The following is a 288358-nucleotide window of genomic DNA, read 5'->3' as shown; positions in this document are numbered from 1 at the left end:
TACAGGGTCAGGTTTAAGGTGCTGCTTTTGACCTTTAAAGCCCTCCACGGCCTAGGACCCTCATACCTACAGGACCGCCTCGCCTGGTATGCCCCACGGAGAGCCTCAAGGTCCATAAATAACAACACCCTAGAGGTCCTGGGCCCTAAGGAAGTTAGATTGGCTTCAACCAGAGCCAGGGCCTTTTCAGCACTGGCTCCAGCCTGGTGGAACGCTCTGCCTCATGAGACCAGGGCCCTGCAGGATCTGATTTCTTTCCACAGGGCCTGTAAGACAGAGTTGTTCCGCCTGGCCTTTGGCTTGGAGCCAATTTGATTCCCTCCCTTCCTCTCTTTCTTTTTTCTTTTCTTTCTCCTCCTGCAATGAGGCTACATTTTAATATTTTAATGTTTCATTATTTTAATGTTGTATTTTAATTTTGTTTTTAAGGTGTAATCATTCAACTTGTTTTTATTATTGCTTGTAAGCCACCCTGAGCCCTGCCTTGGCTGGGGAGGGCGGGGTATAAATAAAAAAAATTATTATTATTATTATTATTATTATTATTATTACAAAACCCTACAAAATGACTACAAACCCCTACAAAGGGTTTGCAGGGAATCTCAAGTTTTGGGGTTCATAGTTAATGAAGTTCTAGATTTCTCTCTGCTCAGGGCAAAATGCCCCGTCATGGCTCCTGATGGTGGGAGAGGTTTCAGCATTCGCAAAGAAGAGTCTACAGCTATTAAGCAAAACAAAGTGGCAGTATTTCAACTGCAAACCAGCTTTTCAGCTTGCTTTACAGTAACCACAGAATTTTCTAAACATGTAAACTGGTTGTGGAATAAGAATAATTAAAGCCTCCCTCAGTCAAAGAGAAAGCCCTAGGCATCAACCTTGAATCTAACTTTCAGCTAAGAATGAGTATTCATTTAAATGGTAAAACACAGGTTAGAAATGGCTTTGCAAAGAGACCATAAGTTATTCCACCCACCCCCTTTTGTTCCTTCAAGCATTTGCAAATGCCTATGTTAGTAATTCATGGGCTCAAATAGTTAATTAGTTCATTTATATACTGCCCTTCATTACAATATCTCAGGGTGGGTCACAGAATAAAATACAAAACCAAAATACAAGAATCAAAAACAACAAAACCCACCTTCCAACTTTTGTAATGCTTCCATTGGTATCAGGAAACACATGAGAGGAAACAATTTAGATGACAACTTCTCAAACTTTAAGTAGAAGCTCAGTAGTTGGACTTAAAACTCCTTCATATTGGCCACCGAAAGATAACCTTTCAGTTCTCAAGGTAGTTTGGGTGAACTGCCCCACATACCTACTTTGTAAGGAGCATTTTGGGCAATGTGTGGATATGACACAAATGAAATGTTAAGTGCAGTTTTGATAGGGGACCAGTTTGGTAAGCCTTCTTAATACACCTTCTCATAAGCCCTATTTGACTTCGACAGCACTTGTAAGCACTGCCCTGTCCCTCAGAAACACTTAAGCTCCAGGGCAAATGTCTGAAGCAGCGAGACTCCTCACTTCATGGAGGCTCCCTTCACAATCTAAAATCCTGCAAAATCAAGGGTTTTAGTTGCTCAAGCAGTCTGAGTTGAGGAGGCTTCCCAATGCAAACCTTTGCCCTCAAACTAGTGGAGGGCTGATCAAAGAATAAGGATGATGCGCCAAAGGAGGTGGGGCTTGGCAGCACTGCCCCTCACATGGGACACTATTCCCCACCTCATTGTTTATCAGTGACCTGATTTGCATCACTGTAAACCATAATTTAAATAAAATTCAAACTATGGTTTAAATTACTTTTGAGCAGCATTCACCAGCACAGTGCATTTTCTCGCTAAACCATACTTTAAAAATAAGAATGGTTTAGTGTAATGCACATACTGGGCTGCTGCTTGAATTGGTCCCTCAGTTAATGAACCAAGATCTCAAGCAGAAGTGCCAGACTGGCTTGGTGTTCCCCTACAACTGTGGTGGAGGAACCACAGGCCCAGGGACCAAATGTGACTCCCTAGGCATCTATAGCCAATCCTCTGGACTCTGTCGAGACACTTCCGCTCTCTCCAAGCTGCACTTCTCACTGGCCCTGCTCCACATACTACCTTCGAGTGCTTTTGCCTGGCTAGACTGTAATACAAACAGCAAGCTACAGTTTGCAGCAGTCGTGGAATAAGGCAAATTCCATACCAGGGATCATTAGGAAAGGAACTGTAAAGAAAACTGCTGGCATCATAATGCTGAAATCTATGATGCAACTGAACGTGGAATACTGTGTACAATTCTGGTCACCTCACCTAAAAAAATGATATTGTAGAGTTGGAAAAGGTTCAGAAAAGGGCCACCCCAATGATTAAGGGGGAGGGAGCAAGTGCCTTATGAAGAAAAGTTGCAGCATTGGGGACTTTTTAGTTTAGAGATAAGGTGAGTAAGAGGTGATACGATGGAAGTTTATAAAACTATGCATAGCATGGATAAAGTAGAGAAAAGTTCCATCTCTCATAATACTAGAACTTGTAGACATCCAATGAAACAGAATGTTTGGAGATTTAGTCAAACTATGGAACTTGCTCTCGAGGAGACAGTGGCAGCCACCAACTTGGATGACTTTAAAAGAGGATTAGACACATTCATGGAGAAGGAGAGGGCTGCCAATGGCTATGCTCTACCTCCACTGTTGGGGGGGCAGCAATACTTCTGAAAACAAGTTTCTGGAAACTGTGGGGCGGGTGGGAGAAAATTGCTCTTGTGCTCACGTTCTTCCCAGAGGCATCTAGTTGGCCACTGTGAGAAGAGAACGCCAGACTGGATGGGCCATTGGTCTGAACCAGCCGGGCTATTCTTATAAATGCTTGGGCATCAAGAGAACTGGGTGCCAAGACCTGTTACATACTACAGAACTTCAAGGGACACCATCTAATTCACCCCGAAAGAACTGGTGCACCTGTAATCATTTGTACATGTGCCAAAACTAGCTGAGAGGCAGCACATGGAGATCCGCACTGATCCGTGCAATGTTCCCTAATTGTTCTTATCCTACAATTGGAAGATTACGACATGATCTTAGAAGCGTGGCATCATCTTAGAAGGCTGCGGCTATAATGAAGGGAACCTGAGCTGCCTTTTCGGAGTTGAAACGACCTCTTCATCTTTTGTGGCTGATGGGGGGAGGGGTTATGCTTAAGATTTATTTTTAAAGGTCTCTCAAAGTATGCCATTCACATAATTTATGAGGACGCATAAATGTTTCGTAACTGGCTATGACATGTGACCCAAGTGGATCGCTCTGCTGGTTACAGCGTGGTGCTGATAATGCCAAGGTTGCAGGTTCCCTTATGGCGCAGCTGCCTATTCCTGCGTTGCAGAGGGTTGGACTAGATGACCCTCGGGGTCCCTTCCAACTCTACGATTCTATTATTCTGTTTTAGCATAATACAGATCTGTCTATATGGATTACACATGTGAGGAAAAGGATGGATCTATGCGTCTATGAGAGGCTCCGCGGGTGACCTTGAAGGCCGGCCACCCGCCTCCCCCTCAGGCTTGCCAACCTGGCAGGGTTGCTAGGAGGGTCGGGGCCAGGGGCGGGGCCTGCAGAGCGCACCGGGGTGATTTGGGGAAGGGCGGCGGTGCGGAGCTGGCGAGGCAGCCGGGCAGCTGCCTGTGGAGCAGCGGCGGCGCCGCCCCCCTCTCCCTCGTCGCCTCCGGACGGCTGAGCCTTACGGGAGAGCCGCCCCGCCCAGGACTCTCCTCCTCCCCCCCCAGGCTCCCGCCGCGCACTTACCGCGCGGAGCTGCCTCAAGCGCCGCAACGCCTGCGAAGCCGCCACTGCCGCCGCCATTTCGCACCGGCCCTCAGAAACTAGGCCGGGCAGAGAGCGGGCTCACTGCGCCTGCGCACGAGAAACGGGGGAAGGTCGCCCTGACCGAACAGTTGTCGAGGGCGGGCGGGAGGAACCAACCAACCGGAGAGGGGGGACAAGCGGGAGCTTTCAAAGGCACCTCACGGTCTAAAGGAAGAGAGACGCGAAATGCCTTTCTCGGTTCCCCCAAAGAGGAAAAGTATGTCTGCCTAGTGCTCTTTTGTACTCGAAAGAGTTTCCGAGGGGGGAAATAATCATTATTATCATTATCCTCCCCCTTGTCCTCACAGGGATGGTTCGTTCCAAGAGCGGGGCGGGGCTTGAAAGGGCACCTTGCGCAGGCGCAGAGAAACCTTAGGGGGTCGCAACCGCTCTTATTTCTGGTTTCCTCCCTCTCTGCCCGGGAGGTGGGAGGGCGCTTAAGAATGCCCACGTTTGATAATAACCATTAGGTATGTTTGCATAGTAAGTTTATATTTATTGCCCGCCCTTCCCCTTAAGCTCACGGCACCAAAGGCAGAATAAAACAGTCCTTTTTACAATAGCATTTACGTGTCTGTTTCCACTACCGGGACCAAGAGAAAGATTGACAGGTGACAAGCGAAAAGGCAGCATCGAACTCGACCCACGAGGTACTTGGGGCCCGGATTTCCTCCCTTGCCTGGGACCTGGTTGAGCTGAAGGCTTCGCCGGATGCTTTCAAGGCACGTGGAACAGCAACAAACCCGTGTCTTTTCCCCGTCCTCCCCCCCCCCCACTCTCTTTCTTACGTCTCAAACATTAAGTGGTCCTTTTCTAAGTCAAGTAAAAGGTTCTGCTTTCCAGAAAGAAAACAGATTTGTGGCTGGGGGTGGAGTTGGCTGGGCTTGTTCCACTTGAGGTTAAGGATTTGTGTGGTTTAAATGTTCTTCCACTGGAGCAGAAAAAAATTAAAAGTAGAGAGAGCTAATAACATGGAGGGATTGACGGGTTCTAGCCTAGGCTTTCCTGATAAGCTAGTTTTCTACGTGCAGTGAACGTTTATACTGCCTTTATCTAGGATCGGAGAAACCGTAACCCTCCTCCAGGTGTTGTTGGACACCATCTTGGCCACGCCGCTGGCTGGCCTCAAGCATCCGGTGAGCCACAGGTTCCCCATCTTTGCCCTATATTGGTATGAAAGTGCATCCTGGAAGGAGGGGTGTTTTCAGCTACCCCAACCCCTAGGATGGACTGGGAGCAACATCATGGGAGGGGTTTTTCTAGGACCAAGGTGAAACTGTAAAGCTGGCTTGTTATTCTTGCTGTTGGATGCTAGGTGTTGTTTACATAGTCTTCTTACATTTATAATGTACTGTGTTTTTTGTGTTTTAAATTTGCTATTGTGTTGGTTTGTTATTATGAAATTGACTTTCACTGTTTGATTTTGAAATTCGTTCCTGTTTTCTTTGTTGTAAGAGAGCCAGTGTAGTGTAGTGGTTAAGAGCGGTGGACTCGTAATCTGGGGAACCGGGTTTGCTTCCCCACTCCTCCACCTGCAGGTGCTGGGTGACCTTGGGCCAGTCACACTTCTCTGAAGTCTCTCAGCCCCACTCACCCCACAGAGTGTTTGTTGTGGGGGAGGAAGGGAAAGGAGAAGGTTAGCCACTTTGAGACTCCTTAAAGCAGGGGTGCCCAACCTTTTTTCAAGGAGGGCCAGATTTGATGAAGTGAAGGGCCATGAGGGCCAACCAAAGTTGTTGCGCTTTTTTTAGGATTGAAATTGTTGAGCTTTTTTTTTTTCTTAGGGTTGAAGTTGTTGAGGGGTTTTTTGAGGATTTTACCCCATAAACTGCCGAAGGGGCCGGATTAGGCCCCTGAAATGGACTTTGGACATGTCTGTGGTAGAGCCTTTGGCCAACAAGGGAATCAAAAGTGTGCTAAAGGTGGGGAAGGAGGTTGCAGAGGAGCTGAACGCGAGTAATAAGGTGAAACAGGAGAGATGCGAGCCGGGAAGGGCGACAGAAGGGCCCGGCCGGGCAGCGACTCACCTCGCAGGCGGTGCGCCATCCGTTTGGCCCAGGCGAGGCGGCGGCGGCTGCTCAGCGACCTCCTTGCCCGTCTCCTCGTGAGGGAAACGCGGCGGCAGCGGCGGGGCGCCTCCGGCGGAGCGCCTCCGGCGGAGCAAGGCCGCTGGCCTGCCTCCCCCCCCACCTTCCTCCTTTTCGCCGCGCCGCCTGCACATCCGCTGCCTCCCGCTCTCGGCAGGCCCTCCCGGGCGTCGGGCTCTGAGGGCGAAGGCACCCCACTCCACCACGCCCATCTGCAGCATGGCCCCCGCCGCCACGCTCCCGCCAGCCGACCTGGCCGCTTCGCCCGCTTCGCCCGCCTCCTCCTCGGGCTCGAAGCCCAGGTTGTCCCGGCTCCAGGCCTGCCTCGAGCAAGAGGAGAGCGGCGGCAACGGCGAGCAAGACGAAGGAGGAGGAGAAGGAGAAGAAGTGGCGGCGATTCCGCCGCCGCCGCTGCTGCCCGGCGGGTCCCGCAGCCGCCCCACCTCCAGATGCTCCAGGCCGCCGGGAGGGCAAAGTCCCGCTATGGCCCCCCGACCCTGGACGAAGGCCGCCGCCGCCTCAGAATTTTTCTCTCAGGCCGGCCGAGTAACAGCGCGGGAAGGGAGCGCCTTCGCTTTCTCCACCATCCGCCTTCCAGCCCCCCATCCCCGCCCACAGCGCGCCGCCTCGCAGGGGGAAGCGGGCTGGCAGCTACACGGGCCACATGATGAGGTCTGGCGGGCCGGATTCGGCCCGCGGGCCTTGTGTTTGACACCCGTGCCTTAAAGGGACTGAAAGGCAGGATATCAAATCCAAACTCCTCCTCTTCTTCTAAGCCGCTTTTGAGCATGATTTTTTGTGTATGGAAAAGTGGCATACAAATAAAATGAATGAATGAAAGTGCATAGGTGTGCTGTATGTGTGTTTCTGTATCGAGGGCTTCTAAGAGTTTGGGTATATTTCTCAAATGTGGCCATGAAACGTATAGAGTGATAGCCCAAATGTCAGTGGCCCCTAGCAGTAGTTAGTGCTTAAAGGAGTGACCTGTGAGCACCTGGTTTACATCATACCGTCAAAAAAACTGGGCCTCTTCTACATGTGCGTGCATCGCTTGATTCCTATAAACACAGGGCTAGTTCATAACTTCAGGTTAAAATAAAGTGATCTGTGAATTAATATGATAGTGACTTACAGCTTCCTTTGTAGTTTACATGTAACCTGCGAGTATTTAATTGATACTGTTTTAGGAGCAATAAATATAGTTTTTGCAATGAGCATGCTGGCTGAAACAGTAACTAAAACAAATAAATGAAAACAGTAATAGAGATGCCTGCGTGAATGAGCTACCACAGAGCTGGCACTGCCAGTAGAATTGTTCGTTAGCCTGATGTCATCTCAGGGACCCAAGTGCTTTTTGGTTTAATTAAATCAAATATTCAGTGGCCAGTCACAGTAGAGAAATTAAGTAATGTATGTCTTACATGTAAACATCGATACAGATACACATGAAGCCTGGCAGCTATGTGTGAATTGACTCATTTGAAATGCATTGCATTTCTGGTGACACCTGGGCAAATGAAATTTTGTCTGTAAATGTCCATTCACACATCAATATTATCATTTGAACTGGCATAAAGTGATAAATAGTCAAGGGAAACTTGGGCCTTTTCAGACAGCTTCTGGATATGTAGCTTGTTAACAGTGGGATGTGCAGGTACAAATTATTATTTATTTATTTCTACCCCGCCCATCTGGCTGTGTTTCACCTTTGTTTTTGTGACAGTAGAAAAGTTATATAAAGTCAAGTTATATAAAGTCAGTAAATTTTTATTTCGTAACACCTTTGGGACTCTTCTGTCAATTATTATGGAAATATCCTCTCCCCCACTGTTAAACAGATTGCTGTTGAAATTATTATAAATACTGGCACACGGCTTGCGTTGGGATGAACTCAGATCTCATGATATTCCATGTCCTAAAAAGAGAAAAGTTCGTGTTTTCTTTTGAACCCTTGATCTTATCACTTTTAGCAAGTAAAGATAAAATTATACTTTGAACTAGCAACCTGGTGTTGCCAATTTAAAAAGTTCATCGAAATAAAAATAATTTTAGTACTGTATTCAGAAATGTATGCCTATGTTTCCTTGCAAAACATGAACTGTTTAACTTAATTTTAGTTCCAGGATGGCTTTGATCAAGAGGCTTTTCCCTTTATCTTCTGAGTGATCAAATTTGTTTGACTGCTGAAGAGAAATTAAGGGTAAGGATTTATTTATTTCTCTTATGTCCTTGTCTTTCATGTTCATTTAATGTTTCATTTAGAAATGCTGTGAATAATCAAAAGTACCGAAGTGCTAGTAAACCTGGGAAGGGGTGTGGCCCTATGGATGTTGCTGAACTATAACTCCCCCCATCCCTGGTCGCTGGCCGTGCTGGCTGGGGCTGGTGCAAATGGTGGTTCCGCAACATCTGGAAAGCCACAGGTTCCCCATCCCTTTTGTACATGCACTATGATTGAATTTTGGAAAGCGACTGCCTAACCTCTGCATGAAATGTTCCACATTTACTGGGCTGGCCATTTTCTTGTGAGCTGCTTTGCATGCCCTGACAAGAGGTACCTTGCATAGATGAGATGGAAGTGAAAGTAATAGGCTGGACTGGCCAAATGCAGGCAGGGGAGCATGTATGCTTTCACCTGAGAGAAAGCCCTCTGAATGACCTTTGCTCCCAGGAACACCAGTGAGTAAAAACACAAGGCCAGTTAGGTGTTTCCTTTGTACTATCAGTAGCAAATAAATAATTCCCTTTCTCTTATCCATGCCTGTTACCATGATTATTCCCACAGGAATGTGCAAGGAATATGTCTATATGGACGGGCTATGAGTGAAAATGTGAAGGGAAATCAGGAGAAGCGGAAACTAGGGCAAAGTTGGGGGCAGGAAAGTAGTAGTAGATGAGGAGCAAGTAAAGGGTCAAATGATGCAGCGGAAAGAAGGAAGAGGGCAAAGAGAAAGGAAGGTGGGCAGAGCCAACGCACAGGAGGGAATCTGAGACTGGCTCACCTTCATGGCCACATCCCCACTCCTTGGTGGGCATTGAACTATTCCACCCCTTCCCTTGAGAGTTGTATTGGTAGTGTGTCAGTTTAAATGCATCTGTTGAGAATGAATTTTACAGTCAGGTATTAAAACAACCTAAATGTTTTGTTTCCTCTAATTTTAAAGGTCTGTCCATGAATAATTTAAATGACCCTCCTAACTGGAACATCCAGTCTAATGCAAGGGATGACGAAGGCCATGGAAGCAAATGGAATTATGCTTTGTTGGTTCCCATGTTGGGGCTGGCTGCCTTCCGTAAGTGACACTTGAAATAAAATTAGACTTTCTCCTTTTTGCAGTTTGTTGGATGAGTTATCTTGACAGGAATTGGTACAAACTGGACTGGGTGATTTAATGGAGCAAGTTCTTAGAAACCTTGCATTTTTACGCTGTGAACCGTCCTGAGATCTATGGTTGAAAGACAGTATACAAATTGAATAAATTGTAAAAATAATGTTTTTCTAAAAACTGCAGTGGGCTTCACCTAATGTGGGATAAAGACAACCAAAGCCAACATAAACTTAGGAAAAGAAATATGTGTTACTTTTTAAAATAAAGAGTAAGAGTGATGGCCATACATAGGAAATGTGCAAACCTGGCGTTAGATGTGTTTATTATGGGTAAATCATTTTCTCCTAAAAAAAATGTAGTTTTCAAGTTCTTAATGTAATATTTCCTCTGGTCCAGAAGTATAAAGTGCATATAAAAAGTCAAATCACTATACAGTGGTACCTCGCAAGACGAATGCCTCGCAAGACGAAAAACTCGCAAGACGAAAGAGTTTTTCGTTTTTTGAGTTGCTTCGCAAGACGAATTTCCCTATGGGCTTGCTTCACAAGACGGAAACGTCTTGCAAGTTTGTTTCCTTTTTCTTAAAACCGTTAATACCCGTTAAAACCTTGCTTTGCAAGACGAAAAAATCACAAGACGAAAAAACTCGCAGAACGAATTAATTTCGTCTTGCGAGGCACCACTGTAATTGTTTGTTTGTTGTTGTTTTTTGGGGGGGGGGTTGGTGAGGCTCCAGGAGAGATATATAAAAGTAATGGCTAGAATCCAAAGAATGCTTTGACTAATTCCAGATAAGCAGGGAGTTTGGGCTTTGGGCTTTTTTGCCACTTAAAAAAAAAGAAAGGTAAAGGACCCCAAGACGGTTAAGTCCAATCAAAGGCGGCTATGGGGTGCGACACTCATCTCACTTTCAGGCGAAGGGAGCAGGCGTTTGTCTACAGACAGCTTTATGGGTCATGTGGCCAGCAGGACTAAGCCGCTTCTGGCACAAGGGAACACCCTGACGAGTGCCAGAGCTCACAGAAACGCTGTTTAACTTCCCGTCGCAGCAGTACTGCTACTATCTGCTCTTCATATCACATAACAAGACTTTTGAAATTGAGGTGACTTTCAAACACAACATGTGCTTTCAGAAGTAGTGGGGGTTCCTTTAAATAAATAAGGAAGCCTAGGGTGGCTTTTGGAATGTCATCATAGTATTTATGTCTGCATCTCTATTTCAGAAAATAATAATACTGTAGTCAAGGGTCTCTTGCTTTCTTTCTCTTTGTTTGCGTCGTTGGCAACTTATTTTTAACTGGGGTCGTATTCTAAATCTAGCAAGTGCCAAAACTTTCACCCCACCCATAGGCTCAATCCCCTGCACGTTTATTATGATTTATTAAATTTTTTGTTGCTTTATCTTGCCCAAGGCAACCCAAGCGACTTACAAACAAAGCCACTTAGATACGTTAAAACCAAGGAGGGAAAAATGCGTTAAAAACATCCCTGTACTCCCCAGTGGGACTTTGTCAGATCCAGGCATAATTTAACAGATAGGTATTTTCATTAATGTTGGGGCTATTTTTGGAAGTATTATTAGATATTTTTGTTGCAGAATTTCAGTATTAATCATGAGGTATTAATCATGCATTGCAGGTTGGATCTGGTCCAGGGAGTCTCAGAAAGAGATAGAAAGAGAGAGAAAAGACACCTATAGAAAGCTCTCATTGGTACAGAGAGAACTTGAATCTAAATATCGTGACATAATCACAGAAAACCGCCGCACAGTTGCCCATTTGGAACTGGAACTGGAAAAGGAACGGAACAGGACAGTAAGTTACCGTGAAGCCCTTGTCTCTCAGAGCCGTAAACTGGTAGAAGAAAGAAGAACTCTGGAACAAGAACGTACAAAATTAGAAGAAGAGAAGCAGATTCTGCAGCACTCTGGAGCTGCCGGTGCTTTGTATCAGAATTGCCTGGAGAAGGAAGAGCAGTGGCAAAAGAGAGCAGCTGCTTTACTAAAAGATTTTGAAGATGCTCTTACGGAAAGGCAGGACATCTACTGTAGCCTTGTGCTACCAAGACACCGGCGACTGGAAGTGGAGAAGAATTTGCTGATTAGAGCAGCAACTGATCCAGTTGCTCTGGACCTGGACCTGGAAACTGGCTTAAAAGATATTTTCAGGCATGATACCTATTGCAGTAATTTGCTTAACACCAACAAACGTCAGAATGGAAGGCTAATGTGGCTCTACCTTCGATACTGGGAATTATCTGCTGAGCTCAAAAAGTTCAAGAGGGTAGAGAAGGTCATGTTGGGAAAGTAGTAGCTAAAAATTACTGAGTATCAATACAATACACGTGTCAGATATGGCTGATTTCCTCTGGGATCTCAGCTTCACCACCATATATGTATTGGTCATTTAACAGACTATCTTAAGCACTTAATGTCTTTCTTTGACTCACCAAGGTGAATGGTGATTGTGTGGTACCATAATGCTCAGGTTAATTTCCCTGGTGGGTTTTGTTAACTGCAGCCCTCTGCATGTTTACTCAGAAATAAATTTCACTGTTTCAGTGGGGCTTATTCCCAGACAAGTGTGCTTTAGGGTTGCAGCTTAGATCAGGGTACTGGGCTTAAAAGACAATGACTTCAGCTTCTGCCACTTGCATGACAACACCTTTTCTGTAATAAATCTTACTATGCTACTTGGAAGCAACTAATCTTAATTAGTGTTTTTGCTGTTTCCAGTCTGAGAGTCTACTATTTATGGCTGAGAAAGCACCTCTCTATAAATTGTTGGAAGTGTGTGATCATGTTCTCAAGTTAGTCACCTTTGTGATCTGAACTAAGCTACATGTAACACTGTAAACCCTGTGATCCTTGGATGAAAGGTGGTATAAAAATTTAATAAAGAATAATAATAATGCTTAATGTCATTAAGTGGCCTTTTATTAATAGTTGGTTTGTGCAGCATGAGATCAGAGTTTATTAGCAAGGCCTCCACCGAACTGATTTTCAAGGCCTATGGATCATGTGAAACAGTAGTCAGAAAGAGGATTCCCCAGAGCAAGTGCAGAGTGCCTTTTGATTACCAGTGAATGACCACAGTCAGCCCCCACCCATCTGCGATGAAAAGGGAGGAATTTCCAGGCTGGGCGGTGCCTTTCTCTCAGCCTAAAACTCTGGAGTCTCTATTTTTAGAATAAAGCAGTGTGTGTCTGTGCTCTGTTTAACTTTGAAGTGAACATTATTGAGACTACTTGCTTCATGTCTTTTAAGGTTGCTTTGTAAATATGTACTTCTCTGCTCACCTATCAAAAATCAGAATCTTCTCCTAATGACCAAGCAGAAGAGCTTTTATAAACTGGAAATACCTATTGGCACGTCACAACTAGCATAGGCAAGATAGTAGCATTTGTGGACTTACTTGCAAGGCAAATTTAAGGTGTTTTACATTAAAGGCAAAATAACCACTCATTTGTCATTTCATTTTGGTAGATATTTGCCATACCTTCTACTACTACAGTGGTACCTCCGGTTACGAACTTAATCCATTCCAGAGGTCCGTTTGTAACCCCAAACCGCTCATAACATGAGGCACACTTTAGCGAATAGCGCCTTCTGCTGCCGCACTGCTGGTGCGTGACTTTCGCTCACATCCCGGGGGAAAGTTTGCAACAAGGGGCGTCTACTTCCAGGTTAGCGGAGCTCGTAACCCGCAATGTTCGCAAGGAGGATGGTACGTAACACGAAGTTCCACTGTACTGGTAGTTGTGTCATTTGATGGTATCGGTTTCACTTTCAGCAGATAACATGAATTTCTAAAAAACTAGTACAGTATATTGCAGATACCAGTAAAGGCTAATACTTATTTTAGTATTAATATCCTGCCTCTTTCTCTGAGTTTCAGTAGAGCCCAGGAGCAATGACAGCAGCACTAGAAAAGAGTGTCTAGATTAGATTTGAAGAAGGCTGTTGGTACTTCCATTGTTTCAAATGCCATTCTTGAGGAAAACATTGCTATTTTTAACTGGCTTTCTGCTTGAAGCTTATTTATTATCTGATACTTAGCTGTAATACTATATTGATGCATTTATCTCTGTTTACACACACATGCTATTAGGCAGTGTCTTTAGCAAAAGACCCAGTTGTGTCTAATGCAGGAAATGAACCCAGTGAACCAGTAAAGTCTTCATATAGTTTTCTTCCCGGTTGACCACGATCAACAAGTCGATTCCTGGGTGATTGCGAGCTCATTTTCCCGGAGTTGGTTCCGGCAGGAGGCTTTGCGGATCCCCGGCCGTGCTGATCTACCCATGCGATCAGGCATTGTTAGACTGTTCCTTAGCACCCGTCCTCCCCGCAATGGCCCTAGTGAAGGTGATCAGGGAGCGGTAGTGTCGCCGGTGACAAAGGCCCGCCTAAGCGCTGTGTCGGAGGCGAGCAGCAGTGCGTCTATTGTGAGGATTTATGGCGTGCCATAACTTTGGATCCCCCCCCCCCATGGGTAGATCACTGCTAGTTTTTTATTCCGGGAATAGATCGCAATCTCTTGGGAGTTGGACATCCCTGTATTACAAGATACTGCCTTGAAGTGTGGTAGAGCAGCTGGAAGGGTTTGTAGATCTTTGTAAGATAGGGGCGAGGGGCCAGAAAGAGGCAGAACTTGCATTTCATGCCAGGTGTAATTATTTCTCGTGAATATCTTTATTTCTGGTTTGGTGGTATAACATTTTTTATGGCCAGTATACCCTTTGAACATTATTTAGAATCTCCCCCTTCCCTCTGAAATCTCTTTCCCCTTCCACAAATTGCAGCTCTGCCACCACCTTTCCACCTCCTCTGGTTGTAGGTCTTCTCTTCTGAATGAAGCTCATTCAGCTTGAACTGAATGCATGTGCCCTACCACATCTCTTTATCCAGAAATCCTCTTCAAAATCCCACTCTTGCTTGGTTGGCAACTGTCCCATGTTTGCAAGACGAGTTTGTTGCTTTCTCTAGGCAAAAGCAAGGACCCTTGGCTGCCCAGCTCTGAAAGCCTAGACAACTCTGTCAAGGGTCAAATTCACTCAGCATCTTAGTTCTCTTCTTAACCTCACAAGCTGAATCTGAAGGAGGGGAGGGGACTTTTCTGCAGGGCTGCCCATCTGCTGCACGATGGGTTCCCACTGCTGAATTCTCAGTCTTTAAGCTTCCTTAACCACAAGGGACTATGGTTGCTCACATTCTTCCCTTTTTCGTGTTTCTTGCCCCTCTCCGTTTTCTTGCTTTTCCTCACAGGTAGGAGATATATAAGCTCTTTACGGCAAAAGCTTGTGCTACCCTGTGAAAATCCATGTAAATTGTTGATACTGTAGAAAAACAGCTACATAACAAGGGAAACTAGTTGGCCACTGCGAGAACAAGATGCCTTTGGCCTGATTCAGCAGGGCTTGTGTTCTTAAAACAAGCCTTGCAGAATATTTTATTATATCATTTGTCCATAGTTTCCCAAGGCAAATTATACAGTTTTTGATTACTGTATTGGCCCGAATATAAGCTGCACCTTTAAAATTCAAGGGAGGGGTAGGAAGAAAAAAAGACAATACCTGAATAAATGCATCCCTAAGTTGATCCTGGGAAATGTAGTTTCTCCCAAGGGGGGTTTCAATAGTTTCCCTGTGGGCTTCTTGGATGCGGCACGAGAGGGAGGTGCTAAGATGCCTCTTTCTCTTCCCTGCTCCTGTTTCCCACCACATTAAGAGTGGCAGCAGCGGCAGTGGCAGCAGCCAGGCCTGTGGGGCAGGAAAAGGGTTTGGAGGGTGGGTGAATGGGTGCCCCATGCTCCCAGGCTGCTTCGGGGGGGGGGGGGGAGCTGCGCCGCTTTGCCGGCGGCAGAAAGGGGTTAACAGAGAGAAGACCTTGGAGCTTAATCTGGGCTCTCATAACCATAGAGCCAGTCCTAAAAAAGATAGCAATTCTTTTTTCCTTTTTTTTTGTCCTGTCCAGAGCCTTCTGGATGCTTAATCTTCAAGCGTGTATATGTGTACTGCCATGCATTTGACATATATACGACTTTCAGAAATCCAACTGATTAATTAGTACATTGGTGCTTTTCCATGCCAGGATAAGCTTGTACCAGTTACCCTACCAGAAGAAAAATGTGGTTCTTTTACCAATGAATCAGATACTGGTTGGCATGTGGTAATCAGAAAGCCATTTTTATGGTGATTTAAAGCACAAATCTAATCCTACAACGGGGAGTTCTCAGGTGATGTTTATTATTTGTAAGCATATGGTCGTCAAAAGCATAATGAAATCAAGCATTTCATGGAAATAAATATTATTAAAAGTTCCTGTATATGTTTTGAATGTTCCAAAGTCTGTGAGCCATAAAGCCAAGCTTAGAGACATCATCGTACAGGTATAACTCCATTCAAAATCACTTAACTCCATTCTTATCTTCGCTGCAGACTGTATCTTCAGTATTTGCCAGTTCATTCAAATATAACACAGTTTCAGTCTCAAAACTTCCTCATTCATCCAGCTCCATCAGTAAAAACAGCAATTCCCAGTTCAGATATACACAATTCACCAGTTGCTCTCATATAGATGAGAGCTTGTTTGATCCCTGGTCTTTCAGCTTTTACCTCATGAGATAGTAGCTGAGGCACTCCCTTCCCTCCCTCATTTTTAACATCTACCTTCAAATAAAAAAATGCTTTCAAATAGCCATTTATCATGGTTAAAGTTATTCACAACCATGCATTATTCAGAAACAACATAAAATAAAATGGGATTTATTTGGAACAAAATAAAACAAAATAAAATAAAATGGGATTTATTTGGAAGCAAATTATATTTTTAGCTAAAACACTTCAGCACTTTGATGAGCAAGTGGTATATAACTTCTGTTAAATAAATATATTTAAAGGTGCTATTGAGTTGCATGTGACTTAATCATGGAAATGTGTAGAGGATTGATGCTTGCATCAGCATGCTGGCTCACATTACGCTTCAGACCTACCACCCATTGTTGCAAAAACTCACAATTTTTTGTTGTACTCTAACCCTGGTGGTTGTAAAGCATATAATGCAATAGAAGGGAACAAAATAAAATAACAATCATCTAAAAATGCTAAATATATCTAATGACTGAGGAATCATCATATTTTTTGCTTGGTTTATTTGACAGCCCAGATACCAGACAATCCCTAGTGTAAACTAGAGAAGTTGCAAATATGCTGTTATTAATACTGTTGGCCACTGTAATGGATCTCTTGTAACAGTCCGCTTTCATCTGCTGCAGCCTTAAGTCTATGTTTGGCCTCTATACTGGGGCATCTCCTTAGGACTGCTTTAACCTTTGCATCTCATTTTCTTGTAAATACCCTAGGCTCCACAGCCTATTTTTTTGTATATCACAGAATCTTTCTATTTCCAGGCCATCATCCCATGCTGCGTTGATAATGTCATCATCCCACTATGCTTTCTGTTCATATTTCAGTGCTCTTTCAGCTTGGATAATGATCAGTTCTGTAATTTTCTTTGGTAGAAAACCCTTCAGGGATAATGCACACAGTGCACACTACTTTCCAAAAGCACCCAGAGATGTGAAGAGTGTTGAAGGAACCAGCAGGTGCAGAGCACCAGCCAAACATTTTCCTCAAATGCATCAGCCAGTTTAGAAAGTTGGCAAAGCATGGAGCTGGATTGCCATGTGAACCACTTTAGTCGCTAGATGCAAACTTCCTCCTAGCCCTAACATTTGGATCCCCATTTTTTTTCAGGATCTATGCATAACACTACTTCTAATAAATCTGTGTCATGACGTTCATACAGTCCCCATTGAATTGTTTGGATTCAGTTTTGATCCACATTCTCATGAGGTCACCCATGACTAAGTCAGGGCTAGATCAGGTGCCATGTGGAAAGAACTCTTAAAGGTAACTGGGTTCTAGCACTATGTAATGTTTTTAAAGCCACAAGCTAGAAAGGAATTTGAAAACCCCAGCTAGGATGCTACAAAAGCAATTAATGCATTGATGGGCACCAGATATTTTGTTGGGGTAGAAGGCTGGAAATCTGGAAACCGGGTTTGGTGAACTGAGGACCTTTTGCCATTTGCCTGGTTGCCTCTTTTTCAGAAGCAGGGACATTTCTGGTTTGACATCCTTCAGATGCATAATTATGTTTGCTTGGTAATTTGCTTGGTTTAAACAAAGGTACAGGAAGCACATTCTTGTATGGAAGGCGGTACACTTTCATCTTTTCTCCCAGTCTGCCCATCTGCATCTTCAAGCTAGGAGATCTCTGCACAAGAATGGTGTCCTGGTGTTGTTTTTCATACGTCTCATGGCGGAAGCTATTCCATTCCAGCAACGTTGTCCTGTGGAGAATGTAATTCCAGACTAAACAAGAATACGTTTTCACAGTGCAGGTTAGTGGCTGTCAACATTCCCTGGATCAGAAACACATGGAGCCCTTTAAAATTATCTTATACATTGTTTTTACCAAAATAAAAAAAATTCCTTCCAGTAGCACCTTAAAGACCAACTAAGTTAGTTCTTGGTATGAGCTTTTGTGTGCATGCACACTTCTAGTGTGCATGCACACGGAAGCTCATACCAAGAACTAACTTAGTTGGTCTTTAAGGTGCTACTGGAAGGAATTTTTTTATTTTGACTATGGCAGACCAACAAGGCTACCTATCTGCAATTGTTTTTACCTTTACTCTCATAGGCTATCCTTTCCTTTTTCTTGTTTTCTTTCCTGTTACATTTTCTCTGAAAGATGGCAATGATGTTACTAGTACAACTCACCTTTGGCAAACTTGTGACCTAATGGTGGGTTGCAGTCTTCCAGTTAAAGAACAAAAATGGCACAGCAGTTACAGCTTGTGAGGAAAATGTCAATGGTACAGAACGGGGGTGGGGGCTAACATTTTGAGGCTAAGGGCTGCATTGACCAATGGTCAACCCTCCCAAGGTCCACATGTCAAAGTGACTGTAATCAATAATTGTATGCATGTATATGTAGACAGATTATACAGAGAGAGAGAGAGACCCCACACATATAATGAGTGGGTGTGATGAGAGGTCACAAAAACTGTTCAGCATCACAGGATCAGAATAGGGGGCCCGTGAGGGTTGTCAATTTTTGTGTAAAAAATTGACAGATATGGGATAGGCACAAATCTTTTGGTATCAAAGTATCACAAATGGGGTACCTATGGGAGCAGTCAGTTAAATAATGTTTTAACATTGTTGTTGTTGTTGTTGTTGTTGTTGTTGTTGTTGTTGTTATTAAAAATGGACAAAATTGTGTGGGGGGGGAGTCTTGGATCAACAAATAAATATATGCTGCTGCTGTTGTTTTTGCTGTCATCTAAATAAAGAAACTTGGCATGATTAAAGGTAAAGGTAAAGGTACCCCTGCCCGAACGGGCCAGTCTTGACAGACTCTGGGGTTTGTGCGCGAGGACCAAAAAACCATAGTGTCACAGCAGGGGACCCCCGGAGCACTCAGTGCTTTAAAAAAATTACATAATAATAATGACATCTTTTAATTGAAATTTTTTGAAGGCCCTTGGCATCATGGCTTCACAGCAGGAACCCATAGAAGCAGTCAATTTTTAAAAAAACCTTGTTGTTACATGATGTGGGGGTGGCCATTGCTCAGAGCAGTGGAAAGATAATAGAGAAGGCCATGATATAGAGCAGTTGCAAGCATTCTTCTATGAAACCCATTTCAGTCTGGGTTCAGACTTGGTTGTGGGACTGAATCAGCCTTGGTTTCCCTGATGGATGACCTTTATCAGGAGAGGGACAAGGGGAGTCAACCTGGCGCAGTCTCTCCATGCCTTTGGATACAATTGATCATGGCATCCCCCTGGACCAGCTTGGTGGAGGCACCATTTTATGGCAGTTCCAATCCTACATGCAAGGTCAGTTCTTCAGCCCCCTGGCATCTGTGTTACAGGGTGCCTGCCACAGGGCACTGTTTTGTCCCCAGTGCTATTTAACACCTATGGGAAGCTCTTGGGAGCTGTCACAAGGGACTTTGGAGCAAAGTGTCATTAATTAGGCTGGTGCTGGCTCTAGAACAGTGTCTGGGTGCAACAGTGGCTGGATGAGGTCCAATAGACTGCATTTAAACAAGGGGTAGGCAACCAAAGGCCCGTGGGCAGGATGCGGCCCAATAGCCTTCTCAATCCGGCCTGCGGACGGTCTGGTAATCAGCATGTTTTTACATGAGTAGAATGTGTCCTTTTATTTAAAATGCATCTCTCGGTTATTTGTGGGGCATAGGAATTTGTTCATCTCCCCCCCCCCGCCATAAAAAATATAGTCCGGTCCCTCACATGGTCTGAGGGATGGTGGAAAAAGGTTGCTGACGCCTGATTTAAACCCTATCAAGATGAAGGCCCTCTGGGTGAGTTCCCTGTTCTGGATGGAGGTGCATTCCCTCTGACGGAACTGGTACTCAGTCTGGGGTGCTCGAGTCCTGGATCCATTTTTATTTTGTCACGAGGCACATGTGGCATTACCTTGAGCATCACCAGCAGGTAAAACAGTTCCAGCTGCTCCAGCTAAGATTAGGTGGCCCCTGTTTTCCTGGCACTGGAGACCACAGGACTGGATTATTGCAATGTGCTCTCTCTGGGGCTTCCCTTGGGCTTAGTCTGGAAGCTGCAGAAGCTGCAGCTGGTGAAGAATGCAGTGGCTATGTTGTTGACACATTAACCGTGCATAATGCCTCTGCTGAGAGAGCTGCCAATATACTACAAGAACAATTCAAGGTTTTGCTTTTAGTTTCAGCATTTTAAACCCTAAGAACATGGGACCAGGTTAGCTATATCCCTGGTCAGCAACTGCACTTCTTTGATAGGGCACTGCTGAGAGTACCACATGCTTCAGGGCTGCTCTTAGCTTGTACCAAAAACTGGACATTTGATGTTGCAGCTCCAATACTCTGGAATCAATTGCAAAATTTGGCAGGTGCCGAGCATCTTGATGTTTACATGGCTACTAAGGATGCTTTCATTTAAGAAGGTCTTCTCTGAAGCATGACCCAAGTCATTGTCTATTAACTGCATATTTTTTGTTATTGTAGTACATTGCACAAATAGCTATTTCCTGTCTCACCTATCTGATCTGACACAGAAGACCTCTACTTGCTAATTTTGATTCCAACTTTGCAAAAGTTACTAAAAATTGAAAGTCAGTGAAAGTGTGACCACCTATTTCCTTGGCTGCTAGTTTAGAGTTACCTGGCTCTTAACACTGGCTAATTAAGCAGGAGCTGTAGTCAAATGCATTAATTTGTTTTCATTTAAAAAAATCATTTAGGACTATTTTCTGGGGGAAAGTCACTTCTCCTGCTTCTCCCCAGGAAAAAGTCAACGATGCTTCACAAACAGCTTCATTTCTGAATGACTCATTAGTTTCTTCCCTCAGATCTTTGGAAAAACTGAATCAATTGCTAAGAGAAGCAACACAAATTCTGCCAAGTTTATCATCACTAGAAAGATTAAACCATCTCTAAATTCTTAACTATAAAATCATAATGTTAAATTATCACTGAATGTTTAATGCCATGTGTTAAAATCCTGCACCACACCCTTTCCCTTCCTCACCCTGCCCAGTTGCTACTCAGTTTGATTTTAGTACAAAAAGTTGAAATATGCTGATAAACCCTAGGAAAAAACCACATCAAACCCATTATATATATAAAAATGTTATATCCATAAAGTAAGATAATGCTTAAAAAGTACAATAATGATGGGCTTATACCTCTCTTGCCGCCTTACTTCCATAGTCAGATCCTCCCAAAGCATAGAGAAACTTTCCTTCTTGGCAACATTTCTCTCTTCTACATCACAGTTAAGAATGTTGACTTGTAGCGTATCAGGGCTGCTTAGCAAAGGAGTCCGCATTGCAAAAAATGTATTTTATCACAATGGATAATCCAAATGCTTTCTTGATTAAAGGCTCAACTTGCTTAATTTTTTGATCTCTGTTTTGTTATGTGAGTTCAGTTCGGATTACCACTGCTTAAGTATTTTGGTGCTCCTATTTTTATGTTCATGAATCACTTGGGGGATGATATGATGGATAAACTGGCAAGCAGAATCCTCTGAAGCATTTAGAATCTCTGCTGGATGCTAAAGTCTTTCAGTAACTTACTGAAAAGGGAGATGACATGTGGTTCAGGACTACTTGACTGACGCCTATATTTTTGCTGTGCAGTCTGGAGTTTTCAAAATCCAATCCAGACTACTTGGCAGGCATGAAAACAGGACAGCCATGGTTAGCTGAATTAAGTTCTGGAGCAATGCTTTATGCACAGTGGCGTAGTGTGGGTTCTCAGCACCCGGGGCAAGGCAAGTAATTTGCGCCCCCTAACCCGGGGCAAGGCAAGTAATTTGCGCCCCCTAACCCAGGGCAAGGCAAGTAATTTGCGCCCCCTAACCCGTGGATTTTAGCACTCGAGTCTCTTCCACGCCCCCCCAGATGTTGCGCCAGGTGCAGCAGGCCCCCCTGCACCCCCACGCTACGCCACTGCTCCCACCACAAGTCTTCAGGACAGCCATCCGAAGGCTGGCGCGGGGAGAAGGTCTCTCCGCCCCACCGCCAGGTTTCGGAGGAGGTCCGAGGACAGTGGGGTTCCTGCTTCCTCGAGGAGGGCCGGCCAAATGCGCCCCCCCCCAAATGTTGCGCCCGGTGCGGCCGGCACCCCTGGCACCCCCACGCTACGCCACTGTTTATGCATAATAATTGATTTCACATATAGCTCTGGTGGCAATAGTGCTTTATTTACTAAGCAGAATCAGTAATTGCTTCCTATAATTCAGGCTATATACCATTATAGAAACTATTGCCCATAAAACATACAGCACAAAAACAGTCTATTAAACTTTATAAACAATAGAAACACACACTTCTCAAAATGGAATGGACTCCCTTGGGAGGTGGTAGACTGTCTTTCTGTGGACGGTTTTAAAGCAGAAGTTGGAGGCTATCTGTCAGTTGTGATTCCTGCATTGCAGAGGTCCATAGAATCCTAGAATTGCAGAATTGGAAGGGATTCTGAGGATCATCTAGTCCAACCCCCTGCTAGATAAGGAACCTGTGGTCCTCCAGATGATGCTGAACTAAAACTCCCATCACCCCAGGCTACTGGCCAGGGGCATCAGCTGAATTTTTGGTCTAGTATACTGTATGTGGTTTGGGTCCCCTGCTGCACTCAGAAATGGAGACATTTTTGTCATATGCAATTTTATACCATCTTTTGCAGGTGTGGTTGGAGTAACCAAAAATAAATCAGGGTCATTCAACAGTACTAAGATGTCTGACAGACAGAATATCCACATGTTAATCTTTCTCCATAATTGTGGTTCCATACTAGAAAAGGCTTACCCTGTTTAATATCTGTCTGCTACCTAGCTGTTGGGGACACGGGTGGCGCTGTGGTCTAAACCACAGAGCCTAGGGCTTGCTGATCAGAAGGTCGGTGGTTCAAATCCCCACGACGGGGTGAGCTCCCGTTGCTCGGTCCCTGCTCCTGCCAACCTAGCAGTTCGAAAGCACGTCAAAGTGCAAGTAGATAAATAGGTACCGCTCCGGCGGGAAGGTAAACGGTGTTTCCATGTGCTGTTCTGGTTTGCCAGAAGTGGCTTAGTCATGCTGGCCACATGACCGGGAAGCTGTACGCCGGCTCCCTCAGCCAGTAAAGTGAGATGAGCGCCACAACCCCTGAGTCATCCTTGACTGGCCTACTGGTCAGGGGTCCCTTTACCTTTACCTAGCTGTTAAAGGCATAAGAGCCCTGCTCTCCTCCAATGCCAACCCTAAACCATGCAAAGAAGCAAAGCTTCATGAGCTTACTTGTAAATGAGTTGTGCCTCTGGTCTTTCATCAGCTGATCTTAGGGCTGGCAGTACTCCAATAATACAAGACCAGGTGTAGTATTTCAGATGGAGGGGGGCAAATGTCATTTAAGATTTATAGCAATTTTGTTCAGCTGCTCATGCTGCGATAAATTCAACATTTAACTAGTTAAAAAGCAAGCAGTGCTCCACTTGTTGTGGATATTTACCGTATTTTTTGCCCCATAGGACGCACCGGCCCATAGGACGCACCTAGTTTTTTTGGGGGGAAATAAAGGGAAATTTTTTTATCCCCCCCCCAGGTGTGCTGTGCTAATCCCGAAGCTTGGGGTGTGCAGAGCTCAGCATGCCCCAAGCTTCGGGGTGCAGGCAAGCTCTCCGCTAGCCCTGGGAGAGCTGGGTCTCCCACGGCTAGTGGATAGCTTCCTGAAGCCTGCATTCACCCCATAAGACGCACACACATTTCCCCTTCATTTTTGGAGGGGAAAAAGTGCATCATAGGGCAAAAAATGCGGTATTAACACATTTTTGTAAACCATTCTGAGGGATTGGGGGGTTTATTTTACAATCAAGTGCTATAAAAATTTTATGAAATCAATAAAGTAAATAAATAACACATATTTTTTTCCTATGAAGACCTTCACAGGTGGAGCAACCAAATGGAGCAACTGCTGCTGCCTTCAGTCAAGGAGGAGAAGAGTGTAAACAACACAGCATTCCTTTCTAGGTGCTCACAGACTGTTTGCTTAATGATCTGCTCCAGAATCATCAATAGCAGGGAAGATTCTGGAGCAGATCATTAAGCAAACAGTCTGTGAGCACCTAGAAAGGAATGCTGTGATCACCAATAGTCAGCATGGATTTCTGAAAAATAAGTCATGTCAGACTAACCTGATCTCGTTTTTTGACAGAATTACAAGCCTGGTAGATGAAGGGAACGCAGTGGATGTAGCCTACCTTGATTTCAGCAAGGCATTTGACAAGGTGCCCCATGATATTCTTGTAAAGAAGCTGGTAAAATGCGGTCTTGACTATGCTACCACTCAGTGGATTTGTAACTGGCTGACTGACCGAACCCAAAGGGTGCTCATCAATGGTTCCTCTTCATCCTGGAGAAGAGTGACTAGTGGGGTGCCACAGGGTTCTGTCTTGGGCCCGGTCTTATTCAACATCTTTATCAATGACTTGGATGATGGACTCAAGGGCATCCTGATCAAATTTGCAGATGACACCAAACTGGGAGGGGTGGCTAACACCCCAGAGGACAGGATCACACTTCAAAACGACCTTGACAGATTAGAGAACTGGGCAAAAATAAACAAGATGAATTTTAACAGGGAGAAATGTAAAGTATTGCACTTGGGCAAAAAAAATGAGAGGCACAAATACAAGATGGGTGACACCTGGCTTGAGAGCAGTACATGTGAAAAGGATCTAGGAGTCTTGGTTGACCACAAACTTGACATGAGCCAACAGTGTGACGCGGCAGCTAAAAAAGCCAATGCAATTCTGGGCTGCATCAATAGGAGTATAGCATCTAGATCAAGGGAAGTAATAGTGCCACTGTATTCTGCTCTGGTCAGACCACACCTGGAGTACTGTGTCCAGTTCTGGGCACCACAATTCAAGAAGGACACTGACAAACTGGAACGTGTCCAGAGGAGGGCAACCAAAATGGTCAAAGGCCTGGAAACGATGCCTTATGAGGAACGGCTGAGGGAGCTGGGCATGTTTAGCCTGGAGAAGAGGAGGTTAAGGGGTGATATGATAGCCATGTTCAAATATATAAAAGGATGTCACATGGAGGAGGGAGAAAGGTTGTTTTCTGCTGCTCCGGAGAAGCGGACACGGAGCAATGGATCCAAACTACAAGAAAGAAGATTCCACCTAAACATTAGGAAGAACTTCCTGACAGTGAGAGCTGTTTGACAGTGGAATTTGCTGCCAAGGAGTGTGGTGGAGTCTCCTACTTTGGAGGTCTTTAAGCAGAGGCTTGACAACCATATGTCAGGAGTGCTCTGATGGTGTTTCCTGCTTGGCAGGGGGTTGGACTCGATGGCCCTTGTGGTCTCTTCCAACTCTATGATTCTATGATTCTATGAACACAATAAACTGAAATGCTAGAAATTCAGCAGTGGCAATTCATTGTTTGACGCCATGTTTCAAAAGTATCCTCTCAGTTAACAATGTATGCCAATAACTCAGGAGGCCCTCAGTGGGGGTCTAATTCTGCACATACCTATAAATCCACCACTCCTTTCTTCCTTCCTTCCTTCCTGCCTGCCTGCCTGCCTTCCATATAGTCAAGATATAGTCTGTTGCGGCGCCTACTGTAGGCCTGGGCAACTTGTGACCCGTTATTTACAGTGGCCCATTCAGGGGCAGCTCATCCCATTTCACCACTTGAGGCAAAATGAGGCAAAGTGCTGCTTTGGCCTGCCGTCTCTGCCACCACCGCTATACCTGCTGCTCTGCCTGCCCTGCTGCCTCCACTGCTGGCGTAGAAGTGGCCCCAATTTTGGGTGAGATCTTGTATGCTCTGCAAGATCTTGTGGGATTTTTAACCCAATTGCAGCTGATACGGGCACTGCTTCAGTGCTGGCTGTGGGGCCACAGGGCACCCGGGGGCTGCTGCCTTAGGGGTTTCTGCCGCCTGGCAGCCACCTCAGTCTACCTAATGGCGGACCCAGCTTTGGGTCCAGAAGAGAAATCTCACCTGTATGTTGCCTGGGACTACGAGAGCCGGTTTCTTGACTCCTACCTGGCCAATGGGCTGCATTTCGATTGACAGCACCCAAATTGTGCTGGCGGCAGCAGCCTTGTGCTGGGTGCGATCATGGGTGGGTAGAAGCTTGAATTTATTCTGCTCCTTCTGTATCTGCACAACTCTGTCATCTGGCAAGTTAAGCAACCTTTTAAAACTCTTATTATTGCCGATGAACTAAACTTTTGAATCCTTTTTTAAAAACAAATAATTAAAATATTCTGGAAGGTTCTCCGTGTTACCTAAGGGATACGGGCTGGAAAATAGGTCAAATGCCACAAGTGTGACCAGACTGACCTTTCTATGAGTAAAGCTGACAGACGGATGCTTCTAAGTTTAGACAGAGTGTTCTGTGTTTTCTTCTTGTATTATCCATATCATTCAGGTTAATGTGATTTTTCTTTCACTTTAAATATTATTATATTAGAACAGTCTGTCCTCTTCTCTTTTACAAAACATGTATTTGCGTTAGCTTGCTTGCATTTTTACTTTTATCCCTGTTTATCAGCTTGCAGTGCAATCCTGACCTGAACATGGCAGTGATTGAGCCAGGGGTAGGGGGATGGAGCCATCACTGCACAACCATGCTAAGGGAAATCTGACCAGTTGAATTTCTGCCAGTCACACACCTGTAAAAATGCATAGCATCAGCCATTTTAAAGGGGGAAATGGCAAAGATAAAGCAAAATTAAAAATGACAATATTTTCATTTTTTCAAGTACTATTTTTTTTAAAAAAACACCTCAGATTATTTGGAGCTAAAATTCACTTCATCGGATGCATAATTCTTGATAATTCCTGATAGCTTATGGAATAATGCATTTGCCAGCCTCTAAAATGCTTTTAGAGAATTGTTTCATTTCTGCTGTTAACCTTGGCTAGTTGGCTACCCATTATCAAAGGACTGAAAGGATACCAGAGTAACGTACCCAACACCACAAAGTGAGCCAGTGACAGGAGGATTTCACAGTTAAGTCTCCAGGTCCCCTCTCTGGTGTGCTTGTTTTCTAGAGGTATGAATACATGGAGGTTGTGGCCAATGGGCTCACTGGGAAGAAAATGTGCAGGCAATATTCTACCCAAAGGGTGATGCAGCCTCAAGGGTTTAGCTATTAGCACCACCAACTCCTCCTCACCAACCACAACCTCCTCTCATGGAGAAGACATGAACAGGAACTATAAGCATTTGTGGTGGACAAGGCAATCTGTTGAAGGCTACAAGCCATGAGAGCTATGCTCTGCCACAATAGCTAAAGACAGCAATGCTTATGAAGGCCAGTTGATGGAAACCACTGGAAAGGAGAGGTCTGTTCTGGTGCTCAGGTGCAGCTTGCAGGCTTCTCAGAGGTCATCCACTATGAGAACAGGGTGCTGAACGAGAAGGGGCCATTGGTGTGATCTAGCAGGCTCCTCTCACGTTCTTAAGCATCAGAAACAAATGGCATGAGCATGCATAAAGTTCACCTGCCTCACCAATGAAGAACACTCTGTATTTAATAAGGTTTCAAGTTGTCGCTCCATATACTGGGCTGCAACCCTTCATGTACAAAGCACACCCACTGAGGAAAAGAACAACTTGCTGCTTTTTATGGAGACTTGTAGTCATTCCTTTCAGATGAAACAGGTGATGGTGTGTGGAAGGTTAGTGGGTTGTACATCATGGGTATAGCAATTGCCCACCCCAAAAGTAAATCAATAAAAACACTTAACAAAAGGAGGTTCTGTCCTCCCTCAACATGAAGCCTCCCCCCAGCCTCCCTCCACATAAATCCTGGCTACGCCCATGTTGCACATTCTCCTTTCTTTCACTGGGCTTGCTCAGGAGACTACCATGGTAGCAGAATATACCCTAAATGTGTTGTCTAAATTATTCCAATAAACGAATGCTTTTATTTGATTAGCACTGGATTTGAGTAGCACTGTTTGGTTCCACAGGTTTCTTCAGACTTCAGTTCATCTCCTGAAGAGCCTTGTTGAAGCTTTCTAGGGCATCCCTGAAAGACTTCAGCAAAGTGGCTCCAAGCTCATTGCCCGTTTCCTGTATTGCTGCATCATATCCCCCAAAGATGGGTGTAGAGGCCTTTATGTCCTCTCTCTTCGCCTGCAGTAAAATCATGTTAAGTTCCTCGGCTATTCTCTCATATTTTTGGTGATCAAATTTCGAAAGATCAGCTTCACCAATTGGGTAACTGATGTCATTTGCATAACAGTCTCTTGGGACTGGGAATTCAATGTATCTGAGTCTTGGAAAATCAATGAAAATGTTGAAAAGGCATTTCAGTGCTCGAGAAGATAGAGGATTTCCAAGAAATTTCAGCTCCTCTAGTTTCCGACAGGGGACCAACCCCAAAATCAGCATGTTTATGTGCGTGTCCTGAATGTTGCATTCCTCAAGGACGAGACTCTTCAGGGTGTAGGAGGAACGGTTCAGAAGTTTGAAGAAGGTGGATGGGTAAAGGTCAGCCACGTCATGGCCGCTGATATCAAGGACTTCCAGGGAGCCAGAATGAAGGCTGTTGGCTAAATAGGCCATGTCCACGTGGTTTAAAGAGCAGTTGGAAACATCCAGCACTTTCAGCGGGGTTTTCAGAGGGCTGGAAAGTTGAATATTAAAACAAAGTAAACAATGACATAATTCAGTTTCATTGGGTACTTAATAGGTTTATGAACGATGGGTGCAAGTGGATGAGATATTGTTGGTTTCAGTGGGACTTGTTCGCAGAAAAATAAGAGGAAGGATTATAGCCACGCTTGAGCATGAATACAAAATTATGGACTTACTGGGCTGAAAGACATCTCCAGGCCTTTGACACTGGTAGCTAGGCTAGGTTATTCCTAAGTCACCCTTAACTGTTTAGTCAACAGATTAAAACAATAGGATCAAATGGAAATATCTTCTTCAAACAACAAGAGAAACCGGGGGGTGGGTGGCATTAAACCAGAACCAAGCTTCTGGGGGTGGGAGGAGACCTTCTTCTATGAATCATTTAGGAAATTAATGCCCAAGCATCTCTCAGCTCAACCTGCACCCACTTTGAAAGGTAAAACCCCCTGGCTGAGGGGAGGAGGTACCTCACTGTGGCTCAGGTCAGATGCCCAGATGCCTTCGGGGGACCCTGATGTTGAGAATAAGTAAAGACTATGTGTTTTGTGTCTCCAAAGTATTTTGTAAATGACACACAGTACATTTTAGTGGCAGGAGACATATGCACGAGTTCCCTTGAAACTGTTCAATATGTGAAACACAAAACATTTTGTGTACAAGCCACTACTCCATGTTCCCCTGCAAGCAGAGCACCATTTGTTCGGTGATATGGCAGCTCTGCGTGTTCAGAAGAGACGGTTTTCGCCTCTCTGGTGGTCTCTTACAAGATCCCACAGGAGGATGCAGGGCTCAGGTGGGCTGTCCACCTGGAAACTTAAAAGCCTCCATTGCCCATCAGCTGTGGTCACCAATTTCCTTCCCTTTTCTCCTGCAATAATAGCGCTTCTCTGGACTCTTGGGTCACTTGTTGTCAGGGCTGGAAAGGAATTTTACTCTCAACCAAAGTTCTATTAGGTGTCAGTAATTGTATCACTAGGGACGCGGATGGCGCTGTGGGTTAAACCACAGAGCCTAGGACTTGCCGATCAGAAGGTCGGCGGTTCGAATCCCCGCAATGGGGTGAGCTCCCATTGCTCGGTCCCAGCTCCTGCCAACCTAGCAGTTCAAAAGCACGTCAAAGTGCAAGTAGATAAATAGGCACTGCTCTGGCGGGATGGTAAACGCTGTTTCCGTGCGCTGCTCTGGTTCACCAGAAGCGGCTTAGGCATGCTGGCCACATGACCCGGAAGCTGTACGCCAGCTCCCTTGGCCAGTAAAGCGAGATGAGCGCCGCAACCCCAGAGTCATCCACGACTGGACCTAATGGTCAGGCGTCCCTTTACCTTTACCTTTACTAATTGTATCACTACTTTGAGCAAAATGGCATTCAGCAGCAGTAGGGGGTGGGGCAGGCAATGCACAAGCCACGCCCCTAGCTTAGAAGGGCCCCAGCCTTGTGCCAGTTCTCCCCACCCCCAGTTGCCTAGTGGGATCCCTGGTGCTTGGCTCGCACCACATTAAGATATAACATTGTTCAATTCCCAGGGGTGTGTGGCTGCACTGGGTGCTCCCCAAACAATTGAAATAACTTTCCAACAGCAAGGGTTGAGAGGAATGGGGTCTAGTCCTTGTGCCACTTCCCTTGCCACCCCTGCTTCTTGTTGCTGTAGGCATCCCTCTGTCTTGAAAGACAATGAACCTGTTTCATCCCACTAAAGTGTGTGTACTGTTGTGATTCCTGCCACTCCCATGAGGCGTATAATGCAGCCGCTGTACAAAGAGCAAAGTGGGGGTTTTTTGCCAGTATTATTCTTCAAGTGGTTATCTGGTGTGTGTGGTTTTTTTTTGGGGGGGGAAATGTGGCCAGGGCATGCCTCTGCTCAGAGCAATTTGCTTCCAGAAAATGTGAGGGCAGTGTGCCCTGAAAGGTTGGTTAAAAAACGTTTAAACAAATTTAAAAAAAATGTTAGAGCCTAAAACCTCCAAGAATGGCACTGGCACCCACATTTGCAAATATTTATTTTGCAGCAAAAAAGTACGTCATTTGGGACTCCAGATGATCTCAGGTTCAATTCCTGAATCTCCAGTTAGATGGAATACAGGTAAGCAGATCTGTAAAAAGTCCTTCCTTTGGGACTTACTGCTAGACAGAGTAGACGATGCTAAATCAGATAAGCATCAGCATGACAATAAAAGAAAGCTTCATATGCTGTCCCTTTTTAATACGTTACATATTAGTCATAAATATTGTCTCAATTGCGTCACCAGCAAGATCTGGAGCACATTACCTGAGGAGTTTGCGTATCCTTCCCGTGAGTGTGGAAAATGCTAGGCTCAGCTCAGTCAGTTGAGTCATCTGGCTTAACTTTTCTCCAATTCCTACAAGAATGGCCTCATCCTCTGGGGTGAACCTTCGTACATCGAACGTCCTAGCTGGGAGTGTGAGCGACGTCAGCTGAGGAAAGTGGACGTTATTAAAGAGCATGTGCAAATGTTCCATTTCCAACCGAACATTGTGGACTATTTCGAATTTGAGCAGCAAAGAGGGATCTGTAAGCTTTATGATGTAGAAGAGCTTCCGCAGGGCTAGGTTGTCCACTCGGAAGGATGCACAGCGAATTTTTAGTGGGCAATGGCACCTCATAAGCAAGGCCTGGACAAGCAGCTCATAACTTCGTTCAGTAACAAAGACATCAGTAAGAACGTCGACTGAAATCTCAAACACATCTGGATTGAACTTCACCCTTTGCATTTCAACAAGCAGATCGTAGCAGATCTTCGACAGCAGCTCTGTTCTGGCCCAGCGTCCCATTGTTTTCCTACAGTTGCAGAGCTGAACTTCAACATCCTTTAGGCCTGTTAAGTCCACCACTTTGAGTCTCTTTGCATATGGAGATGAACAATTCAGCACATAGTCTCTGAGGCCAGTTAGGCAGCTGGTCAAGCACAGGGCGCAGGCTCTGCTACTGAGGTCTTCCTGGTGGTCTATTGTCTTCCCCAACAGTTTTCCAATGTTAAGTTCCTTCAGTGGCCAGTTTGCCACCAAATCGTGAAGAACTTCCCCTTGTTCCTTTAAGTAACTTGCCTTAAAAAGAAGAGGGAAAAGGTTGTGTGCAACACTGCCAAGATTTCCTTTTATCAGCTCTGTATTGGATACCAAAGCCCCGGCACTCAGGAACCGTAGAGAGTGCATTGCTGCTTTTTGATTCCTTCTGTTATACTGGATCTGCTCTAACAGAGGTTCTCCCTTGCTTGTCATTCTCTATTTTTAGCTGCAGCTGCTGCTGAGGGGCGTACGTGACATGTATTTGGAAGGTAAGAGGAGCAGTCATCTGCTGACCTGGTTACTATTTTGGTATCAGACACTTATTTGACACCTCTTTTTAATTGTCCAACTTTTATTAATTGACAAAGGCATAGCTGTGTTAGTCTGTTGCACTAAAAACAAAAGAGTATTGTCATACCTCAAGGACCACAGAACAGAATGTAGTCTGAAGTTCATTGATATGATCTAGTGTGTTCAGTTGCAAATGATAAGTGGTAACAACTGATGTTCGTTTGTTTTCTAGGTCTGCTCTGTGGTAAATAATTCATCTTGTTGATCTATTTGTTTGTTTTCATTTTGTAGGGTGAGTATGGTAGTCTGAGGGATGCCTGATTAAAAATCCTGAGTTGTGATTTTTTCTTTGATGAGTCTAAACAAATGCAGCCATGAACAATGAATTTTGTGGTGTGTTCTGGGTGGAAGCTGGAAATATGGCAGTACAGTGGTGCCTCGCAAGACGAAAAGAATCCGTTCCACGAGTCTCTTCGTCTTGCGGTTTTTTCGTCTTGCGAAGCAAGCCAATTAGCGGATTAGTGGATTAGCGCTATTAGTGGCTTAGCGGATCAGCTGATAAGCGGCTTAGCGGCTTAGCAGATCAGCTGATAAGTGGCTTAGCGGATCAGCTGTTAAGCGGCTTAGCGGATCAGCTGATAAGCAGCTTAGCGGATCAGCTGATAAGCGGCTTAGGGGATCAGCTGTTAAGCGGCTTAGCGGCTCAGCTGATAAGCGGCTTAGCGGATCAGCTGTTAAGCGGCTTAGCGGCTTAGGATCAGCTGATAAGCGGCTTAGCGGCTTGGGGAAAGGGGGGGAGGAAAAAAACCCCGCAGGAACTCGCAATACATTTTCGTCTTGCGAAGCAAGCCCATAGGAAATTCGTTTTGCGAAGCACCTCCAAAACGGAAAACCCTTTCGTCTAGCGGGTTTTCCATCTTGCGAGGCATTCGTCTTGCGGGGCACCACTGTATGTGTATTGGTCAATGGTTTCCTGTGTAAGGTGATGCTCATAGGTCTACAATAAGCTTGCACAATAGGGTACTGACTGAACCTCTTGGGTGCACTGGTCATTGATGTTTTGAGGGAACTGCTCAAGTGTCTCTTGCCTGAGTCCAGATGATAGCGGTGCCACCAATGTATCTCACAGAGGTTGTGATGCTGGAAAGTCACGTCTCAGTTTCCTCTAATCAGTCCAGCCTTCACCAGCCTAGCTGGACAGGTTGGCAAAGGTTGATTATTATTATTATTATTATTATTATTATTATTATTATTATTATTATTATTAATTCATTTCATTACCTGTCCTTCACCATAAGGTCCCAGGGTGGGTTACAACAATTAACATTAATATTAAAACACAATTATTACACAATACTATATTAAACATAACAAAGACAGATCCATACTGATAACTGGCCCTCCTTTGTCAGCCTAATTATTATGTAAGTACTGTTTCTCTCTGATTTCTCAACTCATGTTATTCTCTGCATACTGTAAAATTGTATATATCCTTTTATTATCTATCTACTATATTAACCCTCAATAAATTTGTGTATGTTTATTCAAAACTTGCCAAGGGGTCCAGTTCATTTTGTTGTCTTTTTAAATAATATGTAAAAAGTTCCCATTCTTCTTTAAAGTCACAGTTGTCCTTATCTCACAATTTGTATGTCAGTTTTGCCAGTTTTGCATAGTTAATCAATTTCTCTTGCCATTGTTCTTTTGTCGGGGTTTCCTCGTTCTTCCATCCTTGTGCTATCAAGACTCTTGCCGCTGTTGCAACATACATAAATAAGTTCTTTATTTTCCTTGTTAGGTCTTGTTCTACAATCCCTAACAAAAATGCTTCTGGTTTTTTTACAAATGTCATTTTGAACATTTTCTTCAATTCTTTATACATCATTTTCCAGAATTTTTTAATTTCTCTGCATTCCCACCACAAATGGTAAAAGGTCCCTTCCTTTTCTTTACATTTCCAACATATGTTTGACCCGGTTTTGTACATTCTCGTTATCAGTACTGGTGGAAACCCACATCTTTTCCCAGATCTTTTTTCATTACATATGGCTCCCTGTACATCCTGCCAATCATATATTGTAGGTGTCTGACACTAAGCCTTAAGAATGCAATTGGTGCTGAAAGTGGGTCCATTTGAAGTTGTCACTTATCATGATGACACCAGGTCAGCAGCCCTTGGGGGGATGGGGGAGGAAAAGACCTGGCCATCCCCACCCCTACTTTAGATTTATGGGAGGATTCCAAAATCAAGTTTTCAAGGCTTGTGATGGACCAGCTTGCTTTCAGGGCAACTATCAGATTGGAAGCACAATGTAGCTGTCAGGGGTTCAGGAGCAGAGACGCAGAGAAGGGAGGAAGCAGAGAGCGAGGGGGAGGAATCCGAAGGGAAAATGAGTGATGATGACGACCCGAGATCTCCAAGCCTAAGCAGTGAGTCAGAGGACTCCCAAAAGGGAGCCCCAGTGAGCAGAGCAAGGGGGGGATCCGGGGGGACACCCCAGGAGGAAGGGAACAGAGGAGATTCAGAGAGTAGCAGCTGGAAGTCGGGACCCACGCTCATAACTGAGGGCGGCAGCAGCTGGAAGTCGGGACCCACGCTCAAGACTGAGAGCAGCAGGGAGGAAGGTAGCCAGGCATCGGGTTCCGGAGGCTGTCAGCAGGAGGGAGGGCACGAGTCAGGGGTGGTCACGCCCTCCTCAGAGAGCGAGGCAACGGTTAAGAGGAAAGTAGAGAGTTGGGCGCGCGCGCCAAGTTCAAATGCAGCGGAAGCTGGAGCAGTAAGCAGCCCGGAGAGTGAGCCAGGTCCTAAAGCCCGCCGCAAGGAGGCAGAAGGATCAGGGGGGTCAGCGTCAGAGGAGAGTAGAAGGGAGGAGGCCCAGGGGGGCAGAAGGACCCAGAGACGTAGGGAGAGGCGAAGGAGGTGGAGCAAGGCTAGGGTATTAAGCTGGTGTGCAAGAGGCGGGGACTCAGACGGGTCTTCGCCGACCTAGGGCAGAAGGTGTAGAGCTGCACGCTGCAGTTCGGAAATGAAACCTGTAACTTAATAAAGACTCTTATAAAGTGAACGCTGGCGGACTTGGTCCTATGTGAGCTGGGACTGGGTGGCAGCTCTGACAGTAGCGTTTACTGAATCTGTTGACAACTTAGTGAGGCTTCAAGTGGTGCTCATTCTCCTTTAATTGGCTTTGCTTCCATGTGCAGGTCCCTCTGTCTGTAGTGCTATTCAAATAAAGGGTGACCCATAAAGGGCATTTCAGGAGAGACTGCAGGGCTGGTTTGTGATTCACAAGGTTCCAGTGACAATATAAAAGTGGAGAGAGAATCTGCACATTATTCCTTGTATTGCGGGTTCTGAAAAGCTGGAAAGTTAATATTTCCAAAAAATGAAATCTTTTTTTTTTTAAAAAAATATTTTTTATTAACGGACCAATCATATCAAATCACATAAGTTCCGAATTACAGAGCCTAATTTTAAATTTTTGTTGGGGGTACCCATATTTCAAGTTCCAAAAGGGATTCAACCCTCTTGTTGCTGCTGCTTTAAAAGTCCACAAATCTGTCCAAATAATGTTCACAATTCTGTCCAGTCCTTTCTTGCTGTTTTCCACATCTCTTCTAGTTGTTTTCATATATTTTTCCTTTCTCTTTGTCTTTGTGGCCTCTGATTGTCTCCATAAGCGGGTTGAAACAAATTTGTATTCCTGTGTGGTTTTTTCCGTTCGTCCAAGAGTCATATTTCATACAGCTGCCGTATTTCATCGCTTCCATAAAGAAAAAAATTCTTGCTGTCTGCTTTCACTTTTCACAGGTCTGTCCCTCTTTCTCAGTCCTCGAGGAGGTTCTACCAGGAATCCAATATGAAACCAAAGCTTCCTCCTCCTGATCATGAATCTTTCGACAGGACCTGTCAAAATGGTGACTCCCTTTTTGTTGCTGCGCCATCAAAAGCCCTTGTTCTTTTTCTCGATCTCACAGGCCAAACTTTTGGTAGTATATCATTTCCACACAGTTTTTAATCATCCTGCTTAGGTTGGTTATGCAACAGTTCTCTTTGAGGAGGGGTTATTGGTTAATCACATAGAAGAAAAGAAAAAAAAGTCCCCCCCATCCAGTCCTGCTCCGTCATACTGAACCTGGTATATTTTCTTCATGTTGTATTCCGTTAAATCCAACCCGTTGCTCTCGTTTCACAGAGGTCACTTCAGTTAGCAGTCTTCACTCCTGTTCTTCACTTGAAATATGTGCATTTGCTTCATTCCCAATTATATATTTTGAGCTGATGCAAACCAGTGCGCGATCAGAGACAGAGTCCAGGAGAGCCGGACCCACCCGAGGGCTTTGTGCCTAGTGCCCTCACCCCCTTCTTTCGAATCTGGGGGTGAATTATGGGCACAGCAGGCAAGGCAGCATTCCCCATTCCCTTGGGGCAATGAAGGGAGGCTGCATACTCCCATATCAGCCTCTTAATTACCTCGTGTGGGTCGGAGAGATGTTATTGTCGGCCATCTTCCAATGCCCCCCCCAAATGAAATCTTAGGATTACCGTATTTTTCGCTCTATAGGATGCACTTTCCCCCCTCCAAAAACGAAGGGGAAATGTGTGTGCATCCTATGGAGTGAATGCAGGATCCTCAGCTTCGCCGCGAGGCGCCTGACCTGGAAGCCGGAGGAGGAACAGAAGGGACTCCTTCTGTTCCTCCTCCCGCTTCGCAGCGACATGCCTTTCCAGCGAAGCCAGAGGAGGAACAGAAGGGTCTCTTCTTCAGCTTCACTGAAGGATTCACTCCAGATTCGCTGAAGGGCGCTGCGCCTTCTCCCTCTCTGCGCGGCACCTCTCCTGTGAAGGAGAGGCGCTGCGCAGAGAGAGAGAAGGCGCAGCGCCCCTTGAGCGGAGCGCCTGTCCAGCGAAGCCCGAGGAGGCACAGAAGGGTCTCCTTCTGTTCCTTCTCCCGCTTCGCAGCGACGTGCCTTTCCAGCGAAGCCAGAGGAGGAACAGAAGGGTCTCCTTCTGTTCCTTCTCCAGCTTCACTGAAGGGCGCTGCGCCTTCTCCCTCTCTGCGCAGAGAGAGAAGGCGCAGCGCCCCTTCAGCGATGCGCCTGTCCTGGCTTCTGCTTTAGCCCTGCGCAGCCTCTTTGGGCAGGGGGAGCCTTCATCCCGCTGCCCTGAAGAGGCTTGGCGCGGTTATCCCAGAAGCCAGAACAGCCACACGGTATCCCAGAAGGCAGATCCCTCTTGCTGTTCTGGCTTCTGGGGTTCAGAATAAGTTTTTCTTGTTTCCGCCTCCCAAAACTAGGTGCGCCCTATGGTCCGATGCGCCCTATGGAGTGAAAAATACGGTATATTCGGTGTGTATGTGCTGCCCCCTTGCCCAGTCGCCAACACCGAATATTAGGACTGTAGTGATCCCAAAATGATTATCTTCTTTTCCAATGTGCCTGTAATAAAAACAAACTTTCCTCTGAATTTTTTAGCATTTAAAAAACAAAACAAAAATTGGACAGCTTTTGTGGATTAATAGCTACTCCTTGTGACTTAGATGTACCACTTGCTGTTTACTGTTTCAACAATTTTTCATCCTTATTTGTATGATGCATAAAGATAAAAAAAATGGGCCTGCTTGTTTTATCCTATGTAAAACCCTTCTGCTATATACCTGATTTCCAAGACCCTTGACATTTGAAGAATGATTCTTGAGACTCCCTATTATTAATTGAGTAAATTATTAAAAATCTGGCATTCCTTGACCGAAAGCCAGCCAGCGGCTCCAGAGAAACCCGCAAGTAAGGAATGAAGGGAACATCCCCCCCAACTCAATCTCAGCAGTTGTTATACTGAAGGTCCCCAGAGGTAGAGTTGCCAGACGAAAGTGTTTTTGTTGAGCTTTTTTAAAGTTCTGCCCAAAGTTGCTGAGCTTTCCTTGCTCCTTCTCTGGAGCTGCTGCTCTCAAAAGGGGGGTGGGGGGTTTCAAGCTATTTTAAAGGAAATTCGCCAAAACTTACACTACCAACATGGGCTGCCATACCTCCAGATTTTCCTGGACAATTCAGCGATTTCCACCCAGACAGTTTCCAACGGCCAAATTCCAGCTATGTCCGGGAAATTCCAGACGTATGGCAACCCTACCCAGAGGTGCCACTGAGATATCCTTGAATTTGCCTATTTAAAAAACATCCTTCTACACAAGATACAAATCTTATGAATTAGTGACACAGAAATGTTGTTTAAAAAAGAAAAGAAAAAAGGATAATGAACTAAATCAGTAAAGGATAATACAAATGTTTTATTTATTCTTCCATCTTTTACAATATATCATACATGGCAATGTTTGACTAACAAAAATAAAACTACTTGAAGAGCATATGAACAATACCTATACTTTTTTATTTAGTTTGACATAAATTCTGTTCTCAAAGTATGTGGGGGTTCCCTAAAGGGGTCTAAGGGGGCAGACACTCTCTAGGGGAGCTTCAAGTCCTTCAAACGTGGTTTGTGTGCCCTCTGATGGGGCAGGGAAACAGATGACCACACTCCTGAAGGCCAAAGCAATGTGGTCAAGCTGTGCTGAACAAGCCATGGGTGAATGGAAAATGATATGAGTGTATAGATGAAAACACACACACACACACACACACACACACACACACACACACACACATATATATTAAATGAACAAGCCATGGGAGGCTCAGCTCTGAAATTCTGCTCCCTGCATATAGGGGGGCAAGTAACTTGGTCAGTGCAGGAAGACCACCTCAAATGAAAGAGTGAAGACACATGAAATATATAAAGCGAAGTCACTGGAGATTCTTCCTGGGTTTGTAATTGGTGAGATGTACATTTCTTTTGGATCATACGCTGGGTCAGCCATTAGTCTTGCTCTTCTCCTCACCTTTCTCTCTATACCAGTGGTTCCCAATTAGCTAATTACCGAGGACCCCCTATTTTAAAAAAGCCAGGCCACAGATCCCCTACTTTTGAAAATTTTGATAATTCTATGGTAGTTGCCTCTGCAAAGCAATTTTTGAACAACATGTGGGGTAGCCCCAATAAGCAAAGGGTTTTAGGTATGCTAAAAAACAGACTAGGGCTGAGCGATATCTTGTTTTCAACATTGTGATACATCATGATATCCTGATTTATAACAATGTCTGAAGTTGGAGATCAGGTGTGGGGATGAGGAAAGGACCAGTCACAGAGATCGGATGTGGGGGGAGGGGGAGAGAAGCAAAGTAACCTCCACTGCATTGCTTGAGGGGGGGGTACATCAAGCCTTCATCAGTGGGGCAGCCAGCGAAGATGCACGTCCACAGTTTTCCTGCTGACTGAGAAAAGCTGCTCCACCTCAGTGCCAGGGGAAGGTAGTGCCACGGGGCCTTGAAGTGAGGGTGATCAGCTGCCCTGGTCTCCGCTAGCGTGAGGGAAGGCAGTTCAGATCAGCAGTGTTATCCTCACGCAAGGAGTGATATAACGCTGTGCATTGCCGGGTCAAAATCATTGTCACAGTGTGGCTTCAAAAATGATTTTGGACAATATATTGAAAAGTCACATAGTGCTAAATCAGACCATAAACTTTTTGATATTACCATGCAAAAATGACAAAATATTTGGGGGGAGGCAAGGGATGGTGCCATGGACCCCCTGAGTGCATTCTGTAGACCCTCACAGGTCCCCGGACCCCTAATTGGGAACCCCTGCTCTATACTATAGTTCTGTAAGAAAAATTGTCATCATGATGCAATTTGCCTGGCAACCCGGCAGCCATGCCAACTGCAGTGTGACAACAGAATAGCAGGCAGGCAAGCAGTTAGCAGGCAACCCAGGTGAGCTGCCAAGGAAGAAACTCCAGTGACATTTGTTGGGGGGGGGGCTTTAGAGAGTGGGTTTGGCACACCACAGCCTAAGATATTCCTCCATTAAATGTGACTGGAGCAATGTTTAAAGAAGGGTGGGAAGCACTTCAGATATTGGTCTGGCAAACTGCTTTCTAAAGTGCCCGTCCTTCTGTTAAACTTTAGATTAGCTGTGAGGGAAGGGAGCAGGTGTTTGGGTTGAGCTGGGCAGCTGGGTGAGCGAGGAGTGGGAGGAAGAGTGGGTGAGGGGTATGGTCAAGTGCAAAGGGTGGGGAGAGGAGTGCAAGACGGGTGGGGATTGGCAAGTGGAGTGAGCAGTGTGATGAGTTCGGGCGTCAGAGTTTGTGTGATCAAGGCACCCATGCTTCCTAGTTTTAGTGTGTGTTAGAAAGCGCTCAGTGTTTGAAGCGTTAAACTGGAAGTCACTTAAAAACTGGACTCAGCTTCCCCTGCTGAGGAGATCACTTGAGAGATGGGCCATTAACAGAGAACAAAGACGACAGGGAGCTGGGCCATCAGCAATACGAGAGGTGGGTGGAGTCCCGCCCTGAGATTGTTAGTTGGAAGGCAATGCCAGTGGTTTTTTTAGGAGGAAGTTTTAGGTTTTCAGTTGGCTGTGGTGTGATAGGGGGTGGGGTCAGTCTGTTAAATGGAACCCCTTCATCCTGGGCTCAGGCTGTATCAATGTATCAATGAAACCCAATATCCTAAAGACACCACAGTCTCCACTGTGCCTCATTTCCAAAGGAAATACAAACCCTGGGTAAACGCCTTGACCCCTGGAATCTTGCACCACTTGGAGATTAGGGAGGTGTGTAACAATGTGTGTGTGTGTTTGCTAAGTGCCGTGTGAATTTTTATCCATTTATTCATTCACCTTATTGAAAGATGGAAACGTTCTCAGCATAGTCCAAAACTGCTTCAGGGGTTGAGAAAGGGATATTTTAACTTTAAACACACTGGTCAACTGGCACCTTTCACAGCTAGCTATTGCTGCAAACTTGCAGAAGCCTTCTCCCCTCAGTGTGAAGTTGGCCCCAGAGGGGACAAAGTAAGTTTGTACTGTACCCCCGCCAAGCTTCCCTATTGGGTGCCCAACCGGGGAGGGGCGTGGCATGCCAGCCCTGGAGTTGAAGCAGGGGGCGGAGCATGACGCAGGAATCGTCTCCCGATCACAACCCCTTCCCTTCCTGGGAGGAATAAAGGCTTTAGAAAACTTCAAAATTCTGCACCAAGCATAGCTGCTTTCTGCACCCGGTATAAATTGTGAAAATTAAATTTGTATTTCCCATTTTTCTATGTTTTCAAAGCACAAGTGCTGATCTTTGTCAAAATGTGTTTGTGGTTGCCTGTAGCTTAATATCCATCTAGGCTGAAGGTGTTTGGACAGTTAGAAAACTTGTGCTATTGGACTTGTTAAACTTCTTTTCTCAGTCTGGAATTTGCGCTGAAAATGTCTGAGAATCTCTGCCGTAAAGAGCTACACAAACTTATTTCTATTCATACTATCAGAAATATTTCAATATTCTGACCACACTTGCTTTTAAACGAGCAATTAATAATGCAGAACAATAAAATTAATATTTACAAACAAATCCAGCCACAATTTGTACATTTTTTACACAAAATATTTTCTGCATTTACAGGATTTCGAAAAATATAGTAACAACTAAATCTCACCAGTTATATACAAAAAAGAGGTCAAAAGTAAAGAAGGGGAATCAAAACCAAACTTTCTAATACAAACAAGGATACATTTTTCCCCCTCAGAAGAATGCCACCTGGACTCAGAGCTGCAGGTTCTGCGAGGTTCAAGTTTTAGAAATCCGTATTATGGATTCTGCACCAAATCATCCTGGAGAATGACAAAAGTTTGATTTTTTATTATTATTCAGAAGCAGTGAAAAGAACAAATATTTGTTTCTAAAAGTTTGGCTGCAATAAATTGTATATGATTGCTCAGATAAAATTAATTTGGAATAATCTGCAGTATCTGGATTAACACTTTGTAAAATCTTTTTACTCCTAATTGGCTAAACAATGGGCCCAACTGAACCTGTTTGTGGTGTAGAATTGCACATATGGATTTGGATGCCAGTGGCATGTCTGCTTGGCCCCAAGACCCATTTATGTCTGCAAAGACCTCACCCCCTGCTCTCCATGCATGAGCCAAGGGTCGGGGTGGGGCTCAGTATGACTGGTGTACCATCCGTTAAAATGTAGAGTTCTGTGAAGACTTGTTGGACACATGGATTATGTATTGGATCTGTGAAATCGAATCCTATTTAGCCAAGGTCTTTGTCACGCTGTTTCTTCTCTGCAGAAGAGGCCTGGTTAATAACATCGCCCATCATTAACTCCGCTGTGCGGATGAATGAGACGGGGGGACTGAGGCTGCAGACCTATGCGCTATTTCCAAGGGGAAAGTCTCACTGAACGTAGTGGGACTGACTTCGGAAGAGGCATGCATGATGGAATTGCTCTGCTGAGGACCTCCAGTACAAGGCAATTTATTGCCATCTGCTATGTCTCAGTTTCCAAGTGCACACAATGTCAGCACTCTAGGGCTCTGGTCTTCAACTGGTGGGCCACGACGTACCAGGTCACAGCCTGATCTAAGGTGGGTTGTAAAAGCAGTATACTTTCATGTGGATTGTGCCCTCTTCCCCATGGGTTATGATTTTCATAACAAAACATAAACACCAATGCATTACTATTAAGCTATATGGGGCATGTGTGCTATACAGTACAACCACTCAATATAACATCTGGACATAATGCTGCAAGAGAATCTCCCAAAAGCAATTTTTTGAGGATGGAGAGAGAGGGGGATTGTTTTCGTACACGATAAGGATCCCGCAATCTATTTGGATCAGCCAGGGATCTACTGGTAGAGCACAATCTACTGGTTGGACATCCCTGCGTCTAGACTGAACTGAAGTACAGAAAAAGGAGCATTCAGCAGATGGAAAACTAAATTGGACAAACTGCTCTAAGTGCTGGTTTGCTTATCATATGTTTGGAAGCTCAAACCATGGTGAGAAAGTGGATGTGATGTCTTGATTGAGGCATACTGTGGGATTTCTACAGCTGATGTTGGCATTTGAACCTGGTAAGCCCTCCAGCACCAATGAAGTTGGAAAGGTAAGGACTATCTCCTACCCTTAATGCCATAAGTAGCAATTGAGTGATGCTAGGAAAACATCCTCACTCTCATTTCTATGTATTTACACCTAATGAAGGAAAACACTCACAGCAGGGACATACTGGCTGCTGGGCTTTGATCTGAGGTTCTTCTCTGAGAGGGCAGGAGATGCGCATTGCGATGTGGGCTTGGAACCAGGGCTTGAAGTGCCTTCATCGAGAAATGTCTCCGCGAGGAGGGGGGAGAATCCAGCCTGGGCAGAACAGCTGAAACCACTTGAGCTTTCACCAGACGTGCACTGGGATGACTCTGAACTCTCTGTAACTACAGGAAGTAGGAAGGAAGAGACCAATGACATCAGAGGCTGCTGCCAGGCTATTGTTCAACAGGAATTCCACCAACACAACTGAAAGAAAGTAAACTTACAATCTGTGATGGTTTCAAGATTATGGGTCTTTGTAAACTGTGGCAGCTGCACACTATACAAGGTATTCTTAGCCTGTACACAAACATTTGACTAATGAAATATATGTCGGCATTGTCAGGACACAAGTCTGTGTGAGTCTTGAACTGCTGAGGAATGCCAGGCAGAAACGGAGCCTGCACACCACCACTTTGCTTTGGTTAAAGCAGGAAGCTGCAAGGCAACTAGCCAGATTCCAAGGCACCTTGACTGTACGCTTTTTAGCACCTGCTGAAGACATTCTTATTTAGACAAGTCTAAGTCTATGCAGGTGTCTAGAAAGTTTGTATGAATTTTAATTTGTTTTAATATATTCTACTAGGATTTTAACTTTTTTTTTGGTATGTTTTAAATTATGGTTGTATTTTTTAGCGCTAATTTTTTGTTCCATCTTTTTTGTAAAGTGCTTTGAGGTTTTTTCCTACAATCAAGCACTATATAACTTTAATGAAATATAAATAAATGATTGGCCTTCCTTGATTCTGGTATTGCAATGCACTCACTCATTGAGGGCTGGCTCCCAATGTCCTGTTCCAGCTCATCTTCCTCAATACAGGCTCTGACATCGTACGACCAGTGGTAAAAAGGAGGTCCCACCAAGCCTGGGTGAGACGGGGCGGAATAGATGTGCAGATTTAGCGAGCCCAGGATGGAAGATGAGGACTGGCTGCTCGAGGAAGATGTGCTGCTGTTTGAGATTGTGGAGTGGGGCCTCTTAAACGGCGTAGAGTGGTCAAATGAAGAAACAGCTATTGAGGCACGGCTCCTTGACTCTGGCAAAACAAACAAAAATATATCTCTCAAGACCCATAAAGAGTCAAGTATATACAGTAAAAAATTATGTCTAGAAAGGTTGTGGAGAGGAGCCATAGCTCAGGGAGGTGGTGGTGGTGGGGTAGAGCAATTCCTTCAAGTGCAAAATATCCAAGTTCAATCCCTGGTATGTCCTGTTGAAAGACTCTTCTATAACTCTAAGGACCTTGCCTGATACCCTGGAGCACTGCCCATAAGTGTCTACAATCACTAGACTAGATGGACCAATGGCCTGGCTTGATATAAAGCATATTTATATTTCAGGGTGTTTCCAAGGATCCCAGAATTGGCACAGCCTAGCTAAGCTTCTCTCACTCCACACCGAGGCTGCATTTGGAATGTTTGAAAATACTTCTTCCTTCTGTGTTTTTACAGGACAAAATCACCATGGAATTGGTCTGCTGTGGAGAATGTTAACACATCTTCTCAAATTGTGTGCAGCAAGATGTCTACTGGATCATGGATGCACATGAGGCTGGGCCGAAGCCAATTCTGAAGGGCAGTTTGATGGCACATTTATTTATAGAGTCGCCATCTTTTCCATTTGAAAACACCCTAAGTAGTGAATTATCACTTGAGAATTTAAAGACTTGTTATGTGAAACCAAGGCAAGCTGATGGTCTGCCTGAGAAGAGAGGAGGAAGAATACGGAAGAATATTCACGGAAAGCAATCCTTTCGCTGCTCTGACTCTGGTTGAAAAAGCCTAAGGGCTTGGGAGTTTCTTAGTGGGATTTTTTGCTTTTCAAAAATCTGAGGGTCCCCTCAGTTTCAAAATTCATTTGCATTGCGGCAAGGTGATGTTGCTATTGAGGAACAGAACTTGCAGAACTAGCTGTACATTATGGGGATCCCATAAAATAATTTTTGTAAGAAGTGGACAAGAAATTTAAAAGAGTTGCCAAAGGACTTCCGGTCGGCGCCAGTGCTTAATGGCGGTCCTTGCCTCGAGCTCCGAGGGAGGACTGCTCCGCAAGTTCGGGTCTGACCCGCTACGGCGAGCGGGGGACCCCTAAAATCCCAGGCGCTGAAGCCTGAGAACAAGGAGACTCGGCGGGCACCTTTCGCGCCCCCCGGTACTGCGAAAGAGCCTTTTTAAAGGCTACGGAACGGCATCGGGAGTGAGCGCGGTGCTGAGAGTCGCTACCCAGCCTGCGGAGTGAAGCCGCATCGCCATTGAGCAGAGAGCGCCGATTTCTTCCTGAAACTGAATTTGGACTGTAAAACCCGTGAGTAAGACCGACAGAAGGAACGGGACATTTAAATTTGGGAAATTTGGCTGAAAATGGGGAAGGCATAAAGTAAGGAAGTCTGCCTCCCCGGACTGCATGATAAACAAAGCAACGAAACAGCAAAGCTGCATTTAAATGAAGGTTAACCTTTAAGCTGTCAAAACCTGACATCGGACTTAAACTTCCCCCCAGTAAGCAGGAGAAGGGGGGAAGTAAAGTTGGAAATTTACAAACCTGTTTGAAAGAAGTGGAGGAAAAAGATCTTCCATTGTCAAAAACCCTGAGACGGGCTGCCGGAGCAAGGCACCGGGGAATTGAACTGTCAAGTTAAATTGGATACAAAGTGGTGGTTTTGACTGAAACAAAGTTAAAAAACTTTAATGGAGTTACTTTATGAACACATGAGGATATTGAAACTGTAATAAGAACTTTAATGGACCTTTGGGCTCTTTGTATCTGGATTCTTTGTTCTCTGTGCTTCTGACTTTTTAAATTGGATACAATTAAATGCTCCCTCTAGAGGACCTAAAGAAAATTTGTTACTGTGAGAGGAAAATAGTGGAATTTTCCACTTCTAAGCCTTTCCTGTGAGAACTGACCTTGAGGATATGAGTGGCCAACCAGAAGAGATAACAACTAGATCCAAAGCAAAACAAACTCAGCAAACTCAAAAGAAAAGGGGCTCGATGCAAGGTATAATACCAGCTGGACAGGAAAAAGTACCAACTGCATCTATGGAGTCAATGACACAGGCATTGCTCAAAATAAATCAGTCTTTGGAAGCTCTGACAAAGCAGTCAGCGGAAAATACAAAAAAATTGAATGACTTGACAGCAAGATTGGACTTGAATACGGCAAGTGTAGCTTCTAATACAGACTCTATAAATAAACTTATTCAAGAAAATTCAGAAACAAGAAAGATTGCTCAAAGTGCAAAAGATACAGCAGAAGAGACTAAGAGGGAGCTTGCACCAATTACAAAAAAGGTAAATGAACATGATGCAACTTTGTCTTTGTGGGAACTCCAGAGAAAGGAGAAAAATCTTAAATTAAGATCAGTCCCAGAGGGTGAGAAAGACAATCTTACAGAATTCCTCACAGAAAACATTTTGGAATTTTGGCAGGACGAATTTCAGGAGGAAGAATTTGAAATAACAACGGCCTTCCGGTTGGGCAGAAGGCAGGGCAAGAAGCCCAGGGATTGTCTGATTACATTGAGATCCAAAGAAGAAAGAGACAAAATATTAGATCTACATTATCAAAAGGCTCTTGTAATTCAGAACTGTCAAGTACAGATCTTTAAAGACATCCCTAAATACATATTGGAGGTGAGGGCCTTCTACAAAGATTTGGTTTACCTTCTCAAGAAGAACAATATCCCTTTCAGGTGGGAATTCCCACAAGGACTGTCTTTCAACTATAAAGGAAGGAAGATCAAAATTAAAACAATTCAAGACAAAGAACTTTTTTTGGAAAGAAACCAGGAGGATCTTCAGAAAGGAACAGTAGATACAGCAGTGGAGAAAGAACCGACAGACATTGCAAATCTCTCATTTGGACTTCTACTACCATCGGAGGAGGAACAAAAACTGGGAGCAGTTGGAGGAGTAGGTACATAGTACCAAAATGTCTCTGCAACTTCTTAGCTGGAATTGTAATGGTCTGAACCTTCCCAGGAAAAGACGTCAAGTTTTTCATATTTTGAAGAGAGAACAATTGGACCTAATATGTTTACAAGAAACGCATGTGACCAGGATACACAGGAAATTACTTATAAACAAGAGACTTGGACAAGAATTTATTTCATCAGACAAAGTCAAAAAAAGAGGTGTCGTGATTTATGCAAAAGAGAAATTGGCTCCTAAAATGATTTTCAAAGATGAACAAGGAAGATACCTGGCAATAGAAATACAAGTTCAAGGAGAAAAAATTATGATTTTGGGAATATATGCACCAAATGAGGGGAAGGCGGAATTCTTTAAGAAGTTGCATGAGACTTTAATGGACTATTTGGACTTTAAAATTATAATGATGGGAGATATGAATGGTGTTGTCTCCACTAACATGGATAAGGCACAGAGACAAATAATTTCTAAGGATGGAAGACTTCCAAAGACTTTCTTTGAGATGACTGAAACACTGGACTTGATCGACATTTGGAGAGTAAAGAACCCTCTAGAGAGGGAGGGAACTTTCTTCTCTGAAGCCAAAATGACTTGGACAAGGATTGACCAAATTTGGGTAACTAGTTGTATGGCACCGAAGATAAAAAAAGCAGAAATTTGCCCAAAGACTTGCTCTGACCATAACGCTGTGAAGATGGAGATGAAACTAACAACAACTGGAACCTTCAGATGGAGGATGAATGACAACCTATTCAGAGATGAAGAGATTTACAAAAAGGCCCAAAAAACATTGAAAGATTATTTTGAGATAAATCTGAGAACTGATGTGGAAAAAAGAACAATTTGGGACGCTAGTAAGGCCGTGATGCGAGGTTTCCTAATACAACAAAATTCCATAAAGAGGAAAAAACAGAATGAGAGGAAAGAAAAGATAAAGGAAGCCGAAAAGAAATTGAGGTCTAAACCAAAGTCTCATGAGATTTTGAGAGAAATAAAGTATTTTCAGACCCAATATATGGAATTGATGAATCAAGAGATAGAATGGAAGATAAAACAAATGAAACAAAGAACATTTGAATCGGCAGACAAATGTGGGAAACTTCTGTCATGGCAACTGAAGAAGAGACAAAAATTGAATACTGTGACAAGTTTGGAAATGGAGGGAAAAATTATCCACAAACCAAATGAGATAAATAATTGCTTTCAAAGCTTCTTTAGGAAACTATATGCACAAGGGCCGGTTAATGAGCAAGATATAGAAGAATTTATTAAAAAGTACGGATTACCAAAGATCTCAGAGCAAAGTAAAAGGATTTTGAATGAGAAAATAACAGGACAAGAAATAGAGGATGCCATTCAGAAGATGAAACTGGGAAAATCTCCAGGACCAGATGGTTTGACTGCTAAATACTACAAGGCATTGAAGGAATGGATAATACAACCATTGAAGGGGGTCTGTAATGAGATTATGGAAGGGAAAAAGGCACCTGAATCGTGGAAAGAAGCTTTCATTTCACTTATACCGAAAACAGAGACTGAAAAGAACCAGGTTAAAAACTACCGCCCTATATCATTACTTAATGTGGATTACAAAATTTTTGCAGACATTTTGGCAAAAAGACTGAAGAGAGTTTTGGTGGAGGAGATTCATAAGGACCAAACAGGCTTTCTCCCAGGGAGACATATGTCAGATAATGTAAGGAACATTATAGACATTTTAGAGTTGCTGGAAGTAAATATTAATAGAAAGGCAGTGATAATTTTTGTGGACGCGGAGAAAGCCTTTGATAATGTTTGCTGGACCTTTATGAAGAAGAATCTTCAAGGGATGGGGGTAGGCCAAGGATTTGAAAATGGTATAGGTGCTATATACTTTAAGCAAAAAGCAAAGTTGATTGTGAACAATGTGGTTACGGAAGAGATTCCTATAGAAAAAGGTACACGACAGGGATGCCCAATATCACCCTTACTTTTTATAACAGTCCTGGAGGTTTTGTTAAACATGATCAGAGGGGACCAATTGGTTGAAGGTGTTCAGCTCGGAGCTAAAAGTTATAAATTAAGGGCATTCGCAGATGATTTAGTATTGACTTTGCAACAGCCAGAGACTAGTACCAAAAGAGTTTTAGAATTAATTGAGGAATTCGGTAAAGTAGCAGGATTTAAACTGAATATGCAAAAAACTAAAGTGTTGGAGAAAAATCTAACAGTGGCAGAAAAAGAGAAATTTCAGAGTGAAACAGGTTTAGTAATAACAAAAAAGGTGAAATACCTGGGTGTGAACTTGACTTCTAAAAATGCAAACCTATTTAAAGACAATTATGAGAAATGTTGGACAGAGGTGAAGAGAGATCTAGAAATATGGTCAAGGTTGAGACTTTCTTTGTTAGGCCGAATTGCTGTTATTAAGATGAATGTATTGCCTAGAATGCTGTTTTTGTTCCAGACACTCCAGATTTTGGATAAGATGGACTGTTTCAAGAGGTGGCAAAAGGACATATCAAAATTTGTCTGGCAGGGCAAAAAGCCCAGAATAAACTTCAAGATTTTAACTGATGCAAAAGATAGAGGGGGTTTTGCCCTGCCGGACTTGAGACTTTATTATGAATCGGCAGCTTTTTGCTGGCTGAAACAATGGCTACTTCTTGAGAATACAGACATTTTGGATCTGGAAGGGTATGACAATAAATTTGGTTGGCATGCATATATATGGTATGATAAGGTAAAATTGCATAAAGGCTTTAAAAACCATATTGTTAGGAAAGCACTGTATAATGTTTGGATAAGATATAAGGATCTATTGGAAAGCAAAACTCCCAGGTGGTTATCACCAATGGAGGCTAAAGAGATAAAAAAATTAAATATGGAGTCCAAATGGCCAAAATATTCTGAAATCTTAGAACAGGACGGTGAAAGAGTTAAATTGCAGAGTTATGACAAACTAAAGTCCAAAGTACGAGACTGGTTGCATTACCATCAGATAAACGAGGTATTTAAACAGGACAGGAAAATAGGTTTCCAGATGGAGAGGTCGAAATTAGAAACAGAATTGTTAGAACCCAATACTAAGAACTTGTCGAGAATGTATAATTTGCTGCTGAAGTGGAATACACAAGAGGTAACAGTAAAACCAGCTATGATCAAATGGGCACAAGACATAGGTCATGACATAATACTTGATGACTGGGAACAGCTATGGAATACAGGAGTTAAGTTTACGGCTTGCAATGCATTGAGAGAGAATATAATGAAAATGATCTATAGGTGGTATATGACCCCAGTCAAACTTGCAAAAATTTATCATTTGCCCAGTAATAAATGTTGGAAATGTAACGAGACTGAAGGAACCTTCTACCACCTTTGGTGGACCTGCCCGAGGGTAAAGGCCTACTGGGAAATGATCTATAATGAAATAAAAAAAGTCCTTAAAGGGACATTTTTGAAAAAACCAGAGGCCTTTCTCCTGGGCATGGTGGGCCAATTGGTGTCAAGGAGGGACAAAACTTTTTTCATGTATGCTACTACAGCGGCAAGAATTCTTCTGGCAAAGTATTGGAAGATGCAGCAGCTACCCACTCTGGAAGAATGGCAAGCGAAGGTGATCGAGTACATGGGAATGGCAGAGATGACCGGCAGAATCCGTGACCAGGGGAGTGAGACGGTGGAAGAAGATTGGAAGAAATTTAAAAAATATCTTAAAGACTGTTGCAAGATTGATGATGGATGAGATGTTATGGTCATAAGAAATAGAGAATTGCAGCTGTAAATCATAACCTTAAAGAATGGGAAATGAAAATGAGCGAATTAATTGAACGAAGGGTTGCTGAAAAAGGGATAACATAAGGATGCAGAAAGAGGGAGGTATGGGGAAGTCCGGGAAATAAGGTGTATGAAAATAGGTTTAAGAAATTATACATGTTTATTTGTTTGTATGTTTGGTATAGTTTTGTTTTACTGTTTGTTTTATTATATGTATGGAAAATCAATAAAAATTATTATAAAAAAATAAATAAAAGAGTTGCCAAAGAAGTGAGGGAAAGCATCAAACTGTACCTGCTCGTTTCATTATATAGTCTATTGCTCGATCACTTATAGCTGCATCACTGGGCATGATGTCCAGGAACGGTTTGTTTCCAATGCCCATCGACACCATTTCTTGCATTCGGAGTTCTAAAAGCAACCATCAAAAAACATGAGAGAAACAGTTAGGAAATAATTATTTATACATGTCTGAAAGTATTTTATACTAAGGAAACCCAAAACGAGTGCGAAGGAAAATGACTCTAATAATATAAACAATGCAAATTAAAGGGGAAGGATGTAACTATTACACTGTTCCATGTGTGAAAACTGTTGAGCTCTTTGTGCAAAATAATATATGACAGAGACTTTTTTTCTTTTTAAACAGAAAATGTAAGATTGTGTGCCAAGAGTGCTTCAAATTCTGCCACAAGAAAACCACCAATGCCATTGTCACCTGACCATTCCTAGGTCCCCATGCTTGCTCTAGTAGACCAATAACATAATGTATATTAAAATAGTTTAGATATGAAATGCCATTACGTAACCTTATTGGATCTGAGGCCGAGATCCAACAAAGACGGGAAACATATGCACATGGGTGGTGATGGGGTGGTTCTGAAGGAGGAAGGCCGACAATTTCTCCCACCTGCTCACCTCTTGCGTAATGCTGCTTTTGCTTTGTATTCAGAGTGTGTACATAGTGACTTGCAGAGTAACCTAAGGAAAAATATAGCTCCACATCCCCAACCACTGAGGTTTTAATGCACAAATGAAATTAAATGTACTAACACTTCCTTTGGGTTTGGGATGGGGACTGAAGGGTTGTGACACAGGGGTCAGACAAGAGTTGACTTTTGAAGGATGGATTTGAAGGGATTTGCGGTGGCACCACACGGGTTGTTCTAGGAAAGAGTTTCAGGCATAAAGGTCAGCAATAGGCAAAGGGCAGACTATTCTGGCAGGCACACCTCGGTTTCGCAAGGCTTGTCTCCAAAGAATCTTTCCTATGAGATTTGTCCATCCAATCTTAGTTTCTACTGAATTTGCTTGAAGGATGTAAGTGTCCTGAGATTTTCTTCTCCTTCGAAACCAGATTTCAAATCTGAGGCCACTATCTCCAACATTCTCTGTCATTCCAATCTCAGCTGTCTAAAATAAAATAAAATAAAATAAAATAAAATAAAATAAAATAAAATAAAATAAAATAAAATAAAATAAAATAAAATAAAATAAAATAAAATAAAAAAATGTGACAAAGAAACATGAGGAACACTGTTTAAGAGCATGAAAATCTCTTAGTCCTGCCAAATGAAGAAGTGTATATGGATGAGGGCATAGTGGCTAGAAAACTGTATCAGTATGGATTTTCAGTCACAGAAGCATGGTTCTCACCAATGTGGATTAAAGTTGCAAGTAACGAGCACATTAATTCAATGATTACGTTTTTGTCCCACTCTTTCTCAAGGGTCTCAGGGCATATGTATATGATTTCATTTGCAAGCTAGGGCAGGCTGAGAAGTTCTGACTGGCCCAATATATAGGGTTGCCATTTTTTATTTGCCAAAGGTTTGCCCAGAGTTTTTGAACTTTTTGGCAAAATCGCAAAAGTAAAGTTTTTGAGCTATTTTAGGGGAAATCACCAAAAATGACACTGCCCACTGCAGACATGGGTTGCCATATGTCCAGATTTTTAGCGATTTTCGCCTGGACACTGCTTCTGACTCCAGTATTCCAGCTGTGTCCGGGAAATTCTGGATGTATGGCAACACTATACCCAACACTATATCCATGAGTGGCCCATTCTCAATATCTGCAACTACCAGCCATCCTTGTGAAAATGTATTGAATGGATTTTACTAGCTAGGCTGCTAGAGGATGCCTTAAATAATGGATATACCAGATCACTTCCATGTTTGTTTCTATTTAGCCCCTTCCCCACACTAGCAAGTACAAAACACTATGAGAGGTGGTTTGCCTGGAGGGGTTCAAGGTGGCGCCCCATTCAAGCAATGACCAGACCCAGACCTGCTTAGCTGCATCACATGCCATCAAACCACACCCAAGGCAGGAAAAGCACACCCAACAAGGATGAAGTTACCTTAAATGACTGTTTGTACATGTAAATGTCATATCCCCCATCAATCTTTTTTGTTTTACTGAACAAGATGAGGTCTTCGAAAAGGAAAACATGTCTCAAGTACTTCTTTCGGCCACAGCACACAATAAACTCATCTTGACACCTCAGCTGTCCTTGTTCTTTCAGATTGACCTGATCAGAGAAGAAGAGACAACGCAGGAGAAGGGATTTCAGATAGGAGGTTGGTCCAACTTCCTTAGGCCTGAGGGCCGCTTTGGGCTAGGGTTCTCCTAGCATGAATTAAAAAACAATATTTAGCCCCTTCCAACTAGAATCAAAGGTCCTTCATATACATGATGGCAGTAATCTTACACGACTTCTTCTGCTCCTGGTGTTTTGAGGGTTGGAGGCCCTCCAAGATGATCCTGAGGGACGGTAAGACACTTCTAAAGCTGTAAAGCAACCTGTTAGTAAGTTCTGTAGCCATTCCCCACCCTTCTTTTTAGCTAATCACTATATGGGTTATAGTTATCAGCAGCAGTCAGGGCTGTAGCCTTGGGACTTCCAGCTGCTGACCCCAGCTGTGGACAAAGTAGAAAGGGGAAAGGTTTTTCTTCCTTTCTTATTTATAACAGAATCCGGGGCCTTCTAATAAAGCTGAATGTTGGAAGCTTCAGAGCGGAGAAAAGAAATAATTTTTTCACACAGTCAAAACTATTAAATTTGCTCCCACAAGAAGCAGCGGAGGCTATCAATGTCGATGGCATTTGAAGAGTAGAAGACAAATTTATGGAGGATAAGGCTACGAATGGCTGCTCGCCACAATGGCTCTGCTCTGTCTCCACAGTCAGAGGCAGGAGGCTTGTGAATAGCAGTTGCTGCCAATCGCAAAGGGGGAGAGGGCTGTGGCACTCAGGTCTTCATTGTGCGCTCCCCATTGGCATCTGGTTGGTCACTGTAAGAGCAGGATCCTGGACCAGATGGGCCTTTGGTCTGATTCAGCAAGCTCTTCTTGTGTTCTTACATCTTGTAAATGTAAGGTAAAGGTAAAAGGACCCCTGACCATTAGGTCCAGTCGTGGCCGACTCTGGGGTTGCAGCACTCATCTCGCTTTATTGGCCGAGGGAGCCGGCGTAGAGCTTCCAGGTCATGTGGCCAACATGACTAAGTCGCTTCTGGTGAACCAGAGCAGCGCATGGAAACAGTGGCGTAGCGTGGGGGGTGCAGGGGGTGCCGGCGGCACCGGGCGCAACATCTGGGGGTTAGGGTTAGGGGGCGCAAATCCACGGTTAGGGGGCGCAAATCCACGGGTTAGGGGGCACAAATTACTTGCCTTGCCCCAGGTGCTGACAACCCACGCTACGCCACTGCATAGAAATGCTGTTTACCTTCCTGCTGGAGCGGTACCGATTTATCTACTTGCACTTTTGACGTGCTTCCAAACTGCTAGGTTGGCAGGAGCAGGGACTGAGCAACGGGAGCTCACCCCATCGCAGGGATTCGAACCACCAACCTTCTGATCTGCAAGTCCTAGGCTCTGTGGTTTAACCCACGTCCCATCTTGTAAATGTAGACAAGTATTATATGCAGATGCTGAGCTGAGAGCGGCTGGCCTAAGTGGATGGAGGTGTGATTTGAACAGGGGACTTCCTGCCTCATAATGTAGCCACCACCAGGCAACTAAAGCTACAAAAATTAAGGTTTCCTGAACTGCACAACAGGGATTTCAGGGGTGGGAATGTGGCTGGACTCACATCACATCCTCTGATGGCATCCATGGCAAGTAAATCATTTCCATGGCGAAGCTGAAACTTGACCATTTCTTCAGCAGCCCGGAGGGCGCTGAGCTCCTGTTCCTGCGCTGCCGAACACTCCTTGATCAGATCCTTCAAGAGCAGTGCATACTTGCTCATTCTCTGGATAGGTTTCAGCAGGTAAGAAGCCAGGTTCATTTTATCACCCAATTCCTGCTGCTTATTCTGTAAGATTAGTAGAAAGACACATAACCATTAGGTGACAAAATACCACAAAGGTCAACAAATTCTACTCAGACACAATCATAGATGTAGTAAACATTAAGCGATAGTTACTTTAAAGAAGGTGTTTCCATGGCTTATAAGCAAAGCGTCTGACTGCGGCTTGTTCTTGCTGTACAATGCATACATTCCAAACTGTTCTTCCTGAAATAATGAAAAATAGACTTGGCATTTAATTGGCTAATTAATGATGATACACATCAAAGACATTTTATTACCATTTGTTTCTTTTATTAGTCACTTTGTTATTAGTCACTAATATTTATTAGTCTTCAAAAAAGTAAAACTCAAAGCAAGTTACAAAAATATTGAAAAGAAGCAGAAAAATCAAGAATATGACAATCTAAAATACACAAGGATACTATATATAAAACCCAGATCTAACTCCACCCCACCCTACTAAAAAATTAAGCAGAAAAATGAGATCCAATGTCCTGGGTGAATAAGAATGTTTTTGCCTGCTGCCTAAAAGCAGAGAGGGGTGGCACCAGCTGTGCCTCCCTGAGGAGAGTGTTCCATAAACTGGAGGCCACCACTATTTTGTGACTCCTGATACAGGTTTCTTATGTTTATGTTCAACACAGACTGATTATCCTCTGACTGGTAGTATACTTGACAGCATCAGTGAGAATGTTTTATGCAAATTATTGAAAGCTAAGTAAAATGCCTTCCTACAGTGAGTGACTGAAACAAAAATTAACAAAACCTATGAGCTATGTAGCTCATTCATCAAAAAATAATAGCAAAACGTATGAGCTATGTAGGAGTGGGGGGGAAATAATGGGTATTGCTCAAGAATGATGGCATCATTTTATTAGTCTAATGAAATAAAAATAAATAAAAATAGGGATCATAAAAACTAGCAAGATGTTAAGGATGCCAGAATTTTTGCAAAAGAAATTGACTGTTTGCCAGTATGGTATAGTAGGAAATGTGATGAGGGAGACCTCAGTACGTAGCCCCACTCAACTAGAAAGCTCCTTGGCGGCCCCTTGGCCCATTCACAAAAGCCCTGTTCAGGGATTATTTAAACTGGAACATGAAGGGGTTTTGTTGTCCTCCATGAGTTGGAAGCCATCTGTCCAAAGCTGGGAGCCTTTGATATGTGTGGGACTCCTGCGAGACCAGGAAAACCAGGGCAGCAAACTATGCAGAGAGCCTCCACAGATCAAAGAAGCTCTCTTCTATAGACAATCTCAATCTGCAAACGGGGACGGAACGGGTTGCTCAGTCTCACCGTGGTATTATTATCAGTATCATATTTCTTAAGAACGCTGCTTGAACATGCTGAGCAGAAAGTGGAAATCACTGTTGCCAACGGGATCAACACTTCTGACAAGCTAACAGTCACATTGTGCGCATCAGAGGCATTTGATGACATCATAGTGGCAAAGAGTAACTTAGCTTCCAGAAATGGATTGAATGGAATTTTCCACTTTATTTCATGGCAACACATACAGAAAACCCGGCAGTGGTTAAACATGCTGAGTAGTGAGCAGTTATGTAAGGTTGTTGTTGCACACACTAAATAGAGCATGAGACTGAGTAACTGTAGTCCATAGAATCACAGAAATGTAGTGCTGGAAGGGAACCTCACGGTCATCTAGTCCAGCCCCTGCAACTCAGGAATCTCAGCGCTTGGTCCCTGTTATCCTTCTTTAAACCAGGTAGGTAAAACCAGATAGATATTTCCTTCAGATTCAATATTCATTTTTAAGTGCTTGCTGGCAAATCCTGGACCCCATCCAGTCAAAATTAAGGACTTAAAGTCCCATTGATTTAAACAGAAGATATTAGTTGTCCCATAGTACTGCTTTACTTCAGAATGACTGGACAGCCAAAAAGTTGTAATTAAATATTGCTCCCTGCTTCTCTCTCTAACATAATGCTCTCAGAGTGTTTTCCATGCATGCAAGTAGGAACTTGCAAAATTGGAAATCAAGAAAAAGATTCTTGCCCGCCAGCTTACATACATACAGAATTTGAAAACTAGCAGTTTGGGCAAATCAGGGGCTACTATAATGTACAGGAACTCATATGGGATGAATCACAGAATTATAGTGTTTGTAATGTTCTGTGACACAAGATCAGGGAACAGCTATTTAAAACTTTTTAAACAAGTGATGGAAGAGACAGGCAATATAAATAAATGTAGGGGAAGTTGCATTAACGATCTTTAAGGCTGCTATCCTATACACAGTTACCTTTGCCAAACTCATTGAGGCTTCCCTCTTAGTAGACATGTATTGGATTGTACAGTAATTCTCCAAGTGAAATACAAACAGGTACTTAGTGGCTTGCCTCCGTTAGCAGAACACCATTATTCAAATCATTACAAGTGCACTCTGTCCCTTTTCCTCCAGTGACACAAATCAGAAATCCCATTTAAAAGCAATTTTTGGCAGGGATGGGGAATTTATCTACCAGCCAATTGGACCAGGGTGTAGGCCATAAAATGTCAGACCCTGTGCTCTTTCAGGTCAGGAGCTGCTCCTTTCTTGATTGTAATGGCAAAGAAGGTCTTATCCCAGCTGCTTATCCTGGGACAGAACAGGCAGCTGGGATCATATGATATGTATGTGTGTTTGGGCGGGACAAAAGGGATAGGGATCAGTTGGACTGTCGGCCTTGTTCTAGAGGCCATTGCTTCTTGTCTCACATGAGTAGGAAACATGACAAACTGTCCATGTGCTGACAGACGCCACACAGGCAATTTAGTGCAATGGAACAGGAGGGCAGTGGTGTTTCTTGGGGTCTTAACTTTCATGCCAAAATCCAGCCTCCCTCTGCCTCTCACGCTCCATTCTAAGTAACAGTTGCGGTGCCCCTGGTGGTGTGCTGAGTCTCCATGCCCAGTGTGACCGAACCAGTCCCCCTCCCCTAAATCCGCCTCTGAAGAAGGCCAAAGTACCTTTAACTGGAAAGAACTATATGGAGCTATCTCTGTGGGGGAAATGCAGTACAGAACCCTGTACAAACATGGTGTGCAGAGAGAGAGAGACAGGAATTACTGAATTAGATAACTTTATGAGGGAAAAGTGGTATTTCCTAGTAATACAATTTTAGTCAATACAAGAAGATATCTGAGGACAATAACACACTAATGGAAAATGAGACTTACATGTCTGAGAAAAGAGTGGCTAACCCGCAGGGGGAAGTCTGTGCAGTGTTCCAGTTCTTTCAGGAAATACAGACAATGGAAGTCATAGAGCTTTTCCAAATTTCCAAATATGATATTCCGCTTCCCTCGCAAATCCTGAGGTAAGTCAATCCTTTCCATTTCTGGAAAATAGCTGTTGATGATATAGCCTAAAGATCTGACATACTCCCTTTCTGTTCTGATCATCTCATCCATTATGTGGTTCACCTTACTGTTGAAAGAAACAGAAGAATTGCATGGAACACAGACAACAATGATTGATTAGCAGTAACTTAAGAATTTAGCATCACAGGATGGCTTTGGTGAACCAGTCATACCTATAAAGTCATAGAAATATATTGATGACAAAATGCATACATGTGATGACATAAAGCAGACCTGTGTACTGCCTTCTGGGGAACTCCTGATTCATGGATTTCCTTTTGCACCTTACTCGTTCTGAACTGAAGACACTTCTCCATCTCTGGGCCTGTAAGTGGGAATGATTCCCAGGAGTAATATTGTACATTTCTCACTTGAGAAATCATCCATGCAAAAATCAGGGTTGCCTCATTGGCTGCTAAACGGTTATTGCGGTGTACTAATTTTGGCAAACCTCTACCAGCATTTGTAGTTACAGCAGCCAATCTTAGTTCCTGCAGGTTTCAGGCTCTTATTTGCAGCCAGAGTTTCCCACTCCACCCTTCCCACTGATAAAAAAACCATGCACACTCTGACACAGAGGGGCTTAGCCACATCAGATGCTGTAGAAGAACAGTAACTAGCCAGGAAGACAAAATAATTTTGTTATTTGAAACAGGCTCCCCCTACACAGTACAGAAACGTTTCCTATTACATCTGCAAAACTATTATGACCTTTTCCATGTTTGCATTCTACTGTAAAACAGAAGAACATTCCAGAGATGATGTACAGCTGTTTTCTCATGAATTTCCCCAAACAATACAATATTCAGCACACAGGGAGTTCCTACTGGGAAAACAGGCCTGAGACTGAACGATTGAAAGGCAAGCCGTGAGAAAAAGGATTTAAAGAACTACTGGCAGTGGGATTACTGACTTCTCTTTCCCTGGATAGCAGACCCCACTGCCATACTCCATACTGCATTTGAAACTCCCCTTTTGCTGTGTGGCATATGGTATACACGTATTGGCGGGGGGGGGGGCTGTCAAGGGCTGTCACTAGAGAAAGCCCAAAATCCTCCTTATTTGACTCTCAGCCAATTAAAGCAATTTTAGCTATTTATGAATTTAGCTGAATGTTTATAAATTAAGTGAATCTGTATACATTTGCATCTAGCAAAAAGCAGTAGTTTTGAGACAGAAATTAACCTTCTTTGGGCTTATATGATATATACATGCACCAGCAGCACAGCAAACATCCTAAAAAACACCTTCCCTCCTGTGTGATCTGAAAGGGAGGAAGGCCCCTTTTAAGGCAGCGCCTGCTATCTGCAGTCATGCGCTATTCCAGGAACTCCAGGTTCTTGCCCAGGATTTGCTTCCTTTGGAAATGAGGCACAGCAGAGACAGTGGTGTCTTAATAATATATGGTTTATTTACACATATATACAACCTGAGCCTATGCTGGAGGGGTTCAGAGTGTTATGCTCCAAGCTGGTCCCTTGCTTCTCCCATACGTAGGTGCAGCAGCCTTGGATACAAAACAAAAATCTGCCATCCTCTCTGCCACAGTTTTGCTAGCACATCACTGTCCACAGCCATCCTAAGAATTCTGGCCTTTTGTCTCCTGCTAATGAACTCCAGATGGAGGGGCTCACATCCCTCTGCTGTCCAGCAGAGAGCAACTGCTTTGTTTATTGCCCATCTCCCTGCTCCTTTGTTTGCATAACAACTCTGCCATTCTCAGGCTTTGTTCCCCTAACAACCACACTCAGTGCTTGGCAGTTTAAACTCCCCCAACCTTAATTAATTCTAACCTTTATTGGACCAGGAATTTAGGGTGTCTCACACCCCACAAATTCATAACACTACTTATTTTAAATATATATTAATCAGGGTACCTGTTTAGTCTATCAAATGTCCTATTTAATGAGATTTACCCTGATTAATTGGTTAAACATTGATGTTCTACTCCTTAAGACGTAATTGTGAATGTAGTTGCAGAGCTATTTGGATCTTGGCCAATAGATTTTGCATAAATAATAATTATACAGTAGTCCAACCATTTCTGCAGGAATGCCAAACTTCTGATTTTGGTCCCTGATCACAACAATACCAAGCTATTTTTCTTGGAAAAGTCATAATAAATAACAAGATGAAAAAATCTTTTTTAATAATTCCAGTGGCACCTTAAAGATCAACTAAATATAAGCTTTCAAGGTAACGGCTTTCTTGTGTAATACACACTTCGTCAGATGCTTTCTTGGAAAAGGTAATTCTGGCACATCTCTGTACTGAGTGGATACAGATAATTCAACCACAGAGGAATGAGAAAGACAGCTTAGAGTCTCCACTAATTTATTTCTCACAGTAAACCAATGGTTTTCTCTCAAGTCACACTAGGGTGCCTGGCACACAGTTTAAAACTGGACAATGCCAGTATAAGTGGCTCAAAACCCTTTAGAGCATCATCTAATCCATCTCTTCAGTTAAACATATGCTATGTGGCACCTTTGCCCACACATTGGACCAGGGTGCTGTACCTGCTTCATGCGACAGATCAGCCTAGGACAATATTTAGTTAGATTTGTTGCACTCAAGTCTTAGACGTGTATCTGCCACTGTAGTAGTCATTTTAGTTTCTTTTAAATATGTCTCCTGTTGATAATAATAAACAACCTTAACAATAGAAGAAATATTTTGGGTCATTAACCAAAACAGGAAGGGTTGAATCTCATACATCTAGAACAGTGTTTCCCAACCTTGAGTCTCCAGATGGTTTTGGACTACAACTCCCATTATCCCTAGCTAGCAAGACCAGTGGTCAAGAATGATGGGAACTGTAGTCTGAAAACAACTGGAGACCCAAAGTTGAGAACACTGGAGCACCGAATCAAGAATCAGTACCTATAAATAAATTTGTCAGAATGGGGAAATGCTGTGGAATAGTCTCTGCAAACCAGTAGATAAAATAGTTTGAATTGTAGTCTTCTTAACCTAGGAGAGTGTGATTTGGAAGACAGAAGTAGCAGTGGGGGGGGGGGGATGCTGAAACCCCCTGCCTAACACTTCTTGCCTACACTGCCCTCCCCAGCCCCTATTTCCAGGTCTGTTTTCCAGCCACACGCCTGCCAAGGCTTGAGGAAAGGCTGCAGCGGGAGGGTTCAGAGAGGAACTTAGAACTTCAGGTGCATCACCTCTGAATTTGGGGCTGGGAATATCTGGAGCCAGACCTAATTTATGGAAATGTAAACAGTTTTGGGGGGTGGTTTGGGAGTGAACAAGCCTAGCCTTAATCCAAATAAAATGGAAGTGCTGGGAAACTGGCCAGTCTGGGTGGAGATGTATTGCTGAACCTAGATAGACTGCACTCCCCAGAAGGATGAAGGTCACAGGTTGGGTGGGAGCAGTCCTGAATTTGACACTAATGATGGAAGCACCAGTGGCGTCAATGGCACAGAGTCAAGGGACAGAGTCTTCTAGCTGGTGGCCCCATGGCTGCAGAACTTCCTACAGAACTTCCTACAGAACTATGAAGCTACAAAAAGCTACTGCAGTGCATTGAAGGCTTATTTCTTCCAGTCTGACTTTAACATTATTTTTTTTAATGCGGTTGATTCCACTTGGTGCGTTCCTACAGTTCTGGATTCTTATGTTTTCTAACATGTCACATAATTATTTTTAAGTTTCAAATGGATCTCAGCTGATCTCATTTAGTTGTATGCTTTCTTGTGAAGACTATGCATTGAAAGGAAGAATATACATATGCTAAATACTTTGTAAAAAGCAGAATGGTGCACCATGATTCATTTAAATGACAGTCCTTATTTTATTAAACCAAGCTTGGATTGAATGGTATCAAATGAAAGGTACCTTTAATGCAAAGTCTACTATTGTAAGAACTTGTTTTTGGTCCAATCAAGATGAAAACTCAGTATTACTGAGCACATTATTTATGAATAATGGCCAGGGCAGAAACACAATGTCAAAAGGGATATTCTTTCCTTCAATTGCTGGCAAATTTTCTCCAAATTACACAATATTTCTACTTATACCTAATTAACCAATTTGGCTTGTTTACTAGACAACTGGATGGCAGCAGTATCGTTCACGAGATCGCTGAGTCTGGCAACCCCAGCAGAGTTATCTTATCCTACATTGTCTATTTAAAATTCATTCGTAGGTGAAGGGAAGCCTGCCCCAAGAGTTTCATTGTCACTCCTGATTCTGATTAATCTAGGAACACATTTTGAGACTCCAGTTCTGGTCACAAATGAAAGAAGTTAATCTGAAAATCTACAGTTCAGCATCTCAAAATGGAAGTCTTGCCCAAATAAGAACAAAAAGAAACTTTGGCAAAAGAAATGTAAGAGATGGAAAGAATTCAAGAAGTGCTTTGTCAGAAAAATTATTGCCAACAAGATTAAAACAAACACACACACACACACCAGAAGCAGAAAACCAGCTGGGGAGGTAGTTGGATGTCAAGTAAATTAAATGTATGCTAGAAGACAAGATTTAATTAAAACAATGCATTCTTTGTATCTGGTCTTCAGCATGGAAAATGTAGGGCAGGTACTTTTACCTGAAATGACATTTTCAGGGAGTCTGAAAAACTGAGACAAATACTAATGGCAAGAGATGAAGTTCTAGCACTTACAGACAATTTAAAAATGAACAAATCATGAGGTCTGAGGGTTCTTAAATAACTCAAATCTGAATTTGCTAGTCTTCTAACAAAATGTGTAACTTGTCTGTAAAACTGCAGAAGGAACTAGGATATTACAGGCAGTTTAGTTTAATGTCTGCTCTGCATAAAGTGGGAGAAAGAATTGGTTGGTGTCTGAGGAGACACTGGAGAATTGTGCCTTTGAGGGTGAAGTCAAACTGTTGGAGAGTTAAAGCGCCTGCTGTGGTTGTAGAAACTGAAACAGGAGAGACATGTTTTGCTGCAGCTGGGGCAGAGGAAGGTGTCCGGTTGTGCTGCTGCAAGTGTACCATGATGTTTCTTCTCTCTGTGGTCATTCCGCCTCTCGTCACTGCTGTGGCTACATGACCTCACTGTCTCTAAGTGGTTGGGGTCTGCAAGGGATTCCCACACAATGGGGCTGATATTGCCAGTCTTGGTAATTTTGTATACGTGGGCTTCACCATAACCAGCAACCTCTCCACTGATGCTGATCTGGACAAGAGTATTGGCAAGGCAGCAATGACTCGCCTCTCCAAAAGGGTATTAGAAAATGTGGTGCTAATAGAAAAGGATTGTTAAAGACAGCTAGGCGTACAGAACAACTCATGCTGAAGAATCAACACGGCTTCTGGAAAGGTAAGTCTTGGAGTTCCTTGAACGTCAAAAAGCATGTAAATAGTGGCAATTTGCAGAGACTGCCAATGTGCTGTAATAAGTTTGAAATGCTTGCATGCCCTTTGACTCTATTAAAAGGAGGTCCAAGTTGGCAATTGCCCAATTTTGATGGAGGAGTTTCTTCTTGTTTGCCTGAAGATGTGGATAAGTTGCTTGGAGGAGCAATACCACCACTTGCTATTTGGACCTGTGTCTATCCTAAAAATTGACGGAGACAGGCCAATTGGGTGGTGGAAATTGTAAATGCTTCCTTGAAGGACAGCTGTGTCCTTGAACCTTTAAATGAAGCAGTGGTAAGACCTTTGTTTAAGAATTGCAACTGGATCCCAGCTTCCTAGATATTTGGCAGCCTCCAATCTTTCTTTTCTGAGTAAGGTCACAGAGCAGGTAGTAAAAGACTTATTTCCACACTTTCTTGAATTAAGCTATTTATTTGGATCCTTTCTAATCTGGAAAGGGCAACTGTTGAGGGTGAAAAGATGGTGAGGAGCACAGAGACCTAGTCTATGAGGAACGATGAGGATAAGTGATTAAGTGGCAATATGACAGCCGTATCCAGATATCTGAAGGATTAGCTCATAGACGATAGGCCAATTTATTTTCTAGTGCTCCAGAGAGTGGGATTTGAACTGATGGATTCAAAGGAAAGGAGAAAGTTATTCAGACTAAAAAGCATGAGCTGTAGAGTTGGAAGGGACCACAATGGTCATCTAGTCCTCTTCATTGGATGCTTTGAAGCAGGGGCTGGGCGTTCACCTACCTGAGACAATGCAGAAGTATTTCCTGCATAAGCAGGGAGTTGACTAGATGATCTCTGAGGTTCCTTTTAAATTCTGCAAACCAGCTTATAAATTATGACCTTATTCTAAGGATTTAGAGGCTTAGTCGAATCTGGGAAGTTCAGTATCTGCATCGGAAGGGATGCATGCACTACAGAAACCTGTCTGCCAGCGTATCTGTATGTACCACAAATGGGGGAAAAGTATAACTGGTGAGGTAATGTGATAGCTTTTCGGAAAATGTCCAAGTTAGAGCCTTCCACTGACACAGTACGTGTAATCCTGAGAGCTAAAATACAAGCAAGTCAATGGCATCAAGACATTTGACAGCATCCCAAACTCACATCAGCTTCTTGGATGGAAGTGTTAGCGACAAATCTGAGCCTATTAATGTGCACTTTGATATCTTCTCCTGTGACTGTTTTGGACCTTTGCAAGTGTTCATGTGTTTACCAGAGATGTGTTCCACCATGTATCCGCAAGACAAACAAACTGAATTGCAGTGAGAAGTGCAGATATAGCAGCAATCAGGACCTCTGTAACAGAAACAGTCTAAGCTATATTACCAAACTATTATCTCATGCTATACTGAATCGTTTACTGTTTATACTGGATTTATAGTGGAAATATAAAATTTAGCACTCAGCAATGCTGATTTTTCACATTGATTGGACCCAAACCATTTCTTATACAATACTTTTCATTTAATATTATGCAACCCCTATTTGGTAAACTTTATGAAAATAAAGCATGGCATTTAACTGAATCACCCAAAACCACTTTGTTTCAAATGTAACCCCCCCCCCCGCTGCCGCCTCCAATGATGCGTGTTGCCCACCATCAAAATTCATAAGCTGCAAGCTCCAACAGCAAGAAGACCTGGGAATCTGGGAAAGGGGATTTCCTAACACTGCCCTCTGCAGCCCTCCCCCTTTGCTACTGTCAGCCTCCTCTGCAGAAGAGATCAGGGAGCCAGCTGTGAATCAACTAACCTTGTGAGAAGACCCTACCCGCTCTGAACTGAATTGATGGATAGCTTCCCAGCTTCTGCATGAAGACCTCCAGTGAGGAAAAGTCTACTATTGTACTAGATTAGTTCAGCAATGGAACCAATTTCCCGAAGGTGTGCTGGGCTCTTCTTGGAGGTCTTAAAGGACAGGATTGTTGCTCACATCTTGGGGATTCTCTAGCTTGAGATTCCTTGCACAGAGCCTGTTGTTCACATCTTGGGGATTCTCTAGCTTGAGATTCCTTGCACAGAGCCTACAAGGCTCCTCCAATTCCATGATTAACCTGGAGACATACCGTAAGAACGAGAACCAGCTTCAACTTGAAAAGTGAATGTCTAGTCCTGATGGTTGCAAAGGATATCCTGAAACTTGAAGGCTATGTCTACCCTAATAATGTTCCACATACATGAGCAATACAGGTACATGTGACCAATTTGGGGGTACCTGAGTAAGAAGAATATGTGACTCAGACAACACACTTCCCATAACTCAGAGCACGTTGAAAATGCTGGATAACAGTCTGTGCCAAGAAAAGAGAAGTCTGGTACTGTAAAACTGAAGAGGTCCACAATGGGGGAAAGGTTTGAAAAAGGAAGGAAGAAGCAAAGAGAATGTGCTTATTTGTTTTATTGACTGTGGGAAGCAGATTAACATAATGAGTGCTAATATGGGAGGCTGTGAATCTGTAGGTCATGAAAAGAAATGTTTTGGAAAACACGATTGCTTACCTGTAACTGCTGTTGTCCTTCAAGAGCGGCCCAAAATCATACATCAGGGTAACCAACCACATAGGCTACTTGGTGGAAAACCCTTCTAGAGCCATGTCACATTGGTCTGTGTCAGCGTTTGGCATCTGTGGCAGATCCTTATCAGTAGCGTGGGAGTCTCCTGTATTTTCAGTGGTCCTTTACCAGAGCCAGGTGCCTGCCTTCTGAATGAACTAGGTTCCTTTACCCCATGCACTGTCCATCCTTTTGGGCATAGGTGGCTCAAGAAAAGACATTTCAGCAGCCCGACGAGTGAGGAGTTTTGCATCCCTCCTGGAGAGCTTATCCTCCCTCTTGGAGAGAGACCTTAAAAGAGGCTCTTGGTTGAGGATATGAGGCTTCTCTCTAAATACATCACATCAACTTTTCTGGGGTTAAAAGACAGATCCAGCAAAGCACTTTCCAACCTCAGTCTGGAGCACTCTGCACCCCAAGAGTAAGAGGGCATTCCACTTCAATGTGGAATAATGAAGTAGGGGAGGTCTCTGGGCCACATCTCTTAGCATGGGCAATGCTGCAAGACGTACAGAACTCCCCTTCTGCCAGAGTGACAAGGGAACCTAGTATAATAAATGGTGAACTGTACGTGCCCTGCCATGAGAAGCAGAACAGTCCAGCTTCACCTCCGTGAAAGAGGCCAATGTCAAATGAAGCTCCTGCCATTATCAATCTGATGGTGTGTGGGAGGCCTCTCTTTTTAGATATTATATATATATATAGTTATATATATATGCAGGTTTTGGTGTCTTCGGGTGTCTTCTCTTACACGGGAAGACACCCGAAGACACCAAAACCTGCATTCCTGTACCCGTGAAAATCTACGAAAGCTTATATATATATATATATATATATATCCTCAAATATGATTGTATGTGGAAGGCCTCTCCACAACACTAATTCTGCTTTAGAAGGGTTTTCCCCTGAAGGTAGCCAGTTTATTTGGACACCTATGTGTGCAAATTTGGTAAAGATCCAGTTCCAGAAACATATATTAGAAGGAAGCTCTGAGTGCTTTTATGTGGAACAATATTTTAAATGCAGGAAAAATAGGTCAGTATAAAAAGTAATATATTGTGACTACGTCTGATACTGAACTAGGGTATCTGAGGCAGTACAATTTTCCATCTTATTGGTATGGATGTTACAGCATAAAGTATTTTAAATGCAGGCCCCTTATCCTTTTGTTCTTGAGGAGGCAAAGCACTGAAAATGGTAACTCAATGTCTAATCAATCCTTCTAGTCAACTTGTGAACATTTGGCTGGCATGTGTTTTATGGTATGATCATCGGCTGATACATGATCAGGAACCAACAGCACTCACAAAATTAGGAGAGTCTATGCTTCAAGTATATACATCAAATATTTATACCGTATTTACTCAAGTCTAATGCTCCATCGAATCTAACGCACACCTCAATGTTCAGAACCTTGAAACCAAGAAAAGCATTTGCTTGCAAATGTCAATGAGCCAACGAATCTAATGTGCACCTTAATTTCACAATGTAATTTGGCCAAAAAAGGTGCACATTAGATTCAAGTAAATACGGTATACACCCCACATTTATAACAGCGTCTTAGAAGGAAATGTTAAACAGCTCTCAGATTTCATTGTGCCGGCTAAAACACCACAGGAAGAATCACATTGCTAAAGCTTCTCTGCCATGTAATTATCCCCATTCACTTCAGTGGAAGGGACCCCTGCCCCTCTGCCTATGGCAGGTGGTACATTTCCATGGGCAAACAAAGCCCAGGCCCATGAGAGATGGCTTGATGTTTTCTCTTTCTCTCAGCAGCACTGAATTATTTACCGATAACAGGCAGATTTAGGTCAACAATTCAGTGCTGCTGAGAAGAGAAATGGGCACTGTAATCTTCTGAACTTGTTGGTATCTTTAATTTTACTCCAAGAACAAAATAGACCACATATTTAATGCCTTGAGTTCAGATTCAAAATTGATTGTTGAAAGCTGCCTTGAAGCGTCTATGGAACCACACCTGGTTATATATCTTAGGAAATTCAATAAAAATAATGATGACAGAAGAATCCTGCAATGTGTTGCTCAGTGAAGAGTACAATGTTACAAACAAGATTTTTGTCTGTCGCTCAGAAATGAATTTCACCTCCATTGAAGATCCTCAGAACTTGACCTGTCTAAAATACTTACCTTTAATCACTTTTTGAGTGATTAAAGGAAAGCTAATTGACTCAAAAATGTAATCAGCTAACAATTCTACTGAGAACATGTTAAAATATTTACAGCACTTTTCAGGCTGTTTGTTCACCAGAATGGATTCCGTTGTTGTCATTTCTCACCTTCCCCCTCTTTTTTTCTCTTCTTCATCTTCTGTGTGGTGGATTCTTGAAGGAGATGATAAACTGCGATTTCTACAAACCAAAGGACTTTTGATACTGGAATGCTGTGTGTTTCTCTTTTCTGCAGCCACATTGCTGGCTACCTCCAGTCCTCTTATGTAAACTCCAGTATACCCATGATGATGAAGTTCACTGTGGTTACTCTCGTGTCGGGTCAACTCAAAGCTCTGTGTCTTCTTCATAATCTTCTTCAGCGGATGTCTCCTGTGGCGGGTGCTGGGTGTCTGGATTGGTTCTGAGCAGCAGGTGGAAATGTTGTCCAAATCTTCTGAAACACGGCTAGTCCTTTGGAACCTACCCAAGAGTGGAGTAAGAGTTTGTGAAAACGAAGGTTTAACAGAAGAAGAAAATGGATCAGTGTTTTGAGCAGCATCTTCCTGATGTAAACAAGAAGGCACATCCTCAGATGGGCTGCTACCTTGAAACGGACCGAGTGACTTGCTGTCATGGACGTTATTGACAGTGCTAGAACAAAAGCGGGAAGATTGGCTTTGTTGTGTTGCAGATTTTCTGCCCAGGTTATGGCCGTCCCTCTGGCCAATCTCTCTCAGAGTACTGCTGGACCCTTCTTCAATGGTACCTTTAATTGCTTCTGAAAAGACCTCTTCTAAGTGGTGCCTGGTCTGCTGGCATTTCAGCCATAAAATATTCCATTGCTTTAGCTCCTCCTTGTTACCCAGAGCAATAATCACCTCACTGACTTTCTGAAAGTTCTCGGCAGAAAACTTTGTAGCTTCTTGGTGGTAGCTTTGCAAAGACTGAACTGCTGGCTGAGAATACTTGGCTTCCACTGAAAGCTTTTCAAGAAACTCATTACAGTGAACCATCCACTTGGATGCCTGGATGATTAGTGGGAAAAGAGAGAAAGAAAGAAAAAATAGTTAAATGGAGGACATGGATTGATTGGCTGATTTTACTTATATGGAGCTTTCCCACAACGAACTGTGCCCAAAATAAGCTGTTGAGGGTGGGCAGTTGCGTCATTACTGGGGTTGTGGTCTAGCCCCCAAGATTCTAGACTGCAGAAACTGTACCCAGTCTCTCAAGAGTGAAGAAAATGTCTCTCTCTGCTGTACATATCTATCCAAATCCACCCACCATATTCTGCAGCATGGTAGACTGTGAGCTCTGAGATATGAAGAGAGATCTGTAAGCAAAGCTGTTTTCATGGAAAGTCATAGAGCTAGAAGGGAGCCAAGGGTCATCTATTCCACCCCCTGCAGTGCAAAGTCATACTGTGGAAGAGCAAAGAGCGTGCAGACACTTCTGTGACCTACTACTGAGCATAACATGTAGAGTGGTGTAAGATGAAATAAAAAGAAAATAGAAATATTCTTACTTTTTCATAAAATTCATACAGCTTAAGCAGCTTCTCCAGTTCACATCTCCTCTTCTCGGTTTGAATTGTGATGTTACTCAGATACCTATTGAAAGCCTGAAATTCTTCTTCAGATTTTAATGAAGAATTCTCCTTTATGAGCTGTAGTCCTTTCTGGGAATATTGCTGTAACATAAAAAGAACAACTGGTCTTACCTGAAATGCACTTTCGGGAGTGGGGCGTCATATCCAACAGGATGGAATGGGTGTCCTGTTGCAAGACACTAGACAGGAGCAAAGACTTGTGGGAAGTAGGCTGGACTCCCTCAGTTTTCTGGATTTGCCAAACAGAAAGTACCAACATAGTCCCTAAAAAAAAATACCTGGCTACTTCTCACTTCCTTGGCTTTGGAAATTTCTATAATAAAATCTCTAAATTGCTAAGTATCTGAAAGGCAAGGAAACACAACACAAGGAACTAGCACTCAAGGTAGGCCATACTCCCACCCAACAGTATATAGTAGAGCACCACAGGGTGGGGTCCATTGGATACAATGCCCCACTCCCAAAACTACACTTCAGGTACCTGACAGTAAGAGCAGTAAGACAGTACCTGACAGTAAGAGCTGTTCGACAGTGGAATTTGCTGCCAAGGAGTGTGGTGGAGTCTCCTTCTTTGGAGGTCTTTAAGCAGAGGCTTGACAACCATATGTCAGGAGTGCTCTGATGGTGTTTCCTGCTTGGCAGGGGGTTGGACTCAATGGCCCTTGTGGTCTCTTCCAACTCTATGATTCTATGATTCTAGGTAAGACCAATTGTTCTTTTTAGTTTGTGGGGTGCCGTATCCAATGGAATGGGACATACCACAGCGGAGACACCAATTCAGATGGGTCCCATCTCTGCAATACCTTGACTATAATACCTGTTGGAGCACTGTACGACCAAAGGCCGCGTCAGCTGAGGACAGCTGGTCCAATTTGATAATTCTAATCTGTGCATTATCTTACTTTTCAGGATGGGGGCACTAGCCTCTTGGAACAGTCTTATAGAAAAGGATTCGTCTTGAACAGAACCATCACTACTCATCGTCAACTTCTGCTTCTAACAAAGAGGATGGAGCGGAAGGAAAGGGAAACTCATCCTCAGCCTCTTTTTCCATGGAGTTGAAGGGGTTAGGGGAAGGGACTCTAATATCCCAAAGGTCTCTGTTTGCCACTCTGTGAACCAGGAGAAAAGGCAAGCAAAAGCCACACACTCCATTTGCCACACCGTGGGGGCAGGGGAGAAGAAGCTACACACACTCTCCTTGTCACAGCTGCCGACCAGGAGGATGAGGACAAGGGACAGGCACTCCGTTGCCACCAAAGCTAACCAGGAAGCAGTCCGTCAGGGCTCAATTTCAAAGGCAAATAGCAGCAGTCAGGCAGGGACATATTAGGAACGCTCACTCTATTGTGATCCCAGAAAAATGGCAGCCGCTGAAGCTGCTGAGAGAAAGAAAAAGAGTGTGCCGACAAAGGGCCACCTGAAAGCAGGAACGGCCTTTGGCACTGCAGCAAGGGCACTGGTTCTGGAAATAAATTCAATATAAACAACTAAGGAATAAAAGAAGGGTGGCAAATAAGTGGAACAACCAAACATAAAGAGCAACGGAGTTTTGTGTGTGTGCGTAAAAAAACACACAATGCGTAGACAAAGAACTATAAAACTAAAACGACAATAAGGAGGTTCAGAAACAATAAGAGGGTTCAGAAACTAGTAAAAACTGTAGCTGTGTCAGGAGAGCTAGGAGGAACGTACTGGCTGCGTCTAGACAGGAAAAACTGAGGGAGTTCAGCCTACTTCCCACAAGTCTTTGCTCCTGTCTAGTGCCTTGTGAGAGGGTGAACACCCATTCCATTCCATTGGATACGACACCCCACAAACTAAAATACCAAGTTGTAAATTTTCTTTCTTCTTGACCAAATACTTTCTATTACACAAGAAAAGAAGGATTTGGGGTTTCAAAAGGTATTTGTTAGCCGATGCGCAAACCATGGTGATTGTGAATCACACACCCTTGGTATTGTTGGTATGCCATCATATCACGTTTTCCAGAGTTTCAATGGCTGCAGCAAATAGCCAAAAGCCCCATCATGGTTATGGGCCTGGCTGTCACATGTTTTAAGCTACATGCATAAAGTTTAAGAAAGCAAAGCACTTACCATTGCCTTTTCACTGAAAACCAGGAACTGTTCCTGTTTCCTTTTCACATTTTCAACTGAAAGGTGTTCTTGATCCAAAGGCCCAATATATTGTTCTCTCTCATTTTCAAACCAGACTTTTATCTGTAAAGAATACAAGGCTTTATATCTAGAAGTAACGAACAGTTCATTTAGCACACCTTTAGCAAAAATGTGCATCTTCATCAAAATAATGTGGGTTTAAAAAAAATTATTTTAAAGCAAACTGCTCTAATCTTTTAGAATGTATGATGCTGTTTAGTTGCAACCGTGGCCTGAAACCACTTTAATTTATATGCATGCGCATGTCTGTGCATGCACACACCCACCCCAGCCTCCCGCACTTCTTTTCCTTCACATGTTTCAACATGCATGGCCAGTGGTATAAGGGGACCACTGACAAAGTTCTCCCGAGGGCCAAACCATGCCTGTTACTAAAAGCATGAGACAGCTCCCTCCCCACCCAATAACTTTTAAGGCAAAGACTTGATGTGACATCACCACAAAGGGAAGTGTGGCCTTTTTTGGTCTGTGGAGGGCCACATTCACACAGGGGTAATCTTTCAGTAGGAGGGGGCATATTGCCTGCTGGTGGTGGGCAATTCTGGATTAATTAATTCCCAATAAAGTGAGCTCTACTGGGTTTGATGGGGAAGAGCTGCAGCTCACTAGCAGAACATCTCTTTTCTTGCAGAAGGTCCCAGCGTCAATCCTTGGCTTCTCCAGGGGGGGCGAGCAATGCACCCAGTCTGGAATCCTGAAGAGCCACTTGTTAGTGTAGATCCCCAGCCTTCGACCCTCCAGATGTATTGGACTACAATTCCCACCATCCCTGACCACTGGTCCTGTTAGCTAGGGATCATGGGAGTTGTAGGCCAAAACATCTGGAAGGCTGCAGGTTGGGGGTGCCTGGTGTAGATAATAGTTTGCTAGAGGGACCAATAGTGTGAATCGGCATAAATCAGCTTCCTGTGCTCCTAAATATAAAGAGATACAGTGGTACCCCGCAAGACGAATGCCTCGCAAGACGGAAAACCCGCAAGACGAAAGGGTTTTCTGTTTTGGAGGCGCTTCGCAAGACGAATTTCCCTATGGGCTTGCATCGCAAGACGAAAGCCCATAGGGAAATGCCGGCGGGGGGCAAAAGTCTTTGTCCCAGGGTTTTTTAAAATGCTGGGGGTGGGAAGAAAGGCCCTTGTCCCCCCCCCCCAGCCTTCAGAAGAGGTCCGGGGACAGACTGTCCCCGGACCTGTCCTGAAGGTGGTTTCCCTAGGAACGCATTAATTGATTTTCAATGCATTCCTATGGGAAACCGTGCATCGCAAGACGAAAAAACCGCAAGACGAAGAGAATTGCGGAACGAATTAATTTCGTCTTGCGAGGCACCACTGTATTCATTTTACTACAATGAATCGATAGAGCTACCATTCTGGAGAGCATAGGAAAGAAATCGCTTTTTGACTAGGCACCTACAGTGGTACTCCGCAAGACAAACGCCTCGCAAGACGGAAAACCCGCTAGACGAAAGGGTTTTCCGTTTTGGAGGCGCTTCGCAAAACGAATTTCCCTATGGGCTTGCCTCGCAAGACGACAGCCCATAGGGAAATCTCCGGGACAGCGGGGAAGCGCAGCGCGTCTTCCCCACTGTCCTCGGACCTCCTCCCGCTGCGCGGCATCGGAACGAAGCTCCAATGCCGGGCGGGGGGGGGGGGAAGCCTCCTCCCGCCGTGCGGCATCGGAACGAAGCTCCAATGCCGGGCGGGGGGGGGACGCCTCCTCCCGCCGTGCGGCATCGGAACGAAGCTCCAATGCCGGGCGGGGGGGGGGGGGAACGCCGCCTCCCGCCGCCCAGCTTCGGATGGCTTTCCTGAAGACTTGCGGTGGGAGGAGGGTTTTCCTTCCCACCGCCAACATTCAGAATGCTCTGATGATGCCTCTGGCTTCTTTGGATGGAGAACAGAGAGGAATGTGAAAGCGTGGGAGAAATTCCCCTACTGTACAAAGGTGAAATTCACTGTAATCCCACTGTAATCCCTGACTCAGCATTACTTTTGAATCAGGAATTGTCGTTTGTTTTACTAACAACAACCCATAGTCTGTAGACTATGTCTCATAGCAAACCTATTTAAGTAAATGTTACTGAGCGATATGGCACGGTCTCGGTGATTGGATCTCCCAGCTATTGTTTTCAAAGTTGAAAAGCAACTTTACTGACCTGTTCACAGCCTTCTTCAAATTTTCTCATTGCCAAGAGATTCTCTAGTTGTTGCAGACATTTATTAGACAATAGAACCAGCCTATGAACTTCCTCATCTACTCGATTATACAGCTTCGTAATAGTCTCCATGGCATCTCTGTTGGAGAGAGGAAGAAACCAAGAGTTGGTTAACTAAATAGCAAATAACTACTGAAGCTACTAGAAATTAAAAGTGCTTACCTGATCCGTTTCAAAAAGCAGTGACAAACTTCAGGTTCTGCTGGCCAAAAATGACAGAGGCAATAATCCTACATAATAATCTCTGCCCCATTACATTATGTATCATTGGTATATTTTTTAAATTAAAGGCTGTGGTTCAGAAAAATGTGTAGCGAGTTTCACTTACAGAATGGAGTTTTGGAATGTTCCCTCTAACTTCGAGTTACCCAATTCAGATTACAGAACAAGCTGTTTTTGAGCTTCACGGAGTAGTTTAGGTTATTAGCAGTGGCAGAGAGCCTGCACTTTGAAATGAACGCATCAAAAGCTGAACTTTGCATGCCTATAGGATATGTGAGCTTTGCCCTTGGTGCTGGCAAAACACTATACAGTATTTAACTGTCACCTTGGACGGCATTTTCTCCTGTCTCTTTCTAAAACACAACGTGATCATTGGTTCCTTTGCGACACCTATGGTGACATTTTCATTTGTTCCAACATCCATATTTTTTTTTAAGCATTGTTTTCCAACTGGCGCCATAATGACAGAGTGCTTAACAATGCATAATGCAGTAATATTGCCATATGAAGTACCTACCTATAATCTTCTGTGTTACAGAACTCTTCCTTTCTAAGCCTTGCAAGGACTGTCCCACCCTCAAGCCTTAAGGTGACCAACAGTTTATCTTCCAGAACAAGTTTCATCATCGTCTTGTGTTTATTCATTAAGTCATCCACCTCCTAAAAAAAACAATGAAAGCCTGTTTGCTTTGCAAGTAATTCTGCAGGGAATATACCTGAAACTGCAGCACTCTCTTACTGAAGAACTCAGACTCAGCACTGGCAACCAGCCAGACCAGATACCACCCCGACCAGCATTATAGTTTTTTCCTTATAAGAACGTGGTGACACTGGTGGAAAAGCACCAGACTGGACAATTCTTCAGAAGCCTCTCTCTGCCTGTCCTGCCACCCAGTAAGCTCGTGGGGCAGGGACTACCTGAGAGTCATCCGGAGGCTCCCTGCAGAGAGCCCCAGACGGCCTCTTGCCCTGGGCCCCCCTAAACATGGTCCAGCCATGCAGTTCCATGGCCTGATGGATGCAGCAAACAGCAATGCAAATATTGTGATCCTCTTGTTAGGGGTTGAAGGACGGAGAAAGAGGGAAAGAGGGAGAGGCTTGTGGGAGAGGCAAGATTGGAACCCGGAGACTCCTATCAATAAGCTCTGTTTACTCCTCCCAGGAAGCTGGTGCTACATTTAGAAACACTGAACAAGACCAATACTCACTTGTGCAGTACTTGGCGTCTGGATATTGCTGAGTGAACATAAAGAGTATTGCAAGAAAACAAGGGCCTCTTTGCAGTTTGTAATAAATGGCTCAAGTTTCTGGAAGTACAGGTACAATAAATGGTTAAAATGGAACAGAAAACAGCATTTTTACAGTTATTCCATAGTACTGATGAGCTGTGCTTGTGATAGGATGTGTCCACATGCACAAAATTGCAACATTAGGTATATTATTAAGAGTCCATTGAAATAATAAGCTATAGATTTCATTAAATTTCAGTGTACTCTCTTTCCAAACTGCTTCAGCAATAATGTCCACCAATGTTGAGAGTTAGTATTGCCTCCTTAGCTTGCACCATGTGTTTCTTAGGACACACAAACAACAAGTCATAAACAGGTTGGTTGTTTTTAATTCAGGTCATATCTAGTGACCTGAATTAAACATTTGTCCTGACCACATTTTTCTAATAACCAGGATCCAGATGCTCAGAAAGGCTGCTTACTTGACTATGAGAGGATCTTATAGGAGTTCAAATTGGTTACCTAGCATACTGGGGCATTAAAGCAGAGGGGCAGTGGGCTTGGGGAAACCCAGCCAGATGTCTCAAGACCTAAAACACATCTGGGTCAGAATAAATGTTGTTGGAGGAGAGTTTCAGCATGATGTGTCCACTGCAAATCACCCTCCACCCCACTTTAGAGCTGTGTGGTACAATCAGTATTTGAAGGCATGTGTCATACCACCATAAATCTTGTCTCAATATGAATTACATTTATAGAGTTCAACACCTTTGCAAATCCCTAAGGCATTGTGGTGAAAAAACTATAGCTGATCTGATAAGGGGTTTTTTCCACTGTGGTGGTCATGACAGCCCACTCAATCTGCACATTCTTTTTTCTAGATCCTTTTTTTAAAAAGGAAGATTCACTGGCTTAGTTCAGACATCACAGCAAGCCATGGCTTGCACCAAGCGTAATTCACAATGCAAGTCATAGTTTGAACTTCCAAAATACTACAAACAAACCATGATTTTGTTTTTCATCTCTATTGTGCAAACAGCCTCTGGAAATGGAGAAATGGCTGTAATTGTGGTTTGTCATTTCCAAACAACATGCCAAATCCTAGGTAAGACTTCTCAGCCACAATCTGAGATGATCCCTGGATTGACCCAAGAATGTTTACCTGGATCATTCTTAATTCTGGGAAATATTATTATTATTAACAACTAACTTTTATGACAAACTAAATGTTAACTAAGGCAATCAAAAATTGGTTCAGAAAGCACCATTAAAAAGAGTTCCAAACCTTAACTCACCCTTCGAAAGCAAATCCAGTCATTATGACTATAAGGGAATGTTCCATCAAACTCCGCTGTCAGTTGGGTACAATCAATGAATCTATGCAAAGCCTTGAGGGATGTGAGAACTTCACACTGTCAAACAAAGTTAACACCTATATAAAATTTGTAGACACCAAACTTTTGAATGAGATTTGCATTGTGTCAAACAAAAGAAAACCAAGTCCCTGAATGCTTGCTGGATGGCTAGCAATGCACCTTTCACATAATCTCGAAGAATTGCAGCTGGTCAAAAGGTAGCCTGGCAGCTTTCTTCATATATGGGCTTTCCCTTTTACCAAATTCTTCAGGAAGGGGAATTTGCATTATCTGAGTACTGGCATAAAGTGGGAAAGTAGTGACATCAGTGTACCCACCCCTTCAGGGAGAATTCACTGAATGAAGTGCTTGGTGAATGAGGGAAGATACTCACCATATAGCCTGACATAGCAGCAGCTTAGCAATCTGACTGCAGAGGGGCAGATCTGCAGAGGGGCAGAGAACCTTTCTCAGGCTCTTCTGAGCAACCATCTGAGGGACATGTGCCATTTGTGGGCAAAGCCAGAAGCAAAAATGGGCAAAGCAACTAATGCCCATTTGAGCTTTCTAAAGTAGCCTTGTGTCGATGTCACTCACACACTCTGTCTTCCATCCAGACAGGCAAGAGGCAAGGTCAGAGCTCAAGGACACATTCCAACCAGGCCAGAACACCGAAGAGCAGGGTCAGTGAGGGGGGTGGCCCAGGGAGAATATCAGGGGCTAGACAGGTGGGTCTGGAGGACCACATCTGGCCCCTGGGTCCTAGGGCTCTCACCCTTGCTTTAAAGGGACACTATCCCTCAAGGAGAAAAAAGACAGAGGGTCACACATTTAGCTTGACATTAGCCAGTCCTTACTCAGTCTCCTTTGATCTCAGAAGGTTTTGTTGTTGTGAAGCTAGTTACCAATGCTTTCTGGCTTCCTGAGAGCAACATAGCAGAGGCGCTTACTGCAGGATAACTGTTGCGTAATTCACATGAGCTTTCCATATTTAAAATTCTGTTTAAATATATATATATATATACCTGAAATGCAACTTCTTTGTCAGGCTTAAAGGCAGATTCCTTATCAGTCAAGATCAGAACACTATGAATGGAATGAGGAACGGCATTCTAAAAACAAAATGAATTTGATGAAATACAATATGCACACCTTATTCAAAATAAAAATTAAGAAAAACCAATAGCAAAAACCAACAGCAGCAGCAATCACTGAGGAGGATTCAGACTGGAAAGACAGTTAGCAGATAATTCCAGCACAGTGGAACCTCGCGTTATGTACCGTCCTCCTTACGCATGCTTTGGGTAACGTGCTCCGCTAACCCGGAAGGAGATGCCCCTGGGTGCAACCTTTGCCCCAGGATACGAACGGAAGTCGCGCACTGGCAACGCGCTGGTAGCGGGAGGATCCATTAGCAAAAGTGGTTAAGAATGGTTTCGTGTTAATAACGGACCTCTGGAACGAATTAAATTCGTATCCGGAGGTACCACTGTACACCAGAAGTAAGCCCCATTGATCTTAATATAAATGTGTGTTTTGTATTTCACACAAAAGACTCTTTAGCAGACGTAGTTACAGTAAGCAGAGTACTCTTTTTGATGTTGTCACCTGCTCCTTCTGAGAAAGCAAGGAGAAGTAGCAGTAACATCTGCACATCTTGTCCTCTCTCTCTCTGTGGAAGTGGTGTGGGACTGGGTAACAGCAAGGAGGAGGAGGAGGAGGAGGAGGAGGAGGAGTGTCCACCTAGGGAGATGTCCAAGGGCTCCCAAAACCTGAAACTGGCATAAACAACTGGATTGACACCTCCTTTGCCTCACTTGAAGAAGGTATATACGGCTGGCAGGTCTCCTGAGACTCGGATATGGTGGTGAATCTTAAAGCAGAGAGCCTGGTGGTAGCTGGTGGCTCAGGGATGGAGCCAGAGGGAGCGCAGCTAAGAGCGACAACACCTGTCATTCACGTACTTAACTTTGGCTGGGCAGTGTTCAAAGTTTTAACTCAAAAAGGAATGCTGGGTGCCACTGTAACTTTTAGGAAATGTTGCTGTCCTCACTCACATCATTATAATCAAATATAGTATGGTCAATGTTACACACCCCACCTTCTTCAAGTTCACCAGAATCTGCAGAGAGTCAAACTGTATTTAATTTGTGTAACTAAAATGATGAACATTATAAAATTGAATTGTTTCCAAAACACATTTTTTCTTCAAGCAAAGGGAGCAGATAATAACATAGGCATCAGTTAAATCCCCACTTCATAAGAAAATGTACAGAACAACCTTTTTTTTAGGAAATGCCCTTTACATTATTGTAGAAACAAACTTTGATGCACTATGAATTAATTTTTTTAAAAAAAAATTCAAAAGTGGAGTTAATATATGGAAAATGCCAGATCCTTACAAAGAAAGGGATTATAATAAATAACAGCATTATTCAACTACTTTCAGCTGAGGCCAGAGTTTGCTAATACACTGTGCCAAGACAAACTGCCTTGCTTTCAGAATTTAATTCAACTTCTTGTGATAACTTGCTTTTCCACACGGAAATATGCCTGTCATATTGTAGGTGTATAGAAAAGTCAGCTTAGTAAGATAATTATATTGCTGTGAACTGAACAATAATTAGCTTCCCCACCTACATAATGACTTGGAGACCACAAAGTACCTGATTACCTACTACTAGACGCTTTCCCCAGAACATATTTCTCCAAAACCTGTAAGTATGTTAGCCAAAGAATGCTATTGAAACTCCATGACATTCAGTAGGGGGCTACAGATGTTGGAATACATGTCACATGCAATGCTTTCAGGATGAAGGACGTGTGGCTCCAGAATTGGCCTCCACCGTCACTTATGGACTCATTGTTAAAACCGTGTTTATGAAAGACAATCTTACTCAGCTACGAGGGATCGCTAAAGAATCCATAGTGCTAGCCTTTTATAGTTCCAGGCCAAAGAATGAGAATAAACACTAGCAAATGGGTATATTTGGACCATTTGGATCCCTTCCAGTCGGGATTCAGGCCTCATCATGGGACTGAAACTGCCTTGGTCGCACTGGTTGATGATCTCCGGCGGGGTAGGGACAAAAGTGAGAGCTGTTTCCTAGTTCTGCTGGATCTCTCAGCGGCGTTTGATACCATTGACTATAACATCCTTCTGGACCGTCCTGAGGGGCTGGAAGCTGGGGACACTGTCATACAGTGGTTCCGCTCCTTCCTCCTGGGCTGTGTTCAGAAAGTGGTGGTGGGGGATGAGTGTTCAGACCCCTGGGCTCTCACTTGTGGGGTGCCTCAGGGTTCTGTCCTCTCCCCCATGCTTTTCAATATTTACATGCAACCGCTGGGAGAGATCATCAGGAGGTTTGGGCTGGGTGTTCATCAGTATGCAGATGATACCCAGCTCTACCTCTCTTTTAAATCAGAACCAGTGAAGGCGGTGAAGGTCCTGCGTGAGTGTCTGGAGGCGGTTGGAGGATGGATGGCGGCTAACAGATTGAGGTTGAATCCTGACTTCCGGGGTCGCGCCATCGGTAATGGCGGACTCCCTCTGATCCGGAGGGACCAGCTCCGCGGAAAACAGGTCTTTCCCGCTACGGCAAAGCGGGGACCCTTTCAAAAATCACAGGCGGATGAAGCCTGTGACCATGGGACTCGGCGGGCACCTTTAGCGCCCCCCCAACCCGTAAAGGAACCCACTTCTGGGCTCCGGAGCGAAGAGGGGGAAGTGGCGCGGTGCTGAGAGTCAACTGCTTCTTCCATGGAGCGAAGCCGCACAGCCGTTGCCAGAGAGCACTGCCTTTTTCCTGGGACAATTTGGCTTTTAAAACAATCACCCGTGAGTACTTTAATTTTGGACAATTGGACTTCAAATAATGACCTGCGATTAGAAGGAAAATTGGACTAAGAAATTTATATTAATTTGGCACTGAAACGGGAAGGTCTAAACAGGAAGTCAGCCTTCCGTTTCTTGTAGATAGATTAAAGCAAAGACATGGCAAACTAGAGTTCAGAAAATCGCTTGTGAAGGATTAATTTTCATCATTTAAAATTGTTGAACCCCCTTCGGAAGCAGGAGAAGAGGGGGGGATTTTTTCCGGACTGTTTAAACCTGCAGAAGAGAGTGTAAAGTAAAGTAATTTTCCACCGTCTTGATCCTGGGAGCCGGGTGTCAGGACTGACGTTCATTGGAAGCTCATTGACCAGAGACAAACGTCTTTGACAGATAGTTAAATGAAGAGAAACATAGTGATTCCATTGTTCTCTTTCGCATTCTAAAGTAACAAATATTGACAAAATATCTGAAAAAGGAAACTTTGTTGCTAGATCCGCCTTTAAAAGAAAGAACAAATAGAAGTTCTTCCCCTAGAGGGAGCCTGTGAAACTGTTATTAAATTTGAATCGGGGAGCTCTGCAGCTGCAACAAGATTACGATCGTGGGAATAGGCTTCTGACCTTGCAGAACAATGTATTCAGAGGCTCTGGTGTGTGCTCTTTGCAAAACAAGTGCCCTATTGGAACAGATACATGAGAAGACGGACTTGATGACTGCTGTGATCAGAAACTTTGGACAGGTAGTGGGAAATTATATACACAGGAGTGTGCTCTGACAGACCAGATGAGGGAAGAGGATGTTGCTGAACCTTGGGCGCCAGAGATGGAGGGAGTTGTGGCCCAGCAGGAACATGAGTTTTTGGATTTGACAAATGAACTTGGAAAAAGCCAGATTTGGAAGGATAAAGTTTGGTTTGGTAATGGGGGGTTGTATAGACCCCCCTATGCAGGGATGTTTGGACTTTTCAAGTCTGGCAATGGGCCGTGAGATGTTTGGGGTTGTGGGGGCTCTTAATTCTGGAGGGACTTTGAAACATGTTCTTAAATACCATATGGGGTTTTGTGTGGAATATGGAAAAGGGACTGATTTGTCGAGAAGGGTCAAAAACACTGTTAAGTTGGAGTTCCCACGAGTGAAAGGAGCAGGAGACAAAGTAAAGTACAGGTATAAATATGAAGAAGAGCCGTGGAAGGGACATGGAAGAGACTTAAGGGCCTCGGACATAAGATTACCAGGTTAATGCGCTTGATTGATGGGATAGAAAGGACTGACAAAACCCGGGACCAGGAGGAAGAGATGCTGGATGAAGATTGGAAGAATTTTTTTTATTTTTTTTTAGGACTGCTTTATAAAATTGATGAATGTTAGAAAAATGCTGGAATGAAACTATTTGGCTTTAGTAAAAATGTTAAAAGAATTATGTAAGAATACGTTAGGGTTATGAAATAAGATTTAAGTTTTAAGTTTTAGGGTCTTCTATAGTAAGATAAGGTTAAAATAGATTAAGGTAATGTAATGACAGAATATTATGAAAAATGGAAAGGATTTGCTGTGATAATTAATAACTAGGATACAAAAAAAGGGAGGACTGAGGAGGTCAAGGAAAGAAGGTAATGACAGTTAAGGATTGGAGAATATTGGACTTGTTTTTAAATGTTTATGGCTTATTTTTGTCTTTTGATTGTGTTGTTGTATTGTTTGATTGTGGTTTGTTCTTTTTTTCCTTTTTTCTAGTTTTTCTTTTTCTTTTTTGGTTTTTCTGTAACTTTAAAATTCTTAATAAATATCATTTAAAAAACAACAACAACAGATTGAGGTTGAATCCTGACAAGACAGAGGTACTGTTTTTGGGGGACAGGAGGCGGGCAGGTGTGGAGGATTCCCTGGCCCTGAATGGGGTAACTGTGCCCCTGAAGGACCAGGTGCGCAGCCTGGGAGTCATTTTGGACTCACAGCTGTCCATGGAGGCACAGGTCAAATCTGTGTCCAGGGCAGCTGTTTACCAGCTCCCTCTGGTACGTAGGCTGAGACCCTATCTGCCTGTGGACTGTCTCACCAGAGTGGTGCATGCTCTAGTTATCTCCCGCTTGGACTACTGCAATGCACTCTACGTGGGGCTACCTTTGAAGGTGACTCGGAAACTACAACTAATCCAGAATGTGGCAGCTAGACTGGTGACTGGGAGCAGCTGCCGAGACCATATAACACCGGTTTTGAAAGACCTACATTGGCTCCCAGTACGTTTCCGAGCACAATTCAAAGTGTTGGTGCTGACCTTTAAAGTCCTAAATGGCCTCGGTCCAGTAGACCCGAAGGAGCGTCTCCACCTCCATCGTTCTGCCCGGACACTGAGCTCCAGCACCGAGGGCCTTCTGGCGGTTCCCTCACTGCGAGAAGCAAAGCTACAGGGAACCAGGCAGAGGGCCTTCTCGGTAGTGGCACCCGCCCTGTGGAACGCCCTTCCAGTAGATGTCAAGGAAATAAACAACTACATGACATTCAGAAGACATCTTAAGGCAGCCCTGTTCAGGGAAGTTTTTAACGTGTGATGTTTTAGTGTATTTTTGGTTTCTATGGAAGCCGCCCAGAGTGGCTGGGGAGGCCCAGCCAGATGGGCGGGGTATAAATAATAAATTATTATTATTATTATTATTATTATTATTATTATTATTAATCAACCATTCTTACCCCCATCACTATAAGTAGCATAAGCTGAATACCCTGAAGCTTAATGCTAGTACATTTCGGATTATCAACGGAAAAGGCCTACTGAAAATGCCCTGGCTTCAAAAAAAGAAATACTGTTCATTATCCCTGGACCAGATGGACACATAATAATTAGAATAATTGTAATAATATCCTTCTTTTAGTTTGTGATGTTAAATACATACATACCTGTAATGCTGTAAAGGCTTTGAAGAGGACAGCTACATTCTGACTTTTGCGGGCATCCACTAAAATAAGTAGCCCCAAAGAACGGGCATCCTTTCTGAAAGAAATAAGAGGAAGTTATTTAAACCACACTTACAAAATGTTTAGAAGTATAGTGGTACCTCAGGTTACAGACGCTTCAGGTTACAGACTCCGCTAACCCAGAAATAGTACCTCGGGTTAAGAACTTTGCTTCAGGATGAGAACAGAAATCGTGCGGCGGCAGTAGCAGGAGGCCCCATTAGCTAAAGTGGTACCTCAGGTTAAGAACAGTTTCAGGTTAAGAATGGACCTCCGGAATGAATTAAGTTCTTAACCTGAGGTACCACTGTAAAATGAAAATGAAATACGTGGCCATAATGAGCACAGAGGAAGATTAAAAAGCAATTTATACCATGCAGCAGCCATGAAAAAGGCAAATTCCATGCTAGGGATTATTAGGAAAGGAACTGAAAATAAAACTGCTGGTATCATAATGCTGAAATCTATGATGCAACTTAAGTTGGAATAATGTGTACAATTCTGGTCACCTTGTCTAGAAAAATGATATTGTAGAGTTGGAAAAGGTTCAGAAAAGGACCGTCAAAATGATTAAAGGGGAGGGAGCAAGTGCCTTATGAAAAAAAGCTGCAGCATTGGGGACTTTTTAGTTTAGAGATAAGGTGAGTAAGAGGTGATAGGATTGAAGTTTATAAAACTATGCATAGCATGGATAAAGCGGATAGAGAAAAGTTCTTCTTCTCATAACACTACAACTTGTGGATGTCCAACAAAGCCAGATGTTGGGAGATTCAGGACAGAGAAAATAAATGACTTCTTGGCCAACGATGCCCAAGAGAAAGGCCTCTGGTTTTTTCAGAAAGGTATATTTAAATACCTTTTTCAGTTCATTATATATCATTTCCCAGAAAGCCTTAATCTTTGGGCATGTCCACCAAAGGTGAAAGAATGTACCTTCGGCCAATCGGTGTTAAAGAAGGATAGAACTTTTTTTATGTATGCAACAACAGCAGCAAGAATACTTATTGCAAAGTATTGGAAGATGCAAGATTTGCCCACTTTGGAAGAATGGCAGATGAAGGTGATCGACTACATGGAATTGGCAGAAATGACTGGCAGGATCCGTGACCAGGGAGAAGAGTCGGCAGAAGAAGATTGGGAAAAATTCAAGGACTATTTACAAAAATATTGTAAAATTAAGGAACGCTGAATGATGTTGGATTGAAATTAAGTGGTTTCTAGCTGTAATGGCAAAAGGAATTTGATAAAATGGTTTCTTTCATTTAAAGTTATAATACTCTAAGATGTGGAAGAGAAAATAAGGTGTTTTCTTTTTTCTTTCTTTTTAAGCTGTAATGCTTTGAGATAAGGATTTGCTGTATAAATAATCTGAACTGGATATACAAGAAGGGGGAGGTGTGAGGAGGTCGGGGAAATATGTTACAGAAAATAAGTTGGGAAATTTATGTGTCTTTTTTGTTTTTTATGTTTGCTTTTTTCTTTTTGTTTGTAATAATTGGAAACTCTAATAAATATATTTTTTTTAAAAAAGAAATGACTTCTTCACGCAGCAGCACATAGTCAAACTATGGAACTTGCTCTCGAGGAGACAGTGGCAGCCACCAACTTGGATGACTTTAAGAGAGGATTAGACACATTCATGGAGAAGGAGAGGGCTGCCAATGGCTATGCTCTACCTCCACTGTTGGGGGGCAGCAATACTTCCGAAAACAAGTTTCTGGAAACTGTGGGGCGGGTGGGAGAAGATTGCTCTTGTGCGCACGTTCTTCCCAGAGGCATCTAGTTGGCCACTGTGAGAAGAGAACGCCAGACTGGATGGGCCATTGGTCTGAACCAGCAGGGCTATTCTTATAAATGCTTGGGCATCAATAGAACTGGGTGCCAAGACCTGTTACATACAACAGAACTTCAAGGGACACCATCTAATTCACCCCGAAAGAACTGGTGCACCTGTAATCATTTGTACATGTGCCAAAACTAGCTGAGAGGCAGCACATGGAGATCTACACTGATGCTTGCAATGTTCCCTAATTGTTCAAATTCAGAGTGGTTGGGGCAACCAAGTCACATGGGTGGGGTACAAGAAATGAATAATAATAATAAATGAAATAACCACAGTCTGAAACATTCACACCAGGCTGGCCACACTCTTGTAGCTCCAACAACTGCGAAGAAAAATGAATTTCAGCTGGGGCAGCCTCGCATCCTCGCTGAAGCCCCTCTCACCCACAGCATAGGAACAGGAGCCCTACCCTCTGCTGTATTTAGCTACTGTTACACCCTTGATGGCAGAAAGTATTTAGCTACTGTTACACTTTGATGGCAGAAAGTGAGGAGGAATTAAAGAACCTTTTATTGAGGGTGAAAGAGGAGAGAAATATGGTCTGAAGCTCAACATCAATAAACGAAGACCATGGCCACTGGTCCCATCACCTCCTGGCAAATAGAAGGGGAAGAAATGGAGGCAGTGAGAGATTTTACTTTCTTGGGCTCCATGATCACTGCAGATGGTGACAGCAGCCACGAAATTAAGAGACGCCTGCTTCTTGGGAGAAAAGCAATGACAAACCTAGACAGCATCTTAAAAAGCAGAGACATCACCTTGCCAACAAAGGTCTGTATAGTTAAAACTATGGTTTCCCCAGAAGTGATGTATAGAAGTGAGAGCTGGACCATAAAGAAGGCTGATTGCAAAAGAATTGACGCTTTTGAATTCTGGTGCTGGAGAGTCCCATGGACTGCAAGAAGATCAAACCGATCCATTCTGAAGGAAATCAGCCCTGAGTGCTCACTGGAAGGACAGATCCTGAAGCTGAGGCTCCAATACTTTGGCCACCTCATGAGAAGAGAAGACTTCCTGGAAAAAAACCCTGATGTTGGGAAAGATGGAGGGCACAAGGAGAAGGCGACGACAGAGGACGAGATGGTTGGATAGTGTTCTCGAAGCTACCAGCATGAGTTTGACCAAACTGCGGGAGGCAGTGGAAGACAGGAGTGCCTGGTGTGCTCTGGTCCATGGGGTTACGAAGAGTCGGACACGACTAAACGACTAAACAACAACAACACCCTATATAAACAGTGGTTTTTAGTAGTTCTTCTGTTTCAAGCAAGCTATTATTCTAGGGCCTTGATGAAAATTGAGTCTTAATTCCTCTGAACTACTGGCATGAATGTTACACCAAAAACATGAACAGTTGCTGCTGCTTCTTACCTGGGAATACTGTGGAAATACACTAGAAGTTGTGTGAGCTCATGGACTCTCAAAGGTTCACTTAACCAAGCACTATTACTCATGCAGACCTGCACAACTGCTCTTCCACCACGATCCCTGTTTCCTATGAAAAAATTATATATATAAATGAATCCTCTGTAATAATGTCCTACACCTCTTGAGTGTCTTCTTTCCCACAAACCAAATCACTTTGCCTGCATGGGTAAAAGTGGCACCTTTTGAAAGCTGAGGGGGAACAGAGCGTAACAGATTCCTTTGTGGGGAACCTTCATCCCTTTACTTGGGGGACATTTCCTTCCCTCCCTCCTCCCACACGTGTCCCTTTGCCCTAGGAAATGCATAAAGGAACAGCATTGCTTTCTCCTGACTAACAGAGACATCAGTTGTTATGCTACAACAACAACAAATATTTCCAAACTGAAAACCAAAAGGTTTACATTTTAAAAACAGGCAGCGGTTGCCTGGGTTCTTCCTTCAGATAGTGAGAAGATAAGCTCATTTTTATATGATGCTATTCGCTGTCTGAAAGAAGAATCCTTTGGGGGGGGTCAGTGCTGCCTGCTTGAAGACAGAAAGGCCTACATTTTTCAATTTAAATGTTTTTGTTGCCCAGAGCATTTCTGGAGTACTTTTTGCAGAACTCCTCTCGTCTCCTGCCCATTCCCCTTACCCAATTAGCCCAACTTTTGTACATGCTTATACACCATTAACCTTGCACTACTATGTAACACATACCACACAGAGAAATGACTCCAGACTGCAGTAATTCTTGATTAACTTCAAGCAACTGGTGTGATAACAAGCGCCTGGGGTCCCCAGTGTTTGCAGACAGCAGCTCGTTCTCAGGGCAGTGCAGCAGAGGTGGTGAATTTACAGTAGACTCGCAATCCCGAAAATCAATTCTGGAGTCTCCGAGGTCTGGAGAAAATACTAGTGATGTGAAAGAAGACAGCTTAGAGTCTCCACCCTCTCCACCCTGTGTTTTATTGGTTTTCAAGTGTAACACCATAAACATAGCATAAAGCAAAAAAACCACATAGAGTACATATTATTGGATTGTCAATTGCATAAAGTAAAATTAAGGAATATGCATAATAGTTTCACTGTTTAATTAGTCCACACACACGTGACATAGGGGGTTGTAACGGCTGTGCTGATGTAGTCATGTGAACAACAGACAAAGACCATGTGTCTAAAGATTTGTTCCTCTTTGCCTGTCCATTTACAACACTGCTGTGATGGAAAGTGCTGGTTCCCAAACAGAAGCATACCTGGAAAGCAAAGTAAAATTTTCTCCTGTTTTCTACCTGGCAGCTATCTCCAGGTAGAGAGAGAGACGAGAGTTTGAAATGAAACCTTAGGGTTACAATTGCTCTCAAGTGACAAAAAGAGCTAATTTAGGATTCACAATCAAATTATGAATGATGGTAATAGAAATTTCAGGGGACATATTTTGCCAGAAAGAATGTTTCTGGAAACAGTCCCACCACACGTGGATCAGGGATCCCACAGCGTTGCACCCTCTCCAACAAGATCTTTCTCTCTTTCCTTTGGAAAGAAGCCAATTTTCACTTTTGAAAAGTGATTTTGTAAAGAGTTACACGGTGATGAAATTTAAGTGGAGCTTGATTTCTTGCATGACACTAGATACGTTAAAAAAACAACCCACAGCTTTTGTGCCTTAGCCTCTGATCATAATATGCACTCAGCCCTTCTGACCGCACAGTTCCACTTGGATACTGACTGAGAAGCAAGAACTTTGCAGAGAAAACTTGTTATCTACGTGCAATCCTATACATGCCTGTATATTGACTTCTCATGGAAGTCTGCATAGGATTGCATCTTAAATCAGTTCTATCTGATGGAAGTCAGTGGGACTAACAGCCTATCACATGTATTTTTGCTTGTGATTTATATTTGTGTTCAATATAAATATGCATAGGATTGCAACCTAAATCTTCTTAAATCTCCATCCATTCATTTAAATGGCTTCTGAATAGGCCAATACAAGAATAAGTGTATTAAATGACCAAAATGCTATATGGTTGGTTTTTCACGATTACTTTTTTTAAAAAATCTCTTAATTTCTTAAGAAATTTCTGCTGAAATCTAGGAGAAACTGAAAACCATATAATACCTTCACACAACTTGACAGCCACTTGTTATAGTGCAGTTGCTAAATGTCAGTAGATAAAATAGTATGTTATATTCTAAAGATTTAGCATTTGCAAAATGCTATGCTAAAAAATTACTGTATATGATATTGCTCTTGGCACAAGAAATATTTGCTTTTAGAGCAGCCAACAACTTCTGAAGTTGGTTCTGACCTAACCCAAAGCGAAATCCTCTAAAAAAGGGAGGGGAAGGGGAAAAAACATTAACTCGCCAAAGCCAGGAACTGAGGATCGGGGGACTTTGCATTTAGTGCAAAATAGAGATATGGAATTTAGTGCAAAATAGAGAGATGGAACTAATTGAATTGTGGCTCTGACATCCTTGCCTCATCTGCAAAGGGAAGATAATATTGCAAAAGCATCATTCCCCTACATTAAACAAACAGATCTGCCTAAATTTGAAGCTTGGGAATCTGGACTTTTCTGAACACCCAACTGGTTAAAAATAGTTTCAGGGATGCTTCACATATCATCAGCTTCTAACATGAATGTTATTTTCCTACTTCCTACAAAGCAATAGGAAACAGCGTTATTTCCTCATGCATACTGTAAACACCTGACAATTCTAAATGTGTATAAATTGCTGCATACAGGCTGGAATTATGCAAACACAGAAGAGGCTTTTGTGCAGGAATGCAGCATGGGGGTGAAGACTGTTAAATACAGTGTGTGTGTGTGTGTGTGTGTACACGTATATATACATTTACATATACATATGGCCAATATACTCTTCTGTCTAATGAAGTCAGATTTATCTAGCGTCACATAAAACACTTTATAAGAAAACTTCTTTGTAATATGGGTTTCTCCAGGACCTCTGTGGCTCCCCACAGCTACTGGACCAAATGGATACCTCAAGGGAGTGTGGTTTTCCACTATGGAAAATAATGTGACCTAACACCCACAAAGAGTGGCTACAAAGAGCAGTGAGTGGTTAAGAAGAGGGGATGAAGAGGGGGAAAGAGGATCTAGAGGAGGCAGATGAAGACCAGAAACCTTTTTAGCTCATTAATATCCAGAAAAGAAACAAAATAAATTCCCGCTGATGATAGCTCTTTGGTCCAGACAGTCATACATGCCTCATACATAGCATTTATCAATGGAAATGTACCCAGATATGGGGGGGGGGGGCGCTGTGATTTTCACATGCAGTGGTGTACACTTTGTTTTTCCTTAATCCTGTGCATAATGTCATGTGGTAAAGGTAAAGGTAAAGGTACCCCTGACCATTAGGTCCAGTCATGACCGACTCCGGGGTTGTGCGCTCATCTCACTCTATAGGCCGAGGGAGCCGGCGTTTGTCCGCAGACAGCTTCCAGGTCATGTGGCCAGCATGACTAAGCTCTTTCTGGCAAACCAGAGCAGTGCACGGAAACACCATTTACCTTCCCGCCGGAGCGGTTCCTATTTATCTATTTGCACTTTTGATGTGCTTTCGAACTGCTAGGTTGGCAGGAGCTGGGACCAAACAACGGGAGCTCACCCCGTCGCGGGGATTCGAACCGCCGACCTTCTGATTGGCAAGCCCTAGGCTCAGTGGTTTAACCCACATGTGGTAAGTGGTCCTAAATCACATGCACTGGTTCAGTGGTTCAGTGCAAGTAAAATCCCACTGATTTCCCAACACTTTAGACTGCCTATGGCGACTTTAAACCTTGAGTTATCAGAATTGCTAACACAGGATAGATAGCTCTGTAGTTGCTGTTCTTCTGTTGTCTAGCTCCATTTATCCCACTGCAATTCCATTTCCTAGCTCTGCTTGTTCTGCTGTTGGTATGCTTAATGTTATAGATCTATTTACATCATTCAAAGCCACAAACTTATCTTTGAACTCTCAGAATATAGCAGGATATCAGCAGAAAACAAAAAACCCCGCCACCCCACAAATAAACATAAATAGCACCTATGCTTCCAAACTAAAATAAAATAACTAAAGGCACACCGGTTAGCATGGTTTAAACAGGCTGACTAAATAAGAATAAGTGAGGTATCTACTTTGCATCTGTTTTACCTTCATTCTCTTTGCTTTTTGTAGCAATGAATTCATGAATATGTGACTCCAGTCTCTCAGACCTTAGAGAATGCCCATTTATGATTTTGGGGGGATTTTCACTGAACACTCCATCTGAGGGCACCCTGGATTTATAATCTTGACTCTGTGCGCTCTTATGCGTCCTGTCTAAAGACCGTGATCTTCGTGAACCTGACCTGCTACATGCTGTTTCATGAGATACAGTCCATTTTTCAGAGGCCTGGGAACGGTTCCCAAATCTAACTGTCTGTCTTGTTTCCTCCTGTTTTGAAATTCTTTCAGACCAACAGCTTTCTTGCCAAACATTGTTTTCACATGTTTTTTCAGTGACCCTGCACTCATTCTCCACCTGTCCCATGACATGCTCTGACGGTTCGTCTTCTGCAATGGATTCCTCAGAGCTGGAACCAAGACTCATTGGGTTTTGCAAAGCTTCTATATAAGACTTCCTAAACAATCGCTTTGTTTCAAAATACAGAGAATCCCGCCCTCTTTGACATGGGCTGCTCAGGTCTGTGCTGAAGGATATGCTTTTGGGGCCATTCCTTTTCACTAGTGGAGGAGTTGCTGAATCTTTAAACAAATCAGGTGTCAATTCAGATGTCATTTTTGGTTCCTTGATGGCTTGCTCTGCAACTGAAAGCGCTCTTGGATTTGCTTCATCAACAGTTCCATGCTCAGCTTGGGTTGCTGGGGTTTGTGTTTCAGCCTTGCTCCCAGGGCCATGACATAAATCAGAATCATCATCACCTTGGTTTCCACAGTTGCCTGCAAGCGGTACCTCTATCACGGTAGAACAGGTATCATTAGAGGTCGAACTCTCATGTGAGCTGTTGCTTTCCATTGTCTGTGTCATAGCTTTAGCATCAGGGCTGCTGCTGATCAATTTTTCAAGCAGAGAGCTTTTGGAATACGTCTGCAGAATTGTTTCAGCTGTAGGGACAAATATAGGGTTCACAATATTTTTCCAAGGTGTCCTATATATGGCTGGGCCTGTAGTCAGCAAGCAGCTCTGCAAAGGACAGCCATTCAGTTTACTGTTTACATTTTCCAAAAACTCTATTGTGAAAATATATCCGTACATGGTTTCAGGTACAACAAGCTCTTCCATTCCTTGCCCATGTCTGGAGAGACATTTTAACACTAGGTTGACTGACTGCTTTCTCACCGGCACAATCTGGAAGTAAAAATCTCCTGGTTTTAAACGGGCTTTGTGGAGAGACGCCAGTTGCACTATGATCTTCTCATGGATGCACAATGGCCATCCTTCATGGTAAAAAATAAGGCCGGTATAATTGCTCTGTAAAAAAGAGAGAAAGCAAACTAAGTGAAATATAATTGCCTATATTATGCTATTAACATTTGTGCACATTTAACCACCTTTTAGTACAACAGAAAAATGTGGTAAATTAATGTAGCAGTTGACTCATAGTAAAACAAGACAACAATGGGTAATAAAAAAGTTATGTTCTATTCTAGAACCAACAAAAGTTTCAGAATCAATACTGTCTTATGAGTACAAATAATTAACATAGATCACAAAACTAGTTCTGAACATATTCCTCTGACTACTGTGATCAGTTGCTGAACTCATTCCTAGAAATGTTATATCATTTTTTTCAAATATACTGCAGGGCTAGGAAAGAAGACCCTTCTACATTTTTGAATGACTGATTTTGTTATCAAGCTGCCAAACCATGAGAATGGTAATTCATTACCAGCAAATTTCTAGAATTTTCACAGGAAGTGACAAGCTTCCCTTACGCAGATCATGTTCAAACATGATGATAGTGCTCATATCATGGTAGCTTGCTTCCCGCCCCCCCCCCCCATATACAGTATTTATAAAACTGAAATAAAGCAATGTTAATATTTTGGAATTGTTGGGATGTCTTTAACAGATATATCAACTACCCAGGTAGAAAAAACATTCCCATTCAAAGAAGTAATGCAAACATAGCTGAAAAAAGGTTATAGAATGAAAACCACTTTGGTTTGTGCTGGTCAATACTCTTGATTAAAACTGTCCTGGGACTAAAGAAATGCAGAAGGGCCATTCCACCCATTTCGTGGTAGAGAACCTGCATTTGCTAGTGAGCATAAAGTCATAGAATCATAAAACTGTAGGGTTGGAAGGGACCTCAAGGGCCATCTATATGCTGTAAGCCACCCAGAGTGACTGGGGAAACCCAGCCAGATGGACGGGATAATAACAACAACAACTAGTCTACAGAGAGTTTCAGCCAGGCCTCAATCTCTGTGTGATAAATGTTTCCACATTTGTCTGGATCTTGTTCACAAGTGTGCACCTAAAAATGTAATGTGTGAAGTTTGACCTGTGATTTCCCAGAGTTAACAAAGGGATGCATCTTAGTAACTGAGGCTATAAAGAAGCATTAGGAAACACTCTCCGTGACCCTTTCCTCTTGAGGGAGAGCTGCTAAGTTCGGAGTACATAAAGATTCCATTGTTTCTTTTCAAATGAACAATATTGGGAGAGCAAGGTATCTGACGGAGGCATCCTGTCTCTTTGCCAGGGGTGGCATATTTCTGTCTCAGGTTTCCATTCACTGAGCAGTCATTTCTTTACTCATGGGCTCTGACAAGGGGATTTCCTTTGACCAGCAAGGTTCACCCTTTGGATCTGAAGAGGCTCAACTCCATTAAAGCCTTTTGTCTGGTTAATAATGCCAGGGTAAGGCAGGGGTGGGGGAGCCCTAAAGCTTTAAAGCTTCACTGAATGCTGTAAGAATTAAAGGATTAGGCCCCATTCCCTTAACTTTGAAATTAGTAGCAAAAGAAGAATAATCAGGTCCCAACCTAAGTTTCACATAAGTGAGCAAGGATTTGGAAGGCATTTCTGTATAAATGCAATGCCAGTCACATACAACTGCACACTTCCTTATAATAGTGCTATGAACTGTAACTGAGAGACCATTGAGAGAGTTTGGGCTAAACAAGTAAGGTGGAAATGGATGTTTCATGGTACAAGTAGTAGATGAGGATTTCTTTAAACATCTATCCCAGATTTCAGCACCAAAAATAAAAGTAAGTCATCCAGGGCTGCTGCTCCTTTGTTGAGTTTTGGGTATGAATTCAGGATCTAACACAATGTTGACTACTATTAAATAGATACAGCTCTCTGCAGCACTCTGAAACACCAATGTGCAGCAGGATTTCTCCTAAGTTGAAGAAGATGTGAGGAGAGTCAGGGGGCTTTCATGAGGAGAGAATGCAGAGTTAATTCACTGTGCCAGAATATGAATATGGTATCCTTGGGCTTTAGTGGAGTAAGTGTTGACTTCCCTTCACTTTCCCCAGGAACCTCATGAAATCATAGAGGTGGGCTCCTGGGTGGAGGCTGGGGCACATGGAGAGCGCCCGGTGGGGGCAGGGGGTGGCTGCCCCCCTCAATATTGGGGGGCATAGCCCCCTGCCCCTCAATATTGGGGGCTGGAGCCCCTTGCACACCATATACCCGCCACCCCTGCCTGGATCACATGTTCTTTGGTCCTCCCTGAGCTTCCAGGAGGGAAATCACCCTACATTCATGAACACTTTTCAGCATCACAATCTTGTAGTCCCACAACCAAGGCCCTATGAAACAGGAGATTCGTTGTATGATTTCATTCAAACATTGCTATTGTGAAGCTTCTGGTATTTGGTGCTTGCTGATGTAATGCGTTCGGCTCTGAACACATCCACTGCAGGGTCAAAATCATACCCTGAGGTAATAGCCTTTGCAGCTGTCCAAAAGCCAAATATATTAGTTTTCTGATTCATTCCTAAAGGAATGTGTTTATTGAAACAGGCAGCAGGTACGCTTCAATACCTCTCTTCCTCTTTCAGGTCTGGGCTGGTGTGTTGCATCTACCAACTACTAATTATCTTCTATTCTGGGTTTTCTCTTTTACTGTGCTAATCAAAATGCTATACCAATTTACTTTGTTTAAATACCAGGGTGCTTGTTGGTGTAACAACTGAACTATGTCATTAATCAGTAGGATAACTCGCTTTACAGGTGTTTCTCAAGTACGTTCAATGACAGTTAGTTTTGGTTTTTTACTAACAAGAAAAGAATCAACATCTAGAAAACCAACAATTGAAAGTTTCTTTAAAGACCTCTGTACTGAGTATTATTCGACTGGTGTTCACTTAGGATTCAAATAAAAAATGGTAGGGAGTTAAAAAAAACTTGATTATAAGTTAAAATTCAATTTAAATGTTTTGCTTTGCAAGAAATTATAACTTTGACTTTTAAAAAAGCTATGAAAAAGCTTAGAAAAGTAGAGAAATTAGGCAAGCATTCCCACACTAAAAGGGTATTTATTAGACCAGCTGGCAATCTAAATGTTACATTGCAGAGTTCAAGTAGTCATTCATTAATTCAGATGAAACAACAAATATTTTGACATATTAAGCACTAACAAGTTTATGGCGTAAAGGTATGTGGACAAGAGTCTAGCTCAAAAAAGCATATGCCATCATAAATAATTAATCTTTTAGGTGCCACAAAACTCTTCATTATCTTCAGCCCAAACAGCCTAACATTGCTGCTCCTCTGGAAAATTCACAGAATCATAGAATCACAGAACTGTCAGTATCACAGAGACCCTGAGGGTCAGAAAGTCTAACCCAGGAATCTTGTATTACATATTTCATATAACAAACACATAATTCTCATAACACGCAATTCATATAACAAACACAAATTACATGTAGAAGTGTGTTCAGGATGCGACCATAGCAGCACTTTGCAGTTCACTGAAACTTAACAGAGAGAGAAACAGAGGTTTTCTTACCATGATTTTCTGTTTCCATTTGTCTCATGAAAGGCATTCCTTACTTTGGGATGGCACCTCCCACAGGCTGAGATGAGCAGGGTGCAAGTTCTTCTACCTCACCAGGTGCCACCCACCCTCCCAGACTGGCTGGAAAATCAAGAACCACTCAACCCCCTCTGATACTTCCATGGAGATCCATGAAATAAGGCCACAACACAGGTCACTCAAGCAAACGAAACACAAGTACGTAAGAAAAGCCTGCTGGGCAGCCTAATGGCCCATTTAGTCCAGCTTCCTGTTTTCACAAGCAGATGCCTGTGGGAAGCCCCCAAACAGGAACCGAAGACAAGAACAGCCTCCTCTCCATGTAAAAAGGTAAAGGTAAAGGTACCCCTGCCCGTATGGGCCAGTCTTGACAGACTCTAGGGTTGTGCGCTCATCTCACTCTAGAGGCCGGGAGCCAGCGCTGTCCGCAGGCACTTCTGGGTCACGTGGCCAGCGTGACAAAGCTGCATCTGGCGAGCCAGCGCAGCACACGGAACGCCGTTTACCTTCCCGCTATACAGCGGTACCTATTTATCTACAGTGGTGCCTCGCAAGACGAAAAGAATCCGTTCTGTGAGTCTCTTCGTCTAGCGGTTTTTTTGTCTTGCAAAGCAAGCCCATTGACGGATTAGAGGATTAGTGCAATTAGCGGCTTTTAGCGGCTTATCTGCTGATCAGATCAGCTGATAAGCGGCTTAGTGGCTTAGAAAAGGGGGGGAGGAGAAAAAAACCGCAGGAACTCGCAAGACCTTTTCGTCTTGCGAAGCAAGCCCTTAGGAGATTCGTTTTGCGAAGCACCTCCAAAACGGAAAACTCTTTCGTCTAGCGAGTTTTCCGTCTTGCGAGGCATTCGTCTTGCGGGGCACCACTGTACTTGCACCCGGAGGTGCTTTCGAACTGCTAGGTTGGCAGGCGCTGGGACCGAGCAACGCGAGCTCACCCCGCCGCGGGGATTCGAACCGCCGACCTGACGATCGGCAAGTCCTAGGCGCTGAGGTTTTACCCACAGCGCCACCCGCGTCCCTCTCCATGTAGTTTCCAGCAACTGGTATTCAGAAGCACTACTACTGCCTCTGACCGTGAAGTCAAAGCATAGTCATCCTGGCTCGTAGCCATTGATAGCCTTATCTTCCGCTGATCTGTCTAATTCTCTTTTAAAGCCATCTAAGTTGGTGGCCATCACCTGCTCCTGGCAGAGCGAATTCCAAGGCTGCCGGTGTGTTGCATGAAGAAGCCCTTTTCTAATCTGTCCTGAATCTTCCAATGCTCAGCTTCGTTCTAGTGGTATGAGAGAGGGAGAAAAACCTTTCTCTGTCTACTTTCTCTATGTCGTGCATAATTTTATACACTTATGTCATGTCGCCTCTTACTCGCCTTTTCTCTGAACTAAAAAGTCCCAAATGCTGCAGCTCCATCTCCTTGATGATTTTGGTTGCCGTTTTATAACTTTAAAATATCCTATAAAAAGTCAAGTTAAATCTGTGATGATAGATTGGGCAAGAGATGTGGGGCATAACATAATGTTTGAAGACTGGGAAAGGTTGTGGAGGAAAGGGGTCAAGTTCACTGCATGTACAGTGTTAAAGGAAAACATTATGAAAATGATGTATAGATGGTACTTAACCAGGAGGAATCGATGAAATTCAAAGACTATTTAGTTAAATATGCTAAGAAAACATAATTGGAAAAACTTGCAAATACCAGATAGGCTTAGGATTTAAATATGTGATGTTAGAGAACAATACGTTTAAAGTTAAAATGAAAAGAAAGAAATATGTTAAGTGATTAAGTTAATTTTATGAGAAAATTGGTTTTGGAAAACTGTTACAATGATATACACTGAAGCTCAGCCAGGGGGATGCGAGGAAGTCACTTAACAATGTTACTAAGATTGGAGCAAGTACAGCTAAGATTTATGTTTGTTTGTTTAAAAATTCTGGAAAATCAATAAAAAAGGGGGGGGGAGAATACAATATCCTATAAAAAGTGAGGTGACCAGGACTATACACAATATTTCAAATGCGGCCACACCATAGATTTGCATAACGTCATTATGATACTAGTAATTTTATTTTCAATTCCTTTCCTATTTATCTCTAGCATTGAATTTGCCTATTTCATGGCTGCCACACATTTTCGACATCATCACTGAGCTAGCCACTACTTCCCCACCAGCCAGTTCAGACCCCATTAATATATGTGAAATTAAGATTTTTTTGCCCAACATGCATCACTTTACATTTGTTTGCATTGAACTGCATTTGCCGTTTTACCACCCATTCAACCAGTTTGGAGAGATCCTTTCAGAGCTCTTCACAAACACATTTTTGTTTTAATGATCTGGAACAGGTCAGTATCATCAGCAAACTTGGTCAGCTCACTCCTAACTCTAGATAATAATAATAATAATAATAATAATAATAATAATAATAATAATAAAAAATTATTTTTATTTATATCCCGCCCTCCCCAGCCAAAGCCGGGCTCAGGGCGGCTAACAACACTAAAAAAGTGCTCATTTATGAATAAGTTAAAAAGCACAAGGAGGGGGAGTCTTCCTTCTAAGTCTTGTTAAAAGTTTGTTGAAAGCTCAAATACACTATGTCAACCAGATCACCTCTTTGTGGTTGCTGGCATCCTCAAATAACTCTAACAGGTTTGTGAGACAGGGTTGCCCTTACAGAAGCCATGCTGGTTGTGTTCAGCAAGGCTTGTTCTTCTATATGTTTGGTTATTTTATCCTTAACAATACATTCCACCAGATTGTTAAGCTAACTGGTCTGTAATATCCAAGATCCAAAACTCCAGCTAAAACTTCACATGGACACAGTGCCTGCAAAATATATTCAACTTTCCTTAAGGGTCAGTTCATCCTTTCAACTAAGGCTTGCCTATCAATACCACTCAACAGGTCTCAAAAGTAAACAGCCATTGCATCCTAGTAAGTTTTACATAGCTAGGATGTACTCAAATGGAAAGAAACCCTTCAAAATAAAGCAGATATTACAACTGAAAATGTAGTGGCATTGCATTTGCTCTGTATGCAGAAGCTCCAAGATTCAATCCACAGCATCCATAATTTACTTTTTAAAGGATTTTAAAAGGCCAAGGTAAGACAGTTTCATATATTCGTCATTACTTCTGATAACACTTAGGGCTCATCCAGACTTCCCTTGCTCCACCACTTTCTTCCAGGGAAACCCAATATTTACTGCTGAATCGGAGCAAATGTCAATTGGGTTTTCTCTGGATTGATGTTCCAATTTATCACTAAAGAATAGCATTTCCAGGAGAAAGCAGTGGGGCTAGGGCAAAACCGCCTGGACCTACGCCAAGCAAGTGTGGGACAAACAGAAAACAGCTCAGATTCACACTTTCTAGGCATGGGACAAGCGCAAGTATGAATGAACCCTTACATTCTGTTCAGCCTTAATATGAGAGTCTATGCAAGTACAGCATCCTTAAGCACTTTCCAGTAAGTAAGGATACTTAAGTGCTGTGAGAAATTAAATAAACAGTCAGAAAAGGAATTGAATATATCTGGAAATAAGTCCCACAGAGTTCAACAGTATTTTCCCTAAGGAAGCATGCTTTAAATTGCACCCTGACAGAACTGACGTAGACTGCAATCCTAACCCCCAATGTGTGTTGCTAGAGAGGGTGGAGACTGAGTGGATATCCCAGTTTGTTGGCCTTCAGCCTCTACTGGCAGAGGGGAGGTTCCACCACAATGGAGTCAGTAACCTGTGGAAGGGCCCCCATATGGTGCTGGAGGTGGAAGTGTGCCATGGTCTGCTGGAAGTTGCTTCGGCTCCTGGAGAAGGGCCCAATTTGGGCCCCACTGCCGTGACAGCAAGTGCAGCCAGCTGGGCTTCAGAAGTGGCAGTGAATCTACATCTTCACGCTCCAGTTGGGATTGATTTGGAGAGAACGTGTGTGGCACTGGGATCCACATGCTTTTCATGTTACTACTTTGCGTAACATTCAAATCAGCATAAATCCAACTTCTGATAATGCCTAGCAGAGCCTGGTATACTATAAAGAACGTTACTATGAGCAGCAAAATTCACTGTGGTGATAAAATAAATAAAAAGAGGTTACTCTTGCATCTCCAATCTGTTTCCAGATTATTATGAGACTAAAACACCAATCTCTCCTCCTTGCCCCCAAACCAGCAATTAACTCAGCTGGGAAAATATGCTGTTTCTACTGTATCAGCAGAGACCATGATAGCTACGATTTCCCAGTCAGGAAATTCAAAGTTGCCAGCAAAAGAGGGAGAAAGAAATACTTGCTGAGGCAAAGCAAGAGGAGAGTGGCATTTGAGGGCTGAAACCTCTGTCATCAGGGCAATGAATAATCGTACGCAGTTCATTGTGGAAACAGAACTGTCCTTTATGTGGCTACAATTAAACAGTCACTAAATCCCTTGCTCTGACTCCTGTTGAGCCTCAGTACTTTGCACAAACACTGGGCTATAAATTCTTTTGCCTCCCTACTGAGTTGCAGTCTGGGGCCTGTAAATCTTCAAGTGATTTCCTGAATAATTGCATTCCTGAGAAAGTTGCATTCACAAGGTGGGCAACCACTCTCCCCTTCCGCTTCACTCCCAGTGAAGAAAGTGGTCCTGCTCACAAAGAAGCCAGCTGAAGAATTAACTGACTTCAATGGATGAAGAATAAACTTGAAACGGTAATAATTAGGCTGTGCGTGCCTATGAACAGGGAAAGATTCAAGTACTCAGGTCGTATTTCACATTAAAAATATGTAACTAAAAATGTTTTATTGTTTGAACAGAGTTTTGTTTTCTATACTCTTTATCATACTAATAACAATAAAAGTTGCTCAGCTTCTTAATTATCTATTAGCAGTTTTGAATTACTGCTGCCTGAAACTTGGACAGATGTGAAACTTGCATGGTGAAACATGCATGGTGAAATGATTAGATAGATTTGATTGTTCTCTAACAAACCAAGGTATTTCATAGCTTAAAGACAGTTTCAACTAAACCTATGGTGTCAAATATCAAGCACAGTCCTCAAATACCCAGTACTATGTACACACTTCAGTTCTGTGGAAGCACAGGAAAAGCAAAGCATGCAGACTAAGTGGAGAATTCAGATTTTCATGACAGATAATTTTAATATGTTTAGTGCAGGCTATGCACAGTTATGCTTATTTGACACAAATGAGGGTAGGGGGGAATTGTTTAGTATAAGTTGGACTAGGCAAGTTCCTGCACCAGCAGATCAGCAAAAAGCATGATTATCCGTAAAAAGTAAGACACTGTGCACTTAGAGACTTTCAAGAAACTTTTTACAAAGCAGCTCACAAAGGACTCCTGAGTAACCTTTGCAATCATGGAATAAGGTGAGAGGTCCTCTTGTGGATCAGTAACTGGTTGAGAATCAGGAAGCAAAAAGTAAGAATAAATGGACTGTTCTCCCAATAGAGGTCCACGCTATCAAGGAATAGTAGAGCCAAGTTTTCTGATGATATGAAACTGTTGGGGATGGTTAAAACAGAAGGTGATTGCAAAGAGCTCCAAAAGAATCTCTCAAAACTGGGTGAGTGAGAATCAGGAAATCAAATGCAAGTCAGTGTAAGCTGCTGTAAAGTGATGCACACTGGGACAAAATATCTATCAGGAAACAGAATGAAAACAAAACTGCCAGTATCATAATAAACAAATCTATGGTGTGATTGCATTTGGAAAACTGTGCAGTGGTACCTCGGGATGCAAATGGGACTGTCTGCACATGCACAAGCAGCGAAACCCGGAAGTAACACACTCCATTACTTCCGGGTCGCCACGGAGTGCATCCCGAACGTGCTCAACCTGAAGCGTATTTATCCCGAGGTATGACTGGATATGGTTCTGGTCACAAAGCAAGTAAGAGGAGACATGATAGAGCATAAAAAATTAAGCCTGGTGTGGGGGAAAGTGCACAGAGAAAAGTTTTTCTTCTTCTCTCATAATACTAAGACATTTGATGCAGATGAATGTTTGAAGATTCAAGACAGAGAAGAGAAATAACTTATTCACACAGTGCATTGTTAAACTTACTGAATTTGCTCCCACGAGAGGCAGCGATGGCCACTAAAAGATGATTAGACAAATCCATGGAACATAAAGCTATCAATACTGGCCATTTAAAGAAGTCTAACCAAGTTCACGCGAGGCTTTCAATGATTTGCTCAAATTCTGATGCCCATGAAAAGAAAGCACACACACAAATTACAATCATAAATCATTTTTCTTACCCTCTTACCATTTCTTGGCCCAACAATATAAATTCTGTAGCGAAATATAAAAAACCCTCCTACCATTCTCCTGAAATATACTACAGCACAAATTCATGGAATAATATTCAAAACAAATACAAAACGTGATGCTTCGCTTTCCAGTGTCTTACTAGAATGAACTTTCCCATGGTTATCTATGGTTTCGTTTGCCTAGCAGTTAAAAGATTAAACAGCATCTTATTCCGCCCTCCCCATGCTTGGATAATGAACAAAGAGTCTCTGTTTTGCCAGAGTAGATACAAATATACTTACACAGGTTTCCCGTTGGATACACTGTAAGACTCTCTTGGCAGGAACAAGAAAATCAATTAGACATCTGAGACCATCTCCGTGATAAAACTTTTCAACAATGCTGAAAAGCTGCCACAGAACAGTAGCAGCTGTGGCCTCAAAAGGTGGATATAGAGAGGAAAGTGTATTCTGGATATAAATATCGAGGGATTCAGAGTTCTGAAATAAATAAATAAAAATCACAGTGTAAGGCAATAGGGAAGAAGTGTAGATTCTACACAGAAAAACAATATTAACTACCCTGGTTTTCAAACTGTGTCATAGCAAACCTTGGGGTTCCCCAGACACTTTCCAGGGTTTCTTCAAAGAGAAAATAGTGGATAAATGTACCCAAACAACAAGTTTATCCACCACTACCAATCATCATCCAAGGTGCCGTGTCCTTTGGAAGAGAGAGGACAAAATGAAAGCGTGCAAACCCTGGAAATAGAAAGACTCCCACACAGATGAACATTTCCCTTCGAATTCCATCCCCCATTTACTGAGAGACCTGCCAGTCTAGGACCTCTTTGAGTGGATTACTTTCCCAAAATTATTATTTTTTATTATTATTAATGTATTACATTTATACACCACCCTTCCTCCGAAGATCACAGGGTGGTTTGCAGCATAAAAATGCAAAAAGAAAACACAAAATACATATCATAGTTAGAACAACAACAACAACCCAATAGCCCCCTTCAACAAACACAGAGGTTCTTTAATCAGCCCAAGGCCTGGCTATAGGAGAACCTTTTCACCTGGCATCTAAAGGTTAATGTAGTGAAGGTGCCAGGAGAGTCTCCCTGGGGAGAGCATTCCACAAATGGGGAGCCACCACAGAAAAGGCCTGCTCTTGTGTTGCCACCCGCCAGACCTCATGGAGAAAATTCTATCGAGTTGTAACAATAACTTTTGTCCCATAGCTTTCACATATGAGAACATTTCCAAAAGTTGTGAAACATCTGATATACTGCATATTAATGCTTTTGATTTCCTTGTGTGTTCCACAGCTGCAAAGCCCCAAGGGGAGTAACTGCAACTGAGGGGCAGAACACCTGCTTTCCACACAGTCCCATTTCCAGTCCCTCCTACTTAAAAAGGATCATGCGACCAGTGACACGAAAGACCTCTCTGTGTGTAACTCTGAAGACAGAAGGTATCAGTCGCAACAGACAATACTGGATTCCCAGACCGCTGCCTGAACCATGCAGGTCTAGAGCGCTGAGGGCAAGGCTCAGGAAACAAACATGTGAGCATCCTCTCGGGACCTTGCAATGACCGAACTGCTTTTGACTCTGTTATCACCATGATATATTTGCACAGGGGTTGGCATGGCAATTAGCCCCTCCCTGGCAGGAAGAGCACTTGTGTGTACATAGGCTGGTGTTGGGTTTCTTTTGAGAGACAAAACCCGCCAACATCAGCAAACACGGCAGTGACACTTTAGTTCCCAACCCTTGCTAACGTAAATGGGAGGGAGAGGAGGGGGGAGGATCCGCAGGCCAGAACCAGCGCAAGCAAAGGGGAGCCATAAAGCTTCTCGCACACCAAGGAGCCACCCAAACCGCCACCATCCTGCTTCCGGAGTTTGTCTCATAATGTGTCACATCCTCTTCGTAACCATGGAAACCCCAACTGTGTAAACGTTAACTATAAGGTCACATTCCTTCCGTGCCACATCGCCGTATAGGAAAACTCTGTTCTACATCATAGGAATACAAATCTAAAGAGACCACAGGGAAACCTGAGGCAGAAAGTGCCAGAATATTTTAAACATTTCTGGATAGAGGTGGAAAGATCTCGCAATTTTGGTTCTCTCTGTTTCACATTTTTTGAATCTTAAATTCAGTTCTCCACATTTCTGCAGCAATTTGTGCATTTCTCCACCCAAAAATATTTATCAGTTTTTTTAGTGAATTTCTCCTAACAAACACAATTTTGACTAGTGTATGCATTTTTGCAAGGACTTTCTCCTAATATAATGCATTTCTGTATATTTTCACTGATATATTCATTTTAAAGCAAATTTTCCTTTAATATTGCAGTTTTGTAAACGCTGTTTGAATGGAGAACTACACTTAAAAATTCAGATGTGTGAACGATGGCTGTGTTTTGATTCTCATATTGTTTCGGAAAGTGTGAATTTGATATAAAGGTAAAGGTAAAGGTACCCCTGCCCGAACGGGCCAGTCTTGACAGACTCTGGGGTTTGTGCGCCCATCTCACATCTATAGGCCGGGGGCCAGCGCTGTCCGGAGACACTTCCGGGTCACGTGGCCAGCGTGACAAAGCTGCATCTGGCGAGCCAGCGCAGCACACGGAACGCTGTTTACCTTCCCGCTGGTAAGCGGTACCTATTTATCTACTTGCACCCGGGGGTGCTTTAGAACTGCTAGGTTGGCAGGCGCTGGGACCGAGCAGCGGGAGCGCACCCCGCCGCGGGGATTCGAACCGCCGACCTTTCGATCGGCAAGCCCTAGGCACTGAGGCTTTTACCCACAGCGCCACCCGCGTCCCTTGAATTTGATATAGTCAGCTATAAATGCAAACTGATTCGAATCTCTCCCCCTTCCTTATCTCTGGATATCTTTTCAGTGCCAGTGAGCTTTAACTTGCACTTCATAAATGAAACCTTTATGTTTAAGCAATATAGCCTCCAATAACACTCTTTCCATGTAGCTTGATATTGGCAGAGAAGAAACATGACTAATAAACACTCCCACCAGCTTTGTCTGATTCTATAGGCAGGGCTGGTCCACCCATGAGGCAAAGTGAAGCAGGTGACAGAAGCCTGCAATAAGTGCTCTGTGCAAGATCTTGCCACGGCCACCACCCCTCCTCACTTCTTATGACTGTTACTATTCAAGATCTGTCAGAAAGTCAGGAGGGATGTTGTCCAGAATAGTTCCAACTGAGGGCCAAACTAGGCATGGCAGGGGTAGCCACATTTTCTTGTTCACATCCCCACCCCATTGCCAAATCAATTGGGATGCACAAGGTCTTATTTTAACATGCAAAGGGGCAAATGCTTGCTATTTACAAGGACGGTGGTGACTTCCCCAATCAATGCCCTCTCCCTGCCCCATCCCTGTTCATAAATTCATCACCTCTCACTCAGTGCTGCTTGTTGCTGCCCTTGAGGTCCATTTGGTAGAACAGAGACCTGATCGCTGTCTCCTGCCTGCACACTTCACCCCACCCTGAAACTCCCCTCCAGGGAAAAGAAAATCAACATATAGATCCCCCCCCAAAAAAGCCTTTAGGAGGGTGAGAAGACCCATCGAATGGCCAAACAGCCATCTTGCACAGTGACTGATTTATATAATTAAGATGTAAAGGAGGACACTGGTGGATAGTCCTTGCTACCAGCCAAGAACACATTTCCTCCCATCCTAGGTCCAGTCTTCTTGCGTACGATGCAATAAGCTTTGCCAGGCTCAGAAAAAGGAGAGGAGAGTGGTGGGAGATGAGGCTATGGGGAGGGGATGAGGCAAGGCCCTGCACCAGACAGCAACTTCCAAGCAAGGAAACCCCAATAAAACCTTGTAGCCCCTCAGTCTCAGGTCTTTCTCCTCCTTCTCAGGAGGCTCCTAGCCTCTGCTGAGCCATCCCCCCCCCCCAAATCTCTGGCTTGTGCTGGTGCTGAAGGAAAGCAGGAGCCCAGCACACCATCACATACTCCCATTTCTACACCCCCATCGGGGCACTTTGCACAAGAGAAGTTTGCTCTCCGACATGTTTCTAACTGTGTGTGTGTGTGATTTTAACTCTATCAATGTTTATTTTATTTTTTATTGATCATCCCCTCCCAATGCTTTTAGCTGTTTTTGTTTTTATCTGCAAGTTGCCTTGAGTCCCTTGTCAGGGGAAAAGGCAAGGTATAACTTCCGCAGTACCTCAAGGACCACCTCTTTCCATATGACCCTACCTGGACCTTAGATCATCCTCCGAGGCCCTTCTTCATGCGCCTCCTCCACAAGAGGTCCAGAGGGTGGCAACACCAGAAAGGGTGTTTTCTGCAGTGGCTCCCCGTCTGTGGAACGCTCTCCCCAGGGAGGTTTGGTTGGCGTCTTCATTATACTCCTTTAGGAACCAGGCAAAAACATTCCTTTTAAACCAGGTCTTTGGTTGCTTGACATCCAATGTCCATTTAAAATGGGTTGTGGAAGGAGGGGTTATTGGGTTGTCTTTGTTTTCTATTTTTATTATGTGTTTTCTGTTTTTTTTTATTTTGTGAGTTTATGTTGTGAGCTGCCCTGAGATCTATGAGTATAGGGTGGCATACAATTTAAATAAATATATAAAACCAAACAAAATCCTAAGGAAAAGTTTCCAGTTTCAGTGTTGCAAGCAAAGGGCTGTTTCCAACAAGAATAAATCAGGTCTCATCAATTTATGCATAGCATAATGAACAAGAGGTTAAGTCCCTGCCCTAAGGAGCTTACAATCTAAAATTCAACCTAATAGGAGACCAGAGGGGCATGGGAAGAAACACTGGAAGAAAGAGGAACAGGTGGAGAACGTGTATGTATATCACTTGATGACTACAGTGCTGAGACTTCACACAAGCCTGTGCAAAACAATGTTAGAAACTGAGATATGAAAGCTAGGAGATAAATGGCAGCCCTTAAACCTAGATTATGGGCGCAACAGTTTTTTTATAACAAGTATGCAAAGCTGAATATGAATGAACTACAGTTAAAGTATTATGTTCATTTTCCACATGGTCACAATATTTTTAGGAGGATCTCTTATCCAGTCTTCAGAGAGTAGCTGGAAGTGGTGAGGCCTTTCCTTCTACTCTGCAGTTTTAATCTGTAATCTTAGGTGCAGAACTGCGCCCAGAGCTCAGAAACTGCTCGCACTGATGAAATTCCATGTCACAAAATGCGCCTAGAACAATGGGAGTTTTGAACACTGTGTGCAAATGATCCCTCAAAGATGAAATATCTGGATTGCTTGGCAAGCTGGCAAGTGTGGCTTTTCCAATGGCAGGAGCTTGGCAGGCAGTAATCAAATTCTGAGTAAATCAAATGACATACACGAATGTGTGAACCACAACTTAGCCTTTTTAATGATTAACCAAATGATTTGCCACAATTGCTTAGATATGTAGTGCTTAAAATATTGCTTGCTAACTTTGTTTTTCACTGATATAAACTATGCACCATTTCAGATTAGGTGGGAAAGAAGACGGAACAAAAACATACTGGGGTGAAACGGAAATAACCGAAAAGCTTGGCCGCCTCCAAGGCTTTACTTTTCTGCTCCACATAAAAGAGGGGCCTAAGATTTTAGCACTGCAGCTGTGCAGGCTCTTCTTCCCACCTTTCCCCAGAATACATTGTTTTGGTGATAGAAGCTTCCTGGTACCAAAGCATTCCAGAGACGGAGAGCTCACCGCTGGCCGGTATCCCAGTGATTTATTTGTGATTAACTAAGCCCTTCTTAGTGTCCTCCCTTCTGCAGGCAGGCCAATGGTACAATTCTAAAATTAACCAGTTTCAGAGAGCCCCAGAGAGAGAGAAAAGTTTTTTTAAAAAAGTTTCCCAACATTTCCTTGCTAGATCACATGAAAGGTCCATTGAGTCCAGCACTGAGTACCCACCAAACAGAGGGAAGGGGATTCAGCAAGCAATTATAGAATCAATAGGAAAACATCTGATTTCAACAGGTTTTGAGCCAGGGCTTTCTATAGCACAGAGCAGTTTCTAATGCAGTTAGAAAGATATGAGAGATATGCTGTTTTGTTTCGCCAATTAAGCCACTTATGGGTGTGGACGTCTCACACAGAGGAGATGAAGTTGGCTTGTGCACAACCTGCTTGCGCCCAGCATTTGGCCCTCAGATACACCATCTCTGAACATGGGAGATTCCACCAAACTGTTACAGCTATCATTTTACAACATCATCAAAGTTAATGGTAACTACCCCCCCATGCCCAACTTGGGGGTAATGAATTCCCTAAGCTGTGTAATGATTCAAAAATGAATCATGTGGACCTTGTAGGAGTATCTCCTTCTTCAACATTAGCTCACTTAAATTTCACTTAAATAACCAAAAGAGAAAACAAAACAACAATTACAGAAAAAAGAAAAGCAAAGAAATTTTAAGTGAAATTTAAGTGAAATTCAATAAAAAGAAATTAAACAAAAACATTAACTCTTCCAACACAGATATTTTAATTATTGCACGTTCAGGCAGTCTGAGGACAGCACAGTCAACTGGGACTTTGGCAGAAATGGTATTGGGTAGGTGAAGGGGGGGTCTCCCATAAGGGGCTTGAGGGAAGGATTGGCCCTGGCATGCCCAAAGCTCGGGCTGGGTCTCTGCCTGGCTGGTGAGAACTTGCCAGCTTGGCTTGCACCACAACAGGGGTCAGCACTGGGCAGTTCCCTCAGAATGGGTTTACTGCGGTGCAGCCTCACTGAATCCCATTCCACCAGTATGGGGAGAGTGGAATGACGAACTGATCCTACCCCAAATCCTCCAGCTAATAAAGATTTGGCCTGATTTCATCCCAACACCCAGTGTCCTGTTGCCGTCACTTGCTTCTTTTGGGGGATTAAGAATGTGCCTGCCTGGGCAAGCTCTCTTTCTGTTTCTCTCTTCCGACACCCTACCCAAGCCTTTGAGCGCATTGCTGGAGCAAGCCTTTCTCATTTAGAATAATCTTGGTTTCACGTAAAGCTTTTAGGGGAACTTATGACTGTAATTTTCATTGCTTGCAAGGCCTGCCGTCCCCCTTACAATCTTTTAAGGGTTTGCAGCTATGAAACAAAGGCAGCAGGGAAATAAAAGGGCCTAGGTCAGCAAAAGTCAAATGCACAGGTGAGGGATTTTCCAGACTGCCATTTTATTGCATGAACCTGAAATTGTTCCTAAGTTATTGCAAAGTGAGATCCAAATATCTGGTGAAGTTATCGAAGAGAATAACTGACAAAGGGAACCTGAATTTCCCTCAAGTACTCCAAATGCAGTATTTCATTGCTGGGGTAATTGAATTTCAGTGTGCTTGTGGCAACAGGGTAATGTGATACACCATCTCTGAACATGGGAGAGTCCATCAGGGATAATTATAAGCATGTATTGATTGATCCCATTAGATGGCAGATGAGCACCCAGTGCTGTAACACGGCTGATGCTGGACACGCAGATCAGTTTGGATGGGTGACTAATGTATAAGCTTTCAAAGAAAAAGCAAGACTCAAGTTAATAAATGTCATCCATATCATCAGAAGTGACACACAATCTCTCCCCTGATTTAAACTGTTGGTTTTTTTAACCAATATCTTAAACTCAAATGCAGCAGTGCCTGTGAACAAGCAAGTACTACAAAACACGGTAGTAGGCAGTTCTTCAGGGACCTGGCCCTAGACCATTTGCGGAGGGGTGGGGAGTCTGTGACCCACCCAATGTTGTTGGACGAGAGCTCCCATCAGTCACAGCAAGCAAACACAGCCAATGGTCAGGGGGTGATGTGCATTATATAATACAACAATATCTTGGGGGCCACAGGTTCATCACCCCCTTTTAGGGAATGAAAGGTTAGAAGCAGCACTTTGAATTGTGCACAGAAACAAACAGAAAGCCAATTAAGCTCTTTCAGCATAGGTTTAAAATGAGCCTGTTATCCCCTTTCAGCAGCTTGACTACTATGTTCTCTATAAGTTAACATTTCTTTTAAAAAACTAACAACAATTTTGAAAGGCACACCAACCCTATATATCACACTTTACAGTAATCAAGCTTGTACAGTGGTACCTCAGGATGCAAGACGTGACAGCGCATGTCGTGTTTCACTGCTTCCATGCATGCACGTGACGTCATTTTGAGCGTCTGCTCATGCGCAAGCAGCGAAATCCAGAAGTAACGTGCTCCATTACTTCCGGGTCACCACGGGGCGCAACCCGAAAATATTTAAGCTGAAGCGTATTCATCCCAAGGTATGACTGTATGTTACTAAATCATGGAAAACTGGGGTCCCATAATTCCTTCTCTGGGTCAGGATGCTACTGATGGGGTTGTCATCTGTGCAGCAAAGATATCATACCCAAGATCTCTAGACACCTTCTCCCAACGACTTCATTAGGATGTTTAAACATATTTTTGGACACAGCAGATCATGTGAGAGCACCATAGTATAAATACCAAGGCACTTGATAGATAGGAGTGGAACCCCTGGAAGAGAGCTTTTCACTCCACTTCACATCCCAGCTGGTGATCTAACACAGACTCAGACTCTCTTGTCCACTCATACAATGACACTGTCCAGTCCAGACTTGTTAACAACTATCTCATAAAAGTTGTAAGTTTGGATTTCTAGCCAATTTATAAAATCAGAAGGTGAAAAGGTTACTTGCTGTCTCATTCTGACTCAGTCACAGATTACTCTGTACAGGGGGAAATGGAGCACTTGCTGAGTCAATTTATAAATATTCTGGCTGAATCCTTGCACTTGATCTTGTTTGGGGCTTCAGATAAGGGGTTTAGCACTCAGTTCCCTTCTGTTGGATTCCAGTATCACTAAAGCTTCTCTTAGTACAATTATATTGCAGTGGTGATGGTACCAGGATACAGTTTCCAGGGAAATAACTCACATTCTTCACCTTCTGACTGCTCACAGCTCTCACAGCTCTCCTTTATGTACAGGGGGGGAAACAGGTACCCCCCATCCCATAATCAAGCCTTGTAGCCTAGACATGAGCACAGAGAACTTTCATGACCTTTAGATTATGCACATCCCCTATAAACTATTTCTGTCAATGGAGCAGTGTTGGTAGCAGAGAGATAAAGATCACCCACTTTCCCCTACTCACAAACAAATCAGCACATCTGACCAAATCAAAACACTGAAAATAGTGAGGGCAGCACAGCAGTTTAGACATATTTTCAAAATAAAAAATGGGAAAGTTCCTGATTTCACATTTCTGTTTACATTATTTAGATTTCTAACATATATGCACCACACTGTCACAACCTTATCAAAATTTTCACACTGTTGCACATAATGAAAAATCGTTTCCCTTATACTCTTCCTAACCCTATTTCAGCAGCATTGCAACAGACTTTCACATGCAAAGACTTCTCCTTCCTCCCCTCCTCTCTGCAGCCTGCACTGCAGCCCCCAAATTTGCTCTAGACCTTCCCGGGGGGGGGGGGGGGACTCTGCATGCTGAAAAGCATGGAAAACTGCAGGGGGAGGGAGCTCCTGTCACACCCACTGACACAACACTGAATCTCACCAAGGGAATGGCTCAGGAAATAAACACCAGAAGCTTCTTAATGCTGTTATGCTTGTGGCTGTCTATTTATTAACTTTCTGGAGGTAAGCTTATGGTTTCCAGAAGGATCCCCCAAAGTAACAAAAAAAGCTCACAGGCTTTGATTAAAAATTCCTTTATTATCCACAAGGTTCTTTATAGTTTAGATAAGTCTAAACAAACAGAAGCTTTTGGCATCTGAAAAACCATTTTGCTCTCCAGAGATAAAGCCCACATCCTCTTTGGAAATCCCCATGCAAGTTTGAACAGTTTTTCTCCAAGGGAAAGGCAGCAGTTTTCGAAAGTGTGCACGGAAACTTAACAAGCTCCCCAAGCATAACAGCAGTGCACATCCCTAAACAGATTTTGCCCTACAACGGGAATTTCAAATTATTTACTTAGGTGAACGCCAAAAGAATTTTGTTACCAGTCAGGAACTGCCTGTTTTAGCTCACATCATAGAGGTCAAACTTCGCTAACCACTTGATGTGTTGTTGTTGTTTAGTCGTTTAGTTGTGTCCGCCTCTTCGTGACCCCCTGGACCAGAGCATGCCAGGCCCTCCTGTCTTCCACTGCCTCCCGCAGTTTGGTCAAACTCATGTTGGTAGCTTCGAGAACACTGTCCCACCATCTCGTCCTGTCATCCCCTTCTCCTTGTGCCCTCCATCTTTCCCAACATCAGGGTCTTTTCCAGGGAGTCCTCTCTTCTCATGAGGTGGCCAAAGTATTGGAGCCTCAGCTTCACGATCTGTCCTTCCAGTGAGCACTCAGGGCTGATTTCCTTCAGAATGGAGAGGTTTGATCTTCTTGCAGTCCATGGGACTCTCAAGAGTCTCCTCCAGCACCAGAATTCAAAAGCATCAATTCTTCGGCGATCAGCCTTCTTTATGGTCCAGCTCTCTTGATGTTGTTACATCATATGTATGAACATGAGAAAAGTCTACAGGATCAGGCCAAGGGCCCATCGAGCACCCCATTCCCACGGTGGCCCCCCAGATGCCCAGGCAAAGCCCACAAGCAGCACTCTCCCCACTTTGTATTCAGAGGCCACTGCTTCTGGGGCGGAATCACAGCCATCATGGCTAGCAGCTATGGGTAGCCTTCATCGCCATTAATTGGTCCAATCCTTTTTTAAAGACATCCATCACTACCTCTTGCGGGAGTGAACTCCATATATAAACTATGCACTGTGTGAAGAAGGTCTTCCTTTTGTCTTCCAAGGTTCAGCTTCCCTGGATGCCCACTGGAGTTCTTGTGTTATGGGAGAGGGAGAAAAGCTTTTTACTACAGTGGTATCTTGGGTTACAGACGCTTCAGATTCGACTCCGCTAACCCAAAAATAGTACCTCGGGTTAAGAACTTTGTTTCAGGATGAGAACACAAATCACGCGGCTGCAGCCCCCATTACCTAAAGTGGTGCTTCAGGTTAAGAACAGTTTCAGGTTAAGAACGGACCTCCAGAACGAATTAAGTTCTTAACCCGAGGTACCACTGTATTCACCTTCTCCACACTTTGCAAAAATTTATACACCTCTATTTCCCACCAGGCTTTTAGTATTTTTAACAGTTTAAAGCTGCAGTAGCAACTATTATTAGCAATTTAGAGTACCTTTCTCAGAGTATCTTTCTCAGGGTATTTTTATACAGTGGTACCTTGGGTTACAGATGCTTCAGGTTACAGACTCCGCTAACCCAGAAATAGTACCTCAGGTTAAGAACTTACTTCAGGATGAGAACAGAAATCGGGCTCCGGCGGCACGGCGGCAGCAGGAGGCCCCATTAGCTAAAGTGGTGCTTTAGGTTAAGAATAGTTTCAGGTTAAGAACGGACCTCCAGAATGAATTAAGTTCTTAACCCAAGGTATCGCTGTATTCTGAATGGGTGTTTAGTTTATATTTTACCTTCTGTTTAAATTGGAGGTTTGTTGTCAGTGTTGATTAAAGTATTTTTTAAAACTGGCCTTTGCAGGGCTATATGCCACGTTTTAATTGTGGTGTTAGGCAACAGATTCATTTAATAAATAATAATAGCAGCAGCGACAGAAGCAGCAGCAGTAGCAAAATAGCAAAAAGTCCTCAGGAGACTGAGCTCAGCGCCCAGGGACTACGGCAGCAGCTATCCAAACAAGTAAAAGGTTTTCTGGGCTCTTGTAGCAGGGACAAGATGAGAATTCTTGAAAGCAGCAGAGACATTCCAATATTTTCTTTTTACCTGTGCTCCCCTGCCCCCATTGAAGCATTTTATTCTGTAAAAAATTATTCACGATAAGGGATTTAGTGGTGAAAACTGGAACACTTTTGTTTTTTTTTTTATAATAATTTTTATTACATTTTTTCCAAATTACAGAAAGAACAAAAGGAAAAGCAGAATAGAAGAAAAAAAGAAAAAAGAACAGAAAATCACATCCATTTCAACAACTTATTTCAAATTTCCATTGGACTTCCCCACATCTCCCGCATAATGCATTCTTGATAATAAAGTCATCAGCAAATTATACCCTTATTTCGTGTGTTTCTTTATATTTTCAATTGCAATTTAAGTTTAAATCTCTTATTCTCCATTTACTCTAAAAATATAACATGATATCATTTTTACCCATTTAAACTTTGATTCTTTCACAAATGTTAGCAATTTCATAGATAATTAAATTTCATTGCTGGGGCTAACGTTCCAAATCATACGACGTCTTATGTTTCATACAACTTATAATACTTTTGCAAATAGTCTTTAAATTTTTTCCAGTCCTCCTCCATTGCCTCTTCTCCCAGGTCTCGGATTCTTGCAGTCATCTCGGCCAGTTCCATGTAGTTCATCAATTGCGTCTGCCACTCCTCCAGTGTGGGCAAATCTTGGGTCTTCCAATGCTTGGCGATAAGAATTCTTGCTGCAGTTGTAGCATACATAAAAAAAGTTCTATCCTTCTTTAACACCTTCTGGCCGACAATGCCCAGAAGGAAGGCCTCTGGTTTCTTGGGAAAGGTGTACTTAAACACCTTTTTTAACTCGTTATAGATCATTTCCCAAAAGGCCTTCAATCTTGGACAAGTCCACCAGAGGTGAAAGAATGTCCCTTCAGCCTCCTTGCATTTCCAACATTTATTGTCAGACAAATGGTATATCTTAGCGAGCTTGACTGGGGTCATGTACCACCTGTATACCATTTTCATAATATTTTCTTTCAGGGCATTACATGCCGTAAATTTCATACCGGTGGTCCATAACCTTTCCCAGTCCTCAGACATAATGTTGTAACCAATGTCTTGAGCCCATTTTATCATGGCTGATTTAACTGTCTCATCTTGAGTATTCCATTTAAGCAGCAAGTTATACATTCTCGATAATGCCTTGGTCTTTGGTTCTAACAACTCTGTCTCAAGTTTCGATTTTTCCACCTGGAATCCTATTTTTTTATCTAGCTTAAAAACCTCATTAATTTGGGCATAGTGTAGCCAGTTTTGCACCTTGTCCTTTAATTTTTCAAAGCTCTGCAACCTCCAATTACCTCCAATGTTTTCTATTATTTCCCAATATTTCGGCCAATATGCCTCCATATTGGATGTTTTCCGAGCTTTGGCCTCTATTGGTGAAATCCACCTCGGGGTTTTACTTTCCAATAAGTCTTTGTATTTTTTCCAGACCATATATATTGCTTTTCTGACAATATGGTTTTTGAACGTTCCATATGTTTTCCCCTTGTCATACCACAAATACGCATGCCAACCTAACGAATTGTTAAAGCCTTCCAGATCTAGGACATCAGTGTTTTCCAATAAGATCCAATCTTTCATCCAGCAGAAGGCCGCAGCTTCATAGTATAACCTTAAGTCCGGCAGGGCAAACCCCCCTCTCTCCTTTGCATCAGTTAGTATTTTAAACTTTATTCGGGGCTTTTTGCCCTGCCAGACAAATTTAGAAATGTCCTTCTGCCACTTTCCGAAACAGTCCACTCTGTCCACAATCTGCAAGGCCTGGAACAAAAACAACATTTTTGGCAAAACGTTCATTTTTATAGCTGCAATTCGGCCTAACAAGGATAATTTCAATCTTGACCAAATTTCTAGATCTTTTTTAACTTCTGACCAACATTTTTCATAATTATCTTTAAATAGATTCAAATTCTTAGAAGACAGATTGACCCCCAGGTATTTCACTTTTTTAACAATGTTTAGTTCTGTTTCCTTCTGAAACCCCTCTGTTTCAGTAACCGTCAAGTTTTTCCCTAACACCTTAGTTTTTTGTTTGTTCAGCTTAAAACCCGCCACCCGACCAAATTTCTGAATCAATTCCAAAACTCTTTTTGTACTAGGTTCTGGCTCCTGTAATGTTAAAACCAAGTCATCTGCAAATGCTTTCAGTTTATATTGTTTCGCTCCGACCCGTATTCCTTGTACCTGCCGATCCTCCCTTATCATATTCAGCAAAACCTCCAGGACTGAAATAAACAACAGAGGGGATAGGGGGCACCCCTGGCGTGTTCCTTTTTCAATATGAAGTTCTTCTGTCACCACATTGTTCACTATCAACTTAGCTTTTTGTTCTGAATAGATTGCCTCTATTCCATTCTCAAACCCCCTTCCCACTCCCATCCCTTCCAAGTTTTTCTTCATAAATTTCCAAGAAATGTTGTCAAAGGCCTTCTCCGCATCAATAAAAATTAACACTGCTTTGGTGTTAATATTTGTTTGTAAAAGTTCCAGAATATCAATAATGTTCCTGGTATTATCATACAAATGTCTACCTGGGAGAAAGCCTGCTTGGTCCTTATGGATTACTTCATTTAGTACTTTTTTAAATCTGTTAGCCAAAACATCCGCAAATATTTTGTAATCCACGTTTAGGAGTGAGATGGGGCGGTAGTTCTTGAGTTGAGTCTTTTCAGTTTCCACTTTAGGTATCAGTGTGATGAATGCTTCTTTCCACGTATCTGGTGCCCTCCCTCCCCCCATAATCTGGTTGCAAACCTCCATTAATGGTTGTATCAAATAGTCTTTTAAAATCCTGTAGTACTTGGAGGTGAGTCCATCAGGGCCCGGAGATTTGCCTAGTTGCATATTCTGAATGGCATCCTCGATTTCCTGTTGTGTTATTTTACAATTCAAGATTGATCTCTTCTCTTGAGATAATTTTGGTAGGCCGTTATCTTTCAAGAATTGTTCTATCTCAGTTGCTTCCTCGGATTCTTGTGTGTACAGTTTTTTAAAATATTTCTGGAAACACCTTCTAATTTCTCCCGGTTTCTGAATGTTTTTCCCTTCAACTTCTAAGTTGGTGACATAATTTAATTTTTGTCTCTTTTTCAACTGCCAAGCGAGCAGTTTCCCACATTTGTTCGCAGATTCAAAAGATCTTTGTTTCATTTGTTTGATTTTCCATTCCACTTCTTGGTTAATCAATTTCGCATATTGTGACTGATAAAATTTGATTTCTCTTAAAGTCTCTTTTGATTTTGGATTCACTCTTAATTTTTTCTCTCCATCACTTATCTTCTCCAAAATCTTGTCTTTTTTACTATTCCAAAGTTTTTTCTTGATTGTATTCTGTTGTATCAGAAACCCTCTCATAACAGCTTTGCTTGCGTCCCAGATAATTCTTTTTTCCACCGAGGTATTCAAGTTAATTTCAAAATAATCCTTTAAAGTTTTTTGGGCCTTCTTTACGATCTCTTGATCTCTTAACAGGTTGTCATTCATTTTCCATCTGAAGGAGTCGGCAGTAGTAAATCTCATTTCCATTTTCAAAGCGTTAGGGTCGGAGCAAGTCTTTGGGCAGATTTCTATTTTTGTAGTCTTAGGTGCCAGCCCTCTAGTTGCCCAGATTTGGTCGATTCTTGTCCATGACAGGTGGGCCTCAGAAAAGAAAGTTCCTTCTTTACCTAGGGGGTTTCTCGTCCTCCATAAATCAATTAGGTCCATATTGTCAGTTAGTTCAAAGAAAGTTTTTGGTAGTCTTCCATCTTTAGTCAGATTCTGATTCTGTGACTTATCCATCAAAGTAGAGACGACCCCATTCATATCTCCCATCATAATGATGTTGGAATAGTCCAGATAGTCCAGTAGTGTCTCATGCAGCTTCTTATAAAATTCTGATTTCCCCTCATTTGGTGCATAGATTCCTAATATCAAAACTTTTTCTCCTTGGGTCGAAATTTCAATAGCCAGGATTCTTCCTTGTTCATCTTTAAACAAAAATTTTGGTGATAGATTCTCTTTGGCGTAGATCACCACGCCTCTCTTCTTGACTCTATCTGATGAGATAAATTCTTGGCCTAATCTTTTATTTATTAACACCTTCCTGTGTGACCTGGTCACATGGGTTTCTTGCAAGCAAATTATGTCCAAATTCTCTTTCTTTAGGATATGGAAGATCCTTTTGCGTTTTTCTGGGGAATTCGCGCCGTTAATGTTCCAACTATACAGCTGCAGAGACATCCTGTATCAATCTGTTGTTACTCTTGTTGGGCGTCTTCTTTTTTGTCCAAGTCCGAGGGTGGTAACTCTTTTCCTGACTCTGGTGGTGGCCAAATAGCTGCCACTCCTTTCTGCAAGTCTTCTCCGTGGTCGTGTAGGAACTTCTGGCTATCCTCTTTCGTTTTGATTTTTATCTTCTTTCCTTTGTATTTGAATGAGAGGCCTTGTGGGAACTCCCACCTGTAAGGTATTCCGTTACCTCTCAAAAGTCCAGCTAGGTCAGTGTAGTTAGATCTTAGATCCAGTAATTGTTTAGGAATATCCTTGTAGATTTGTGCTCTTCTGTCCTGGATCTCAAGTGCTTTATTAAAATGTAGGTCGAGTAGCTTGTCTCTCTCCTGCTTAGTCCTTAAAATAATCAAACAGTCTCTAGGTCTGTCCTTCCCAGCAGCCCTTCCCAATCTGAATGCAGTTGTTATTTTGAAGTCTGTATCTTCGTTTATACCCCAGAATTTAGAAAATTCTGCTGTTAAAAAGCCAATCAAGTCCTCTTTCTCAATCTCTGGGATAGAGCGTAATCTCAAATTATTTTCCCTGTTTCGCAGTTCCACCAAAGACAGATAGGCCTGCTGGTCAGTAATATGTTTATGGAGCGGCCTTACCTCTCCTTTCAATTCCTCCACTTCTTTAGTTACTGCTTCTACTTTTTCATTCGCAGCCTCGGCCAATTTTCGATTTTCGGATACAACGTCCTTTAGGTTTCCAATATCTTGTGAATGCTTAGCCACCTGTTCAGAAAGTTTGGTAATTGAAGATGTGGCTAAGTCAATTTTTGCAGTTTGGTCATCCACTTTTTTGTTCAAAATTGCAAATTGTTGTAGCATTTCCTCTAGGAGAATGTTAGATCCCCCAGCTGCCATATCTTCACTTGTTGATTGTTCGGATTCTTCAGCTGGGGTTGTTGGTAATGGTACAGCCTGTAGAACCGCAGGGACTGAAGATCTACGAGCCTGGGAAACCAAAGTTGTTTGTACCAATTTGCCTTTCCCTGCTTTCGACGCAGCTCTTGTTTTTGGTTTACCACTCATTCCACACTCATTCCACACCTGTCTTTGGATTCAAGGTCAAGCTGTCAAAAGTTCCATGGGAAAGACAGGCCTCAGAGTGAGTAACCAGACCACAGAGAGACAAAACAAAGTCAGTTCTCAGGAAATTGTAAATCCCAAACTCCACTAGGGGGAGTGTTGTTCAGTTCATGAAAGAAGAAACAAAGTTTCAGTCGCCATTAAAGTTCCTACAATTAGATAAATTAACCAGTGTCTTTAGAGAAGATCTTTTCCCTCTGGCAGAGCCCTCTCAATTTTGCCACAATAGTTTCTTAAAAGGTGCAAAATACAGTTGCTTAATTGTATCCACCGGTAATGCCTCTAAGTATCTGTTTCAGCTTTGTAAGTGTATCCGCAACACAACCTTTTGCCCGCTGCAAGTCCGGGACTAGGGATTTTCAAGTCTTTAAAGTTTTTAAAAGTCTAACGGAGAAGAAACCCCGAACAGAGTAGACACGATAACAGGAAAATAAAGATAACTTGCCTTTCCCTTCAGTTTCCAAACTTCTCCAGACGTATGCTGTCTCTCATTTAAAAACCCTTTTGTACTGCTTCCAGCTTGTCAGTTCCTTTGCCTTTGATCATTAAGCACCTCCGGGAGACGGACTTCCTTTTTCTCGTCTCCCGCTTTCAGCCGAATTCACAATTTGTAATCCAATCTCAAATAAATCCTACTCACGAGTAGTTAATTTGTAATCCAATGTGAAGGAAGAAAGGTCGGCACTCGTCGGTAACAGCCGCGCGGCTTCACTCCCGCAGAAAGAGCGATGAATCCACAGCACCGCTTCCCCTCCGCGCTTCCGGAGCCCCTTACGGGGTCCCTTCTTCGTTTTGGGGGTCGCTCTCGGTGCCCGCCGGATCCCACGGCCACGAGCTCACTCTGCTCGTGGTTTAACTTAATGGGTCGTCGCTTCGCCGTAGCGAACAACCCTTTTCTGCGGAGCCCCTCTTTGCTGCGCAAAGAGGACCGCCATTACTCGTTTCGCGCCGCCTCCGGAAGTGAAACACTTTTGAAAGTGTTACTGATTAGTGAAAAGTTGTCCAAATTTACCCGGAACACCTTTACAAAAGAATAAAAAAGTCAAGAGTAGCAACAATAAGGTGGGAGAGGATTAGTTTAAAAATAGCGATGAGGAGGGGGCTGTGCAAACAAGGGGGGAGAGCTATATGAAGGAGCAAGTTTGGCAAAGGCAGAGCTTTTGCACTTTCAGCCGTGTGTGATCTGACGCAGCTGCAACAGAAATGCTGAAATACAATTCATGGACATGCAAACAAAGCAAAGGCCTTGCTAGAGAAGTATTATAGAAGTGTCATGCTGCTGAGAGGTAATAAAAGAGAGGGATACCATAAGACAAGTTTCTCGTTTTAAAGGAAATGCCTGGACAGTCTTAACATTTCTTTCGTGACCATTAGGAATCATATCAGCTTAAAAGTAAGGCGGAGTGGGCAAGACTGCAGAACGTGCTTCTACCTGTCTCACCTGTGCTAGCAAGGACTTCCCTGATCCTTAGCAATTGATCCTAACAGCTGTTGAGACATCTGAGAGGACATGCCACTTAATCACTAAAATGCACAACCCTCCCACAAAGTCGTGGGGGGGGGGCTACATCTCATCCTGCAACTTGTACCGTCACATCCTCCTGATATATATCCTCCAGCTGAAATAACTACAGTTCACTGTTAAGTAGGGGAGGTGTCCTAAAATGAGAAATTTCAGAAGTGTCATTTGTGAGTATTTTTATGCCTCAGACGTCTTAGTCTCCCCTTTCATGTGTTTACCACTGCAAATACTTACGTAGCCGCAGTTCTGAAGCAACTCTTTCTCTTAGTTCTAAGGGGATCGGAACTCACACATCCAAAACAACACTCTAATCACTACAACACAAAACACAAAACATAAGATGCTATTTAAAATTTCACAGCACGACTTTTTAACGGCCCCATTAACTGCAGTGCCACAAAACGTGGGGTTTTTGCTGCAAAACAACGGTAACAGTTGGATACAGGTTTGGAGAGGATCCCAAATTTGGGGGCTTGTGGTTAATTTTCCTCTTTTTAACCTCTTTCCCAACAGCTAGGGTTGGATACTAAAGGTACAGCCTTGTTTGCAAAGGCAACTTTGACCTTCAAAGGAGACGGATGTAGGATGCTCACCTATGTAAAAATAAAGGTAGCCCATTGGCACCAGCTTTATAGCTCAGCACCTGTTAATAAGAGGACTACTGGTAGGTTATCACATAAATACAGAAATGAACATTCTTGTCTTGTATTGCCCCCAAAGCATGACCTACAATAGAAACAGATTTACTCCCAGTCCTGAAGGCTTTAAGGGATTTTAAGTCATTTTAGTCCTAGCACACCTTACTTGCAACTTCTTTTGACTGATGAATTTCACTTTAAAGGAAAATACTTCAAAAACAAAAAAAGGCTAAACAGCCAGCTGTTTCTGTCTAGACAATGAGCCACTGTAGGGGTATTATTGATCTCTGGAAGGTGAGCAAATAATCATTTGGTTGAAGGCATGCTTTTAAAGGAGGTCTCTAAATATTGTTTCATTGAAATGGTTTACAGCAGCAAAGAACTCTGAGAGCACAAGAATTTGCTGACTCTATATTGATAATACCAAATGCTCTTCCAGCACTGTTCAAAGGAGAACACAAGTTTGCCTTAGGTTGCAGCATGGTTGAAGTTATGCAGGCGTGGAGCTGACCAATACCCCAAGTGTGAACTCCAATTTCTTTATTCAGTCACTTGCAAGGGGATTATTACCTTCAAAGAAATGTGAGTGAGCCTTGCAGACAGACAATGCCTCTTTTATTATATGCACCCTGTGACTGTATAAGTGAATGCAGTGTAAGATGAATTCCTGTACTAGGGATGAGGAGCAGTATCTAGCAAGCCATGCTTTAAGAAGGAATCGTCAGCACTGCAAAGTTGCAGACTGGCAGCCAATCCCGGAGGGAATGCTACACATCAGCTATATGCCATGCACTTTTGCTTCTATTTCTGATCTGTAATGTGGCAAGACATGGCAGTGCAGATTAGTGTGAAGTGATTGCTGTAGCCATCAGCCAACCTCTCTCAGCTAATGGGCACACTTAGAACTTTGTAGAAATGCTGTGGGCACAGGGCACCAGTTAAAAAATGGCTGCAGTGGGAGCACGGCACAAGATGAAAAGGTCTGGCACATCTAAAATAGAGACAGGCCCACAAAACAGTCCGGGCATGCTCCCCATCAAAGATAGCTCAAAGGACTAAACCTTAATTATTAAAATGCCAGTGAGAATAAAGAGGCATTGCTTTAGGGGATTTTACTAAAGGTAAAATAAAGAAAGATTGCCTCTTTATTCCATTGTCAGCACCAGGAAATCCTTTCTGAGGCAAGCATTCCACGTTCTGCCAGGACACTGACGTCTAGCGCCGAGGGCCTTCTGGCGGTTCCCTCGCTGTGAGAAGCCAAGTTACAGGGAACCAGGCAGAGGGCCTTCTCAGTGGTGGCACCTGCCCTGTGGAATGCCCTCCCACCAGATGTCAAAGAGAAAAATAACTACCAGACTTTTAGAAGACATCTGAAGGCAGTCCTCTTCAGGGAAACTTTTAATGTTTAATAGGTTACTGTATTTTAGTGTTTTGTTGGAAGCCGCCCAGAGTGGCTGGGGATACCCGGCCAGATGGGCGGGGTATGCCGTAAATAATAAATTCTTCTTCTTCTTCTTCTTCTTCTTCTTATTATTATTATTATTATTATTATTATTATTATTATTATTATTATTGCCAAGGCACCCCCATCATGAAGGTCTTCTCCCTCACAGTCTCAGTTCATCATGCAGGGAGGGGGGAACCTAGAGAAGCACCTCCAGTGGAAATATCGAGGTCTTGGGCAAGCCCTAGGGTGTTAAAGGTTAATAACAACACTGAATCGGAATCCAGAAAAGGAATGGAAGCCAGAGCAGATGACAAATCACTGCTGTGATGTGCAGAGAGTAGGAAAAGCCACTCTGTGAATGCCCAGAGGTGCTGTTACTTATGACTTCATATCAATTTCTTAAATGATCCACCATGGCCAACAAGAGGAAGGATGGTGACAAACAGATATGGCTACTGGAGGAGTCAGATTACCAGATCAAGACCTACAGAAACTGCAAAAAACAACACACAACTGTTTTCCTACCTACATCAATGCATTCCCTCCCCACCCCCACTTTCAGAATTAATCTAAGCAGCCTTAGGCAATAGCCATGAAAGCCTGGGCTCCCAGCAGGCTGAATTCTATGCCCAACATGACAGCGTCCACAGAGGGGCAGTTCAGTCACAAAAACACAGAACACACAATTCGCTGCATCAGACAGTAGGCACTACATTTTGTGTTGTAGTGCTAAATCTTTTAAAGTCGGAATCCTGGCACATAGTTTTTTAAAAATACATAATGTGTGCTTCCTAAAACAAAATCTTCTATATTTCACATCTTGTCCCGTTTCAAAATATCTGATGCATTAATATCACAGATGCCTTAATCTAAAAGTGTTCAAAATGTTGCCATCAGCTATAACTTGAAAGCAATCAATACAAGAACAAAGAACAAAAGGCACCCAAAGAAAAATCTCTCATTTCAAATATTTGGAAAAAGTGGAATGAAATACAAGACCAAGATCTTCTTAACAACTTGTAGGAGATTACAAAGGCATTTCTGTGATTTTGCTGTCCACCTCCTTGTAGGATTGTCTCAGTGAGCTAATTCCTATTGCAAGCAAAGCAGACATTCTGACATAAAAGCTGCTGCCTGTATTTTCAAAAGAACAAATTCCGTGCCTTACACAAAAAGAAATAAAGCAGATTAGTTTGCCCAAGAACAAAAGGAAGAATCCTATTCAGCAACCATCATGTTTGCAGGCAAGAAACCAGAAAAAGTTCCTGAAATTTCAACAGGTTTTCTCTAATTTAGTGAGGGCACTAACTCATTACCAAAACAGGAGCCCTCTTTATTTAGCAAAGTAGATTTGTTTTATTTGACTACAACATGCAAACTATAAATGTTGCTAAAAATGCCCCCATGAAACATTTTAATTAAATTTACAAATAATTGCTAATAAAACTATTCTTGGATACAGCTCATTTCTTAAAAAAAATACAAAAAAGGATTGCTGTAAACTTGTGAGTTTGCGGTTTTCCCCCATTGCATTCGACATACCTTTATGCTCAGATAATTATCACTTCTTGTCTTTGGAGCTGCAGCCTGGTGATTCATAATGGCACCCCCTCTCTTTGGATTTCAATACAAAAAAGTAGTCCATAAAATCAACTGTGTCAAGACAATGAAGACTGTAACTCAAGCCCATGCCCTTCTAATAATTTCACTTGACGTGTCTGCCAGATTCCTGTCACCCTCTTTTGCATGTCAATTTTACATACTCCCTCAATGTTCTCGGGAAGCTTCCTGCGCTGCCAGTTGCACACATCCAGACCGTGAGAACAGACTGGAGAGTTCACTTCCAAGCAGCCCGGACGGCTCTCCCATTGCTTTAGTCGGCAGACTGATGTAACTTCCTCTGTCCAAGGGGGGAGCAAGAGGGACGTCCGAGGCGAGAACAAAGCAGCTCGGAGTTGGGGGATCACCTCCACTTCTCACTTTACAGGCAAAACATCGGATCCAAACCCAGCTAGAAGCTGAAAGGTGCAAAACTCTCCCCTATGGGGAGAGGAGATTCCCACGATATTTAGTGGTCTAGCACAACATACAACGTTGCAATTTGATTTGCCAAATTGACACTGACTTGCCCAAATCATCAAGGTTAAAAAAAAAAAAGCACATTCAACGTTCTGCTTGCTTGCTTGTTTTATTTCTTTATTTTGTATACTGTATTGCCCTTCAGCCATAGATCTCAGGGCAGTTAACAACATAAAAAATACAATATATAAAACAACAACAACAGACCTCTCCCCATCGCCTCCCACAAACACATTGAAAAGGGTTGTTTTTGTGGGAACTGTATTAGCATGTATTTCATTGTTGCTAAGTCACTTCAAGAATCTTGTAAGAAATAAACAAAATAAATAAAAATCATCCCGAGAAGTGACTATAAGGAAGTCAGATTATACTGTTAATAAGAGTTCCATCTCAAAATACAAATGGAACTTATTTTCCTTCTAAATATGTAGCGGATAGCACTTTCAGTTTTTCCCACCATGAAGATTATTTCAGGGTAAAACTAAAAATACAGTGGTACCTCGGGTTACATACACTTCAGGTTACAGACTCCGCTAACCCAGAAATAGTACCTCGGGTTAAGAACTTTGCCTCAGGATGAGAACAGAAATCGTGCTCCGATGGCAGCAGGAGGCCCCATTAGCTAAAGTGGTGCTTCAGGTTAAGAACAGTTTCAGGCTAAGAACGGACTCCCAGAATGAATTAAGTTCTTGACCCGAGGTACCACTGTGATAGCTCAGTCCAGTTACAGCCACAATCACAAAATTTATGATCACAGAAGTGCATCTCCACTTGCATCCAAGTCACTTCAACAAGTCCTAATGAAATCTGAAAGAGCACAATTACTAAGAAATTGGATCTCAAATCCGAAATCCCCAATCCAAATGTTGCCTCTGCTACGAGCTCATGAGGTGGCATTAGGCAAACCGTAGACAGAGGGGGAGGGGGAAGCTACCCCCCACCCAAATCAAGTAAATTTTAAAAAAAAAACATAACAAAAAGTAGAAATTTGGGGAGGGTCCTTATTTCTTTTCTTCCTCCATACCCCTTTGCAACCATTTCTTTATGTCACAAAAAGTTGAATGTTATCACAAAACTGGCAACAGTAGATGTTATCATGCAACTCCACTACACACCATTAGAAGAGATTGTGTCTTTGCCTGTGGTCACTGGCAAAGTAATCAAGACTGCAAAACATGGTTGCCCACCCAATTTAGCAATCAGGATCCTGAAGCTGAACTGCCCTCACCCCTCATTAAGACATTTCCAAAGGCTCTTCCCCACCTGTTACAAATAGAATTTATATATTTTAGAAATGCATACACTGGCACAATTAAGGACAGTAAAAAACCCCCAACGTATCTTAAATCTCACAAGTGATTTTGCAACTTAATACGCCTTATTCAAGAGTATCAGGTTATTTATTCATTATTATCTGACAGGTTTTGTTACATTTATATCCCACCTTTCTTCATTAGCGCTCAACGTGTGATACACAGAGTTCCCAAAATGATTCCCACTCTGGGGAAGGAAGCGCAATAACCTGAAGAAGTGAAACTGAAGAACACAGGCCACATTTTAAGAGCATTCCTCAAATCTTCTCAAATAGTAAAATGGCACAAACTATTTTATGAGGAACAGTGATCAGAACCTCAGAACTATCTCTAGTACATAAGAACCATTAGACCTTTTACAGCTCAATACAGAACTGACAGACTTTTTTCTATTATTATTATTATTATTATTATTATTATTATTATTATTATTATTACTACTACTACCACCAGGGCTTTTTTTTCAGCCAGAACTCAACAGAACTGGGTCTGACACCTTTCAGGTGGTCGCCATTGCCATTATAAGAGAACACGGGAGGAGTTCAGGGTGAGTTCTGGCACCTCTTTTTCTAGCTAAACAGCACTGGTTATTATATTTATATTCCACCTTTTTCGCTGACGGTGACTTTCTAAGAGACACCTAGCCCTCAGGGGGATAATAAATCTGATGTAGTTTCAGCTGAACCATCTATACTTGCAAGTCAGACTCACAAAAATGAATGCTACTCCATACAAAACAAAATAATTGCTACCTCATGATATTCTGGGTGGGAAACTGGTAAAATGTGGGCTAGATGATGTTACTGTTGGTGGATTTTTAGCTGGTAGATGAATAATACTTAAAAAGCGCTCATCAGCGCCTCCTTGTCAAGTGACAAGGGGGGAGCCACAGGGTTCCCTGATGGGCCTGGGCTCCTTCATTTGTATATAGCTTAGAAGGAGTGGAAAGGATGGTCATCAGATTTGCAGATGATACCAACTAGACGGGGTATTTCTATCTTACCAGGCAGAAACAAGAGCTACAATTATTTTGATAAAGATGGAGAACTGACCCCAAACTAACAAAAATAATTTCAATGGTGATAAATGTACAAGTTCTGCATTTAGGTAGGAAAAATCAGATGTTCAAATACAGAGGAATGTTGAAGGAACAGGGTATGTTTAAATAAAAAATAATAATAATAATAATAATAATAATAATAATAATAATAATAATAATAATAATAATAATAATTTATTTATATCCCGCCCACCCCAGCCAAAGCCGGGCTCAGAGCAGCTAACAGCAATAAAAGTAATCTGGAGAAGATTACCCATCCTCAAATACCTGAAGAGGTGTCACACTGGACCAAATTAATTTCTGTTCTCCAGAGCCAGCTTCCCTAACCTAGTGCCTTTTAGATGTTTTCGGCTACAACTCCCATCATCCCTACCAGTATGACCAGTGGTCAGGAATTAAGGGAGTGGTAGAAGAATGCACAGGGACGCGGGTGGCGCTGGGAGTTAAACCACAGAGCCTAGGACTTGCCGATCAGAAGGTCGGCGGTTCAAATTCCTGCGACAGGGTGAGCTCCCGTTGCTCAGTCCCAGCTCCTGCCCACCCAGCAGTTCAAAAGCACGTCAAAGTGCAAGTAGATAAATAGGTACCGCTCTGGTGGGAAGGTAAACGGCGTTTCCGTGTGCTGGTCTGGTTTGCCAGAAGCGGCTTAGTCATGCTGGCCACATGTACGCTGGCTCCTTCGGCCAATAAAGCGAGATGAGCGCCGCAACCCCAGAGTTGGTCACGACTGGACCTAATGGTCAGGGGTCCCTTTAGAAGAATGCACAAATGAACAAACAAGTAATAGTGACGTTTCCTGAAGTCTTAATGCTTTAAGCCAAGCTTATGTTTTGGAGCTCTCAACTGTGTGAGGAAGTATGTTGAGACACTTCTCAAGCTGCAGAAATATGTCTTTGACAGAGAAACCATCAATTAATTTGGGTGGCAATGAATAAAAACTAAAGCAGACTGTGTGGTTTCAAAACATACTTCTGCAAACCAATCACTATTTTACCTTGTTACTGCTAGGAATTAAAATCCAAAAAGTTTCTACTTAACTTCTAAATTTTGTGCAAAACTTTGCAGCCTCCACGTTTACATGGATGAAAGTGGGGAAGAATTCTAATGTATTTTTGTTCCTGGTAGAACAATTCTGAGTATAAACCAGTTTGTCACCATCGAACATTCACAGACAATGAAATATAAAATTCTTGCTTCAAGCGTAACATCAAAAGCTTGATGTCCCAGTAATCCCACACCAAGAATTTAGACTGTGAATGTGTCTCCCTCTGTCATTAACGGTGGCAGGCACAAAGCTAACCTTCAGTTCACAGGTCACTTAGCATGGGCTTAGAACATGCCCTAGGTATAGACAGCTTCGTCTCCTGGCCATTTTGTTTACAAAGCACAAAATCTGGACACTGAATGGAAACACATGTTTTGCATTATGTGCTATTGTTGTGATATGGACCCCTACTGCAACTTTTCTCTGGCGTTTCAAAAGCAAAAACTGGAAACGTTAATCTAAAAAGTAAGCAATAATAACTTACAATCGACTCAGCTCAAATTGTTTACAAGTTTTAACTATTCTCCTACAGAGATGAAAAGTATTCACCATATCTAATTATTAATTTGAAAAGGCTATAAACAGTAGACATTTTATTAAAAGAGAAAGCGACTACTAAGAAAAACTTCTGAATCTGAAGAGTTCCATCCATGTGGGACGCAAAACCACTATCCTTTTTTTTAACTTTGCATGTTTGCTCAGAAACTGTGATGGGGGAAAAGTGGATTCTAGAAAACATTTCAACCACTGTAGATTGTGCTTAGAGCACCAGCACAACCATTTATTTAGTTAACAAAATTCATATGCCGCTTGATTGTAATAAAACCACTAAGCAGTTTATAGAATAAAACATTAAAATTAAAAACAACTAAAAACAGGTATTTTAAAATATTCAGTAGGGGATTCAAACAATAGCAGATTAGAAAAAGATTGAAGACTGCCTGAAACAAAAGTATTTTAAGCAGGAACTTGGAAAGAGTACAGCGAAGGCGCCTGCCTGATGTCCACAGGCAGTGAGTTCCAAAGCGCAGATGCCGCCACAGTAAAAGATTTATTTCTTACACATGCAGAACAAGTATTATGTTGCACTAGTAACAGTGGCAGTTGCGCAGATCAAAGTAGTAGATGGTGTAAGGCGATCCCACAAGTACAGTGGTACCTCAGGTTAAGTACTTAATTCGTTCCAGAGGTCTGTACTTAACCTGAAACTGTTAACCTGAAGCACCACTTTAGCTAATGGGGCCTCCTGCTGCCACCACGCCGCCGGAGCACAATTTTTGTTCTCATCCTGAAGCAAAGTTCTTAACCTGAAGGCAACATGAGAACAGGCCTTTTCTGCAGCGGTTCCCAGTTTATGGAATGCTCCCCCCAGAGAGGCTCACCTGTCTGTGCACCCGTCAATTGCCGTAAATTACAATGACATGCAGTGACCTGTTTTCACTTGCACGTTTTGAAATTAAACCCTGCAGATTGTGCAGCACTTTGTTGCAGCACTGCACGTGGATCTTTACAAGCAGGTATGATGCCAGGAGTAGCACACATTAGCAGAACTTCGCCAAAGTGGCCTGGCAGGGCAAATGGGGTGGTCCAGTGAGGCCTGTGGGCCAAAGGCTGCTGACCACTGTCCAAAGTCAGAGGCAGCATGAGAGAGTGGCCTCACCCCACTCCTCTCAGGTTAAGAGGCACAAGGGGCCATGAATATTAGGCTCCAACAGTACAGCTACTCATTTTACAGGGCTTTGCTAGCCTGCAATCCCACCAGATGGGGCCTTAAAGCAATGCACTAACCTGCACGATTCTGAGCCCTTTCATTTCCCTTTGATCGCTCTCCCCTCAGGCACAAAGCAAAAGCAAGTACAATAAGCTCACCTGCCTGGTGTTTACTTTTAGTTACAGTTGGGGAGGCTCCAACAACTCCTCGTTAACTTTGCTATAACATAGCCTGAGGGCTGGGTCCAGACACCGACTTTTTGAAAAGCAGCCACCTGCATCTTCATTGTAATATTCTTCCTGCCAGTGTTCACTTTTTTAAAAACAAGAAAAACCATTTGTTATCTGTTTTAACTATTATTTATTGTGGTTTCCTCACTCTTTTGACAAGGGATGCCATGTACAAGAGAACATCGGAACGAAGTATACCAGCGTTTAAAAAATTCTCAGTGCACTGGGATGGGGGGGGTGGATTTGCTTCCCAGCAGCACCCAAGAGAACAGAAAGCTGGAACCAAATCCACAAACAATGTGTTCATCTATATAGAAATGCAAGCTATCCTTGCCCCAAGAGACACACTGGATTGTTCCCACATTAAAGGCCATTTGGCGGTGCGATAAAGGGCTTGATTAGCATCCTTTGATCTTTTATCCCATTATGAATTTCCACTGAACAACTTAGGAAAACTGAAAAGAGACGCACACAAAGATTTTAATTTGCAACCATTTATTCTTTTGGTTCTTCTTTTTACTAATTATTTTAATGGGATTGCAGAAACCCAGAGCAGATAGACTAAGCAGATCTCAAAATATTTACCCAAAAAAGTATAATGCCGGGGCTTAAAACTATTGCAGAGACACACAGGAATATGAGTGAAAAGGGGCAGGGAAAAGCTCAGTGGCCAGAAATAGAGAAAACTGAGTAATCACTCCTCTGCTGACAAGTGATCTTTACAGAAGAGCTTGCTTATTTACCACAACAATCATGAATAGTGACAGTGTCCAAGTTAATGCAAATAGAGTGCCTTACAACGTTGAAATCATCCCTCAATGTAGAATAGCTGCAGGACTGAAAATGAATGCCCTGTTGCACACTTATTTATTATTTAAAAAAATTATAGGTCATCTTACAAGGCAGCTCATGCAATAAAGGTAAAGGTAAAGGGACCCCTGACCATTAGGTCCAGTCATGGCCGACTCTGGGCTTGTAGTGCTCATCTCACCAGCGTACAGCTTCCGGGTCATGTGGCCAGCATGACTAAGCTGCTTCTGGCGAACTAGAGCAGTGCACGGAAACGCCATTTACCTTCCCACTGGAGCGGTACCTATTTATCTTCTTGCACTTTGATGTGCTTTCAAACTGCTAGGTTGGCAGGAACAGGGACCGAGCAACGGGAGCTCACCCCATCGCAGGGATTCAAACTGCCAACCTTCCGATCGGTAAGCCCAAGGCTCTGTGGTTTAACCCACAGCGCCATCCACGTCCCTAGCTCAAGCTATAGGATATAAAAATTCAGTTCCAACAATAAGAAAACCTTCTGGTACAATAATGATGGGGGACGCGGATGGCACTGTGGTCTAAACCCCTGAGCCTCTTGGGCTTGCTGATCAGAAGGTCAGCAGTTCGAATCCCCTCGACGGGGTGAGCTCCCGTTGCTCGGTCCTAGCTCCTGCCAACCTAGCAGTTCAAAAGCATGCCAAAAAGTGCAAGTAGATAAATAGGTACAGCTCTGGTGGGAAGGTAAATGGCGTTTCCGTGCGCTGCTCTGGTTTTGGTGTTCCACTGCACCAGAATTAGCTTAGTTATGCTGTCCACGTGACCCGGAAAAACTGTCTGCGGACAAACGCCGGCTCCCTCGGCCAGTAAAGCGAGATGAGCACTGCAACCCCAGTCGTTTGCGACCGGACTTAACTGTCAGGGGTCTTTTAACTTTTTTTTTTTACAATAATGATGTCACATGGTTAGACCACCCAGCCCCCATTAAGGGGGTGGCTGCATTCTAAACCAGCAGAAGTTTCCAAACAGTCCTTAAAGGCAGCCCTACAGAGAGCTCTTTGCAGTACGTGACATGAACATGGATTAATGGAATCAATGTTGACCTCTCCAGACAGGCTGAAGCTAGTGAGATGCACTCCGGGTCACTGCCACCACCTGAGCTTCCCAAGGAAGTGCAAAATACTCTCCAACTACTGTACACACTTGGGTTTTCCATGGAGAGTGCAACCCTATCTAAGACTAGTTGTAAATCTCCTTCTGAAGCGAGTGATTGCCCCCCATCCTGCACCCAATAGTACTTCCATCTTGTATGGATTTAACCTCAGCTTTTTTGCCCTCATTCTCCCCAGAATAGCCTTCAAGCTCCAGTTCAGGACTTGAATCAGAAGATGGAAATGAGAGGTAGAGCAGAACGCCTATGCCATACTGATGACACCACAGACCAAACCTCTGGGTGACTTCTTCCTAGCAGTTTCATGGAGGCATTAAAAGAGTGTGGACAACAAAACTGATCCCTGAGGTACCCCACAGTCCAACAGAGCAACAGTTCCCCAGCACCACTTGGGATGCTTCCCCAGGAAGAACCAGAACTACAGTGCTTCCTCAACCCAACCTAGAAGCATATCCTAAAGCTCAAGATAACCACACACACAAACCTGTACCTTTACAACTGCAATGCAAAATTTCTTTTTTCTGAAACTTAACTGCATGCATGTTGTTTTTAAATCATGGGACTATTTCAAATGGATGCTATAAGGAAAATCCTCAGATAAACCATGGCTATTACTATCAGCTGGAAAGAATATCTAAGCATTATAAATATCCTTATAGAAATTTCTCATCTTAAAAAATCATTGCACAACATGCCAGAACCATTAGTTAGAAAGGTTTTATTTCTGCAAGGCCCTCTGTCAATTATTTGCCTCAATCCTAAAGTCTATTCTTTTGGCAGGCCATGTCTCTTCATACTGCACTTCACGGCTAGGAAACATTAAGACACAGGTGTCCTGTGAGTCAGTTCCTAAACCTGCCAAGCTAGCAGATCAGAGGAAGGAAGTTACAGCCTAAAAGCAGGGGCTCAGTTAACCGTCTGGTCCAAAGAATAGCTGTAGCTATATACCTCCATTATTGGCTCTGCGCCTCAATAAGCTTCCTGCTCAAGCTTTGTCCTGAACATCTGGAGGAATAAAAGACATATTGCTATCTAGAACCACACCTGCCCTCTAGTTACCTGCCCCAAGATCTTGGTACCAGTTCAAAGCATTGTTTGTCATGTTTTATATTGCCAGCTTCTCTCCTGAATGTCTCTGGTGGGCTGTACTGAAGAAGAAATAATTCTAATCTCTTAAGGCTTCCTGGGGTCATCTGTGTCCACCAACATGAAATAACTGGAAACGCAACTGAGGCCTCTGAAAAAGCTTGGACTGTCTTGGATTCTCTCTTTCATGGACACACAAAATACTTAAGGCCTCCTACTACAGGGAAGTATCTTATGCTAACATTAAGAGACATGCAATTAGAAAACATCTACAGATAAGTTACCCACAACCAGTGATTTGGTAGAAATATAATAAAATCATTTTTTCATAAAGTTTATATTAATGTAATTGATTTTGTTTATTGGAGGAAAAAATCTATACATACATACTTAGTTTTGTTTCCTAAGTGTCAGTCAAATAAAATGTCAAATCAAATTTCCAAGAATTTCATAAAATCATAGAACTGTAGAGGAAACCCAAAGGTCATCTAGTCCAACCCCCTGCAATGCAGGAAACTCAGCCAAAGCATCCAGGACAGTACATAATTTAGTACAGGATAACTTTTTTTACTCAAAATTTCTAGTAAATCCACATGGAACTAACTTTCTCCAACAACTATATTATTTCTTTCCCACTTTTCATTCAGCTCTTTACTGTCCCCCCTCCCAAAAAAATTACATATGTTTGGTTTTTATAGTTAATAATCAGAAACAGGCATTGTGTGAGATCAGAATTTTCAAACTTTTAAAGCTTTCAGCACACTCTCATAATGTAAAAAATTTCAGAATAATCTTGCAGAATTTAATAGATGCATGGTATTTAAATCTAGGCATGAGAAACTGTACCCACAGAGTTATCCTACAAAGGTAGTCTAGTGTACTATTTAAAAATAAAATAAGATAGGAATATATTTTGGAGATAGCTTGCATTCTTATGTTAATGCCTTTAGGAAATGGGCAGAGATTATTTCTTAATTTTCTTCCCAGCTGCAGCCAACAAGAACATTTGACAAACTAAAACATTTCCTGTGGTCGCTTCCAAATCTTTCCTTCCCTGGGACATCCGATACCACTGTTCTTTCCATGACACCCTGGCCCAGCAAGCATGGACATGCTCCACTCCTTGGCTGGCCTCTCCTCTGCAGAAGCAGTCTTTGCTCCACTATAGTAAGGAACATATCTTATGTTAAGGATGCCATGCAGAAGCTGCAGGGAATGTTTCTGCAAGCCATTTGCTCCACTTTTCAAGCCTCCTTACGCCAGTGCCAGCTTCCACCAGGAATGCATGGCACCTGCAAACAACTCTCACATGTTACGGTTGCTCTAACCAGCTAAGCACATTTTTTCAGCACCACCTAAAGCCAATAGCTCACTTTGTGGTCATGCACATTTTTATTGTTTACTGCTGTGACTCTGGAAATTGCTTTACAATTGTTTAAATTCAAATGTATTGGTGGGCTCTGAAATTTCTGAATTTTGAAAACTTTTATTATGGTGTTGATTTAGTGTGGTTTTCTGCATTGGGGTAGACTAGAAAGTAGGTGTGCGCGCAGTTTGACTTCACCCCTGGAGGCGGACTCCATTGTCTCTCGAGACAGACGCATGCCAGCAACCCCCTCCAATTCTTCAGACCCTTTCAGGCCCTGCTTTCATCTTCAACCTCATTCTCATGCCACCACTTATTGTTGTTATATATTTCTTTATACCTTGCCTTTTCCGCTGATGGAACTCACGGCAGCTTTCTTCCCTATAGGTGCCCCTTCCTTTCTCATGCCTATGCCATGCCCACTACTATTCTGCAACTTCTCTTCACTTCTGGTGCCCTCCCCTGCCCGGGTTCATGCAAATACAGTACTGTGATGGGGCACAATAATCCTAAAATGGGGGATAGAAGAAGACAGCCTTCCATTTTTATGTATAAAGATAGGACTATAGACTTGTTGACGTCTTGGCCAACTCCTAAGTACTTCATGCTGTGAGCATTTACAAATTAACTAACTTTGCCCTGAAATGTGCATAATCATTACATAAGGTGATAAATAATTCTAAGTGAAGAAATCCTGAGCTTGCACACAGCGTACAATAAATCAGTGTTTCCCATTCCTGGGGGGGGGTGTCATCCAGGGGGGTGGTAGTAACCTCAGGTGCAATTGGGGGGCACTGAATAAAAATGGTGGTGGAAGCATAAAGAAAGGAGAGAAGAAAAATTGAAAAACCATTTGTACATGTTTCATCTGTTGTGTAATGACGCTTACAGCCAGATCGGGCACTGTTATGGGACGGTGACAATGCCTCCCGTGGGTCCAGCAGTTGTGCTGGAGGCAAGGGGGTTTTCCTGGGCCTGGGTAAACCCTTTTCAGTTTCACCTAGGCCTAGGAAGTGGATCACAGCTTGCTTGCCTGCCTATTTGGCCAATGGCCAATGTTGTAGGATGTACCATAATTCACCGCATAATTGTCACATTTTTTATGAAGATTTTTCTTTCCCAAAAAGGCGTGTGTGATGATTATGCGGTGAATTACGCGAAAGGTGGCAATGTATAGGATTCACATGTCAACAATGCTGATCTTTCTCTTTTGTCAGCAATACTGGTTTTTCTGATACTATCCCTTCCCTTTCTGTTTGCTTGTGAGAAAGTGCCAAGCACTGAATTTAGTGCCAAGCACTGAATTTAGAGCCCTCCCCGCTCCATAGCAAACACTTTCATAGATTAATCCCTCTGCAACACCCTGCCGGCAAAAAGCCACCTGTGCTGTTTTACACTTCACCAGGTTTAATCAAAACCTCGGTCTCCTCAAGCCTGAGTCCATCTGGACTACAGTGGTACCTTGGTTCTCAAACTTAATCCGTTCCAGAAGTCCGTTCCAAAACCAAAGCGTTCCAAAACCAAGGTGCAGTTTCCCATAGAAAGTAATGCAAAATGGATTAATCCATTCTGGACTTTTAAAAGCAACCCCTAAAACAGCAATTTAACATGAATTTTACTAGCTAACGAAACCATTGATCCATAAAATGAAAGCAATAAACAATGTCCTGCAGTCACACGATCAATCAATCAATCAGTAGCTAAACTGAGTTCCACAGAGTCACAAAAAAGAGCCGCAAAACAAAAATGCAAAATAAATAGCAAAAACAGACAAACCTCAGTGTAACACTCAAAACAGAGCACATTTGGCTTCCAAAAAAGTTCGCAAACCGGAACACTTACTTCCAGGTTTGCAGTGTTTGGATTCCAAGTTGTTTGAGTACCAAGGCATTTGAGAAGCAAGGTACCACTGTACTGCGTATTCAGACGGAATAAAAACGCATGGCTGTTTCGCCAAAGTGAAAGCGACTCTAAAAAGGAGGATAACTCAGACACTCTAGGCTCATTGTCTACCCTGACAAAGCTGCAGACCTGCCATTCTAAAATCTCCTGCCAAAGACAATACTCCTACCTCACATGGGTAGCACATGTCTTTGTAAAGAAGAAGGTGCAAGCAGAACTCTGGTTTGTGTTGAACATTAACAGATTAGTCACTTCTCAGTTCTAAAGCAACCTCGGGAGGTGGAAATTTGTAACTTTCCCACCATTTCTCCTCTGCCTCAAAAGAGCATGTATCTCAAACACTTTTAGATCTTTATTTATATTTAGATCTGTAGTTCTAAGTGCTCTTCCTTCCTTCCAGCTTCACCATAGAAACTGCCCCTTTGGAGTGAAGAAGCAGTCACTGAGTTAACATTAAAGGTAAAGGTAAAGGTACCCCTGCCCGAACGGGCCAGTCTTGACAGACTCTGGGGTTTGTGCGCCCATCTCACATCTATAGGCCGGGGGCCAGCGCTGTCCGGAGACACTTCCGGGTCACGTGGCCAGCGTGACAAAGCTGCATCTGGCGAGCCAGCGCAGCACACGGAATGCCGTTTACCTTCCCGCTGGTAAGCGGTACCTATTTATCTACTTGCACCCGGGGGTGCTTTCGAACTGCTAGGTTGGCAGGCGCTGGGACCGAGCAGCGGGAGCGCACCCCGCCGCGGGGATTCGAACCGCCGACCTTTCGATCGGCAAGCCCTAGGCGCTGAGGCTTTTACCCACAGCACCACCCGCGTCCCCACTGAGTTAACATTACACGCAGCTAAACAAGCATATTATACCATTTGCCCCTCAGTAGAGAGCAGAGATGGAGAACCTGTGGCGCTCCAGGCGTCACTGCACTCCAACTCCCATCTCCTCTGACCGCTGGCCATGCTGGCTGGGGCTGATGGGAGTGGGAGTCTGGCAACATCTGGAGGAAGACAGGTTCTCCATCCCTGGTCTCCAGGGAGAAGTACCATAGTGACAGTTGATGCTCTGGAAGAGAGGAGTATTAACACGTCCTATGTTATCAAGAATACTAGGGAAACCGTTTCACAGAGTGTCAACAGAGCGACCATATGCAAACAAGTAATATCAACATATTTATACCTGAGAAGGACATTCTTCTGATAGAGGCTCAGCTTGGGAAATTAAATATAGGAGTCTTCTCTTTGGCCCACCACCTACATTTCCGTTACAGCATAATGGATTAGACCAAGTGTTCTTTAGTTTCAGATTCAAACCCATAAAGTGATTTGGTTATAGTACCAAATAATGCCAGGAACAATTTGAGGCTTCCAAAAAAGGCCTCCTAAAAATACTAGCTTTCTCTGTTTTAAAATACAATCACCGTGATCCAGCAATAATTCCTCATGTGGCTAATGTGAGCTGTATTTGCATGAACATGCTAATCAAGGCTACGAGCTGGCTGCATGCTCCTTTGATGTGACTGGCAATGTGTGTCTCTGCTGAGGAGGGCAAACTAAAGCTATAATCCTATGCACACCTCCACTGGATGGAGTTTCATTGAATGCCACAGAGCTTATTTCCAAGTTAATAGGGTTATATGGTTATTGGGCTATAGGGATTGTCTATAATTAGAGATGGATCAGAGCCAGAAAATGAGGTTTTGAAACGTATGTTATTTTGGCTTAATGTCAGATTGCGATTTCCTTTAAAATACACTGCTAAAACAGAGCTTACAAGACACACCTACTTCTGTGCTAGCTGTGCCCAAAGGGCAGGCTTCATGTTATAACACCTTTGCTTTTCTGCTGACGCTGAAAAATAACTCAAGCCCTGTAATTGTCTTGTCATTTCTTCAGAAGGCTGTTGTAATCAGAAGTGAATGCCAAATAACATTTGCGCTGAGATAATCGGTGTGTTTAACTTTGACGCGATCCAGAGAAATGCAGTTTTTTCCAGCAATTTGCGCATTATTTTTAATCACCTTGTCACATTTACATTTACATAGTATCTATCAATAAATGTTCCCTTTAAAAAAAAGAAAACAGCATGTTGCAGCAGGATCGCTACTACTATTTGTGACTGCTTTAAAACAACTTTGTTTTTCACAGGACACAAAGAAGTGCTCCATCTGAGGCTGCCCTGGACTATGGACTCGCAGCCACCCATTCTTCTCCAGAACTCTCCTTCATGGACAGACTAGCCAGGAAGATTTGCAAGTCAGTATCAGATCTGAAATTGTTTTCATATATTTGCTTTAACTGCTTTTATTTAGCTGTTATTTTATACATGTTTTTACTATACAGTGGTACCTCAGGTAACATACGCTTCAGGTTACAGACTCCGCTAACCCAGAAATAGTGCTTCAGGTTAAGAACTTTGCTTCAGGATGAGAACAGAAACCATGCTCCGGCGGCGCAGCAGCAGCAGGAGGAGGCCCCATTAGCTAAAGTGGTGCTTCAGGTTAAGAACAGTTTCAGGTTAAGAATGGACCTCCAGAACGAATTAAGTACTTAACCCGAGGTACCACTGTATTGTGAAATTGCCTCGAGACGCTTCACAGGAAAAAACAACAACAAAATAAATAAATAAAACAAATATGCATGTCAGAATCAGGCTGGCTGTTAAGTTACTCTTGAAGAAGCAAGTTGTGATTTTCCAGAATCATATAAGTGCAGAGTTGGAAGGGACCTTGGGGGACATCTACTCCAACCCCCTGCAATGCAGGGATCTCAACTAAAGTATCAATGACAGATGGCCTTCCAACCTTTATTGTGCATTAGGCTAGATACACTGAACCCAATATCTACTTCTGCTTCCCTCTCCAAATTTGTTTAAATTGTTTTTCCCTCAATAAGGCTTCGAGATGAGGAGACCCCCTGCTGCAAAGGGAAGAGGCAAGAACTTTCCTCCCGCCCCTTTAAGGTAACTCCCCTTTTCCATTTCTGCTTTATAGAAATTTGGCAGCAGACCTGACATTTGGCTGGCAGACCAACACATCAGTCTGCCAGCATCACTCCTAGCTTCTTGGGAGAAGAGACCTTGTTTACTATGATGTCATAAAAGAACCGTGTGCATTGATGGTGATGATGGTGTTGTTAATAAATGCAAAACACTTTTAACTTTAACTTTCTTATGTTGGCTGGCATCAACCTAAGAAAAAATTTAAAAGATCCTGTGAAGCTGCAAATCCTATGCAGTTGGGAGTAAGATGCATCACTGCCTGAAATTCGCCCTCCAACGTCCTTTATCTGCCCCACACTCTTGGGTCGTGGACTGGTCTGGCCTCCCACAACTAACATCCATTTTGGGTACTTTAAACATTTGTGCAATGTTTTGAAAGGGTTTATCAGTCAAAAAAAAAAAAACTCCTCCCCACCCCCGTCAAAAAAGGGTTTTAGGTGCCTCTTTCTACCAACATAACATCTATGTGAAAAGACTGTGGCTGCAACAAATGAGCATTTCAGCCAGTTTCCCCCACTAGGCTACATACAGATTTAATTACAGCAAGCAATTCAGGGTCATTCATTACCAAAAGAAAACTTTGACAACTCCAGCAAGGGCTGAGTATTTCCAACAAAAGCCCTAAACAATTCTTCTTTGTTCTGTAGGGAACAGTGGCTGAGAGGCTAAAATGGGTCATAATATTAGAAGAATGAAGGTGTATGCCTTTAACTCTTGCAGCTACTATGACAATATTCTGGATAGGACAGTTTAAGCAGCTCAGAACAAACAATCTAGAACAATTCTACTCAAAGTTCACTTTTTCTGTCATCTGACCACATTTTCAGAAGAAACTTATTTTCCATCTCTTCTGCTGCTTCAAAGCTGTGGTGTTTCAAACAACAAACACAAGGGCTGAGATTTAGGAGTAGAATGTATTTTGCAGTTTATGTTATTTATGTGACTCCGTCTTTCAGCCACAGTTCTTAAAGGCAGATTACAAAACTTTACTTAAAAGCAATATGCTACACAATAGTCTAATACTGAGAGGTGCAACAAAAACAGCAGATTAAAACAGCATCAGGGTTTAACTAGTCAATCACCACAACAGCCAATTAATGTTCCAGGGAACAAAACAGTTGGCACCAGCTGAACAAATATGGGGGGTTCCCAAAAGACGGTGCTATCTCCAAATATGAGAGGACAAAAGGAAGATATTAAATTAACTGGTCAGGAGCAAGCAGCCCGTCAGGTACCCTGCCTCACATAGTTTAGGGCAGGGGTCAGCAACCTTTTTCAGCCGTGGGGCAGTCCACCATCCCTCAGACCATGTGGTGAGCTGGATTATATTTAGGGGGGGGGGAATGAACAGATTCTGATACGCCACAAATAACCTAGAGATGCATTTTAAATAAAAGGACGCATTCTACTCATGTAAAAACACGCTGATTCCTGGACCGTCCGTGGGCCGGATTGAGAAGGCTATTGGGTCGCATCCGGCCCCCGGGCCTTAGGTTGCCTACGCCTGGGATAGGCGATCGCCACGTTTATTTCATGTACCTCGAAAGCAGCACTGCTTTAAGGGAACCAAGACTGCTATGTAAGATGACCCAAGCTGTAGCTGGTTTCCATTTAAGACATAACTGTATTCTGACTTCCAATTCCTTTGCCCCAACAGGTGACCCAACCCTGGCTGTTATGATGTCAGGACATTCTTCAGATGAAATGCTCCCTCCTTGGGAATACGAACAAACAAAATCGGATTTTGTTATCGGAGAAACACCTCAGCTTGGGTCCAGTGTGCCTTAAGGGCCTTGGCAACGAGACTACACACCTCTGGAAGGCAGGGACATTTTAACCCTTGACTCTCTCGCCAGGAGTTACCTGGCCTCTGCTGGCAAGCAGTCTTGAATGCAAGTGACGATCAAGCGCATTTTAATACAAGTTACTATACTGACACTAGGTACGAACCAGTGAATTCACATTCACAAGCAGGAATCTGATTTTGGGAACACTCAAAAGAAGAAATGGCCGCTTAATGCACAAGCTCAAATTCCTATGCCCCACAAATAACCCAGAGATGCATTTTAAATAAAAGGACACATTCTACTCATGTAAAAACACACTGATTCCTGGACCATCCGCAGGCCAGATTTAGAAGGCAATTGGGCCGGATCCGGCCCCCGGGCCTTAGTTTGCCGGACTTCCGGGCTAGCGCCATCGGCAATGGCGGAGTTCCTCTGACCGAGAGGAACCCGCTCAGCGAAAATCGGGTCTTGCCGCCGCGGTGAAGGCGGAGACCCCTCAAAAATCCCAGGCGGAAGAAGCCTGGGAACGTGGGATTCGGCTGACACCAGGAGCGCCTCCCCTACTCGCAGGGAAACCCCTTTTCGGGGACCCGAAGCGAAGTGGGGTGAGCGGCGCAGTGTTTTGAATCGACCGCTACTTTTACGGAGTGAAGCCGCACAGCCGTTGCCGGAGAGCACTGACTTTTCCTGTGGACAATTGGACTCTAAACAATTACCCGTGAGTAGAACGGAAAATTGGACTACGAAACATTTTAATTTGGCACCGAAGCGGGAAGGTTCTAAACAGGAAGTCCGCCTTCCGCTTTTGTAAATAGATTGAAGCAAAAATTTTGCAAGCTAAAGTCTGGAAAGTCATATATAAAGGACTAAATTTCCTTCAGTTAAAACCACCAAAACCCCTCTTGGAAGCAGGAGAAGAGGGGGGGAATCTTAGATTGTTTGAGCCTGCAGGAGAGAGAGTAAAGAAAGATAAATTTCCACCGTCTCAAACCTGGGAACGGGGTGCTGGAGACAGAATTTTTTGGGGAAGTTCATTGACTGTGAATGGAACGTCTTTTGACAGATAGTTAAAAAAGAGAAACATATTGATCCCAATGTTGCCTTTTGCATTCAAAAGAAACAAAATATTTGAAAAATGAAAGTAATTTTCTTTTGTTGGACCTGCTTTCAAAAGATGGATACAAATTGAAATTGTCTCCTCTAGAGGGAGCTTGTTAAACTGTTGCTGGAGTCGATCTGGGGAATTTCACAGCTGTGGTGATTAAGGATCGTGAGACCAGACTCTGACCTTGGATAAGAATGTGTTTAGAAGACGTTTTGGTGCTTGCTCTTTGCAAGACAAGCGCTTTGTTGGAGCAGCTGCATGAGAAGATGGATTTGATAATTTTGGACAAACAGTGACAAACAGTGAATACTCATATAGAAACAATTCAGGAAACAACCCAGGAATCTGTTTTGACAGGGAAGTGCAAGTGCAGAAGATAATGGAGGAGGTTGTTGTTGAACCTCAAGTAACACAAATGGAGAGACCCGAGGCCCTACAGGATCCCCCTAGGCAGGGACGTTTTGGCTTTTGGGATTTGGTTTTGGGCCGGGGGGGGGGGGTCTGGAGTTGTGGGGGCTCTTAACTTTGGAGGGACTTTGAAACATGCTTTTAAATACTTTCTGGACTACAGTGCTGACTGTGGAGAATGGGCTGACCTGTCGAGGGGGGATGGAGATATTGTTGGGTTGGAGTCTCCCCGAGAACTACTCCTCAATGAGAAAGGAAAGAAATTAAGAAAAAGATCAACAAAAGACAAAGTAAAGTGCAGGTATAAACAAGAAGAAGATCTGCAGAAGGGACATGGAAAAGACTTAAGAGCCTCGGACACAAGATCACCAGGTTGATGGACTAGATGGAATGGATAGAAAGGAGTGACATAACCCGAGACCAGGAAGAAGAGACGTTGGATGAAGATTGGAAGAAAGTTTTTAAAAATTTATTTTGAGAATTAGTGTAAAATTAATGAGTGTTAGGAAAAATGTTGGAATGAAACTATTTGGCTTTAGTAGAAATGATATAAGGAGTTATGTATAAATAAGTTTTAAGTTTTAAGGCTTTTTATGGTAAGATAAGGTTAAAATAAATTAAGGTAAATTTAACGACAGAATATAGTGAAAGATGGAAAGGATTTGCAGAGTTAATTAATAGGTTAGACCGTTAAGCTAAATTATACAACAAAAATTGAGAAAGATGGAAAGAATTTGCTGAAACAATTAATTAAACTAGCATACAAAAAGGGAGGTGTGAGGAGGTCGATGAAACAAGTAAATGAAAGATAATCATATGGAATATTGGATGTGTGTTTTAATGTTATTGTTCTTTTTTGCTGTATTGTTGTATTGTTTTTTATGTTTTTCTTTTTATATATTGTAATGTATGTCCTGTTAATTTTTTTGTTGTTTTCTTTTCTTTTTGCTGTAATTTTTAAACTTCTAATAAATATCATTTTTAAAAAAAAAATAGTTTGCCTGTCCATGACCTCTGTGTTTCCAAGGGAAAGGGACACCTTAATTCCTAGACTGGCCTGACCTTGACCTCTAAAAACAAAACCTGTGCACTATTCTGAATAATTCTAACATTAACAATTAATTAAGATACATTAAGTAATGAGGCAAAAGAAGATACTTAACTGCAGGCATTCCTATCTGTTTCCCTGACGTGTGGTGCTGGCAGACTAAATTTGATTATTAGCAGCCACTTATGTCCTGGTGGCTTAAGAAGAAGAGGTGGGCGGAACACCCTGATAGGAGATTCAGAACAGAAATTCATGGTAGGAAAGTTCAATTTTCCCCAGAAGCTCCTGCAGGGCATTCTTAAACCTCAGGGCTTAACAGAACAGTGGATCTTTCCTGAGTGGCTCTGAGAGCCTCACTGCCCCCAACACCTTCTGCAATTCCTTATTCCTAAAGGCTGTGTACGCAGAAGAGGCATCTATTTTACAACTCCCACTTCCCAAAGCCACTCCAGAAAAATACCACTGACAATAACAAAAGCAGCAGAGAGGACAAGGGTAATGAACAGGGTCACACACTCCCCACCTCCTTCCCAACAAATGTCATCAACCAAGGCAGTTTCAACGTCATGATGGGGCCTGAAACCAGACTGGAATGGGTGCAGATAATCAGCTTCTTTCGAACATGTCTGAAGTTGGGCTTCCTGAACTCTTTCAAGCATATTGCCACAGGATATTTGTCACTGGAGAATATTATTCTGGGGCCAGGGAAGTCCTCTTAAGGAAGGGGCACACCTTTACCTCCTTTAAGGCAGGTGGTATCTCCCCCTAGGCAATGACCGACCCAGTCAATCCCCTTCAGCTAGTTCTAAGAAGCCCAGGTGGGCAAGGGTCAAGCGAACAGGTGGTCAGCTCTAATCCTGCAAGCAACTTGTCCACATCCTCAGAATGCAAAAGCCACAAGTAATCCAGCACAAATGGAACAGTGTTCTGGATACATTAAGCAGGGTGAGGCCGCAGCCTCAGGCAGCAGCCCCCCCCCCAGGTGGCATACCTGTGGGGTGGGTGTCCTACCTGCCCCAACACCTCCACCATCAGTAGAGCATTGGAGCCAATTTTGGGCAAGATCGTGTCTATCGGAGGTAAGATCTCACCCCAGATGGGCTCCAGTGGTGGTGGTGCTGCTCTGCCAGGGGCAAATGCAACAGGTGGGGGGCAGCAGGGCAAGGCAGCACTTTTTGTTTCCCCTCAAGTGGTGAAACAGGATGCCCTGCCCCTGTCTGGATACCTCCACAAAGCGTGGTTTCCAATTCTATCTGAATCAGGGTGGCGGCATCTCCTCCAGGGACGTGCCAACCTGAGAATTAGAAACAGATATAATTTGAAAGCAAAGCAAGATTCATTCCTGCCATTATAGCTTATGATACCCCACCCCGTCACCGAAACTATTATGGACTTCACAGTGACAATGCTTTGTTGTATTTGATTACCATTTCCCGATTGCTGAAAGGTTTTAAATTAGTAGATTCCACACTCTTAACATTTTCTCGGTGCCCGCACCTTTGAAGCTGACCTTCCATTAAGGGTGAAAGGAAAGAACACACCAGTATTTGGTTGATCATCTCAATTAGGCATGAGAGCTCTTTATCCTTGTGTCAGGGAACTGCCATCGGAGGAACAGGTGGTGGAGGGGCTCAGGGAGGAAGGAAGAGACTCAACAGCTGAAGCAGGGGCCAGCAGGGGGAGGAGTGGATCTCTGAGGGAAGGCGAGCAGGAGGGAGGGCTCAGAGACGCTTCCAGCGAGAACAGTGGGGAGGTATCTGAAGCTCCCATAGGGAGACCCACGCCTCGCCGGAAACTGTCACGCCGTGAGTCCAGAAGGCGGGTTTCCGTTAAGGAACTCTTATGCTGGAAACGATTCCGAAAACAACCACTGTCGGAATCTGCAAGCGATTAGAGCAGACATGTTTGAGGAGCTCTGTCACACACAGAGGTTTGTGGAGTTGCACAAACTCTGAGGGATTACGATTTTACGCACAAGCAGCTCATCATCCCATCACAGCATTCCGACAGTCTTTGTACGCTGCCTGTGCAGGAGAAGGCATCATGAGCGACCCAGCCGGAACCGAAGGAGCAGGGGTTGGAGCTGGTCCAAGCTTGGAAGAAAGGTACCGAGCGTTGGAAATCCAACTGGCACTGCAGACGGCGAGGCTTGAGGAGAGAAGGGCTCAGGATGCAGACAAGAAGGGGAGAGCCACCCAGTTCACCGGAAAGGTACCAGGATTGGTGCAGAAGTTTGGGGGGGACCCCAAGGACTACCATGCCTTTAGGACAGAGATGCAATATGCCCTCAATGTGCAGTTTGATGAATTCCCTGACGAGGAATCGCAAGTGGCTTTCGTGATTGGGCATCTTGAGAGGGGGGCGAGGGACTGGGTTAGACCCCTGATGGCAACGCATAATGACGTCTTAAAGGACACCATGAAGTTCTTTCGTGCAATGGATATCATGTTTTCCAGCGATATTGAGGAGGGAGTGGTGCGCAGACAGCTAATGGCTTGCAAGCAGGGAAGCCGATCTGTCCGTGAGTACTGGACTGAGTTTACCATGCTGGTTCACAGATTGGGGTGGGACTTATCGGCGGCACCCATTCAGATGCTATTTGAAGAAGGTCTTTCTTCGGCTGTGAAAGACGAATTGTCCCGGAGCCCCAGGGCGGTTTCTATGGATCAGCTGACCAAATCTGCGCTGACCATAGGAGCGCGCCAGGAGGCGAGAGCCTTGGAGAGGCGGGAAGGTAAGGGGGAACGTTGGAAGGAGTTACGCATTCCAGACATTCCTGAGCCAGCTTTCCCGCCGGCAGAGCCGATGGAAATCGGAACAGCGCGCGCGCGCGCAGTTTCAAAGCCCAGCGAAGGGGGTAGGAAGGAGGGAAAAGGCGCCTGGAAATGCTATCTCTGCCAACAGCCAGGTCACTTTGCCAGAGTCTGCCCCCAGAGGAAGGAATGGCAAGGAATGGTGGGAGCTGTTGAGGGAGGAGTGGAAGAGATATCGGAGCAAGTAAAAGCCAACGCCTGGCTGCCACCGTCGGGGCACAGCAGCCAGGCCAAAGAGCAGTGAAAGTGCCCGCGCCAGAATCTCCCAAACCTGCCCTAGTGATAGAGGTGTCACTAGAGTTGCAAAACGGATACCCTCTGAAGATTAAGGCGCTGTTGGACTCAGGCAGCTCCTGCAATTTCATGAGCAAGGAGTTTGCAGCTGAACACCAGATACAGACGATCCCTTTAAGCAACCCCCTACAGGTGACCACGATCGATGGCAGGGAGCTGTTGGGAGGGGAAGTCAGCTTGCAGACCGTACCAATGACAATGAAGGTGGCAAGGCACACAGAACTGATAGCGTTTAATGTGGCCACCTTGGGAGGGGCTCCCATTATTTTGGGGATGAGCTAGCTGGCGTTACATGATCCACTGGTGGGCTGGCATCAGAGAGTGGTTTCCTTCGGTTCCGCACATTGCTTAGAACACTGCAGGGAGGGAAAGGGTTCAGCAGGAGCCCAAGCTACCCTAGCAGGAACGGAAGTAACGGAGAAGGTGAAGGTACCACGACAATACGCAGATCTCAGCGACGTGTTCAGCGAAAGGGAAGCTGACCAACTACCCCCGCATAGACCCTTTGATTGTCAAATCAATTTACTGCCTGGGGCGCAGCTCCCCGCAGGCAAGTTGTATGCCATGTCAGACAGAGAAATGCAGGAGTTACGAGAATTCATTGACAAGAACCTGAAGAGGGGTTTCATCAGAGAGTCAAGGGCAGTGGGAGGTAGTCCAGTGTTTTTTGTGGATAAAAAAAACACGGACAAGCCGAGACTTGTGTGTGACTTTCGGGCCTTAAACGCAGTGTCAGAACCATTGGCTTTTCCCATGCCTAGAATAGATGACATTTTGAACAGGGTGCGGAAGGGAAAGATTTTTACCAAGCTGAACCTAAGGGGGGCGTACAATCTGATACGTATAAGGAAAGGGGACGAATGGAAAACCACCATGTTCACCCCTTTGGGGGCCTTTGAATATCTCGTTATGCCATTTGGATTACAAGCAGGCTCAGCGTGCTTTCAATCGCTGATGAACCACGTACTAGGGCCTTTGCTTTACAAGAATTGTGTGGCCTTCCTGGATGACGTGTTGGTGTATTCTGAGAATGAGGAGCAGCATGTGAGAGACGTCAGAGAAGTGTTGCGCAGGCTGCTAGACAACCAGCTGTGGGTGAAACTGGAGAAGTGTCAGTTTCATACCAAGGAGGCAGAGTTCCTGGGGTACCGCCTGTCAGACAAGGGATTGGCTATGGATCCCGGCAAGGTCCAGGCAGTGCAAAGAAGGATGTGCAGAGGTTCCTAGGGTTTGGGAACTTTTACCGTAAGTTCATCCGAAACTTTGCCCACCTGACGGCGCCCATAACGGACTGTCTCAGCAGTAAGAAGAAATTTGTTTGGACTGAGGAGGCGGAGAGAGCTTTTGAGGAGCTAAAAAGGGCCTTCGCCTCTGAAGAACAACTTCTGCATGTGGATTTACAAAAAAAGATGAGAGTCGAAACAGACGCATCAGACAGAGCCATTGGGGCGGTGCTTCTCCTGCAGCCAGGGGGGGAGGAGTCAGAGTGGAGACCGTGTGCTTTTTTTTCGCGAAAACTGAACAAATCCGAGAGGAACTACACGGTGTACGATCGAGAACTTCTCGCTATTCATGAGGCTTTTCGGAGATGGAGGCACCTGCTAATTGGCGCACAACGTAAGGTGCAAGTGTGCACTGACCACAAGAACCTAGAGTATTGGAGAACGGCACGAGTGCTCAACCAACGGCAGTTGAGATGGGCCCAGGAGTTCTCCAAATTTAACTTTGAGATATGTTACGTGCCAGGCCCAGAGAACATTAGGGCGGACGCTCTCTCACGTAAACCTGAATATTTGGAGGGGGAGGGAGCACCCGAAGAGAGACATGTCATTCCAGAGGACCGCGGGGTGTGTGGGGCGGCATTGGTGGGGCAAAGAGAACTGGTAGAGGGAACGGAGAACGATGAATACGCACAGGACAAACTCAGGGGACTCAGGAGGGAGGGAGATAAACCCGGAGGTTTTGAGGAGAGAAACGGGGCGTTGTACTACAAGGGAGTGTTATATATACCTGAAGGAGAGTTGAGGGGGAAGGTACTCAAGCAGCTGCACGATAGCCCCACAGCGGGGCATTTTGGGCAACACAGAACCATGTGGCTGGTGACCAGGGAATTTTGGTGGCCTAAGGTCAGGGAAGACGTGCGGGAGTATGTGAGGAGTTGTGACCAATGCCAGCGAGCCAAAGGGGAAAGGCGGGCGCCGGCAGGGTTATTAGAACCGCTACCCACACCAGAAAGACCATGGGAAGCAGTGGCCATAGATTTCATGACTGATCTGCCAAGGTCCAGAGGGAAAACAGCCATCATGGTTGTGGTAGACCTGTTAACCAAAATGGCACACTTTATAGCCTGCTCAAATGCGGTCACGGCAGAAGAAACCGCTAAATTGTTTGTAGAAAATGTGTTTAGGTTGCATGGCGCCCCCTTGAGGGTGGTTTCAGACCGGGGGAAACAATTTACTTCCAGGTTCTGGAGGAAGCTCATGAGCTTACTGCATGTGGAGGTAAATTTCTCGACTGCCCGGCATCCTGAAACCATTGGGCAGGCGGAAAGAGCCAATGGCATCCTCCAACAATATTTGAGGTGTTACGTCAATGACAGAGAGAATGATTGGGTGGAGAAGTTGGCATTGGCGGAATTTGCCTACAACAATGCGGAGAACGTGTCCACGGGGATGAGCCCCTTTTTGGCAAATTACGGGTGCCATCCCAGGGCTTTCCCAGGGGGGGAAGGGGAGAGATGGAGCGTTCCAGCTGCCGAACAGTTCGTAGAAGAAATGGAAGCTATCCATCGCCAGCTCCAACTTAACTTAGACAGGGCCAAGGAGGAATATAAGAGGCAGGCAGACAAACACAGGAGAGAAGGTGAAACCATTAGAGTGGGGGACCAAGTGTGGCTGTCAACCCAAGGGTTACCCTTCAAAGGGGGTTGTAAGAAGTTAAGACCCAAAAGACTGGGCCCATTTGAAATCACACAACAGGTCAATCCAGTGGCTTTCAGACTCCGGTTACCGAACCACATGAAGCTGCACCCAGTTTTCCACAGGTCATTGCTGTCACTGTATAAAGGGGACAGAGAAGGGAGGGTCACTCGGGGACCAGCAATGGAGGAAAGGGAACAAAGCTACAATGTGGCGGAGATCCTCGATTCCAGGTGGAAGGGAGATCAAGTAGAGTATTTGGTAATGTGGGAAGGGGAACCGGAGTCGGAAAACACCTGGGTCAGGGCAGAGGATGTCAATGACGAGGTTTTAATAGAAGCTTTTCATCAGAGGTTCCCACGTAAACCTCAGCCTGTAGCGAGGTTCCGGAGGGAATACTTTGCCACCACCGACGAAGAAGAAGAGTTGGAGGGGTTCACAGATTCCGAGGAGGAGGAGGATTCAGCGAGCCAGGACGGCGATCGATGGAGGAAATTGTTCGAGACGTCTGAAGATGAAGAAGATTCTTTTCGGGGTTTTACCTCCTCACCTCCCAGAGGAGAGGAAATGGGAGGGGCTGAGGGGGGCCCTGGAGGGGAGGTGGATGTCAGGGAACTGCCTTGATTTCACACCCACCCACCTTTTAATTGCTTTGCTGAGTACGTCCAACTCCTAAAGAATTCTGTCACACCTGGACAAATATATCCACAGCTGCTGAACCAAAAAGGACCCCTTTGGTGCTAATGCAACATGTTCAGCCTTATCAGTTCGGACCGGAATCTAAACTCACAAGTGTGTAAATACGCAAATAAGTCATTTTAAAAATTGTTCAGGAAACGTATTGTTCTTTATTAATGTGATGAAAAAGGCAGTGTTATAGGATTAATGCTGCCATGCCAAGCTGTGAAATGTGTGTGTAAAAGTAATCAAAATTATGAAGGTTTTTCTGAAGACAAAAAGTAAGTTTTATTCATACAGATAAGAACATTGGTATTTAGGGGGATATTTTCATGAACTGACCTGAAATGTCAGAATGTGGCATGGGAATCAAGGTCATTTCACAGTTTTTGCATGATACAAAAAGAAACATTACTTGCACTAAGTCTGAAATGTTTCCCCAACATAATGGGCAATCTGAAACTGAGAGCGGGTGTATTCTGAATTTGTAATAAAAGCTTCTCCCGCTCCAGATTTCCCATGATCTCCCATGAACAGTGTGGCTAGGCTTGCACTGCAGAAATCTCCCAGACTGAAGTGCAGCTTTGCGTATAGAAACCACACAGTTCAAAACTTAACACACTCTTTTGCAAACTCCTTTGACATTTCAGCTGCCATGTATTCAGCCCCACTCCACAAGCAGATATGGCATTATGCCACCAGCATGACACCAAGGCCAGTGGAACTCACCTGAAACACCAGCAGAAAACTCCATCACTGGTAAAATTACAGCATAAGGAGGAGAAAATGAGTTTGGGGTGCGGCATGGCTATGCCAAATCCAAAACTTTTTCATTCCATGGTCTGGGATGGTGGAAGCAATTTCTCTCCTATTGAGCATAATGTAAGAGGAAAATAAATAAAAAACATCTGCCTCATCATCCCCTACTATTCCACCCACACTGGAACAACAGAACATAGAGTATGATGTAATTCAAAAGCCACTCACAGCGCATATATAAGCCCCATGCAGGGAGAACACAAGTTAGATGATCAGGTATCAGGTTGTGCACATCTAAAGTCACAAGGGGGAACTGTAGTGCGGCAGAGTCAGGGAGAAAGTGGAAACACACATTTCAAAATATGTCTCCTGAGCTCACATGGGAACCTCTTACACTTCTCCTGGGAAACGAAAACGTAACCCTGCTTAAGGAACAAACATTCACATTTGTTGCTGCTGTCTTTATTTGCTTATTACAAAAAAAAAAAAAAATCTCAAAAGGAACTATTCCCCATTCACTTTGCAGTACTCAAGCTCCCACCTCCTGGAGGTCACAGCTCCCCTCACCCCCAGCCGGCATGGCCAATATCAGAGACGCAGGAGTTGCAGCCTAGCAACATCTGGGGGAGGTGGTGCCATGTTGGCTTATAAGACCTAGAACACACTTTGCAACAAGTACAGGACAGATGTGATACAAATAGTTGTAGAACAATTAAGTATCGATTTGCATACCTTTTCACGATACATGTGAATATTTACATTCCACCTTATTTCTGTTCACCTTATTATGTACTTTTTCACTACCCATTTCCATTTTGGGGTACAAATTTTGGGATTGCTAACACATGAATGAGTTCAAACTTTTCACTGAAAGATAGTAATGGATAACCAACAATTATACAAAAAAAAGCAATATGAACCATTTTCAGGAAACCTTCCACCCACTTTTAAACATCTCACTTTAACTCTCACTATAGCCATCTTTTATCTCAGAGAAAGTTTGGGCAGAAACACAGCACTCAGTTGTTTCAATTGATTTAAGGTTTGCTATAAAGTGACTAAAAGTTAAACAAGCGATTTAAGGTTTTCGTATTTTAACAATCTGTAGTAAATACGTGATGCTATTTCTAGAATTCAGGACAGTAGTTGTACTTCATAATCTACGCACAAACAAAAAGACCGAAAACAATAAGACAGTACTTCCTTTGACCTCCCCCTCCCTATACTTTTAAGTTAAGAATATATATTTCCCACATTTTATCCCAAAGAAGACAGGAAGCTTAATGCTCTATAGTTGCATTTGTTCAGCATTCTCAGATTCTTCACATGTCAGTGCTATGCCTGGAAATTCTTTCTGTAAACATTCTCCTTTCCACAAGACGACCGCTACCAACACATAAAGAAAGGTTCATTTGATGCCAGCCACATGTTCTCCCTGATTCTCTAATAGTTAACTAGGAAAGCTTCTCAGAACTGCATGAGTTTCTCCTGGGATCACAGGCACAGCCAACCTGTCCATGGGGGGGGGGGGTGAAGCAGCTGCCTCGGGCGGCACAAGATGCAGAGCCCCTGCAGGTGCCTCCCTCGCCCTGCAGCCAGTGGAGAAGTGGCGCCCGTTTCCAGCAAGATCTTGCATCTCTGGGAAGACAAATGCACTTTCCCCGGAGATCTGAGGGGTGGAAGCCAGGACTGGATGGAAAGTTTGCTAGACAAAGACCTATGTCTCACTGAGCAACAAGTTTCGCCTAATCAAGAAGGGGGGGGCACATGTACTCCACACTATACTCCAGCTAAATAAATATACTAGTTTGTGTCAACTATGCTGAAATATGGGTATATTGGGCAATATATACATGCCTTGTGTGACATCTTCAGGAGAAGACAGGGCTAAGGAGTAAACCTTACACAAATTCAGAGTGGAGTCCCTAAGACAGTTGGGTGGCACCTTGTATGCCTTCTTCTGACAACTCCTGCAGCCAAACTGGTGCCAAATGTTTTGTTCTGCTTTCTTTTAGACTACAAAATGCTACCCAGCCTCTGCATGAATACCTGCCAGGAGGGCTTGGCCACTGTTGTCCCTATGCTAAGGGAAATCCCATAACATAGTCTAGTCCAGCATGGTCTGTATCAGATTTCCATTCCATGTCTAGAATGCTTCAGTACATCTGAAATAAAATATATGATAAAAAGCTTTCCCCATCTCATATCGCCTAAAATCTTTTACGGATCACTGCCACTTTGGTTCCATAGACTCATCCCCAGGGTCCACTACCCTACCTTATAAAAAGCATTATTCAAAATAGCAGTTTGCATGACCCATTAAGGAAGACATTAACACAATAAAATTCAAAATAATAACCATTAAATTCACCTTCACTCAAAACCCAAATAAAACTATTTTGTTTGCTTAATTCAGCAAAACTAATCAACTTGAGCCAATTGTACTAACTTTTCAAAGTTGGATCCAGTTTTGTCAACTTTCCAAAGTCTGACAGTCCTTATCACCTTCAGTGCCCCCCCCTGCTTCTCAGCGCCCCCTAAGTAATCCCACTGCCCCACAGGGAGCAGTACAGCCCACTTGGGGAAGCAATGTCCTAAATCATGCTAGAAGCGAACAGCAGAATACAGCCCTAAACAAAAAGCTCTCTTATAGGTTAAAACACAGCTCTACACATCAAACTAAACTAATATGGTTCAAAACTTATAGTGCAATCCTCACCTCGAGCTGTGCTGGCCGAGGTGATGAAGACAAGACAGCTGGCCCCCCACCAGCCCCCTCCTGCCAGGAGGGCTTGGCCACTGCTGTGCTCAATTCAAAGTCTTGACTTTGGATTCAAAGTCCTGCGGATCCCCAAAGGCCCTGGTCCTCTGCTCTCTCAGCTGCACAAACCTACAGCTAGGGCAGCAGAAACAAACCACCCCACACCTGCCCCCCCTAACCCGCAGGGCTCCAGATGCAGCTGCTCCCCAGCCAGAGTTAGGATTGCTGGATTACTCACAATCCCGTCTCCCCACACCTGTGGCTGCTGTGGACACGACTGTGATGTCACTGCGGCGTCATAAGACATTAAATCAACTATGTCCTGGCTGCCAGTGCGAACTAGGAGACTGTTTTCCATGCCTTTCCATTTGCACCAGTGATCTAGTCAGGGCTCCAAACCAGCTCCACAAAGTAGTGCGAGGTTTAATCACACGGCGGGGAAGACTGGGGCACCTGGGTCCCAGGGGCGTCTCGGATGTGGCCTTACAGGCACTATTTGCAAGCGGGGAGCGGCAGCCCCCAGACGCAGGAGCCGCGCAAGCCGGGCTGGGGGGGCTGAGGCGCCAAGGGAGAGGAGATGAGGGGCCTGCGAAGCCCTCGAGCCCCAGAGAGCGGCTCCTGGTTTCGCGGGGGCGGCAGCCCTTTTGTCCACAGGGTGGAAGCGGCGCCACCGGCCAGCCCCATTCCCGGCCCGGGGCGCCTGGGCTCCGCCGCAACAGGTGGATGTTGGGCCCAGAAGAGCGGAGGGGAAGCGCGCCCGGGGAAAGTCCGGACACAACCGGCGGAGGCGTCTTCTTGCCCCCCCCCCGCCTGCAAGGAAATGAACCGGAAAGGTTGGAGGGCGATCGCCTCCGGCAGCAGCCCAGGACCCGGGCGCCGAGGGGGGAGAGGGGAAGAAGGGGGCGGCGGAGGACCGGAGGCTCCTGCTCCCCGCGAGGCGGCCAGGGCGCTTCGGGGGCTTTTCGGCTCGGCCCCGGTGCCCGGTGTTGCCGCGGAGGGGCGCCCGGAGCGGGGCAGCCCCGCGCTTCCCCAGGAAGGCGCCCCCGGGGAAACGGGGCGGGGCGGCGGCTCCTCCTTTCCCCCTCCGCTCGGGCTGAAGCGCGGCAACTCACCTGCAGCGCCGCCGTCCGCGCGGGACACGAGAGAGGCGGCGGCGGCGGCTGCGTCTCGCTCCTCTCGGGGCTGAGCAAATGAATGGGAGCGGGAGGGGAGAGAGGGAGGCGGCCGCCAGGACGGGCCGCCCCGCCCCGCCCCGCGCGCGCCGAGCTGGAGCTGCCGGGAGCCAGGAAGGGAACCGGAGGCCGGGCGGGCGGGGCGCGCGGCGGAAGACCCCCCCAGGGGCGCCCCTGGGCCGGGGGGTGGGGTGCGGGGGGGGCTCCTGCTTGGCTTGGTCTTGTCTCTGGCTCAGGAGCAGGCAGTGGCGTAGCGTGGGTTGTCAGCACCCGGGGCAAGGCAAGTAATTTGCGCCCCCTAACCCGTGGATTTGCGCCCCCTAACCCGTGGATTTGCGCCCCCTAACCCGTGGATTTGCGCCCCCTAACCCTAACCCCCAGATGTTGCGCCCAGTGCGGCCGGCCCCCCCCCCTGCACCCCCCACGCTACGCCACAGGGAGCAGGTACTTTGGGGGGGGGAGCGGCTGTTTCGAGGGGGGGCGACCTTGTTGTTGTTTTAAAAAACCGGCTGCTGTGGGGGTCGCCGCGGGATATGCCGAAAATGTGCCGGGCTTTACCCCTCAAAAGTTCATCTCGACGACAGGCATGAGATGCTTCGTTGCTGCTACAGAGAATCAGCTCGGCTGCTTGGCTGGGAACACCGGGAACTTTGAGAGTGATGGCTTCACCACCTGCCCAATATTTTTCTCTCTCCTCCCCTTTATAATTTTGGTTTTGTTCACCATCCAGCTTGATGAAAACCCCCGGGGAACAGCATTAAAGCTTCCCAGGATGATATTATGATTATGATTATTATCATTATTAAATTTGTATACCACCCTTCATCTAATCTCTCCATTCTGAAGGAAATCAGCCCTGAGTGCTCACTGGAAGGACAGATCGTGAAGCTGAGGCTCCAATACTTTGGCCACCTCATGAGAAGAGAAGACTCCCTGGAAAAGACCCTGATGCTGGGAAAGATGGAGGGCACAAGGAGAAGGGGACGACAGAGGACGAGATGGTGGGACAGTGTTCTTGAAGCCACAAACATTAGTCTGACCAAACTGCGGGGGGCAGTGGAAGACAGGAGGGCCTGGCGTGCTCTGGTCCAGGGGGTCACGAAGAGTCGGACACGACTAAACGACTAAACAACAACACCCTTCATCTGAAGATCACAAGGCAGTATAAAAACATAAAATGCATTACATAGTAACAAACAAAACATTATTCCCCCCTCCCCCATTTTCTGACAGGAAATAAAAAAGAGCTCCCTAATGTGGGTTTTTGCATTTTTCTTGGGGGTCCTAGCAACCTAAAAGATAACTCTGCTTCAGGAACAAACATCCACATTTATTATTATCTGGAAAGCCTTAATAAATATGATGAAGGCTTCCTTGTTTCACCATTCCTCATTATCTTTAGACATCCATGCATTTTATTGAGTAATGTTAAGGATCAAGTTAGAGCCTATTATTATGTATTTATAACTAACTATAGCTTGTCTCTTCCATCAATAGAATACATTGTAACAAAAATTGTAATTATATGTGATAACTAAACACCGAGCAAGTAGATAATGTTCAGCAGGGTTATCTGGCTGTTTGTTTGTTTTTTAATATCCTGGCTGGCTCCTGCTACTTTAGCAGCACAAATTGGGATGTGAAGGTTTTCCCATCACAGATACACATTTTCACTTGCTAATGCTAGCACATCAGGCTGCTGTTAGAGGCAGTTGCACAAAATCCAGCCAAGGGTGAACTCTTTTAAGTCTCATTTTAGTGCTTAACAGTCACCTTGACAGTAATGAGATTTTTAGCCCAATCTTTTGCATGCATGCTCAGAAGTACGGTTAAATCTCACTGACAACAGCAGAGCTTTCTTTCAAATGTGTGCATAGAACTTGAGCCTTGAAAGCGCCTTAACTTTAGATGGATTATGTGCTTAATTATGCAGTATTATCTTCGCATAGTCCACAAAAACAATTTAATTAGAGTACTTGCTATAAACTGGCGTTAATTTTGTTAAGTAGAATTAAAGGCATTTAAAACCATATTCTGATTCTTATTTTCATAATTCACAATCTAAAATGTGCAGCCATTCAAAAACAGTATCTGTCATCTGACATTTGACTCACCAAAAAGTAAGACATTTTTGTTAGGTTAATATGTAATCAGGGTTGGGCAGAGGCTGGGAAAAGCTGGTGTTGATGTAATGTATACCAAAGTTTTGCCTTTAATGGTTTATTCAGCAGATCCCAGCAAAGCAGTAATTGATACTGAGGATCCGATTTTAATTCTGAGAATGAAATGAAATTCACAACACTTTAATTTCAGGTAAATCCACGGGGTATGTTTGCACTTAGTTGAATGCTTTAAAGCAAAAAGATGAAGCAGAAATGTGTTCGTGTGGGAAATGTGTGAGCAGTGTTGCCAGATGACTGCCAGCCTGGCTTGCAGCTGCAAAAAACTCCGCAAGCAAAACTTTCCCTAGTGCAGAGACATTGACTCTTTCTCATGTCTGGCTAGTGAGAGGCACAGCACCAGTGGCTGGCTGAAGCTTATATGAAAGCCACTGGCAGGGCAGTGTCTTGAGTAATAGGCTTGGATGTGGTGAGCTCAGGTCCACATCCTCATTCAGTGGCGTAGCATGGGGAGTCATGGCCCCAGGTAAAAATTTCTGAGGTTGCACCCCCATGAGCATGGAGCTGCTGGGAGGCAAGCCACGCCTGGGCTGGGCCTTCTGGGCTGGGGCACTGCCACCGCCTCCTCATGGCTGGCGAAGGGATGCCCACACGTGCCCCATCCCTGAGCCGAGAGGGAGGGGGAGGAGGGAGGGACTGCCTTGATTAGATGCTGGCCAGCGAAGGGACTGACCATTGCCCAGTCTACCAGGGGTGCGCAACACTTACCCTGCCCCAGGCACTGGCAACCCATGCTATGTCCTGTCCTCACTTACCTATGAAACTCTGAGTATCCTTGAGAAAGCCTTCCCTCACAGCTTAACATTTCTCACAGGGGTTGTTGTGAGATTAAAACATTGGCCTCAGCTCTGCAGAAGGAGCGTGGGAGGTACGTACATGTCCATGAGACCTTTCATGATACTCTATATATATATTATGGTGGGAAGAGGAAAAGTTTCTATCCCATAGCAAATTGTATTTAATGTTAGGATACTACCACACACATAGTGACTGTGGCATGCTCACACAGCTCTGATTCCCATTCAGCAACTGTAGGGATCTTAGACTGTCTCCAGCAGAGGCTCCAACTTCTGAGGACAATTGGGGTGGGGGGCTGTCACATGTGTGGTGGCAGGACGTACAGAAGAGCTGGGGTTGAACCAAAAGTGGTGGCAGCGTGACTTCAATGGCCAGTGGTGCCAGTGGCTACTCCTCCCCCTCCCCTCCCCTCCCCCTCCCCCCATGAGCCAGGGGCTGCTTCCCTGCTCCTTGCCCTCCACGGCAGGAGGAAGAGCCAGCCACTGAAGCTGTGCCATGCTCAGCTGGGTGCTTGGCCTCCTCTGCCCCATTTGAACATGGGGGGGGGGAGTGGCCCATAGGAGATGGTCCCCTGGACTCCAGTATTTTACATATTAAACCCAGGCATCAACTATTGCATGCAATACACTTGTGAGGGGAGACAGATTTTGTGCTGGCCGTCAGGCAATGTTTTATTCATAGAATCATAGAATCATAGAGTTGGAAGAGACCACAAGGGCCATCGAGTCCAACCCCTTGCCAAGCAGGAAACACCATCAGAGCACTCCTGACATATAGTTGTCAAGCCTCTGCTTAAAGACCTCCAAAGTAGGAGACTCCACCACACTCCTTGGCAGCAAATTCCACTGTCAAACAGCTCTTACTGTCAGGAAGTTCTTCCTAATGTTTAGGTGGAATCTTCTTTCTTGTAGTTTGGATCCATTGCTCCGTGTCCGCTTCTCTGGAGCAGCAGAAAACAACCTTTCTCCCTCCTCTATGTGACATCCTTTTATATATTTGAACATGGCTATCATATCACCCCTTAACCTCCTCTTCTCCAGGCTAAACATGCCCAGCTCCCTTAGCCGTTCCTCATAAGGCATCGTTTCCAAACCTTTGACCATTTTGGTTGCCCTCCTCTGGACACGTTCCAGTTTGTCAGTGTCCTTCTTGAACTGTGGTGCCCAGAACTGGACACAGTACTCCAGGTGAGGTCTGAACAGAGCAGAATACAGTGGCACTATTACTTCCCTTGATCTAGATGCTATACTCCTATTGATGCAGCCCAGAATTGCATTGGCTTTTTTAGCTGCCGCGTCACGCTGTTGGCTCATGTCAAGTTTGTGGTCAACCAAGACTCCTAGATCCTTTTCACATGTACTGCTCTCAAGCCAGGTGTCCCCCATCTTGTATTTGTGCCTCTCATTTTTTTTGCCCAAGTGCAATACTTTACATTTCATCTTGTTTGTTTTGGCCCAGTTCTCTAATCTGTCAAGGTCGTTTTGAAGTGTGAGCCTGTCCTCTGGGGTGTTAGCCACCCCTCCCAGTTTGGTGTCATCTGCAAATTTGATCAGGATGCCCTTGAGTCCATCATCCAAGTCGTTGATAAAGATGTTGAATAAGACCGGGCCCAAGACAGAACCCTGTGGCACCCCACTAGTCACTCTTCTCCAGGATGAAGAGGAACCATTGATGAGCACCCTTTGGGTTCGGTCGGTCAGCCAGTTACAAATCCACTGAGTGGTAGCATAGTCAAGACCGCATTTTACCAGTTTCTTTACAAGAATATCATGGGGCACCTTGTCAAATGCCTTGCTGAAATCAAGGTAGGCTACATCCACTGCGTTGCCTTCATCTACCAGGCTTGTAATTCTGTCAAAAAACGAGATCAGGTTAGTCTGACATGACTTATTTTTCAGAAATCCATGCTGATTGGTGATCACAGCATTCCTTTCTAGGTGCTCACAGACTGTTTGCATAATGATCTGCTCCAGAATCTTCCCTGGTATTGATGTCAGACTGACTGGGCGGTAATTATTTGGGTCCTCTCTTTTCCCCTTTTTGAAAATAGGGACAACATTTGCCCTCCTCCAGTCTGCCGGGACTTCGCCTGTTCTCCAGGAATTCTCAAAGATGACTGCCAGTGGTTCTGAGATCACATCTGCTTGGCAGGGGGTTGGACTCGATGGCCCTTGTGGTCTATTCCAACTCTATGATTCTATGAAAACACATTTTTGCACCTCACACATAGAGCAATGGATTTGGTACAGCCTGTTCCTACTCTCTCTTTTCTAGTCTTATATATTGGTACCTGCTGGCACAGGTATAAAAGCAGTGCAGGGTACAATCAGCACAGGGTGAATAAGCAACAGCCCAAATGATCTGCAAGTTTATGGGGCAATATTGGCACAAACCAGAATGCCACTAATAGAATTGCCCCATTCTGAACTAACGGTGCTAGCAAATCTAATATTGTGTCCAGAGAAGTTCTCAGAAATATAAATAAAGCACTGGTACATTGTGGATGGTTAGAGGCTGGAAGAACATCTTTGTTTCAAGTGCCCCCAATTCATTTTTAATTCCCACTCAATGTCCTGTTTATCTCAGTGAATTAAATAGGAAGCCTCCCACAGCTTAGGGGTGGAAGGTACATTCTCTTTGGTTTTTCTCATGTCCAATTGCTTATGCATGCCTCAACTCTTTGTCAACTCATGTTTAAAAACACATCCCTTTGTCTGCTGGATCCAGTGAATGCACTTCTTGATTAAACTGTTCAACAAATGTAGTGTGAAGTAATTTTCTGTGAATATTTATTTAGCAACAGTGTCTTATACATTCCTTTACGATTTGTGAGATTTTTACAAGGTAGCTTATTATCCTATCCCTGCCTCTCTTTGTTCCTTTTTTCTCAACATCCACATTCTTTCAGAATTCTAGTTAAAGAAACAAATAATTTAACAAGGACTCTATACTGAAACAGCAGAGTGGAATTTTAAAGCTCCCAAATGTCTGCACATTTTATATATTTGATATTAACATAATAAATGCTTTAAAACATGTTTTTGATGAACGATGTAAAATGATTAATAAATTAATTGTAAGAGAAACAACACCCTAATTGACATCAATTAACACTGGAAGAACGCTTGCCACCAGTAGCTGCCTTGCCATGCGCTCTCCTATCCCATAATCTCTCTAATGCTTGGGTCATGCATTAGACTAAACTTCTAGATAATAATCTAAAAGCAACAGTAAGCAAATGTGTTTATTCACTTTAGCTAAAGTTAAGAAAAAATTGGGCAAGTTTTCATATACATCAAAATCAGACATAATATGATTCTACATGATTGCTTTTCCTTTGAAGATATTGAGCATTAGTTGTTGCTAAAGGGCCAGCTTGATTACTTGCAATTTTACCCATACTTTTACCCAAAATAATGTCCTGCAGATCAGCAGGATTCATGTTCTTCTGTTGCACAATTTGTCTGCCCACTGCCTTCCCACAGAACTGCTCTGTTCCGCTTGGCTAATGCATGCACATCTATCAGGCAGGGATCTTTCATGCCCATTGATCCTCAAGAGGATGGAATGGATTCAAAGTGTGGAGATCTTGATGGCTTGGAAAAGGGCAGGGAAACTTTTTGGAATAAGCGTAAACGACAGCTGCCCATCATTCCCAACTCATTCATTTCAGCAGGAATTGTTCCCATTAGGGAATGTGCATTGGCTCAGTAATTATTATTACGAACAACCAAAACCCAAAGAAAGAAAGATCATGAACACCTCCTATGTTAGAATGGGCCATCTACTGCTTAGTCACAGGTACACGAAAATTCAAGATTTCACCATTGGATCCTATAGTCAGCTTCAAGAAAGAACAAAAAATGGCTTCAAAATGAACCAGAAAGTCTCTTTGATAGTGTGTTGCAGTATAGATTTCGTTGTTGTTGCTGGCATCCATCTGTGTCAAGAGAAAATGGAGTGTTTCTCCAGGGGCGAAGTCAATCCTTTGTGTTGCAACAATCTTGTGTTATCTATGGCTGGAATGGAAAGGCCAGGGGAAAATGTTTAAAATGCATATTGCCTATCTCAAGCTGAGAATGGCTTTACTTTCCTGCCTACATTTGACAATTCCATCACTACAGTCAGCTCACAGCTTGCATGGGGGCTGTGTTCCAGGAAATTGCGTGTATAGTAAGAAAACCCCTAAAAGCACCTCCATGCCACCACCCCTGCCTTTCCAAAGCCTGTGTGCTGGGCAGGCCTTGCTTAACAGGCTCTGGCAGGCTCCCATGTCATCTTGCGGGAGGATCCCACAGCCCAGTAAGCAAGTCTGAGAACCCACCTTGCACACGTTTACCTTGTGCGGTATCAGCTGGCCAGCCACAGAGCGTGTGAAGCTGCAATTGCACAGGTTAAATGTGCACAAGCTATGATTTGACTGTATTGATGTTGATCCATTGCCTGATGTTAGTAAATCCCAATTCCCATTCTTTATCCAACAAACCAACCCATCTATTTAAAATGTGGAGAAGTAGAGTTTTAAATAAGTGCACCAGATGTTGGAACAGAACAGACGTAAATTATGCAGGGGGGGGGGGAATCTACAGTTGTTTTAAGGCTGCCAAATCCAAGCTTTCATCTCAGTTTATAAACCTAGCATTTTATCATCTCTGGCACGTGCTGTGGTCATCCATCCGCCTCCTGCTTTTGAAAATGTACGTAGGCCTTGCAAACCCACCAGCCTTTCTGCTAGGACCTAATGAAGATTCAGCACATGGGATATCTTACATACGCAGCTGTTTTTTAGTTCATGATTATAAAACACCAATGGGCAACCTCTGGCCCACGGCCCGAATTATGCTCTGCTGGGATCTAATTTGGCCCATGAGGTCTCTCCCCAATACGCCTGCCCTACACCTGATGCCATATGCATTGTCAGGTGCAGAGCAGGTGAGCACACAGTTGCAAAGGAGAAATCAGGAGCCTTAAAACGCACTCCTGGCGGATCCTTGACAAGCGGGGTTTTTACGTGTGACACCAAATGCAAGCTCTACTGGGATTGATTCCACTCTGGAGCTTCCAGTATGAGGCTTGGTGTTGATCATCTAATATTAAATAATCTTTTTAGCTTTGCAGAAGTCTGTTATTAACAGGTAGCAAAGATAAATGAGCTTAAAACAGATCTCTGAGGTGGTAGAAGTAAACCCACAAAGCTCTTGAGAGAATTCCTGAATTCATGTAGAAAGGCAGTGCAACTTCATTGCACACATTTGTCCAAATTTTGAAAGAAGCGTGGGATTATGAGCAACTGGAGCTAAACAAATGTACAAAAATAAATGTAATTAAAACTATTTATATTTATATCCTTCCTTTTCCCCAGAACTGGAGCTCAGGGTGGCTGACGAAAATGAAAACAAATGTGTAAAACACAGAAAGCGCTCTCTCTCTCTCTCTCTCTCTCTCTGTGTGTGGTAATAGTTAAAAAGGAATTAAACAGAATTAAAATAATATTAGAACAGATATATAAAGCCCTTTCCTTAAAAGAGTCAGTTCCCAAGAGCCTGTAGGAATAAAAGTCTTCACCTGCTGGTGGATGAGCAACAAGGAGGGAGCCAGTCCAGCCTCTCTAGGGAGGAAGTTCCAAAGTTAACTGGGAGCCGCCACCAAGAAGGCCCTCCCCGCGTCCCCACCTAATGTGCCTGTGACAGTGGTGGGGCAAAGAGAGGCTTCCCCCCAAGATCTTAGAGCTTGGGCAGGTTCATATGAAGGAATACGGTCGTTCAAAAATCCCAACTGCAATATGTAGCAAATGGAGTTTGACTTTCATACCTCAACTGAAATGGCTTGTATGTTTGTGTAGGTTGGTGGGTGGGGGAGGCTTTGCGGCAAGCCTGAACACACTCACACAGGTCTGCTTCTGTCACACCTAGTTATCACTTCCGTAAGATAGCATGCTTTGGAGGCATTTATGACCTAGCTAACTCTGTGTCATGATGTCATCCTGCAGCTCATAGCTCAGCATTATGACATCAGTTAGAAAAATCTTTGAAAGAGTTCAAGTAACCAGTGGTTCCTTATCCTGGTTTCTTATTTTATAGAATTTTGGACTTGGAAGGGACCGCAAGGCAGTAATCTTTCACCCAATGTTGCAGGTGATCTATTTCATGTGGAGAGAAGCTATTCAAAGTTACTCAAGGGACCACACTAGAAGCTTGGAGGAATTATCATTATCCTGAGCTCCATGAAAAGTTGTCATCTACCTGCCTACATTCAGGAATACTATTATTGTGGAATGCATGGACCCTGCAGCACTGACAAAACTGACAAGTGGGGAGAATTAGATATAGTGGGAAGGCAGGTAAGTAATAATTTTGAAATTAATTCGGCATTAGTGGTTCAGTCCCGAAAAAGATACTTGTGTTTTGGGAAAATACCCATCAATATATTTTCATCCAAACATGATAGGTCCTGGTGATCTCCCATATCCCCACTGTTACGTTGTGGGTGAAGATATCAGATGACACAGTGATTCTTCAAACAGCTATTGTTTATTCACAGGCCAGGACAGAACTGAACTGAAGGGTTCAGTCAGCCTGCTTATATAGAGCTCCAGAACAATGTAACTGTTGCCATTTTCTAAAACTACCCAATCACTGAACGTCACTTTCGATCCCTTATTTGCATAACTATCTACAGTATCCCCCTGCTGGCCCAGGGTGAGAACTTCAGTACATAACACCCACCCAGGCACTAGCGGCCTTGATTTAGGTCTCCTCCAGATCAGATCCTATACGGAAGGCTAAATTAGCCTCTGCCATATTCAGAGCAATCTTTTTCTCCTCAAAGCATTCTGGGCACTGCAGTTCGTTAACGGCTTCTGGGAAATTTAACTCTGCGAGGGGTAAACTACCATGTCCAGAGTTCTTGGAGGGAAAGAACGTGTTTTGAAACTGCTTCAGATGTATAGCGTGTTCACAGTTGTGGCAACCCCACTGCTCCTGAATTCCCTTCCAAGAGAGAGCCATTTGTTTCCTTCCTACACAAACATGTATAAAACATTATAGATTCAGGTAGGTAGCCATATTGGTCTGATGCAGTCAAAATAAATAAATAAAATGTCCAGTAGCACCTTAGAGACCAACTAAGTATCTGAAGAGGTGTGCATGCACACAAAAGCTTATACCCTAAACATACTTAGTTGGTCTCTAAGGTGCTACTGGACAATTTTTGTGTGTTTAAAACCTTTATTTTTCAGAAAACCTTTAAAAATTAATTACTGCTATATCACAGACATATCCTATGCTCTGTATTGGTTTCTGTGGAGGGTGATATGATGGGTGGAACGGACTGGGAAAGCAGTTAAATGGGCATTATGGACTGTCTCCAGTCCGTGGTGCAGTGGCGCTTGCTATGGCCAGGCCTGTTCCAACATAAACACCTTTTTCATTTTCACCTTTTAGCATGTTCTAAGTTCTAGGACCAGAAGAGATCCTATCATTTCTGTTTTCAGGGAGAGAAAATAAGCTCCCTTAACCTGCAATATGTGCATCAGATCAAGAATTTACTGGTTCCCCCATCTTCTGGCTTGCTGGTCTAAAGTATTTATCTCGGTTTTGGTTGCTTTCATGTTCTTGTAGGATTTATAACCCATCTGATAAATGCAGTAGACAAAGAACATTCCATTTGGGGAAGAGGGGAACAGCTTGTCAGACACCCACAAAGATGTTATGAGAGGATTAATCCCAGTCCCCCAACTTCTCAGCACAGCATGCATGAAATCTAGCAATGTGTGTGGGGTCCTGGCAAAGCAGAGTGCTCTGTGAATGTTGGCTCTTACACTAGGCAAAACATTTTTGAGTTATGAGATTTTTTTTCTAACCTACTTCTAAGGCTTCTCATTTTGAAATGTCATTTTAACTGATCTGCAGTAGATCAAGAGGCTCATAATATGCAGGTAAGATGAACAATGGCTGTAGCAGAGGCCAACATATGGTGTTCACTCGGTACTTGGCAGATGCTTAAGTGGTACATAGGAGTGGATGGTAGGAAATTGTTGCAATATCCTTCCATCTCAAAAGTCTAAATGTCTTCTTAAAATCGTTTTCTCCTTTTTTAACCAACCCAACAACAGTTTTAGGGCATCTATTCAACCTCAACTCTATACTGCTGCCCCCCACAATTTACTAAAACCTCCCACGGAAGCAGGAACTTAATGTTAAGTTCTCCCCTATCCTGTTTCCCCTTGTTTTCATTTTCATTTAAACCACTGTATAAACCAATAACTTGCCCATTGACCACTAATAATGAACCATATTTTGTAGATATTACTGCAAATTTATTGTGCTATTTTTGATGTGCAAATGACATCAAAGGTCTGTTTATTTGCATTACTTACTATTCCTATCATCCCTGTTTATAAAACCCAATAAAAAGTTGTTGTTTAAAAAATGTTAAATTCTACCTACTTCTGGCTTTCTATCCTGAAATGTCCTAGATCTTTTTCTCTGCTATTCTTAGAGCTATTCATACTAAATACCGGTATACTGTTGGGTATTTTCAGGCCTTTCTCCAGCTGCATGTCAGAGAAGACAAGACGTGGCTCGGTGGCTTCATGTTCTGACTCTTAGGAACATGAGAAGCTGCTTTGTCCATTAAGCTCAGTATGGACTACACTGACTGGCAGCATCTCTGCAGGGCAGCAGCAGGAGATGTCGGGGGCTGAATGTGGGACCTTCTGCCATGCAAAGCAGATGCCCTCCCACTGAGCTATGACCCTTCCTCTATTTTCTGCAAAGAGAGAAGACTCAATAAAGATCAGTTTCATATACTGTGAAGTTGTCTATACTTTCCTCCCCTTTCGTATAATTCCTCATACAAACACTTCTGCAAACTTCTAAGCAAGGAGTGGGAAAAGGTAGAAAATGTATGGAACAATTACTTGTTCCCAGTTTCTGAAATTATTTCTGTACTGTATCTTTAACGTATTTTTATTAAAGATTTCTTGGTTTACAAAAGTATGTGCAATGTCTATTTTTTCAACTTACATTTTCTACAGATCAGTTTCATTTGTTGAGACATTAGTGTTACATTAAAAGAAAAGGGAGAAAGAGGTGGGGAGCCAGGGTGAGTAGGGGTGGCAATGTTTCTATTTTACTTAATGTATGTGTAGGGTTTTGTGTCAGCATCGCTTGTGCGGGTTCTCTTTACTATTCACTTATGTTCCTTTGGTGGTGAGAGAGGTTGGGGTTGGCCTAGGGTGTGGTTGTTCATTTGTGGTTGGCTGTGGTGATCTTTGTTTTCGTGTGTGAGTGGGGTGGGTGGGTGTTTTTGAATCAGGTTAGCCATATTGATTTGTATGCTGTTGGTGGATTCTTGTCATTGTCTTGTTGGGCTGTGTATGTGATAAAAGGGAGCCATACTGGGGTGAAGTGTCTTCTTCCATTTGTCCCCGTGTCAGTTTCAGTTTATTGTTCAATTTTTCTAATAAGGATGTTTCCCATACTATTTGGTACCATTGCTCCATGCTTACTCCTGGCAGGTCTCTCCAGTGTCTGGCTATGATGTTTTTGGCTGCTGAGAGGAGGTAGGTTATGAGCTCTTTGTGATCCTCGTCGGTGCATGTTGACAGTTAGGGTTCTGTACTGTATTTGTAAAAAGATAGCTAGCTGCTGTTATATATTCAATGGTCTGCATTTGCCTGAGCTTGAGTTTGGACTAAGGAATCTGAGCCCATGTTCTGATTCGATACATGATATCCAATCACAGAACATTTCAGGATTCGGGCTACTGCCATTGGCTCTTAAACTCCGAGTTATGATTCGTAGCTTGGGAGTTTAGACAGCCAATCATGTTGAGTGGGATTGGCTCAGGCCTTCAGAAACGTATATAAGCAGTTGCTTTGCCTCTGTTGTCCAGTTCTGCTAGTTCAATAAAGGTTCTTGCTGTTATCACTGTGTCTCGCTTCGTGGGAACTTACCTACACTTCAGCTGCCACTTCGCTTTTGCAGCTATTTTTGCATAGGCCTGCACTAACTATGCTGCTCCCTGCCTTTGGCTCTCGCAGCTAAACCTCCCAACCAAAACCTTTGCAACCATCAAATCTATTTCCGTGGTCAGTGGGAGGGAAAAGGAAAGAGTTCTTAGAAAACTCCCAGAAAGAAAAACAGAGTTAAATCAAAATTGACCATTTAACCCAAAATATATCTGCAAATGTCATAACCATTTGTAGAAGAATAAAAAGAAAATTTCAAACAGCTGCTGAGAAGTGCAGTAATTGAAACTATTGATCCTATTACTTTAGAACAGAAAGGATGCCCTCCTGCAGATAACTTATATTTTGGGGAGGGGGAGGTTGTGAGCAATCACTTATCACTTAAGGATGAAGGCAGCTATCCTACACCTTGTCCAATGTGTACCTAACATCTAAGGAGCACTAATCTGTATTCTGCCCTTGAGTTGTCATGAACAGCTATTTTAAGTCATGGTTCATTTTTTCTGTTTTAAAGATCATTCCAGTCACAATGTTCCATGAGTATTGTACTCACATCCTCATCCGGCAGGTCATCAGGAAACATTGCTAAGACTTTGGAAAATGTTTGCTGAAATCTCTTATCTCCGCTATTAGGACAGAACTAAGGGCTCTGTTTAAGAAGAGATCACCAGAAAGTCTATATGAAGCACAACCTCTCATTTCCTGATGTATTAATAACATGAGAAGCAAGGGAGGAAGCTGGCTTGGCTGTGGTCCATTTAAAACAACATGCCCACAACCACATCACTGCAACGCATTCTCTCAAGGTATGGACATTGTGAGACGATTGCTTAAATGAATGGTGTGCCATTTTCCTGCAACCAGCAGTGTTAACGAGGGTTCAGATTTTGCTCTTATATATTATCTAGTGTATGTTGTTGCCAGAAGTTTCTGCACATTGTTTAATGTGCCCAAGCAAGTGCAGCACTGAATGTGCATCTGAACCATAATGTTGTTCTGGAGCCTATAATTAACCCCTTTCACAGGTGTGGGTGAGAAATGAGAGGAGAGCCACAGACAAGAGCTGTTTTCCAAAATGGATGGAGCCCAGCTCAAAGTGGGTGGGGCCAAAGGCATTCACAGCCACATTGAACGTGTATGCAGTAACCAGTAAGATATAGCAATACATAGTGTCTCCACCTTTTAAAATTTCACATAGCTAGAGAGACGAAGCAGCAGGAATTTCTTCAAAGTAGCCATGCTTAGGATCACAGTGTTTTTTATTCTGTCCCTAAGTTTCTGGAACTGATTAACATTTTTCTATACATTCTCATGGCTTAAAAGCAACTTGAGGAAGCTGGAAAAGTTATAATGCTGTCCCAAGATTATCTCATCTACTTTTTCCAGCTGGGATAGAGCACTCCTTCTTTTCTCTTTTAGTGCCAAAAAAGGAAAACATTTGGATATCCAGATCACTGTTAATTTAAAGGACATCGGCTCAAGTGATCAGTGCTAATCTACTCATGATTTATGGCAGCCAAAAATAGCTTCTATCTTTTGCCATGAGAAACTATATCTCTTAAGAATAGGGTGGGTTTTTTTGTTACTCAAATTAAATCCCTGGTAGGGATGTTCACGAGCTCACATGCCTTTTGTAAGCTCAGGGACTGATAAAATTGGGTACTTTCCTCCTAAGTGCAACTGAAACCAATGGAATCTGTAGTGAGTTTAAATACTTTTTTGCTCTGTTTTGATCTATTGGTAGACTTAAAATAGAAATAATAATGAGGAATGCAAAACACCAATGCACAAGCAAAACAGATGTTCTTCTGAAGTGTGTCTTTATCAACAGAACAAGATAAGAAAGCAGGTGATGAAAGATTGTAAAGCATCAACTAGTAATCATTATTATTTACATTTTATGGAGCTTTAAGTTTGATTACATTAACAGGAACTTACCCCCCCCATGCTCAATCCACCCTCTGTTTCTCTCTCCCCCAGTAGTAACCAATAAAACCCAACAGCATACAGAGCTGCAGGCCACACAAAAGCAATTTTAAATAAAAATCAAGAAGCTCTAAATAACTTGTCCAATGGTTTCCAATCAGATAAAAACAGTTTCATACTTTACCATCAGATGAAGCAACTCTTCATCATGTGAGGCAGGGTTATTGCTTTCCATCTCTGTGGGATCATGCATTTGACCATTTCAGGATCCAGACTTTGTGTGGCCCATTCCAGGTTCCCATGCTGATGGTAAACAGCCCAGACCCAGATGGAGAGCCGTAAGGTAAGTCATTCTTCAGCCGTCCATTACAATTTTCTAGGCACACATTTTCTCCTTCCTTAGTGTAAAAGGTGGTTAAACATAAAGGTTTCTGAACTGAAAAATGAGGGCAATTCCCAGTTTATCATATAATATATATAGTGTTCTCACCCATGCTTATATAGGAGACAGGTTTCAACTTTTCACCCATGTCCCACATATGAATACTGCAATCCTATGCTCATTTACGTGGGAGTAAGTGTGATTGGAGTCAATGGGCCTTCGAAGTAGGCATGTATAAAATTGCACTGCATGAGAATAAAGTCAATATAAGCCTTATATCAGCCACCCTGCAAATCACTCCTGTATTAAACGCCCGGTTAATGGGCCAAAGGTCTAACATTTGCAAGCCTGCCCTCTTTGTAGACACAATGAAGCAATTGTTTGCATACTAATTAATCAATTCCTAGTCCTTAGGTGTGCTAGGTTGTTGTGTTACCCACCTGTGCTTCAGTTACAGTGTCAAATTTAAGTCAACAAGCTCACTTAATCTTTTTTGCTTCCTGTCTGCTACAGACGAGGACAACTGGGTTTCACCTTGCAATCCAACACCGCTGAAAAGGTAGCATTTTCAGGTACAGTAAATAAGCTTTGCTTTAGTAATAATTCTTCCAGTTCCCACCTGGGTTCAGACGGTAGAAGTGATTGAATGAGGTGGGCTATCTCCCTATCTATTTATACCTCCTATGCATTTTTCCATTCCTTTTATGGAAAGAAGCCAGAAAAACCTTTCCGCTTTGTCTGGTTCGATAATCAACTCAATTTAGCACAAAACAATGGCTTGAGCCTGAAACGCCAAGCAGAAGTCATGCTTCTTGAGGCCACATGAAATACAACAGGAAGCATTAACATTCCTGCTGAGGGAAATCACCAGGATTCACAGACTTTTGAAGATAAATCTAGGGCTTGTCTAGTCCAGTTTATAACAGGATAACAGCTGTCTTTGGGGAGTGGATGTTAAAGCAGCTCTCTGGGACAGAAGTGCCTGGTAAGAGGCTGCTGTTTGCTTCCAGACACCTGACATGAGTCATTTGGATAAACAAAACCTTTTCACATTGCAAAAGTTGGAACTGAGCAGCACCTGCTACTGCACTCCCTTCTCACGGCAGATGAAGCAAAACCAACGAGAGGCTATAGGAATAGAAAAAAATAATGATCCAGTTGTTGCACCTAAAACAATTTTTTTCTGAATTTGGAGGGAAGGGGACTAAGCTATTAGCCACAAGATTAAGAAAGAAAAGAAATAAAACTATCATAACTGCATTAAGACTAAAATGGGAAATGAGATCTTCTCCACAAAACATATGTGAAGAGTTAAAAAAAAAAAATCCTGTTTGTACCATTCAAAATCCCCTCCTTCAGAAATGATAAAAAGAATTCTTAGTCCAATGAAAATACCAACTGTAAAGGACACAGAGGTAAAACATATGGAACCAACAGAAGAAGTAATAGAAGTAAGAAAAAACCTAAAGGTGGGAAAGTCTCCCGGCCCAGACAGACGTTCTTCACTATTCTATAAAACATTTAAAGATCTAATAATTCCACATATGACTAAATTGTACAATGACATCTTAGCTGGCGACTCACTGCCAGAAACTCAAGAATTGTACTAACATGTAAATATCATTCTCTGGTGGAATCTTATAGCCCAATTTCTCTACTTAATCTTGACTATAAAATCTTTACAACAATAATGGTTAACAGAATGAAAGCATTATTGGGAAATACCTCCACCTGGACCAAGCAGGTTTTGTTCCAGGGCGCAAAATTACAGACCCAGTTAGAAAATTACTGAACTTGATATACCACAGCAAGCAGAAAACGTCAACATTAGCCTGTCTATCATTAGATATATTTAAAGCATTTGATTGTGTAAAACCCAGGTATTTAATTAAAGTGATAAAAAAAGTTTGGATTTGGCCCAAAATTCATTGGATTATTAGAGAACATTTATGGCACAACATTTGCCACAATTAGGATAAATACCGTAATCTAGACTCACAAAAACGTCAAAATGACTGTGGGACAAAGCAAGGGTGCCCACTGTCACCTTTATTATTCGCCATAATATTGGAACCACCGGAAAACTTGTTGTTGTTGTTGTTTTATTAATGATTTTCAATTTTATACATTTCAATAATTTAACAATCATTTTAACTTTTCAAAACTTGACTTCCTTCCCCCTCTTTCTGCAATTAAATTTAAGGAACTGCAGAAAGAGGGGGAAGGAAGTCAATGTTAAAATGATTGTAAAATGATTGAAATGTATAAAATAGAAATTCATTAATATAACAACAACAACAACAGTTTTCCGGTGTTGATTGGATCTGATGTGATATTATTTTCAATATTTTATTTTAATATAATAAATAGTTTAATATTTAATATTTTCTGCATGTCCAAATTATATTAATTTACTCATTTATTCATCTACTTTAAATACATACTCTTCTAAAACTGCAGGTTGTTACAATAATCCTGCCAATGTTCTTATCTGTTTACAGTTTATTTGTAAATATTCAATAAACCGTTTCCATTCTTTTATAAAATGTTTGTTATCTTGATCTTATTTTTCCAGTAAGTTTTGCCATTTCTACATATTCCAGAAGTTTTTATATCCATTCTTCTTTTGCTGGGAGTTCTTTTTATTTCCATTTTTGGGCAAGTAACATTCATAGAATCATAGAATCATAGAGTTGGAAGAGACCACAAGGGCCATCGAGTCCAACCCCCTGCCAAGCAGGAAACACCATCAGAGCACTCCTGACATATGGTTGTCAAGCCTCTGCTTAAAGACCTCCAAAGTAGGAGACTCCACCACACTCCTTGGCAGCAAATTCCACTGTCGAACAGCTCTTACTGTCAGGAAGTTCTTCCTAATGTTTAGGTGGAATCTTCTTTCTTGTAGTTTGGATCCATTGCTCCGTGTCCGCTTCTCCGGAGCAGCAGAAAACAACCTTTCTCCCTCCTCTATGTGACATCCTTTTATATATTTGAACATGGCTATCATATCACCCCTTAACCTCCTCTTCTCCAGGCTAAACATGCCCAGCTCCCTTAGCCGTTCCTCATAAGGCATCGTTTCCAGGCCTTTGACCATTTTGGTTGCCCTCCTCTGGACACGTTCCAGTTTGTCAGTGTCTTTCTTGAATTGTGGTGCCCAGAACTGGACACAGTACTCCAGGTGTGGTCTGACCAGAGCAGAATACAGTGGCACTATTACTTCCCTTGATCTAGATGCTATACTCCTATTGATGCAGCCCAGAATTGCATTGGCTTTTTTAGCTGCCGCGTCACACTGTTGGCTCATGTCAAGTTTGTGGTCAACCAAGACTCCTAGATCCTTTTCACATGTACTGCTCTCAAGCCAGGTGTCACCCATCTTGTATTTGTGCCTCTCATTTTTTTTGCCCAAGTGCAATACTTTACATTTCTCCCTGTTAAAATTCATCTTGTTTATTTTTGCCCAGTTCTCTAATCTGTCAAGGTCGTTTTGAAGTGTGATCCTGTCCTCTGGGGTGTTAGCCACCCCTCCCAGTTTGGTGTCATCTGCAAATTTGATCAGGATGCCCTTGAGTCCATCATCCAAGTCGTTGTTAAAGATGTTGAATTCATGTCGCTGTAGTTGCATACATGAATAAATTTCTATACAGTTTGGGTAGTTCTGTCCCTATTATCCCCAAAAGGAAGGCTTCTTTTTTTTTTACAAACGTTATTTTAAACATCTTTTTCAATTCATTATATATCATTTCCCAGTAAGCTTTAACCTTACTACAAGACCACCACATACGATAGAACCTTCTTTCTCTTTACGTTCCAACACTTACTTGATTATGATTTATACATTTTTGCAAATCTACTCACTGTTGTGTATCATTGATATATCATTTTCATATACAGTAATTTTCTTTTAGACCATAACATGCTGTTAATTTTATATCCATATTCCACAATCATTCTCATGCTTCCATATCTATATTATGACCAATATCTATTGCCCAATGTATCATCAAAGATTTTACTTGCTTATCCTTTGTCTCCCATTTCAATAATATCTTATACATTTTAGACAGCACTTTTACAACACCAGAAAAACTGTTGTCTGGAATTGGAGAACTCCAATATTTCTTAAAGTAAATTTTCTTATAGTAAATTTTCAAAAATCAGAAGTAATGTTCTTTCATATCCCCCCCCCAGCTTCAAAAAACCTTCTCTAAAATGTTACAAATCCCAATAGCTTAGAAGTTTCAGCTGCTCAGGTGTTCTGATTACTCACAGTTTAAATAAGTTGTTTCAGACAAATTATGGCAAAGTATCGAAAACAATAAACACAGATATGTGGTGCTTGGGAAAAATGAAACTTTCTATTATGGACCGATTGGCCACAACCAAAATGATTATTGTTCCTAAGTTATTATTTTTATTCCAAACCCTACCAGTGTGGATCCCACCAGCCCACATATACAAATGGCAAAGAAAAATTAATAAATTCATATTTCAATCAGATAGAATGTGCATTAAAAAATCTGCTGTATCAGCACCCAATTCCTCTTTTAAAAGATAAATTAAATTCCCTACACAGATTCAAAACCCTATTTACTCACACAACTTTTAAAATCTGGACAAAATGGGCAAAGCTCTTTTTCCTGGGCACACCATAATGCCAATACACTTTCACCCAATCTTTACAAATAAATGTAAAACCTATAACATAGAAGGGTGGAAAGAAAAACAATTATACTACCTGAAAGATTTTTACAAAAATGGAAGGCCACTTACCATTAATGAGATACAAACCCAGTTGGGAAATCCTCAAATAACGTGGCTATTAGGACATTTCTAATAAACCCTAAGATTAAAACTGAAGCCACGAGACAATTAACGTCATATGGAAAAATAATAGTAGAAGAAAATATAGCAATGAAAGGATTAATATCATCCCTGTATAAATCAACTACAGAGGCATATTTTCCTCCCTAGAATAATATGTGAGAATGGTGGGAATCAAATTGGGATTTAGAAATTGAGGAAGAGGCATGGAATGGACTGTGGATCAAAGCCCCATTTAAATCTTTTTTGGCAATGACAAGAGAGAGCGCCCTCAAAATTGCACATGGCTGGTATTTAACACCTAGATGTCTAGCTTGAATAAAACCCAACAGCTCTCCTATGTTTTGGAGAGGGTGTCCCACTATTGGGACATACAGACATATGTGGTGGGAGTGTTCAAAAATAGAAAAATCATGGGGAAATGTCTTTGCAGAGATATCTTTGATTACAAGGCAGACAGTTCCTATGTCCCCAGGACTGGCACTGCTTAATTTGTCCAGTCAGGACTTACCAATAATTAGAAATAAAGCTCTTATAACCCATTTATCGACTGTGGCAAGAACAACCATAGCCAGAACATGGAAAACATTGCAACTGTTGTCCATGGATAAGTGGTATAAAGCGGTCTGGCAGACAACTTTGTTGGAAAAGCTAACATGGAAACTGCGGGTAGCAAGAGGCCAAAAGAAAATATCCGCTCACTGGGTATACCCTTAGCTAAGCTTACCCAGGGGCAGGAGTGCCAGTTTGGCCCTGTGACTGTGGGGGCCTGGGGCCCTGGGTGCCATGCAGCCGGACTTTGTGGGGTGCTCAGGCACCCAGGGCCCCAGAGAGCCAGCACCTATGCCCAGGGGTCTTCGGTGAGGTCTATTATCAAACACATTTTGAAAGTCCTAAGTACACTGTGTCAACTTTATCACCACTATCTATGTGTTTATTGACACTCTCAAAGAACTCTAATAGGTTTGTGAGGCAGGACTTGCCCTTGCAGAAACCGTGCTGGCTCTGCCGCCTTGTAGTCAGGTAAAGGTGGCGGGGGTTGCTTGGGCCCTGGTACCAAGTTCCTTACTGTGGCCCTCCTGAGGTGCCTCCCTTGCCTGCTCCCCAATGGGTATGTGTGCTGCCACTTGGGCTGAGGGCACAGGAATGTGCTGGCTGATGCTGGTAGCATGAGGCATTTGTGGCAGGAAAGACATTTTTAAAGTAAGGTGTAAGGAGAAGAGAGGGACACGGGTGGCGCTGTGGGTAAAACCTCAGCGCCTAGGACTTGCCGATCGCATGGTCAGTGGTTCGAATCCCCGCGGCGGGGTGCGCTCCCGCTGCTCGGTCCCAGCGCCTGCCAACCTAGCAGTTCGAAAGCACCCCCGGGTGCAAGTAGATAAATAGGAACCGCTTACCAGAGGGAAGGTAAACGGCATTTCCGTGTGCTGCGCTGGCTCGCCAGATTCAGCTTGTCACGCTGGCCACGTGACCCGGAAGTGTCTCCGGACAGCGCTGGCCCCCGGCCTATAGATGTGAGATGGGCGCACAACCCCAGAGTCTGTCAAGACTGGCCCGTACGGGCAGGGGTACCTTTACCTTTAAGGAGAAGAGAGGGACGTGGGTGGTGCTGTGGGTTAAACCACAGATCCTAGGACTTGCCAGTCAGAAGGTCGGTGGTTCAAATCCCCGTGATGAGGTGAACTCCTGTTGCTCAGTCCCTGCTTCTGCCAACCTAGCAGTTCGAAAGTACGTCAAAGTGCAAGTAGATAAATAGGTACCACTCTGGTGGGAAGGTAAACGGCGTTTCCGTGCGTTGCTCTAGTTCGCCAGAGGTTCGCCGGCTCCCTCGGCCTATAAAGCGAGATGAGCGCTACAACCCCAGGGTCGTCCTCGACTGGACCTAATGGTTAGGGGTCCCTTTACCCTTTACTAAGGAGAAGAGAATAAGTGGCATGATGAGGAGTGGTGGCACAAGCTTGGGAAGAAGGCTCAGGAAGTGGTGTTGGGACCACTCACTGTGGTTGGAAGGAAAAAAGGGGGCAGCGTGGGGGGGGGACGTGTCGGAAGCAGAAGTGGTAACAGGGTTTAGTGAGCTGGAAGAGGCCATGGAAGAGAGCAGTTCAGACATCGAGGCTGAAGTGGAAGCTGGAGAGGAGGGGGGGGCCAAGAGGCAGAGTTGAGACAAGCTTCTGAAGAAGCCAGAGAGCCTGCCCTTCTGCTGTGACCAGGCCCACCCCCAACCCCAGTCTCTCAGAACACAGAGAGGAATGAAGAGGGCAGAACAAAGAGGCACAAGAGGGCTGAGTAGCGTTAGAGCGTGATAGGAAGGCAGGAACATTCCATCCTTGTAATTGCCTCACTGGGGCAAGAACCACTGGGAAACGTTGCTGTGATCACTAGGACTGCATTGCTTTGGTTTCTTGAATAAAGAGTTAACTTCACTAACATTGGTGTTTTTATTGCTGACCTGCTCCTGACTCTGGCTCCCAACACAGCACAACCCTCAGCCACCTTGTATTTCAGGTAGAAGGGGGGCAGGTCTGGGAAGTACCTAGCGTGGGACTTTCACAAGCCTATTCGTGTCTTTGCTTGGAATGGCAGTGCGCACAGGAGGTGGTGGGTTGTGTGCTACGTTCTCCCCCCACCTCTGCAGATGAATGTTTCCAAAAGCCGGTCTTTTGCCATTGGTGAAACTATGACTAAAATCTCTTTGTTGTCCCATGCTCTTTTCTAGCTTAGAGCAATGTATTTAGAATGTTTGCTTAAAAGCTGAACATAACTTTATTAGTGTCCTAGTTGGTTTCAGGAATGGGTTGTACCAAGACTCTCTTTGTGTGCATCTTTTAAGAAGCCCAACACATGCTCAAGGAACACCATGGCGTGTTCTTACCCTAATTTCACCCTTTCTGATTGCTCATCATCCTTGTTTTCCTTCCAGTCGCCTCTCTCCCTGCTCCCTCCTCCTCCTCTAACCTCATTGTTTTGCCCAGCTAGCTATTGTGTCAAGTTTCCTTGGTTGCGGTAGGCAATACTACAGAATGTGCACACCAAAGCCCAGCTGCGTCTTGCATTCCTAGGCAGCATTATAACCCCACTGCCCTTGTTGTTGAAAAGACGGCAAGCCTGGGACTCTCTCTTAGCTGTGCTCCCAAGTGTTGCCTTTGGACAGGACCAGGGTCACAAGGTCGCTGGTCCTAAACCCGCTGTCACTGTAATGGAATAAAGTGGTCATCATTCTCATTTTTACATTGGCTTCTAATTACGGATGACATCATTCACAAAGAATCCAACAGAATAATGCAATGTGGGAGGGGAACTCACACATAGGGAAGCAGGAAGCAGGATTTCAGAATGGAAAAAGCAAACGAGACCCTTTGAATGGCTTGCTCAAATTAAGACTGTGAAGCGATTTTGTGCACATTTAGGGTGTGCATGTTAAACTGCATCCCACAAACTACTTTCTCTGTAGTAATCTGCTGGGGCCACATGTCCACAATCAGCCTTGAAAGCACACTATCAATCCATCTGTGCTATGGTAATTAGCCTATTGTATTTATGCTACTTCCACTCAGATATCAAACTAAATGATGGCTTACAGTAAGCAGTCTGGAAACTCAAACCAGAGTTAGTTTGTGTTCTGAATATGCAACAAGCAAGCCATCATCTCAGCTCCAAATTCACTCCCATCTCCATGGTGCAGCAGCCTCTGGAGGTGAAGGGATGGCTGTAATTATGCTTTGCTAATTCAGGCATAATTCTGAACCATGGTTTGAAAACCATTCAAACCACTATTCTGCTTTTCCAGACATTGACATGCATAGCTTTATTAAGCCAGACGTCATACCAAACCATACCTAAGCTTCTTTAGATATGAAGCCTTGAGTACCTGTATCTTTCCTCTCATGGGACAAAACGTATTTCAGAGGAGGGAGTTTGATTAAACCAGGAACCCTACTGGGGATGGATGTCTGCCCTCCCATCCATATCCTGTCCTGAGAGCAGCTTTCCACAGCGACTTTGAGTTGAATTATAGAATCATAGAATTGTAGAGTTGGAAGGGACCCTGATGATCATCTAGTCCAAGCCCCTGCAATGCAGGAATATGAAGCTGTCCCATATGGGGATCAAACCTGCAACCTTGGCATTATCAGCACCACACTCTAACCAACTGAGCTATCCAGTTAGTGGATTGATCAGTGCATGACTGGAGCCTGCAAACTGCTTTGCATCCAAGTGTTTCTGAGCAGAGCTCTGATGCCCTGTTACCTAAGGTTCTTTGGTTCCTCCTTTCCTTAAGGGATATTGCCAAGATGAGAAACGATCTGGAAGAAATGCATAGGACTCCCCATTCCCAGCTACTGTTGCGGTCTTGAGGTCAATAGCCATGAGAACTGCATGGATCCTTCAAATACGGAGGCAATATACCTCACCAGCACCAGAAGATAGGAGAGCACAACAGCCTTGTTTGTATGCTTCCAGAGGTATTTGGCTGGCTACTGTTGGAAACTATAAAATGGGCTTGAGGGACCGAGATGGTCTGACCCAGCAAGAGTGCTCCTACATTCTTCTTATATTTCCTTATCAATAGGAACCTGTTGACATTATAAAGAAATAGATCCAATAAGTTATCTTTATTATATATCTCTTTTTTTTTTTTTGGTAATGTGCAACCTTTTTAAATATACACTTTGGGATACCATACATCAAAGTCCTACAATTTATCGTTTAATGGTCCTTGTGCAAACTAGTATTTAAACATTTATAAAGACAATTATTTCCCAAGTAAAAGAGTCGCTTAATAATATCACAAAGAAAGTCGAGACTTCCTAGAAATCACTGCAAAGTCATTGGAAAGCACCAGCTCTTTATAGTATGGTTTTTAAGGCACATTATAAATATTTTTCAGCTTTTCCTACATAAAATTCTGATTTGTTCACACATAGACTACAGTATATTCGTCTCTTCACAGTTCAGAAAATTCATTTGAATAAAGACTGTGTCCGTCTCTCTCTCTCTCTCTCTCTCTCTCTCTCTCTCCCTCTCTCTCTCTCTCTCTCTCACTCACACACACACACACACACACACACACACTGCCACAAATTCAACAGGCTTAATAGTGCAACATAGCAAAACATAGAGAGAATACACCATTTAATATATCCTCTTTACACAAAATAGACAATTCTGAATTAAAGCAAATTGTACACTGATGGGCATATTCACTTTTATTGCCCTTATTCATGAGAGTCTCTGTGTTGATTATCAGCTTACAGCCTTCAGCAGAAATCCACTCACTCTAGCATAAGTTTGCTGCCAACACCCCGCAAACCCTGGGAGAGTTAAACATTACATTTCTCCCATTAAGCCAGTAGGTCTTTAACAGCATAGTCAGATGCCGAGTTCAATGAGACTTACTTCCAGGTAAGGGGATATAGGATTACATCTGTGATTCCTTAGCTTTGGGCTTTATTGTGCCTTGGCTTTTACACATCCAAATTTTTCACTTCTAGACCTGAAAAATGCCTTCTAGATTCAACATCATCTTGCAACTAATTTTCACAGGGAGAAATAACAGATACATTTTTCGTGGTGGGCGTCCCTTAAAACAAGAGGCACACAGAACTGAAAGGTTGCAGAAATGTACATGACATTTGCCAATACATATCTGTGATTTAGTCTACTGAGGTCAAACCAAATATCTATGTGAAAGATATATCCACACAAAGCTGGACTCTAGGGAAAGTTTTGCCGGCACTTTAGTAAAAATGAGGCTAAGGGCATACATGTTCACCAGTAGAGAACTGGAATATCAAAGACCAGAGAAACAACTTTCATAACACCATGTGACTTCCCTTCAAAAACTACACTTTTAAATGGAGTTAGTACACACGTCCAACTACAAACCATCAAGAAATGGGCATGCATGTATGAACCGAAAAATTAGGCATTTAAAATCACAAAGGTACACTGAAGAGAAATTTGATTTAGAGGAGTCCTATATTTGATGTTGAAGGCATTCATAACCATGCAGATATAAAGAGGTTTTGCTTCGTACAATGTTTGATTAAGTTTACCAGCAAACCAGAATCAGAAACCATGGATGGAAGTGAATTTATAGACCATGGTTTAAATAAGGTTGCCCATGGATTGACAGTTCTATAGTTGCAGCAAGTTTCTTCACTTCCAGAGGCCACTAAATGCAAAAACTAGAGTACTGAGAAGAAAGACAATTACACTGGAAAAGCTGCTCCATACTATGGTTTGGAAGTGATGTCTGACTTGAATCAGCGACTCAGCAAGCCATTCTAGATTTTGGCTCCTTCTATTCACGACTTGTTCTGAAATGTGGTTGACCTGCCTATTCCATTACAAAGGGAGAATATTCTTCGTAATGAGAAAATGCAGTGTTCCTGCCAAGTGTAAAACAATACTGGAAAGTAATGGCAATTGTGAAAGTCACCAATTTTTACATTACTTTTGAGAAACCATTAAACACTGTAGGCCCATGTCAGTTTTTCAGACTCTCACTTTCCCTGGGAGTAAAACACCAACTGAACTCAATGGGGCATTTTTTTAGTATAGGACTGCACTGTAAGTCTTTTAGCTGGCCCTAAATCATAATCTATTTAGTATCAAGATAAAAATCAAGCTCTCCTTTTGAACACCCACACCCACACTCACACACACACCAGACTATCAATTTACAGTACTATGAAGCTTAAGTGACCCAAGGTCATGGCACTTAAAAAGAACTGTCAAACACAGAAGATGACAGTATTTGAGGAACTAATGGTGTAAAAAATAATAATTTTATAGATTTTTAAAATTCACTCTGTAACTTGTGTCTACTTTTCTTGATAAGATTATATGATGTGGATCGACTTAATTTTATTTTTTTTTTTAAAAAAAGGTGAGACCACACAGGCTCCTTTGCACTAAAATTCTACATCAGCTTTGGAGGGGGCTGTTTACAAAGCAAAACATTATTTAATTCCCTGCAATATTGATTGTAGAAAACAGATACGAGAATTAAAAGCCTATAGTTCAATTAGCTATTCACTACTTAAAACATTTGACAGTAAGAAAATATATCTCCTTTATCTTTCACAGTTGATAAAAAGGCACTACTCCATTTCACCCAGAATACTTTTCTGCAGATCACCTTACAGTGCAATACTGTGCACGTTTACTCAGAAATAAGCCCAGCAGAGCTCAGTGGGACTTACTCCCAAGTAGGTGTGCACGCGATTGCAGCCTTAGTGCGTGTTTTTGGGAATATGGCATAGGAAGGAGATGCAAAGCTGCTGAGAGTTCCAGGGGTTGAACCAGGAACTGCAGGGCCTGCTGCTGGGATGCAGTTTAGCAGCAGCCAGTCTGGATACTCTGTGTGGCCACTGTGGGCCACGATAGCCCATTGCAGCTGCACAGGGTAACACCAGCCCATTGGTAGGCAGACTGAAGCCTCTGGGTTGGCCAGGCCTGGTACAGACACTAGGAGCCAGGCCTAGACCTTTGCTTGGTCAACAGAGCAGGGCATGTGCAGCTTCCAATTCAGCCCACGGATCTTGGGATCCCTAAACTGGAGATCACACCTTCTGAGTCTGGGTTCCAGTATGGATGCCCTTGTGCTGCCCTAGATGGCCCTGGCCTGGTACCAGCCCTAAAGCCAGCTCCATTTTGAAAATCTTCATATCACAAATCCCTAAAATAAATACTTTTTTTTTTAAAAAAAGTACAGGTTGTGTGGGGGTTGCATTCTGGGTCATTGCGTGTCTCAGCGATCACATGTAAGCCTGTTCCACCCCCTCCCAAGGCCGAAAACAATGTGTGGGTTGGCGGTCGCACATCTATCGGATGTGCACAAAATGGTCACCACCTGTACAGTATATTATCTTGATGTTTGAACTTGAGTTCCTTCAGCGTGAAACATAGCCAGCTGAACTCAGAGTTCAGTTTTTCAAATAAAGTTTTCTACAAAAGCTGGCCACGTTTAAACATTCTCTTTTAAAAAATATACATACATAGAGTCTATATAATTCACATTCTTTCTCATGTGTTCCCCTCACTCAAGTCAAGACTCACAGCTGAGTTTCCTCTTGCTCCCAGGGTGGGGAATGTGAAAAGATGCCAACTTTTAAAGTTTAGGACGCTGCACAGGTTTCAGCCTGTGTGGAAAACGAGAACTCTGAACCCGTCTTGCTGCTGCTGACCTGTGTGAGCTTGTGCATTAAGCGGCTATTTCTTCTTTTGAGTGTTCCCAAAATCAGATTCCTGCTTGTGAATGTGAATTCACTGGTTCGTACCTAGTGTCAGTATAGTAACTTGTATTAAAATGCGCTTGATCGTCCCTTGCATTCAAGACTGCTTGCCAGCAGAGGCCAGGGAACTCCTGGCGAGAAAGAGTCAAGGGTTAACATGTCCCTGCCTTCCAGAGGTGTGTAGTCTCGTTGCCAAGGCCCTTAAGGCACGCTGGACCCAAGCTGAGGCGTTTCTCCGATAACAAAATCTGATTTTGTTTGATCGTATTCCCAAGGAGGGAGCATTTCATCTGAAGAATGTCCTGACATCATAACATCAAGGGTTGGGTCACCTGTTGTGGCAAAGGAATTGGAAGTCAGAATACAGTTATGTCTTAAATGAAAACCAGCTACAGCTTGGGTCATCTTAGCAATTTTGGTTGCTGCTTTCGAGGTATGTGAAATAAACGTGGAGATCGCCTATCCCAGGAGTAGGCAACCTAAGGCCCGGGGGCCGGATGCGGCCCAATAGCCTTCTCAATCCGGCCCACGGACGGTCCAGGAATCAGCGTGTTTTTACATGAGTAGAATGTGTGCTTTTATTTAAAACGCATCTCTGGGTTATTTGTGCGGCATAGGGATGCATTCATTTTTATTTTTATTTTCAAAATAAAGTCTGGCCCACCACATGGTCTGAGGGACGGTGGATCGGCCCATGGCTGGAAAAGGTTGCTGACCCCTGGCCTATCTAGTAAAGTTATGAAAGGTCCACACTGCAAGGAGAGCTCTGAATGGCTTTTATTGTGGCGCCACCAAGTGGACATTTAACTGATTCTACTAATATATCTTTTAAAACGCAATCCTTTCTATACATACATTTGGGGGCATAATCCAGTTCACCAGGCCACAGCACTCATGAGATGAGAATTTCTAGGTGCTGAACAGAACCCTGTCTCCCACCTGTGTGCAGGTAACAGGCAGGTGGGATAGGTCAGGGTGCACTTCTAATATATCCACCCAGCCCTCCCCCTTGCCTTGATAAACGTTACTCATTCTCTAGCGCCAGGGGCCACTTGCGCCGAATGGAGATGCATCCCTCCCATTCACCCAAATGTCTCTTGTGCCTGTGAGCAGATTAGGAAAGCAGGACTCTCATGCACCCTGGGGAACCCTCTGCATGTGGGATGTGCTCACAAATAATGGATCGTGCCTTTCTCTCTCCCTCTCTGGTTACTATTTAAAATGCCTGTACTGTATCTAGTTGGGACAAACGTTTCTTTTCCAACAAACAGTACAGCATTAGGACTTGTAGAAAACCCAGACTTTGGGGGAACATCCTCTGTGTTGTCCTACATGCTAAGAACTCCCCAGATATGCCTCTGTCAGCCCCCCCCCCATGCACACACACCTTATCAGCCCCCAAACTTATTATCAACCCCAAAAACTCAACAAAAACAGCACTTCAGGAGGAAGACAGAACACACACAGAGAGAATTTTGCCTCATCGGTGGGCCTGCTCTGCTGTGTGGGGTGAAGATGAAATCTCAAAAGTGAGAAAAGACCTGTCTGCAGAAATGCCTAAAATATTACTTACATGTGTGTTGATTCTGGGAGGAAACTTCGAGACCGCTCCTCAGGACCATCTACTTGCAAAAAGGAATCTACAGATCTATTGCTGAGTCGAATGGGAGCAATCCGCTGGAAGTTGTTTGGAGAATAAGGTATCTGCACTCTGGCCCGTGGGGATGGCACCACCATCTCTTCTCCGGAGAGCCAAGGCGAAAACCTCATGGTGGAGTTTTGTTCGATATCAGCTGAAAATACTGGATTATCAATGCCTATAAAAAGTCAGGGAGTGACAAATTCAGTTGTTAAGTAAACAGGCAATAAGTTCACTGGCATGCACAGTCTCCACCCTGAAATTGGCTAGGAACACAGAATTGTGCTGGGCTGATTGCAGAGGGGGTTCATCTTCATGTAGCTTAACAAACTGAGATCTCCCTTATTGCAAAGAGCAAAGCTTCCAGGTTTCTTCACTCCTTTCCTCTGTAGGACAATATTATATCTACTGCATCGCAATATGCCAAGGATACTTTTCATTCAGAGTCCCATTCATGGAGGTTACTAACAGACCACATAGAATGATCACAGAATCATGGAGTTGTAGAGATGGAAGGGACCCTGAGGGTCATCTATCCCAACCCCCTGCAATGCAGGGATCTCAACTAGATCATACATGACAATGGCCTTCCAACCTGTGCTTAAAAACCTCCAAGGAAGGAGAGTTCACCACCTCTCTTAACAACACAGAACTTCATGATAAACCCACATCAAAAATTTTGCTGCCACTCTGTAACATTTCTCTCTCCATTATAGCCTGAAGCACTATTTCATCGTCCCAGGGACAGAGTTGAAAGTGATTACTGAAAAAAAAACAGTTCTACATTGTAATTGTATTGCACAATTTTGCAATTTCATGATGAATTTAAACCCTTTAATGTGTGTGACATTTTTTGCAGGGTTTTAAGCAATCAGACTGCATTTGAATTGGATTTCAGATTTAGGAAATTAATGAGATTTTGAATCTGTGCAAATTCTTAATTTAACACCAGTTATGGTGTCCTTAATCCTCAGTCTGTTGTTATAACTATAGTTAATTATGTTAGATAGCATCATGATAAAAATCAAGATATGCTTTTATAATATTGCAGAGGTGAAATCGCGCCATTCATATCCTTACCACTTGTATCTGTGAAGTTCTGCTTGGTGACATTAGCAAGGAATTCTATTGCTCTCCCTGTCTGTAGATTGTCATAATCATTCTCCTCTGGTTCAGAAAACTCAATTTCTGGAAGAAAACAATATTAATTTACAGTACAGTCTTATACAGTAATGCAAACTGAGGCATTCTTTTTTTAAAAAAACAAAACCCCTCACTCACTGCTCGAAGTTTGGCTAATTAAACCATCTATGGGGGAATATTGTTTTTGTTTGTTACTATGTTATATACTTTTGTGTTTTTATATTGTAAACTACCCTGTGATCCTCGGATGAAGGGCATTATAGAATATTTATTTATTTATTTATTTATTTATTTATTTATTTATTTATTTATTTATTTATATTTATTATTGTTGTTGTTGTTGTTGTTTTAAACTGCTAACCTTGGCTTGGTTTGCACGTAATGTTAATCCAATGGCTTAGCGCAAGCCTGAACTGTGTGTGCTCTCAGGGAAGAGGCAGTATCTGCTTGGCTCTTCTGGGCATTCTGCTGCTGCCCTGAGTGTGTTGTATGAATCTGGACTCCTGGTTTAGCTTTCTCCAGACAGAGCTGCAACCAAGGTCTGTGTTATGCAGGGCTGCCATACATCTGGGAAATCCCAGACGTTGCCAGGATTTCAAAGTCAGAATTGATGTCTGGAGGGAATTTCTGAAAGGTGTCGCTTTGTCCTGGATCTTAGGCAAGTCAAAACCACATTTGGGGGGGGGGTTGTCTAAAAAAAGTTCAACAATTTTGGTGGTTTCCTGGGTTTTTACTTTTTGAAATATGGCAACCTTATGTTATGGTTTGCAGCTCAAAGCCTGTCTGAGAGAAGTAAGCCAAAGGCATACATGGGGGCAAGAGGAGGTTACAGAACAAAGCAGTATTCAGGAGGGAAAGAAAGAAAAAAAAGGGGGAGATAGGCAGTGGATGAACAGAGGGGCTGGCTGAATGTAAGAACAGAGGGACAACAGGAAGGAATGAGACAAGAGGAATGGAGAGACTTGAGGGAGAAGGACCCAGAGTTGTTGACACACCATCTCGTTCCTCTGCTTCATGGACATGCCCACACTCCAATCCTCTCTGCTTCCCCACCACTCTCCTACAGAGCCTGGAAGCCTCCCCTGATTAATTCCAAGGCAATGGCCCCCTGCTCCACCTCAAAAGGACCACCTGGCCTTGGGCAGGAGTTGGTGGGCAGGAGGGCACCCACAGGAGGATGAGTGGGAGAGAAGAGGGAACTGAGTCAGGGTGGTCAGGGGGGACTGGGAGGGGCACTGACGGAAACTAGAGGATGCAGGTTAATGTTTTAAATTATCATGATAAACAGCAAATAGATAAGCAAAGGCGATAAGAGTAAGGGTGGTCAGGGGGGACTGGGAGGGGCACTGAAGGAAACTAATGCTTTAAATTATCATAATAAACTGCAAATAGAGAGGGAGGGGATAAGAAGGGGAAACTTACACAAGAAGTGACTATAAAAAGGAGCAGGGAGGAGGGATAAAAGAAACCGGGAATTCTGGGGAAGACGGGGAATAAGATGCAAGTTAGATATGACGGGGAGGAAATAATAGGAGACGAATAAAAATACTTTTAAGAGATATATGGGGAAATAGGGGAACATAAAAAATGAAAATCCTTCTCTAGTTAAGAGCCTCTGGATGTGCAAATTCTATCTAAAGTCTGAATCCGTCAATGTTCTATCCTTAGTTTGAGGAAAGCTGAACTACAGGATTCCCTGCCACAAGAAACTTGTTGTGGTAAAATTTCCCAAAATCAAATGATACCCATGGTTGCCAGCTGATGATGCCAAACGCTGCCCCCATTTTGTGTCTGGGGCCAACTCTGCATTGCCATGCTTCGGCCTCAGTAATTTTTGGCCATCTCTTTTTGGGCCCTGGGGGAAGAAAGTTTGAGAACCTCTACTTCAGGCAATTACAAGAAGATACAAACCCAAATATATTTGCAAATGGGAGTCAAGGTATTATCAATTTAACAGCACATTTACCTTTTTCCTTTATGGCTTCCGAAGAGAGATTTCCATTTGGAATGACATTGCTATTTCTCTGAAATAAACAAGCAAAATGACACACACATTTTGGTACATAGCATATACAAGCAGAATAAGTTCGGAATCTTTTAGCGGGCCCAAATATTCCAGTGGTGAAATAAAAAGTGAGTTTCCATGAGTCACATAGCAGAAAAGCCTTGTGAAGCACCTTGCACTACACCTTCTCTGTGTCTCCATTGTATAAGGAGCTCTCACCTATTTTCAATTTGTGTAATCAAAATTACATTGATTGCTCCAGGATCCAATAAATGGAGCCCATTTCTCCAGCAGCAGAGCTGAATGACCTGGCTTGCATGACACTTGGGTTTGCCCAGGTCTGGCAGTTAGCAAGGAGAGCTTGACCACAGGTCAAATCTTGGCTCAGCTCCAGTAAAAAGGGAAGAGGAAGCAATGCGGCTGTGAGCTCCTCTCAGGGAGCCCACACCTTCAAGCAGTCTCCGCGTGCCATAGACTGGCCCGCTGTGCCATACAAACTAGGTCCATGTTGTCTTCTGGTAGTGCTTGTCACCTTGCCCATGTGTGCACTTTAAAGCCATTCCTTTGTCGCAGGCACCCCCCAAACTCGGCCCTCCAGCTGTTTTGGGACTGCAACTCCCATCAGCCCTAGCTAACAGCACCAGTGGTCAGGGATGATGGGAATTATAGTCCCAAAACAGCCGGAGGGTCGAGTTTGGGGGTGCCTGCTTTATCAGTTGTAGAGCTGGTGCCTGCCAGTGTCTACCTAGAACTAGTCTTAGCTGCAAGTTATATAATTGTGTCAGCATTCATGAAATCAAGTGAGACCGTGGGAGAATCCATGTGCAGAGGGTTGTCACTGTTCACCGAAAAATAAGAGCCAAGGCTCATTTCCTCTGTTAACTGCTGCTCAGGCCAGCAGAGGTCACCATCCCCATTCTGAGACACAGCTTGGCCATCAATGGAAAGTGCAAGAAACTCTTAAACCATAATCACCATTGCCATCAAAAGGGGGCATTACTACAGATAAGCATAATTCCTAGTCCCAGGCATGTTTACTGAGAGGTGGTCACACTGAGCTGCCCTGAGCCTGGCTTCGGCTGGGGAGGGCGGGATATAAATAAATTTATTATTATTATTATTGAGTTCAGTGCTACTTCCCCTTGGAAAGTGTGTAGAGGATTGCAGCTGCAGCCATAAAGTTTTTATTATACCTTGAGACAATTGCACAGGTGGTGATTAATAAATCATGTCAATGGTGATGATGAAAACAACGCACATCCTGTAGGTGCAGCGAATGTGGCTCCAGCTCCCAAACAAAGTCTTTCAAAATCTCAGTTATGCATCAGCCTAAAGCTCCACTAAGTCAGCAGCAGTACTCAGTGATCATATCTTCTGTTGGTCTTTCCACAGATCTCTTAGTAACACCAATCAGGTTGGAAATGTACTGTGAGTGAAAAAAACAACCCTAACTCTCTATCATTGGAAATGCTGGACTTGTTGTTTCTCGCCCCTTGCTGCAGAAGCAGTTGATTCCTTATGCGGCAGAACTCCTGAGTTCCACTGTGGACTTGGGGAGGACCCACCAAGAAATTAGCCACCCTAAGGGTCCTAATAGTTCCTCACCATGGATTACTGGCTCCAGCACGGCAAGGCTAAGATCTCCATAACTGGCAGAGATGGCAGGCTTTTGCCATCACTGGATCTATCCCCCTCCTCCTGCAAGCTTTTTAGATAAGGAGACGGGAAACTGGATCAAACCAACAGATCAGATCCTGGCCTCCCCCACCACTGTGGGCCACTTTGGCAGATGGGCAGGGCCACCCACCTCTCCCTCACCTGATATTGTTATGATGTTGGGGGACCACTGTAGAGGGGCTTGCTGTCCAGGCAAGTCAGCTGACCCAAAGTGAGCCCCTTTGAAGCGGCCCTTTTGCAGGCGCACTTTAGATTCCAAGTGGCGGGGCTGGGGAAGGGTCAGGATTTGGCCTGCCGGCCAGATCCAATTCCCCACCAATGTCTAAAAAGCTGGAGAAAGGCTTGGAGTTGCAAAGTTGAAGCTGATTCTGTTTGGATCACCAGCACTTCATGATCTCTGCAGGCTCTTGCACGAGGAAGGGGCACAGTTTGCATGCCACTGACTTCGGGCAAAATCAAGTCCCCATCTACTTATTAACTTCATTGCTTGCAGCAGTGGTGTGGCACCCCATAACGTAAAGATTGCTGGGCAGCTTCGAAGAGGTACCAGCATATTGCATGTCTGGTGCAGAAGCAGTTTAGCACAGTGGCTCTCCCAGCTCATTTTCCAGCCACTTCTCCTTCACAGCTGGAAAACACTTTTTCTTACATGTTTTTCCTTTTGGCAAAGTTGTAGCTTTACATCCAGAAAATTCAGCATACACGAGTCCACATGTGTAATTTTGCAAAGAACTCAAAAGATCGTTTCAGAATGACAGGGGCAAATAAAGTGAAATGATTTGAAAAGAGTAGTAAAGTGAGGCAAAGGCCAATGGAAAAGAGGGCAATAATCCTGAACTGCAGAATGATTTGTTTGTTTGTTTATTTATTTTATAAAAGTATTTATACCCCACCTTTCCATTTAAAAGAAAACTCACAACACACTATTAAAACACACCAAAACAAAAACAAACAAAAACAACTAAATAAATAAAATATACAGCAGCAAAATATTTTTTTAAGGAAGGGGGGGGAAATCAGGGCAAAAACAAACCACACCAAAGCAAGCCAAGTAGAAGGAGAGAATTGAGATTACTTTTTTTTTTAAGTCAACACTCTCTCCCAGGCTCTGCCCCTATCCTGCCCCATCTGAGTCTCAGACCCAAATTATGTGTGACATTATATATGTCACTTGGTGTTGCACGTTTGTTTTTCCAAGTTAAAAATAGCAGGTGTGGTGTGTGTCTGTGTGAGACACACAGGGCTGGGACCATGCCCCGGAGGGGTTTAAAACCTCCCCTCTCTCCACGTTGCTGCAACCCCAACACAAAATCCCCCCACTGCTCTTTGGCCTGGGATGGAAGGGACTCCATCCAGGCCAAGGAAGCTTGACTCCTGTGCCAGAAAGAAGCTCTCTGTGTGTGCATCTTAGGACCAAGGCACAAAGGCTTCAACGCCTCTCGCTGCAGGTTGTGGCTGAGTCCTGAAAGCCTTCCCTCATATCTGCTATTTAATGTTTGAAAACAATCACACAACTCCAAGGGGCTGCATAAAGCTCCTCCTCGTTCACTGCCTCTTGCACCAGTGAAGTGCGTCCCACCTGCTTGGTCCCCCACCCTCCTACCTCAGAGGACTTTGATGGGAGCTGCTACCTGGCTGACAGAAGCCGGGGGGGGGGGGGAAACAAAGGATGAGGGCAAGAAACGATGCCTGGGTAACCCTGGCACCACAGGGACACACGGCTAGAATAGAATGTGATTTCACTGTGAAAACCTTTTGCAAGCTGCTGTGCGAGACTCTGGGGGTGGGTTATAAACATCCTAAATTAATAAAGCGTTTGACCCACCAGAGACCTGGCACCCTTACGAGGACATGGGCACCTGGCCTACACATTCCCTCCCCCTGTGTTAGTGAGGCAATCTCAACTGCTCTGCTCTTACTCTTTTTTGGCCTCGGTCTCTCTTGTGAATTTTGTTCTTCTTAGGGTGGCTCATGCCTAGTTTGGTGCTCTTGAACGACTCCAGGCGCCTCCTCATGGTCCTGTGGAAAATCTCTTTGTTTTGCTTATCGTCTTCGTTGGTGGATAGTTCATGGCGGCTGTACACATGCTTGTGCTGTCGGCAAGACAACAAGAATGATCAGAAGGCCAAAATGGATGTGTGTAGAACAAGCACCCAGTTACAAATCCTTGCCCCTTAATGCCTGTTTCTGACCCCTTGCTGCTCCTCCCCACTGCACCCTGGATTCGAGGCATAAAACTATAGAGAGAGTTCAAACAAAAGCTCTTTACCAAACCAAAAGTGTTTGTTAATAACAACCAGAAGGTTGGTGCTTCAAGGCTGTGGGCAGGAGTCTATGAATTCTATGAATGTCTGAATTCTATGAATGTCTGAAACAGTTGGGATTACGGAAAACAACCAAGCACCTCTCCCTGCCCCCCCAAAAAAAACAAGAGGACCACTCAAATTCCTAAAAGAGAGGGGGAAGCCCCCGGTATTCATGGTGTGACAGCAGCAATGAGGAATCTGAGGCCATTCACATATTGGTGCAGTACATACAAGTTGGACCATCCCTAACCATTGGCCATGCTGGCTGAAGCAGTGGGGCAATGGGGGCTGTAGCCCTGGGCGCACAATGGGGGGGGGGCGAACCAGGCGTCTGCCTGAGATCCCCCTCCCCCTCATGCCCTGCCGGCGGCAGGGGTGGGAGAGCATGGAGGGTGAAGATCACCCTCTGAGTGTTCTGCCCCCGCCTGTTGCACCCGGCCGAGGCTCCCCCTTCCCTGGGTGAAGGCTGACTTGGGGGTGGAGAGAAGCTGTGAAGAGCAAGGAAGCTCCTGCTTCTTCACAGCCAGCCCAGCGGCGAGAGGAGCATTGCCACCCACTCTCCTGGACTGGGGCGCACAAGTGCACCCCTGCATGGGTGCCACAGCAGGCTCCCTTCGTGCCCTGCCCCCTTCGGGGGTGCACCCCACATGCCCAACCCGGGCACTGTTTACCTCCATTCTGCCACTGGGTTGAAGCTGATTGGAGCTGGGAATCCAACAGTGACCAGAAGGTTGGACACACACACACACCGAGTCTGTATGTACTATACAAAATAAATCCCAAAGAAGAACACAGGTGGGGGCACTTTGCAAGATCCATCCCAGAGCTGCTTTGGAGATCTCAAAGCGGAGTTGAGAGAGGAAGTGTGAGAGAGACTTCTGCCTCCTCTCCCAAGCTTCCAGGTCTCATCTGAAACCAGGGAAAGGTGGGCACATGCATCTCCCTCCAACGCAAAATACACATCTTCCCACTTATAATGAGACTTAGGAGAGTTGGATCATCCAAAATGGCTCTCGGGTTTGGATCCAAAGAGCCACAAGCAGAAGAAATATAGCAGCTAATGCTGTCCTGCAAACCGTTCTGGAAAAGAGTACATAGAATGCTATAACTGGTGGGGTTTAGAGCACTTCTCATGGCAGAAGAGCCACTTCCTGGTTGCAGAATTATAGAACAGCTCTTGCTGTGAGCTACAGCTACTCATAATGAGAGACAAAGGTCCATTTGGCTTCTATTCTATTTCTCCCAGAATATCCAAATACAGTATTGTTAGAGTCTCCTATTCCGGCACTGGGGTGTTCTTAAGATCTCACCTCTTGCCTGGGCTTGTACAGATACTGTTGTAGAGTGTGGTGGGTGAACATATCCTCTGCATCTCTGATGCTTTTTCTTCTCTGCTCCAGGGCTTGCATATCAAGACACACAGAACTGGCAGTTTCTCTCCTAAAGCAAAATAGACAGATATATATTCATTCTTCCATTCTCCCTCCTTCCTTCCCTCCCTCATCTCTCTATTGCTTTCTGTTCAACAAACAACAAAACCAGTGAATCTAGAAACATTAAAACACAGACATAATTGAATCCACACAAAACTATTATTTGATACGAATCTGTTGTCAGTTTAGAAGTGGCCTTTGCAGAGAGTTTCCATCTCTCAGAGGAAGCTAGAGAGGGACACGCTCCTGGTGGCTCCTTGTTACACTGAGCACACACACCTGGACTTGGCACTTTCTGTTCACCAGAAAGGAATACATGTGGAACGTGAGCAATTGTCCTAAGGGTGTTAGGCAGGCTCCTAGTTTCTTACTGCAACCACAAAGTTGGAAGACAGCAGAACAGTGTTGGTCTAACTAAGGTATGTTTGAATGGTCCCCATCCCAGAAATTGTTCATATATAGAAAACCAGCAGCACATGGGCAGGAAGGAATTTCTTGCATGAGGGTTCAAACAAGCAATCCCACACCTGTAGGCTATATTCTAATACACCACAATTTACCTGAGAGTAAGCCCCTTGAAAACAACGGGACTAGTTCCTGAGTAGACATGCCTCAAAATGCTGCAGTGCTAAACATACTGAGCAGTAAGCTCCATTAAACACAGTGGGAGTAGACATACATAGGATTGTGCTGCATAACTCCTTTAGATTGCAAACCCCTGGGGACCAAACTATTGACATTCAGAAAGACTGCTATAAGCTGCTCTGAGCCCATGGAATAGGGTGGGCTACAAATCAAATAAATAGAAGCAGGAAAGCCAAGTCAACCACTTCCCAATCCCATCAATCTCATTGGGAGAGTTAAGTGCTTTATGGAATCTGTCACATTAAAAGCACTGGGACTTTAAATACTTAACTCTGGCTGGACTGTACCCAAAAGGTACCTTTTCACATTTCTTTCCCTACTGGACTTGTGATGCATTAGCTTTTGAGCTATTGGCAGAAATAAAACTGGATTCATAAAGTACGAGGCAAAACTTGCAGCTTTACTTACAGCAACTGGGAAACAGAGGGCTCTCCATTCATTTGATTAATAATGCTGAAGTCCACATTGGCCGTGTTGTCAATACTTGCTGAGCGGATAAATGCCAGAGAACCTCTTCGCTCTCCCTGTTCAACAAAGAATACAACAAACACACTCACACACATGGGACTATGGGGCTTTCAAGTAGAGAGCAAGCTTCATTTTTTACTATGGCTCTTGAGCTACTGGAGCGCCAAGAAGCACCATGAAAACATGGAAATAGTCCTCTGAGCTAAAAGCAATAACAAATTCATACCTCTGGAGAAATGTTTTTGCTAACTACAACAAGTCCCGGTAGATTATATACACTGGAGGTTTGCAGGATGTAGATTGGGATCTACTTGATCCCTGATCAGTTTACAATAGATTGGCAAGGATTCTGACTCCCCTTAGTTTAATGGCAGCAAGTAAAAGTAACAATCAGTCTTTGCCACCGCTGGCCTTATACTATCTGTTTATCTGACTAATGGAATAATGGATTATCTCACAGCCCCAGGGTTCTTCACCTGTAAAATCTGAGTGTTTTAGAGGCTAGTTTTAGAATATTGTATTAGAATCTCTGAGCTGTAGCAATTCAGATGTAGTTTTGTATTTAAGCAATGCATGATATTTTAGAGTATGGCTCATAGGTTGAGGTAGGTTACTGGCTCCTGGAGACACAACTTTGTGTGCATCTGCCACTGGCTGGTAAAAATAAAGTATACTCCACAAACCTGAAATAAGCCCACCTCTGCTCCAAGTATCAAGGCAGGTACTGAAGTGATGGACTTTAAGCAGAAGTGATGGACTTTAAGATCCAGCCATACAAAGAGTTAAAGTTTGGAGAACCAAAAAATACACATCTGACCAAAAATCATCACATAGTGCTATGAACCGTAATCTTTTGTTCCTAAACCTGTTGACTCTTATGTTGCTTGTGCCAATGAAACAGATTTACTATGATCTCTGTGTTATCTCCAAGATCACAGATATAACCTTAGATCCCATTCATTACAACAGAAGAGAGTTCAACAGACTTATAATTATCATTGAAATGAATGGGATGAAAAATGCTTAACTTGGGCCTGATTATGTATGCTAAAGTGCTAATATATTACCAAAAGGCAGAAACAAACCTAAAATAGACATGTTTCATCATGAAATATATTTAGAATTACCTCAGCCACGTAGCTAATGGCATCCTTCAAGTTGAGTTCACGGAAAACTTTAACAATTCGGTCTCTACTTTTCTGAGCAGACCTTCTCATCAGTACTTTGCTGAGGACTTGCCTGTCGAAATTAGTCCACCTGATGATTCAAACACAGCATATGTAGCAGCTATTAATTAAATGGGGCACATTTAGCATTAGGTAATCAAGGTTGGCACCCCATCCCATGGTGTGGAGACAATAACAATATAACTTGAAGACATCCAATTCTTTTTTTTTTTGTGATTGGGCTCAAAATGGGTAATTTAGAGGAAATGGGGCATTTTTCTTTGGGGCACACAATATACAGTCAGGTCAGAGAATCCTGTAGCCAAATCACCAATGGGAAAATTTCACTTTTTTGAAAAATAAATAAATAGGTGAATAAATGTTGGGAGGTAAGGCTAGTGTTCCCCTCTGTACCCCTTTTCTGAAGCAGGGAGCTAACCTCTTACCTCAGAAGATCTAAGACTTTTTACTACCTGAAATGCAGCCCCAAATCCTGCCATTCCCTTTTAGGGCCAACACTAATAAAACAACCAAGCAACACTTTCTGCACCAGTTACTGCCCTCGTCTGTCCGCCCTCCCAGTGCCACCTGTAGCAGGTCCCTGCAGCACTGGTTCCCATCACCAGCCCTCCTGATGTTCAGCTTTTCACTGCAACCTGCATGTTCTTTAATGCTGCCCCCAATGTCCCACATCCCCTTCCTTCCAATGAAGGGGGGGCAGTCGTGCTGTCTGCTGTTCAGGACAGATACACTCAACTGCCCAGCCAGACCAGGGGCCGCAACAGTAAGCAGTTGGGCCTGGCTGCCACCCTGAACCGGGGAGGCATGTCCCTCCCTCTCTTGGACCCCACTATGATACCTGAAGGCTATGTTAGAAGTGTTCAAGGTAAACAGCAAGGGAGACCTTCCAAGTTATTTTGCCAAGGCATACGATGTTAAGAGAAGCCGGTCGGATGGGCAAGGTACAAATCAAATCAAATCATGGTTTTAATGGCCTCACAAGTTTGCCTTTCCATGGAGAGTAAAATGCAAACTAAGAAAATAAGTATTTGGCACCCATAAGAAGGGGATTAAGATATGGAAATTTTGGAATTGTTTTAAACTGGCACAGTTAATGCAAAGAGCTGTAACTCTGATGTCAAAAGAGTGGGAAGAATTCCAGAAATTCCAAAGCTTACGAGAAAGGGTTTTCCCATGTGCCGTTTCTCAGCATTGACCTGTATCGCCAAATATTAGTTTGATTAGCAGATGACCAGATGTCAGGCTATCCTATCATGCTATTTTAGTCCACCTTTTCCATTCGTCAAACTGTTCCATTCTCGTAAGACAAAGGTGCCTGACTCCACTTACTTGTCTCTCAGGTAATTATGTCCTATTTGACCAGATATATCTTCAATAGCTGAAAGAATGTGGTCAAAGGCCTGTGAAAACAAAGACCACAAAAGGTGGTTGGGTAATTGCAGACTAACATATAACCGTTTAGATGCAGACAGAGGCTGGGTTTGGTCAACATATACACACCAAAGATAAAGGACCACTGTGAGAGTCACTCTTGGTATCAGTAGTGCAAAAGACCAGATTCTGACCTCTGTCCCAGAGCCTGGGACCCTGACTCTGCTCCTTCCACATGCTGTCAGTAGGATTGCTGATCACAGGACTTGAGCACTGCTCCCTACAGGCTGTGTCAAGCTACTCTCAGCAAAGCCAGGCCCTCCTGTTTCCCACCTGGAAGGGTCCAGCAGCCCCCGCCTCCCCAACATGCAAGTTATTTGCAGCAGGAGCCGAAGTGGCCAACCTCAAAGACCTTGGGGGAAGGTGCCAGTTGGCTGCTTCAAAGCGATCAGTGCAGGGAGGGCTCAGCTTGCCAGGCGCAATTCACACCTCTGCCACTGTTTAAAATCACATTTTTTTCCTCTGTTTCCTTATTTCAAACTTCTTCTGTTGTTTAAATGCACCATTTAAAAACTTGCCTTCGCTTTTGCTCCCTTCCCCCTTTATGCAAAGCCAGGAATGTGGTGAGGTACTACAAATTCTCCAATGGGGGCCTGTGCAATGACAGCTTTACATTTTTATGTATATAGGAAGATACATGTATGTACACGTACGTACACACAAACACACACATCCCACCACCATAACAACCACAGGAAGCTTTGGCAGCACAGAAAACACAAACATCGTAAGTTTAGTATATCAAAAGACTGTGGGCCGAGGGGAAGGTAAATCCTTACCTGGTGCCAAAAAGATGCCAATGATGGCATCTGGCAGACATTCCACAGATGAGGAGCCACAATTGAAAAGGCCCTCTCACTTCTATACTAACAGTGATCTCATTTTCTGGGTATCTATCCCAGGCATAGGCAAACTCAGCCTTCTGATGTTTTGGGACTACAACTCCCATCATCCCTGACTACTAGTCCTGTTAGCTAGGGATGATGGGAGTTGTAGTCCCAAAACATCTGGAGGGCTGAGTTTGCCTATGCCTCCTGGCCTATCCTTATGTAATCAAAATGGCACAATCGGTGCACAATCAGTATGGTTTACAGAAGTCCCAAAACAGATGTGGATGAAACAAACGAATGCTGAGTGATTGCTTGCAGGAGGCGGGCAGAAGGAAGTATCCATGGCTGCCTGAAAGTCTGAACAGGAACACCCTGCACTGCAACATATTATTACAAGTCCCACTTGTGTAGCTAAAATGGGTTTCATCTGTATATGAAGATACCTTGAATCACAGAATTGTAGCATTGGAAGAGTTTACCCACTGCTTTGTGGGACATCTTCGGGAGAAGGAAAAGCTAAGGAATACACCTGACACAAATCCAGAGTGGAGTCCCTAAGGCGGTAGAAAGGTGCCTCCTTCTGGTGGCTTCTGCAGCCAAGCTGGTGCCAAACGTATTGCTCTGCTTTCCTTTGGACCACATCCGTGAGGCCGAGGGGAAGGGTCTTGTTGTCTGGGCAGCCCAAGACCTCCATACCCACTGCCCAGGCTTGTGCCCTGGGGAGATCACTTTGGTGCTACTAACACAGCAGAAACAACATGGGAGGCAACAGTTATGAGCTCCCGGTCTCTACAGCCACAGCAGGCGCTGTGATCTCTAGCGGGCGCACTTCATTGTCTCTCAAGATAGATGTCAACAACAACAACAGAAGAGTTGGCTGTCCCGCCCCCTGCAGGCTATCCCAACGCCAGTGCGCAGAAGCCACCAACTCCGACTGATCACGGCTACAGTGAGAGAGAACTGGGAGCACAGGCCTTCTCACTGTTTGCTACCCAAAAAAGCAAGGGCTAGAATTTACCAGGGCGGTATTATTACTGAGGTATTATTAGGAAGAGGCAGGGTCTTTTGACCTCACTGACCTCTGTTTATTCTGAGTATGAGACCTGCTTACCCTGCCATGGAGTTTCTCGTTCAGCTTGGGCTCTCGCTGCTCACTTTTTTTCACTTTCAACCACTGCACCAAAGGCTTGATTGTCAAACCCTGCGGAGGGAAAACTGACAAATTACTCTCACCTTAATTAAAAGCAACAATACAGTAGAAGACTGTGCATGTATTATAGACACTAAAAATCTCAAAGATGAAAGAAATATCACCAAATGTTTTCACCACATACCACGGATGAGCAGACTGAGATCTGAGAGTGGGTGGATCTGACACAGTGAGTTGTAACAAGTCAAGAGGGTGCGCTTGTGCAGTCGCATAATGCGCAAGCATCTCTGCTCACCTGTTCGGTCCTTTATTCTGAAATAAGCTGCTTGGGCTAGGGGTGGCTGGTCCTTCTAAATGGACATGTTCTATGCCACTCTGAAAATGTTTGGAATGGGAGACCTGAGTGGGTTCCTTCCCAACTGGCATGGCATATGTCACCACATCCCTCAGGCAATTTCCACATCTCAGTCATGAGTAGAGGAGCATCAGGTACAACCCCTGAGTTAGGCTGTTCAGGTGAAATAAAACAACAACCCTGTAACCTGTAACCCTTAGAGACCTTTGGGCAATGTCTCCCACCACACTCCACCAGCTTCTAAACTACTTGTTAATCACTCGTCCATGTCCTGTCACAGTCTTGTCCTGTATCTATTGGAACGCATGTCTTTAAATGAAGGCCACACGGGTCTAAAATACAAACACTTTAATGATCAATGTATATGCAAACTAAATAACAAATTTCATAAACTTATATTGTGTGTGCCTTGTACACAGAAATGGCATCCCTGCCTCTAAATTCCCCTCATTTAAAGAAAGTGATAAGGATTTACAAATAGCAAATAACATTTCTGTAGTCTCTCTCGTGAAATATTAACTCAAGATCATGGGGGTCTGACACAGAGGTTTTAAGTTTTTAGTACAGAGCACACAGTTTTTTATACTCCCCGCTCACTGACATAATATAAAGCCAGCATTTGAGATCTGCTTTTGATACTTCATTGGGCCCTCACAGACTTTACTTCCTAGCAGTCTCTCCCCACCTCCACCTGCTAAGCCGCTGCATGCACCGTCTGCATGCCTAGATTTCATTTCATTCCACGACAAATAGCTTACCACTGAACGCTGCATTCAGATGGTCAGACACTGCTTTTTACCCGAAGGGAAGAGGACATGACAAGGATGCGTGAGCCAAAACATCCCTCCCATACTGGGTTCAAGAAGAACGCCTAACCCGGCACTTTACCCGTAAAAGCAACAGAAAGGCTGAACAATTAAAATTACCTGGAATATGACAGTAAAAAACACAACAATGATTGTTGTGCTGACAAACAGGTTTCTTTCTGCGACATCTTTACTGTTCAGGGTTACTACCAAAGCAAAGGCAACAGCACCACGGAGTCCACCGTACGACATGACCACTTGATCTATTATTCCCAGCTGGACCATTCGGTAGTGGTTTAGAACCCAAGTCTGCAGAATTACACCTGTTAAAGCAAATGTTTCAGAGTAGCAAAAGCCTGCATAACAATATTCTTTTAGGAATTAAGAATGGCATGACCACTGAAGCATCACAACACAAAGCTGCTGCCAAAATACATTTCCTTCCTAGAAATGGCAATTTTGCCTATGGCAGGAACAATCTGGCAAATACAGTGGTGCCCTGCAAGACGAATGCCTCGCAAGACGAAAAACCCGCTAGACGAAAGGGTTTTGCGGTTTTTGAGCTGCTTCGCAAGACGATTTTCCCTATGGGCTTGCTTCGCAAGATGAAAACGTCTTGCAAGTTTGTTTCCTTTTTCTTAACACCGTTAATACAGTTGCGACTTGACTTCGAGGAGCAACTCATAGAACGTGGTGTGGTAGCCTTTTTTGAGGTTTTTGGTGATTTTTGAAGCTTTTCCAAAACTTTTCCGACATTGTGCTTCGCAAGACGAAAAAATTCGCTAGACGAAAAAACTCGCAGAACGAATTAATTTCGTCTTGCGAGGCACCACTGTAATGAATGCAACAGACACTGCCGTGACCCAGCTTTCCTCATGTTTTGTAACATGCGCAGCCTCATCTGCACTGGACAGCCCATTATGTTCCATGGTGAGCACTGCAATGAGCATCCACAGCAGTTGCACACACGGAACTCTCCTGCTGGATTTGTTTGAAACAAAACAATTGCTTGAAAAGGTTTTAACTGCTTTCCATAGGGCTTGGTTTTTTTAATAGTGGTTTTATTTATTTCCCTGGTAAAGATGATAAATTTTGAGAAAACAATTGTTACAACAATAAACAACTTGTCCTGACAGAATTACAGACTTCTGTCATGTTGAAGTTTCATTGGATTACTCAGAGATCACGTCACATTTTCCCATGAGTGCTGAGTGGATTCATGCCACAGTCTGAACAATTAAGTATTCAATAAACATTTCCCATATGTTATAAAAGGAATATGGATTGTGTTTGTCCTTTGCTGCTCTCAATTGGCATGTTAGTTTCTCGGCCAGTGCTATTGACTGTACTCTTGTTAGACCAACACCAGTTTTCCAACATCTGGCTGTCTCCATATGGGCAGCAGTCAATAGAAAGGCTAAGAGGTCATCTTTAGGATAATCAGGAGCAGGCAGGATCCTAAGCCCAAGTAGTGCTAGTGCAGGGGACACTTCCATGGTTTTCTTGTATATTCAGCTTATTTCTTTGAAGGGTTTGATGATGTCTCAACACCACCACATATGGAAATATGTACCCTTGATTATGCATCCCCTCCAACAATTGGGATTGACTTCCTTACACATTCGGGACAGTCTCACCGGTGTATAATGCTACCTATGCAGAGGTTTAAATGAGGCTTCCCTTATTTTTGCAGAAACTAGACCACTGGTATTTGCACATCTAGGTCCATTTCCCAAGGCATTTTTGTGAACAACAGATTGCCATATTCTAGTGTTATTAGAGCCTTATAAATTGAGAAAGCTATGCCTTTAGAGAGTGGAGAGAAATTAACAAAGATGTGCTCCATTGCTGTTAGTTTCCTGTTTGCTTGAGTGGAAATGTCTGGGTTTAACAGGAATCTTCACAGCCGGTTGAAATGGTACCAGGACTATGTAAGGTTTGGTATGGCAGCGAGGAATTGTTATTTTTGTAGAGGGATACTGTCTGCATAAAAATCTTTTAATCTGTAAAGGCCCACCTGTTCCCAACCATTCCAATCTAAGTATTGCCCTACTTCTTTAAAAGATGGGTGAAAGCAAAGAAGGATAAGGGGGGATAGTGGGGGAGCCAGTTTTTTAAATGTTGCTTTCCACACATTTAGTGTGGAGTGGAGAAAAGGGTTCGCAATCGTATGGGTTTTATGTTTTCCATAGGTAAACTTTCAGTGCTAACTGCAGTTCTGATTTTTGCTGAAAATTAATCAGCACACTAGTAAAAAGATGATTGGAAATTTCAGATATCAGATCTCATCTATTTAGCCAACTTTAATAGATTAAAGTCGTATATTGGGTCTGCAGATGAAGATGATCTTAAATCTGCTTCTGATAAGCTATCAGGGGTTACTCACATCAGCCCAACTGAAGGCAGTGTTTCTTCACTGTCAGCCTGATCCTCTATAAGTCAGGGCAGTCCAACTTTTCATACCAAGTGGGCTGCAGGGGTACTTTGGCATGGAACTCAGGGGCTGCACATTGCCTTGTCATGCGGGGGGGGGGGAGGAGGCAGGGGCGGGCAGGGAACATGGTCAAAATCTGGTACACATGCACACCCCAGCACTTGTGCTGCCTTCTCAAAGCCGGTTAAGCAAAGCACCAGGCATTGGGAAGAAGGTGTGAAGGCTCTGGCAGGGTCCTAGAACCCCTCCTTTCTTCCCAAAGCTGAGAAAGCACTATCTAGGCTTTGGGAAAGAGGCTGCAGGACCCTAGGACCTTGTCAGCGCCTCCTTACCTGGCTTTGGGAAGACAGGGGGTCAATTGTTGCCTACAGCTGTCCAAAAAAGCCTTAATGGACCATCTTGCTTTAAGTGCTTCCACAAGGGAAGAGATGAATGGGTGCTTCTGAAGCTTCTGGAAAATGGGAAGGACCACTTCTAAACTGAGGAGATGGCCAGCACCAACCAATACCACCAGCAACAAGGCTGGACAGTTTCCTGGAGCCCAGAGATGTTTAAAAGGCACGCCAAGCCAAGTCCTAGAGCAGACATAGTATAGATTCCACCTTCCTGGCAGCTCTCTTAGTGATCAAAATGGCAACAGGAAGAGGAGATTAAGAATGTGGGAGAGATGCAAGCAGCCTGCTCTTGCTGGGAGGATGCTCACTGTAGGAGGAGAACAATACAGTTCTATTGCTCAGTCTGGAACTGTCATATCTGTAGAGAGTTTGTTGCAGAACTTAATCAGCAATGAAAACAAGGTCCCTGATAAAAACCTGCAAAATGTTCTAATTTATTTTTCCACCCAGCTGGTGATATAACATGCAGGAGACCAAAAGCTGAAATTAATTACCACTCTTAGTAGGAAAACGTGTTTCCTTACCAATTACTCTGTAGACAGAGATGAAGACCAGCGTCAAGAGTATGAAGGCTGTGTTCCAAGTCCAGATGTTAGGATCAACAGCTGAAATTCCCAGGAACATGAAAATAATAGTCTCTGCGCCACTCGCCAACATCTTCATGGTGTATTTCACAGTGGTAGAAGACTGCTCTGAAATATTTGCCTTGACATATTTCTGACAGCAGATACCACAGAAAGTTATACTGAAAGAAATTCAAGACACATCTTAATCACTTATCTTTGCAGCAACTTGTTCTGCATTGTCATATCTACTAAACTGTTCTATTCTGAAATCTAAAAGCAGATCTACGCCTAAATGTTTTGTTTCCCTCTGAAATACTGACCTACCTGAGCCAAATCCTTTGGCAGGCAATGGAAATAAAAAAGTTTAACTGCCACAACTGTCAGGCGTTATTGGATCTGTGTTTGGCTGCTCTTTGCATTTAACCTCTGAACTGAAGATAATGTTGGTTTATAGAAAGGAGTCTTGCTGGGTATTGGAGTGGATGAGTTGAATAATGTTTATACATAGCTGACATATGAAGAATAAGAAGTTCATTAGTTTCTGAACTTTACTTTTTCTCTTTTAATCCTTTATTTCTCTCTCTTTCTTCTTTTTCTCTGGATCTGTGTTTTTATGTAGAGTAATATTTCAATTTGGATAAAAACGATATTTGAGGGGAAAAAATTATCTCTCTTTTAAAATACTAATAAACGTCCCCCCCTCCCCAAAAAAGAGGGTACTGAGCCATGGAAGATGACAGGTGACCCCTGCCTCCTGGTATGTCCTTCGGTCCAAACTTCCAGCTTGCTCCTCAACTTGGCCTCCTGGTTGGCCCTAAGAGCCTGACTCCTGCCTTGTCCCATGGCTTCTGCTTCCTGGCTCACCCAAGAGTGCTGCTCATAGTCCAGCCCTGACACAGTCCACATTGCAAGGGCCCCGACTCTCCCTACGTGTATCTTAAAGGAACAGTACGATCCCCATTATGCTAGTGCCACTGTTATATGAAGGCTTAGCTGGTGGTTTAGCTATTTTTAATCATTTTGATTATTGTAATCTGCAGCACAACAAACCATAGAATTCCCCAAGGGTCTTCAAATGACTTCCAAGCCTAATAGTTTTGGGACATTCTCCCCAAGTTTCCACGAGTTTCTTTGGTTTTGTCTTTTTAATACAGATAGAAAATGTTTTCGAACTCAGCTGGGCATTACAATCGCTTTAAAACGACCCCTTTCTCCAGCAGTAGTAGAAAGAAAAATCAGTTAATTACCGGTAACTGAAACTTACGCAAGGATGGCAGAAAGTGACAGCATCTCAGCTGTCAAGTAAGACAAGTAGGAGACAACAAACACGAATCCGGGCTCAATTATTCTGACGTGCTTTGTGAAACGAGTGATAAGCGAGAGCAGGAATGCAAAGACAACACCGACTAAAGTACCTCCAATGCTCACCACAAAGAAAGACACTGCAAGAACAAAACCAGACAAGAATCACATGGATTTTTTATAAAAATGCTTTGAATTTTTAAAAACAATATACACTTTGGTTTATTGACTTTTTAGTCTTTGCTATCTGGTGGCTGGGAAAGTTGGGGAGATGGAGCTAAGATCTGTTACACAGATACCCAGGTATCATAATAATTCACCTGCATTGGGGGGCCTGAACACCCAAAAAGGTGTTCTGCTGGTGAGATACTTTCCCCATTACATACATTCCTGTGGCCCCAGCATCAAGCAATAGCCAAGACTCAGAGAGACAAGGAGTGGGAGCCATGGAAACCAGGGCTGAAGAATTGAACCTGAGCCTAACTGCTGTACCTTTGCAGATCTGAAGACTGAATGCTCCCAGGTGCCTTCCCCATAGCCTGGTTTACCTGAAGTATTAAGCACCTCCTGCTCTGCAGTGCCTGACCAACAGTGCAGAGAGCATTCCAGGGAAGACATCACAGATAGAAGGGAAATAGGTGTTTGGCCCGTTAAGAAGCCACACTCCACAGCCAGGAAAGGTGGATCTTAGGGAGGGATAAGGTGTAAGATTGGCTTCCTCAACCTCAGCCCTCCAGATGTTCTTGACCTACAACTCCCATGATCCCCAGCTAGCAGGACCAGTGGTCAGGGATGCTGGGAATTGTAGTCTCAAAACATCTGGAGGGCCGAGGTTGAGGAAGCCTGGTGTAAGAAGACCTCAGTCAACCACTAATTTTTGGTTTGAGCCAGTTGTGCACGTGGAGCTGACTGAGGTGCTTGTTGCTTTGTGAGTTTCTGCTGAGGGCAGGACACATCATGCCCTTGCTCCGTGGAGCTCAGAGTGGCATCCTGAGTGGCCATCACAGCCATGTTGCCTGAGGCTCATGGGAGTTGTAATCCAGGACACCTGGAAACCTCCAGGTTGGCAAACGCACCTTAAAGGAAGACGACCAAGAACCCTCTGTATACTACTCTAAGCTATCCAAAGGAAGAATGGTATAGTTTTGCTTATTGGTTTGCTTTAAAAGTTTGTTTCCTGTTCCCCACCCCCACTAAACATTTCTAGTAGCTTACAACAGCCTTTAAAACAGAACATAAATGTTAAGCAACAAGTAGTGCATTAGCTATTCTGCAGCGGATACTAAGAACAGCCGTACAAGACCCTAAAAAGCATGGTTTCCAAAACTTGGGTCTCCAGCTGTTTCTGGACTAAAATTCCCATCATCCATGCTAGGTGACTTAAAAACTTAAAGCCTTGATGTGAAATATATATAAAGCTTAACTTAAAGCTTGTGAAACTAAAGATGTTTTTCATCTGGTATCTTAATATTAATAAAAAAATCTCCCCTCTCAGGAGGCAACTTCAAAGGTGTGGTGCCACACACAGAGAAAGGAACTTCACAGCCTCCAATTATGTTGGGGTGGCGAGATTGCTTGAGCAGAGTCTTCAGTCATGTCTCAAAGAAAGGCAAACTCATATGCGTAAATGCAGCCTTTCAGATATCTTTGCCCCAGAGCTTTAGGCTTGGGGGCGGGGTGTCAAAAACTACACTTTGAATTGTACCTGGAAACAAACTGGAAATCAGTAGAAGCACACACACACACACAAATAATATATAGACAAGATGGTAGTTCCTTTTTCTTTACTTTTTTTTAAGAGGAGGAGGGAGAAAAAAATGGCATGGAGAAAGAGAGACTGAGAGACAGAGAACCACAGATAGAATAACCCAGCTCAAAACCCTTCCCATGCAAAGCCGGCCTCTGCATGAACCATCCCTTCTGCATCGTTGCCTTTTACCCATTGGCAATGGCAAGCAAACTTCTCGCTTATCTTTTTTTATGACAGCCCTTAAAAGGACATAAACATAATAGGGCTGTTAACATTCCAATAAACTGCACAAGGTGTACCATTCAAGAGTACCTGCTAACACAGGAACACGTGAATGTATGCCACCCTGAGCTCCTCAGAAGAAAGGTGTTATATAAATACAATAAAAAATTAAAATTTAATTTAAATTGTAGGGGAAATGCAGGGTACTTTTCTACAGAACTCTTATTAATTGTAATGCATTATGCACAAAAGCTAACTGTTGTTTGGTTTGATTTTAATATTAAAGGCAGGATGGAAACATGTTCAGTTGTCTAACACTGGAATTACATGCATTACCACTCGGTTCTGTATGCAGATGCCCAGCGATCGCCTGTCTGCTGCACGTCAGCACCTAGTGGGGGCTGGGGGGGGGGGCTAAAACCTTCCATTGCATCTGCCACTCTCCCTGCTCGGATGCTTCTCATCCATCACGGGGTATAAATCCAACCTAATTTATGGCCAAGACCCCCAGGTGGATGGGAATCACAGAGGAATGAGAATGGCAGGGAAAGGTTAATCACCCCTCTATCCCCCCCCCCCCCAGCTTCCAACATTTCTCTCCCAATACTGCTTTGTGGCAGAGAAGCGGGACCTATACATTTGCATGCAAAAGATCACAGGTCACATGAAACTTGAATATACCCATACCAAACAAATTAAGCAAACACAGTGATATGGGTTCTGCTTTGGGGTGGGGAAAATCTTTATACTTCTTAACTATCCCATAGCTGCAACTTTGCTCTCCTTTAAGTGTGCCACTGAGGTTCAAGAATAGCAAATGAGAGGAAAAGTGAAGAGTGTTTGAGGCAACAGGGCATCATTATTAAAACTTCACAAGATTCTTACTAATGATGTAATAAGTTTTAAAAGATGACTTACCCACACCATAGACCCAGTCGGTAGCAACCACGTTGTCAGTTCCTATTTTAACAAATGATTCAAACACATTGTATAGTACCTAAGAGGAAGATAAATTGATCATTTCATAAAGGAATCAAAGAAAGCATCTTATTGTCAACCAATAACAATTTCCTGATTTTTTGTAATGTACACAATATCTTTCTTTGGTTTCTATTTTGCTTTCTACATATGTACTATTTCTTGTTTTTTCTTTTTTGTATCTTATTTCACCATTTCTTTAACAGTACGCTACCAAATGCAACATCTATAGACTTCTATTTTACATTTGTGATTAAATTGTGATGGAAGAAAGCCTATTTGCAAAGAATTTGAGTGTGTGCTTATGAAAACAGCTAACCCTTTTTTCTCTATGTAGTAGAACAGCAGTGATATTTACTTACCTAAGTAAATTTATAGACTGCTACTTCATACCAATTTATCTGTGTCCTGAGTCATTCAATGCATTCCTGATTTATCCACAGTCCATTGGCCAATAGTTCAGAATTAAATCTGAGGAATTTACTTTTACTTTGGACTTCAAAAAAAGATCTTACCACAGTTACGGCATCATTAAGCAACGACTCTCCAAAGACAATGATGAAGAGGACTTCATTGACATGTACTTCTTCAAATACAGCCAACACGGCAACAGGATCCACTGCAGCTATTAGACTACCAAACAAGAGGAAATCCAACCAACCAGTTTGAAGGTCACCTAGAACAACAAAGCAAACCTCCTAAGAATGTTAGCCACTCTTTTCTGGGGTGGGGAATTGAGTTGCATTTAATATTGCCTTTCTTATGTGCTTGGTCCTTCTTGAGTGCATTGCCGGGGGGCGTGCGTGTACATGTGCCTGGATTTACTAGTTTCATCATGGTTAGAACTATTTCCCATTGAAATGTTAGGCTTGTTTATTTTAGACCCTATTCCCATATTAAGACTTGTGTGGATGTAAGTTACTGGATAAACCTGCCACTGTCTTAAGGGTCTAATTCATGACACTCCTAATTCGTGAGCACGTTGAACAGATATATACCCCCAGCCCCTCCAAGTGTCTAGTATCAGGTATGCCAATTATCTTCTTTTTAGCACATAGATAATGAAGTTTCAAGGTCAAAATAACTAGAGCTGGGAAAGATACGATTAGGACCACCTCTAACACGTGCTGCATTTGCCACAGAATCATTCAAGCAGTGAAACCCAGCTTTTCAAAATTAAACAGAGAACATGTTAATTTTGCAGACTGAACACATTTCCATTTCGCCAATGGTTTGCAGTCTGCAGTGATCGTGGCTGAACTGCACCACTGAAAACCAAGGAATAGTTAACCTGCTAGCCAAGAAGGTTCTCTTCCCTGCCCCACCCCCACTTGAATGTGTTTAAATGTCAAAGGGGGCATGTGGTTGAGGTTTGCTTCAGACTGACAAGAGTTTTTTTCTTGATGATAATCCTGAGGTTTTGAGAGAGAACTATTCCCTAAGGCTAGATTGGAAGAACAATAGTGGCATGTGCCCATTCACCTAGTCAACAATGGCACTAAAGGGCACGGTTTCCATTTCAGAATAAAAAGCGACTGTCCCGACTGCACACAAAAGAAAGCAAAAGCAATCCTTTATAGTTGATTTCAAAACTACACCTATTGTAAACTGAGCCCTAACACAAACACCAAGAGGCTTGCCAATCCTAAATGCTACCAAGATGGCAGCCTATCTTTACTGGAACTTCAGAGGAAAGGGTAAACCGAACACAGGCCTGATCTGGCTTCGAAACTTACGCAACCGGATCTTGATGAGAAACCTGAGATGGGCAATCTTCTTTAAATGCAAAGATCATAGTTTTCTCAGAAGCTGCTAGTTCACCATGCATATCATCCTAACTTAACCGAATGCACAGGGTCTGTAGTGAGAATGTAGCTGGAAGGGAATAACCACAGAGACTGCTCTGATCTCTTTGGAAGAAGGGCAGGATAAAAATATAACAATAAATATATGTAATAAATTATCAGCTGTGGTGCTCTACAACTGCAAAGTAGGTTTGTACCAAGGTCATGGCTTGGAGCGGTTGATGTGACAAAAGCTCCACAGTTACTCATCCCAACAAAACATGAGCCAATAGCTAATAATGAAATAATGATTACCCACGCCTTACCCATTATTCCTGTGAGAAAGACCCCGTAGAGTGAAAGGCCTGTGGTGACAGTATTCCAGATGGTCCCAATGACAGCATACAGAAGGATGGTGCCCAGGTTGCCAAAGAAGAGTCGGTTTGGCATGAAGTATCCTGCATCTAAGACGATGGGTGGGAGCAGGTAGAAGAAAAAGACGTCTGGCGTAAGGGTGAAGGAGGCAATATGATCTGCTGCGAACACAATGCCTCCCAGGATAATGCCCAGCGCAATGAGCAAGACACTTTCTGGAACCACACTGGTGACTTTATGGGACAGGTGGAAAACTGTCAAGAAAACAACATGGATGAGAGTCAGAAGGCAAATGCAAGAATAAATATTAAATAATGGTATGCTTCTGGGTGCATAAAAGTGTGAAATATCATGTGAGTATATCATGGGGCAAGACATCTTGCACCTTCTCCTTCTCCACAGATCTCTGCTCCAATAATGGCTAAAAGGCTGTTTATAATGAAAAAAAAGAACTGTAAAATGAATTTTGCGGAGGAGGCTTTGGGTACACACTCACTCCGAATAGGGAGCCCACATGCTGATTTTACTTCCCATCTTGACCAATGGGAAGGGTTTGAAAATAGATAGACAGATTAACACAATTTTGGATTTGGTGGTTCCTCCACCTTGGATTACCCCACCCCAACCCCTTTGAATTTCTCTACCCTTAATGTTATACATCAAAGATTCCCCAGGCACTCATTTAAATTAGAACAGGGCTGGGGAGAATGCAGTGCCCTGTTTGGAGGAAATGAGTGGCTTTAACCATGAACAGGAGCACTGCTTTTAGGAGGGAGGTTACAGTGCAACATTTTGTTGCAGATCTCACTTGTAACATTGCTAATGTCGATTTTCTCTCCTCCTCCAATTAATATTTATTCGTAGAAAGTAGGTAACTTGTATCAGTTAATACAGTGCAGGAGTGAACAGTGTCTTGAAACGTATTATTCCGGTGTGCAAGAAATAAGTTCCATTTTCTTATAACTTCCTTCTCAGTTTCTTTGGGATTCACACTGACAGCATTCCTATTCCATCTTCAAGTCTCACATCCTAAAATCAACGCACTGAGCTACTCTGTCCCAACTCTTCATAGCCATCACCCAAGCAATCCAAGTGCATGGCTTCAGTGCCACAAATGTGTCCAAATCTACAGCCGAGAAATCAATATGCCACACACAGTTCAACTACATTTCTAGCCAATGCTTTCTAGGCATCTGTCTGCATCCTCCACAACACCATTAATTATTGTGGTTCCCCACTTGCTCTTATTATTTTTCCATATACTAACAATGTCTGAGTCCTGGTCATGGGGCAAGATACCCCTGTATTAGGGCCCTGGCCAAATAAAACTCCTGCCTCAAAAGCTTTTAGAGTCTGAAAGAAAGAAATAGATGGATGCTATGATAGACAATAATAAGGGACGCGGGAGGCGCTGTGAGTTAAACCACAGAGCCTAGGACTTGCCAATCAGAAGGTCGGCAGTTCAAATCCCTGCGACGGGGTGAGCTCCCATTGCTCGGTCCCTGCTCCTGCCAACCTAGCAGTTCGAAAGCACGTCAAAGTGCAAGTAGATAAATAGGTACTGCTCCAGCGGGAAGGTAAACGGCATTTCCGTGTGCTGCTCTGGTTCGCCAGAAGTGGCTTAGTCATGCTGGCCACATGACCTGGAAGCTGTACACCGGCTCCCCCGGCCAATAAAGCGAGATGAGTGCCGCAACCCCAGAGTCGGCCACGACTGGACCTAATGGTCAGGGGTCCCTTTACCTTTATGATAGACAATAAGTGGGGTGCTTCCAAATCCTATTCATTATATAAAGAATAAATAAGTTCTTTCCAGAAACCACACTGCAACAAACCAGGGAAAGATGTGAAAGGGTCAGGCCACCCTTGAGGCAAGGTGAGGCGACTGCCTCAGGCAGCATTTTCCACAGAGGAAGCAGATCCTGACAACAGATCTTTATTCCTCCCTGGTTTCTGATCCAGATTTTCACTCACCCCTTCCTCCCTGGTGGGGAAGGGGAGAGGCTATTTTGCAATTCACCTCAGGTGCCAAAATGTCCTGGTCTGGCCCTGGTAAAACATATTAGTAAACAATCAAGGAATCAATATACTTGCAGTGCCCTAATTATTGAGGCATATGGCTCAGTATCAACTGTAAGAGCTAAAAAACAAAACTCAAAGAACCCCTGTCTGCCTTCCCTAATCTCAGCAAGTGCCGAAAACGTCTCCCAAGTTAGATATAGTCTTAAAACAACAGCAACTGGTTAGCACTTGGTTTGCTCTCTGGAAGGTTTCTTAGTTGCTACACACTTAATGATCACCACAGAACCTGTATACACCATTGCAATGAGCTCATTAAAATCACAATTTAGGTCACTGTTCTTTGTGGGTCAACAAATTAGCAAACTTACATTAGCAGTTTAAAAGGTGGACGCTATTTTAGGATCACCAGGTCAATGTTCCTCATTAAGTTATGAGGTCATGTGCACACCTGACTTCAGAAGTCAAATGTCAATGGAATTTGGAAACAGACCTATTGAAAACCTTGTGGTCAGTTTTGAGCGGGGGGGGGGGGGAGAACCAGAGCAAATTGAAAGCCCATTCTAGACCTGGATTTTGCAATCCATGAAATGAGGTACATTTTTACATTGATCTTGAGAAGAGTGCTGTAGTTTAAGTCAAGGTAACATGGGTTAAAGCCTGACATAGAAAGCCATAGAAAGCCATACACACCAATTTCTTCTAACTTTCCCATGTTCCATTTTCTATGACTAAGGTCAGTTTAGAGTTGGCAAAAAGCTTCAGTACGTGCTATTACATTGGCTTCTATAAAACCAGGACAAGCCCTGTTATTTCCACTCTTTGCATATTGACTGTGGCTTTAATAACATACCGTTTTCTTAAACATAAGGTTAAGCAAATGCATATTCCTTGATTGTTGCAAGCCTTGCTACTTCCTTGTAACTATAGGAAATGACCAGGGTGGGTGTTGGCAGGCTGGCTACTAGCTTATGAACTTGGAAGACACTTCACTCCAAAATTGCCTATATGATTTTAAAACCTGGCTTCGGTTTGGTTCACTTTTTAAAGGGGTTGCAGGAGGCATGATGGAAAATGTAGCTCAATGAGTTAAATTGGTTACCTTAGGGGAGGTGACATCCCAAGTCATATGCACAGAATATGGGGACCTTTCACAATCCAATCAATGCAATTGAAGAAATAATTGCAAGAGAGTGGCCCTCAGGAGAGGAGCCCATTGTTCAACTGCTGATCTCATCAAACTAGCTGAAGAAAGCGGGTAGCACCATCTGTCCCAACAAAAGAAAATTCTATCAGAGGGTGAGGATCCATGTCAACCTGACCCCAGGGGGTACAGAGCTATGTTAAACGACACCTCCCTGATCCTTTGAACCTTTTGTTTATGGGAAAAGTTGAATATCACTCCACCTAAAATAGTGCTGTGGTCTAAACCACAGAGCCTAGGGCTTGCTGATCAAAAGGTCAGCGGTTCGAATCCCCGTGATGGAGTGAGCTCCCATTTTTCAGCCCCATGGGGTTTCCATGCGCTGCTCTGGTTCGCCAGAAGCGGCTTAGTCATGCTGGCCACATGACCCAGAAGCTGTCTGCGGACAAACGCCGGCTCCTTCGGCCTATAGAATGAGATGAGCGCGCAACCCCAGAGTCGTTCGCGACTGGCCTTAATTGTCAGGGGTCCCTTCACCTTTAAAAGCACTTATGCTGAGTATCACTCATGTTTGTTAGCCACAACCCAGGGGGTCTGACTCACCTGTTTTTCTCTCAGTACCTCACTTCTCTGGATCCTACAGAAGTAGAGGTCCCCGTTTGCTGCAGCTGCTTCAAATGCCCTCCACCACCCTTGCCAGTTGGAGGAGAGACTCAGGAAGCCATTTTCAGGGCCTGCTCTTGCTTGACTTTTCTTCCCTGTTTTCCTGCCTGACCCCAGAGCTGCGCCCCTTCCCCCTGCTCCAAACCTTCAGAATTCCCACCAGAACAAGGAAAGGTGCATCCTACTTCCGAGCCTGTCTTCTGGACATACATTCACCACAAACTGGTAGCCTCCACATCCAGTTGCTCTTCCCACGTGTGTGTGTGTGTCTGCATTTTAGAAGCCACCCTTTGGTGTCTCTCCTCTTCCCAGCCAACCATGCCTGGCTGAGGAGGCCTAGTCTACAAACGTGGGCAGAGAACAGGATAGTGCTGAACTCAGCTATGCCTCCATCTCCTCTGATGCGTTGGGTGTTTGCATGGCTGTAGTTAGAATTAATCAGCTATTCCTCTCAAACTAAAGAAATGTATGTCATAACAGTGTGAGAGATTATGGCAATTCATTATCTCAACCAGGTAGGAGTGACTAAAAGTCAAGTTAACAAACGAGGATATGTCTTCTTTTTATCTCAGTCCTTTTTAGAAGAGAATTTTTTTTTCACAGGCATGTCATCTGCTGTCAAGATTCACCTTCCCTTTGCCATTGCCATAATAATCTTGTTCTCCTATGTTGTCATACTGTGATTTTGCTATTCCAGACTGAAGCAAAGGAACCCTCTATGTTTCGTATGCATGTTTTGTTTGGTCATTATTGACCCTTTATGCAAGTCAGTGAGTGAGTTACCGGTGCTCCCTGATGCTTTTTCTGTTAAAAACTGTCACCTAAATGAGAGGAGGAAAGGGCTATCAATGCGCAACCTCCAAAGCTGGAGTCAGCAATGCTTCTGAATTTTAGTGGCTGGAAATCACTGGAGAGGAGAAATATTCATGTGCTCCCTGGTTTCCCACAGACATCTGGTTGAGACCAGGACGATGGACCAGATGGGCCACTGGTCTGATCCAACAGGCTATTTTTATGTTCATTGGTAGTGACACATGTGGGCAGCCTGTTGCCTCTATGGGTATTCAGCATGGCCTGCCCACCCCCCACCCCCCACCCCGGCGGCCAAATTCTCTTGCCACTAAATTTACATGATGGGCATGGCGTGTGTGGATGGCATCACCCTCTGCCCGGCCCTTCAGACAGCTGCTTGGCAAGCTGGAGGAAGCACACTGTGGAAGAAGGTGAACTTCTGCGCACTCTCCCCTGCAGCTCTCCACCATGCACCATGAGTGTGAATGGATGAGTGTGCATGTGCATCCAGGAAGGCAAGCTTGTGAGGAGGCGGGGTGATGCAGTGCAGATAAGGGCACACGAGGAGAGAGTCCTCCGCATGTCCAGCCACATTAAGCTGCTGACCACCCTCCCGCCACTACATGTGGCAGAAAGGTTCCTCACCCCCGAGATAGAAGGTGGCCATCTCCATCTCACCCGGCTTCTGAGCTTTATGTTTGGACTTTAGACGGACCATTTTGTTGTCCCAGCAGCACAGTTCTAAACTAAACTAAACTAAGTTCTGAACTAAATCTAGAGCCAAGGTTTCGCTGGTTTTTCAAGGAAAATGTCAAGTAACACTGTGGCTGAAATCAGAAACATAAACATTAGGTAGTAAGTCATTCCAGACTCAAATGGGGTTTATTTCTCAGTAAACATATTTAGGGGCTATGTATGTGACATAGTTCAAGTGTAGCACCACAGGCTAGAAAGAACATTTAGTTTTATTACATCTTATTGTTAACCAATGGTAAAAGGTCAGCAATAACACTAAGTGGTATTAGCAGGGGAAAAATTGGAAGTAAAAAGGGTTGCCTCAGGTGTTCATAAAATGACATCAGCTGAGGTTGCAGCACAAAGCAAAATGGCATTCAAGAACATTAAGTCAAGGTTGAATAAGTTATTCACTTAATTCCCTGTTAAGATTGCCCTTCAAATGAATATGTGGTTTTAAAACAGAACCAAGCTAAATAGTTTGTGATTTTTTAAAAAAATTGTTAAAGCCATGCTATGTAGGAGATGGGAAACACATAGTGTAAAGAGGCGCAAAAGAGTCTGAAGTAATGAGTCTCACAAAAATATTTTTCTGTGTCACACATGCACACAACCTTCATTCCACCCCCCCCCCCTTTTAAATACACTGGCCAGAAGAAAGAGGAGTGTGAGGTAAATCCTAAAAGAGCAGTTGTCCGCTGCTTTACTCCACAGTTTGCCATCACAGAACAAAGGCTCTGTCGCCTCATGGTTTTCTCCCAGATTGCTCACCAGTACTCAGGTGGGATCAGGACATAGTGTTTATTGATTTCAGTAAGGTTTCAGTAAGGTTTTGGACAAAGTCCCCAATGATACAATTGTGAGGAAGCTGGTAAATGTGGACAGTCGTACAGTCGTACATGGTACAGTCGTACCATGGAAGTCGAATGGAATCAGTTATGGAAGTCCGTTTTACTTCCAAAACGTTCAAAAACCAAAGCACAGCTTCTGATTGGCTGCAGGAAGCTCTTGCAGCCAATCGGAAGCCACAGAAGCCCCATCGGGTATTTGGCTTCCAAAAGAATGTTCGAAAACCGGAACAGTCACTTCCAAGTTTTGATCGTCGGGGAGCCAAAACATTTGAGAACTAGGCTGTTTGACTTCCAAGGTACAACTGTAACTGTTAGGTGGGTTTGTAGCTGGTTGACTGACCAAACCCAAAGAGTCCTCATTAATGGTTCCTAGGCATTGTTCAGCCCGGACACTGAAGTCCAGCTCCAAGGGCCTTCTGGCGGTTCCCTCACTACGAGAAGCGAGATTACAGAGAACCAGGAAGAGGGCCTTCTTGGTAGTGGCGCCTGCCCTGTGGAACGCCCTCCCATCAGAAGTCAAGGAAATAAACAACTATCTGACTTTTAGAAGACATCTGAAGGCAGCCCTGTTTAGGGAAGTTTTAAATGTTTGATGTTTCATTGTGTTTTTAATATTCTGTTGGGAGCCGCCCAGAGTGAGTGGGGAAACCCAGCCAGATGGGTGGGGTATGTATGTATGTATGTATGTATGAATAATAATAATAATAATAGTAATAGTAATAATAATAGTAATAATAATAATAATAATAATAATAATAATAATAATAATAATAATATATTCATCATCATCATCAATATCCTGGGGGAAAGTCTGATGCTGCAGGGTTCTGTCCTGGGCCTGTTGTTGTTCAACATCTTCATAAACGACTTGGATGAAGCAACTCGGGAGATGTTCATCAAATCTGCAGATGACACAAAACTGGAAGGGGTAGCTAATGCCGCAGAAGACAGAATCAGAATTCAAAATGACCTTAACAGATTGGAGAACTGGGCCCAAGCTAACAAAATGAATTTCAATAGGGGAAAATGTAAGATTTAGTGCTTAGGCAAATATAAGATGGGGGACACCTGGCTTACTAGTAGTATATGTGAAAAGGATCTCGGGGTCTTGGTGGACCACAAGCTTAACAGTGTGATGCTATTCCAGGCTGCATCAACAGAAGTGCAGTGTCCAGATCAAGGGAAGTAAGAGTACCACTCTTATTCTGCCTTGGTCAGACCACACCTGGAATACGGTGTCCAGTTCTGGGAGCCACAGTTTCAGAAGGATGTTGACAAGCTGGAACGTGTGCAGAGATGGACCATCAAGATGATCAAGGGTTTATAAGGAACGGGATTTTCACAGAGGAGTTTCACAGTGGATCGTATTAGGACTCCAGAGTGTGGTACAGTGGTACCTCGCATTACAAACGCCTCAGGTTACAAATGCTTCAGGTTACAAACTCCGCTAACTTGGAAGAGTTACCTCGAGTTGAGAACTTTGCCCCAGGATGAGAACAGAATTCGTGTGCCAATGGCGCAGTGGCAGCAAGAGGCCCCATTAGCAAAAGCTAAAAGTTTAAAATGGACCTCCGGAATGAATTAAGTTCGTAACTAGAGGTACCACTCTACTCCTTTCTGAACACAAAATACCAGCTGAACATATAAATGTCCTGCTGGATTTAATAGATCCCATTGTACTCCATTTAGAAAATATTTCTTTAGAAAGTATTTCTAAAGGTCTCTAATTGGGAATATTCTTGTACATCCATTTTTCCATATTACTCTCATGAAGTAATTTATTAACTTTACTCTGATGCCTTCTTCATTGTCTTGCAGGCAGGGGCAAGGAACCTCTTGTAAAGACAATAACAGGAAGAGCTGCAAGTTAAACAGTCACCATTACTTAGAATTCACCTGACGGAAAGCACCTACAGCATTTTTCTTCTTTTGTTGTTGGGGGTGGAAAGAAGGTGGCAGCCAGGTATCTGCAAAAGTGTGTACTTAGCACTTACTAATGTACACATTTAAGAGCTGAAGAAGATTAGCTTGACAAAGTACACCAAAGGAAGTGCACAGAGATTAAGGGGTCAAAGCACTTGGTTTTAGGACAGCTAATGCAACTACTTGTGAGTAAGCGATTTGGGAGAGCTATCAGCTTGTGTTTTGCTTCCACAGTGAAGAGGTGAGAGGGAAGAACCCAGCAGAACTGACCAGAGCTGGATTTCTAGCAGCTAATTCTCCAGCTATCTAGTTCTAGTTATCTACAAGTGCAAGCTGGATTTAGAAGAGGCAGAGGAACCAGAGACCAAATTGCAAACATGCGCTGGATTATGGAGAAAGCTAGAGAGTTCCAGAAAGACATCTACTTCTGCTTCATTGACTATGCAAAAGCCTTTGACTGTGTTGACCACAGCAAACTATGGCAAGTTCTTAAAGAAATGGGAGTGCCTGATCACCTCATCTGTCTCCTGCGAAATCTCTATGTGGGACAAGAAGCTACAGTTAGAACTGGATATGGAACAACTGATTGGTTCCAAATTGGGAAAGGAGTACGGCAAGGCTGTATATTGTCTCCCTGCTTATTTAACTTATATGCAGAATTCATCATGCGAAAGGCTGGGCTGGATGAATCCCAAGCCGGAATTAAGATTGCCGGAAGAAATATCAACAACCTCAGATATGCAGATGACACAACCTTGATGGCAGAAAGTGAGGAGGAATTAAAGAACCTTTTAATGAGGGTGAAAGAGGAGAGCGCAAAATATGGTCTGAAGCTCAACATCAAAAAAACGAAGATCATGGCCACTGGGCCCATCACCTCCTGGCAAATAGAAGGGGAAGAAATGGAGGCAGTGAGAGATTTTACTTTCTTGGGCTCCATGATCAGTGCAGATGGTGACAGCAGTCACGAAATTAAAAGACGCCTGCTCCTTGGGAGAAAGGCGATGGCAAACCTAGACAACATCTTAAAAAGCAGAGACATCACCTTGCCAACAAAGGTCCGTATAGTAAAAGCCATGGTTTTCCCAGTAGTGATGTATGGAAGTGAGAGCTGGACCATAAAGAAGGCTGATCGCCGAAGAATTGATGCTTTTGAATTATGGTGCTGGAGGAGACTCTTGAGAGTCCCATGGACTGCAAGAAGATCAAACCTCTCCATTCTGAAGGAAATCAGCCCTGAGCGCTCACTGGAAGGACAGATCGTGAAGCTGAGGCTCCAATACTTTGGCCACCTCATGAGAAGAGAAGACTCCCTGGAAAAGACACTGATGTTGGGAAAGATGGAGGGCACAAGGAGAAGGGGACGACAGAGAATGAGATGGTTGGATGGTGTCCTTGAAGCTACTAGCATGAGTTTGATCAAACTGCGGGAGGCAGTGGAGGACAGAAGAGCCTGGCGTGCTCTGGTCCATGGGGTCACGAAGAGTCGGACACGACTAAACGACTAAACAACAACAACAATCTAGTTACTAGTTGTTACGGGAAAGAGAAAGCCAAAGAGATTATGGACTGTAGGTCTGGTGAATCATGAAATTGTCCTTAAATATGGAACATCAGAAGCTGCCCAGACAGCAGCTCACTAACACTTTGCTCTTCTAACCCCGTAGGCAGGGGTTCAGTGGCAGAGAAGGTATGTGCCACCTACTACCTAATTGCGAACCTAAGATCTTCAGTGTGCAAACAAAGTTTGTGGCCTATCACTGATCCTTAAAAATGCCATTTACCATATATACCAGGGGTTGTCAGCCTGGTCCCTACGACCCACTAGTGGGCGTTTCAGGATTCTAGGTGGGCAGTAGTGAGTTCCAAGACACAAGCTGAATCCTCCTTCCATCGAGCACTGGTGGGTGGTAGGGAAATTTTACCATCAAGAAAGATGCATTAGTGGGCGGTAGGTATAAAAAGGTTGACTACCCCTGATATACACAATGTTTTCAGTCTGAGCTATGAATAATAAAAGAAATCAAATTAAATTAAAACTCTTCTTTCTATGTAGGGTGTTCCTATCCTACAAAGTCCCCAATGTACACAGGTAATGCCCAGCAAAAGCTAACCTCTAGCCTACTAAAATTAATAGGACTAAAGTGCTCAACTTTGGGCCGAATACAAATCTACCCATGTGAACCAAGCAATGATATAACATAGGCAAGCGTAAAAAATTATGGCTTCTTTTCACAAAAATGGGCAGCTGTTTTCTAGAATCATGGTGGAGCTATGATGTATCTGGAGCTTTGGCCCTTAGATTCTCTGTCCAAGAGGTCCAGCTCCTGTCTTTCTGGAAGCTATTCTGTTCCCTAGGGCCTGGGCAGAAGCCACCCAGCTGCACTGCCACATTTTTCAGAGTTTTATCCTAGGGAGAGCCCCACCTGCAATCATAAAGATTTAAAGCAGCTGATGATGAGGATGATGAGGATTTCTTTTTGCCACTGTAGAGCTAAAACTCATACACAAAGTAGACACAATGAAAACTTTAGGTTGCCATGCCATCCCCTTTAATTGTTACATAACTAAAACTGGGACCTGCAACAAAAGACATGTACTGCGCCATGGAATACCCTGTTCACTTTTACAGCCGGCCAGCTAAGCTCACCTCTGCAATACTCTGTTCCATTCCTCCTATTGACTGGTTTTCTAGTTTCCCAATACTGTACTGACTCTCCGTGTTCTGTGGTGACTGAGCTCTGTTCTCGTTAGGCTGTTTTTTATGAGGGGGATTCCCCTCCTTAATATCCCCCCACCTAAAGATTTGTTGTTCCTGTATGAATTTGGGGCTTCCCCCGTCCTGCTGATAAGCTTCTCTGGTACCTGAATGATGCTGTTTTGGCTGCACAGGCAACGGCTTTCACACCTGAGCACTGGCAACAGAGGAAATGATAGGTTTCCACTAAGAAAAGCAAAGAATGACATAAATTGTATCCTTCTAAGTGTGGTTGCTGTGTCCCCTCTGCTCTCAGAACTTTCCTCCCCAAAGCCTCACTATCAAATGCATATTGCATACTTTTTTCTGTTGCCTGCTTCTCCGGGCCCAATGAGACTGGGGAGGAAAGGAGCTGCAATGGAAGTTTGCAGAGTTGGAAAGTGCAAGGCAGAAGGAGTATAGGCAAGGGAAAGTGCTTGCTCACCACCTCCCAGAATTTAATGGTGAACTGCACTGAAAATGAAAAGGTGCCTTATTTTGCAAGGCTGATAAGTGCAGAGAAAGCAAGAAGTGGAGAGAAAAAGTATTGGGGGATCAGTTCCCATACTTGAAAACACTAAACAATGGAGCATGGCATTGAAACATGGCTCCTCTGTAACCAGCTTTTGTCTTCATCTAGCCTGGGTAAACTCTTCCTGTTTCCTTCCAAAATGGAACCTGCATCTATGACATGCTGAAGGAAGCATGTTTCTCTGTAGGTTAGTGAAACTAGGATCTGTATCAAGGGTAAGGGTTAGTTACCATATTGATTATCTTTTACTTCTATGCAACTAGTATTTCTCTCACTCACTTTCATGCCTAAAATGGCCAGATTGGCTTATTTCCCATCAGCCTTCATTCCCATCTTGCCACGCCCATTTGACTTGAATTTTTTGGCAGGAAAATCTGAGCGATTTTGTTACTCTGCTCCCCCCCCCAAATTATTTGTGCAAGCGTGAATTTAAGAGCCTGTGCTAAGTGATTGAGCTAAGCAGAACATTGTCTTTTGAAGAAAAGACCAAGGAACTGAAAATCATTTATCTTGGCTTTGATACGCTCAGAAGGAATAGTTCAGACTCAGAAAAAGAAAAGAAACAAGAAGGGAAGCTATAGCTTTTCACCTAATTACATTTTAGCTCGGTACAAAACAAATCAAGGTGTGAAAACAGGCATTCTTCTGTCCTTGAGAAAACAACAGCTATGAATGGCGTAAAATTCATGTATTGTAGACTAGGGGAAAACAAGGGCATTGACCACCTTTAAAAAAAAAAAAATCATGCCACCACCCAGAAGTACTGAAAAATTAAGACTAAGACTTCAGCTGAAAAATACTTCTGGTACTAGGATCAAGTTTCTAGATGCCCAGGTGACCTGGATCTTGAGATAAATCCAGTCTGCCTGCCACCAAAACCCACCTCTACACACTGAAAAGTGCTATACCATTTGGAGATGACAGCCATATGGATCAGGTAGCCCACAACACACCTTGCACTATATTCTTGGTGACCACAGCAGAGGCCAAAGCACCTCACAACATTCATCCAAATACCATAGCAAGGAGAGGGAAGAAGTCGCCACATCCCTGGGCCATGTTCAATGTGCATAAAGCCTGTAGTCCTTGTCCAAAGGACGAGAAAATACCTGCTTACCACAATGATTTCAGGGATCACTGAGATGGTCCGTAACGAAATGCAGGCCCCTGAGAGGGACACTATGACTGAACTGCAGCCTCAGCCCAGTTTTGAACATGCTATAGGGCTATAGGGCAGGGGTCACCAGCCTTTTTTGCTTGCGCTGACAGTTTGCAGAGCTTACAGCAGGAATGCGCAACCTTTTCTCCTTTGAGAGCCCTGGCCCAGTGGGGAGGTGTAGCCATGGCTGGGAATAGCCAGAGGCAAATGTGGGGGAGATAAGAAGAGCTTGCAGGATCAGGCCAATAACCCATCTAGGCCAGCATCCTGTTCTCACAGTGGCCAGCCAGATGCCTGTGGGAAACCTGCGAGCAGGATTCGAATCCAAGAACAACTCTCCCCTCCTGTAGTTTCCAGAAACTGGTATTCCAAGGCATGGAGACAGAACATCGCCATCATGGCTGGTCGCCTTTGATAGTCCTCTCCTCCATGAACTGGTCTAATTCCTTTTTAAGCCATCCAAGTTGGTGATCATCACTGCCTCCTGTGTGTTCCACAGTTTAACTATGCTCTCTTGGAAGAAGCAGATTCTTTTATCCATGCTGAATCTCCTAACACTCGGTTTAATTGGATGCTCACGGGTTCAAGTGTTATGAGAGAGAGAGAAAACTTTTCTCTATCCACTTTTTCCATATTGTGCATAATTTTACAAACTTCTATCATGTTACCTCTTTCTTGCCTTCTCTCCAAACTAAAAAAAATCCCAACCACTGCAACCTTTCCTCATAAGCGAGTTGTTCCACCCCCTGACAATTTTGGTTTTCCTTTTCTGAACCTTTCTCAACTCCACAATATCCTTTTTTGAGGTGAGGCAACCAGGAACTGTACACAGTATTCCAAATGCAATCACACCATAAATTTGTATAATATTGTTAAGATATGAGCAGTTCTGTTTTCAATTCCTTTCCCAATGATCCCATGAAAATTCCCTTTTCATGGCTGCTGCCCTGTGGGTTAAACCACAGAGCCTAGGACTTGCCGATCAGAAGGTCGGCGGTTCGAATCCCTGCGACGGGGTGAGCGCCCATTGCTTGGTCCCTGCTCCTGCCAACCTAGCAGTTCGAAAGCATGTCAAAGTGCAAGTAGATAAATAGGTACCGCTCCGGCGGGAAAGTAAACGGCATTTCCGTGCGCTGCTCTGGTTCGCCAGAAGTGGCTTAGTCATGCAGGCCACATGACCCGGAAGCTGTACGCTGGCTCCCTCGGCCAATAAAGCGAGATGAGCGCCGCAACCCCAGTGTTGGTCACGACTGGACCTAATGGTCAGGGGTCCCTTTACCTTTACTCACTGGGTCAACAACTTCATTGTGCTGTCTACTATGGCCCTAAGGTCTTGTTCCTGGTCCAGCACTGCCAGTTCAAACCCCTTGTGTGCACAGGTAAAATTTAAGATTTTTTCACTTCAACTTACATCACTTTTCACTTGTTTACATTGAATTTACTGCTCATTCACTCAATTTGTATGTGCTGCAAGCTGCCCAAAGTGGCTGGGGAAACCCCGCCAGATGGGGGGGGGTATAAACAATAAAATTATTATTTTAGTAGTAGTGGTGGTGGACATTTTGAAACTCTTTGCTATCTCTTTAATAATCTTGAACAATTTAGTATCATCAGTAAACTTGGCTACCTTACTGCTCACCCTGACTCTAGATGGTTTATGAACAAGTTAAAAAGCACAGGTCCCAATACAGTGGTACCTCAGGTTGTGTACTTAATTCGTTCTGGAGGTCCGTTCTTAACCTGAAACTGTTCTTAACCTGAAGCACCACTTTAGCTAATGGGGCCTCCTGCTGCCACCGCATGACTTCTGTTCTCATCCTGAAGCAAAGTTCTTAACCTGAGGTTCTATTTCTGGGTTAGCGGAGTCTGTAACCTGAAGTGTCTGTAACCCGAGGTACCACTGTATTTCTCTCCATTTGGAGAATCCACTCTAACACTGAATCAGAACAAACAGCCAAACAAACAAACCACCACCTGGAAATGGAGCTTTAAAGCACAAACCTGTACCTAGAAACGTGGCACTAAAGGAGGTCTGGATGAGAGCTAGGTCAACCAGATACCCTCTATCTATGTGCTTGCTGACACTCTCAAAGAATTCGAATATGTAGGTTTATGAGACAAGAATTTCCCTTACAGTAGCCATGGTTGGTTCTGCTTCAGAAAGACCTGTTCTTCTATATGCTTGGTTATTTTATCTTTTAAAATATTTTCTACCAATTTTCCAGGGACAGATGTCAAGCTAACTGGCCTGTAATTTCCATGATCCCTGCTGCATCCCTTAAAACAAAGTGTTATATTGGGCAAGTTACTTTTTGTTATTGCTGTTAGAAGATCAGCAATTTTACATTTGAGTTCTTTGAGAACTCTCAAGAGGATGCCATCCAGACCCAGCAATTTGTCAATTTTTATTTTGTCCATTAGACCTAAAACTTCACCTCTTCTCACTGCTCTCCGTCTTCGTTTCCCAGACATGCCTCTTGCAAAGCTTAGTTCAGGCACTGGGATTTGCCCTATATCCTCTGCTGTGAAAACAGATCTAAAGAATTCATTCAGCTTCTCCCCAATCTCCTTATCCTCCTTTGACACCCTTATCATCCAAGGGTCCAACTGCCTTCCTGGACATACTAAGAACTTGTTGTTGCTGGTCTTAATGTGTTCCTCAAATTATTTTTTAGTGTCCCTTACTTACTGTCTGCAGGCACTTTTTTGCTAAAGTTTGTGTTCCTTTTTGTTATCTTCATTTGGACAAGAGATCATTTTTTTGAAGGAAGCCTTCTTGCCTCTAAAAACTTCTTTGACTCCGCTCATTAACCACGCCAGTTGCTCTTGGCCTTCATGGCACCTTTCCTGCTCTCAGGTATATATTCAAGTTGTGTTTCCAATTTTCTGTCTTTAAACAATTCCCAAGCAATTCTGAGTGATTTGACCTTCTTGGCTTCTCAACTGCCTTTTTAACCAAGCCCCTCATTCTGGGGAAGTTTACTCTTTTGAAATCAGCTGTGACTGTGGTGGATTTCCTTCACAATTGGCTATTTACAGGTATACTTTATTTAACAGCACTCTGATCACTGCTCCCACCTGGCTCAACTAAGCTTACATCTCACGCCAGGTCCTGGATGCCATTTATCTCCATTTTTCTGCTGCTGCTCCTTCCTCTTCTCTTTCTCTCTCTCTTTCTCAACTCTCTCTTCCTCTCTGCCCAGTGGGCTGCTGGGCAAGGAACAGATCACTCTTGTCACAGGGCTGAACTGTCTGCTTGCAAAGGGCTTTTGATATTTGGCCATGGGCCACAGATTGCTAACAGTGTATTTGTTTTCGATGGATTGCTCCTTTTGTTTCAAAACACCTATGTCCAAGGGCATAGGGTTATTCTAGAATAGCTGGGTTCTTTGAGGGAATGAACTTTTGGTTTTGGTTTCTGTTACCCTTAAAATATACGATCTAAAGTTCATAATAACCCATTTGGGAAACATATTAGTACCTATGATTTATCTTCTTCTTTTTTAACTTCCAGAGTTCAATGGATTGTGTGTTTCTGCATAATATGTATAATAAGAAAGATGAGCAAAATAAAACAAAGTTTGTGTTCCAGCAACCATAAGCTGGTATAATTGAAAGGATTTGTGTTTACTTTAAGCACCAAGAGGGGGTCCACTGAGACTTGCGCAAATGCTGCTTATGTTGAGGCACACCTGGATTCCTTATGTAAATGCACGGTATACAAAGTGCTGTTGTGAACAGCTGCCACATTATCTATGGGCTGTAATGTGAACCATGTAGAGCTGTGCTGCTCTGGGATCTCATTTCCTACTGTAAATAATTAAGACTTGCATCTAGAAAAGCTGAGTTGTGCCCTTGCATGTGCGTGACTAGGAGGAGGTGGGGACAAAGGAGGGGAGGATACAACCTAACAGGTCTTCTGAATGCATTAAATTAGTCAGATGGAAACTAAATGTGATCACAGGCATCCATTTACAGTAAGGAAATTCAACACAAGCATTGTTTGCATAAGCCCTAAGACTGGAAGCACTCACTTGGCAAGTCCAGGCTTCTAGAAATTCCAGGCTAATATATTTACTTACTTTATTCTTATTATAGCCAAAGTGCAGATTTAAAAGATACCTGGTGCAGCAACACAAATCGCAGCCTTATTCTTCATTGATAAGATAGCAAGCCACGTGAAATCCATACCTGTGCCTTCTCCAATGATGGAAAAACCCTTGTTTTAATTGGACGTCCACAAAACCCAACAAAAAGGAGCATGCCTGGAGCTACATAGTGCGCACGAGTGTAATAGTTTGCTGCACAGTATGGATTTTGTTAATCAATTACCTATTTTAAATCAGAAGAAGGAGGTTGCAATCCTAGGCACAGGGAACAACTCACATTATAATAATTGGCATTTTCTTGCCAATAATCATGAATAGGATTGTACTGCAAGCATGCTACAGCTTTCACAAGTGTTGGTAGCGCTGCTCAAATATCTTCAATTTTATTTAATTTGTTGAATATATGTAGTCAAATTCAGGGGGGGAAACAAATGCCTAAATGTGTACCACTCATTGCCAGAACACTGGAAGTGAACAACCAAACTAGATAGAATATGCATGTATATTTTCTCTTCTTTACCTCTGTAAGTAAATAAAGATTTAGGGCCAAAATATATATGCATGTCCTGCCAACCAGCAGTTCGAAAGCACATCAAAGTGCAAGTAGATAAATAGGTACCGCTCCGGTGGGAAGGTAAACGGTGTTTCCATGCGCTGCTCTGGTTTGCCATGGTCAGGGGTCCCTTTACCTTTATATATGCATGTATCTTTGCACACCAGCCCTTTTTCCACTCAAAAGCTATTCTCTAGAGGGCTGCAAAGCAGCAATTGGTGAGCAATTAAAAATTAGATTCTGACTAAACACCAGGAAGAACTTTCTGACAGTAAGAGCTGTTTGACAGAGGAATGGACTCCCTCAGAAGGCAGTGGTCTCTCCTTCCCTGGAGTGCAGCTGAGCGGGACTCAGCTGTGGGCAGCCTGAGGAAGCATTTTTCACCTTGAGCCTGTCCAAAAAATCAAGCCCTGGTATGGACCAGAAAACAGCTAGAAGAGGAGGAGAGGACAGAGGGTGAAGAAGAAGTTATGTGCGAAGGGAGACCCTTTCCTCATCCTTTGGACCTCCTGGGAAACTCGACAAGCATGCTACACCTGGAACTGGGTGTGGAAAGTGCAGCTGAATGGGTCACAGCTGTGGGCAGCCTGAGCAGCGCAGAACCCTGTGCAAGGCCATCTGATGACCTCCCTGCTTGGAGAAGGAGGAACAAGGCTCTGGCAGAGTCCTAGAACCCTCCTACCTTCTTCCCAAAGCCTGGTAAGCACCTGCCCAGCTTTGGGAAGGAGGAAGGACTCTTTTCTTTCTTCTTTCTTTCTTTGGCAATCACTCGGAGCCGAGTAAGATTGTCTTCCATAAACACAGTTTTAACAATGAGTCCGTGATTGTGAAGGCCAATTCTGGATCCACACGTCCTTGCACAATGGGGACATTGGTTTCCAGGAGGGAGCTGATCACGGTGTGGATTTGCCAAGCATGCCTTCCTCCTAGCACGTTTCTCCCTTCCCATGCTTACCCGGCTTTGAGAAGGCACCTTCCTCAGCTGCCCTAAATCTGTCCCTGGCCTGAGGAAAGACCATCCATCTTGGACCTGACAATAAAAAGTAAGCCAAGAACAACGGGCTACAGTGATGTCTGCTGTTTTGTTTCCAGACACCCTTCTCATAGCAATAAGCCTGAATTGATATTGGTTTATGTAGATTACTAACTTTGTATTAAAGTCACATTTCTATATGTAACTGTGTATTTTTGTATATTTTAAGTTATCTGCTGTTGTTTCAGTTTTTTGTACACCACTTAATAGATTTTTTTAATTTACTAAGTAGTATAGAAATCTAATATTCGAATCATTAAATTGGAGAATTTTATGCAGAGGTTGGATGGCCATCTGCCATGGATGCTTTAGTTGAGATTTCTGCGCTGCAGGGGGTTGGTCTAGATGACCCTTGGGGTCCCTTCCAATTCTACAATTCTATGGTTCTTTGAATTTTGAGCAGGCCAGAAGAATCTGCTCCCACCCAACAACCCATCACTGCCGTTCTCCTACAGCTGCCTTTCTTCTAAAAGGTATAGGGGGGGAAATCACACACAACTGAATGCAGCCTGTACTGTACTTGGATCCTGTGTGTGCGGTCCAGCTAACGTTGCACACTTTTAAGTCCCAGATTCACAGAGCTATCCCACACATTTTTATTTGGAAGTAAATCCTACTGAGTTCCATGGGACTTGCTCCCAAGGAAGCATTTTAGGTTTGCAGGCAAATAGAACACAATGGGCAGAAATTTCCAAAGCTTGGAAATATTCTTCTACTGGCACTGTTGAGAGTCATGAGCAACAGATGCTGCTGCTCCCAACTCCTACATCGTCATTTCTGTCCAAAGGGCTGATCAAACTGACCTCCTATCTATCTATCTATCTATCTATCTATAGAAGGAGGAGCTGCTGCTGCTGCTACATCATCATTATCATAACCAAATTATTTCATCAAGCAACTTACCCTGTATGTAAGACCAAGAGCAGCTCAGCAGCTACTCAGGGCACAGAAACTGTATCACATTTCTAACCAACAGCAGTGTTGGAAAGGCTTACAAACTATAGAATCACAAAGAAGAGGCTATTTCTTTCTATTGTTATCCTATAATGCAAAAACCAGACCTGAAACTACACCATTTCAATCCCTAACCTGGACAAGCACATTCAGCTACCCATTCCGGAAAATAAAACCAAAATGAAACATTTTCTGCTTGGTTGCTTCCCAGCATTCTGGCCTGTTTTGCTTAAAGTGCAATTCAATGCAGATTTGGAAGATCCTGTTCAACATGAGGCTGTAAGGCAATATCAATAACAGAAGACCAAGAATATTCAAATGAATGTTGCCTGGATTTTCCCCCTGCAGAGCAAACAGAAGTTTTGGTGGGAGATCAGAAAAGAGTGGTATCATGGAGAACAGCCTCCCTTCCTCACTGCCCCTGCTCTGCAAAAGATTCAGTCCCCAGTGCCTAACATACAAGGGGGTGGGAAGGACATGGTGGGACCCTGCCCTACAGCTCCTGCATGATGTCTAATTTCACACAAGACCCACCCCTTGGAGCTGCTTCCCATGTTGTGTCTGCCACAGCTACACTGAAGTTGTTCTGGTGTTTCCCACAACAAATGAATAAAGAGTGAAGGGCAGTGTTGCATTTCTGAACACTCAGAGGTAAGCTAAACATGTCCATGGTGGGTTTTTAGGGGCATGCGTTTGCCCACTTCATGCTAAGCGCTTCCTATGAGAAACACCAGCAAAGCTGCGGCAAAGCCAATTGACAGAAAGTTCAAGGGAGGTTCAGGGAAGTTGGGCACTCCCTCAGGAAGCCTAAGATCCCAGCTGCAATTTTCTGTATTTCACAGGATAACCAGCACCAGGGTGAAAACTTGGTACAGAATTTGTCAGCAACACATTATCCGCTGAAAACAAATGTATTACACCTCCAGGGCTCTTTAAAGGTGTATTCATTGCTCAATAAAATATGCAAGGGGATACAGTCAGCATGCACAATCAAAGGATCTCCCTCTCTACCTTCTCTCTTTCCCACACACAAATGCACACCAAACAAGCGCCATACTCATGGGAAGAGTAATAGTTTGCCTCATATTTTTTGTCCATCCATACTAATCTGATGTTTTAAAACATGTATATAAACCCTGTTGTCTCTTTGGCTACCAACACAATGAACTGGTGCAGTGCTTTGGTTTGGAATATGAATTAGGAGATAGGAATACCTGGCTCAAATCTCAGTTCTGCCATTAACTTTCTTGGTGTCTATAGGCTCAGCCTTTCCCCAGTCCCATCTAAGGAAGAGTAATGCTGACCCATCTTGAAGGGTTAATGCACATAAGACAAGACATGTGGAAAATACTAGGTGTTGTTACTATGCTATGCATTCATTCATTCATTCATTCATTCATTTTCCTTGCTGTATTTCATAGAATCATAGAATTGTAAAGTTGGAAGGAACCACGAGGGTCATCTAGTCCAACCTACTGCAGTGCAGGAATCCTTTGCCCAACATGGGGCTTGAACCCGTGACCTTGAGTTTAAGAGTCTCACACTCTACTGACTGAGCTATCTGTATCCCACTTTTTTCTCCAAGGAGCTCAAAGGTGCTGGGTTAGGCTGAGTGACTGGCCCAAGGTCAACCAGTGAGCTTCATGGCCAAGTGGGGGATTTGAACCCTGGTCTCCCAAGTCCCAGCAGGACACTCTAAGTTATTGTAATAGAGGTCAAGAAATGCAGCCGTCTGCCCATGTTATAGTTCACCAACTTCCCAAATCTCAGGGCCAATTCACACTTCAAAATCAAGCACAAAAAGTATGAGACTTTAAGATGGCAAAATACGCACATTGAATCAGCCCCTACTTGTGCTTATTGGAGGAATCCTTGGTCATTAAACACACCCGCACTAGACATGTGTGCCATTGAAACCTGGCTAACATTTTTGTCCCTTGACTGAAAAATAAAATAAAATGCAAATTGGTCTTCCATATTCACATGGGAAATGCAGAGGGAGCTGCTGGTCCTAGCCAGGTGGGCAGAAGCAGATAGTCTGCAGCCGGTGCTTATGAAACCCTAACACCATTGCAGCAAAGCATCCCAATTAAATGTGGAATTTTATAATCCAGGGAACATCATTACAAACTGCTCGGATGTTAATAATTCTACTCACAGGGAAATCCTAACTGCTAGGCTTAAAAAGAAACCTGAGCAATGTGCCCAGAGGCATGAGACACTGAGAAGTTTGCCTACATAACCCCCATTGACACAATTATTTGTGTCATCTTATACCCCTTTTAAATGTGTTATGGGGAGGGGGTTATTGATTTGTTTTTTTTGTTCTTGCTATTATCACGTATTTGATGCTTCTATATTGTATTTCTATGTTGTGAACAGCCCTGAGATCTGTGGGTGAAGGGGTGTATACAATTTTAATAAATTATTATTATTTGCAGTGCAAAAGGCCAGTTTGACATCAGCAGAGTGAAGTGGCCTGTCTCTGGCAGTTATTTTGGAGTACAAGTAAGGGGCAGCAAATTCATTCGTAAGCCCCACCAGGAGTGCTCCCCCCCCCCCGCCGCCGCCTTTGGCACCAGGGCCATGTTCTGGGCCATCACCAGCACCCGCTTGCATGGAGCAGCCAGGTCAGACCACTGATTCCATCTAGCCCAATGTTGTCTGGTCACTGGTCTTGCTGGTGTTCTCAGGCAGGGACGTTTTCAGTCCAGCTGCATTGGATCCTTTCAGCTGGTGCTGGGCGGGTGCAACCAGATGGGACTGAACCTTCTATAGGTAAAAAGCTTGCTCTCTTCCTCCTCCTCCTCCTCCTCCTCCTCCTCTCTCCTACTGCCTGAGCTCCTTTTGCCAAGCCCCCTACAGTTGCACTGTCCGCCTCTCCTTCTCTCAAACTGCCACACTGCACTCTTTCTTCCTCACTTTTTACAGGGGAGCAACGCCCTTCAGTGCCTAATGGGGTCGGCCAAAGATGCTTCACGGAGCAGAAAGAGCACTTTTCATTCATTGCAAAACAGCTACATATATGGAACATGGCAGGAGCCTGAAGCATCTCCGGTCTGGGGGATGTGAAGCTGGCAACCCGGCCAAGGAGCCGCACCGATTTGCCCAGCCGCTCTTCCAGGAGCGCGCTGCAGGCACTGGAGAGAAAAGCAAGACGCCCCACGGAGCAATCCCCGGGCAGGGACAGAAGGATATCTTCCAGATTCTCCAGCGATGGAGAAAAAAACTATTCAGAAAGTTAAGGAGCACCAATTCAGTTGGAGAACAGTCAACCCTCATGCCTGAGGGACCCGTTCGCCAAGGCGGAGTACAAGAGGAGTGGAGGGAGGGGGGGAGGGGGGAAGAAGGCATGGCAGAGGCTGCCCGACTCACAAATCTTGGCCACGCTGGCGACGAAGATCCACAGGACGATGATGTAGGGCGCCTGCACGTGATGCCACTTGAAGGTGACGATCTGGAAGCCCTCGCTCGCGTGCTCCGGAGGCGCCTCTTCCATCCCCGCGGCGGCGGGCAGCAGCAGCAGCAGCAAGCCCAGCAGGAGCAACCCCCAGGGCGGCAGCGGCCTCATCCTGGCCGGACCCATCAGCGGGGCAGAGACCTTCCGGGCGGCGGGCGGCGGCGGCGGCAGCAGGAGCGGCGAGCGCACAGCGTCTGCCCCAGCGCGCACGGCCGGCAGGGATCGGCCACGCCGCCGCCGCCTTTATGCTGTGCCCCCCGCCCCCGAGGGGAGGAGCTTCCCCGAGGGCTCTTCCCCGGCCCCGGGGCGCCTGGCCTGGCCCCGCGGGGCCCCAGCCATCCACTTGGCCAGGCGGCAGCGCCTCGCCGGGCGCCCAGGAGGATCGCTGCTCGCCCCTTCCTTCCTCTGGGAGGGGAGCCGGGGAGCCTGGCTCCGGTTCCCGCAGCAGGGAAACCGAACCACCGTCGGAAGCGCGCTGGTCCCGCGCGCCGCTCTGCGTCTTCCTCGCGGCCGAGCCCGGTGCCTTCCTTCTTCCCCAGGAGCCGGCGCCTTTGCCCAGCGCCCAGAAAGCCGCGGCGGATGAGGAGCAAGCAGGAGTCGGCGGCTGGACTGGGGTCCCGATCCCTCGGAGGCGGTGCGAGCCGGGCGCCCGGGCAAAGCTGCACGCCGAGCCCATTTGCGCGACTCGCCCGCCCACCTCCCCGGCCAGGCCACTTGGCGTGGGAGTTCAAACATCTCCCCGGAGAGATAAGGGAGCGAGCGTGGAAGAGGATCGCGGCAGGAAGAGAGAGACTTGGCGGTTGAGCAAAAGGGGCTGTGGACGTGGCCCTGGAGCTCCAAGGGGGCCGTCTCCAGCTCCGCCCTGCAGTCAGCATTTGACTAACACGGCGAGATAAGCGATTCTTGCAGCAAGAATCAAAATAAAGCTTGAATTGCGCACCTAGTTCAGACTTCTGGCGCGGGGATTTGATTCCCCACCCCGGCTCATGTCAGATGCCTGCAGCGTCTTGGAGGAGGAACGGAAGGGCCCCTACCTGCAATGAGCCCACCACACCTAAAAAACCCAAATAATGCTTTCTTTGGCACATGTCAGAAAAAGGTGAAGAATTTTCCCAGGACAGGGAAGTTTGGCTCTCTCAGACTTGCACATCTCTTTATTGAATGCACTCACGGCAACCCTTGTAGCTTGTGCACTTCTGCCCGAAGGCAGCCTTTCTCCAGGCAAGACACAGGCTGGTGGGTATTGTGGTCCTAAGCAGCTGGGTGGCAGCAGATTAGGGACTTCTGCCTCAAGACATGGCACATTTCCTGGCAGAAGTGAAGCATGCCTTTGCTCCTGTCATCTCAGGGCAACCAAGGAGTTATCTGAATATCATTCAGGAACTAGTATTACATCTCAGGTTTTACTCCTCTCTTTTCAATGTTTTAAAAATCCTGCAAGTTATCTTGGTGCTATGGGAGCTGGCCAGAGAAGGTCACCTCTCCCCACAGCAGGACTAAACGTCAGGAAAGTGGGTCACTGTGGCACAGCGGGAAGCCACAGCTTGGCTTCTCCCTGGGCTACTCCTGGTGAAGTGGGAAGCAGCGCTGCCATGTCTCTCGTGCCTCCAAGGTAAAGATGTTTCAATCCAGCCTAAGTGGTGGAGAAAATAAAACGTCAGAACCTAAGAAGAGCCTCCTGGCTTAGGCTAAGTACCCACTCAGTCCAGCATCTTGTTCTCAAAGTGCCCAACCAGGTGCCCCAACGGGAAGCCACAAGCCGGACCCAGACGCAAGAGGAACTTTCCCCCCTGCAGTTTCCAGCAACTGGGATTCAGAAGCATGTTGCCTCAGAAGCGTTTAGTGACTACACTGCACATCTGATATACCAATATCTCAGAGGCTGCTGGTATGCAGTTCTCCAATGACACGCGAGAGCCAGGGTGGTGTAGTGGTTAAGAGCGGTAGTCTCATAATCTGGGGAACTGGGTTCGCGTCTCCGCTCCTCCACATGCAGCTGCTGGGTGACCTTGGGCCAGTCACACTTCTCTGAAGTCTCTCAGCCTCACTCACCTCAGACAAAATAAAAAAAAATCCTTCCAGTAGCACCTTAAAGACCAACTAAGTTAGTTCTTGGTATCAGCTTTCATGTGCATGTGTATCTGAAGAAGTGTGCATGCACACGAAAGCTCATACCAAGAACTAACTTAGTTGGTCTTTAAGGTGCTACTGGAAGGAATTTTTTTTATTTTGACTATGGCAGACCAACACGGCTACCTGTCTGTAACTCACCTCACAGAGTGTTTGTCGTGGGGGAGGAAGGGAAAGGAGAATGTCAGCCGCTTTGAGACTCCTTCGGGTAGTGATAAAGTGGGATATCAAATCCAAACTCTTCTTCTGCATCTTCTATGGCATGGGTAGGCAAACTAAGGCTCGGGGGCCGGATCCGGCCCAATCACCTTCTAAATCCAATAACGACAGTTCAGGAATCAGCGTGTTTTTACATGAGTAGAATGTTTCCTTTTATTTAAAATGCATCTCCGGGTTATTTATGGGGCATAGGAATTCGTTCATTCCCCCCTCCAAAAAAAAAATAAAAAAAATAGTCCAGCTCCCCACAAGGTCTGAGGGACAGTGGACCAGCCCCCTGCTGAAAAAGTTTGCTGACCCCTGTTCTATGGCATTGCAGGGGGAGCTGGGAACACATCTTTTAGTCCAGGCGCTACTTCACTGTGCCAGGTTATAAAGTCAGTGACTTGTTAGAGTTGCAGGTTACTTTTTTCACCAGGAAGGAAGAAAGGGGGTGGGAAGAAAAGTCAACAGTTCCCAATGTGATTATACTGAATCGTTGTCCTCCTGATGGTTTGTCATGCCAGAATTAGCAATCCTAGCTCTCCAAAGTACTGGAGCAGAGGTCCCCCAATGATGGTCTGTGAGCTTTGTTCAGGTGGTCCGTTGCATGTCTGTCAATTTGTGGTTGAAGGCGGCGGGTGGGGCTGGCATATCCATCATATTAAATTGTTGTTCACTGCTTTGTGATATTTTAGTTGGTCCTAAGAAAGGTATTGCCCTACTGTGACTTTTGGCTTTTTCCTTGTTTATGAGGCACATTGAGAATCTAATTTTACCGAGGATTATCTCTGTTGCTTCCTGCCTCATGTGTGACCATGAGGTTATTATTTTTTAATGCTATCATAAAATGTACATTATTTTAAAAGGTAAAGGTAAAGGGATCCCTGACAGTTAAGTCCAGTCGTGAACAACTCTGGGGTTGAGGCGCTCATCTCGCTTTACAGGCTCCGCAGACAGTTTTTCCGGGTCATGTGGCCAGCATAACTAAGCCACTTCTGGCGAACCAGAGCAGCGCACGGAAACACCATTTACCTTCCCGCCGGAGCGGTACCTATTGATCTACTTGCACTTTGACGTGCTTTCAAACTGCTAGGTTGGTAGGAGCTGGGACCGAACAACGGGGGCTCACCCCATCACGGGGATTCAAACTGCTGACCTTTTGATCGGCAAGCCCAAGGCTCAGTGGTTTAGTTAAACACAAATTGGTGTCTGCCATTCTGAGGATATGGATTTCAAAACCACCAGGGTATGGCAAAAATGCCAGGGAAAAAATGCTATTGTCACCTGGTAATAAACTACCACAACATTTTATGCTTCAGTTATGAAATAGACACTGTGATTCAGGAAGAGAATAATGCCTCTCAACATTGCCACTAACTCCAGGAAAATTTATACAACCAGGATCCTCAAATGGTAGCACTTTTCCTGGAATCTACCACTTTGGTTGTAGATTTGATAGATGGGGTGCAAGCTCATTTATTTGCTTGTCTAAAATAATATCTATCCTGATCCCTAAGAGAAATCAGAGTAATGTATACTAAAAATGAAAAACAATATATAAACATGCAAGGGAAAGCAAAACCCACAGTAGCCAAATTATCTACGAGTATTCAAAAGCTTGATTTAAAAGTTACACCAAGGAACCCTACAGATTTCCCAGAGGGGGAGCTCAGGAGGCAGAGGGACACCCCAGAAAAGGCCCTCTCCTACCTTGTCACCTCATGAACACCTGTGAAGGGTCAGAGAGAAGAGCAACCATGAAAGGGCTCAGATCTTGGCCAGGATTATATGGGCAATCTGGTCCCAAACTGTTTAGGTCAAACCCAAGTCTATGTTCTTGTAGGGTAAGAAAAAAGGACTCCTAAACACATATACATGGTGTTATAGATTTGGGGGACCCCCCTAAACCTTAGAAATTAATAAACTGTAGGATTTTGATTGCGCATTGAAGGGAAGATTGCAGGGCAGCAGGAAAATACAGGCTAAACTTGTTTCCAAGCCAGACCCTCACCTGGGATAGTGGCATTAATAGGACAAAAGGGGTGGATGGGGCCTGGGCAGGGAGAGGTTGCCATGGTGTTTGAGGTGTGTTTGAGGTGTCAGGGAAAAAGCTACTCTAGAGCAAGGCGTGGGGAACAAGTCCCCCTGAAATGACCATGCTGTAGGATCTGAACTCCCTCCATGCAGACTAAAGGTGTAAATATGTAAATAAAACCTACTTCTAAAATCCATGACAGTCTCTGCTGTGTCTTCGGTTCTCCAAAGGAGCATAAAATCTGGGTGAGCATCTGGAACCCCCTGGCAGAGAGTGGGGGTGGCACCCAACTTTTGTAACAATATAAATGGCATGTGAGGAAGATGGTAGAACCTTCTCTCCTGTCATACTATTTTTGGTTTGTTTTTACATGACAGGTATTTTTATGCAGGAAGAATTCATATGGGCAAACACCTATAGCCTAAAGTCATGTGGCTGCACTTTATCACAGTTCTACTGACTGTGTACACTGGCTCTAACTATAATGTGTGTTACAGCATTAAAACCCCCAATGACAGTTTTTCTCAGAAATAGGCCCCACTGATTTCAGTGGGTCTTACCTCCATGCAAGTCTGCACAGGACTCCAGTCCTAGCCTTACAGTTGGCAATTACCCTCCTCCTAGATTCCTCCCTGGCTACTCATCTTACCTTAATTTAATGAATTGATTTTAAGCATTTATATGCTGCTTTACATTTAACATTTTCAAAGTGGTGTGGAGAAAAATATATAAAGAAAGCAATATATAAGCAGAACAATGAATAATACATAATGCGTGATAACAGATGGTCTTCTAAATTTCATTCTGCACTTCACATTTATTTGATAAAGGAAATGATTTTGCTCATTTTATAACCATGTATCTTGGCTACGTCAGGGAAATTTTTGGAATGTTGTCTCTTGGTGTCCTCCGCATCAAGGCATGCACACCACTTGGCTCTCTTTCCCGAGATGTAGCTTACAACAATTAAAATCAATGAGAGTTGCTATTGATTAAATGGGGCATTCATACCAGTAAAGATAAGTTAATTCACCACGTGGAACAGCTTTGCCTCAGAAACAAGTCATGGAATTATGTGCATGGTGAAAACCTACGTGCACAGGTGTTTTCGGACCAATAATATTAGTTGGTGCATACAGCCGGCTACTGTGGTTACTGTATTACTATGAATTTTATATTGTTGATTTTTATTGACCACTGCCTATGGGACGCCTTCAAGGAGGAGGCCTCCAAGCACAGCAATGATCTGAACAGTGTGTGGAGCACAAAGAGAAGAACTCGGTCTGTTGACATGATTTTGCGGCAAATCTTGGGGCTCATCCACATTTCCGTTTCCCCCCTTATTTTTACACATGGGTTTGAGGGGGGGTGTCGTCCTGGCACTGTCCCCAGGAAAACCTGCTGTTTTCTACACAGCAAACTTCAATCACGTTTTCTGCAAATTGACGTTTGTTCCGATTCAACAGTAATCAGAGAGTTTTCCTAGGGAAAGTGGTGAGACCAAGTTAAACCTCCCAGGCCTATGACTGGAAGTCACGTAGCAAGCAGAGGTGTGGATGAACTCAGAGTTGCCTTAGTGGTTCACACACCTTGTGTTGTTGAGGGGCACTATTCAAGTTTGCCTGCTACTTGTTTTCTATTATTAGCCTGCCTTCCCTCACCTGCTTTTGTCCTTTCACCCCACAGTCAAAATTTAGACTGCAAAGGTACAACTGCCTTGATTTCAGCAAGGCATTTGACAAGGTGCCCCATGATATTCTTGTAAAGAAGCTGGTAAAATGCGGTCTTGACTCTGCTACCACTCAGTGGATTTGTAACTGGCTGACTGACCAAACCCAAAGGGTGCTCATCAATGGTTCCTCTTCATCCTGGAGAAGAGTGACTAGTGGGGTGCCACAGGGTTCTGTCTTGGGCCCGGCCTTATTCAACATCTTTATCAACGACTTGGATGATGGACTCAAGGGCATCCTGATCAAATTGGCAGATGACACCAAACTGGGAGGGGTGGCTAACACACCAGAGGACAGGATCACACTTCAAAACGACCTTGACAGATTAGAGAACTGGGCAAAAATAAACAAGATGAATTTTAACAGGGAGAAATGTAAAGTATTGCACTTGGGCAAAAAAAATGAGAGGCACAAATACAAGATGGGTGACACCTGGCTTGAGAGCAGTACATGTGAAAAGGATCTAGGAGTCTTGGTTGACCACAAACTTGACATGAGCCAACAGTGTGACGCGGCAGCTAAAAAAGCCAATGCAATTCTGGGCTGCATCAATAGGAGTATAGCATCTAGATCAAGGGAAGTAATAGTGCCACTGTATTCTGCTCTGGTCAGACCACACCTGGAGTACTGTGTCCAGTTCTGGGCACCACAATTCAAGAAGGACACTGACAAACTGGAACGTGTCCAGAGGAGGGCAACCAAAATGGTCAAAGGCCTGGAAACGATGCCTTATGAGGAACGGCTAAGGGAGCTGTGCATGTTTAGCCTGGAGAAGAGGAGGTTAAGGGGTGATATGATAGCCATGTTCAAATATATAAAAGGATGTCACATAGAGGAGGGAGAAAGGTTGTTTTCTGCTGCTCCGGAGAAGCGGACACGGAGCAATGGATCCAAACTACAAGAAAGAAGATTCCACCTAAACATTAGGAAGAACTTCCTGACAGTAAGAGCTGTTCGACAGTGGAATTTGCTGCCAAGGAGTGTGGTGGAGTCTCCTACTTTGGAGGTCTTTAAGCAGAGGCTTGACAACCATATGTCAGGAGTGCTCTGATGGTGTTTCCTGCTTGGCAGGGGGTTGGACTCGATGGCCCTTGTGGTCTCTTCCAACTCTATGATTCTATGATTCTATGATTCTATGAAAGGTAGACCTAAGGCACACTGATAGTGCTCTATATTAGTGTAATAGATACTGAGACCCAGCTTGGTGTTTTTGGAATTGTAGACCTTGCTCCTGTTGTGCTAATTACATTTTTACTATTTTCATATTGTATTGTAATTGTTAATTAAACTTTTGCTTCCAGTATCTTTATTATGTTCCACTTTGGGGATAATTGTCAAAAAGCGGGAGGCAGATTTGGAAATAAACTCATAAATATGTAAAGCCTGGTATGTTAACTACAGTACCCAGTAGTCATGGCTTTAAACTGCAGAGAAAATCTGCAATTCTAGGGATACCTTCTTTGGAGACAATCTCTTCTGGTTTCTGAGTAAAGGTGCAAGGATTTGCACCCTGAACCTTGTAGTAAATTAGAAAAAAGTGCAAAACAATCCAATTAAACAATTAACCTTAAATAATCTGATCGTCTAGGCACACATCAGCTTTACAACCAATAAATGTAAAAGAAGGTGCTTCTCTTTTTACACCAAGAAAAGCTTAGGAGTCCAAAAACAATAATCAAATAATTCTATCACAGTAATTTAGCTAAAGTGACCATTTTCTTTACATCGTACATAAATTCAGTTCAGTATTCTTGTACCTTGTTAATGGTTTGCATATTATAATCTTTGTTTTTAAATGCAGGTTAGGAGACCCACACGCATTCCAGGGATCAATTTCTCCATTTAATCAAGTGAATCAAGGGTCCACCCACATAATAAAAAGGTTCACTTGGAAACCTTTGAAAGTTTCCAGGGCTGGGGCCGGCCTGCCTCCAGGGCACACAGGCCAAGAATGCAGACGTGCTTGCTGCCCTATGGAGAGTTCCTGGAGAATCTCCGAGCAATTCAGATATGCTAAGGCACAAAGCCTCCAGGAACACAGCAGGCACAACCTGACCCATGGCAGTCTCCCTATCTTGCCACTGGAGTAGAACAGCAGGTGGACAGCTCTTTCTGTCCTATGTTGAGGGTGGGAGGCAAGTGAGGATTGCACCTGGGTGACTCTATCTCTCCTCCTCAAGGGAGACCAAAGATACTGAGCTCACCTGCCTGGATGCTGCTGGCTGTCACCATCATCATCATCATCACCACCATCATCATCATCATTGCTGACAGATTGGAGCTGGTGCAACAGCCTTGCTTCCACAAGAGGGTGAGGGTGATACCCACAATCTTTGGGGGCTAGTGCTGGAATCACCTGATTGCAATCCAGAGTACAATTTGTTACTAGCATCAGTGACTACAGTATCATAGGAACACTGATCCAGAGCATATTTTCTACAGCCTTTATATTTGCTTACATGTAAGATTGGGTATGTATTTTAGTTGTGCATATTGTATTATGCATTTTATTTTATACAGACGCAGGTTTCATCGCATGTATATTGTAATTATATTGTAATTTCAGCTTGCTGAGTCTGGATGAATTGATCAAGATTGGCTGATAAAGCATTGAACAAAACAGATTGGTTATCCGGAAACTCTGTTCTGGCGATATTTGGTGACAGATTATGTATATATCAAACTTTTGAATTATTCTACCGCAACTGGTGAAGAAGATTTAGAGAATTTGGTTGCAATTTCTGATCATCTGTATTAGTCTATTAATAGTGTTTAGTGCCATTGTTATTGGCCATTGTGTTGCGTTGTATTGTTCAGAGTGGGAGAACTAGCAGCTGTGCTTGTACTTCAACATAGGGGTGGGGCAGGATTCGTCCATTCACCATTTGAAAGGTAACTTATGAATACCATACCCTCCAACATTTCTCCAGTGAAAAGAGGGACACCCTAAGGGAAAGTGGGGTGCTCTGGGATCAAATCAGAAACCAGGACAGCTTCTTTAAATCAGGACATCCCTGTAAAATAGGGACATTTGAAGGGTCTGGAATACTGTTAAATCATCATCATTTGGCAAAGAATTTCCAAAGGAAACTGCCTCTTCCCATGCCTAGGTTTGCCCTCAAATTCATGCCCTGGCAAAGCACACTATAGCGGACCTCTTTCTGCTCATAAAAACCAGCTTTAGAGTTATTTACATTTTATAGAACAGAACTTTTGGGCAGTGTGTTTAGCAACATCCTTATACCACATCAGGTAATCTGTCTTATGTAGCCCAATCTTGGGATGCGGGTGGCACTGTGGGTTAAACCACAGAGCCTAGGACTTGCCAGTCAGAAGGTCAGTGGTTCGAATCCTCGCAACGGGGTGAGCTCCCGTTCCTCGGTCCCTGCTCCTGCCAACCTAGCAGTTCGAAAGCACATCAAAGTGCAAGTAGATAAATAGGTACCACTCCAGCGGGAAGGTAAATGGCGTTTCCGTGCGCTGCTCTGGTTCACCAGAAGCGGCTTAGTCATGCTGGCCACATGACCTGGAAGCTGTACGCCGGCTCCCTCGGCCAATAAAGCGAGATGAGTGCCGCAACCCCAGAGTCGGCCACGACTGGACCTAATGGTCAGGGGTCCCTTTACCTTTACCCCAATCTTGTCTACCCTGACTGGCAGTGGCCCTCCTTCCCTTACACAGGCAAATGACCTTTCACAGCCCTTCTAAACAGATCCTTTTTTTAAGGTCAAGGGTGGAGCCAGAGACCTTCTGGAGGCAAAGCTTGTCCTCCTCTCTTCCTGAGCTTGGGTTCCTTCTGCAACAAACACTTGCTGACCTTTCTGGCCTTAGCCCCCACCACTTGCTCTTTGTTCACCTTCAGTTGGGATGATCAGGCACAGGAAAATCCTGCACTCACACACCTGGCCTGGGAACTACGAGTTCCAGGGCAGCGGAGGCAGGATGTCCACCCACTGGGTCCCTGTGCCAGCTGCACCTCCCTATCTAGAAATCCTATCTTAGTCTGTGTTTATTTTATTCATTGTTTTTTCATGTGAAAACCTTTCAAACGTTTTACTCAACACCCTCTCTGGCAACGCACATTGTGCTTTGCTTCCAGAAAGAATAAACGACATGGGAGATCATAAAAATATAACATTAGAAAAGAAAATTCTTTTGAAGAGAACGTAGCATGAGTTTTAGCTCAAATAGTAGTGGAAGTAACAATATGTGTGAGCTAATTGTATCCTTGCAAATATAAAACTACAAGTTCCCCCAAACCGGTGTGCTGTTGTTTCTCTTAAAAAAAGTCTCGGGTTTCCTGCAGCAGACTTCCCTTACATGGTACAATGGAAAAGTTCCCATGAATAGAACAGAAATTAAGAGAGATTCTCACATTTCAGTTTGGGTATGATCCAGTCAATAGTATGCAAGCTTATGGTTCATCCATTTCAGTGATAAACACACCGACTTTAATGAGAAATTTCATAACGTGGTTAACTCTGTTATTCAAATCACTAAGAATACAGTTGCATGTTTTGCTCAGAAGTAAGTGCTAGTGTGTTTAATGGACTTACTCCCTAGTAAGTAAGCATACGAGATGGTTGGACAGTGTTCTCGAAGCTACAAACATGAGTCTGACCAAACTGCAGGAGGCAGTGGAAGACAGGAGCGTCTGGCGTGCTCTGGTCCAGGGGGTCACGAAGAGGCGGACACGACTAAACAACAACAAGTAAGCATAGGATTGCATCTCTTTAAAAAAACTTCCCTTCAGTGGAAGTTTGTAGCGGACTAACAGAATAAGGAAATTTATGGATCACCCTGAAATCCATGTGTGCATATATCTTGCTTTTCCATGGAGGAAATGAGGCTACAAATAGCCAGCCTTTCAAGACTTGTACACTAACTAGGTCAGCACAAGCGTCCCCACAACACAAGGGCAGTCACACCTGGCTCACCCTGCCATCTCCCAGGTGTGGCCTTCTGTGATGATGCTGGCTTCTTTCTGAGAACGCGCTCAGGATATAGCACTGCAGACTGACCAGGCGCTGCTTCTGAAATAGCCAGAAGCACATCAGCACTCACTGGAGACAGAACCTTTTTGGTGAACACAAAGTCCAGCGCTACCTTCCCATCTGGTGCTAAGGAAGCTGAAGAGCATGACCAACTCGGAAGTAGCGGATCCCACCACTGGCAGCAATTATGTAGCAGATCCCATCACTATATACCAATTGCAGTGGATCCAAACTACTTACACATTGTATAATAACCACCACAGGCTATCTTCTGGTTTATCTGTGAGGGAAATCTTAAATACTTTCTATGATTCTATATGGTGTTTCCTGCTTGGCAGGGGGTTGGACTCGATGGCCCTTGTGGTCTCTTCCAACTCTATGATTCTATGATTCTAAATACTTGAAGACTCAGGAAGAAGTTGAACAAATAAGATAGATTCATTTCACAGAACAAGGTGGATAAAACAAAGGATGTGTCAGGAGATAATGTCCTTTCAGGAAACAGTTAACCTATTAATAATTATCCTAAATCTAATGGATGTTACAGGCTACTAGTCACGCACAGCTTCTTTAAAATGTCAGTCACTTAAGTTCAGTTATTACACTTCAGATAGTTGTTACAGGTGTCCAGACTAGATGGAAAATGCTCAGAATTACTTCACTTCAGTTCCTTAAGTTAGTTGCATAGATGCTATAGCTTAATACTTTGGTTCTTAAACAAGGTGGAACTTTCTGTCAGTTACCCTATTCTCAACAACCTCAGATATGCAGATGACACAACCTTGATGGCAGAAAGTGAGGAGGAATTAAAGAACCTTTTAATGAGGGTGAAAGAGGAGAGCGCAAAATATGGTCTGAAGCTCAACATCAAAAAAACAAAGATCATGGCAACTGGTCCCATCACCTCCTGGCAAATAGAAGGGGAAGAAATGGAGGCAGTGAGAGGTTTTACTTTATTGGGCTCCATGATCACTGCAGATGGTGACAGCAGCCACAAAATTAAAAGACGCCTGCTTCTTGGGAGAAAAGCAATGACAAACCTAGACAGCATCTTAAAAAGTAGAGACATCACCTTGCCAACAAAGGTCCGTATAGTGAAAGCTATGGTTTTCCCAGTAGTGATGTATGGAAGTGAAAGCTGGACCATAAAGAAGGCTGATCACCGAAGAATTGATGCTTTTGAAGTATGGTGCCGGAGGAGACTCTTGAGAGTCCCATGGACTGCAAGAAGATCAAACGTATCCATTCTTAAGGAAATCAGCCCTGAGTGCTCACTGGAAGGACAGATTGTGAAGCTGAGGCTCCAATACTTTGGCCACCTCATCAGAAGAGAAGACTCGCTGGAAAAGACCCTGATGTTGGGAAAGATGGAGCATACAAGAAGAAGGAGACGACAGAGGACGAGATGGTTGGATAGTGTTCTTGAGGCTACCAGCATGAGTTTGAGCAGACTGCGGGAGGCAGTGGAAGACAGAAGTGCCTGGCGTGCTCTGGTCCATGGGGGCACGAAGAGTTGGACACGACTAAACGACTAAACAACAACATCAACGACACTCCTGAGGTACTTTGAATAGTATTACAGACACAGGGGATCACCACACCCCTCTTAACTGGTCTTGGAGTCTTCGCTTTCTAGAAGTTGTCTCCTCTCCTGACTGAAATGAGACCAAAGTGGACGGTATCCTTACACCTTCTACTTCTCTTGGCTGGATGTTAAACTCAATTTTGAACCGGCTCTCTCAGACAAACCCTATCTCCCATCTCAAATCAAGCCCTATCTAACCACTCCCTCGGAAATGGCTCCTTTTATTCTCCCTCCCAAATTGCTGGCTCCACCCCCCTCTGACTAGCTGTCTTGGTATCCAATCAGAGAGGGGCTCCAGCCCTCTGGTGGAATTCTGAAGGACTGCATCACCAGCCTCTGCTGTCCATCACAGCTGCCTTGCTTCCTGAGCAAGCCCTCTCCAAGTGGCACAGACCAAGTTAAGCAGTGCTTCTGAGAAGGCCGTGAACTGAGGAGGTATCAGGAGTATCACCAGGAGGTGTCAGGAGGCAATGCTGAGGCCTCAGCACTGGGCCCACTGCCAACCCCCAATTTCCCTACCCCTCTTTGATCTTCCTGCCTGTTCACTTGTCCTCACTTAGCAAGTGAACAGTGAGAGGAACAAGGAGGAGGAGCTTCCATCCACCTTGCCCTCTCCTCTCCCACGGTGTGGACTGGGCCCAAAGGGAGAGGACAAATGAAAAGACAGCAGGGACCGCAATGAGGAGGAGATATATCAACACACAAGGAAAGGGTCCATAAGGCACCTTGCACCAAGGTCTTCCCAAACCTGGGATGAGGCCCTGCCAGCAGCACTTCAGTCAGCTCAAAGATGGACGACAGAAATGGCACACAGATATTTTTGTCCTCGGGTAAATACAGAGCATTTTCAGAACCAGACATTAACACAAATAAAGCAGTTAGGCTGCTGTTGAAACACACTGACCCTGCTTTGGTTGGACATACAGTTTTCCTTGCAAGATCAAGTTCAGGAGAAACCTGCTAGTTTCCATTGCAGAATCCGTGTGTGCATACCAACTGATTGACTGACCCTGGTTACATCACAAAGTTCCCAAGGCAGTTTTTCTAGTTTGAAAACTTATAGTTTAATAGATTTGATTAACTTCCAAGGCCCTGATCTTTTTTTTAAGATGAACTGCCTGCCTGAAGCAAAGATGAAAAGGAAAGTGGATTTGGAAGTACACATTTCATGAGCCAAGCAGGGTCGGAATTCAAACTCAACCTGAAACTGAAAAAAATAAAACTGGCTCCAAGTTAAATGTATGTATGCATGCTTGGCCTGTATATTAAGTACAGTTTTTTAAAACATAGAAACTACTTTTTAGTAAAAAATGAATAAAAATAGTGCACAGTCATAAATCTCAAATACGGGACATCTAAGCAAATTTTGTTTTTAATTTCAGGAACGATATTTGGCTTCAAAAGCCAAAAATAGGCTAACCTTTTCTTAGTTATATGGGCGCTTAAAAATAATAATTGGAAGTCATGTGTATATTATCTTTTATCAAAGACAAAGTTGCTTGCTTTCACTTTGCAAGGTGGTGTTAACATTTTAAGCAAACTGGTCTTGGCAAGCTAACAATGACAACAATAAACCCATTTCTTCTAAAATCATTTCCTTAAACTTCCAGCTTCCTAAACATCAAACAGAGGACAATCCCTGCTATGACTTTCTCATCTGGGGGTCTTTGTAATAATTGGAAGTTTAGGAAGCAAAATGTTGAGATTGACTCTCCAGAAACAGGAGAAGGGAAAGGCAGGGGAATTGTTTACTAGGCAGGGAGATTGATGTGAGCATAGGAAACTTAACTCCTCGATGCTTTATGGTGCATGGTGGATGATTCTGACTAGGCTCAGGCCACTTACTTAAGGGGAGAACCACCAGTAACTTACTAAAGGTTCTCACTGTCAAAGGACTCAGCCCTACTGCTATCTTTAAGACTCAGAGGTGGAGTCGCCTGCAAATACTTGCATCTCTCTAGGTCAAAGATGGCAAAATCAGGTCAGGGTCCAGCCAGTTCCCTCATGGAGATGAGGTCAAGAACACTACATCTCTTGTTAGTGTGTATCAGGCTTCAGTTGGCTTTAGTCTCCCTGCTGAGACAACTTTCTCCTATACCTAAGAAGAGCTTTATCCAGAGGTGTTCCCTTGGAGGTGAAGGATGCTTTGGACCTGACTTTGCCTGCTTTTCCTAGGCTTTCCGTGCTTTGAACTAAGTTGGCCTGCGGTGACTTGACTTTGCCTACATTGACCAGGCTTAGTCTGTCACAAGTTGACTTTGCTTACGTTGACCAGACATTGCCTGTTTGGACTTGACTTCACAATACTCTACCAGCTTCCTCTGTGGATCTTAAGAATCCATGGAATAAGATAGCTTTACTTCATGTTTTGTGATCACTTGTCCCATGGACTCTATTTCATCTTGGTGAGAAATGAACTTCTCTTTGAAGCATTTACCATTGGTACAGATGCCACCATTATTTCTTTAGTTATTTCCTTCACTCCTTTCAGCTTCATTTTCACCTTGTATGAATGGGGATTTTGTGGCGTGTTTGTATGCTGTGTGGCTGGGCATCCAGTCTTAAAACCATGTCCACAGGATCTCATTTGAACAGCAGGGTCCCCAAACACATTCTGTTTCTCCAACTATTTTCAGCAAGCCATTCACTATGAACCCCAGACTTCGCTCCTGGTCCATCATTGCCAGTGCATGTGAAATTAAGATTTTTTTTGCCCATTAAAAAAAAACCAGTCTGCAGCAAAAAGCCCCCGTCCTTCAGACAGCATGCACAAGATGTAGAAAAGTTATTGACCTTGGAAGGGTTTGCCCAGGTAGAAGAGTGCAGTGCAGGAAGGGTTCAAAAATAGGGCATTTTGCTATCAGGTGTCATACCCAGGTGCAAAGGTGTGAGGCATCGCTGCAAGCCAGTGCAAGCTCAGTGAAGTTAAAGGCAAGAAGTTAAAAACCACCACTAGGCGTTTTCTCTCATAATAAGAATTCCCACCTGACAGGACTCATGTACTGCTACCACTATTCATTCTTAATTGATTTTAGGTGAGGAAATGGATGTAATATTGAGGGAAACTAATGGAAGGAACTTGGATTTTGGAGCAAGATCTGGAACACTGGAGTGCGACATTTAATTGTTTTATTGGGTAAATTAATGGAATATTTCATTTGGGTGATATAGGTGGGAGGCACATTAATTTATTTGGGGTAAACTTTATGAATAATTAACCAGATTCATTATGTGAACTTTTAAATTCTAGTAATTACTGTATTTTTCACTCTATAAGACGCACCAGACCACAAGACGCACCTAGTTTTTGGAGGAGGAAAACAAGAAAATAAATATTCTGAATCTCAGAAGCCAGAACAGCAAGAGGGATCGCTGCGCAGTGAAAGCAGCAATCCCTCTCGCTGTTCCGGCTTCTGGGATAGCTGTGCAGCTTGCATTCGCTCCATAAGATGCACACACATCTCCCCTTACTTTTTAGGAGGGAAAAAGTGAGTCTTATAGAGCAAAAATATTTATAAATGGTCATATAAATATGTGTGCAAATTGTCATGCCGTTTCATTCTCTTTTTTTCCAGTGGTGCAGACCCTCTTCTTATGACAGCGCATAAATGGCTGCTCTACATATAAGGAAAGCCCTAACAAATTATTCAACAGTTTTTCCAGGCTTCTGAGCTCTTCAGCTGAAGCAGGCCATCTCCTAAACTAGATTCCTCTTGGTGATTTCTGAACTTCTGAATCTTTCAGCTGAATTTAAAATAACAGGAAAACAGAACTAGCAAAATAAGAGGAAGAAAGATAGGTAACCATGCAGGTTAAAGTAACAGAAAGGCCATTTTTATTTTGTAACTTTTCGGTAGTTCAGAGTCAGGAACAGGACTTAGTTTCTCTCCACCTGACTAGTGTTCTTTGGGTAGGTTTACACATGCACTTGCATTATCATAGAATCATATGACTGTAGAGTTGAAAGGGACCCCAAGGGTCATCTAGTCCAACCCCCTGCAAGGCAGGAATCTTTTGCTCAACAATTGTCAATCATAAACCAAAGATACTTTAAAATGGAGAAATGGGGGAGAGTAGAGGGAAATATTCACTTTCCATAACTCTTTACCAACCCACCCCCACCATATGTGACATCCTGAAGTGGCAAAGTTCATGAAATAGCCCAGGTCATAGTTTCAAGGTCCACTTCAATTGCTGAAGGCAATCTAATCTAATTTTGATTAGCCAAGCAGAGTAATCTTCCAGACATCCAGTATTTGTAGCAGGATGTATTGTGTTTCACTTCCTCTTCACTGTACACAAATAAGCCACTCCATATTCCCTCATATAACCTTTCTATAGGTACTAAACAATTAGGATTATCATTCCACTTAGAAGCTGCAGCTAGTGCAGAATTCAGCTGCCAGGTTATAAACAAGATAAGAGACAGTAGAGCCATTGCCCAAAGCGCTGGTCTGTTGTTGAACTGCGTATGGCTTTGTGACTGAGAGGGGCAAACCCCTGTACTATGATACATGGTCCTCTCACACTCAAGACTAGCAATTCTAACCCAGAGCATTGGCATTATATGTGTTCCAAAATTAATACAATTTCCAAAAGAAAAAGAAAATTCAGCAGATGTTCTAAAAGTAATATGAAAAAGACTGGCATACCATGCCAAAAATTCCTGGTGGAGCACACACAGAGGGCTGCCACATACAAGTGGAGCCATATCATTCATTCCCCTGAGCCAGCCAATCAGACCTGGAGAGAAATTCCTTTCTGCAGGAATGAGCTGGAGGTGCAGACAAGTCTCGTGCATCAATAGTTCACTCAGATAACATTGTTTTGGCATTTTATTACCCTTCTATCCTGGAGGAGGCAAACCCCTCTTAATATGTAGTTTTCTCTGGTGCCCCAGTGAAAGTGAGAAAACAGCCTTAAGGAACCCAGTCAGTCAGCATCAATAGCCCATTACTGAATTGTTAGAAATGTTTACAGAATTTGCCAGGAGGAGGTTTCAAGATTTCATCCCTTTCATACTTAGAACTCTTCTATATTCAGACCAAAGAACTGAGGATGTTAACTGGAGATTATTTGTAATTTTTTATATGGGATGGAACTTTTTTCCATTTTCATTCTCCTTCCTAAATACATTTTTCACCTGTGCCTTGGCTAACATTTGTAAAAAGCAACTCACCTGTTATTTTTTGGTAGCGAAATTACATCACTGATTTTAATCTTGAAAGATACAGGTTCTTCTTTGTCCTCTCAGTCCTACCAGTTGCACTTCCCAGCTGGAGTTCATCTTTCCATAAGATGAATAAACAAAGTTGCCTTATACAGAGCCACACCAATGATCCATTTAGCCTCCTACTGTCAGCTGACTTTCCAAATCCTATCATATCTGGAAGAGAGATGTGAACGGTTTTCATATGGAAAATCCTCTCCTGTAGCCTTTCCTATTCCTTCTGTGCAACTATGCATCATCACCATGTCATCAATTGCAGATATTTATTACCACCAAGAGACCACCCAGGAACTTCTCATACCAGGAGCTGAATTCACCATTAAACTAGGGATGTAGAAAAATAAAAGCAGCCCTATAATGGGTGAAGCCTTGCACCATTTTCTTATGCTGGGAATGTGGGCTTGGGACAACACATCTTTGTTTGAGATTCTGTCCTGCCATGTGATGCCCAAAATCTTCCTGGTGCAGTGCATACAAAAGGCATTGAGGCGTTGCTCCTGATGGCTGTAAGGTGCGCACAACTTATTTACATAAAGCAGTGCGCTCAGCACACAAGCCTAGTAGACCTTCATCTTGGTATTGGTTGTTAGCATCACATTCTCTCATACCCCTTTGCAGAGGCGAGCCATTGCTGTAGCTGCCTTGCCAATACACTTGTCCAGCTCAGCATCAATGGAGAGATTGCTGGTTATGGTGGAACCCAGGCAGACAAAATTGTCTACCACCTCATGTGTGTGATCACCAATGCTCATGCATGGAGTGCTGGTGATGTCCTGACTTAGGATGTTGGTTTTCTTCAGGAGGATGGTAAGGCAAAACTCCACACAGGCTTGAGCAAAATGGTTGATGAGTTTCTGTAGAGCTTCCTCAGAGTGAGCTGTCAAGGCTGCATCACCTGCAAACATCTCTTGGAAGAGAACCCGACACACTTTTGTCTTGGCATCGAGACGTGCCAAGTTGAACAGACCCCTGTTGCTCCTTCTTCAGTCAAGCTGAAGGCATAGAAGGGCAACAGGGAGAAGAATATGCCCAAGAGAGCTGGGGTGAGGACACAGGCGTGTTTCACACTGCTCTTTAGAGGGAAGGCATCCAAGGATGAACCGTCATACTTGACAGTGCTGTGCGTGTTCTCATGAAAGGATATAACAAACAAACAAACCCTGGCCATCTGGCTGGGTTTCCCCAGCCACTCTGGGTGGCTTCCAACAAAATATTAAAATACAGTACTCCGTCAGACATTAAAAGCTTCCCTAAACAGGGCTGCCTTCAGATGCCTTCAGAAATGATAATCTTGTGGAGTTTAGGAGGACATCCTATCTTGTTAAGCAGTGTGAAGAGTCTTTTTTGGCTGATGAGGTCAAAGGCCTTTATCAGGTGCATGAAGATGATGTACAAGGGGTGTCTCTGCTCTTGGCATTGCTCTTGCAGCTGGTGCAGTGAGAAAATCATGTTGACTGTTGACCTCTGAGCTCTAAAGCCACATTGTGACTCGGGATGGACCTGGTTAGCAAGTGACTGTAACATGTTGAGAACTACACAGGCAAAGGCTTTCCCCACAGAACTCAGCAGGGAGATTCGGACTGAATGTTCTGTCATTGCTTTAGACAGTAGCCACTGGCACATCATCTGGCAATCCACTGGGCATCACTCTTTGCCCTTCTCAGTTCAGCAAGCATCTTCTTGCAGGGCACACACTTGGCACCAGCTTGGCTGCAAGAGTTGTCAGAAGGAGGCATACAAGGCACCATCCAACTGCCTTAGGGATTCCACTCTGATTTGTGTAGGGTTTACTCCTTGGCCTTTTCTTCTCCCAAAGTTGTCCCACAAGGAAGCAGGTAGAGATCAATCCTCAGGGTTTACTCCTGAAGTCTTCTCCAAAACTGTGTATAGCCATAAGGCAGTGGAGGTTTCAGATCAGAGATTTCCATCTCTCAGATGGGCTACCTTCCCAGGTGGATGAGCCCCACCTGCCCCTCACTTCCCTCTACAGCACAAGCAAAAACCTCCTTCTTGACTGTTGGACCCACTATTGGTCTCGTCCACTCAATCTGCTGGAGGCTGTCTTTGCATGCAGGGGAAGTCCCTAACTCATTGAGGGTTTGAGACCCATCAGCTACCCTCACCTAGTTTAGCCAGCCAATCACAGCTGTTTGCCAGGATGTGGCCACTGTCACACATTGACAGCTTCAGCTGTGCAGCAGTGTCTTGGTGGAAGCAGGGCCGGCCACCGTAAGGGCTGGGACACCCAGCAAAATATAGTTTGATTCCTTTATGTGTAGTTTGACTCCACTGATTTACCAACCTCCAGGGTGAGCTTAACTACAGAGTGAAGCTCTGCCTGTGCTGTTAACATATCTGACTGCTGCAAGCCTACAAAATTGGTCAATTGCAGAATATAATTGTAAACAGACTATCATCAAATTGATTCTAAGACATTTAAATCCTTTTTTGGACCTCAGGTGTTGATGGTTTACAGTTCACAGTTCACACTTCACAGCTGTGAGGTGAAACCAGTTTTGACTTATTCTGTGTTAATATGATGATATTCAAAATTTCAAATATTTAATTTACAGGTTTTAGCCAAAAAGTCTGAACAGTGCAATAGTTTGAAAAAGTTTGAACAGCAACTTCCAAATCCAAACAAAACTATCATTCTGAGGCAGCACCAACATGCGATAACTCTGGTAATTATGGACAACCTTGGTCGGGTTGATCAAAACCTATGTTTTGACTTGAGGTGCTTGACTTGAGTTAAGCACCTTGTTATTTTAACCTCTCTTTATTACTGGTTACTAATTCCGAACAGGATGTTTGCAGGGATATTTTAACCTTGGAATTATTGGTTTAAACCAGTTCACTTATAACCGTGGTTGGTAGGCTTGTTTTCATATATTTGTGTCTTTCTTGATTTAACTGAAGTCATTTTGAAGAGCAATTTGCTTTCTTTACCATAATTCTCCAACATTGCAATTTTATTTTTTTACAGATTCTTTCTCCGTCTGATTTATGACTGCAAGCAAGAAGTGACATCTTGGAGGGTGGGGCAGAATTTAAATCAAGAGGGGTCCCACAGGACATCCACCTAACACTGCCATGCAAGCTGGTTGAGATAAAATGGGATAACCCCATATTTTGTGTCCGGTGCTTGTCAGAAGAATACAAATATGATAAAAAAACGATAAGCAGTTGAGCTGGTATGAATAAAATTACCAGGTGTACATAATGTCAGGAACTGCTGCATCTGTGCACATCTGGCTTGCGTGGTGAACCACCCCAGGCAGCTTCTCATGGAACTTCTCAGTGAAGTACCTTCAGGTCCTGGTTGGACTCCACTCACCCAGGTTGCCCATTGGATACTGATGGACTGGAGGGAGAATATTCTTGTACCAGTGGATTCTTAAGTGAGCAACATCGTCCTCTTGACCACAGTTTAGTGGTACAACATCTGCTCTGTATGCAGATACTCCCAATTTCAATCCCTGGCATCTCCAAGTAGAGCTGAGCATGTCCCCTTGTCTGAAACCCTAAACAACCCTACTGCCAGTCAGTGTATATAGCGCTGAGCTGCATGGACCAGTGGCCTGACGCGGTGTTAGGCCATTCTTTTCATACTTTCTGCCTCTAGGGAATCCTTTCCACATGGACTTGTCTGCCAGGAGACCCTGCTTATCTCTCACAGAGTCACAGAAGACTCCAGAGTGTGTTCTAGTGAGACCCACACCCTGTTTATGCAGGCCACTGGTCAGGCCTATTGGCCCTGACTGATGACCCATGTGCCACTGAGATAATGGCTCAGAATTCACCCAACACTCCGGCACTGTCAGGAAAGATCAGCAGTGGTGGTCCAGCTGACTTCAAGGGAAGCTTGTCCATCATTACTGATACTCTCAGCAACCAGCCCCAGGTTCCTGGGGATACAGCTTGAAAAAACACTGACATAAAATAATGATTATGCCAGGCCATTTGCCATGAGTTGATATTGACGTTTCCAAGTTAATAAATGTGTGTGCATCCACTTAGAGACAGTGAACAGCAGACATTTCACAAACCCAGGAAATTGGTAGAGCAGTTTAATCCCCTTTGCACCTTTCCACAGCTTTTGAAGAACAGCCAGCTACCATTACGCAATAAAGTAATTTGAAGAAGAAAGTAGCAGAGTTCACGTTTAGCTACCAAGGGGGAGAGAGTTCATCAAAGGGCAATAGAGGCAAAATGTTGACTCCTAAGGGATTGTTTTTCCGGAAGCAGCTGATGACACACACAGAAGCAACCTAACTGTGATCTTGCGGTTATTGTTTTGTGGAAGTTTTCAGAGTGTGCTGCTCTGCCAAGAATGGTAAAAGCTGCAGGAGAAGGAAGCTGTTGCAGAGAAAATGGCGTGAGCTATAATTTGTTAAGGGTGCTGAGAATTGCATCTTTATGAGGTGAACACTGTAGTTCCCAACAGTACTCTGTCCACCTGCAATTCACAGCAACAGGTATGCCTCTCACAGTCAAGGTAGAACCAGGGGCGTAGGAAGGGGGGGCGAACCGCCCCAGGTGTCATCATGGAGGGGGTGACAAATTATCAAGGAATAATTGCTGCCATACTAGGGCAGTTAAAAAAAAACTTTTAAAAAAATGCCCGCTCCAAAGGTCTTACCTTACTACACTAGGGATTATATAGCTATATATGAAATTTCATGCATATCAGTTAATATCCTGACCCTCCTCCACAAAAATAGCTGCTTACTTGGCCATTTTTCTATGTCGTGAAGGCTGAAATTTCAATTCAGTGGAGCAGGGTCAAGATATACACATAATATCCGTACTGCATTGTTTACTGTGACAGCACCTGCACTTTGGAACTCCGCGCCTATTGCAACAAAGCACGTGCCTTTGCTAGACTCTTTTTGGGCACCTGCTAAAAGCATTCTTCTTCAGGCAAGCATACCTAGATGCTTAGGAAGTCGAAGTAATTTTACTCTTAATATTTTAGCTTTTGTATGTTTTAAAGTAGGATTGTTAATTTTTCTTGATTTTACTGCTGTGGTTTTTTTGTGGGTTTTTTTTGGTAAACCACTTTGCAGGTTTTTTAAAATAATTTTTATTAAATAAATAAACAATAAACATAAATTAAATAACACAAGCCAAAACACAATCCATCTTGTAGATTTAAGTATCTGTCCACAGTCACCTCCTTGTTATCACAGGCCCAGAATCCACATTCCTTTGTAAGAAAATATGAAATAACGTAAAACCATTTTTGCAGGCCAAAAAAAACAATCGTTGGGGGGGGGGTGACAAGAAATTTTCTTCACCGGGTACCACCTGGCCTTCCTACGCCTCTGGGTAGAACATAACTATTATGGCTAGTTGCCACAGATAGCCTTTTCCTCAATGAATTTGTCTAGTCCTCTTCAAAAGCCATCCAGGTTGGTGGCCATCATTGTCTGCTAGGGGAGCAAGTTCCAAAATTTAATTATGAACTCCGCTAAGAAGTACTTTTTTTAACCTGTCCTGAATTTTCCAGCATGCAGTTTTGTTGGCTGTCCATGAGTTTTCGTGTTACGAGAGAGGGAGAAAAACTTCTCTCTATCCACTTTCTCCATGCCAGGCATATTTTTACAAGCTTCTATCATATCACCTCTTACAACCCTTTTCTCTAAACCAAAAAGTCCCAAACGCTGTAATATTTCTTCTCTGGAGAGTCATTGCTGTCAGTCAGTCAGCTGAGCCGGATCGTTTTGACAACCCTTTTCTGAAGCTTTCCCAACTCTACAATATCCTTTTTTGAGGAGAGGGAACCGGAACTGTATACAGTATTCCAAATGCAGCTGTAGCATAGATTTGTATAATATTGCTAAGATACTAGGAGTTTTGTTTTCAATTCCTTTCCTAATGATCCCATGGAAAATTCCTTTTTCACAGCTGCCACACACTGGGGTTGATATCTTCATTGAGCTATCCACTATGACCCCAAGGTTTTGGTCCTGGTCAGCGACTGCCAGTTCAGAGCCCAGGGGTATGTATTGAAATAAATATTTTTTGTGCCAACAAGTATCTTTTTACATTCAATTGCTTTTGCCATTTTGATTGCTCATTTATTCAGTTTGGAGAGGTCCTTCTTTGTTTTAGGAACTGAGCAATTTAAGCTCATACCAATAATAAACTTAGTTGGTCTCTACGGTGCTACTGGAAGGATTTTTTTTATTCTGTAAATTTGGTGATTGGTCACCTCTAACTCTTAATCATTTAGGAACAAGTTAAGAAGCACAGGTCCCAAAATGGATCCTTGGAGAACTCCACTTTTGACATTGCTTCATTCAGAAAGCAATCCATTTATTCCTACTCTTGCTTCCTGCCACTGGACCAGTTGGCTGATCCACAAGAGGACCTCTCTTCTTATTCCATGACTACTAAGCTTACTTAGTAAGCTAATACTATGTACTGCTAAATATTTTGTAAGGTACATTACTGAAAGCTTTTTTGAAAATCCAACTACACTATGTCAACTGGATCACCTCTACTTAGCTGTATGCTGGTTGACACTCTCAATGAACTCACTCTCAATGAGACAGGACTCTCTGTAGTCCATGGAGCCTTTTCTCTTTCACTCTACTTGCTCTGCCTTAAGTCCTGTCCTCTAACCAACTCTCCAAAATACCCTGGCATGTGCCCACTCATCATATGCAGCCCATGAACCAGTGTGATATAGTGGTTAAAATGTTATATTGGGACCTGGGAAATCAGGGTTTAACTCCCCACCAAACCATGAATTTCACTGGATGACCATAGACTGATCACCATCTAACCCACCTCACAGACGGTGTTGTGAGGGTAAAATGTTGAATGGGAGAACCATATACATCACCTTTAAATCCTTGGACAAAAGTTGGTATATAAACAACAACAGCAACAATTGTAATCATAATTTCCAACTTTCTAAAAGGACTAGAGTGCTAAAAAGGGCTCACTTTCTAAGAAGGCTAGCATCTTATTTATACTTTCCCTGCATTTGCCTGGACAAAACATTGTCATTAGTAGGAGAGCAGCTGGGCAGCTGAGGACAGGATCAGCTGGTGCCAGAGAAAGTAATGTGGGAATTGCTGTGTCAACTATGTTGGATTCATTCTCAGATCAGACCACACATTTTCAGATAAAGAATATCCACACAAATAAACCAACAGGTATTGAATTATACTAGGAGTATGCAGAGCAATACTACTCAGATAGGTTTTTTATTATTATTGCCAATTAATAATCAGGAATCAGAGAGAATCCAGTAGTTCCTACAGCTGGATACATCCATGGCTAAATCCTAACAGAATCCGTCAGCTGGTGGCTCAGCAGGAAAGGCAAAAGTCTTTCACCTAATATACAGTCACCCACTGTCAAACTTCAGCTGTACACTTTGTACTATTGCTGTGCAAATACACTTCACTCTGATCAATAAAAATATAAATTCAAGGCATAAAACACCAAAGAAGAACACTGTTGGGGAAGAAACAATCAGCCTTCAATATTCTGTGGTAACCTTTAACTCAAGAACAGTATCTTCTAGAAGCCGTGAGAAAATATAACAAACAGTACATTATGTTACTTGTGAAGCTGGGTAGTTTAGCAAAGCTTATTCCCCTCTTTCTTGAGGAGGCCAAAATTTTACAACTTGTTTTGCAGCTTTAAATGGTCAAATTAGATGTAAAGTGGTGAGCCATATGCATCTGATTAAGCTGACCACCTTTCCTATGCCATACCTCCCTCATAGACTGGCACTGCTGTAAAGGAGGGGCAGGGGGAGAGACGTATTCTGCTTCCTTCACCTTGGTGCTAGACGTCTTGCGTTGTCTTCCCTTTTCCTGGGGGAATGGGCAGGGAGCGTGTCACTCTTCAGTGGCAGGAGTATAGCAAGGTGAACCCAGAAAACATAGTGTGTGGACCCAGTGTGTGATAGTACACTATGTTCTCAAACTGGAGAAGTTCAGTTTCCAAAACCTTCTGTTCTAAATTTTGGCACCATCACCAATCCTTAATTTTGCCAGATGTCAGAGGCAGATGTGTGATAAAAACATGCCAGAAAGCAGTAATCACATACAAACTTTACCAAGTAATAGCTTACCATGGTAAGCATGTAACCACTAGGTAGGGTCTCTGGTTGTCGTCAACTGTTTCTCCAAAGCTTTACGGTAGCACAGCGTAAAGGTACATTGTACTCTGAGGCCTGCTTCTGTTGTATGACAACGCTCAAGACTGTGGACATTCCCCAGTATCTACCTAACATTGTACACATGACACACATTTCACTTGGCTCAACATCCTGCTGTGATATATTATGCTTGGCACTTACTGGATTTTCTTGTTTCAATAGTTATTGATTTCCCCTGCTAATGATTATTTACATGGTGGCCCTATGATAATAACCAATCTGTCATTAAGTAATGCAAGGCACCATTTTATAGGCTGTCTCTTCTCTCTTATGAGGAACGGCTAAGGGAGCTGGGCATGTTTAGCCTGGAGAAGAGGAGGTTAAGGGGTGATATGATAGCCATGTTCAAATATATAAAAGGATGTCACATAGAGGAGGGAGAAAGGTTGTTTTCTGCTGCTTCAGAGAAGCGGACACGGAGCAATGGATCCAAACTACAAGAAAGAAGATTCCACCTAAACATTAGGAAGAACTTCCTGACAGTAAGAGCTGTTTGACAGTGGAATTTGCTGCCAAGGAGTGTGGTGGAGTCTCCTACTTTGGAGGTCTTTAAGCAGAGGCTTGACAACCATATGTCAGGAGTGCTCTGATGGTGTTTCCTGCTTGGCAGGGGGTTGGACTCGATGGCCCTTGTGGTCTCTTCCAACTCTATGATTCTATGATTCTAATGATGCTTCTGAGTTAATGCTAATAGTAACATGAATAAAAAAGCTCACTCAAGAAATTGTGCAGTAAGAATAAGGCTGAACTTCAAAATAATTGCATAAGAAATTATTTTTGAGACAATGGACTAGCATAATAGATAGCATACTAAAAGTTGCAATATCCAGCTTGATGCAAATTGCAATATTTGATCCTCAGCTGGTGTTGGAAATGGCTAGAAAGGTGTCTTGTTTGGATGGAGGCATCTAAAGGCCTACATTCTCTCTTATGAATGTGAGATCATCTTATCTATGCACCATGCCCTCTGAAATTAGGTAGTAGCTACTGGAAAATCACAATTATGGAACTTTGTCCTGAGACATGTTCCTCCAGTACTATTATTTATTTATGCAGTAGGGTGCCCCTTATCTCATGTGAGGGTGGAGCCAGAGTCAAAAGTGGATGACATTTTCAGGATTCCACAGTGGTCTCCCTCACACCCAGGCCCACTATTTAGAGACCTGCGTGAAGTTAGACTGTGGGCCGTGGATTCCAAACAACTGATTTACACAAACTAATAGATAACACAGTGATTATTGTTAAATCGAGGGGTCACCCACCTTCTGTTTATCTTCCAACTGTCCTGTGGATGAAAGGACACATGAGCATAGCTGTCAACGATTCCCCTTTTTTAAGGGAAATTCCCTTATTTCGAATAGGATTCCTCACAAGAAAAGTGAAAAGTTGAGTTTCATGGCATCCCTTGCTTCATTTACAATTATACATGTGGATATGAATGGAGGCAAATTCTGACACTTCTGTAAGTGTCAAACTGCTTAGTCCTGTAGAGCCAACCCTATCCAAGCTGTGCCCCAGTTCCACCCAAGTACAACCAGAAAGTCCTCTGTCAATCACAGTGAACTCAAACTGTAACCTGTCTTCAAACTGTTTCTCTGTTCTCTCCTAGTAGCTCTGAGTTGTGTCACCCTCTGAAAGCTGGATCTCATGCAATCAGGAAAAAATGTATCCAGTTATTTTAAAGACCATTAAGGTTCTTTTATTAAAAATTCCTGGCCTCTATTTCGTAGTGATCAAGCTCACAACAATTGCACATCTTTCCTATGACTGGGTGTCTGCAAGAGTTTTATCTTAACTAAATAGGTTTTATCCAATCACAGGGTGACTGCCAATATGTGTCAGGAGTGCGTGCAGGAGCCAGGCCCTGTGACCGGTAGGGCTTCGCAGGACTGGGGCTTTCCTAAGTTTGTTCTGAAGAGGCAAGGCACGGCTGCACAGGTGCGGCCGATTGGTAACTCACAGCACCTGGTGGCAGGAGCCGGGAAGGGATATAAGGTCAGCATTTCCCTTTGGCTCTTTGCCACAGCAACATGCTTCCTGCCTTGCTGCGTTTGGCTTCTTGACTCCTTGCTTCCTGGAACCTTGGACCCTTGGCTTCCGGACTCCTGGTTTCCGGACTCCCATCCCTGCTCCCACCCCGCCGTCTTGCCCCCGGTCCCAACGTCCTCTGCCAGGACTTTGACTGCCCATAAACCGGACTGTGACAATATGAATGCTGGTCAACATTTTTGTGTATGCAGCGGACAACTTGTACAAAACTCAAAGTGGAGACCATGTGTTCAAGTGTCACTTTTTACATGTCCCAGTGAAGGAGAGAGAAATGTACCAGAACCTCTTTCCTAACTTGTGCCTGGACAAAACTAAAACTACTAACTAAGAAAAGGTAGGAGTGAAACTGTCTAAAAGTGATCCCTTTGCCCTTAAGGATCTGTCACACACTCTACCACAAAATTCTTGACTGCTGCAACTGGTGTTCCTCAGAATATTACTGTCCCTGTTGCATCTGGCTTGCAGGTGACAGGCAATTTCAGCTTTCATGTTAAATACACAACAAAATACCCACATTTCTCACCTTTATGATTGCTGAGATTGTCTTTAAAGAAATTGCCAAGTTTATGACTGAGAATAAGCAACTGCCTGCTCTATATTAATACTGGACAATTTCCAACTCTTCAGCAAATTGCTTGAAAGTATGCATGTGATCTGGGCCTCAGGTGTATGCTGAGATGAAGATACAAAATGATAAAATGAGTCTTGGACTCCCAACCATTCATACAGCTAGGAGGAATGAATTCAAACCAACTACTTACCAACCACTCAAAGACTAGCTTTTCCCCAACTCAACTTTTAATTTTGGCTTCTAGGTTAAATCAAGGGCTAGTTTTGTTGGGTGGAAAAATATTCAAGACTGTTGCCAGAGCTCCCACCTAAGTCAGATATTCTCTGGTTTTGTCACCTGCTGGTGAGCTCATTTACAGCCCAACCTAAATGGGAATATTTGGTTTTAAGCCAATTTAGTCCTGGGAAATCATTGTCACCTGAAATCAAGTCCTCTGGGCCCCTAGGCCATCGGCATTTGCCTCATTTTGCCAGGTAGGGGTGCTGGGCCTGATATCATGCATGCACACACATTTCATATTTAAACCTTCCTCGTCCTGAATGGGCTACCCCTTTTAATGCTTTCAACAGTCCTGTCAAATTGGAGAGACTGACTAGCAAAAGGACATTAAATGAAATCTGTGGCAGAGCAGGTTCCCCAATCGAATTTCAACACCCAAAGAGCAATTTAATGAATGGGTGATGAATTGCTGGCTTTCTTTTCTAACTGAAGAGCTTTGTTTAACCCTGACTTTTACTCAGAAGTGTTCCCCGACAAATAGGCAGTGGCGTAGCGTGGGTTGTCAGCACCCGGGGCAAGGCAAGTAATTTGCTCCCCCTAACCCGGGGCAAGGAAAGTAATTTGCGCCCCCTAACCCCTAACCTGCCGCCGCTGCCAGCTTCTTCTTGCTGCTGCCTGGTCTGGTCTGGTGTGGTTCTCTCCCATGCTCAGCGCTGCGCTGGGCGGCCACTACACTGTCCCTCCCCCAGATAGTCCCTCGCTCTCTCTCCGCACTGCACGCCTGGCACCCACCCCCTCCACAGTGGGCGACGACCCAGCGGCTCGGATCGGATTCGCACAGCCAGCACTGCAGTGAGAGAGAGTGAGTGAGCCAGGTAGGGGCAGAGAGCTGCGAGTGCAAGCGCGGCTCCCCCCAGATGTTGCGCCTGGTGCGGCTGGCACCCCCTGCACCCCCCACGCTACGCCACTGCAAATAGGACATAAGAAGAGCCAACTGCATGAGCCATTGCTCATCTAGTCCAGCATTCTGTTCTCACAGTGGCCAAGCAGTTGACTGTGGGAAAACCTGAAAGCAAGACCTGAACCCAAGAGCCTCTCCCCTCCCCTGGCCTCCAGCAACTTGTATTCAGAAGCACCTAGTCTCCAAACATGCAGGCAGAGAATCGTCTCCATCATGGCTAGTAACCATAGATTTGACCTGTTTTCAAACTCTACAACCATTTTTACTGTCTTCCTAAGATTTGATCAAACTAGATAAAGTCAGACCTTTCTAGGGGAAGACTATGGTACGGTAATAAAAATGCATTTTCCCACGCCCTCAGTATATGGCAGTGTGCACCAATAAGCACTCAGGGGTTGAGCATATAGATGAAGGCATTCCTTAACATAAGCCCTAAAGTAATCTGAAATTCTGAGAAAACTAAGAACATAAGAACAGCCCTGCTAGATCATACCAATGGCCTGTCTACTGATTAGTCTAATGTCTGCTTCCAACAGGAACCAATCGGATGCTTCCAGGAAGCTCAAAAGCAAGACATGCTGAGAACTGATGTTTATCCCTCAGTAACTGGGATTTGGAGATACACTACCTCATTTAGCCACTCATAGACTGACCTCTCCTTCTATGCCCAGGAGCCACCACCACATTTGCTGCATTGAATTTTATAATAGCCCGCAGACCAGGAGCAAGAAACTACCCTGAAAGAATTATGTTCCTCCCCTGAGGTTCTCTAGTGTTTGCATTTGAAAAAGACAATGAAATTTTTATGGTCTCATGTGAAATTATCAGGGCAAAACTGAGTTTCACAAAGGAGAGTTTACTTCTGCCCTGTAAAATACATTATCCCCTGAATGATCAGGGCCAGAGGGGAACATACTCAATCCCTGAGCATTCAATTGCAGTTGAGTGGGCAGATCAAAGGTTTGCAGACACAACTAATGGCCCACTTGTTGTCTAATCTGGTCCACTAGAGCTTCTGATGGAAAGAATGCAAAACCAGAGAGGAACCATTTCTAATTATGGATGCTTATGAAAGTAAATTCAAGAAAATGTAATTTAATCCCCAAATGCGCTAATTCCCACATCATTTAAGAGGCTGTGGGATCCATGATTGTACCACATTGTGCTGACAAGACTATAGCCCCCTCTCAAGTTCATTTGCACAATAAAGCCATCATGAAGTGACTTTGGACTCATCCACACTTCCACTTGTGCTTGGCCTAGAAAGCACAGATCCAAGCAGCTTCCCCCTTGCCCTGCTCCTTTCCAAGGGAAAACCTGCTCTTTAGCGACAGATTAGAACAAATAGCAATCCTGGGAAAACCCAAATTGCCATCTGCACTGATTGAGTGATAAAGAGTGTCTCCCCAGGGGAGGAAAATCAGTGGGATAAGAGGAAGAGAGGATAAGCCCTTTATCGTGTCCACATCATGCAAGGAACAGATCTTATGAATCCTGTGTAGGGAGAGCCAGTGTGTGTGTGTGTGTGTGTGTGTGTGTGTGTGTGTGTGTGTGTGTTTGCACCTGATTAAATTTAATCCTTCATCAAGGTCTTTTGCAGTGCAATACCAATTATCGGCACACATTGGTACACCTACAAGAAACATTGGTTATGTGAAATTTGGCAGGACAAAGGCATCTTCTCATGATTTTTACCCTCAGGCTTTGCAGAAACATGTGAAAATGTCATTGTGCAGGATATGAAGGGGCAGTGAGATCCTGCCTGCTGAGCTCCAAGAGTGAACATGCCTGTTTGTATCAGATAAACAGTGTGAGGAGCACCTACACAGACGATGGAGGGAAGAAAGAAGGGCATGGGCAGGTGTGAGGCAGAGGGGCAGGGAATGAAATGTGAGCCTCATAGAGGAGATTGAGGCTGAAGACTGCTACTGCTCCGATCACATGCTTATTTTAACACCGAAACTCATTTAAAGAACATATAGGTGACCAAAAAATGCAGCCCTATATATATTTATTTGGGTATCCCACTCTAACGGTGCATAACTGTTGTTATTATTGGTTTTTTTTAAAGCAAAGTAGTAAAAAATTTCTGTCCTTGAAGAACCCACACACATTATAGAGCAATCTTAATGATCCCATCTGTAGACAGATCTGCCTTCTCCCTGCTGCTGCTCTACCAATGGGAAAATCCATTGGCAATACTTTCTGGGATATTAAAAACATTTCAATGGATCAGTGCAAGAATTTTTTTAAAAACAGAAATTGCCCCCTAATCTTTCGGTAAACACCTCATCCTTACTTGGGTAGATGACAACAGCTTGTCTGCATAGAACACAAAAGAAGAGTTCAGATACAGGCATTCCCTAATGGAAACTGCAAGAGAGTCAGTGTACTGTTGACAACACTGGTTGTTTGAAAGGTGTGTGGGCATTTTGACCTTTTAAGACAGTTATCTTTAAGGGCTCATAGTTGGAATAGATCAAAAATCGGAAGAAGTGTCAAAGTTCCCTCCATTCCTCAGAGCAACTTGTTAAAATAATCAACAATCTCTCTAGTTCAGGGATCATAATAATTTATTCATTTCAGGAATTCAAACAAGGCTCAAGTCTTATAAGCAAGGAGAACACCTATTTCCATACCTAGGCTGTATGTTCATATCTGTGAAGGAAGTTCTCTCGTAATCATATTACAAAAAAAGATGGCAGTCCTTTTTTCTAGCAGGGCTCCTGCACTCTGTAACAGTAGCAGAAGAGAAAAGCAAAGTTCTCCACATTAGGAAAACATCCAGCTGTTTAATTTCTGCTTGCCTTGAAGCTAATAAAGGCACAGGAGGATCTTGCCAGAAAATAAGTTGGCAGCCCTAGTTCCAGACAATAGTACAGACCTTCAGATGAGCAGCCTGAGTCCAATATACTATTTTAAACTAATGAAATTCTGCGCAACCAATTTAGAAAAGCGCCAGCCTTAATCCTAGCCATAGCTGTCAACATTTCCCTTTTTTAAAGGGAAATTCCCTTATTCCAAATAGGATTCCTCACAAGAAAAGGGAAAAGTTGACAGCTATGACCCTACCCAGAAGTTGCAGTGATAAGACAGATAAAATGAATGTTGGCTTTGCATAGGCAGGAACAACCCAAAGCACAGTAAAGTGATGGAGCTTTTGTTTCAGAAACCAATAAAGAACTTGTAAAATGTTTTGTAGGAGCTGGGTACACATTGCCAATTCTTACATGCAGCATTGGCTTACGCAGAGACCATCAATTTCAGGTGCAGAATCTGCTGATATGCTTCTGTAAACTCGTGTTAAAGGCTGGAAGGTTATGAACTTCTTCCTACATTAAAGTCTGACGTTCATATGAAAATTTAACGTAAGCTGGAAATGCTTGCCTGCGTAACTGTTCAGAGATTACTGTGCAGGATTTGTCTGGCGTAATACAGTAAACCCAGAATTTATGGACATTTAACTTGTGCACATTCCGCTTTATGCACATGGCAAAAAAATTAAAAATATTAAAAAGTGGACAGGAAAGGGGCAGGCTTCCAGGAAGTGTACAAACACACTTTTAGCACAGTCCAGAAACACCCCACATTGTTGGAATATTTAGGGAACTAAACAAGAATATGCATTGCACACACAGAAACAGCAGCACTTCGGTGTAGCGCTGGTTTAGGAGCAAGAATGTGCACTTCCACGTGCCAAACAAGACACAATTGCTCCCACAAGCCCCGAAAGCAATCTGAAAATGAATGTAAAAGCAAAGTAAATGGCTGCCAATTTAGAGGCAGAAACATAATAGAATCACTTCAAGTCAGCGATGGAGCACCAGAAAACATTGTGGTCAGCCAAAACTAAAAAGAAATTTTATTAAAAACAACAAGTTGATGCTTTCAACAAATACATGGGCCACAGAAAAGCTTTTGAGATGCCATAGGCTTTGTGAGAGCATGTAAGATATACAAAATAACAGATGTAGAAAGGAGCTTCCCTAAAACCAGCCACTCCAGCTAAAATATTTCTCAGGAAAGCCATAAAAGTTACTTCCATTACTATTATCCAGCTTTTTCTTTTGTATACAGGCAGCAACCATTTTGCTCACGGGATCCATTCCTGGCCCTTGCACACATTGGTGGACTGCATATAAGCGCACCCTGCCCTGTCACCCCCCCAGCTCCCCGCCCCATTCTGCCCCCATCCTGCCTTCTTCCAGGTCCAAAAGTACCTGTGCGTCAGTGATCACATGTCAGTTGGATGTGCCTAAAATGGTGGCCCCCTGTACTATTCCCATGTAGGAAGAGGGTCAAAGTACTGAACCAGAAAGCTAGCGGAGATAAAAAGGCCAATGACAAGTTAAGACACTTTAAATTAGACCTCAGAGTTAATAATAACCAGTAAATACTTTTACTTATATTTAAATTTATACATGGCTTTCCCATCACACGGTCCTCAAAGCAATGAAAATAATTAAAACATCATTAAAAAATTCTGACAGAAACCAAATGGGTTCAGAAACAACAGCATTTTAACAACTGTATCCCTTTTAAAAAACAAAACCCAACAGCTCACAGATGTTAATGGAGCAGACCTCTCTTCACCTATCCTTTTTTTGAAGTGCACATGAATTAACCGGCCTAATAATGGGGGGGGGGAGGTGGAGAGCTATGGATTCTTTCTAATTTTTGGATCTATGAATGAACTCAAACTTAGTATATATTTGGTGAGACGGGGCCTTCAGCACGGTGGCTCCACAGAGCTCTTCCCCAGGTGTCTTGGTCATGAGGAAGTGAGAGGGCTCACCTTTCTCTCCCTTGAAAAGTACATAGAGTCAAAGCAGGAAGTTGTGACAATTACACTCTTTCCCACTTTCCCTTTCATCTCTATTGTTTCTCGAAGCACTACGCAAGCCAAAAAAGGATGGCAACGCCGGATTAGAAATTCTGCTGTTTTAGAGGCCCAAACTATATGTCACACTCTGTTCTCTTGCATTTTCCTGATTTTAATCCAAAGCAGTTGAGGAGGCTAGTTCTTGACATGAGGACGACAGCAGGCTGCTTAACCCTTTCACCTCTGATCTTTTTGCTGTTGTTCAAAATCTCCCCGCCCCCTATGTCTGGGTGGGTTTAAAGCAGAAAAAACAGCAGAAGAGTTACGCAACCCCCCCCCCCGCCTCCATACTCATCAGTCTGCTGAGCAAGGCTGCAGCCTCTGCAAATGCTTTTTAAAAAAGCAAGGAGGAAAAACACGTGGATCAGATGTAGTTAAGGCCTCTCTCTATTTAAGTCTCTGCACATTTGACCTTTGTTCTATATGTTTAGATAGTTATTGGTAGCAATTACATAGTCCTGAATAGCAGTGATAAAGCTTTCCAACTAGTTTATGTGGTTAGAAGTTGATCCGCATATAACACCTTTCGGATGAGATCACATCTATATTTCCTCATTAAAGAGCTTCTTACCATTTCTGCACTCAGAACTTGCCATGTCTCTTCTATTTTATTGATGCTGAAGAAGGGCAGAGAAAGTGACTCATGTCTGAGGCTGTGAGGAGTAAAGATTTGATCTGCCTTGACTACTGCCTGGAGAACGTGGTGATCAGATATTCTAAACAGTTCCACAGTTCTGGTACCTGATTTTTCAGAGTGCAAAAATACTCAGATGCTATTCCATAGATACAGATATCCATCCTGGATATAGAGAGATGGGACTATCTTTAAAGACAGTTTGAAAGCTGCAGCCGGTGCAGAACTCAGTTGCTCGCCCTGGAGAAATGGTCTGAGCACATCACACCAATCCTAATTCAATTGCTTTGCTACCAATTAGCTTCCAGACCCAGACCTTGCAATCAATCATTTTATTTGTGTGCGCCTTTCCAAAGTCAAACCATGCTCAAGGTGTGTATGCAAAAAGCTATATAACTACAAACATCACAAAAGTAGGCATAAACAATAAAAATATCAAAAAGTACACAACCAAATCACCACAATTTCCACATAAATCATAAGAAGACCTAAAATAAAGATACAGAAAATGAATGTCAATAACAGCAATGAACCCACCTATACAATACACCAGCCCAATCCTCGCCGGAGGCCTTGCTCCATGTGTCCTCTGCAGCAACACAAGAAAGAGCCTTTTCAGTGGTGGCTTCCCACCCAGGCAGCCCTGCAGCTCTGCAGTATTACCAGGTTGTATGGCTTGTGCAGGATTGCAAAACACAGCAGTATAGCAGGCCTGTTACACCAAAACGGTCCCCCAGCAATATGCCCCCTTTTTTTTTTAAAATGAAGAACTGCAGTAAAGTCAACGCTAGACCACCTAGCACAAAGTTGTGCTTTTGTGTGGAATAGAGTCTTCTGTACAATGGTCTTCACACTTTTGCCACCAGGGGGATGCCATGAGGAAGTAATAATAATAATTTTTATTTATACCCAACCCTCCCCAGCCTAGACCGGGGTCAGGGCAGCTAACACCCGATATAAAAACAAATTGATTGAAATACAACTTAAAAACAAGATTAAAATACAACATTAAAACATTAAAATGCAGCCTCATTTCTATGGAAACTCAAATCAAAAACTTTTTTGGGGATGAAAACGTCAAGTCTTCACCAAGGCTAACTTTCCAGACTGGTCCTACGTGGGCCAGAAAAAAGCCAGGGAAGTCCCCAAATAGGAGTTCCATCACAGGAGGAGAAAGGAAAAAAGAAGAGGGGGAGGGAATCAAATTGATTCCAAGCCAAAGGCCAGGTGGAACAACAATCGGCCCTGCGGAAAGAAATCAGATCCCGCAGGGCCCTGGTCTCATGAGACAGAGTGTTCCACCAGGCTGGAGCCAGTGCTGAAAAGGCCCTGGCTCTGGTTGAGGCTAATCTGACTTCCTTAGGGCCCGGGACCACTAGGGTGTTGCTATTTATGGACCATGAGGTAGCCTGAAAAAGGCCAGGAACTGAGACCCAAGGAATGGCTCAAGCATCCCTGGGCTCAGGGACTCCCCCTTCACACACTGGAATAAGTCTCCAACTAATAAAAGAACAAAAGCCTAAGCATGTGTGGGATCCATGCCTGGGCACGTGAGCACGAGGCCAATCCAATAATGGTCTTACTCACCAGAGCCTTGTATCTCAAGATTTATTCCCTGATAGTTGTACTCCGCTCCAGAGTTCATGGTTTAGAGGAGCACTTGGAGAGTGTTTATACTCAAAACTTAGTGGCAGCTTCTTGTCTTGAACGCATTTCTAGGAAAATATTTTAAACTATTTGCAGACCCTCCAAGTGTCCCTATTTTCCAGGGATGTCCCTGATTTAGAGAAGCCGTCTTAGTTTCTGATTTGATCCCAGAATGTCCCCCTTCTCCTTAGGATGTCCCTATTATCATTGGAGAAATGTTGGGAGGGTATGCAGCTATCCAACTTTTGAGCTGTCTGAAGGCAAGCCTGTACAGTGGATGCTCGGGTTGAGAATGTGATCTGTGCAGGATGCATGTTTGCAACCCGCAGCAGCGTGCATACACATGCACGAGTTGCGATTTGGCGCTTCTACGCATGCGCAAAGCACGATTTAGCGCTTCTGCGCATGCGTGACCCCCAAACCCAGAAGTAACCCGTTCCGGTACTTCCAGGTTTCAGCGCGTCCATAACCCAAAAAAACACAACCTGAAGCGTCTGTAACCCGAGATACAACTGCATAGGGAATTTTTTTTACTGTTCAATGTTTTATTTAGTTTTTCCATTTCAGCCTCTTAACCAAGGATGTGGGCATTCTGCGCTTTAAAGAACTCTTGCCTCTTAGTAGCCCAAATTCTATGACTCTTCTGCCAGTGTTAGGATTGCTCTGGAAATCTCTGCTAGATATTTACAGGTATCAAGTTACACACCTCAGATTCTTTTTTAAAAAACACAACAGCCAGCTGCTATTACCCAGATCCTTCAACACATGGATTTCTAGCTATGCAGAGAGCAGAAATAAAGAAAAACATGTTAGCCTATATGTTAGCAAAACTGGAGATTAATTTTCAGTGGTGTCCAAATAATTAAGATTGATCCATGGCTCATACATCATCCTGCTTTATTTTTTTTCATTTCCCTCACCCATTTTTTTTACCATCCAGCCTGCTGAAGAATTATGGAGAATTCAAATGCTTATAAACTATTTTGTACCAGTTGGTTTCCAAAACGTGGATTTGGGTATTTTTCATATGGGCTGACCTTTATTTCTTGTTTGTTTGATTTGAAAAATACATAATATAGCCAAACAATAGGGCTAAGTTTCAATTCAAACTGGTAGGGAAATGTGAGGAGCTGATCTTAAGTTTCGAGAAAAAAGAAACCCAAACTGACAGATTCCACCATCCCGATCCTGAACGTGGGTTTTGGAGTTTTTCCGACGGGGCAATAGGCTTCTTGCATTCCTCAGTTGCACTTTCATTCAACATTCAGCACCTGCTGCCACCTAGTGGACAGATGTCACAGTGCTTGCGGGGGATCCTTTACAGGATTTGAGTTGCGCAGTTGTCACTTACATTATTTGCCACGTGCATCTGCTAATCGCAAACACGCTGTCATCTTCAGCTGCCAAGCTTTGTCTCCTTCTGCTTCCTGAGCACAATAAATGCCAGCAGGAACTAAGGAATTCTGGTTACAGATAGGTAGCCGTGTTGGTCTGCCATAGTCAAAATAAAAAAATTCCTTCCAGTAGCACCTTAAAGACCAACTAAGTTAGTTCTTGGTATGAGCTTTCGTGTGCATGCACACTTCTGCAGATACACATGCACACGAAAGCTCATACCAAGAACTAACTTAGTTGGTCTTTAAGGTGCTACTGGAAGGAATTTTTTTATTAAGGAATTCTGGGGCTTTTAAAAATAGTTACAGTTTTGGCAGAGCATGGAAATGCGAAAGGCATGGAAACAGAGGTTCCTCATAGCCTTCCCTTCCTCCCTTCCCTGCCCCCAGTGCCTGCACAGGCTATATTTATTTTTTAACACAGGTGCTTCATACAAGAGGAGTGCTGGGCAAAAGGGCTGCCTTTAAAAAAATCATTTCAGGATATTTAATGGGAATTGAGTCATAAGTACGTAATGCAATAAATAAATAAAGCCAGAAAGCCAGATTCTGTAATAAAAGTAATTGGTGCCGGTGCTATTTATGAACAAAATTAATTAGTAATTAATCATTGGAGAGAGAGGTTTGGAAGAGAGATCTTCCACTCTTTCACATTGTTCCAAGCACATTAAAAGTTGGTTAGATATTGCAACTGCCCTCACCCACCATTAAACAAATGTTCTCCATGAAAATACTTAGGCTAGAATAAATCACAGACAATTAGCTTTGCAAATAAATGAATGTTTTACTCACAGAGCTTCCAGAAGTTACAGCAAACAAGTTTCCATCCGCTAGCAGTAAAACAACGATAAAAAAGGTTCCATACAACTTAAAAAGAAAAATAAATTGTCTTCCCTACATAAAGGATCGCACAATCTTTGGGTTAGCAAAAGTGCAGTCTGTAAAATCTCCTTTTAGAGAGATTCAGTTCACTTCCAGCGAGCCATGGCCACATGGCTTCCTGCTTGTTCCAGGAAGCACACAGAGAGAAGAGAAACAGGGGGGGGGGGAATAGAAGTGGCTGCAGGGAATCTGCCATGCCACAGACACTCTGGTAACTTCAGCCAACTTTCATGCACGCAAGTGTGATTCAGTAACTGTATATCATATTAATTTTCTCCAATTTTGCAATTAATGTTTGTATGTGCATGAATACAAACCACACAAAATCTGTCTCATGTGGACCCACACTGTGCGGCTAGAAGCTGACACTATTTGTATGCTATTAGTTCTACCCCAGAGTAGCTTGCAATGGCAATTAAAACAAAGGCAATAATAAGACATGCAATAAAACATTTAAAAATCAGTTTAAAAAATTAAAGTATTTATTTTCTTCAGCAGAGAGAGAACTTAATTTGTGATGTTTAAAATACAGTATATTTTAATACTTCTAATACTTAAAATACAACCCATTAAATTGCGTTGTATTTCTAATACTTAAAATGCAACCCATTAAATTGCCTCAGAAAAGAAACCTGCCTTGCCTGAAACTTTGTACACCGGGTGATGAGTGCATCTTCTTGGGGATGGAGAACCACAGATGAGAAATCCTTCTTCTTTATTGCCCACCACTTGTTCTCTAATCACAGCGGAAGATTGTAATATTTATGTGGATTGATGTGGGATACAGAAGTACTTAGGGTATAGGTGCCCCAAGATGCAAAGGATTTTAATTAAGGTCAGAACCAACACCTCGAGTTTAGCTTTGAAGCGAACTAGTGTAGATATTTGAAGGTGTAATTTTTAGACTCCCTTCTGTCATTTTACAGATGGGGTAAACAGAGCAGACATCTGCGTGGAAGAGCAATAAACCATGCTGAAAAGAGGGTGATAGATCTGGAAGTTTTATAACCGGCACAGGGAATGCCTGATTTGTGCTGCTGTTCATTGTGCATTGTTTGTGTTCTCCTTCTTCAGCATGCAGCCCCGACTTATAATATTTATGACTGAATCAAAGCACCAGACATGTAGCTGTGTCCACCTGCTTAATGAAAAAAGAGCTTCACTGTTGAATAGTGGAAAAGATGGACGAAGGACACAGCTCTGTTGGATTCACAGCTCTTTATTGCAACAGTTAGAACTGCTCCTGGAATCAGACAAACTGCAACCTAGCTGGCTGCTTTATATAATACTAAGTAACTTGAAACAGTAACAACTCACCACTAGCTAACCAATCAGGAGCGACAGTTTTCAATCCTTCCTTTACATACTGGTGGCCCTGAGTGAGAACTGCCACTAATCTTGATACATAACATTCACAATTGTCACTCTAAGGTTGTGTACGAACTATACCTTTAAAGCACAACCAGAGGACAATATTTCCCTCGAGAATTCTGGGAACTGTAGTTTTAAAGGGTTGCTGGGAATTGTACCTCTGTGAAGGGTAAACTATGGTGCCCAGCAGGGGCGGCGAGTCCTGTTTTGCCACCTGAGTCAAAATGGGAATGTACCTGGTCGCACCTGCAAAGCAGAACCAATGAAGAAGAAGAGTTTGGATTTGATATCCCGCTTTATCACTACCCGAAGGAGTCTCAAAGCGGCTAACATTCTCCTTTCCCTTCCTCCCCCACAACAAACACTCTGTGAGGTGAGTGGGGCTTCAGAGACTTCAGAGAAGTGTGACTGGCCCAAGGTCACCCAGCAGCTGCAGGTGGAGGAGCGGGGAAGCGAACCCAGTTCCCCAGATTACGAGACTACCGCTCTTAACCACTACACCACATTGGCTCTCAATGAGAGTGGGTTGTGGCGAGATCTCATGAAATCTCACCAGAAGTTGGCACCACCGCTGCCTCCCTCCCGCCCACCTCATGTGCTAGCTGGCCTGGTGCACAGAATTCTTTGAAAGACAGCATGTGTTTCATATGGTGCGGATATGACTAGAGCCACATGGAATTAAGAAATATAGTGTGTATCCTATCCCTGCCTCTTTTGTTTACATCTAGTTAGCTCCTATTTGTCCCTGGCTCCCCTCACTTGTTTCACAAGGTAAGTTTATATTACTATTATTATTTACATTATTTGTTTTACAAAAATTCCTCCTGCCTCCCTCTTCTTGTAAGCAAATCCCTCCAGCTCTTGGGAAAGCCCCTTATCTTCCCAATGTAATCAACACAGGAGCCAGATATATGGAGAAACGTGACTCAAAGAAGTAGGAGGCCCAGGGTTCGCTCTGATTGTTTAGAAATACACAATCGCTTTGAGGTCCTCTCCCCTAGCATGGAAGACGAAGAGCAGACTCCATTTGAGGATCTCTCCCTCATTTCAGTCGATCAGGTAAATGAAGACGAGCAGCAAAGTCAGTCCTCAGGGAATGTGCAGGTGACCTTGGAATGGACAGCTCACGGAAGAACCCCGACCAAACCTAAGAGGAGGCGTGTAGTGGTGATAGGGGATTCCCTACTGAGGGGAACAGAAGCAGTGATCTGTGGGCCTGACAAGATGTCTCAGGAAGTGTGCTGTCTCCCCGGGGCTAAGATCCAAGATGTAACTGAACGACTGCAAGGAATCATAAAACCCACTGACAAGTACCCCTTCCTCTTGGTTCATGTGGGAACCAATGACACTGCAAGCAATAGCCTCCAGAGGATCAAAAGACACTACGAGGCTCTCGGCAGGAAATTGAAGCAACTAAATGCACAAATTGTCATCTCATCTGTTCTCCCAGTTGAACGACGTGGCCCAGGGAGAGAGGGAAAAATAGTGGAAGTGAACAGCTGGCTTTGCAAATGGTGTAAACAGGAACGGTTTGGATTCTTAGATCACAGACTGCAGTTTCTTGAAGATGGACTTCTGGCAAGCGATGGGCTGCACCACACAACAGTTGGGAGGAATGTTTTTGCCAAAAATCTCAGAAACCTCATCAGGAGGGCTTTAAACTGACTAATGTGGGGGAGGGAGACAGTGCTCCTGAAGGTAGGAGCCTATCAATTGATGAAGATGATCATCCAAATGTCATAGACCAAATGGAGCAAACAGCACGCAGACCTAGTGGTGGGAGGAAAAAATCCTTAAATAAGAGACACGGGGGAATGATTAATGGACTTCAATGTCTGTACACTAATGCGCAAAGCATGGGAAATAAACAAGATGAGCTTGAGCTCTTGGTACAGCAAACTAAATATGACATAATAGGCATCACTGAAACCTGGTGGGATAAGTCCCACGATTGGAATGTAATAATGGGGGGGATACAATCTATTTCAGAGAAACAGGCCAGACAAGAAAGGAGGAGGAGTGGCGTTATATGTCAGGGATGTGTATAGCTGTGAAGAGATCCAAGATTTAGAACCTCAAAGCCAAAGTGAGAGCATTTGGGTCAAAATTAAGGGAGAGAAGAATAACAGTGATCTCATTGTGGGAGTTTACTATAGATCCCCAAGCCAAACGGAGGACATGGATGATGCCTTCCTGGAACAGATGGCCAAGCATGCAAAAGGAAGGGAGATAGTAGTAATGGGGGACTTCAATTACCCAGATATTTGCTGGATGTCAAACTCAGCCAAGAGCATAAGGTCATACAGATTCCTCACTGGCCTTGCAGACAACTTCATTGTCCAGAAAGTGGGAGAAGCAACAAGAGGAACAGCCATTTTAGATCTGGTCCTAACCAATGTTGGTGATCTGGTTAGTGGGGTAGAAGTGGAAGGATCATTAGGCGCGAGTGATCATGCTCTTCTGAAGTTTACTATACAGCGGAAAGGAGCAGCCAAGCATACTAGGACTCAATTTCTAGACTTTAAGAAAGCCGACTTCATAAAACTTAGGGAAGTGCTGGGTGAGATCCCATGGACAGTAATACTAAAAGGAAAGGGAGTTCATGATGGCTGGGAGTTTGTTAAGAGGGAGATACTAAAAGCACAACGTCAGGCAATACCAATGAGACGGAAACATGGAAGGTGCCTAAAGAAGCCAGGGTGGCTATCTAAAGAACTTTTAACTGAGTTAAGATTAAAAAAGGATGTGTACAAAAAATGGAAAAGGGGGGAAACCACCAAAGAGGAATTCAAACAAATAGCCAGCACGTGTAGACACAAAGTCAGAAAAGCTAAAGCACAGAATGAACTCAGGCTTGCTAGAGAGGTTAAAAGCAACAAAAAAGGCTTTTATGGGTATGTTCATAGCAAAAGGAAGAACAAAGAAACAGTGGGGTCACTCAGAGGAGAAGATGGTGAAATGCAAACAGGGGACACAGAAAGGGCTGAACTCCTCAATGCCTTCTTTGCCTCAGTCTTCTCCGATAAAGAAAACAATGCCCGACCTGAAGAATTTGGAGCAAATGATTCAGCAGAGGAAACACAGCCCAGAATAACTAAGGAGATAGTACAAGAATACTTGGCTAGTTTAGATGTATTCAAGTCTCCAGGGCCAGATGAACTGCATCCAAGAGTATTAAAAGAACTGGCAGATGTGATCTCAGAACCACTGGCAGTCATCTTTGAGAATTCCTGGAGAACAGGCGAAGTCCCGGCAGACTGGAGGAGGGCAAATGTTGTCCCTATTTTCAAAAAGGGGGAAAGAGAGGACCCAAATAATTACCGCCCAATCAGTCTGACATCAATACCAGGGAAGATTCTGGAGCAGATCATTAAGCAAACAGTCTGTGAGCACCTAGAAAGGAATGCTGTGATCACCAATAGTCAGCATGGATTTCTGAAAAATAAGTCATGTCAGACTAACCCGATCTCCTTTTTTGACAGAATTACAAGCCTGGTAGATGAAGGGAACACAGTGGATGTAGCCTACCTTGATTTCAGCAAGGCATTTGACAAGGTGCCCCATGATATTCTTGTAAATAAGCTGGTAAAATGCGGTCTTGACTATGCTACCACTCAGTGGATTTGTAACTGGCTGACTGACCGAACCCAAAGGGTGCTCATCAATGGTTCCTCTTCATCCTGGAGAAGAGTGACTAGTGGGGTGCCACAGGGTTCTGTCTTGGGCCTGGTCTTATTCAACATCTTTATCAACGACTTGGATGATGGACTCAAGGGCATCCTGATCAAATTTGCAGATGACACCAAACTGGGAGGGGTGGCTAACACCCCAGAGGACAGGATCACACTTCAAAACGACCTTGGCAGATTAGAAAACTGGGCCTAAACAAACAAGATGAACTTTAACAGGGAGAAATGTAAAGTATTGAACTTGGGCAAAAAAAATGAGAGGCACAAATACAAGATGGGTGACACCGGGCTTGAGAGCAGTACATGTGAAAAGGATCTAGGAGTCTTGGTTGACCACAAACTTGACATGAGCCAACAGTGTGACGCGGCAGCTAAAAAAGCCAATGCAATTCTGGGCTGCATCAATAGGAGTATAGCATCTAGATCAAGGGAAGTAATAGTGCCACTGTATTCTGCTCTGGTCAGACCTCACCTGGAGTACGGTGTCCAGTTCTGGGCACCACAGTTCAAGAAGGACACTGACAAACTGGAACGTGTCCAGAGGAGGGCAACCAAAATGGTCAAAGGCCTGGAAATGATGCCTTATGAGGAACGGCTAAGGGAGCTGGGCATGTTTAGCCTGGAGAAGAGGAGGTTAAGGGGTGATATGATAGCCATGTTCAAATATATAAAAGGATGTCACATAGAGGAGGGAGAAAGGTTGTTTTCTGCTGCTCCAGAGAAGCGGACACGGAGCAATGGATCCAAACTACAAGAAAGAAGATTCCACCTAAACATTAGGAAGAACCTCCTGACAGTAAGAGCTGTTTGACAGTGGAATTTGCTGCCAAGGAGTGTGGTGGAGTCTCCTGCTTTGGAGGTCTTTAAGCAGAGGCTTGACAACCATATGTCAGGAGTGCTCTGATGGTGTTTCCTGCTTGGCAGGGGGTTGGACTCGATGGCCCTTGTGGTCTCTTCCAACTCTATGATTCTATGATTCTATTCTATGATTCTATGAATCAGGGATTGGCAGGTGTATTCTGCTCAGGTGCTGTTGGTGTTCCAATAGTATTGAACACCCACTTTGTTTGACATACTGAGATCCTAAGATCCTGAAATGCATAAAATGTGCAGCTCGATCAGTGACACCTCCTTTAGCCCTCAGTCCCTTAGATGTCTACCTTTGAGAAAGGACTTTGAATTTTTCTTTTTCTTTTAGTTTAGATTAGTCATTGTATTGCATTGCATTGTATTGTATTGTATTTTGAAAAGCCTATAGATATAGATATAGATATAGATATAGATATAGATATAGATATAGATTATGTCAACAGGAGCAAAAGCAGGTGGGGGTAACCCCTGGGCCTTCAGGTGTTGCTGAACCAGATGACATCGCAAGGGATCGTTGCCTTAGGAGAGCGAGAAAAATTATCAGGGATGATTCACACCCCGGCCAGCACCTCTTTAATCTTCTACCCTCAGGCAGGAGATATAGAAGTATAACCAGTCATACCAACAGGCTAAAAAAAAATTCTATCCGTGGGCTGTTAGGCTGCTGCAACTGACTTTGGAGTTGGCGTGTTGTGCGACAAGCACACAGAGTGCAATGAGACTGAGTGTTTGTGAGGGGTGGGAGGCTTGGTTAATTTCATTGTACACAGGTTGTACATTGACAATAAAGGTATTATTATTATTATTATTATTATTATTATTATTATTATTATTATTATCATCATCATCATTGTTGAACTACATCAGCCTTGCCATTGCCCTTGTTTGCTGGGGCCAATGAGAGTTGTCATTCAGCCACAAATGCAGGACCAAAAGTTCTCCACACCTGAGAGAAAGCAGAGGTCCTCCACCACCAGTCAATGTTGAGTTCTGTCACTCAGAGGGGCCAGAAAGGAACCAATGGGCTTTTTTCACCCTTACACTTAGCCAGTGCAGCACAGAACAGAAGGTGTAAGTATTCTACATTAGGGAGGGTGAAATTAAAGGTTCACTTTTTTCGTGAAGCCATGCACTTTATGTGTTCAGCTGGTTTCCATTGAGTAACATGGCTTTTCCCAACTAAGACTGACCAAAACCTGGTCTCACATGCTTCAAAAATTAGCTGGAGCAAAATGGTGTCAAAGGAGTTTGCACTCACAAGACAAGACACACAGGCAGCCATGATCCTCTGACGTGCATTAAGATGGCGGTGCTTCCTCCCCAGCACCATTTGGGCAACAAGCCAATTCTCTCAGCTGATAGTGCTCTCAAAAAAAAAAGCATCTCCCAGAAGGTTCAGTGCCATTTGTTCCCCATTTGGCCTTCTCTGCCTAGAGACAGTGACGTTAACATGAAACCAAAAAGGGTTGGTTATGCAATAATGTCTCACCTAAATCAGACGGACAGCAATTCCCTTACACTTGCATTAGATTACAGTGGTGCCTCGCAAGACGAAAATAATCCGTTCCACGAGTCTCTTCGTCTAGCGGTTTTTTCGTCTTGCGAAGCAACCCTATTAGCGGTTTAGTGGCTATTAATGGTTTAGCGGCTATTAAAGGTTTAGCGGCTTAGCGGCTAAAAGGTTATTAGCGGCTTAGAAAAAGAGGGGGAGCGAAAAAAATCGCAAGACTCGCAAGACGTTTTCGTCATGCGAAGCAAGCCCATAGGGAAATTCGTCTTGCGAAGCACATCGAAAAACGGAAAACCCTTTCGTCTAGCGGGTTTTTCGTCTTGCGAGGCATTTGTCTTGCGGGGCACCACTGTAGTTTGTCCTCAATGACATGAACATGAAATCAAATCACATTGGCTTGGTGGAGATTTTGCTGTTACCAGGAGATGACCCAAATGGTGTTTAAGCTAGTGTGCCAAGTGAGCTGGGGCAAGTGAGCCTTGCAGTTTTTTAGGAAGCTCTAAAATGACCCCACTTCTTTTCAATGGACCCGAGTCTGGCTTAATTTGAAATAGAACCACCCCATGTCCCTTTTGCCCTTCCATTTTGAGTTCTAGGTTGCAAATAGCAGCAAAAGGGCATGAAAGAGGTAAGCATTTTGCTTTTCGTTGTGAAAATGTTCGTTACAGAACACAAGAGAACATTCAGCAACACAGACCGCCTAACTTTTTGCAATGTTTTTTGGCACAAGCGTTTTTCAGAAGACTGCCGTCTCCCCATGGTTTTCTCTTCACATTGTATCAGAGAACATGCCCCCATCATAGCATGTTTCAGTGAAATGGAATGCCCTGACACGGGGGAGAGTTCCTCAGGAAATATGCATCTGTCTGTGAAGAATTTGATGCATTCAGAAATAACTATTGTCACAGATTAAAAGACTCAAGGATTACTTGTTTAACACATTGGTTTGGTAACCTGAGAAAAGGGAGGTGCTGGAATGACATTCCTCCCTTTGGAGGTAGTGGGGGGCGGGGGGGGAGAGACACCTGATAATAACTTGAGCTTATACCCCCCAAAAAAAAATAATTCTAAAAATAGAGAGAGTAAAAACAACCCCTGAAAAACACATGGAATTGCTTGAATATGCACAAAACAAGCAAATTTGAAAATAAAGTGTACCTTTAAACAAATGCAACTTCCAATATATATATTGAGCATAAGAATAAATCTGTCAGTTCATGCAGCTCTCATATGGAAACTCTGGACAAGTTAGTTTCCATTGGATTTCTTCAGTCCTGTGCTCTCAATGAGATTACTTAATGACCACAAAAGGATTGAACAGCTACTGTTTGAAAATATGTTTTCTTAAACTGAGGCGCGCTTTCCCTAATGAGGCCTCTTGCTGCCGGTGCCCTTCCACCGTTCGGCTTCTGTTCTTAGACTGAGGTAAAGTTCTCAAACCAGGACACTACTTCTGGTTTTGCAGAGTTCATAAACCGAATCATTTGTAAACAGGGCTGTTCTTTAACTGAGGTACCACTGTAGTTAAATCTATTAAAAATCTGTATAGCAAAGTACATTTGGTCAGATTATTCCATTTTATCCCATCACACATTGTGGCATTCAGAACATGGAACTGGGAAGCAAAAGAGCACTGCTGTGCTCTGTGAAACAATGCTTTCCTCCAGCTGCAAACATCAAAACAGTATTTATTTTACATGAAAGAAAAGAAAATATTGGATATGTCAAAATGGGACATGCATTTCAGACAAGACTGCCTTCACTATAAAACTCCTCAGATTACATATGAAATTATTCTCAAATTGAAAGGGATACATTTAGGTGGTACACCTGGAAGGGAAAAGATCATGCAGCAGGCAGAACCAGAGGCACTTTCATCTCCATAAGAGAGCCACCCAAAAACATTGTGCTAACTGTGGAATATTCAGGAGACAGGAAACATAAGTTACCTGATAATGACTTGAGTTTATACAAAAAAAAAAAAGCCTTAAAATATATACTACTAGAGTAAACATAATATATACTACTAAACATATATATACTATATTAGTATATATTAATTTATACTACTAAAGTAAACAATGTATACTACTAGAGTAAACCTAAGTACTAGAGTTTTTCATGGAAGTCCCGGGAGCTCCCTTGTGCAGCCTGAAGGAGTACAAGCCAAACAGAGGTTTACGCCCACCGTAAGACCTAGACCTTAGAGGTTTCCTCATTTAAAGCCAGAGCTGATTTAGTTCTCCAGACCACAAATCCTGAGGGGAGGGTTGTAGACAGTGGGTTGTAGGCATACGGATTGTGGGCTGTGCATGAGGATTTTGCACTTGGATGACAGAGAGAGAGCTGTGGGTGGATGCATGGACAAGTCCCACTGTGGGAAGCAGGGAAGCACCACCGAAAGGGCACTACTGATGATCCTGGTGCTGCAGTTGCTATCTCTATTGCCTGCCTAACATTGTTTGCTATGCTTGGCTCCTTATCTTTGCTGCTAAATGAAGTCTAAATAAATAAATAGGAACGGCTAAGGGAGCTGGGCATGTTTAGCCTGGAGAAGAGGAGGTTAAGGGGTGATATGATAGCCATGTTCAAATATAGAAAAGGATGTCACACATAGGAGGGAGAAAGGTTGTTTTCTGCTGCTCCGGAGAAGCGGACACGGAGCAATGGATCCAAACTACAAGAAAGAAGATTCCACCTAAACATTAGGAAGAACCTCCTGACAGTAAGAGCTGTTTGACAGTGGAATTTGCTGCCAAGGAGTGTGGTGGAGTCTCCTACTTTGGAGGTCTTTAAGCAGAGGCTTGACAACCATATGTCAGGAGTGCTCTGATGGTGTTTCCTGCTTGGCAGGGGGTTGGACTCGATGGCCCTTGTGGTCTCTTCCAACTCTATGATTCTATGATTCTATGAAATAGTGTTCATACATGCATTTGGGAAATGGAAAACACGCTATTTCAGCTTTCATCTCATGTCCCGACACGAACATGTATTTTTTTAAAAAAAGAAAAATACATTTATATACTGTACCTCTTTCCTAGAAAGTTTAAAGCAGCTTACAGTGAACCAGCCCTGTGATTTCCAGAACTGCAAGATTGGGGTTTGCAGAAGAGAAGGACTGTCAAAATGATCAAACTAGTTTGTTCAGTAAATAGCTGTTTTATTTTTAATTATTTTCTTGTTTTTATCCTGTGTTTTATTTTGTGAACCACGCTGAGATCTTATGATGAAGGGTGGTATATAATCTAATAAATGAGAATAATAAATAATAGCCCTGGCCAGTCTGTTAAACATCTTCTTTTGTAATGCAGTCTAAGGCAGTATGTTGTAGACAACGCTATTTTTCTAGAAAAAGAGGGGCTGGAACTCATCGTCCTCTTATAATGGCAATGGTGCCTACCTGAGAGGTGCCAGAACCAAGTTCCGGTGAGTTCTGGCTGAAATAAAGAGCCCTGGATAGAGACATTTTGTTTGACATAAGATGGCATGATTTCCTTCCCCACCTGTTCTCACTGGAGGGGATTTGAAGTAAGTATTGGGGGGGGGGTGTAAATGGGAGGTACTGGAACTTAGTCTGAAAGAGAAACAGATTCCCCCCCCCCTGTGAGAATCAAATGCTATGGTATTGGCCGTTCCCCATGAAATCCAATGGGGAGCAATATCTGTTGGAGTTGAGTTGATGCTACAAACCACCATCTTATGCTGAACCCGTATATATGTGCAAATAATCCTTATATCACAGAAACACTGCAAGCCTCCAGTGGCCTCACTGAAAGGAAACCAACTCAGCGTACATACTGTTACCCAGTGAAACTTCTCGTTGCTCGGAGATTGGGGTAACAATACTGTAGTAATGCCATTTGAAACAGACAAATGACCCCAAGGAGTGCCAGAGCATCATTACTTACCAATCATAGCTGAGAAGGCTACCAGGATCCAGAAAGCAACGAGGAAAGGCACATGAACGTGGAGCCAATCAAAGGTGACTATCTGGAAGCCGCCACTGTGGTTAGTTGCCTTGATGGTTTCATTTGCAGTTCCGAGATCATCTCTTTCAGTAAGCCCTTCTGAATGGCACATCAACACTAATAGCAAAATGAGGAAAGGCAAAACGAATGCCCTTTTCTTCATGATCAAAGAACTGCTATCTAAAAATTGCCTCCTTGCGCGCAATGTGCTTTTAGTATTGCTTAGCTTAGAGGTCAAAGTGGACTTCCCACTTTTGCTTGTATTTTCTTGGATGCCCAGTTGAGAACTCCTAGCTGTCAGAAACCATGTCAATAACAGGTTCTTCCTCTCAAATTCTGCTGCCTGCTCTCCAGCCAGTGGGGGGCACTATCCCTCCAACAGTTTATTCCTGAGGAGCCAAGCAGCACTTTGGCAGGTGCAGCCCTGGGCGCAAGGATCTTACTAACTCTAGGAGAACCTCTAAACCTCTTTCCTTCCTTTGGAAGAAGGAGTGCTTTTTATGGTGTTTAATTGGAAGGAGGGGTCAGATAAACCTCTGGGCAGGTTTATGATGACTACTTTCCCCCTCAGTTCCGATTTGTAAATAAGTGCAAAAGATTAATGACATCTCTTCTTAATAATTATAGAGAGGTGGGTGTATAAGGCTCTTTTGGAGAAAGTGCATTGCCAAGGACTTCGCTCTCGCTTGAACAAAGTGCATCCTAAAGGGAGATTAACATGTAATAAACAAACTCTGCAGGTAGTAGCCTTCAGGACAGGTAGTCAGCCAAAGGACACTTGACAACTGTACCAATTAACATTAAAAAACTTTTCATAAGTAGAGAAAATTTGAATGAATACAGCCTGTTGTCAGTTAAGTGGTGAGCCAACCAACATCAGTTTGGGTCTACAACCTCAAAGGCAGGATGGTACAACTTTTAATATCAGGTGGGCCATGGGTTCTACACGGCCTTGTCATGCGGGGGGGGGGAGGCCAAAATTTGATGTCCCCCCCCCAGCCCTGGAGCTGCCTTCCCAAATCTAAGTGAGGTGCTGGGCTTTGAGAAGGAGGCATGAGGCTATGGCAGGCGCCCAGCTTTGGGAGAGCCAGTGTGGTGTAGTGGTTAAGAGCGGTAGTCTTGCAATCTGGGGACCCAGGTTTGCGTCTCTGCTCCACCACCTGCAGCTGCTGGGTGACCCTGGGCCAGTCACACTTCTCTGAAGTCTCTCAGCCCCACTCACCTCACAGAGTGTTTGTTGTGGGGGAGGAAGGGAAAGGAGAATGTTAGCCGCTTTGAGACTCCTTAAAGGGAGTGAAAGGCGGGATATCAAATCCAAACTCTTCTCTTCTTCTTCTGGAGGATTCTAGGACCCTGTCAGAGGCCTCATGTCTCCTTCCCAAAGCCCAGCACCTTGCTTATCTGGCTTTGGGAAGGCAGCACAAAGGCTGCTGGAGGAGGCATCAAATGTTGCTGAGGGCCACTAAAAAAGGTCTCGATCGCAGCATGCGGCTCTTATGCCATGCATTGGACCGCCCTGGTCTAAGGAACAGTAAGGTAAAGGTAAAGGGACCCCTGACCATTACGTCCAGTCGTGGCCGACTCTGGGGTTGTGGCGCTCATCTTGCTTTATTGGCCGAGGGAGCCAGCGTACAGCTTCCGGGTCATGTGGCCAGCATGACTAAGCCGTTTCTGGCCAACCAGAGCAGCGCACGGAAACGCCATTTACCTTCCCTCCGGAGCGGTACCTATTTATCTACTTGCACTTTGACGTACTTTTGAACTGCTAGGTTGGCAGGAGCAGGGACCGAGCAATGGGAGCTCACCCGTCGCAGGGATTCAAACCGCCGACCTTCTGATTGGCAAGTCCTAGGCTCTGTGGTTTAACCCACAGTGCCACCCGCGTCCATAAGGTACAGTAGTTCCCAGAAATAGCAATTCAAGTTTAGAAAAGCAATGTCCATCAGCTGAGCTAAAGAAGGATTAATTAGATCTGGATTAGCAATGGAGAATCTATTTTACAAACCAAGATCAAAGGAACCTAGTCTGTTTAATTTAAAAAGTGAAGACAGGAAGACCTTTTCCTGTGGAAGAATTGCTATCCATGCAACTTATTTGGAATGGTTCGCCTCCCACCAGTAGTTGAAGCAAGACAGACTGGGACAAGGGGAGAGTCTTCTCCATGGCTCCTTGGCTCCAGAACTTCTTGCTCCCTTTCTGTTGATGTTCCATAGGCTGGTGAAAACTTTATCTTTCATAAGGCTTTCAGACTATCACATTTAAAGTCTGCCCGTTTCTGAACATTTCCCAACTCTGCAATGGAAAGGGAGAAAAAAATTTCTCTCCCCTCTTTCTCCATGCCATGCATAATTTCATAGGCTTTTATCATATCACCTGTCACTTGACTTTTCTCTAAACAAAAAAGACCCAAACACCACAACCTCTCCTCGTAGGGGGGTCACCCCATCCCCTTGATCCTTTTCTGAATCTTTTCCAACTCTACAATATCCTTTCTGAGGTGAGAAAGCCAGAACTCTATACAGTATTCCAAATGCGGTTGCATGCACATAGTGTATCTTGATTTCAGTAACCCTTTTGACAAAGTTTCCAATGATATTCTTCTGAAGAGGCTAGTAAAACTGAACCCAAAGAATGTTCAATAACGGTTCCTTATCATCTAGGAAGAAAGGGAAAAGTGGGGTGCCACAGTGTTTTGTTCTGGGCCCAAGGTTGGTCAACATATTTATAAAGGACTTGGATGAAGGTATAATGGGAATGCTCATCAAATTTGCAGATGACACCAAACTGGGGCGGTAGCCAATGCCGCTGAAGACAGAATCGGGATTCAAGATGACCTTAACAGATTGGAGAACTGGGCCCAGCTAACAAAATGAATTTCAATAGGGACAAATGTAAGGTTTCTGCACTTAGGCAGGAAGAACCAGCTGCGCAAATATAAGAGGAGGGACACCTGGCTTGCCAGTACTACCTGTAAAAAGGATCTAGGGGTCTTAGTAGATGACAAACTTAACTTGAGTCAACACTGTGATTCAAAGGCAAAAAAAGGCAAATGTTATTCTAGGCCGCATCAACAGTAGTGTTCCAACCAAGGGATGTAATAGTCCTGCTTTGATCAGATCCCACCTGGAATCCTGTGTCGTTCTGGGTACTACAATTTAAGACGAATATAGACAAGATGTAATGTGTGCACAGGTGGGCCATCAAAATGGTCAAGGGACTGGAAATCAAGCTTTATGAGGAAAAGTTGAAGGAATTGTATGTGTTTAGCCTGAGAAGAGATATGATAGCCACCTTCAAATATCTCAAAGGCTGCCACAAGGAAGATGGAGCAAGCTTGTTTTCTTCTGCTCTGGAAGGCAGGACCCAAACCAATGGATCCAAGTTACAAGGAAGAAGATTCCAGCCAAACATCAGGAAAACTTTCTGACAGTAAGAGTTGTTTCACAGTGGAACAGACTCCCACGAGAGGTGGTGGACTCTCCTTCCTTGGAAGTTTTTAAGCAGGAATTGGATGGCCATTTGTCATGTATGATCTAGTTGAGATCCCTGCCTTGGACGGGCCTTGACTAAATGAGCCCCAGAGTCCCTTTCAACTCTACAGCTCCATGATTCTATATTAAAAAGCACAGGTCCAAATACAGATCCTTGGAGACCTTCACTTTCTACACCTCTCCATTCAGAGAATTGTCCATTTATTCTTACTCTTTGCATCCCGATACTTAACCAATTCCTGATCCATGGTTGCTAAGCCTACTCAGGAATGTTCATTACAAAGTTGACCCACAGAGATGGGTGAAGGTTGAACTCTCCATGCGTTATTATTTTATTACTTATTAATTAACACATGAGCTGATGCGCAGAGAGTTTGATCCTGCTGGGACACACCCTGCAGGCCAACGTTGTCATGGTAATTAACAGGTAGGCTATCCTGCTCAACTTTCAAAATCAGCCCATGAGGGTGTGGGAGA

At 43.6% G+C, this 288358-nt stretch overlaps 5 protein-coding genes and 2 long non-coding RNA genes across 16 annotated transcripts in view; 2 read left to right on the top strand and 5 right to left on the bottom strand.

Moving 5' to 3' along the window:
* SDHA (succinate dehydrogenase complex flavoprotein subunit A) overlaps nucleotides 1–3933 on the bottom strand; it is a 24422-nt gene extending 20489 nt beyond the window's left edge. The window contains exon 1 of one of the 2 annotated variants that reach the window (XM_082194865.1): nucleotides 3785–3933. In XM_082194865.1, the coding sequence (XP_082050991.1) occupies nucleotides 3785–3841 (57 nt within the window). In that variant the 5' untranslated portion in view covers nucleotides 3842–3933. The remainder of the gene's footprint in view (nucleotides 1–3784) is intronic. The other variant, XM_082194866.1, reaches the window with a different exon arrangement.
* A 301-nt stretch (nucleotides 3934–4234) lies between these two features.
* CCDC127 (coiled-coil domain containing 127) lies at nucleotides 4235–12172 on the top strand. 3 transcript variants are annotated; one of them, XM_082195116.1, is made up of 4 exons: nucleotides 4235–4314; nucleotides 8049–8131; nucleotides 9096–9224; nucleotides 10899–12172. In XM_082195116.1, the coding sequence occupies exons 3-4, from the start codon at nucleotides 9104–9106 to the stop codon at nucleotides 11567–11569; spliced, it is 792 nt and encodes a 263-aa protein (XP_082051242.1). In that variant the 5' UTR covers nucleotides 4235–4314; nucleotides 8049–8131; nucleotides 9096–9103; the 3' UTR covers nucleotides 11570–12172. The 3 variants fall into 3 exon arrangements, with proteins under 3 accessions (XP_082051242.1, XP_082051243.1, XP_082051244.1); XM_082195117.1 differs by lacking the exon at nucleotides 4235–4314 and adding an exon at nucleotides 4350–4494; XM_082195118.1 differs by lacking the exon at nucleotides 4235–4314 and adding an exon at nucleotides 5069–5114.
* A 4595-nt stretch (nucleotides 12173–16767) lies between these two features.
* LRRC14B (leucine rich repeat containing 14B) lies at nucleotides 16768–31815 on the bottom strand. 3 transcript variants are annotated; one of them, XM_082194274.1, is made up of 2 exons: nucleotides 30753–31815; nucleotides 16768–17614 (listed from the first exon to the last, which is right to left on the bottom strand). In XM_082194274.1, the coding sequence occupies exons 1-2, from the start codon at nucleotides 31721–31723 to the stop codon at nucleotides 17260–17262; spliced, it is 1326 nt and encodes a 441-aa protein (XP_082050400.1). In that variant the 5' UTR covers nucleotides 31724–31815; the 3' UTR covers nucleotides 16768–17259. The 3 variants fall into 3 exon arrangements, 2 of the variants coding, with proteins under 2 accessions (XP_082050400.1, XP_082050399.1); XR_014212734.1 differs by lacking the exon at nucleotides 30753–31815 and adding an exon at nucleotides 21021–21567 and having other exon boundaries at nucleotides 17479–17614; XM_082194273.1 differs by lacking the exon at nucleotides 16768–17614 and adding an exon at nucleotides 27739–28474 and having other exon boundaries at nucleotides 30753–31791.
* LOC309515949 lies at nucleotides 22022–23318 on the bottom strand. The gene is made up of 2 exons (XR_014212735.1): nucleotides 23032–23318; nucleotides 22022–22669 (listed from the first exon to the last, which is right to left on the bottom strand). It is a non-coding gene; the product is annotated as an uncharacterized lncRNA (long non-coding RNA).
* Nucleotides 31816–41247: 9432 nt separating the features above from the next.
* On the bottom strand, nucleotides 41248–125184 carry PLEKHG4B (pleckstrin homology and RhoGEF domain containing G4B). Of its 3 annotated transcripts, none has more exons than XM_082194669.1 (23): nucleotides 124860–125184; nucleotides 102875–103072; nucleotides 91467–92787; nucleotides 88017–88199; nucleotides 87261–87384; nucleotides 83993–84086; nucleotides 78288–78374; nucleotides 77203–77319; nucleotides 75887–75985; nucleotides 75196–75338; nucleotides 74397–74535; nucleotides 72164–72286; nucleotides 69981–70145; nucleotides 68582–69480; nucleotides 58187–58436; nucleotides 55120–55209; nucleotides 54784–55008; nucleotides 53051–53221; nucleotides 51921–52101; nucleotides 50983–51099; nucleotides 43764–44033; nucleotides 42907–43121; nucleotides 41248–41507 (listed from the first exon to the last, which is right to left on the bottom strand). In XM_082194669.1, exons 1-23 carry the CDS (start codon nucleotides 124914–124916, stop codon nucleotides 41484–41486), a joined length of 5292 nt encoding a protein of 1763 aa, XP_082050795.1. In that variant the 5' UTR covers nucleotides 124917–125184; the 3' UTR covers nucleotides 41248–41483. The 3 variants fall into 3 exon arrangements, with proteins under 3 accessions (XP_082050795.1, XP_082050794.1, XP_082050796.1); XM_082194668.1 differs by having other exon boundaries at nucleotides 88017–88211; nucleotides 124860–125183; XM_082194670.1 differs by lacking the exons at nucleotides 41248–41507; nucleotides 42907–43121; nucleotides 43764–44033; nucleotides 50983–51099 and having other exon boundaries at nucleotides 51937–52097; nucleotides 53141–53221; nucleotides 88017–88211; nucleotides 124860–125183.
* Nucleotides 125185–156254: 31070 nt separating this feature from the next.
* LOC309516390 lies at nucleotides 156255–167570 on the top strand. The gene is made up of 5 exons (XR_014212871.1): nucleotides 156255–158095; nucleotides 158777–158830; nucleotides 162535–162658; nucleotides 164895–165100; nucleotides 167303–167570. It is a non-coding gene; the product is annotated as an uncharacterized lncRNA (long non-coding RNA).
* A 12892-nt stretch (nucleotides 167571–180462) lies between these two features.
* Nucleotides 180463–284854, bottom strand: SLC9A3 (solute carrier family 9 member A3; the record flags this gene model as incomplete). 3 transcript variants are annotated; one of them, XM_082194813.1, is made up of 17 exons in its annotated part: nucleotides 284331–284854; nucleotides 210941–211243; nucleotides 209346–209506; nucleotides 208771–208849; nucleotides 205843–206020; nucleotides 204537–204757; nucleotides 201304–201506; nucleotides 199984–200073; nucleotides 197941–198011; nucleotides 196552–196681; nucleotides 195365–195480; nucleotides 194189–194318; nucleotides 192492–192665; nucleotides 188857–188914; nucleotides 186828–186935; nucleotides 185682–185925; nucleotides 180463–184440 (listed from the first exon to the last, which is right to left on the bottom strand). In XM_082194813.1, the coding sequence occupies exons 1-17, from the start codon at nucleotides 284551–284553 to the stop codon at nucleotides 184437–184439; spliced, it is 2493 nt and encodes an 830-aa protein (XP_082050939.1). In that variant the 5' UTR covers nucleotides 284554–284854. The 3 variants fall into 3 exon arrangements, with proteins under 3 accessions (XP_082050939.1, XP_082050940.1, XP_082050941.1); XM_082194814.1 differs by lacking the exon at nucleotides 284331–284854 and adding an exon at nucleotides 233569–233839; XM_082194815.1 differs by lacking the exons at nucleotides 180463–184440; nucleotides 284331–284854 and adding an exon at nucleotides 233569–233839 and having other exon boundaries at nucleotides 185678–185925.
* Between the last annotated feature and the right edge of the window lie 3504 nt (nucleotides 284855–288358).

This window comes from Podarcis vaucheri (genome assembly GCF_965113315.1).
Source record: "Podarcis vaucheri genome assembly, chromosome: 13".
Lineage (NCBI taxonomy): Eukaryota > Metazoa > Chordata > Lepidosauria > Squamata > Lacertidae > Podarcis > Podarcis vaucheri.
This window is presented reverse-complemented; position numbering and strand designations above follow the sequence as displayed.

Excerpts from the sequence above, each read along its gene's own strand:
- CCDC127 (XM_082195116.1), top strand. The coding sequence starts at position 9,104 with ATGAATAATTTAAATGACCCTCCTAACTGGAACATCCAGTCTAATGCA. Across the intron at positions 9,225-10,898 it reads GTTGGGGCTGGCTGCCTTCC|GTTGGATCTGGTCCAGGGAG; the intron begins GTAAGTGACACT and ends CATGCATTGCAG.
- PLEKHG4B (XM_082194668.1), bottom strand. The coding sequence starts at position 124,916 with ATGAATCACCAGGCTGCAGCTCCAAAGACAAGAAGTGATAATTATCTG. Across the intron at positions 103,073-124,859 it reads ATAATTATCTGAGCATAAAG|AACTCTGAATCCCTCGATAT; the intron begins GTATGTCGAATG and ends TATTTATTTCAG. Across the intron at positions 87,385-88,016 it reads TGGAGTCATTTCTCTGTGTG|GAAACAGGGATCGTGGTGGA; the intron begins GTATGTGTTACA and ends ATTTTTTCATAG.
- LRRC14B (XM_082194273.1), bottom strand. The coding sequence starts at position 31,723 with ATGACAAGCAAGGGAGAACCTCTGTTAGAGCAGATCCAGTATAACAGA. Across the intron at positions 28,475-30,752 it reads AGGATACGCAAACTCCTCAG|CCCTCTGAAAACCCCGCTGA; the intron begins GTAATGTGCTCC and ends TCAACTTTCCAG.